This window comes from Nycticebus coucang, chromosome 4, assembly GCF_027406575.1.
Source record: "Nycticebus coucang isolate mNycCou1 chromosome 4, mNycCou1.pri, whole genome shotgun sequence".
In the NCBI taxonomy this organism is placed as follows: domain Eukaryota; kingdom Metazoa; phylum Chordata; class Mammalia; order Primates; family Lorisidae; genus Nycticebus; species Nycticebus coucang.
In genome coordinates, this window is record NC_069783.1 from 93,360,161 (window position 1) to 93,603,953 (window position 243,793).

General features: G+C 37.7%; 5 protein-coding genes, 1 non-coding gene and 3 pseudogenes across 20 annotated transcripts; 6 read left to right on the forward strand and 3 right to left on the reverse strand.

The window, feature by feature from the left end:
* Positions 1-3,629: 3,629 nt before the first annotated feature.
* LOC128584366 (60S ribosomal protein L12-like) lies at positions 3,630-4,223 on the forward strand (annotated as a pseudogene).
* A 17,332-nt stretch (positions 4,224-21,555) lies between these two features.
* Positions 21,556-21,662, forward strand: LOC128585058 (U6 spliceosomal RNA). Its single transcript, XR_008379807.1, has one exon. It is a non-coding gene; the product is annotated as a U6 spliceosomal RNA (small nuclear RNA).
* Positions 21,663-26,183: 4,521 nt separating this feature from the next.
* TSGA10 (testis specific 10) lies at positions 26,184-163,943 on the reverse strand. Of its 10 annotated transcripts, none has more exons than XM_053588360.1 (21): positions 163,747-163,807; positions 159,577-159,627; positions 154,967-155,095; positions 146,278-146,493; positions 138,216-138,281; positions 136,623-136,790; positions 136,069-136,227; positions 115,883-116,053; positions 115,716-115,793; positions 114,684-114,835; positions 75,817-75,932; positions 72,886-73,040; positions 67,390-67,445; positions 66,137-66,305; positions 56,485-56,595; positions 52,602-52,787; positions 44,086-44,295; positions 36,135-36,337; positions 33,611-33,715; positions 33,282-33,431; positions 26,184-26,504 (listed from the first exon to the last, which is right to left on the reverse strand). In XM_053588360.1, the coding sequence occupies exons 6-21, from the start codon at positions 136,671-136,673 to the stop codon at positions 26,480-26,482; spliced, it is 2,097 nt and encodes a 698-aa protein (XP_053444335.1). In that variant the 5' UTR covers positions 136,674-136,790; positions 138,216-138,281; positions 146,278-146,493; positions 154,967-155,095; positions 159,577-159,627; positions 163,747-163,807; the 3' UTR covers positions 26,184-26,479. The 10 variants fall into 10 exon arrangements, with proteins under 10 accessions (XP_053444335.1, XP_053444331.1, XP_053444337.1 ...); XM_053588356.1 differs by lacking the exon at positions 163,747-163,807 and adding an exon at positions 163,466-163,561; XM_053588362.1 differs by lacking the exons at positions 159,577-159,627; positions 163,747-163,807 and adding an exon at positions 163,831-163,943.
* Positions 98,042-98,532, forward strand: LOC128583799 (probable ribosome biogenesis protein RLP24; annotated as a pseudogene).
* Positions 163,944-171,435: 7,492 nt separating the features above from the next.
* Positions 171,436-172,242, forward strand: C4H2orf15 (chromosome 4 C2orf15 homolog). Its single transcript, XM_053588373.1, has one exon. It carries the CDS (start codon positions 171,835-171,837, stop codon positions 172,240-172,242), a length of 408 nt encoding a protein of 135 aa, XP_053444348.1. The 5' UTR covers positions 171,436-171,834.
* A 2,821-nt stretch (positions 172,243-175,063) lies between these two features.
* On the forward strand, positions 175,064-183,622 carry LIPT1 (lipoyltransferase 1). 3 transcript variants are annotated; one of them, XM_053588366.1, is made up of 2 exons: positions 175,064-175,152; positions 182,438-183,622. In XM_053588366.1, exon 2 carries the CDS (start codon positions 182,439-182,441, stop codon positions 183,558-183,560), a length of 1,122 nt encoding a protein of 373 aa, XP_053444341.1. In that variant the 5' UTR covers positions 175,064-175,152; position 182,438; the 3' UTR covers positions 183,561-183,622. The 3 variants fall into 3 exon arrangements, with proteins under 3 accessions (XP_053444341.1, XP_053444342.1, XP_053444343.1); XM_053588367.1 differs by lacking the exon at positions 175,064-175,152 and adding an exon at positions 175,195-175,455; XM_053588368.1 differs by lacking the exon at positions 175,064-175,152 and adding an exon at positions 178,234-178,243.
* On the forward strand, positions 175,100-243,569 carry MRPL30 (mitochondrial ribosomal protein L30). 4 transcript variants are annotated; one of them, XR_008379550.1, is made up of 8 exons: positions 175,100-175,152; positions 221,682-221,758; positions 223,065-223,145; positions 227,098-227,244; positions 227,468-227,541; positions 228,182-228,821; positions 240,808-240,978; positions 242,217-243,569. XR_008379550.1 is itself a non-coding variant. In XM_053588372.1 (6 exons), the coding sequence occupies exons 2-6, from the start codon at positions 221,708-221,710 to the stop codon at positions 228,303-228,305; spliced, it is 477 nt and encodes a 158-aa protein (XP_053444347.1). In that variant the 5' UTR covers positions 215,926-216,048; positions 221,682-221,707; the 3' UTR covers positions 228,306-230,101. The 4 variants fall into 4 exon arrangements, 1 of the variants encoding a protein (XP_053444347.1); XR_008379548.1 differs by lacking the exon at positions 175,100-175,152 and adding an exon at positions 215,926-216,048 and having other exon boundaries at positions 242,217-243,568; XR_008379549.1 differs by lacking the exon at positions 175,100-175,152 and adding an exon at positions 215,931-216,094.
* LOC128583794 (complex I intermediate-associated protein 30, mitochondrial-like) lies at positions 201,261-202,400 on the reverse strand (annotated as a pseudogene).
* MITD1 (microtubule interacting and trafficking domain containing 1) lies at positions 203,163-215,874 on the reverse strand. The gene is made up of 7 exons (XM_053588369.1): positions 215,654-215,874; positions 208,659-208,760; positions 206,257-206,393; positions 206,088-206,174; positions 205,280-205,395; positions 203,469-203,529; positions 203,163-203,389 (listed from the first exon to the last, which is right to left on the reverse strand). The coding sequence occupies exons 1-7, from the start codon at positions 215,802-215,804 to the stop codon at positions 203,294-203,296; spliced, it is 750 nt and encodes a 249-aa protein (XP_053444344.1). The 5' UTR covers positions 215,805-215,874; the 3' UTR covers positions 203,163-203,293.
* Positions 243,570-243,793: the final 224 nt, after the last annotated feature.

Here is a 243,793-nt window from a genome sequence, read left to right on the forward strand (position 1 = left end):
GTACACAGCTATGATTTAATAAAATAAAATATAAAATATTTTTTTAAAAGTTTATTCTGAACTTTTGTTCTTGAGTACAATGAAGGACTAGACTTAGCAACCAGAAAACTGGCAAAAAAAGACATGAAACAGTTATGTTCATTGAACTACCAGCAGCACAGGACAATGATCCCTGAAAAAAAGGAAACAAGTCAAATCCTAAGATCACCTTGGTTTTCTGCCTGAAGGTGATTTCTGGACTGTGTGGGCAAACAAAGCATTCTGAGTCTGGCAGGCTGGCTGAGTTAAGGAAATTGAAATCAGAATTCAGGGAGGCTGAATAAGCTGGAATGAGCAGGGCAGAGTATCGCAAAGGAAAAAGCCATGGGGAAAAGAGCTCCAGAAATTTAGTTTCTGCTGAGTGCTAGGCTGTACATGTATAGCATGAAACTCCACAAAGCTGGGCAAACGATGGCCAGACACTTGTAAGTTGAACAATTCCCAACACTCACACAGATGGGGGAATATTCAAGCTTTGACTAACTTGTGATCCCCAAGTGGGAGTCTGTGGGGATCACACAGCTCATTCAGTTGAAACACACCTTAGTAGTGGGATTAAACCTTCCCTGGATTAATCACCCTCTAGATTTAGCCTAGCAAAGCATTAGGTTTTAATTGTGTCCCCTCAAAATTCATATGTTGAAGTTCTAACCTCCAGTACCTCAGAATGTGACCTTATTTGGAAAAGGGTAATTAGTCAAGATGAGGTCATACTGGAGTAGGGTGGGTCCTAATCCAATGTGATTTGTGTCCTTATAAAAAGGCAAAGTGTGAACACAGGGAGAATGCCATGTAAGCATGAGGGAAGAGATCACAGTGATGAATCTACAAGCCAAGAAACACCAAAGAGTGCCTGCAAACCCCTAGAACAGTGGCTCTCAACTTTCCGAAGGCTGTGACCCTTTAATACAGTTCCTGTGGGTCACAACCCACAGGTTGAGAACGGCTGCCCTAGAAGCTAAGGGACAAGCCTGGAACTGATCCTCCCTGTCAACCCCCAGAAGGAAGCAGACTGCCAACACCTTGGTCTAGGACTCTCAGCCTTTAGGACTACTGCGAGGCAACTCATTTCTGCTGCTCAAGGCACTCAGTTTCTGGAACTTTGTTATGGAAGCCCCCGCAAACTTACAAAGCAGGCGGAGGACATGGTTAGTCTGAGATGAAGAGAAGGCTTCACTCTACAAGGCTCTGTGGTCTCTGCTCTGGCCAGGCCAGTTTGCACTTGCATTGTCTCAACCAGATTCCAAACGTCAAAACATTAAATGCCACTCGATGAATTTAAGTTAAATAGAAACTTTAGGTGATCAAGTCTCTCTAGATGAGAACCTTGTGTAAGACTAGGAGAGGAAATCTTGGTTTTTTTGTACAAAGAACTTTATATGTCTGGAGACCATGATGCCTCCTTTGGGAGTGGTGCTTTACCCAGGTCTTTACCCAGTGGGTAAACTGGTAATATGGGAACCAATAAGAAGACTCCAAACAAGCAAATCTGGTGTCCTTTCCACCCAGTGGGCTCAAATGTTATGTCACAGTGTACTCCTGTGACAGTGTATTTCTCCTGGCTCAAGAGTATTTAAAGCATTAAAAATCAAGTTAGACTTGTCTTCTGTAGCCTATTCAAGAAAAGGCATTTGATGACCAGCCCATTTTTAAAGACTTTAAAAGCTCTAAATCCGGGCGGCGCCTGTGGCTCAGCGAGTAGGGCACCGGCCCCATATGCCGAGGGTGGCGGGTTCAAACCCAGCCCCGGCCAAACTGCAACCAAAAAATAGCCAGGTGTTGTGGCGGGCCCCTGTAGTCCCAGCTACTCGGGAGGCTGAGGCAAGAGAATCGCGTAAGCCCAAGAGTTGGAGGTTGCTGTGAGCCGTGTGACGCCACGGCACTCTACCCGAGGGCGGTACAGTGAGACTCTGTCTCTACAAAAAAAAAAAAAAAAAAAAAAGCTCTAAATCCATGGCTATATTCTGCATTTGAATTGGCATGTGATCTTTTCTACTCCCGATTTTTCTTTTCTTTCTCTCTCTCTTTTTTTTTTTGCAGTCATACTGTGTGTACCAGCTGAGTAAAAAGAACCTATTCTCTCCAATCTCATCCCCACATTCTAATTTTTAATATTCAGAATTATTTTGAATTTTTTGGTTGATTTCCTTCCTCACATGATCTTGCTTATCTTTTATAATATGTACATCTATATACCTTAAGATACTAATCTAACAGAAAATAGGAAGGAAAAAGCCTACGAGGTGAAATTAATTAGTTTTACTCTTCATGCTCTGAAATACTCATAGCAGACAGATTAGCCCAACCTTGCCATTCCTTTTCCAAAGGAGGCTCATTGAAAAAATACATCACTAACAACTCCATGCCCCTTGGAAGAATAAAACCACTACTGAGCCATCAACTGTTGCAGTGACAAGGCAGGATGGGAATTCTTGAACAAATGACCTTTCCTTTTTGAGACAGAATCTCACTATGTCGCACTCGGTAGAGTGCTGTGGTGTCACAGCTCTCAGCAACCTCAAACTCTTGGGCTTAAGCGATTCTCTTGTCTCAGCCTCCCAAATAGCTGGGACTATAGGCACCTGCCATAATGCCCAGCTATTTTTTGTTGCAGTTGTCATTGTTGTTTAGCTGGCCCAGGCCAGGTTCGAACCCGCCAGCCTCGGAGTATGTGGCTGGCACCACAACCACTGTTGTATGGGTACCGAGCCTTCTTGAGACTTACCCTTATGAGGCCTGCAGTGGAACAAGACAGGGAGACATACTCTGGTTTTCTTCCTATAAGGTTTTCTTTGACTTAAGGTTGCTATGGAAACACTGGAATTCTGAGAAACAAATATTGAAAAAATTTTGAAGAAGACTCCATCAAAGAAAAGTAGGGGGAGATGCCATCTCCAAAGGCATGGACCATGGGGAGATGGGTGCTGCCTAAAGTTGTGAAGGGCACAATAAATGTAAGCGGTGTTAGTATTGAGAAAGAGCCCTGGTTCTGGACTTGGCTCAGCCCTGAGGTAGTTGTCTATCTGTGGGGAAGTTTCAAAAACTTCCTGAACTTTAATTTTCCTATCAGTAAAATGGGAAGATTACATTTAAATTTAGACATTCAGTAGTTCTGGCAGAAGACTAATAGACTAGCTTTCATTCCTTCTTGGTAGATGAGAGACTGCTAATAGTCATACATTACATATAGTGTTATTTGGTATTACTCTATTGCAATTTCAGTAGTATTTGTGTTAAAATATACACTCTTTAGTGTGCATTTACAATGTGTCGTGCATGGTCCCAAGCCTATTATTATCATATTGTCTCATTTCAGTCTTCACTTATCTGTACTGACGTCTGAAGAAACAAAGATTAACATGTTAAGTATCATAGCCACAATGCACATTTGGGTCCTACTGGTTACCAATTTAGTACTTTCAACCACCATCCTCTACAAGACTTAGTTATTTCTATAATAAATAAAACAGGTGTATTCTCTAATACTAAATCAAACTCTGTCAATTTCTTTATAAAGATAGATGGGGACATCAAAAAGTTAATGGAAAATGGAATTAAAAGGTAAAAATAAAAAGTAAAGCTTTAGGCTTTCAGCTCAGAGGAGGCCAAGGTGCAACTTTCTTTGGTTGTCCCAAATCCTGGTTCATACGACACCACATGCCTCCACCATGCTGCCTAAGTTCAACCCCAACAAGACCAAAGTCGTGTACCTGAGGTGCACCAGTGGCGAAGTCGGCCATGTCTGCCCTGGACCCCAAGATCGGCCCCCTGGGTCTGTCTCCAAAAAAGTTTGGTGATGACATTGCCAAGGCAACCAGTGACTGGAAGGGTCTAAGGATTACAGTGAAACTGACTATCCAGAGCAGACATGCCCCGACTAAAGTGGTACCTTCTGCCTTTGCCCTCATCATCAAAGCCCTCAAGGTACCACCGAGAGATAGAAAGAACAGAAAAACATTAAACACAATAGAAATATCACTTTTGATGAGATTGTCAACATTGCCATACAGATGCGGCACTAATCTCTAGCCAGAGTACTCTCTGGAGCCATTAATGAGATCCTGGGGATGGCCCAGTTGGTCTTCACCTATTGAAGACCAGATGGCTGCAATGTTGATGGCTGCCACCCTCATGACATCATAGATGACATCAACAGTGGTGCTGTGGAATGCCCAGCTGGTTAAAAAGTACAGGGAAAATCTTTCAATAAAGGATCATTTAACATCCAATGGGGGGAAAAAGTATAAACTTTATTTCCCAGTGTAAGCTCCATCAAGTTCAAGGCATTTTTATAAACAACGATACCAGCCTTTGAGTCTATCCCTAAAGGACTAAAGGTCTTGGGAATTTAACCATATCAATGCAATCTTTTCTACATTATTAATTATTACATTATTTATTTTATTTATTTGCAATTTTTGGCTGGGTTTGAACCCGCCACCTCTGGCATATGGGGCCAGCACCCTACTCCTTTGAGCCACAGGTGCTGCCCATGGGTTCCCTTTAAAGACTTTTTAAGATTTGGAAACAAAAGAAGTCAGCAGGGCCAAATCAGGACTGTAAAGTAGATGCTTAATGATTTCCCATCTAAACTCTCACAAAATTGCCTAAGTTTGAAGAGAAGAATGAGTACTATCCTTATGGTAGAGGAGGACTCCCTGATGAAGCTTTTTGGAGTGTTTTTCTGCTAAAGCTTTGTCTTGTTTTATCAAAATACTCTGATAATAAGTAGGTGTTATTGTTCTTTGGGTTTCCAAGAGGTCAACAAGCAAAATGCTTTGAGCATCCAAAAAAACTGTTGCTATGAATTTGTTCTTTTTTTATTTCAAAATATTAAGGTGGTACAAATATTTTTGTTATATAGCTTTCGTCAGGGGTATGAATGTGCCCATCAACTGAATTGTGTGCACTCTATCCATGAGGTAGGGTTTTGCTCTGCTCCTCTTCCCTCTACCGTGCCACATGATTTCCAATGACTTTTATTTTCCTCTGTACAATCATGTGCCCACTGGTTATTTCCAATTTATTAGAGAGTGCATGTGGTAGATTTTTTTCCCATTCATAAAATTCTTTGCTTAGGATAATGGTCTCTTAATTCCTTCCAGATTGCTACAAAAGACATTAATTCATCCTTTTTTATGGCTTAGTAGTACTTCACAGTATAGATATACCACATTTTGTTAATCTACTCATGAATTGATGGGCACTTAGATTATTTCCAGATCTTTGCAATTGTGAATTGTGCTGCAGTAAACATTCAAGTACGGGTGTCTTTTTGATAAAATGACTTTTCCTGTAGATGGTGGGATACCCAATAGTGGGCTTGCTGGATTGAAAGGTGGGTCTACTTTTAGTTCTTTGGGAAATCTCCATACCGTTTTCCATAGGGATTGTATTAATTTGCAGTCCCACAAATAGTGTATAAATGTTTCTTTATCCCTGCATCTGTACCAGTATCTATTGTCTGGGGAATTGTTAATAAAAGCCATTCTAACAGGAGAAAGGTGATATCTCATTGTGGTTGTAATTTGCATTTCCTTGATGATTAGTGATGTTGAGCATTTTTTTCATGTTTGTTGACCATTTGTCTATCCTCTTCTTAAAACCTCTGTGCATGTCTTTTGCCCACTTTTTAATGAAGTTGTTTTTTGCTTGCTGATTTGTTTGAGTTCTTTGCAGATTCTGGATATTAGCCCTTTATCAGATGTGTAGTTTGTGAATATTTTCTCACATTCTGTAGGTTGTCTCTTTGCTCTGTTGATTATTTCTTTAGTTGCCTTAGAAGCTTTTTAAAATTTATTGTTGTTGTTGCTATAATTGCCATTGGAGTCTTATATCTGAAAAGGTGCTTTACCACATTAGTTATTAGGGAAATGCAAATTATAACCAAGTGAAACACCATTTTATACACACCAGAATGGCAAAAATCAAAACAATGACAATGCCAAGCTTGTGGAACAGTGTGAACTCCCTTTGACTGCTGGTGGTTGTGTATATTAGCGCAATTACTTTGGAAAATAGTTTTAAAATTATCTACTAAGGTGAACATATACCTACCCTTAAACCTGGCAATTGCACTGCTAAATGCATACCCAACAAAAATATATGGACATGTACACCAAGGGACATGTGTATGTGTTCATAACAGCATCATTTTTAATAGTCCAAACCAGAAAGCAGCTCAAATGTCCATTTCAGCAGAATGAATAGTGTCATATTTGGATAGTGGAATAATACATAACAATGAAAATGAATTGAAACTATAGATACATTTATTGACATGGGTAAATCTCATAAATAGTGAATAAAAGGAAAAATAATAAATGCAACATAATTCCATTTATAAAAATCTCCAAATAGGCAAAACTAAATTATAAACCTTAAAAATCTAGATGATGGTTATTTGGAGGAGACAGGAATAGGGACTGAGATGGGGAAGACGGAGATGTGGTATGTTGTATATTGTTACTCAGGTGATGGTTTTATGGGTATTTCTTCTATGATAATTCATTGAATTCATAAAACATTTGTATTGTGTACATTTCTGTATGGTTATAATACTTCGGGTTTTTTTGCATTGTTTTTGTTTGTTTGTTGAGAAAGAGTCTTCCTCTGTCACCCTGAATAGAGTGCCACGGCATCATCGCTAACTGCAACCTCAAACTCTTGCACTCAAGCAATCCTCCTGCCTCAACCTCCCAGGTAGCTGGGACTACAGGCACCTGGCACAACACCTGGTTAGTTTTTCTGCTTTTAGTAGAGATGGGGTCTCACTCTTGCTCAGGCTGGTCTTGAACTCCTGAACTCAAGGTATCCACCTGCCTCAGCCTCCCAAAGGGCTAGGATAATAGGTGAGAGCTACCACGTCTGGCAGTTATAATACTTTGCAATAAAAATGTATTCTATGAAGTAATTCTAAGACTTATTTATTTATTGTTAGGTTTTTCTAATAATAATATACAGAAAACAAGGATCAAGTCCTTTCCCCCTCCCTATGGGTGACCTTTTCTAGCCTTTCTCAGTCAATATATCTGGCATATCAGACATCCTGTGGGATCCTTGACTGCAAAGACACTGTTTTCCAGAAAAGAAAAATTTCCCACTGTAGAATCCAGAGATGTCTGCTTTGTTTTACCCGAGAGAGCTTTTAAACAATGAACAGCAGCACACAAAATAAATAGCCACAGAGAAGCAGCCAGAGGGACAACAGTCGGCCCTGTCTGGTTTTAATGATCTGTGGAAATTCCTCAAATAGATGATTTTTAGTCGTGATTTCTCATTAGCAATTAATATCTATAAATCTATCATTCATTGTTATAAAAGGAAATACTACTCGACTGCTTCATGTATGAATTAATTACCCACATTCCCCAGTGCAAGTATTTGTTTCAAAACCTCTAAAGGCTAACCTGATGGCAGATGGGGGCTTCATGAAAATCTGGTCATTGATCTTTTGATCTACTTGCTGAAAATCCTTGGCTCTGAACAACCCAACTTTACAAATAACTGAGATTTGTGACTAAGCAGAAGAATTTAAAGATGTTACAATGAGGGGTACCGTGTTCAAATGTAGATCAGGTAAACAGCAATAGCCATAGTTCAATTAAGGTACAGAATTGAAAGAAAAAGTTTTTTTCTTCCTGCATTAGAGCAAGTGTGAAGCTCTGATAACAAACACAGCTTAGACCTTTCTAACACATGAAAACTTTTTGCAATAGTCAATTGTAAATTCTGGGTTTATATGGATATACGCTTTATAAATATGTATACTACATAAATATTTATGTGGAGAAAGATACACCTACACACTAACTCCTTTTCTCTCTCATATATGTCCACATAAACCCAGCACTTTCAATTACTAATTGTAAGTTTTCATCAGTCTGTGTAGTTGTTATTAAGGAGTGTTTTTTAAAAGGCCTTAGAAATGGCTTTCCTAATAGATGTCATCAAGTCCACATATTAATGCCTACAAGATCAAGGATTAAGTGTCTTCTTCCAAATAGAAGTTCTGGAAACAGTCAAAGGGACTTGTTTCATCATGGGTTAACGTGACTACAGAAGTTTACATCTCTGGGCTGTTAAGGAAGTTCTCGAATTGTTTCAGCACAGACATGTATAGATGGAATTAATTAGCTGACCTTGAGTTAGGCTTACCTCCAACTGCCCTGACTTGGATGGAAACATCATTAAAGATGTTTCTTTAATAGCAATCCTTTCATTTAATAGCAATCCCTGTGACTTCACAGTCTGTTAAGAAAACGGAAGAAGCAGATGGGCTTTCTCTCATATCAAGGAGTCTGAAGTCTTTTGAATATTTCAGAGTATCGCAAAATGGCATCTCTATTGTATCAGATGTTTTAGCCTGAGAGATGATGCAGAAGCGTTAATAATTACTATTATATAATATCTGTTTTCTGCTTAGATAAAACCGGTTTAAATTGAGCTCAACTAAGCATACATAAGTAGGTAACAGAAGACAAAGTGTTTTTTAAATCTTAAAAACATGACACCACATTTGTCTTGCCCAAATATGCATAGATACCAGCTCAGTGTTACCATACATATAACTACCATTACTTTAAAAGCAAAATAAGCAGAAAATAAGAATTCTTCATTTCCTGAGACAAAAGTGGGTTTTTATATATTTTATCTTTTTGTTGAAACTCCCCTTTCTCCACATCCTCATCAGCATTTTTTATTTTTTGTTTTTTTTTTGATAATAGCCAGTTTAATAGAGGTGAGGTGACATCTAACTGTGGCTCTGATTTGCATCTCCCTGATAGTTTGACGTTAAGTATTTTTTCATATTTTTATGTCTATTCAGATCATTTGCTCATTTAAAAATCCAATTATTAGAATTTTTTGCTACTGAGTTCCCTATAGATTTTGGTTATTTATACTTTGCAAATATTTTCTCCCATTCAGCAGGCTGTCCCTTCATTCTGCTCTTTACTTTGCTGTCCAAAAACTTTTTAGTTTGATATAATCCTATTTTCTATTCTTGGTTTTGTTGCCTATGCTTTTTGTTTTTCTTAGCATCTTTGTTGAAATGAGCTGGCTGTAGACGTGTAGATTTATGTCTGGATTCTATACTCTGTTCCATTGCTTTGTGTCTGTTTTATGCAAGTACCAAGCTGTTTTATTTACTATAGCTTTGTAGTATATTTTGAAGTTTGGTAGTGTGATGCTGCTAACTTTGTTCTTTTTGCTCAGGATTGCTTTGACTATTTGGGGTCTTTTGTTGTTCCATATGAGTTTTAGAATTTTTTTCTATTTCTGTAAAGAATATCATGGATATTTTAATAAGGATTGTGCTAAATTTGTACACCATTTTTGGTACTATGGACACTTCAATGTTATTAATTTAACCCATGACCATGTAATATCTTTTCATTACTTTGTGTCCTCTTCAGTTTCTTTCATCAGTGTTGTATAGTTTTCATTTTATAACTATTTCACTAATTTGTTTAAATTTATAGCTAGGTTATTTTTTCTTTTGGAGTTATTACAGGTAGGATTGATTGCGTTCTTCTTGATTTCTTTTTTTCTTTTTTTTTTCCTTCTTTTTCTTTTTCTTGATTTCTTTTTCAGAGTGCTTGCTATTGGTGTGTTAAAATGCTACTAATATATATTGAGTTTGATCTTGCAGTCTTACTAAATTCACTTATCAGATGTAGTTTCTTTCTTTTTTTGTGGACTCTTCAGGTTTTTCAAAATATAGAATTATGTATCTGTGAACAAGGATAATGTGACTTCTTTTCCAATTCAGATGTCTTTTATTTCTCTCTCTTGCCTAAGTACTCTGGCTAGGACTTTCAATGTTATATTGAATAAAAGTGATGAAAGTGTTCCAGATCTTAGTGGAAAGGCTTTCTCCCTGTCCAGTATGATGTTAGTTGTGAGTCTGTCATATATGGTCTTTATTGTTTTGAGAAATATTCCTTCTATATTCCATTGAGAGTTTTTATCATAAAGTGATATTGAAGTTTATCACATTTTTTTTTTTTTGGCATCTATTGAAGTGATCATATGGTTTTTGTTCTTGATTTGGTTAATGTGATGATATTATCGATACTCACATTTATTGATTTGCATATGTTAAACCATTCTTGCATCCCTGGGTTGAATCCCATTGGACCATGATGAATAATCTTTTTAATATGTCATTGAATTTAGTTTGCTGGTGTTTTCTTAGGATTTTTACATCTGTTTTCGTCATAGATGTTGGCCTGTAGTTTTCTGGGGTTTTGTTGTTATTGTGTCTTCGTCTGGTTTTGATTATCAGGGTAATTCTGGCCTTGCAGAATGAGTTTGGAAGTATCGCCTCCTCTTTAATTTTTTGGAATAGTTTGTGTAGAATTGGTAGTAGTTCTTTAACTGTTTGTCAGAATTCAGCAGCAAAGCTGAATCAACTCCTGAGCTTTTCTTTGATGGGAGAATTATTATTACTGCTTTAATCTCATTACTCATTATTGGTCTGTTCTGGTTTTCATTTCTTCATTGTTCAATTTTGGTAGGTTATATGTGTCCAGAAATTGCCCCATTTCTTGTAGGTTTACCAATTTGTTGGTGTATAATTATTCATAATGCTCTTTTTTGTATCTGTGGGATCAGTTGTAATGTTTCCCTTTTCATGTCTGATTTTATTTATTTGTGTATTCTTTTTGCTTAGTCTACAGAGGGTTTCTCATTTTATATTTTAAACAACTTTCATTTTGTTGATCTTTTGTATTGTTTTTCAGTCTCCATTTATTTCTGCTCTGATCTTTATTTCTTTCCTACTAATTTTGGATTTGTTCTTGCTTTTCTAATTCCTTGAGGTATATCATTAGATTTTTTATTCAAAATGTTTCTATTTTTGTTCTTACGGAAAGCCAAAAAGTCTACTTTTTTGACATAGGTGTTTATAAATGTCTTAAAATTGCTTTTGCTATATCTCATAGGTTTTGGTATGGTTGTATTTCCATTTTCATTTATCTCAAGGAATTTTTAAACTTTCTTTAAAATTCTTCACTAACCCATTTGTGTTTAGGAGCATGTTAAAATACTTGATATGATTTCAATTTTTAAACATTTATTAAGACTTGTTTTGTACCCTAACATATGGTCTACCCTGGAGAATGTTCTATGTGTTGATGAGAAGAATGTATATTCTGCAGTTGTTGGTTGGAATGTTCTGTAAATGTCTGCTAGGTCTACAGTGCAATTTTTTTTTTCTTTTAGAGACAGGATCTCACTCTGTCACGTAGGCTGGAGTGGAGTGGCACAATCACAGCTCACTGCAGCCTTGAACTCCAGGCTAACGTGATCCTCCTGCCTCAACCTCTCAAGCAGCTGGGGCTACAGGTATATACCACTATGCCATCTAACTTTTTAACTTTTTGCAGAGATGGGGTCTCACTATAATGCTCAGGCTAGTCTCTACCTTCTGGTCTCAAGCTATCCTCCCACCTTGGCCTCCCAAAGTGCTGTGATTATAGACATTAGCCACCATGCATGGCCTATGGTGCATTTTAACACCAATGCTACTTTGATTTTTTTTTTGTCTGGATGATCTGTCTGTTACTAAAAGTGGGGTGTTGAAGTCCTCTACTTTTATTGTATTGTAATTAATCTCTCCCTTTAGGTCTGATAATATTTTTTTATATATTTGGGTATTTTGGTATTGGGTACACACATATTTATGTATGTTATATCCTCTTACTTTATCTTTATCATTTATCATTACATAATCACCTTCTTTGTCTTCTTCTAAATGTTCTTGACTTAAAGTCCATTTTATCTGATGTATGAATAGCTACTCCTACTGCTTTTTGATTTACACTTACATAGAATACTTTTTCCCATCCCATCACTTTTGGTCTGTGTGTCTTTATAGGTGAAGTGAATTTCTTGTAGAGAGCATATACTTGGGTCTTGTTTTTTTAGTCTATTTAGCCACTCTGTGTCTTTTGGCTGGAGAATTTAATCCATTTATATTCAAAATTATTACTGATAGGTTAAGAGCTTACTATTGCTATTTTGTTGTTTTCTGGTTGTTGGCAGATCTTTATTTCCTCTCTGTTTTCCTTTGTGGTTAAATGATTTTTCTAGTCCTAGGTTTTGCTTTTGTGTTATTTTTAGTGTATCTATTATAGTTTTTGCTTTATGGTTACCAAAAAATATCTTATAGTTATAACAGGTTATTTTAAACTGATGGCAACTTTGATCAAAAAGAAAAATAACAAAAACAAATGCTATACTATCTCCCCACATTTTGACTTTTTGATGTTTCCATTTATATATTTTTATATTTCCTATCTCTTAACCAGTTGTTATATTGTTTTTAATCGTTTTGTCTTTTATTTTGCATATTTAAGATACAAGTGTTTTACTTACTCAAATCGCAGAATTAGGATTTGTCTATTTTCTTTCTTTTACCAGTGAGTTTAATACCTTCAGATATTTTCTTGTTACATATTAGTGTCCATTTCTATCAGATGAAGAACTTCTTTTAGCATTTAAGACTAGTCTAGTGTTAATGAATTCCCCCAGAATTTGTCTGGGAAAGTCTTTATCTCTCCCAAAGGATAGCTTTGCTAGTTACAATATTCTTGGTTGGCAGGGTTTTTTTTTGTTTGTTTTCATTTCCTTCACTTTTAATATAGTATCCCACTTTCACCTGGCCTGGATGGTTTCTGCTAAGAAATCCACTGAAAGCTCTATTGGGGCTTTGTTGAATGTGATATGGTTCTTTACTTTTGCTGATTTGAGCATTTTTTGTCTTTGATCTTTGTTAATATTATGATATGCATTGAGAATTTCTTCTTTGGGTTGAATTTGGTGACCTCTGAGTTTCCTGTATCTGTATAGTGTCATCTCCAGATCTGGGAAGTTTTCAGCCATCATTTCCTTAAAAATGTTCTGCAGAGCTTTTTCTGTCTATTCTTTAGGAATTCCCATTATGTGTTAGTTCACATGATGACATCCCAGAACTCTTGTAGGCTTTCTTCACTCTTTTTTTTTTAAGAGACAGAGTCTCGCTTTGTGGCCTGCGGTGGACACAGCTCACAGAAACCTCCAGCTCTTGGTCTTAGGTGATTCTCTTGCCTCAGCCTCCAGAGTAGCTGGGACTACAGGCACCCACCGCAGTGCCCAGCTATTTTTTTGTTGCAGTTTGGCCAGGGCCGGGTTCGAACCTGCCACCCTCAGTACATGGGGCTGGCACCCTATTCACTGACCTGCAAATGCCACCCTCTTCATTCTTTTTTATTCTTTGTTTTTTTCTTTTTGCTCCTCTGATTGGGTAATTTCTGTCTCCAAGCTAGTAATTCTCCTTGTTTGACTGAATCTGCTATTGAAGCTTTCTAGTGAGTTTTTAAGTTAAGTAATACATTCTTTATTTGTAGGGTTTCTATTTGTTGGGTTTTTTTTTATTGTTTCTATTTCTTTGTCAAATTTCTCATTTTGTTCCTGGCTTATTTTCCAAATTTCACTTAGTCTTCTATCCATATTTTTTTGTGATTCACTTAACTTCTTTAAGAGGATTATTCTCAATTCTCTGACATTTCATAGACCTTCAATTCTTCTGGATCCATTGCTGTAATTTCACTGGTTTCTTTTGATGGTGTGATATTTTCCTGAGTTTTTTAACCTTGTGTCTTCACGTTAATGCCTACACATTTGAAGAGACATCTTTTCTAGTTTTTGCAGTTGTTCTTTGGTAGTGTTAGACCTTTACTACTTAATATCAGAACTTAAATGTTGGCTTGTTATTTCTTCCCATTCTGGAAGAGCTTATAGTGAGCACCAGAACTAAAGCATTGGAACTAACTCGTTGCCCTACCGTTGTTTCCTAGTGTGGGGAAGACTTACAATGAGTGCTAGAAGTTAAACATCACCCTGGAACTATACTGCTGCCTGGCCATTGTTTTCTAGCCTGGGGAAGACTTAAATAGGCATTGGAATTTAATCCTGATGTTTTAATTGTTTCCAGCCCAGAGAAAAGCTTCACCCAAGCACCAGGGCTTTGCGGAAAATTTGGCCAGGGATTAAGGCATTCCTGCAGATTGTGCTCCCTGCAGCACTTGGTGTCATACAGTCTCTTCACCATGGCATCCCACGGATTAGGGCACAGAATAACCAGTAAGATCTATATGCCAGGTGCTGTGATCAGTGCCTCCCTCTGTATCCCCCCCTTCAAGTGGTTTAGCTCTTCCAATTCCCAATGGTTCCTGTGGGAAGGGACTTGAGTTGACTTTTTGATAAGGTGTGAGGTTAAGGGTTAAACTTCATTATTTTGCATGTGGATATCAGTTTGTCTCAGTACCATTTGTTGAAATGACTGTTCTTTCCTCATCAAATGGTCCTGGAACCCTTGTTGAAAATCAATTAACCACACATGTATGGGTTTATTTCTGGATTCTCAATTATGTTCCATATATATACACACACATATATACATGGCCACCACTAAACTATTTTGATTACTGCATTAAATTTAGAGTAAATTTTGAAATTGAGAAATGTGAATCCTCCAACTTTGTTTTTTGTTTCAAGTTTTTTTTTTAAACTATTCTGGTTCCCTTGCAATTCCATAAGAATTTTAGGATTACCTTTTTCATTTTGGGGGGGGGAAAAAACTTCAGTGGGATTTTGATAAAGATTGCCTCATTCTGTAGATTGCTTTGTGAATAGTGTCATCTTAATATTAAGCCTTCTAATCCATGAACATGGGATGTCTTTTTATTTAAGTCTTCTTTAATTTCTTTCAGTAATGTTTTGTATCGGGAAGTGACATTTAGGCTAACTGAATGTGGAGGGTGGGTGAGTAGGAAAGGGAGTAATTTGGATGACAGCTGGGCTCAAGGCTCAGGAATCTGACAGAGGGGCTGGTGATACTATACAGTGAAAAACAAGAGCAGAGGATGGAGGAAGGACACATTGTTGAATTTGGTTCAGATATATTGAGACCGAGTGCCTATGATATATATGAGTGGAGCTACTTAGTAGACAATTAGAAATATAGTTACCAAGAGAAGGATATTATTTAGAAGTCACCAGATGTATAACTAAACCCAATGAGAATATAGTAGTTAAAAAAAAAAAATCCAGGGCGGCGCCTGTGGCTCAGTGAGTAGGGCGCTGGTCCCATATGCTGAGGGTGGTGGGTTCAAACCCAGCCCTGGCCAAACTGCAACAACAAAAAAAAAATAGCCGGGCGTTGTGGCGGGCGCCTGTAGTCCCAGCTGCTTGGGAGGCTGAGGCAAGAGAATCGCGTAAGCCCAAGAGTTAGAGGTTGCTGTGAGCCGTGTGACACCATGGCACTCTACCCGAGGGTGGTACAGTGAGACTCTGTCTCTACAAAAAAAAAAAAAAAATCCAACAGACTGGCTCGGTGCCTGTGGCTTAAGTGGCTAAGGCTCTAGCTACATACACCTGAGCTGGTGGGTTCGAAGCCAGCCTGGGCCCGCCAAACAACAATGACAGCTACAACCAAAAAAAATAGCCGGGCATTGTGGTGGGCGCCTATAGTCCCAGCTACTTGGGAAGTGGAGGCAGGAGAATCACTTGAGCCCAGGAGTTGGAGGTTGCTGTGAGCTGTGATACCATAGCACTCTACCCAGGGTGATAGCTTGAGGCTCTGTGTCAAAAAAAAAATCCAACGAACTAGATGAAATCTCAGGACAATTTATAGAGAAGAGGGTCTAAAATGTACCCTCTAAAAAAAGACACCATTCAAATGCAAATGAGGTCTATAAAAGACTGAAGACCTACCAGAGAGCATAAGGAAAATCAGGAGTATACGGGATCACAGAAGCCAACTAGACAACACCTTGATTTTCCTTGAGGACCTAAAGAACAATGTGAACTCATCTTCTCCATGATTCATCCTCTATTCTCTAGTTTGGCAAATGAAGCTCTTTTTTTTTTTTTTTTTCTTTTAAGGAAAGCATGGAACAAAGTTAGTTGAAAAAGAGAAAGGTAGGTTTACAGAGTAAGAGCAAGATATGTCCACTACCAACAGGAAACAGGTCTCCATTGCCAGGGCAAGTAGGCAAAGAGGCCACAAATGAAGCTCTTTCAATTGCCTGCAAGAGAAACCTTAAGAGTAATCTTAAAACTCTTCTCTTCCAAATGTTCTTCCTTCATCCAATTGCTTACCAAGTCTCAACTGCTGAATATGTCTGCAACCTTCTCCACCTCTACATTCCTACTACTTTCGTTTTAGATCCTTAAAGAAACCCCAGCTATATAATGGGTCTGTCTTCACTCCCATTTCATTTGCAATAATTCTTCTAAAATGCAAACCTGGACAGGTTCTTTCTCCAGTTAAAAATCTTCAATGGCATTGAAATTCTTCAGTGGATTTCTGGATAAAATTGAAAGTCCTACTGTCACAAGTAAGACCTTTGCAACCTATTCCCTTTAACACTTTCTATCACTAAGCACAGACTCACTCTGTACTCCACCTTTACTAAATTATTTGCATTTTCTAGACTGTGCTCAATTTCTCCGACCTTCGTGCATTTCCACGCATTGATCTATCCTCCCAGAACATGTTTCTAGTTCTTCTTCCTTCATGGGTCAGCTCATGCATCACTTGCTCTTTGCAGGTGTCCCTAACTCTTGTTAATCTTAGAGATCCTTTCTTTATTCTATACTTTTGTAGCAACCTGGGTATGCTTTATCATGGTATTTATCAAACTAAGCTTCCTACTTGTTTGCTTGTCTGTCTCCTGAAGTTGCGTGTGCTCCTAGAGGACAAATGCCATTATATTTTATCTGTATATCCTAGTGCCTAGAATCCAGTAAACATTCAGGGAATGTTTTATATGAAATGAGTAGGACTTTGATAGGCAAATGATCAGAAGAACATTCTAGGGATCAAATTTAGCATGAAAAAGACACAAGGTATGAAAAAGTCAGGGAGTGTTTTAGGAACAGCAGGCATCCAGTTTGGCTGAAGTATAAGATTTGTAGAGTTGTGTCATATAAAGGCATTGGATTCTAGACTCATTCATTTATGTTGTCAACAAATTCTGAATGAGGGCCTAGGAAGAGTGGTGACCTAGGTGTGAGAGATAGAGTAGTGAATAGGACAGGCCCCTGCCCTGGTGAATCTTTAATAGGTGAAATTAATAGCTGAATTCTTGAGACTCCAATTCTTGGAAGTGAGAAGTTACAGTTTTTTGATTCCTCTCCTGAGGATTTTGTAGTTAATAATTTCAATAACATAATTCATTAGCACTAGCATTCCTGATTCCTGTTCTACTGTGAGCTGTGATACCATAGCACCTTGCCAACCTTGTGCAAGACGTATGGTTAACACCTCTCCTCACATGGTCTTCACAGAAATTAACCAGAGCAGAGGTATCGCAGTTCTTGTACAAAACATTTTACTTCTCCTTTGATAAGCCATGCATTAACTTATTTTTTTTGGAACTAACTTTTGAGGAGTCACATTTTATTTTATTTTATTCCAGTAGATTATAAATGTAATACTATTACATTGAAATGTCTAGATCACTGAAATAGTAACCTCTGTTAATTACTTGAAGATCAACAAATATCTGACCAGACGTAATGGCTCACACCTATAACCCTAGCACTCTGGCAGGCCAAGGTGCAGGAGAATCACTTGAGGTCAGGAGCTTGAGAACAGTCAGAGGAAAAATAAGACTCTATACTAAAAACTGAAAAAGTTTGCCAGGCATGGTGGGCATCTGTAGTCCCAGCTTCTGGGAAGAATGAGGCAAGAGGGATTGCTTGAGCCCAGGAATTTTGAGGTTGCTGTGAGCTATGATGATGCCACTGCACTCTCATCTGAGTGACAAAGCAAGACCCCATCTCAAAAAACCAAACCAAACCAAACAAAAAAACAACCAAATAGCTAAACAAAAATAAACTCACACACTGTATCTTTATTTAAAACAAAAATGAAAATGTGTATTTATAGACACATATAGTAAAAGTGTGTGTGTGTATATATATGTGTGTGTGTGTATGTATTTCTGCTGGTGGCTGTCATTATTAGTCATCTTGGGTCCGCCAGAAGGCTAGCAATCTGGGATCCTCCACACGCTCCTAATCTCTTATTCATGAAGAATTTCTGCTTAGGCTCCTTTAACTGGCCTCCTACCCTCTTCACTTTTACAAGGCAGAAATGTAAAAGTTTCTAGGCTTCAGTTGAAACGCAGTGCCCTTTTTCTTCTTGGTTGGCCTCATAGCCACTGAATGAATCTGTAAATGTTAATAATTACAGACAAAACACTTCTAAACTGAGGAGAATATGGTACTGATTTTGAGAGGGATACATTAATTTCATGGTATAATTTATTTTTTTAATTATTTAATTTATATAGGAGAGTAAGTACAGATTTAATAACAGACCAGACTGTTTTGCCATAAGAAAATGCATTTAAAGAAATAATGAGTAGACTATTGGAAAAGTAGAGTGATGGAAAAGATGTCAATTCACATTAAAACAGTGCTACAAGAGTATTACTTATATCTCAACATGTCTGAATTTCAGCATTATGTCATTTAATGATGATATCTCAAGAAATAATATTACAAATGCTGTGCTTATACGTAATTAATCTGGCTGAACCTCCTTCACTTAAATGCTATGGAACTGAGCTAAGAAATCTAGGTAATGGCTTGGCACCAATACCTCAGTGGTTAGGGCGTTGGTCACATACATGGAGGCTGGCAGGTTCCATCCCCGCCTGGGCCTGCTAAACAACGACAACTGCAACAAAAAAATAGCCAGACGTGGGCACCGCCTGTGGCTCAAAGGGGTAGGGTGCTGGCCCCATATGCCGGAGGTGGCGGATTCAAACCTAGCCCCTGCCAAAAACTACAAAAAAAAAAAAAAATAGCCAGGCCTTGTGTTATGGTGGGCACCTGTAGTTCCAGCTACTTGGGAGGCGAGGCAAGAGAATCACGTAAGCCCAAGAGTTTGGGGTTGCTGTGAGCTGTTATGCCATGGTACTCAAGCGAGGGCGACATAGTCAGACTCTGTCTCAAAAAAGAAATCTGGGTAGGTTTTTCTACTATGAGAGATTTGACGTGTTTTTTTTTTAATCTGGTATTCAGTTCTCCATTGAAAATAAAGAGAAGACATTTATCATATTTTAGCACACATGAAGACTCAAATCTATTTAAAATGCTATTTAAGACATACTAGAATACTTAGCAGTAGTGCATTTGCAGCCCTGCTATGTTTGGTAACTTTGGTAAATTCATTTTGTCAAGAATTTTAAATAGTCTTTTTTTTCTGTCTCACTCTATTGCCCTGAGGTAGAGTGCTATGGTGTCATAGCTCACAGCAACCTCAAACTCTTGGGCTCAAGTGATCCTCCTGCCTCAGCTTTCCCAGTAGCTGAGATTATAGGCACCTGCTGCAATGCCCCACTAGTTTTTGTCTCTTTTTAGTAGAGACGGGGTCTCTCTCTTGCTCAGTCTGGTCTCAAACTCCTGAGTTCAAGCGATCCACTCACCTTGCCTCCCAGAGTGCTAGGATTACAGGCATGAGGCAAGGCACAAGGCCAATAATTTTAAATAGTCTTAACATCAGAAAGTACTAATAAAAAGAAACATGGGTCTTTCCTATGTCTTTTCCAATTTCTTTATGTAAGAGAGGTTCTATGATGATGTATCATTTATTTGAAAACTTAACTAATGTGCTTGGCACCATTCTAAGCGCTTAGATTTAGGACCTGCAAACTTATTTCAGAAAATATAAAACTAAAAAACTTAAATATTCAGCATTAAAGACAAAAGTTAAAAGCAGTCACAGACTTATACATCAATTATGCAATTTAAGCAATATATTTAAAATTGGCTTGGGTACGTATGAAGATTTGTAAATAATTACATCTTCCAGTTCATTGGAAAAAATATTCAGAAGATCTAGACCATGTTATTAATATCAAATGTGAGATATCCTTTGTAACAGTCGCTCACAACTCTCTTTTATTGTTTAGGACCCTAACCTTTCTAATATATTACTTTTAAGGATTCTTGGCAGGAAAGGCTTTCAAACCACTCATGACTCTACTAGGGATCAAAAATGTTTTAGTCAGACTATTGTTGAAAAAAAGCTAGTGTGAGACAACATACATCACATCTTCAGCTTCATTTTGAGGCTGTTTTGATTAGCTGGTAGTAAAAAATCAAAGAAGTGCTGTGTTATACAGGCATAAACAATCATATATCAAAAGAGTTTAAGCCCACAAAATGCAAAACAAATAATTTTTCAAGTAACATAAATACCTCTCCTTCTTAATCAAAACATCAAGCAAAGAATTAGGAAGTTATTTTTTGAAAACCTCTCATTATTGCAAAATACAGAATTGCCATCTCATATACCCAAATGGTGAGATTTTATTTTCTAAGAACTAGATCCTATCAATAATGAAGTATGATGCTACATGGTCAGACTAAACCCTAACTTCTAAGACCTAACTGAATAAATAGCTTGAGTACACATGAGGATTGAGCATCTCCCACTTAAATGTTTTTGTCAAGTTAGGTGTTTTGTAACTATGACCAGACCACTCTCATTGATTTACTACTTAAGCTAAACTATGAAGGTAATACATATTACATTAACTAAGATTTTCACATTTATATCTATTTTTTGAGTTACATTCAAAGAGAAACAACTAAAATTGCATGAATTCAAAGTGCTCAGAGTATCCTGGTGTGCTAGTACTCATTTAGCAATAAAAAAATAAAGTATTCAGAGTAATAATCACATACAGTAGAACCTCTGTAAGCTGCCCACCTGAAGGACTGTAACAAATTGGTCAACATACAGAAGTGATCAACACAAGGAACTAGGCTATTGTACTGATATGCACATGTGGTCCATGTCCAGTCAATGGAAATTAAAAGGGTATTCAAGGAAAGGAGGTGGTCAACTATGGAGGTTCTTGTGTGTGTAGCTGCTATTCAAAATTTAAGTGTATGAAGGTAGTAAAAAGAATAGGTAAAACTTTTCTGGAATGTCATAGTTCATGAGAAGAAAAGTGACCTTTTCATTGAAAACAGCTTTTCAAACTACAGATATTATATAAACATTGAGTATCTGTTACTATGAAGACTTACGTCCTTAGCTGAATAAAATCTTGGCAAATCCAAGAAGCAACAAAGAAACCTAAAAGGGAAAGGTCTTCAGAAACAACAAAGACATAACAAGGATGCATTATTAACTGGCAAACTTACCAGTAAGTGAAAACACAGCCAGACATGCTGCAGCTAAAGATAAACAAGCTGGCAGAAGAGCAAAGTGGTGAACAGCATGTTCACTGGCATCAGACAGACCTGTTTTCAAAGACCTTGACTCAGATACCGTTTTGCTTTGTGATCTTCTATAAAGAACAATTTTATAACCTCTTTGGCTCAATTCTCTCCAATTCAATCTGGTAAGAATCATAACTACATCACTGGCTGTCTGGACAACTAAATGTTTTTGTGAGCTAGACTAAGAATAACTATATTTATTATTAAAGAACAAAGGTTAATGTGCTTGCTTTGGCAGCACATATACTAAAATTGGAATGATACAGAGAAGATTAGCATGGCCCCTGCGCAAGGATGACACGCAAATTCGTGAAGCGTTCCATATTTTTTTGAACTTAGCAAAAAAAAAAAAAAGAACAAAGGTTAAAATAAGAAAGAAGAGGGCAAAAAGTAGGTGTGATGAGAAGTTGATCTGTTTACAATAAAAATAGATCAGCAGCAGCAGCAGAGTAGACCCCCAAATTACATTATAAAGTCCAAACAGTCTCACAGATGTCACTAGGTATACGAAGGTGTGCCAATCAAGAGAATGTTCAAGTAAGCTGCATGTCTTGTCTAACTCCCTTCAACGGTATCTTGAGTATAGCACTGTGTCTGTTTTAAAATCATGTTTATTAAAGAGCAAACCTAGTCTCACTCATTAAAGTTGTTTCTGAAGTTACCATGATAGCATCAAAGGTGCTTAATTTACTTCAGCAACATAGACTAGAAAAACTGTAAAAAAACTAAGGGAGATTCTGCAAAACCAGAAAATAGAGAGTATATTGGAGAAGCTATCCTATGATCATAGAGAATCAAAGGAAGTAGAATAAAATAATTGTGCAAACTCTACAAGAAGAAAAATATTTAAATACAATTTGAAAGAAGCATAAAATAATTTAATCAAGCAGTATACTACTCAGCTATTTAAATCCACAAAACTCTGAAAGAATGGTTTTTTAGAGTCTCCAGAATTGAATCATAGAGCTATCCTCTGCCTTACGCCATAAGTTATTTAATTTCACTATAGTTTTTATAAAGACTTGCAAGTTACTATAAGACAGAGCCAGGATTAAGAATTACTGAAGTAGGGGCATATACCCAAATGGTGGCTCATGCTTGTATCCTAACACTGTGGAAGACTGAGGTGAAAGGATCACTTGAGCTCAGGAGTTCAAGACCAGCCTGAGCAAGAGCGAGACCCTGTCTCCACTAAAAATAGAAAATATTAGCTGGGCATGCTAGACATGATTGCTTATACTTGAAGTCCCAGCTACTCCAGAGTCAAGGCAGGAGGATCACTTCGGCTCAGGAGTTTGAAGTTGCAGTGAACCATGATGATGCCACTGCACTCTAGCGAGGGTGACAGAGTAAGACTGTCACTAAAACAACAACAACAACAACAACAACAACAAAAAACCTGTAGTAATGGGACAGTGAACAAATAATATTTTTCTTATTATCTATATCACATTTCAATGTGTACCTTAATAATTCAACATCTGACAATACTGGGATCCACATTAATTCAAACCATGAATCACAGTATTATTTGGAATAAGAACTATTACTTAAGGAAAACTTACATAGTTTTTAGCACATAGAAAGTGTTCAATTATTATTTCTTTATAATTGAATGCTTTTGATTACGTTTATCATGCAGTTGTAAATCTTCCTTATTTCTATGAGTTCTGTTAAAACTCAAGCATTAAGAAACACCTAAGGAAATTGGTCTAATGCTATGATTATAAATATATCCTATGATTCTGTATTCCTGTGATTACAAAATACCCTTTTCTAAACTATGATACACTCATTTAATATATTTACTCTTTAAATGCTAAGAATACCCTTTCTATTAAAGAATTTATTGAAAGTTAAAGTTGACACGCCACATATTATTTTGTCAGTGATATGAATTGAATGGTATTGATTCAAAGGATATTGATAATTTTAGGCTGAGTATTTTGTGATCATAAAATCCTGAGAAAATAATGCTTTTGCCTTTATTTAATATAAATCTTTCTTATGAAGAACATATTACATATTTTTCAATTTAATTGGGAAATTTTTTGAAAATTTAATGATTAGTAAAACTCACTCTGCTTATATAGAAATGTATTAAGGTATAAAGAATTAATATAGCTAAGGGGGTTAAATAAGTAGTCTAATCATCTGAGGATTTTTTTTTTTTTGGTATTATGAGGCCAGAGTTGTTCTTTATTTGAGAAATTCAGAACAAAAAAAATCTAAGAAGTTATATTCTGATAGCTGTAATTTTACTTAAAATAATCGTCTGTGCTATTAAATGGCCTATTATTTGCTATGATAGCTGTTTGGAGACTGATGAACAGACTATACATGAGTTTTAAAGATTATTTTCTCAATTAGTAGTTGTCATTTTACTTTACTGGAAGTAAATAAGGCTGGAAAACTGAGCTGTAAACTATTACTGATTATGCAAGGAATGGAACTTTGAGCATAGCATTTGGGCAGCTGAGGAGACTATACAAGACTATAACCAGGATTTATGGTTACCTTTTTATACTAAAGGTAAAAAAGATAACACCTATCCCCTTTTTTTGGAGACAGAGTCTCACTATGTTGCCTGCGGTAGAGTGCTGTGGTTCACAGCAAACTCAAACTCTTGGGCGTAAGCAATTCTCTTGCCTCATTCTCCCAAGTAGTTGGGACTACAGGCGCCTGCCACAATACCCGGCTATTTTTTGGTTGCAGTTGTCATTGTTGTTTAGCTGGTCTGGACTGGGTTCAAACCGGCCAGCCTCGGTCCATGGGGCCGGTGCTGTAACCACTGTGCTACAGGTGCTGAGCTTTTTTTTAGACAGAGTCTCACTATGTTGCCCTGGGTAAAGTGCTGTTGGGTCACAATTCACAGTAACCTGAAACTCTTGGGCTCAAGCGATCCTCCCACCTCAGCCTCCCAAACAGCAGGGACTGCAGATGCCTGCCACAATGCCTGGCTATTTTTTAGAGACAGTCTTGTTCTTGCTCAGGCTGGTCTCAAACTCTTGAGCTCAAGTAATCCATCCCCTCCCTGTCTCCCAGAGTACTAGGATTATAGGCATGAGCCACCATTGTGCCCAGCCGACACCTGTCCCTTTGGAAACTACAGCTTATGAATTTCAGAATGCCAATACCTTTCTTCTACTTTTCAACAAAACGTTGGATGACAGCTCAGATAAACCAAAGAAAAGGAAATATGACTTCAAAATAGGATTTTTGTATAACAAATTATGGATTTACATTATTCAGAGTGTTAACATTTCTTTCATAACACCCTCACTTTAGCAGGAATGAATGTTTTGTACTGAACATGACATTTGAAAGCTGAGAGCTCTTTTTCTGGAGATTTGTCATCAAGAAAGAATACATTTGGTAAAAGGTGAAAGATTTGTACGATCTGAAGATAAACCAGAATATGGGAAAGTTTGGTACATATATTTGATAGTTTTAAATAGTGTTTGTATTAGACAGTCTCTACCATATCAACAGTCTATTAAATATTTATATCAAGTGGTTATAATGTCATTTAATAAAACAAATGTTCTTGAATATTTCCATAACAAAAAAATTTTTTCTTTGAAATTTTGTCATATAATACAGTGGAGGTTTCTCCTATTTTTGGATAATGTTGGCCCCTTTATACTTATCATGTAATTTTCCTTTAAAATATTCTTTAATTAATGGTATAAGTATAGTATACTTTTAATTAAGTATGGAAATATTTTCTTACATATTTCATTCCTGCTTCTATCATGCCTATCACCCTATGTAGCCTTCCACAAGTATTAAGTACATATGACAAATGAAACTCAGTTCTTTGTCTGCTCTTTTAGGTGGATAGAGTTAAATTAATGTTGTGATGACCTGGTGCTAAGGTTATTTCATCACCTAACAAAGGTTAACTTTCTAAATATATCAATATATTATTTAATATTAGCAAGGATAAATGTTTGCATGTTATTCTTTAAAATATTTATAACATGGCATCTTGTTCTACATTATTAATTTTTTTACCACTCTGTAATAACTGTCTTAAACTAGATGAGTAAAGCTGAAGGTTTTTAAAAATCAAACTAAAGTGAATATATAGTGTCAATTAACAGTAGAATATCAGAATGCTAATGATTAAACAAAACCTGAATCAGGTTACTATCCTACATCACTTTAGTCATACTAAATAGTGACTATATAAAATGAGAAACTGTCTACATCATATGCATACTATTAATGACAGGACTTTTTTTATTAAAATGGCAAGAATACAGATAGCTTATATCAGTAAAATACAGTAGCATTCAAGCTCTAATATCAACATTAAATCAAAGCCTCTGGATAAATAAGGTAAGAGATTTAGAATATTTGGGGACAAAAAAAGGAAACATCACTCCATTTGTTATTCTAGATTACAGACAGCTGCCACAGGCAAAAAAATAAAATGGCAATTAAATTGATTGTAGTACTTTAATGTTTTAAAGAAAAATTATTAAAAATACAGATTTTTAAGTACATTCTTGACAGATATATCTTCACCTACCTTTCTAAAAATAGTAGGAATAAACACAATTGTAGAAAATGTATGTTAATTAGTCTTTGAGTGGTACAATACCATGGATTTAAAAATCTGAACACACTCCTACTTTCTGATGCTTTGAAATCAGATTATGGCATGGAATTTATGTCAGGTTGGTTCCAAAATGGAATATTGGGTACCAGGCCAGCATTGGTAAATTGTGCCCATTTCGGCACAACTTCTCCAGCCATGAAAGCATAAGAAAAAAATCGGCCAACCGATTATTTGAGATCCAAGAAAGGAAAGGAAATCAGTTTTGTAAAAACACTTTTCCTTCTTTTTATAAGCTTCTTTATTTACTCCGGATAGTTAACATAACAGTGCTGAATAGTGAAGTAAGCAGATTTTACACTCACTATTACTGTATGGATAGAAAGAGCCATATGCGTTTTTGTTTTTATAAGTCATCTCAGATCACTGCGATATGGCACATGAAAACAGAGATTCAGAGACACAAAGTCAATAAATACATTCAAGATTGTCAAGCATTCAAAAGATAAATGCAATCATATAGCAAAAAAATCGGTTTGTAACTTTGATCTTTCCCAAGGATGTGAGGAATCTTTTCACATGTCAGAAATCTCTATAGCAAAGATTCCTATAAGAAAGAAAAAATTATGCAGATTAATATTTTTTAACTGAACTATTTCAACATGTGTAACATGTATCCTAGCATTACTTTATCAAAACTTAGGATTTCCCCCTGGCCTTTGAAAAAATAAATACAATCTATTTTTTTACAGTAAGTTTGTACAAACTGGTATATTCATACCATGGGATACTGTTCAACAATAAAAAGGAATGAACTATTAATATATACAATTTGAATGGATCTTGTGGGCAACGTGGTGAATGAAAAAAGTCAACCTCAAAAGGTTACGTACTGTGTATGATTCCATTTATATGACATTCTCAAAATTACAGAATTATAGAGATGGAGAAGAAATTAGTGTTTTTGAAGAGACAGGGAAGGAGGACAGCAGGACTATAAACTATAAAGGGTATCACAAGGGGGAGTGATGATGGAACAATTCAATATATTGATTGTTGTCACAGTATGTGTGGTTTGCTAAAAAAATACTACATAAATATACAAATGAATGCGTCTAAGAACTAGTAATATCTGAATAAGGCCAATAGACCAGTTAATCATATTGTACCAATGTCAATTTCCCATAAGATACTGTCACTGCAGAAGTAGGGAAGAATATGTGGGACTCTCTGTATTTTTTCTGTAACCACCAGGAGATTACAACATTTTTAAAAAAAATATCTGTGGTACATCCATAGTTTTAACTACTCAGCAGTTAAAAGGAATATGCAACAACTGCTAATATATGCAACGACCTGGATAAATCTCAGATATATTATGCTGAGTGAAAGGTGGCAACTAGAGGTTGCATACTATATGATTCCATTTATATGACAACCTGGGAAAAGCAAAACTAAAAGGACAGGAAACAGAGCAGCAGTTAGAGGAAAGTAAATTCAATACATTGTTGTCTAAATAATAATAAGGGGCAGTCTAAGGACAGAATCTAAAACTGACAATAGAAGATTAAGAATAAAGGGGACTGAAAAAAAGAATAAAGGGGACTAAGGTCATTGTTAAACATTAAAAGTATTAATAGAAAGGTAACAAAGAAAATAAAATCTTCCTAAATACCAAAAGAAATTTATTAAAAAGCAGACTAACCAAATGCAGAAACACAAGTATAACATAATACAGACAGTAATCCTAACATTATATAACTAAGGTGACATAATAATCATATCAATAATGTGAAAGATTTTTTCAACTATTTAGAAAAGATTTTCAAAATGGCTCATAAAGCAAAACTAATATCCATAGTGCATAGAAGAGATATACTTAAAATGCAATAATTCAAAAAAGCTAAAAGTAAAAGATATTTACTGGACAAACAAGAGACAGTAAGAAAATGGGAACTGCAACTCTAATACCAAAGTATAGTCAAGCCAAAAATAAAAAAATTTAAATGCCACATTTTGGCGATTGTAAATTGAGCTGCATGCCCACCAACCCAGGAATTGATTAACAAACTGTGGTATATGTATACCATGGAATACTATTCAGCTATTAAAAAAAAATGGAGACTTTACATCCTTCGTATTAACCAGGATGGAAGCGGAAGACATTATTCTTAGTAAAGCATCACAAGAATGGAGAAGCATGAACCCTATGTACTCAATTTTGATATGAGGACAATTAATGACAATTAAGGTTATGGGGGGGAGGAAAAGTAGAAAGAGGGACGGAGGGAGGGTGGTGGGGCCTTGGTGTGTGTCACACTTTATGGGGGCAAGACGTGATTGCAAGAGGGACTTTGCCTAACAATTGCAATCAATGTAACCTGGCTTATTGTACCCTCAATGAATCCCCAACAATAAAAAAAAAAAATTTATTGGAAAAAAAATAATAAATAAATAGAAACAGAAAAAAAAATTTAAATGCCTCAGAAATGAACACTTTATAAAAGCTACCATAAAGAATGACAGTTCAGAATACCTGTGGAACAAGTAAAATAGCAAACCATCGATTAAAGCAAATATATAGGAGATGCAAGAAGAAATAAAAAATACTAATAACCGGAAACTTTAGAGCATCACTCTTAGTACAAAACAGGTCAAATGGACAAAAATTAAATAATGATACAAAAGAGCTACATGAAATAAAAAAGGTAATAAGAAATAATGTATCTTCTCAAGTGTCCGTGAATCACTAACAAAAGAAAACATTGGTAGGTTTCATAAAATGGAAATATAGACAATGTCTTCTAATCACAATGCAGTTATATTAGAAATTTAAAATGAAACAAAAACATAAACATGCCCTTTCAAATGAAAATTAAGATTTTTTTCCATCAAATAACTCTTGAGTAAAACTGATAATACAAAAAGAATTCCAAAATATCTGAAAATAATAATAAAAATATTATCTATCAGAATCTCTGGGATATATTTAAAGCAGTACCAGAGATAGATTCATAGCCCTAAAAAGCTATATAAATAAAAAAAAAAGAAAGGAAAAAAACTGAATTAAACTCCCAATTCAAAAAGCTAGACAAAAATCCAACAAATTAAAAGATAGCATAAGGAAGGAAACAATAAAAATAAAAACAGAAATAACAGAAAGAAAAATAGTAGATAAAAATCAACAAATTGAAATCCTAGTTCAAACAAAATAAACAAATCACTGGTTAATACAGAAAAACAAAGTGGGGACAGGAAGGGAGGACACATAGATAAAAATGACAGTAGGGATATAACTATTGATACAGAGGAAATTAAAAAGCTCAAAAGATTATATTGGTCACTTATATGCAAATAAATTAAAAAATGTAGAAGGAATGAACTTTTTAGGAAAATAGAGGAGAAAGAGAAAGCTTAAAAAGACCAACTGCCAAAGAAGAAAGATAAAGTTACAGTGAATTACCTTACAAAAAGAACCAAGGCGGGCGGCGCCTGTGGCTCAGTCGGTAAGGTGCCGGCCCCATATACCGAGGGTGGCGGGTTCAAACCCGGCCCCGGCCAAACTGCAACCAAAAAATAGCCGGGTGTTGTGGCGGGCGCCTGTAGTCCCAGCTACTCGGGAGGCTGAGGCAAGAGAATCGCTTAAGCCCAGGAGTTGGAGGTTGCTGTGAGCTGTGTGAGGCCACGGCACTCTACCCGAGGGCCATAAAGTGAGACTCTGTCTCTACAAAAAAAAAAAAAAAAAAAAAAGAACCAAGGCTGTGTGGTTTCACAGGTGAATTCAACCAAATTTTTGGAGATCAGATAGTCCCAAACTAACCATAAATTGTTTCAAAGCATTATAGTTCATGACATAAAAATAAGAAAAGAAATAAAACTTTCTATTTTTGAGAATGACATGATAATATAGCTAAAAAAGCTTACAGAATCAAAGATAAAACTTAAAGAAATAATAAAAGAATTTAGCAAAGGTAACAGTATAACATGCAAAACTCAGTAGTACTTTTTGAAGATACAATGACTAAGAAAAAAATTCCATTTATAATAGCAATAAAAAATTGGGAATAAATTAATAAGAGATGTTCAAACTTATGTAAAGAAAACTATAAGCCATTCCTGAAAGGCAAATCTGAACAAATGAAGGCATTTCTTGTTCTTGGTTAGGCATTTTCAACATTATAAAGGATGTCAGTTCTTCCCAAGTAAATTTATAAACTTAATGTGATTCTAATAAAAATTCCAATGGGTTTTTTTAAACAGAGTTACACAAATTGACTTTAAAGTTCATTTGGAAAAATAAACTCACAAGAAAATGTAAGTAAACACTTAAAAGGAAGAGCTCTTCATGGGCACTAGACAATTGTGCTGGAGCTGGCTTATAGTGGATTGTAAATTTTCAAGAATTTTATGATCTAGTAGTTAAGCCATTGGAACCTTTAAACTGGCTACAGTAAGAGTATTTACAACACAGAAATTGGCAAGTGCTACGGATCAGGCCTTTCCCTCTTCCCCTTTGGAGAGCCAGGTTTGCTAGCACATCATTAGACTAGCCCTGCAAAAGTAAAAATACCATAAATTATCTATGATTAACAGATTGACAGAATAAAAACAGAAAATCCAGAAAAAGACTTGAATCACTGGGAAAATGAGTCTTTAATAAATGATCTTGGGAAAACTGGATTTGTTTGAAAAAAGAATCAGATCCATCGCTCAAATCATACACACAATAAATTCTAACAGATCAGAAATCTAAACGTAAAAAGTAAAACTAAGTACAAAAAATAAAATATTCATGAATTCTTCTGTTATCTGAGTAGAAAGATTTTTTTTTTTTTCCTAGTTTTTGTCCGGGGTCAGATTTGAACCCACCACCTCTGATATCTGGGGCCAGTGCCCTACTCCTTTGAGCCACAGGCGCCACTCTAGAAAGATTTTTCTATGAAAAGAAAACTAGCTGGGTTTGGTGACTCAAACCTGTAATCCTAGCATACTGGGAGCCTGAGACAGGTGGATTGTCTGAGCTCAGGAGATCGAGACTAGCCTGAGCAAGAGTGAGACCCTGTCTCTACTAAAATAGAAAAACTAGTTTGATGTCATGGTAGGCACCTGTAATTCCAGCTACTTGGGAGGCTGAGGCAAGAGGATTGCTTGAGCCCAGGAGTTTGAGGTTGCTTTGAGTTATGATTGATGCCACGGCACTCAACCCTGGGGCAACAGAGTGAGACTCTGTATAAAAAAAAAAGAAAAGGAAAGAAAGGAACAAAGAAAGAAAAGAAAACCAGATACATTAAAAGATTCAGAAATTTGACTACATAAAAATAAAAACATACATAATTTGTAAAAAACAGCACTGTAAAATTAAAAGACAAATGACGGCACCTGTGGCTCAAGGAGTAGGGCGCCGGTCCCATATGCCGGAGGTGGCGGGTTCAAACCTAGCCCCGGCCAAAAACCAAAAAAAAAAAAAAAAAAAGACAAATGACAAAAATGGAAGAAAATATTTATAGCACACACAGGGTGGCCATAAATAAAGTAAAAGTTCATATGTAATTTAAAATAGTGTGCAGGCTGGGCATGGTGGCTCACACCTGTAATCCTAGCACTCTGGGAGGCTGAGGTGGGTGGATTGCTTGAGCTCACGAGTTCAAGACCAGCCTGAGCAAGAGTGAGACCCCTCTCTACTACAATTAGAAAAACTGAGGCAAGAAGATCACTTGAACCCAAGAGTTGGAGGTTGCTGTCAGCTATGATGCCATGGCACTCTACTTGGGGCAACAGCTTGAGACTCTGTCTCAAAAAAAAAAAAAAGGATGGCGCCTGTGGGTCAGTATGTAGGGCGCCAACCCCATATACCAACGGTGGTGGGTTCAAGCCCCGCCCCAGCCAAACTGCAACAAAAAATAGCCGGGTGCTGTGGCAGGCGCCTGTAGTCCCAGCTACTGGGGAGGCTGAGGCAAGAGAATCACCTAAGCCCAGGTGTTGGAGGTTGATGTGAGCTGTGATGCCACAGTACTCTACTGAGGGTGACAAAGTGAGACTCTGTCTCTACAAAAAAAAAAAAATAGTGTGCAATGTAAAATTGCACACAAACTTTATGGCCATCCTATATTACTGATAAAGGCATAAACTCTCAAATTTATTTTAAAAAATTTTAACAAACCCCAAATTCATTAGAAAAATAGACCAGAAGAAATGAACAGATAATTCAGAAAGAGAAATATAAAAATAGCCCTTAAACCTATGAAAAGACATTCAACTTCACTCATGATAAGAGAAATGCAAATTAAAACTACATTGCAATACTAACTTTCAGCTACCACACTGACATAAATTCAAAAGCTTGACAGTATGTTCTGCTGGTAAGGCTGTAGAGAAATGGGTATTCTGACACATTGCTGGAGGGAATGCAAAACTGAGGCAGATGTGGCACTAATAAAACTACATAGGCATTTACTCCTTGACCCAGCAATCCCACTTCTAGGAATTTATTCTGAAGATATTTCTTCAACAATATGAAGATGTATATGCACAAGATTATTAATCACAGCCTTGTCTGTAACTGCAAATGGTTGAAAATTTGAAACTATTTTAGATGCAGTCTGTGATCAAGCAAATGTGTAACTGCACTGATGTTGTTGTGTAATGTGTTGATGAACCTGGGTTCTCATTTTAGAAGTAAGAACAATGCAAATACAGAATGGAACAAGGTGAGGAAGAAACCTGTTCGGATGGTTTGGAATTGGAGGTTTTGGTTCTGTTTTTAAATGCATGGGTAGGAGCATGTGTGTGGCATGTGCAAGTGCGTGTGTGTGTACAGTAAGGGGGGGGCATATGTAAGAAGAGCGTAAGTGCCTGAGACAGCACATGCGCATATAAAACACACAGGTGAAATTTTTTAACTAGTGAGTATGGGTATAGGGTGTGAGGATATTTTTTGTATTATTTTTATTTTTATAACTTGTAGTAAAGTTGAAATTACTTCCAAATAAAAAGTTTTTAAGGGGGTTATGGCATATAGAAATACATCTAAAATACTTTCCTCTGAAATATTAGCTTATCACTTTTCTAGAATAAATATATTTTATAGTGCACAATAACTAACATTTTGTAAGAAAAGTACATGAAAGAAATTTTTGTAGAAAAAGAAAATTAGACATTTAAAGTAAGATTTATATAAACATTAGACAAAATATTAAAGATCTTTCCCTTTAGTATAGTATTTACATAAAATTCTTTATCAAAATCTTTTATTTTTTACATTAATATACTTTGGCAATCATGCTTAAATATCACCATTAATGACAGATTGTTTATTGAGTTTCCTTACTCCCTCAAATATTGTACTCTATTGCTGTGTGGGCTGAAGATCCTTAAACTGACTTACTCTTCTAACGATCGATCTAGGCCTCGGTCAGGAGATCGATGGTGAGCACGTTCTGGTGAATGACATTTTGCATTTTGTTTCATTGTAGAACTCAAATGATAGGCATTACTTGAGTAATTTTGGCGGCGAAGTTCTTGCACAGCCCTCTCCCTAAAGAAAATAGTGATGTTTTTATTTTTACATTCAGTGAAATTATTAAATCTATCAATATCACAGAACTATAGTTCAGTTCATACTTTCAAATCTAACCTTCAGGAAATAACTAAGACCTATTGTTACCTAAAAAAGCAGTGCTTTCCAAGCTGAACAATGCATAGAAACAAACTTACCTTTCAAAGCGCTCTGTCCCTAGTTGTCTTTTGGTAATGTCTAAATCAGCTTCCAATTGTGTTACGACATTTCTGAACTGAGCCACATCTCTGCTCTGGATGGCCCTGTGTAAAAAAAGGCAAGAGTGATAGCTGATTCAATTTAAAATATGTCTATAACTCCTAGGATACACTAAACCATGTTGACAATGGTTTCTCAACTGAATCCAAGTCACGTTGTGATTTTTATAAACAGATTTATTAGTACATCTAAAATATGCAGGCTTGGTGCCTGTAGCCCAGTGGTTATGGCGCTGGCCAGGTACACCGGAGCTGGCGGATTTGAACCCGGCTTGGGCCAGCTAAACAACAATGACAACTGCAACAAAAAAACAGCTGGTCATTGTGGCAGGCACCTATAGTCCCGGCTACTTGGGAAGCTGAGGCAAGAGAATCGCTTAAGCCCAAGAGTTGGAGGTTGCTGGGAGCTGTGATGTCACTGCACTCTACTGAGGGTGAGATAATGAGACTGTCTCAAAAAATAAAATAAAATAAAATATGCTGATTTTAGATACACTAAGTGTGTAAAGTAGCCTACTTGAAAAGCCTATACAACCCTAACCCCCATTCAGTTAGTTAAATCTTCTGTTTCCCTATGTATATGTTAATATTATATATTATCTATCTATATTATTTGCTGTAAATCGTTTTTATAAAGGTATTTGAAAGTATCGTATTAATGTAAAGTAATAATATGATCAAATAACACTAGAATTCACTAGCACCATGATTATATGGTCTGTTTTATATGTATCAATTTAGCCAAATAAGTTCCTTTTATACTTATAATGAAATTTGATTTATACAATATTAAAAACATAAAAACTCTTCAATTTAAAGATCTTCCTTAAGGCTTAACAATGCCTCAAAAAATCCGTGATAAGGCACAATGTCCTAAGGAAGATAATGACAGATAAATGGTGCTTGCATAAAACATTTAACCCCTTTGCTTGATCTCGGACAGCATTATAGACTGCTGATATCTAAACCTTAGAGACTAAAAACACATGTTTCTCATGCTCTTTTTTTTTTTTGTACAGACAGAGTCTCACTGTACCGCCCTCGGGTAGAGTGCCGTGGCGTCACACGGCTCACAGCAACCTCTTAACTCTTGGGCTTACGCGATTCTCTTGCCTCAGCCTCCTGAGCAGCTGGGACTACAGGCGCCCGCCACAACGCCCGGCTATTTTTTGGTTGCAGTTTGGCCGGGGCTGGGTTTGAACCCGCCACCCTCGGCATATGGGGCTGGCGCCCTACTCACTGAGCCACAGGCGCCGCCCTTTTTTTTTTTTTTTTTTGAGACAGAGTGTTACTTTATTGCCCTCCGTAGAGCCGACAAAGCAGCCTTCAACTCTTGGGTTTAAGTGATTTTCTTGCCTCAGCCTCACAAGTAACAAGTACAGGTGCCAGCCACAACGCCCAGCTGTTTTTAGAGATGGGGGTCTCGCTCTGGCTCAGGTTGGTCTCAAACCTGTGAGTTCAGGCAATCTGCCCAACTCAGCCTCCCAGAGTGCTAGGATTACAGGTGTGAGCCATCATGTCTGGCCTTTCTCATGCTAATTCCAAGTGAGAGTACTTACCGGCCAGTCTAAAATAGAGTGCATCCCTTAAGATGGGAGTTTTTGCATACTTTACTAAGGTAAATTTCTACCTACCACCTTGAGAAAGTGATCCTGTAAAACCAGTTGAATATATCACAAGAGCTCAGCTATAGTAACTGAAAAGAATGACTCAGTCACAGCCCCAGCCCTGCAGCCTTTCATAGTCAGGGACTCCTAGGAGTGGCTGATTGCCAAGACCATAATTCCTATTCTTTCCCAGGCCTGGGGCTCAGATATGAGGACAAAGTGGAGGCTAGATGTAAAAGGGCTGTAAAATGGGGACAGGCAAAAACAGGGGCTAAAGGTCACTATCATTTTTTGTGAGACGTGATCAAATTAATAATAAAACGTTCACTATTCAGGAAGGCATTTCCATCAACCCTACAGGAAAGCAACGGTCTTCTAACAAAGTGCTAGTGGTGCTAGAAGTCCTAAAAAAAAAAAAAAGAAGAAGAAGAAAAAGTCTGAAGAAGTCTGCAGCATTTTGTAAATGCAGGCTTTCTTCCAGGTATTCAGTATATGCTCATAGCTACAAAAGGAAATACTGCATGGCAAGTGGAAAGACTAGGTTGCAACACCAGGAGCATTCATGAATATAAAACAACTTCTGGTTTCAGCGTGCTTAATTTTTTTTCTAATCTGGTTATGTTTTCTAAGGGCAATATTTTAGATCAGACATTCTATTATACCGAAAACTCAGCTGGAAATTTAAATTTAGAAAATAAAAACATAATAGAAATAAGTAATCTTATGCAATCACAATATTTAATAAATGGCACAGTTTAATAAATGGCAAATTATAGGAGTTAAATTCTAGTTTTAAAATTCTAATCTATAAATTTAAGAAATAGGACTTTATGTTATTATATTTCTAACCAACTCACATTTTATTTTCTGCCAAACAAAGGTGTTCTTTAAGAAGCTGAATTTCAGATTCTTTTTCTTGAAGTGCTATCTGAGACTGATATTCTTTGTCTCGATTGGCCACCAGCAAAGCTTCTAGATTTTGCATGGAGATTCTCTCATTTGTCATCTGACTCCTGAGGAGTTCTATTTCAGAACGAGCAGAATCTAACTCATTCTCCATCTGTGCAATAATAGGAAGATATCTGCACTTATTCATTCACTTAATTGGTACGTTATCAGAGACTCATAAAATTTTTGTAGTATGCTATAAATTGACAACTTTTAATTTGATTTGAAATTGTCCTCCTTCTTACCAAATACACACACCACACATACACATATAGTATCACTTTCCTTGTCGCTCTGATCGTATCAGAAAATTTAAGTAAAGGCTTATTAATTCAAAGCTGTAACCAATTTCCATTTCCAGATCTGATTTTTTTTTTTAATATACTTCTATAAGATTGACATAGTGATATCTATGACTACTGCTTTGTCCAGAGTTTGGTTGAGTTACAAGCACTTTACCTCACAGAATGTCATTGTACTGTCATTGCAGTACATTATAATGTCACCGCACATTCCCTCTCTTGCATAAACCTGTGGAAAGTGTCCTTTTTGAAGATTATCTTGAGTCTCAAATATGCTCTGTAAGCCAAATATTTCTTCAAAAGGAGAATAATCATTATTATGCAAAAAGTTTATTCTTTATCTCATAATAATATCTCATAATAAATTCTTTATGCATTAAATCCCAGCACTTTGGGAGGCCAAGGCAGGAGGATTGTGATATGTTGGAAAAAGCTTAGTTGGTCAGTTGGTGCTGAGCACTGGGATAAGAAAAGTACTTCTCTAGACCAAGATTCAGATATAAAAGTTTAGGCTTTATTTTACATTAGAAAGAAGAAAGGAAGTGGGGTGGGGAGGGAAGAGATGAGACAGAGAATAGAGAGCTGGGAGTGAGAAACAGGAAGATGGGGGGGAGGGAAAAAGGAGAAGGGGAGAGAGAGAGAGAGAAAGAGAGAGAGTACACAAGAGAGAGCAAGGGAGATAGCATGGATTCCCAAAGTCCCAAAGAAAGTAAAAGAGGAATGCAGAATGCCCTCCCGAGGGTCCAGTGGGTAGATGAATTTAAGGTAGGGGGACTGCTGGCAAGACAAAGAAAGCAGCCAGAGAGATTTTAGTTCTTACTGAAAAACTATGAGTTAATAATTTTTCTATTATTTCACTATAAACACAACCATCTTTACAGATGGCTTAACCAGGAGTTCAATAAAAACTTGGGCAACACAGTGAGACCCAATCTGTACAAAAAATAGAAAAATTAGACTCGTGTGGTACCATGTGCCTACAGTCCCAGCTACTTGGGAGGCTGAGCCAAGAGAACCATGTGAGCCCAGGAATTGGAGGGTTGCAGTGAGCTATGATAATGCCACTGTACTCTAGCCCAGGCAACAGAGAGAGGCTCTGTCTCAAAAAATAAAAAAAGTTAAATGTGAAAAGGTAAGCTTAAAATTACAGTAAAAAAAACAAACAAACAAAATAGCAAGTAGCTTTTGCATCCTTGCTTTGAAGACGACAAATGTGCATGAACTGCTTCCCACGTGTGCTCAAAGACAAAGCTATAAAGAAGTTCATCATTGGAGGCAAGGCGGGGTGGCTCACACCTGTAATCCTAGCACTCTGGGAGGCTGAGGCGGGTGGACAGCTTGAATTCAAGACCAGCCTGAGCAAAAGCGAGACTTCATCTCTACTAAAAATAGAAAAACTGAGGCAAGAGGGTCGCTTGAGCCCAAGTTGGAGGTTGCTGTGAGCTATGACGTTACGGCACTCTACCCGGGACGACAGCTTGAGACTATTTCAAAAAAAAGAAAAAAAAAAAGTTCATCATTCAGAACATAGTGGGGGCCACAGCTCTGAGGGATATTTCTAAATCGAGTGTCTTTGACACCTATGTGCTTCCCAAGCTCGTATGTGAAACTTCATTACTGTGTGCTATTCATAGCAAGATAGTCAGGAACCGTTCTTGGGAAGCCCGCAAGGACTGAGCACCTCTACCCCTATTTAGACCTAGGGGTGCTACCCTACGACCACCACCAATGCCCATGTAAGGAGTTGAGTTCTTGAGAAATGAAGAAAATCTATCCTTTGGGAAAAAATAAAATGGAAATTATACTTGAAAAAAAAAGAAATCCTATAATGGGTAGGGTAGTCCCCATACAAGTTTTGAGACAAGCTTTGGGGCTTGCTGTGACCCCAGGAGGGCACTTCTTAGCTTCACTGCCCAAAGTTCTCTATTCAGCTTTTAAGTACTCTATTGTTTTGATTTTTGTTATCATAAAGTTAATAGTTTCCTCTTAATTATGGAGTATTGAAAGCTGTTAGGCCATATATGCCTAAATTACTACTTCTGGAAATCCATCTTTTTTTTTTTTTTTTTGAGACAGAGTCTCACTCTGTTGACCCAGGCTAGAATGCCATGGCATCATAGCTCATAGCAACATCAAACTCTTGGGCTCAAGCAATCCTCTTGCCTCAGTCTCCTGAGTATCTGGGAATACAGGCACTTGCCCCAACACCAGGCTATTTTTAGAAACAGGGTCTCACTCTTCCTCAGGTTGGTCTCCAACTCATAAATTCAAGCAATCCGCCTGCCTTGGCTTCCCAGAGTGCTGGGATTACTGGTGTGAACCACCACACCCAGCCCTGGAAATCCATCTTAAGGTTATATTGCAAAATGTGATAAAAAGATTCATGTAGTAAAGTATTTTCCATGTTGTTTTATAAATAAATGATCTTTAATCTTTACACAGAAATGGTGAAAAGTAATCTACTATTTTTGTGAAATAAATACTAATAGTACTAATATGCTATTATTGCAAATATGCTAAAAAACACAAAAATCTGACCAGGGAAAGAAAAGGTACAGAAGGAAATGTTAACAAAATGTCTACAGTGGGAAAAGGTCCCTTTATTCTAGCCTAAGGTTCTAAATCCATTGTATCCTAGGATAATGACCACACTTTTAAAAATCCTTTGCCTCATTCATTCTTAAATTATATGAGATTCTCAAAAGCACTTTTAATATTATTCCTAAGGAAATCATCCATAAAATAAGTATTAAAGAACATTATAAAGGAAGGAGATTTGGAATTTATGTTCACAAAATTCCTTTTGAGAAGAGTTAGTTCACAGACATTCTATATTGATTTATTTTGAACATAGAAAACTAAGGCCAGGGTGAATTATATGGTATATGAATTATATATCAATAAATAATAATATATCTTAAAAAATATATATTTTTTTAAAAAAGCAAAGAAAGTAGGACTGAAAAATCACTTATTCTAGTACTTCAAATCATGTTTACAGGAGAATAAAAATGGTGGTATAGATCTTTTACCTTTAACTTTTCCTTTGTTATTTAAAATTATCTGGGTGGCTCAGGCCAGTAATCCTAGAACTCTGGGAGGCGAGGGCAGGTGTATCACTTGAGCTTAGGAGTTCAAGACCAACCTGAGCAGGAGTAAGACACCCTCCCCCTCACCTCCACTTCTACCCCCTGCCCCCTCACTCCTCATCTCTGCTAAACAATAGTCAGGCATTGTGGTGGGCACTTGTAGTCCCTGCTACTCTGAAGGCTGAGGCAAGAAGACAGCTTGAGCCCAAGAGTTTGAGGTTGTTGTGAGCTATGACACCACAGCACTCTACCTGGGGTAACACAGTGAGGCTCTGTCTCAAAAAAAAAAAAATTATCTGGGTGATTTCAGGGATGCAAGCTTGGCTCAATATTCAAAACTCAATCAATTTAATCTATTATGTCAACAGGCTAAAGAAGAAAACTCATATTATCTTATCAATAGGTGCTGAAAAATCATGACAAAAGTTCAACACCAATTCATGATAAAAACTCTCAGAAATATGGTAATTGTACTCTTAATAGTGAAATACTAAATGTTTTCCCCCAATATTGGGAATATGGCCGGATATCTAATTTTACCACTCTTATTTGACATAGTACTTAAGTACTAAACAGTGCAAAAAGGTAAGAAAAGAATAGTTCAGAAAGGAAAAAATAAAACTGTCCTATTTTAAATTAACCTGGTTGTCTACATAGAAAATACCAAGGAGTCTGCAGAAAAGTTTCTAAAATTAGTAGGTGAATTTGGCAAGGTCTAAGGATACAAGATTAAACATTTAAAAATCAATATTGGCTCAGCACTCGTTACACAGTGATTATGGTACAAGACACGTACACTGAGGCTGGGGGGTTTGAACCTGGCCCGGGGCCAGCTAAACAACAATGACAACTGCAACAAAAAATAGCCAGGCATTATGGTGGGCACCTGTAGTCCCAGCTACTCAGGAGGCTGAGGCAAGAGAATTGCTTAAACCCAAGAGCTTGAGGTTGCTGTGAGCTGTGACGCCACCGTACTCTACAGAGGGTGATATAGTGAAACTCTGTCTCAAAAACAAAAAAGAAAAAATATTTCTCTATACAGACAATAAATACAATGACAGCAAAATTAAAACTAGAAAACCAATTACAATAGCTCAAACAAACAAATATTTCTTTCTGCTTTGTAGTTGAAAATCTAACAAAACATGTACAAAACCTTACATTCTAAAAACTATACAAAACTAGTAAAAGAAAGCAAAGAATATCTAAATAAGACAACCATGTTCATGGATTGGAAGCCTCAGCATAGTAAAGATGCAAATTCTTCTCAAATTTATATACTATACAGGTTTAATGCAATTCCTATCAAAATTCAAATTATATTTTTATAGAGATAGAAATATTATTTTAAAATTTATATAGAAAGCAAAAGACTTAGATTAGCTAAAACAATTTGAAAAAGAAGACTAAAATGGATGTACCTGAACTAAAGACTTATTATATGATGACACTATTCAAGATTATGTGGTATTGGTGGAAAAGGCAGACACACAGATCAGTGTAAAAGAATAGAGAACCAAGAAATGGAGTAAAAAAAAAAGCCGAGCTGATTTTATCACAAAGGTACAAAATCAATTCAATGGGAAACAGCTTTTTCAACAAATTGTATTGAAGAAATTGGATACCCGTTCTGGCAAAAAAAAAAATAAAATAAAAGTACTTCTATGTAAACCTCACATCTTATACAAAAATTAACTCAAAACAATCATGAAATTAAATGAATAAATCAAACTATAAAGCATTTGTAATAAGACCTAGGAAAAATCCTTGGGATCTACAGTTATGACAAATAATTCTAAGACTTAAGGCAAACCATGAAAGGAAAATTGATAAATTAGACTTCACCAAAATTTAGAACTCTTTCTGAGAAAAACCCTACTAAGAGGATAAAACAGTAAGCTACAGACATAGTGAGAGAACATATTTGCACTTATCTGATAATGGACTAGTACCTAGAATATATAAAGATCTCCATATTGAACATTTTAAAAAACAATCAATCCAGTGAGAACATAGACAAAAGACATGAAAAAACATTTCACTGAAAAAGATATACAAATAGCAAATAACTACATAAGCAAATTTCAACCTCAATAGCCATTAAGTAAATGCAAATTTAAAACCATGTAGCACTACATTTTAGAATGGCTAAATTAAAAAATAGTGACCCCATCAAATTCTGGCAAAGATGTGGAAAAACTAGGTCACTCATATGGTTGGTAGGAATACAAAATGGTACAAACACTTGAAAAAACAGTTTGAATAATGAACAGTAAAAAATGAATCAAAGGTATGAACCCCAAATTGTACTCCCAGGCATCTACAGAGAATGAAGACTTATGGTCACAGAAAAACTTGTACACAAGTGTTTCTAATCGTTTTATTTGTAAAACACCCAAACTGAAGTAACCCAGATGTTCTACAATGGTTAAATAAACGGTGTTACACCAATAGCATGAATACTACTCAGCAATAGAAAGAAAAGAACTATTGATACATGCAACAACCTGGATGAATCTCCACAGAATTAAGCTGAGTGGACAAAAAAGTGAATTTCAAAAGGCTACATACTGTATTATTCTATTTTATATAACATTCATGAAATAATAAAATCATGGAAATGAAAAACAAATCAATGGTTGCCAAGGGTTAAGGAGGAGCTGGGGATAGGAGGGAAGTAGATAGAGCTACAGAAAGGTAACATAAAGGATCTTGTGATGGAGATGTTCTGCACCTTGCCCCAATCAATGTCAAAAGACAATATATTACAGTTCTGCAGCACATATAGTTTTTAAAAATGTTACCATGGGGCAAAATCAGGTAAAGGGTACCCAAGTTCTCTATGTATTATTTCCTACAATTACACGCAAATCTACCACTATTGCAAAGTAAAAAGCTTAATTTATATTTTTTAAAAAGTATGAGCGCCCCCTAGCTGCCTCATTCAGGTGAAGAAATACAAAAATAAACAGAATGATCCAAGGAGTGAGGAGGAAATAAGTGAGGAAAAGATAAACATATAGACATAAATAATTAAATTCTGAGGCAAGAAGATTTTAAAGTACTATGGAAATAGGAAACGGGCTAAGAAAGATATTTTAAAAATTAATATAAATCATCACCAAGATTTATATATAATTTTGCTAAGGGCAATTATTTCAAAACTTTAATAAGATTACTAGAATATATCCTACTTGGTCAGGGTATATTATTTTTATAAACTTTGGAATAATATCTTCTGGTATTTTAGCTTTATAGTATGTAGTTGTTACTTTGGCAACATGTAGGACTTTCCTAATTTGAAAACACAAAGTTCAAAAAATTATAAGGATGTATTGTTTGAATTTTTACAATGAGCATCTATTCGTGAGTTACTTTCATCATTAAAAAGGTCTTGCTAAAATAAAAAATAATTTAAAGAAGAATCTGAGAATTCTGGCATATACCACTTCCTTAAAACATCAACAGTAGATTCTTACAGAAATAAACTAGATACATAATTCTTAAATGCATAATCAAAACAGTACATTAACAAACTAGGAGGTTAATAATTAAGGTTTGGAAATAACAGAAATCCGTGAGCAGTGTGGTCAACTACATTATTTTTAATGTACTTAGGGGAAAAAACCTATCCTACTTAAAAGAATCCAGCCCCAAAGCTAGTTGAGATACACACATAACCAATATTTGCTGATATTTCAGTTATACTATGCAACTTCTGAACATATTCTTTTAGGATCTGGGCTCCATCTTTCTTCCCAGACTTATCCTAGCTACTTTCTTCTGTGCCTGCTATACTTACCATTACAAATTACTTTACAAAATACTTAAGAATATGCATCTTCCTCCTTGTCTATGCGGTTTTTCCCTCTGAATGGGATGCCTCATCTCTTCCTAATTTAGTAGTACCTCTTTGTGAACTCTCCTAGATACCTTTTGGTCAAATAGGAACTTCCTCTATAAAACCTGTAGTATTTCTTATTACTATTAATAAAACATTCATCCCAGATTACTTATATGTCAATATGGGAAAGTTCTTGAGGGCAAAAATATTATATTCTCACTGGCAAGTACAGTATCAGACTGTAAAAATCAGATACAATCTAAAAGAACACAGCCCATTAGTAAATAAATGTAGCTTAAAATAATATTGTTAGGGTTAAAATTCAGGTGAACAAATCTCAACCTCGCGGTTCTTTGCTGATTGCTATGTCAATGTGTTTTATAATCCTTCTGGACAAAACTAAATGTAAATTACATGGTCAAAGGAAGAGTTTCTGTTATACATTCTTGAATTTTTTGGAACCCAGATGCCATAAATTAATTTCCTGGATTTTAAAAATAAAATCTAAAGTTGAAAGATATGGCTTGATATAATATTATATTAAAAATAACTTATTTTTCTAAAATTGTACTAACTTTACAGTAACAGCAATTTTTAAAGAAACGACAGAAAATGTATTACATACCATTTCTATTTCTTGATCTTTAGCAACCAGCTGTCGATTAAGAAGTTCTTTGCTTGAGTCAAGTTTAATACAGAGTTCCCTTGTAGAAGACAAATCTGCAAGGGCAGACACTTTCTCAAACTGAACCTTCTGAAGCTCCTCTTCCATCTTTACGACAGACTTATGTAAGGTAGAAATCTGGGACTTATAAGACCTTTCTGCATTTAAATGCTGCAAGGACAAAATTATTTCTATAGATACGTATGTGTGTGTGTGTGTATATATATACATATATATATATATATTTTAAACTACAACATGGAAAATAAAGTGAAGCAAATCTTCTATGGTAGACTATAAGATGTTTTAGATGATATAGATGGTAATAGTATGTACAGAATACCCTAGGAGAGACAAATTCAGTTTTCAAATTTTTTACATAAAATCCAGGAATAGCATGGTCAACTGGTCATTATTTTTAATGTATTTAGGGGGGGAAAACCTAACCTACTTGAAATTCTCCAGCCCCCAAACTAGTTGAGATATATACATGTTTGATCTATAGTTCTATCTATATTTTCCACAGTTTTTGAGCTTGCAATCAAACATGTAAGGACACAATCCCCCCCACCCCACCCCACCAATTGAGAGTCAAAGCAGCATAGCAGGACAAGACATCTAGAACTTCAAATTATTGAACAAAATATTTTAGAAGGTATGGGAAAGTATGCTTAAAAGTATTAAAGACATTAAAGAAGGTCTTTGAAAAAAAAGAATAAGACAGAAAAAATAACAGATTTGAAAATGAATCAGATAAAAATACCAGGAAAAAAGTAAAGTGGTAGCTGAAACAAAAAATTAATGAAAACATCAAAAAACAGACTGGTCCAAATGAAGAGGGAAGAATGAACTAGAAGGCAGGTCACAGAACACAGAGATAAATATTTAGAAACTATGTTGAAAAGATTAATAAACATGGTACTAAAAGGAGAAGATCCAAAAAGCCTAAGAGTTAAGGAAAGAGCATTTGCAATTTGGAAGCGTAATATTAAAAAAATAACATGAGAATTTCCCAAAACTAATAAAAGGCATGAATACTATGATTGAAAAGAAATCACAAAACCACAGCCAGAAAAAAATCCATAACTAGACATAACAGGGAAACTAAAAGCAATGAGAAAGACCTTAATATACAGTGTAATACTACTCAGCATAAAAAAAAAGGAATGAAGGTCAGGGATGTGCTGGCTCATACCTGTAATCCTAGCACTTTGGGCGGCTGAGGAGGTAAATCATTTGAGCTCAGGAGTTCGAGACCAGCCTGAGCAAGAGCAAGACCCTCTCTCTAAAAACAACTGGGTGTTGTGGCAGGTGCCTATAGATCCAGCTATTCAAAAGGCTGAGGCAAGAGGATTGCTTGAGTCCCAGAGTTTGAGGTTGCTGTGAGCTATGATGCCACAGAACTCTACTGAGGGCAACAAAGTGAAACTCTGTCTCAAAAAAAGGAATGAAATCATGTCTTTTGCAGTAACATAGATGGAACTAGAGGCCATTATCTTAAGTGAAACTCAGACATGATTGCATATGTAGAATATCCTTTCAAAATCTAAAAAAAAAAGCAAAAAACCTACTAGAACTAAAAAATCCATACCAGAACCAAAAAATCCAATTTAAGCAATGTTTCAGAATAAAAGGTCACATAATTCTATTCTGAGTTACAGGCTACCAAAAATCGGAATGCAAAATTTAAGAATAAAATATAGGCGGCGCCTGTGGCTCAGTCAGTAAGGCGCCGGCCCCATATACCGAGGGTTGCGGGTTCAAACCCGGCCCCGGCCAAACTGCAACCAAAAAATAGCCGGGCGTTGTGGCGGGCGCCTGTAGTCCCAGCTACTTGGGAGGCTGAGGCAAGAGAATCGCTTAAGCCCAGGAGTTGGAGGTTGCCGTGAGCTGTGTGAGGCCACGGCACTCTACCGAGGGCCATAAAGTGAGACTCTGTCTCTACAAAAAAAAAAAAAAGGAATAATGTAAATTAAAAAAAAAAAAAAGAATAAAATATAATTTACAATGGCATCTATAAAACCCATGAGATAATATGTGATAAATTTAACAAAATACCTATAATACTTTTACACGGAAAAATATAAAACATTGTTGAGACAAATATGAGAGCAACCAAAATAAATAAATGAATGCACACACACATTTCTGGATTGAGGGATTCAATATTGTTAAAATCTCAAACATCCCTAGCTTGAACTATGCATTCAAAACAATAATCAACCTCCGAGTAAGTTTCTTTCTATAGAAAATGGTAAGTTCATTCTAAACTTATATAGAAGTGCAAAGTCTCCCTTTCTTGCCCTTCCACCTTTTTCCATGGGATGAAGCTGCAAGAAGGCACTCACAAGACAAGGAAGGTTACTAGATCTTCACTTCCCAGTCTTCAGAACCACGAGCTAAATACATTTTCATTTAATATTAAAAAAATGCAGAGAATCTGTAATAGCCAAACATTTTGAGAAAGAACACATGTGAAGGATTCACACTAACTCACTTTAACACTTGATATAAAAATATATTAATCAAGACACTGTCATACGGGCTAAGGATAGACATATATATTCATGGAACAGCAGAGAGTGCAGAAATAGACCCACATATGTGATTATTCAATTTTTCCCAAAGGTTCTTACATAATTTGTTGGTGAAATTATAGGGTTTCAACAAATAGTGCTGAACAACTTCACATCCATGTGGAAAAAAAAATGAACCCTGACTTTTATACACAAATATTAATTCAAAATGTATCATAGAGCTAAAGACAAAATCTAAAAATATAAAATTCCTAAAAGAAATTAGGACATACAAAAAAAAAAAAAGAAATTAGGACATAGAAGTACAAAGCATAAAAGAAAACTGGTAAATTGCAAAGGAATGTAAGTCATTTTTGTCAAAAAAAAAAAAAACACTTGGAATGTTTATCACAGCACAATTCACAACTGCAAAGCCATGGGATTAACCTAAGTCCCTAAAATAATGAGTAGACAAAGAAAATGTGATGGAAAATATGTATACCACCAAATACTACTCAGCCATTCTTTTCATAAAAAAGAATGAAATAAATCACGTCATAACAAAGATATTTGTACCAGAATGTTTATTGCAGCCCAATTCATAATTGCTAAGTCATGGAAGAAGCCCAGGTGCCCATCGATCCACGAATGGATTAATAAATTGCGGTATATGTACACCATGGAATATTATGCAGCCTTAAAGAAAGATGGAGACTTTAGCTCTTTCGTGTTTACATGGATGGAGCTGGAACATATTCTTCTTAGTAAAGTATCTCAAGAATGGAAGAAAAAGTACCCAATGTACTCAGCCCTACTATGAGACTAATTTAGCGTTTTCACATGAAAGCTATAACCCAGTTACAACCTAAGAATAGGGAGAAAGGGGAAAGGGAGGGGAGGGAGGGAGGAGGTGGGTAGAGGGAAGGGGATTGGTGGGATTACACAGCGGTGAATCTTACAAGGGTATATGTGAAACTTGGTAAACGGTCTGTGAAGCTAGTGAATGATGCCCCATGATCATATCAATGTACACAGCTATGATTTAATAAAAAAAAAAAAAAGAATGAAATAAAGCTTTTGCAACAACTTGGATGGAACTAGAGACTATCATCCTAAGTGAAGTATCTCAGGAATAGGGAAAAAATACATGTTCTCATTTCTAAGTGAAAGCTAAACAATGGGTACATAGCCGTAAAGAAGAATAAAGGACATTGAAAATGATGAAAAGGGGGTGGGGGGCTGGGCATGATGGCTCAAGCCCTTATCCCAGAACTCTAGAAAGCTGAGTTGGGAGGATCACTTGAGCCCAGAAGTTTGAGACCAGTATGAAAAACATAGCAACATCTTGTCTCTACCAAAAAAAAAAAAAAATTAGCTAACAGCGATGATGCACACCTGGGGTCCCAGCTACTCAGGAAGCTGAGCCAGGAGGATCCCTGGAGCCCGGGAATTGGAGGTTTATAGTGAGCTATGATCACACCACTGTATTCCAGTCCGGATAATAGACTGAGACCCTGCCTCATTAAAAATAAATAAAATAAAAATAAAAAAGGGCTCTGCGCCTGTAGCTCAACAACGGCTAGGGCACCAGCCACATACACCAGAGGTGGCAAGTTTGAACCCAGCACGGGCCTGCCAAACAACAATGACAACTACAAACGAAAAAATAGCTGGGTGTTGTGGTGGCACCTGTAGTTCCAGCTACTTGGGACACTGAGGCAAGAGAATCTCTTAAGCCCAAGAGTTGGAGGTAGCTGTGAGCTGTGACACCATGGCACTCTACCGAGGGCAACACATTGAGACTTTGTCTCAAAAAAAAAAAAAAAGAAAAGAAAAGAAAAGGGGAAAGGAGGGAAGAAAAAGAAAGGAAAAGGAAGGACAGGATGAGAGAGGAGTGAGTGATCAGGAATTATTGAGAACAATGTACATGATTCTGGTGACAAGTCCACTAAAAGCCCTAATTTCACCATTTTACAATTCATCTACATAACAAAAATGAAATATCTTCTAAATCTATCGAAATTTTTAAAAAATATGGTAAATTGGACTTTATGAAAAATGTAAAGCTGCTCTTAAAAAGATTCTATTAAGAAAATAAAAAAACAAGCCAATGACAGGGAGAAAATATTCAAATTTCATGTACCTAAAAATAGTGTTCAAAAAATTCCTACAACTTAATGACAATCCCAATAAAAATACAGACAATGGAGATTTGAACAGATACTTCACAAAAGAAGATGGATTAATAACCAATAAGCATGTGAAAAGTTGCTCAGCATCAGTCATGAAGGAAAGGCAAAGTAAAAGAAAAATGGTATAACCCTACACATCTATTAATAATATCAAGTTTGGAGAAGATGTAGAGCAACTGAAACTATCGGAATGCAAGTGGGAGTGTAAAATGAGACAACCACTTTGGAAAATAATTTATCAGTTTCTTTAACAAGTTATGCATACTTCACATATGATCTAGCAATTCCACAGAGTTATTTATCAAGAAACATAGAAACTCACATGTGCATGAAGACCTGAACACAGGGTCCACAGAATTCTATTCCTAATGGCCCCAAACTGAAACCATCTGTTATGGAATGAACTTCATCCCTTCAATTCATATGCTGAACCCTAACACCCAACCCTAACCTTCAAAGTATTTGGAGACAAGACCATTAAAGAGATAATTACAGTTAAATGGGGTTATAAGGATGGGACCCTAATCCAGTACGACTAGGAAGAGACACCGAGGAAGCACATTCAGAGGGAAGGCCATGTGAACAAGAAAGCAGCCATTTGCAGACCACGGAGAAAAGCCCTAGAAGAAACCAAACCTGCCAGCTCTAAGATCCTGCACTTCATCCATCTAGAACTATAAAAAAATATATATTCCTATTGTTTAAGTTGCTCAGCCTGTGGTATTTTGTTATGGCAGCCCTAGTAGATTAACATATAATCTAAATGTGTATCAACAGGTAAATAAGCAAATTGTGAAACAGCTATACTATTCAATGAAAAAAAGAAACAAACTAACATGCAACAACATACCTTCAAAAACTTTATACTGAATGAAAGTCAAGATGCAATTAAGTACATTCTGTGTGATCCCATGTATATAAAATTCTAGAGAAGGCAAATCTAACCTTAGTGACAAAAAGTAAATCAGTGGTCACACAAAGATTTGGATAGATGACTGCAAAAGGGCTTTAGGGAATGTTAGGAAGACGATGGAAATGTTCTATATCTTGAACGTAGTGGTGACTATACAAGTATACACATTTGTCAAAATTCACTGAATTGTACACTTACAGTTTTTATTTAATGTCAATTATACTCAATATAGTTTATTTAAATAATAAATTAAACAGCCATGCTAACATAAAAGCACACTTTGAAGCAAAAGTGTTATTTAAGTAAGTCATCAGACCCTGATAAAAGGAATATTTCTATCAGAAATATATAAAAATACTGAACTGGTATGAAACTAACAGTAGTCCTAAAAATAAAAACTGAGAAAACCAGAGGAAAATAGACAAAATTATATAGGAAGACCTTAACATATCTCTTTCAGTAATTGAAAGATCAAGAATACAAATTTAGTAAGGATTTACAGGAAATGATTGACCCTATTAACAAGCCTAATCTAAATTTGATACTAAATGTTTAGAATGTTCAACATATGATACAATATTGAGCAAACTGGCCAAATTGAAAATGGCTTACATACTACATATATATATGCACCCAACAATAAGTGAACACTGATGATTTTCAAGAATATTATCAAATATTGATTGTGTACCTGGCCACTAAACAATTCTTGATAGATACCAAAGAATATTATACAAGCCCTTTTATCTGGTCACAATATCAGCTATATTAGATATCAAAATATTAGATACAAAACACAATAAATATTAGATAGAATGAAAAATAGAATAATAACCTCAAGTTCTTGTACATTGGAAATTTTTTTAAACTTCAGTGACAAAAAATAAAACATAATGAATAAGATATTTAAAAGTGAACAGAATGAAAGTATTACCTCAAAACGTGTGGGTTAGAGCCAAAGAAATATTTAGAGAAAAATTTATGTATATAAAACAAGAAATATATAAAGTCAATATGATCAATTTATCCTAAAATTTATTTGACAGAGTTTCATTAGATCTAAGTACAGTCAAAATAATTTGGGGGAACATTAATCCTCCCAGATGTCAAGATAATATTAAAAAATGGTATTATGGGCAAGGAGATAAATAGACTAATGGAGCAGAATGTATGGGAATTTATTTTTATGACAAAGTAGACTGATATTTCAATGAAGAAAAGATTATAGGTGTCTACTCACAAAAATAAAACTGTATCTTTACTTCAAATTATAAACAAAATTAATCTCAAGGAGATTAAATCCTAAATGTAAAGGACAAAATTTCACAGACTTTCAGAATAACTTTTAAATGAAAATGTAGGAAAATCACTTTCTGGCCTTGGGATAGTAAAGAATTTCATACTAGAAGAAGACATAAAAACATAAGCCATATAGGAAAAGACTGATAATAATTCTGAGTGTATCAGAGTTTAACATTTCTGTTTATATTGTAAGTAAAGTGAAAAGACAAACCACAGACAAGGGTGAGAAAACTATAATTTCTTTAAAAGGATTATTATAAAAAATATATAGATAATAACTTTAAATCAATATGAAAAAGATAACTGTCCAGAAGAAAATGGACGAAGTTTACAAAAAAATTCATTCAAGAGAAATTCAAGAAAAAAGTCATAGAAGACGAATTCTGAATAGCTAAGAAACATGAAAAGATCTCAATTTCACTATGATCAAGGAAATACAAAACAAAAAGCATGAAAAAAATTTAGAAGTCTGTATCAAGTATTGATTAGTATTTGAGAAAATAACTCATGAAAAGTGAATGACAATAAAAGTATTACCTCAAAACTGTGGGCTGCAGCCAAAGAAATAGAGAAAATTTTCCAGTCTTAAATGCATATAAAAGAAGACAGACATAAGATCTTGAAATGTTATCAATTTATTCTAAAATTTATTTAAGAGAGGTTCATAAGGGCCAAGTACAGTCAAAATAAATTTGGGGAACATTAATCCTTCTAGATATCACAATAACATAAAACTATAGGAGATATAAGAGTGTATTTAGAGAGCAATTTGACAATACTTAGAAGAGTCGAACTTGCACACATCTTAGATCTAGTTGTTTACCTGCAGGAATAAATCTAGAGAACACATGGCCAAGAAGAAATGACAAAAATTAAATTTCATTCAATATGTGAATGTATTTAAAAAGAAAATATACAATGAATACTTGCAACTGTTTGAATGTAGTAGTGTACTACATATATTAAAATAGATAAATTTCAAAATTATAATATTAAGCAAATTGGGAAAGTTACAAATGGCTATCTTCAGTATATTTGTTAACATAAATAAAAACTTAAAACATACAAAACATTATATATCACTTATGGATGATAAATATTTGGAAAAAGTATAAATACATGCAAAGGAATTAGACACACTGACGTGAAAGTTACACACACCAACAATTAGGAGGGAAAAGTATGAGGAGTGCTTTGTTTCTTTCAACAGATATATTTGAAGTAAACGGGCAAAATGTCAGCATCCAGAGTGTAGGGATATGTTTTTCTGATATATTACCTTTTGGGGCATTTTTTTCCCTACGTTTGAAATACTTCCTAATTTTAACAAATGGTAACAATTGGGTAGATAAAGAGATTGGAGGAGAACCAGAGTGGACATAGGCAGAATGGCTACGTGTAGCTACATGCAACGATTTATAACATGTTTAAATATATTTAAAGTACTTGTTTATATCATTTACATTATGTAAAGTATATTAATTTTTGGAAAGCCAAACAAAACTCTCTTAAATATGATGCAAGATATATTATAAGCATATTTCTCCAACTTACTTGCTCAACCTCTCTGTTGAGGGCATCTACTTTTTCTTTTAATCTGTTACCCTCTGCCTCAGCAGTGATAAGTTCCAATTTGAGGGTATTGTTTTCTGCCTCTACTTGACGGGCCTTATTTTCCCAGTTTTCAGCATCTTCATTGGCTTTTCGGAGCTGATCCATCATCTGCCGGTTCTCAGATTCCTGAGAAGCAAATCTTAGCTATTACTTTAAGATGTTTAGAATGTTCAACATATGAAACAAATTAAACATTACTTTCCAGGTCACTGGGAATTCACCCGTCATAAGGAGTATTTGTTATATAACCTTGAAGAAACCTAGATATATTTTTATACTTTAGAAAACTGGTCATCCTGTAACTAACAAAAGGGAGTGAGATGAGGATCTGCCCTGGCTCCTGAGTAACAATCATCCCACTTGTAAACTTAAGTAAATTACTCTTACCTTCAAGACCAAGATGAATATGTTCTTTTATTTCCTTTTGTTCAAATAAAATCCTCCATTGCCTCCTTTCCCCATAAGTCTGTTACTGATTACTTGCTGGTTTGGTTTCTAAGCCTCTGACCTTTTGTATCTGTGTATTCCCTTGTTCCAGTACACTGGATTGTACTGACTATAAAGCTTCTCAGGTCTGGCATATCTTAAGGGTCAACTTCTGATAATTCTCTTGGTTTGGCATATTTCCTGTTTGGTTCGTGCCTTTCATTCAGTCCCAGTCTTAATTTTCGTAATCATGAGCTGTTCTATGATTCACCTGTGCCTACCAGTCTAGTACCTTACCTGAAAATTCTCAGAAGTAAAATATCAAACTTATGAGAAGATTGAATGGTGTAGGATCTTATTTCAAGAGAAGAAAAAATTAGCTCCACAAATAATATATTGTTTTATAATTATTAGACTCGTTTAAGAAAAAATGTTATTATTATGGTTTGGCAACCTAGTTCAAAAAATGAGTTATAATCTCAGTTATTAATCTTTAAGTTGCACTAGATCTCTTTACTTCCTATTCACTAAGAAATAGGGCACTTCCCTATCAGAAAGACCAAATGACAAATAATAATGTCTCTCCTTATAAGCCTTTCACAAATCAGACTCCTGTTCTCACAATTAAGACTGGTTGAAATTCAGCTAATAGCGCCTCCTTGTGGCCTCTAATGTGAAAAATCTTTGCTAACTCTGTAATAAGTTAATAAAGCAAAGCACTTTATTGGCTTTGGAGATTCATATATTCCAAATGTGCCAGTATTTTTGTACTAAAAATAATAGTTTATTACAGATTATATATTTGGGAGGTACACGGTATGATATGCATAACCTAAGTTTTACCTACATCAATCTTTATCCTCTTTAACTTTCTACTTAAGCCCTGTTTTTCACTTAAAATTGCCTTACACCTTTATGTTTTTGGGTGTGACTGTACTACCCTCCCCCACCAATAACAGCTGGTATTTCTCAAATATAGGAACTGTTTTTAAATATTAAATTTAATTTTGTGATCAAGTAATACATGATTCAACATGAAAAAGGATTGCCATAAAAAGTCTTCCAACCCAGGTGGCACCGTGGCTCAGTGGGTAGTGCACTGGCCACATACACCCAAGCTGGCAGGTTTGAACTCAGCCTGGGCCAGCTAAACAATGACAAATGCAACAAAAAAATATCCAGGTGTTGCGGCAGGTACCTGCAGTCTCAACTAATCAGAAGGCTGAGGCAAGAGAATTGCTTAAGCCCAAGAGTTTGAGGTTGCTGTGAGGTATGACACCACCATGGTCTACCAAGGGTGATATGGTGAGACTCTGTCTCAAACAAAAAAAAAAAATAAGTCTTCCAACCTTTCAGTGGACCTCCCCCTTGGCAATCAGAAACCATATTTTACCTTGTTTTGTAAACCTCCGCATAGAGGCCAGAGCAATGTGGGGCCTTAGACAGGCAACATCATAAAGAAAGTGAAACTCTTCTTTGATGTTCTCCATTCTCTGCTTTTGGTATCTCTTTGCCTCTATGTGGTGCCTCCCCATCCTACACCCACAGGACTCACTGCTACACTCCACCACCTGCTTCAGCTGGACTCCTTTGCATTTCCTGCCTGAATCAGGAACACAAACTCTCCTAATTGCTTTCCTCCTTTCTGATTTTGTTACTTTTCTGATTTATTCTTCCTGACATTTCCAGATTAATCTTCCTAAAAAGCCATTATCAAATAACTTCCAGCGTTAGTTCTAACAAAAGCATCCTGAAAATAGGACTCAAAGACAGTCCTTATCACCCACCTGTGCATTCTACACTACGTTTTCCCCTTACACCTTTGCTCATGCTGTTCCTCCTGCCTGGGGAACCATCCAGCACTCTGTGCAACCATCCAGCACTCTGTGCAACAAATGAATAAGTAAATAAATGACATGCTCAACACTTCTTAATGGCCCCATCTCTACCAAAATGGTTCATCTTCTTGGAGGGTGCCTGCATCTGTCCAGTGTTGTGAAAGGCAATCTCATAAATAATTTCACACTTTGATGCTAAAAGCTGAGAGAAGCTTAAAAGTACAACTCCAGAATCTACAAGTTCTGCCAAAGATGTAACCTTTTGGCTTCTCTGTACCACACTGGAAGAACAGGAGTTATCTTGGGCCACACATTAAATACACAAACACTAATTAAATCTGATGAGCCAAAAAAAAAGTCCATGTATAATTTTCATAATATCTACCACCACATAATCAAAAAACTCTTCACATAATCCACATATAGCTTGCAGGCTATGAGTTGAACACCCCTGCATTCCTAATGATAGAATTTTAGGTCTATGTTATTCACTTAAAACTGCCTGACAGATGAGCAGTAAGGCAGGGAGAACAAGGGAACAGAATGCTTACCCATTAAATGGTGCTCTGGATATTTACTTATTTCTGATCTATTCCAGAAGAGATTCAAATGGCTTATTATAATTTACTTGAATGTTCTTCCCAATTACAGATGGGAAACAAAAACTCAAAGGGGTTGAGCAGCCTGCAAAAGTCTTTATCATTAGTAAGAAGAGGAGCCAAATATGTCTGATTTCAAACCTTCTGTCAATTTAGGGTATTACGTTGCTGGTACCTTAAAATCAAGAAGTGTATAAACCACCTGCTTCGCTTACATAAGGCTGCTGCCTTGCTGCCTAAAAGCAAGTATTGCAATTTAGGAGTCTTTAGATTCTCTCCTCTTTCAATGCCCTTAACAGTCTTAGGCACACTATGAATACATGTTCAAGACTGATACTAAATGGTATGTTAAATAAAATAAACAGTTCGGTGGAAAAAATGAGTGGTATATAGGTAACACCATACCTATTAAAATAATCCACCTGCACTATTTTAGCCCATGTAATGGACATATCTAACATGCTTGGTCAAGCTGCCTGTTTATTCCAGGTTACTACACATGCACCCAAATGTATTTGGAATCCTCTGATGTCACACACATGTACTTGGTCAAACTTTGGTTGCCAGCAGAGAAGTACAGAGGACAGCCATTTGCATGCTGGCCCTAAGAAACAAATGGCCTCATAACAGGGTTGTCGATTCTGATCTGCTACACAATCAAGTGGACCCTCTTTTACCAGAGGTTTGTAATTGAAAACTCCACCATTAAAAATATAAGTGAGGCCAACTTGATTTTGGCCCTTTATTAGAAAAGGAAGATTATTTTGATCTGGAGTGGCAAGTAGCAAACTAAAAGGGTCACGTTCTTGAGCCATCTTTCTGAACACTGGGGACATTCTAAATGTATAGTTAATCCACCAATATCAAAACTAAAATACGCTATATATCAAAGAAAGACTTCATTCACCTGTCCCTATTCACTCTAGATATTATGACCAAAAGGAAAAAATATATACATACTTCAGACTTTAATATATTCTTCAGTTTGTTAACCTCCAAATTAGTATCTTGGACTTTCTGTTTTATGTCATTAAGTTCATTATGAGTGTCATTCAATTTTTTGGACAGTGCCTATGAAAATAAGATAGGTAGATCTGATTACAAAACTCAAAAAATCCTGTATCTCAAAAACATCATAAATAAATTTGTAAATACTTGCAACAAATAAAATAAATATACCTAATGTATAAAACTCATACAAAAATAGTGAGAAGGAGAGGAGGAAGGAAGATGGTGGCCAAGTAACAGCTTCTTTGCTACCAGGCGTGGTGAGATTAGGGAGAGAAGACTGCAGGCGTCTCTACCTTGTGGGCTCTGCCCAGAAACATCTCTTTGGGGACACAGGGAGACACTGAGAGACTTCTGAACCCCAGGAGAACAAAAGCAATGGAGAACTGGCAAGTGGTTGTGCGCGTTTGTTCTGTCTGAGGCTGTGGCTGCCACAGTTGTAATCACAGCAGTAGTGAGACTGCAAACAGAGAAGGCCTTCCCCATGGGCAGTTGGGGTTTGCTTTTTTAGATTTGGGGACTCAGTGGAACTATCTTGGGAGAACTTGGGCGAGAGTTTGGATGACTTTAAGTGTTGTCTAGGGCCCCAGTCTGAGCCGGAACAGAGCTACTATTATTCAGCTATGGGCCTTGCTGCCCACCCATTGTAGGAGAACTGCCCCTGCAGGCTCTGCCCTCAGGGTTGCAGAGTGAGACTCGGGCTGGGAGACCTAGGGCAAGTAATCTAGTGACTGAGCAGTGCCAAAGGCCTCTGGGGAAGAGTGAAGATTTCAGTGTTTGGCAGTAGCAGGGCCACCTGGAAGCCTCTGCCCTTGGGGGCATAGAGTGAGACCGGTTTTGGCACACTGGATTACCGGGCAGCCACTTCAGGAGAGATCCCAGTGACAAGTGCTTTCCTGGGAAAGCTTCTGCTTAGCCAAGGTTATCAGTTTAAAGTGTCTTTTAAGTGGGCTGAGGAGAGATTTAGGCTCTCCACCCTGCGGGGTTTGAAAAATCAGCAGAAGCCTCCAGTCTCCATCTCATACAGCTGTATCAGCATTGTGATTAACATCTCACACCCCAGAAGATAATCTGTTTCCCAGACAATATTCAGCAAGATATAAATAAAGCTTTGTAGTTTTTTTTTTATTTTTTATTTATGTCAACATTTTCCCTCTAGATTTTTCTTTTTTTCTTTCTTCATGTTTCTAATTTAAATATAATTTTCCATTGTTGCCTTTTTTTAATAATGAGAACTTCATTTTTGCTAGTGTTTCTGTCCCAATTATTTGGATTTTCCCCCGATTTTATCCTGTAAGGTTTTCTGTTAGTTTGTTTTCGTTTCATTTATAGTTTTTGTCTTTCCTCTCTGTTTGATGGAGGTGGGGTACTGTATGTGAATAGGCTGGCAAAGAGCTGCTGACCTCAAGGGAACCACCCAACCCAGCCCAACCCAGCCCAACCCAGCACCCCAGAGGTTGGGGGTTTTTAAGGTTGGGTCAAAGTACCCTACTGTACACCTTTATTACTTCTGTCTCCCTCTTTCTGTGCCTCTTTTCTTTATGTCAATATTCCCTTTCCCACCCCCTATCCTTTCTCTTTTTTCCTTTTTTAAAATCTTTTTTCCCTTCTTGCTCCTCAATCTTCTCATCCTTTCGGTCCTGTACCAAAAAGACTCAGTGAAACCTTAGGTCAAAGGCACAGTAACTTAAAGAGCAAGAGGAAGTGAAAGGAAAATTAGAGCAAGGAAACAGATAAAAGAAAACACTCATGAGGAGGAATCAGCAGAAAACTCCTGGCAACATGAAAAACCAGTCCAGAGCAAACCCCACAAGGGACTATGAGGTAGCTACTGCAGAGTATTCTACCTATAAAGAAATGTTAGAAAGGACAGAAGAGGAATTTAAAATACAGATGATGAAAACAATGAAAAAAATTGCTGAGAAAGTGGAAAATAACCAAAAGAAAATCCCAAAACAGAATCAAATAAGAGATGAACGATATGAAGAATATAAAAAGGATATAGCAGAGCTGATGGAATTGAAGCAGTCAATTAGAAAACTTAAAGATGCAATAGAAAGTATCAACAACATATTAGACCATACAGAAGAAAGAATCTCAGAAATAGAGGACAAAACTCTTGAGATATCTCAGATAGTTAAAGAGGCAGAAAAGAAGAGAGAGAAAGCAGAAGGTTCACTGACAAAATTATGGGACTTTATGAAATGCTCAAACATATGAGTTATAGGTATCCCAGAAGGGGAAGAAGAATGCCCCAGAGGAATGGAAGCCATACTACAGATATTTATAAATAAAAATTTCCCAAATAATCACCAAAGATTCTGACACACTCCTTTCAGAGGGCTATTGGACCCCAGGTTGCCTCAACTCTAATAGAGCTTCTCCAAGACACATTGTGATGAAGTTGTCCAAAGTCAAGATAAAAGAAAAGGTTTTGCAAGCTGCCAGGAGTAAGCACCAATTGACCTTCAGGGGCAAATCCATCAGGGTGACTGCAGACTTCTTTAATGAAACTTTTCAAGAGAGAAGACAATGGTCATTTACCTTTAATCTACTTAAACAGAACAATTTCTAGCCCAGAATTTTATATCCTGCTAAGCTAAGCTTTAAAATTGATGGAGAAATCAAATCTTTTACTGATATGCAAACATTGAGGAAATCTGCCACAAGACCAGCTCTACAGGAAATACTTCAACCTGTTCTACACACTGATCATCACAATGGACTACTAACAAAGTAAGCACCCAGAAATTAAAGAACAGAACCTAGCTTCCACAATGATGCAAAAGACAAAACTAAGCAATGGACTTTCACAAAATAAGATGAAGAGACCACTACCACAGTTATCAATTATCTCAATAAATTTTAATGGCTTGAATTCCCCACTGAAGAGGCGCAGATTGGCTGATTGGATTAAAAACACACGCCATCCATTTGCTGTCTGTCTGCAGGAAACACACCTAGCCTCAAAAGACAAATTAAAACTCAGAGTTAAGGGTTGGAAGACAATTGTTTAGGCAAAGAAAATTCAGAAGAAAAGAGGAGTTGCAATCTTATTTTCAGATACATGTGGATTTAAAGCAACTAAAGTCAAAAAAGACAAAGATGGTCACTTCATATTGGTCAAGTAAAAAATACAACAAGAAGACATTTCAATTCTAAATATTTATGCAGTCAACTTAAATGCTCCCAGATTCTTGAAACCAACCTTACTTAGTGTCAGCAATATGATATTCTATAACACCATAATAACAGGGGACTTTAACACTCCTCTTACAGAGCTGGACAGATGCTCTAAACAAAAATTAAACAAAGATATAAGGGACTTAAAGAAGACCCTACAACAACTGTGCTTGATAGGCGTGTATAGAACACTCCATCCCAAAACTAAAGTATATACATTTTTCTCATCGGCCCATGGAATATTCTCCAAAATTGATCATATCCTAGGACACAAAACAAACCTCAACAGAATCAAAATAATTGAAATTTTACCTTGTATCTTCTCAGATCACAAGGCACTAAAGGTGGAACTCAACTCCAACAAAAACGTTCAACCTCACACAAAGGCATGGAAATTAAACAACCTTATGCTGAATGACAGTTGGGTGCAGGAAGAAATAAAAGAGGAAAATTATTAACTTTCTTGAGAATAACAACAATGAAGACACAAAGTACCAAAACCCTGGGATACAGCAAAAGCAGTCCTGAGAGGAAAATGTATTGCTTTAGATGCCTACATTCAAAAAAAGGAAAGACAGCGCATCAGCAAACTCACAAGCCATCTTATGGAATTGGAAAAAGAAGAACTGTAAATAATAAAAAACCACAATCCTAATTATTAGAGAAATGCAAATCAAAACCACTCTGAGATACCATCCAAACCCAGCGAGGATGGCCCACATCACAAAATCTCAAAACTGCAGATGCTGGCGTGGATGTGGAGAGAAGGGAACACTTTTATACTACTGGTGGGACTGAAAACTAATACAACCTTTTTGGAAGGAAATATGGAGAACCCTCAAAGAACTCAAGCTAGACCTCCCATTTGATCCTGCAATCCCATTACTGGGCATCTACCCAGAAGAAAAAAATCCTTTTATCATAAGGACAGCAGAAGAAAATTAAATCTTCTGATTTAATTTTGGATATTTCATCAGATCAATGAAATATTCAAATATCTTTTGGATATTTCATCAGATCAATGAAATTGAAAACAAAAGAATCATTCAGAAAAATCAATGAAACAAGGAGTTGGTTTTTTGAAAAAATAAATAAAATAGATAAACCATTGGCCAGACTAACTAGAAATAGAAAAGTAAAATCTCTAGTAACTTCAATCAGAAATGATAAAGGGGAAATAACAACTGATCCCACAGAGATACAAGAGATCTTCTCTGAATACTACCAGAAACTCTATGCCCAGAAATTTGACAATGTGAAGGAAATGGATCAATATTTGGAATCACACCCTCTCCCTAAACTTAACCAGGAAGAAATAGAGCTCCTGAATAGACCAATTTCAAGCACTGAGATTAAAGAAACAATAAAAAAATCTTCCAACAAAAAAATGCCCTGGTACAGATGGCTTCACACCAAAATTCTATCAAACCTTCAAGGAAGAGATTATTTCAGTACTGCAGAAATTATTCCAAAAAATTGAGGAGAAAGGAATATTCCCCCAACACATTCTATGAAGCAAACATCTCCCTGATACCAAAACTAGGAAAAGACCCAACTAAAAAGGAGAATTTCAGACCAATTTCACTAATGAATATAGATGCAAAAATTCTCAACAAAATCCTAGCCAACAGATTACAGCTTATCATCAAAAAAGTCATACATCATGATCAAGTAGGTTTCATCCCAGGGATGCAAGGCTGGTTTAACATACGCAAGTCCTGGGGTGGCGCCTGTGGCTCAGTCGGTAGGGCGCCGGCCCCATATACCGAGGGTGGCGGGTTCAAACCCGGCCCCGGCTGAACTGCAACCAAAAAATAGCCGGGTGTTGTGGCGGGTGCGTGTGGTCCCAGCTGCTCATGAGGCTGAGGCAGGAGAATCGCCTTAAGCCCAGGAGTTGGAGGTTGCTGTGAGCTGTGTGAGGCCACGGCACTCTACCAACGACCATAAAGTGAGACTCTGTCTCTACAAAAAAAAAAAAAAAAAAACATACGCAAGTCCATAAACGTTATCCACCATATTAACAGAGGCAAAAATAAAGATCATATGAGCCTCTCAATAAATGCAGAAAAAATATTTGATAAAATCCAGCATCCTTTTCTAATTAGAACACTGAAGAGTATAGGCATAGATGGCACATTTCTTAAATCTATGACAAACCCACTGTTAATATTTTACTGAATGGAGTAAACCTGAAAGCTTTTCCTCCTAGAGCTGGAACCAGACAAGGTTGTCCTCTGTCACCATTACTATTCAACATAGTGCTGAAAGTTCTAGCCAATACAATTAGGCAAGTCAAGGAAATAAATGGCATCCAAATGGAAGCAGAGGAGGTCAAACTCTTCCTTTGCTGACAATATGATCTTATACTTAGAGAACCCCAAAGACTCAACCATAAGACTCCTGGATGTCATAAAAAAATATAGTAATGTCTCAGGATATAAAATCAAGGTCCACAAGTCAGTTGCCTTTGTATACGCCAATAACAGTCAAGATGAGAGGCCAATTAAGGACACAACTCCCTTCACCATAGCTTCAAAGAAAATGAAATACCTAGGAATATACCTGACAAAAGATGTGAAGGACTTCTATAAAGAAAATTATGACATCCTAAGAAAAGAAATAGCAGAGGATATTAACAAATGGAAGAACACGCCATGCTCATGGCTGGGAAGAATCAACATTGTTAAAATGTCTATACTTCCCAAAGCAATCTACTGATTCAGTGCCATCCTATTAAAATACCAACATCGTACTTTCAAGACTTGGAAAAAATAATTCTTCATTTTGTATGGAACCAGAAAAAAAACCATATAGCTAAGGCAGTCCTTAGTAATAAAAATAAAGCCAGGGGCATCACCATACCAGATTTTAGGCTGTACGACAAGGGCATAGTGGTCAAGACAGCATGGTACTGGCACAAAAATAGAGACACAGACATTTGGAATCAAACAGAAAACCAGGAAAAGAAACTAACGTCTTACAATCACCTAATCTTCCATAAACCAAACAAGAACCTTTACTGGGGGAAAGACTCCCTATTCAATAAATGGTGCTGGGAGAACTTGATATCCAGATGTAAAAGACTAAAACTAGACCCTCACCTTTCTCCACCTACAAAAATTGATTCAAGATGGATAAAGGACTTAAATTTAAGGCACAAAACAATAAAATCCTCAAAGAAAGCATAGGAAAAACACCGGAACACATCAGCCTGGGGAAAGACTTTATGAAGAAGACTTCCATGTCAATTGCAACAACAAAAATAAACAAATGGGACTTAATTAAATTTAAAAACTTCTGTACAGCTAAGGAGACAACAACCAAAGTAAATACACAACCCACACAATGGGAAAGTATATTTGTATATTTTTAATCAGATAAAAGCTTGATAACTAGGATCTATAGAAAACTCAAATTAATCTACATGAAAAAAGCCAACAATCCCATAGATCAATGAGCAGGAGAGATGAACAGAACCTTCTCTAAAGAAGAGAGATGAATGGTTAGCAAACATATGAAAAAATGCTCATCGTCCCTAATTATTAGAGAAATGCAAATCAAAACCACTCTGAGATACCATCTAACCCCAGCTAGAATGGCCCACATCACAAAATCTCAAAACTGCCGATGCTGGCTTGGATGTGTAGAGAAGGGAACACTTTTACACTGCTGGTGGGACTGAAAACTAATACAACCTTTTTGGAAGGAAATATGGAGAACCCTCAAAGAACTCAAGCTAGACCTCCCATTTGATCCTGCAATCCCATTACTGGGCATCTACCCAGAAGAAAAAACTCCTTTTATCATAAGGACACTTGCACTAGACTGGTTATTGCAGCTCAATTTATAACCGCCAAAATGTGGAAACAGCCTAAATGCCCACCAACCCAGGAATGGATTAATAAGCTGTGGTAAATGTATATCATGGAATACTATTCAGCCATTAAAAAAGATGGAGACTTCACATCCTTTGTATTAACCTAGATGGATGTGGAACACATTATTCTTAGTAAAACATCACAAGAATGGAGAAACATGAATCCTATGTATTCAATTTTGATATGAGGACAATTAACGGTGGGGTGGGGGAGGAAGAGCAGACAGAGGAAAGAAGGGAGCGGGTTGGGGTCTCAGTGTGTGACACACCTCTTGGGAGCAAGACACAATTGTAAGAGGGACTTTACTTAACAAATGCAATCAGTGTAACCTGGTTTCTTGTACTCTTAATGAATCTCCAACAATTAAAAAAAAAGTAGAAAACAAAAAAAACAGTGAGAAAACACAAGAGGCCAACAGCAAATGGGAAAAGTACCTAAACAAACTTAATTCACAAAAAGGAAGTGCAAGTAGATAATACTTTAAAAAATTAAACTTTACTAGTTATCAAAGATATACTAATTAAAACAATGAAGTACTATTTTGCCTATCAACTTAGTAAAGATTTAAAGTGATTCAATATGGCAAAAAATGGGCATTTCCAGGTACTTGTTGAAATAAAGGTCAATTTGCAAAAAGCAAATCTTTGATCAGCTAGCCAATGATGTATCAAGACATTTTAAAATGCTTACTAATAAAATGAAAGACAAAAGTGTTGATTATCACCAAAGGTGGGAGATAGTACATGGAGATTCACTATATTTGAAAATATCCATTTAAGGGCGGCACCTGTGGCTCAAGGAGTAGGGTGCCAGCCCCATATGCCAGAGGTGGTGGGTTCAAACCCAGCCCTGGCCAAAAACCGCAAAAAAAAAAAAAAAAAAGAAAATATCCGTTTAAAATGTTTTTAAAGGCCAGGCATGGTGGTTCATGCCTGTAATCTCAGAACTTTGGGAGGCTGAGGCAGCAGGAGGATCACTTGAGGCCAGGAGTTCGAGACCAGCCTGGACAACATGGAAAGAACCCCAACTCTACAAAAATTAAGACAAATTAGCTAAATGTGGTGGCACACGCCCATAGTCCCAGCTACTTGGGAGGCTGAGGCAGGCAGATTGCTTGAGCCCAGGAGTTCAAGGCTGAGGTGAGCTATGATCACACCACTGTATTCTGGATAGAATGAGTCCCTATCTCTTTAATGTTTGTTAAAAAATTTTAAAAGAAACCTCATAAGCCTTGATTCAATTTGAAATGAAATCTAATAAAATTTAATGAGAAATTGTTCATTAAGGCATTATTTGTTACAGTGACAATATTTAACATTAAGCGAATGATGCAGTAAATAATAGTATTTAGATAGTGTAGAGCCACATAGAATATTATGCATCTGTGAGAGATGTTTAGAATAATTTTTAAATAATAGAGGAAAATGTTCATCTATATTAAGTGAAAAAAAAAGTCTTAAACACAAAAATACCCCTTATTATCCCAATTCACCAAAAATTGTGATATCAAGGATAATTTTTTTTAAGTTTCTGCTTTCTAATCTTCTATAACATCAGTTTTTAACCTGTGGTTCACAGAGAGATCCCTCCTCTACCTTGTACCTATAATCCAAACAAAGGAAAAAACTACTCTTGAACGTATGCAAATTTTTATGATATCAATTATCTTCTAATTATAAAATATCTTTATGAAGTTTGAACAAGGCAGGGAAATGTTTATCTAAATATTACAGTAAGCTAATAATAGCTATGAAATATTTATTGAGTGTACATTATAGTAAGTACCTTCCAGGCATATTCTCATTTATTATCCATTTCTACAGATGATACACTGAAGTTCAGAGAAGAAGTTAAATTATATGATCACACAACCAAAGTTTAAGATTTAACCCCATGTGAGCCTTAAATACTTGGCTCTACTATCTCCTCATGTAGAAAAAAGCATAACAAAGTGGGTGGTTTTATCCCAGTTACATTAAAAAGCACACAGTAATACTAAAAATTTTTTAAGTGCACTGAAAATCAGTTAAAAAATATATGTCAAATGTTAACAGTGACTAACATTGAAAGTGAAATATATTGCCTTATAAAGTATTTATAAACAGGAATTTTCCTAAAAAGAACCACAGTACTAAAGCTGACCAAAGAATGTGACACAATTCACACACCCATACTAAAACAGAATAACACACAGTCCATCAAATAAATCTATCCTTTAAAGTTTCTGAAGTTTTTATCCTTATTTGTTGATTTACTCATTTATCCTTCAGTAAGAAAGCATTTTCTAAGGTTTAATATAAATCTATTATATCCCTGTTTTGTCTATTCTTTACTATTACACAGTTTATATTTGAGAATTTCATTTAGAAATTATGTGACGTATTCTCTTCTATAGATTAAAAAAAATCCTAGTTTAGTTTCTACAAAATGAAATGAGGGCTGTTCCTCAAAAGAAATATATATATATATATATATATATATATAAAATATATATATATTTTTTTTTTTTTTTTTCTGGAGGAAAGACTCTAGAAATAATGTACCTGGTTTTCCTGTTTAGCTTTAGCGAATTGTTCTTGGAGATTGTCATTATCATGTGCCAAGATATCTCTTTCCCTGGCAATTTGAGCCAGCTCATCATTTGTTTCATCCAATTGCCGACGCATTCTGGAAATGTCTTGTTCACACATAATTAGGGCTTCAGTAGACTGTCTATTCCACAAATCAAACAGTACATAAGAAGAGACATTTTACTGAAACAGAATAACACATTCTCACAAGACAGAAGATGGAAAGTCAGCACGAAAACATTTGAAGAGATTTTAAACATACTTTAATTTATAGGAATATATACTATGTTGTCATTATCTCATCATGAAAAAGATACTAAATATACCAAACAGTCAATGATTTCCTAAGTATCTCAAAACTTCCGACACTTAAGTATTAGGAAGTCCTTCATTCTACCTCTTGCTGCCATGGCTTAGTGTCCTTTACCAGTTCCTCTTCCTTGGCCTTCTTAAAAATGAATGTTTTTCAGTGCTCAAAGCTTAGTCTCCCAATTCTTCTTCTCTTTCTAGCCCTTCTCTCAGACAAATTCCATTCATAGCCACAGTTCCCACCTATACCCAGATGACTCCAAAATAATTATTTGCAGTGTTAGCCTCTCTATTACACTTTAGAGTCATATTTATAACTACTTCCTAGACATGTCTACATTAGTTTCAAAGGTTCTTCAAATAGAATGGTAAAATTATCTTTCTTCTCTTATTTTTGTCAGATTCAGCATTCATCCCTGTCCAGAAACCTGGCATTTTCCTACTGTCTGTCTTTCTCGTAAGCACCTCACTCCCGCTGTTCCCCACCTCCTAAACCCCAATTTACCATAATTTCTTCTGCCTAGGTAATCTGAGACAAAAATCTCCTAAGATTTCTTCAATGATTTCTTATTGCCTCAAATATAAAATCATTCATATGTCTATAACACAGGCCTCTTCCTGACTGTTTAGCCTCCCACCTCCCTTCACTTCTCTTACACTCTGGGTTCCAATAAAACTCTTCTACTCGTAGGTCAAGAGGCTTTTGAACATTACCTGAGGGTCTTTGTTACTCTTTCTACTTTTAGCAAATACTATTCCTTCTTTTACTTCCCTAGACAGACTTAGGCCTCCTTTAAACATTAGAGAGTTGCCACCTCATATATAACACAAAGTTTCTTGTTTCCCTCTATCTTTGTACCTAACATTGTACTTTGCCCCCAGTAAGTGCTCAGACATTTGCTGAATGAATGATTTACCTTGATGCCTGTTCCATCTCAGCAATAATATTCTTCATGCCTGAAATGGTCTTTTCCTTAAAAAGTAATATAAATATTAAATAAAAAATTATCTCAAACTGATATTTTTGTTAAACTGAATCAAAATTTTTGTCAAAATAAAACAAAAAGAAAACTTCCCCTCCCCTTTAGATTTACATTTGGTTTTAAACATTTATATTCTATTTTTCTTTTCTGCACTTTAAAGCCCAGCATATCAATGTGAATATTTGTATGGTGTAAAAGCAGTAGATTATGTTTGTTAAAGTAAAGGCTACATTTAGGTGTATTGATATGAAATCAATATATAAGAGCTTTTTACAAAGATTTATGCAGTCACCCAGCAACACAACTACCCTGTTTTTAGAGGCAAAACAACAGAACTAATTCATTTCCTCACATTCTTCATGTTATAAAACCAGGGATGTCAATAATGTATAATGAAATTTATTTTTTTGAGAATAAATTTCAGTATATTATTTAAATTAGCCAGCAATGACATCTTCAAAAAGCTGCTGCAATAGAACTACTTATAAGAGTACTATTAATATTTAGATGTGAGCTAGTAAGGACATAAGGATTAGGCTTAGAGCAAAGGTACGAACAAATGAACTATTTATATTCTCTGTTTTCAAATGTGTGACCAAGGAGCAAAATTAGTGAAGTCAGGCTCAGTGTCTATAGCCCAGCGGTTAGGGTGCCAGCCATATACACTGGGGCTGGTGGGTTCGAACTAGCCCAGACATGCCAAACAACAACAACAACAAAAAAAAAAGCTATGCATTGTGGCGGGCACCTGTAGTCCCAGCTACTTGAGAGGCTGAGGCAAGAGTTTGAAGTTGCTGTGAACTGTGATGCCACAGCACTCTACCAAGGGTGACATATTGAGACTCTGTCTCAAAAAAATAGAAAAAATTAGTGAAGTCAGTCAAAGCTGAAATAAGTTTGAATATTCTAATTCCTCAATACCACTTCCACACCTTCTCTTAAAACCTTGAGGCTCAGCACCTGTAGCTCAGTGAGTAGGGTGCCAGTCACATACACCAAGGTTGAGCCTGGCCTAGGCCTGCTGCCTTTAGTCCCCGCTACATGGGAGGCTGAGGCAAGAGAATCGCTTAAGCCCAAGAGTTTGAGGTTGCTGTGAACTATGATGCAATGGCACTTTACTGAGGGCAACATGGTGAGACTCAGCCTCAAAAAAAAAAAGGGCAGGTAAACTATTATTTTACTAAATAATAACTAAATTTCACCTTGCCCTTTGGATTGCCAAATCCTTAGTAACCAAGTAAAAATAAGAAAAAAATCTGTATTTTCCAACTATTGCTGTTCCTATTTCTTCAATGCAGTGGTTCTCAACCTTCCTAATTGCCGCCTTGTTACAAATGGAAAAGCGGGGGTCACAACCCACAGGCTGAGAACTGCTGCTTTAATGGGATAGTTTTGCACACCTATGTGTGCGTGTGCTATCTTCCTTTATTCATGTGCTCCTCTCCAGTACATTTTTAGCTCGTTTCCCATTCTGTTTTCTGATAGAATGGCATAGACTTGGCTTGTCTCCTGTACCTCAGTGGTTACAGATGGTAGGTTCAAACTTGGCCCGGCCCTGCCAAACAACGACAACTACAATTAAAAAAAAAATAGCTGGGCATTGTGGCAGCTGCCTGTAGTCCCAGCTACTTGGGAGGCTGAGGCAAGAGAATCGCTTAAGTCCAAGAGTTTGAGGTTGCTATGAGCTGTGATGCCACAGCACTCTACTGAGGGTGACATAGTGAGACTCTGTCTCAAAAAAAAAAAGAAAGAATGGCACAGACTTCCCATCTGACAGTGATGAATATTGGAAGATTGTTAAGATATTCATTAGCAAAAATAGTTAAACCCCTTTAAGAAGACTGAAAAATTCAAACACAAAATAGTAGACATTTAAATGTCTAGTAGACATTTAAAGTAGAATGTTTACATATAATTTTGAAATATTATGTATTGCTAAATAATTCTGAAAAGCTAATTGAAATTACTTACAAAAGTCATTACTTTGCTTGAAATATCTTTTATAAGCCTACAAAGGACTTTCCTTTATCAATACAAGTTCACCCTGAAAGTGGGATTCCCTAAGAACATTTGTAAAGTATTCGGGACAACAAAATTATGGAGTTAAATTCAATAATATATCCTCTTAACCTATTTTTCTCTTTTAATATGACCCCAATACCTCCATTTCTCAAATATACCATCGTTCTTTGTACAACCTCAATATGTTGTACACCGTATTCCTTGTAAAACTTTAATATTTAATATTTTTTAAATTAACATATATTAAGTATGCTTTATACAGCCTCATATGTTATCCAACCAGGGATACAGACTCAAGTTAACTGTTAAAATTCAGTCTGGATAGGACTGTCAAAATGTATTTCAAAAAAAAGAAACTTGATTTTATACAAATAATTTTGGCTTTTCTTACTCAAAAATCTAGGTACTATTGAGTTTTCTAACTTTAATTGGTAGCAAGTAGCAGAACACATTTTTAAACTATAAACACCAGAAAAATTTTACCTTATTCACTATAATGCAGACTTTTCCATATTAATTTATTTCTGTAATATCCATATAATAGTACCACTTTTCACTGGAAGCCCTTTGTTAGTTCGGCTCTGAAATATCTTTGTAGAGAACATTTCCTTTCTTGGCTACCTAATGCTGTCTCACAAAGTTATTTTCCCTTCAGAGGATGGATAATCTTACACAAAGTTGTTAATTTTATTATTTTACTTTTTTATTTTATTTATTTATTTATTTTGAGACAGTCTTTTTTTTTTTTTTTTTTTTTTTTTTTTGTAGAGACAGAGTCTCACTTTATGGCCCTCAGTAGAGTGCCATGGCCTCACACAGCTCACAGCAACCTCCAACTCCTGGGCTTAAGCGATTCTCCTGCCTCAGCCTCCCGAGTAGCTGGGACTACAGGCGCCCGCCACAACGCCCAGCTATTTTTTGGTTGCAGTTTGGCCGGGGCCGGGTTTGAACCCGCCACCCTCGGTATATGGGGCCGGCGCCCTACCGACTGAGCCACAGGCGCCGCCCTATTTTGAGACAGTCTTAAGCTGTCACCCCAGGTAGAGTACTGTGGTATCATAGCTGACAGCAACTTCCAACTCTTGGACTCAACGGATCCTCTTGCCTCAGTTTTTTCTATTTTTAGTAGAGATGGAGTCTCGCTTTTTTTTTTTTTTTTTTGCACAGGTCAGGCTGGTCTCAAACTCCCAGGTGGGAGGATTATAGGCATAAGCCACCACACCAGGGCAATTTTATTTATTTAGTTAGTTTTATTGTTGTTGAGACACAGTCTCACTTTGTCACCCTTGGTAGAGTGCCATGGCGTCATAGCTCACAGTGACATTATTTCAATGACCTCCATATTCAAACTCTTAGGCTTAAGTGATTCTCTTGCCTCAGCCTCCCAAGACCTCCCACTACAGGTCTGCACCACAACACCTAGCTATTTTTAGCGATGAGGTCTTGCTCTAGCTCAGGCTGGTCTTGAACGCCTGAGCTCAGGCAATCAACCCACCTCTGGCTCCCAAGTGCTCTAATGACAGGCATGAACCACTGTGCCCGGCCACAGTTCTTGATTTTAAAATAGACTTGTAACTCAGTTTTACTTTGTACAGAAAAGGTAATGTTGATAACAGTTATTAGAACGGAAGACATGTGAAATATTAGATATAGCAGAAGGAAATGAGATTCAGAAAGAGGTGAAGAATTTCCTTTCCAAATGTGTTAGTGTTTTAAAAGGTAATCATGCTTAACTATTTACAATTGTTTTGAATATAATGAGAAACAAAATTCTATCTTAATACAGGTCTCATCACTGTCCTCTCAATTAGTGTCCCTGTCACTATTCTCATTTCCCTATATCCATCTTTCATATGGATTTATAAGTGCCAGAATATTTCTTCTAAAATAAAGATCTAATTATAACATTTCATTTACATTATTTCAATAACCCTCTATATTCATGATGATATAGTCCATACTCAGTATCTCATGTATTTTCATGATTATTTGCTTATCTTTCCCATATTATCTTTTGCCTTGCCATACCTATTTCTTTGCAACCTATTCTCTGGCCATACTAAATTATTAGGAAGTTCATGAAATTCTGTCATAAAAGCCACTGAGCTCTTGTGAACACTGTTCTACCCACCTGCATCACCCCTTCTCACTGTCTTATTCCCCTAAGTCTTTTCCTGGCTAATTTCTAGTCATTTTTCAGGGCAGACCAAGTACCACCACTTCTTAGAAGGCTTCCCAGATCTTCCTCCTCCCCTAACTCAACTCCTAGGCTGAATCAGGTATATTTCTGCCATACTTCAATAACACATTGTACATATGTCATTATGGGAACTTAATATATTTTATCAGAATAATACATACATATATTTATTTATCTCTGTATTGCACCATAGGCTTTAATGGCAGGCCACTCACTTTCAATTTCTGACATAATACTTGGTACATGTCAACAAATGTTTGTTGAAAGAATCAATGAGTGAATAGATAAATTAATGAATCAGTTCTCTCAGAGTAGGGAAAGACCTTACTCCAATGATTCTGCCTTTGCTTAAGAGATCTCTGAAAAACAGTTTAGGAGTTGCTTTCATAATCAGTTCATGAGCTAGAAAGGGACATCAGTATCTTTCTGCCATGTTGACAACATTTTAACAACTACAACAACAAAAATGTAGGATGGAAGTTATAATCTAGTTTATTCACTAGCCCTGTGGGATCCATTTTCAAAGGCTAGGATGATGTTAAAATGTAATCCTAGTTCTGAACACGTTGCAATGGCAGTTTTAATGGAATAAACATATTGCCTCTCCAGATGACTACCTAGAAATATATTTTTAAGAAGAAATCAGGCCAGGTGCAGTGGCTCACTCCTATAATCCTACCACTTTAGGAGGCTGAGGTGAGTGGACAGCTTGAGCTCACAGGTTTGAGACCAGCCTGAGCAAAAAGCTAGACCCTCCCCTCCCACATCTCTACTAAAAATAAAAAAACTGAGGCAAGAGGATCACTTAAGCCCTAGAGTTGGAGGTTGCTATGAGCTATGACACCATGGCACTCTACCCAGGGCAACAGCTTGAGACTCTGTCTCAAAAAAAAGAAAGAAAAAAGAAATTAGTCTCACCATTTTATCAAGCTTTACATTTTAATATTTGAATTAGTTATTATTTGTGACTTTTAATAACCAATTCATGATAGAAAAATCAATTTTAAATGTTATCTAGTAGATTTAAATATATACCTCCTAAGACTATTTTAAAATATTTCAAAGTCCAATTTTTAAGTTTCAGCTCTCTAGAAAAAAAGAGAGAAAATTCTATTATTTTATTCATATTTGAATTATTTTAAATCATAGTTTAACATTTAAACATTTCATTTAAACATTTCTTGTAAGCCACAGTTCTGAGAACATACTTTCATTGCCAAACTCTCTCCAAGGGATGCAATATTCTCAGATTTTTTATCCAAACATGCTTGCAGGCATTCCTTTTCTTTAGCCATATCATTGAGGGTTGCACCAAGAATGCTGATTTCTTCTCGTTGTGCAATACTTTGCCTTGTAAAATTATCTAAATATATAATCATAAAGGTATTGTTTTAATAAAGATAAAACCTTTTTTCTAGTTGAAAAAGAAATACTTTTCAAAGTAAGTTCTAAATTATACTCAATGACTAAAAACAAGAGTGCTATATTGCAAATAAAAAATGGGTTTTGTTGTTAGTGATCAAAAATTACAATGAATTAAAAAAATTCTAAATGATGTAAATATAAAAGCACACTACTACTGAATTAGAATACCAAAAGACCGATCTATACCAAAGTTCTTAAGGTAGATACACGTGCAGTAGGAGAGGAGCAAGTGGGAGGATGAAGTAGGTGGAATATGAAAACAACCTGTGGCCTTTTCTCTCTGCTAGTTCCCCTCCCCTGCCCCTACCCTAGAATCACTATTATATATAAAGTTGATAAGTAACAGATCTTAATAAAATATTTAATTAAATCAGTTTTGGAGTCAAAGTTCTTTTAATAGTTTGATTTTTCTAAAGTAGTGTTATAAAAATTCCTGGGGGGGGAATCATCCTGGGAAGTCTGATTTGATTTGTGAGAACTCTTGCAAGCCAATGTCAATGTTGAAGACCTAAATGACTCATATAGAGTGGTTTCTCAACCAGCACCACCAGCATCACCTGGGGAATGGAAATTCTTAGGCCTCCACCCCAGATCTACTAAATCAAATATTCTGGGAGTGGGCACAAAAATTTACGTTTTAATAAACACTGCCACCACCACCACCACAACAACAAAACATGATGATTCTAATGTATATTAAAGTTTGAGACCCATTGGTCTAGAGTAAAGGTTCTAAACTACCAGAATTACTTAAGGAAACTCATGTAGACAAAAAAACTCTGGTCGCAACCTACTTGAAGGAGTCTGGCTCCAAAGAGTTTTGTTAGCTCTCTAGGTGATTCTGACACACGTGAAAGTTCGACAACCACTGGGGAGTTCTGTTAGAACAAACTTCCACATTCATCGCTGCTAAATTAATCCCTGCCAAGAACCATCCAGGGTACAGTGCAAAGGAAGGTACTACTATACTGCCATATGCCAAGAGCATGATCTATAAGTACTGGAGAATATATCATGTCTATTTTTTCAGGCAGTATTGTCATTAAGGCAACCCATAAATATTGGGTGTTATGAGTTCCTTCCCACTGGCAATCAGTAAATCTCTAAAACAGCTCTAATTTCTCCTAGCTTTAAAAAAAAAAAAAATCCATAACCTCACATTTCACTCAACCTACTACAGCCAAACTTCTTCAAATACTTTTCTATTCTTTTCCATTTCCACTTCCCATTCTTTCCTCAACCCACTCTATCTCCCACATCCAACACTCCATTCAAATACTTTTGGTCAGTGTTACCAAATCATCCAATGTGCCAGATATAATCAATACCTTTTTTTATCCCCATCTTATTTCACTTCTAAAAAGTTATCTGATAATTGATCATACTCTCTCTTTTTAAAAAAACATCTTGCTGTCTTGCCTTTCAAAATAACACTACTGTGTTTTCTTCCTACTTCTTTGGTTTCTTCTTACTCAGTCCTGGACCATCTTCTCCTCATTCTCTGTATTTCCCTGGGTGATTTCATGGTTTTAAAATATCATTTATATGCTGGTTTGTCTCAAATATATATCTTCAGCTTAGATTTCTCTTCTGAGGTACAAAATGAAATATCCACCTGCTTTATATCTTCACTTGGACTTAAAATATCCAAAAAGGAGTTACCCTTCATTCACCTCCAATTATCTAACGATTCATGCCAGATATTTTGGAACTACATAATAGCAAATGTAAAATATATTTCCTCTGCTTGAAAACAGGCTTTTATAGCCCTGAAAAAAAATTCACCTTATAAGATAGTTATAACCATGTTTTCTACAGATTACTGATAAAAAATGAACAGGGGACTTTGTAAAAGTAATTTTCTCTATAAATCTAAGTAGTATCATAGGCATAGACAAAAATATATACACTTTTCGGTTTGGCACCTGTGGCTCAAGTAGCTAAGGCACCAGCCACATACACCTGAGCTTCCAGGTTCGAATCCAACCTGGCCCGCCAAACAACAATGAGGGCTCATCCGAATAATAGCTGGGCATTGTGGCGGGCGCCTGTGGTCCCAGCTACTTGGGAAGCAGAGGCAAGAGAATTGTTCGAGCCCAGGAGTTGGAGCTGTGGTGCCATGGCACTCTCTCTACCCAGGGCGACAGCTTGAGGATCTTTCTCCAAAAAATAAAATAAAATATATACACTTTTCACCAAAAGTATTATAATGTACTATAGTAGAACCTCCACAGTTGACCACCTCTCTATACTGACCATCCCCTTAAGGTTGACCTAATTTTCATAGACCAGATATGCACCACATATACTAAGGCCTAGTTCTTATGTTAACCACTTCTGTATCAACTTATGGAGGTTGTACTATAGTTCATTGCCAACAGCTATGGACAAGCTAAAATATTATACAAAATTTTTTTTAAATTTAAAAGAAATCATCATACATTACAAACTGTTGCTGGTTTGTTTAACTATTACTTCATTGACAAATTTTAAGTTAAAACTTAAATTATAAGTAATCATGGTCCTTAACCTAAGTAAAAAATTTTACTTTCAAAGAAAAATGTATATTCCCATTATTATTATTTTTGACTCATAAAATTTTAAGTTAAGGGCTTATTTCCAAGCTTATCTATGTTATAACTGAAGAAAAGAAAACATATTTTTCTACAAGACTAATAAAAAAATAAAAATAATATCAGGAAGAAAAAACTCACCAATTTTTTCATCCAAGCACATAATTTTCTCCTGAGTAAGCTGTAGCTCATATTTTTTCTTAGCAAGGTGTCGCTGAGTATCAGAAAGATCTTTTTCTGTGTTTTCATATAAAAGTCTGCAAACATTTTAATAATAAAACTAATTCTGAAGTTTTTATGTTTTGCCATCTTTAAGTATATTTAAATCTAAAAACTTTTGAGAATGCTACTATGCTTTCTCTTTCTTAATATTTTTATTATAAAACCACACTATAGAAATTTTGAAAAATGAAAGCTAAGTTACTACTAGCATTTTAGTGTTCACTATCTCAGTCTTTATTTTTTTTTGCTATGTACATTTTAAAGTTATACTGCAAAGTCAAAATTTAATTTTAATTTTTTATCTATATTTAATCTTTAATATTTTTCAGTCCTATAATACAGCCCTCTAAATCATTATTTTCTAGATTAAAATATTATATGAGTAATAATCATTTACTTTTAAGTAAATACTGTCATTTACTTAACCACTCTATTATCAGACATTGTCTAGGTTCATTTTAATTTTTCACCTTTATGAATAAATCTGTAATGAATAACACTTCATTAATTCCACAAACATATATTAAATGTCTAGTATCATACCAACCACTAAATTTTGAGAAAGCTATAGCAAACCAGGTTGGGAATGGTCCTGCCCTCATGGATCTTTCGGGAGTTCATTGTCACTAGACTGAGACATAATGAATAAAATGTAAGACACATCATGTTAAATGTATAGCAGAATTTATAAAAATGTATAAGGGAAAAATCATAGCAATAAGACTAAGAATTGATGTTATATTAGCTATGGTTCGGTTGGGTTTGTCTCAGTAGCCTTATGTTTTAACACAGAAAAAAAGATGAGGCCACACAGATATCTGCAACACAAGGCATATAAGCAAATAAGATTTCCCACATAAAGGCAATGAAAATTATATCGTTAGTGGAAAAGTCAGACTACAGAAAAAGCTTATGAATTTCTGCTAGGCTCAGAGAAATAATAACAAGAGTCTTCCTTGGGATTTCTCAAACTCAAGGTAAGAAATCAAAATAAAACTTGGTTCTAAGTTTGTCATACAATCTGTAACACTTGGCAAAACTTGTCTAGAGATATGCCATCAACTCAGGCACAGAACTAAACCTCAGATGAAAATGACATACTTCAAAACTAAAAGACATGTTGAGAAACAATCCAAGCTCAATAGGAGTCAAAAAATGAACAAATTACAGGGTGTCCCAAAAGTCACATACATAGAGAAAATGAGAAAGTGTAACTAAATGTACCTTTATTTACAAAATATTTACAAAATATTCTGTATGTGTTGGTCGTCTCTTTCTCTCCTACTTATGGTGAACATGTCGCAAGATAATGGTTGTTATGCAAGTCTGTTAATTTTTCCTATGTATAGAACTTTTTTGGGACACACTATATTTCAGTACTCAAGAACTTCAGATCAAATAGAAAATGAAGAATATATATGTTTAAGCACAAAGACTAAAATGTGTAATAGAAGATACAACAAAAAAAAATAACAGATTTGGGAAAGAACCAAAAAACAACTTCAGGAAATTGAACTATCATTAACATTTTTTAAATTATAGAACTCAGAATAGGAAGGGTTCAAGATGGATGATTAGAGGCATTTCTTACTTGTCTCCTCCACTGAGAAGAACAAAAATAGTTAGTAGATAATTATACTTCACATAGATCATCCAAGAGGGAAAAACAGAATTCAACAGAGAAGCGATAGGAAATACCTACAGTAAAGAAAGGGAAGGAAGTAAGGAAGCCTACTTGGTTAGAATTAGCTAGGAGTCAGAAGAGACAGCCCAGTGCAGGGAAAGGGTAAGTGAAAGACTCAGTGGTCCACATTCCCTCTACAGACTCCTACAATCCTACCCACAAGAGAGCCCTTTGACCCTTGTGGGCCCCAGTACTAACAGAGAACTCCCTATAAACTATGCAGAGACACTGCTGCAGAGAGTGGGTTCATGCTAGGTCTTTTATAAGCTTTAGGTAGTGGTAGCACAGTACCACTTTGGAAGGCTAGGCCATCCCAAACTGTGTTCTGCCATGAAACCAAGGCAGAGGCAGCAGTTTGGGGCAAAAATCCCACAGAGGGGTGCACATGCATTCTCATGTGCCCCAAGGACAAATTCCACTACCTGCAACTGCCATAGGTGATGGCTCTTGTAGGCCCAGGTGCAGGCAAAGCCACCTGCCTACACTGCTCCCAGGGAAAGAACTCTGCCATCCTCAATAGCAGGGCCAAAGCTACCACCTCCATTTGAACCAATTCTACAAACAAGTGTGAAGCTCACCACGCCCATGCATACCTCAGCTAGCATATTTATATCCCCCTGGAGACCTGAATGTATAGCCTGGCTTGGCTCCACCCCCACTGCTCCTGAACACGCCATCTAAGGACCCAAGAATCACCCAGCCCAGTCCACCACTGGTATGTAGCTACAGGAGTAGCTCATATTATATAAGCAAACTTTAAGTCAAAAATTAGGGGGAAAGGCAGAGAAGATTGTCATGTAATGATCAGCAGGGGGATATAATAATTCTAAATAAATACACACTCAAAAATCTAAATATATGGATCTCTCTACCCAAAAGGTTGAGGCAGGAGTATTTGCTTGAACCCAGGAGTGTGATGTTGTGGTGAGCTAGTCTAACACCACAGCACTCTAGTGTGGGCAACAGAGTGAGACTCTGCCTCCAAAAAATAGAAATAAGAAGATTAAATAAGCTTCAACTCAGACTTTTGACTTTATCTTACAAATACAAAAATAATGTAACCTAATGCTATGTACCCTATATTAGCTCCCCCAAAATATTTTTTCCCAATACTATTTTATTTTTTTCTACATACATACATATATATTCTGAGGTAGCTGATATTTTAAATGCTATTGTAAATTTTATTTTTAAATTTTATTTCCCAATTGTTATTGATTGACCTTTTATCTATTGACCTTGTTAAATTTAGTTATTAATTCTAATAATTTAATTATTGGTTCTTTTGAATATTTTTATGAACATAATTATATTCTTAACCAAAAGGAATAAAACTTCTATGATGTTAAAAAAAATAAAAAATAAAGCTGATATCACAGATACAAAAGATCATCAGAGACTATTATGAACAAAGACTATTTTGACAGAGACTCGTGAACTATTTTGCTGACAAAGTGGAAAATCTAGAGGAAATGGATAAATTCTTGGAAATATTTAACCTACCAAGACTGAATCAGGAAGAAATAGAAAATCTGAATGGACCAATAAGGAGCAAAAAGGTTGAATAGGTAATAAAACATCTCCCAACAGGTGCGGCGCCTGTGGCTCAGTCCGTAAGGCGCCGGCCCCGTATACCAAGGGTGGCGGCTTCAAACCCCGCCCCGGCTGAACTGCAACCAAAAACTAGCTGGGCGTTGTGGCGGATGCCTGTAGTCCCAGCTACATTGGGAGGCTGAGGCAAGAGAATTGCTTAAGCCCAGGAGTTGGAGGTTGCTGTGGACTGTTTGATGCCATGGCACTCTACCAAGGGCCATAAAGTGAGACTCTGCTCTACAAAAAACAAAAAACAAACAAACAAAAAATCTCCCAACAAAGCTAAGAATAAATGAATCCCCTGCCAAAAATATAAAGAAGAACTAATATCAATCCACCTCAAACTCTTCCAAAACATTGAATAGGAAGGAATTCTTCTTTTTTTATTTTATTTATTTATTTATTTTTAGGAATTCTTCTTAATTCATTCTAGAAGGCCACCATTACCATGATACCAAAACCAGATGAGGACAAAATGAAAAGAGAAAACTACAGGCTAATATTCTTGATAAACATAGACATAGAAATCCTCAACAAAATACTAGCAACCAAATCTGATATCACATCAAAATGATAACACACCATGATGAAATGAGATTCATGCCAGGGATACAAGGATAGTTAAATATACAGAAATCAAGAAATGTGATACATCATATCAATAGAATGAACAAAAATCATAGGATCATCTCAATAGATGCATAAAAATCATTTAATACAATTTAAACATCCCTTCATGATAAAAACTCAGAAAATTAGGCATAAAAGAAACATACCTCAAAATAATAAAGGCAATATAGGACATTTCCACAGCTAACATCATACCGAATGAGGAAAAGTTGAAAGCATTTACTCTAAGAACTGGAAAAAAGAAAGGATACCCACTTTCACCGTTACTATTTAGCACAGTATTGGGAGTCCCAGGCAGAGCAAGCAGGCAAGAGAAAGAAATAAAAGACATCCAAACTGGAAAAGAGGAAGTCGAATTGTCTGTCCTTCTTTGCAAATAACATGACCTTATATTTAGAAAAACCAAAGATTTACCAAAAATCTCTTAGAACTGATAAATAAATTCAGTAAAGTTGCAGGATACAAAATCAAGAAACAAAAACCTACAGCATTTCTGTATACCAATTATGAAGTAGACAGAAAAGACATCAAGAAGACAATTCCATTTACAATAGCTGTAAAAGAAAAAAAAATACTTAGGAATAAATTTAAACAAAGAGATGAAAGATCTCCATAAGGAAAACTACAAAACACTCATGAAAGGAAATGAAGAGGATAGAAAGAAATGGAAAGACATCCCATTTTCATGGATCAGAAGAAGTAAAACCCTTAAAAGACCACAATGTCCACAGAAATCTATAGATTCAATGCAATCCCTATTAAAATACCAATGTCACTTTTCATAGAAATAGAAGAAACAACCCTAAAATTTATATTAAACCAAAAAAGAACCAAAATAGTCAAAACAATCCTGAAGAAAAAGAACAAAGCTGGAATCATCACACTATCTGTCTTCAAAGTATACTATAAGGCTTAGTAACCCAAACAGCGTACTATTGGTATAAAAAAGACACAGACCCAATGGAACAGAACAGAAAACCCAGAAGTAAAGCCACATACTTACAGCCAACTGATCTTTGACAAAGCCATCCAGAACACACACTGGAGAAAGGGCGACCTCTTCAATAATAGTGCTGCAAAAACTGGATAACCACATGCAGATGAATGAAACTGGACTCCTATTTTTCATCAAATACAAAAATCAACTCAAGATGGGTGAAAGACTTAAATGTAAGACCCAAAACTACAAAACTACTACACAAAAAACACAGGGAAATATCTTCAGGGCCTTGGTCTAGGTAAGAGTTTGTAACCAAGACCTCAAAATCACAGTCCATAAAATAAAAATGAACATATAGGACTATATTAAACTAAAAGGCTTCTGCACAACAAAAACAATCAACTTCTTGAGTGGGAGAAAATATTTGCAAACTACTCATCCAAGAGGGGACTAATATTCAGAATACATAAGGAACTCAAACAATTATTTTTAAAAATCACAAATGATCAGGGAAATACAAATCAAAACCACAATGAGGCTGGGCCTGGTGGCTCACGCCTAGAATCCTAGCACTCTGGGAAGCCAAGGTAGATGGATTACTTGAGCTTAGGTGTTCAAGACTGGCCTGAGCAAGAGCAAAACCCTGTCATTACTAAAAATAAAAAAACTAGGGAGGCGCCTGTGGCTCAAAGGAATAGGGCGCCCGCCCCATATGCCAGAGGTGGCAGGTTCAAACCCAGCCCTAGCCAAAAACTGCAAAAAATAAAATGAATAAAAAAACTAGTCAGGCATCATGGTACATTTCCTGTAGCTCCAGCTACTTGGGAGGCTGAGACAAGAGAATAGCTTGTTTGAGGTTATTGTGAGCTACGATGATGCCAAGGCACCCTACCCAAGGTGATAGAGTGAGAATCAATCTCAAGGAAAAAACAAAACAACAACAAAAAAACCCAAACCACAATGAGATATCATCTTACCTCAGTTAGACTGGCTATTATTAAAGACAAAAAAAATTAATAGATGTTGGCAAGGATGTAGAGAAAAAGGAACTCTTATACATTGTTGGTGGGAATATAAATTAGTACAGCCACTAAGGAAAATGGTATGGAGGGTTCTCAAACAGCTAAAAATGGAACTATTACATGCTCCAGCAATCTTTCACCGGGCATTTATCCAATGGAAAAGAAATCAATATATCACAGGGATACACATATTCCCTTATTTATTGCAGTACTATTTACAATAGCAAACATAGAGAATCAAGCATCCATCAATAAAGAAATGGCTAAAGAAAATGTGTTATATTCACACAAATGGAATACTATCCAGCCATGGCACTCCATTATGGGCAATAAAGTAAGACTCTCTCTCAAAATTCCTAGATCTAGACCAAATAAAAAATTAAATAAAAATATCTAGGGGTGGGAATCAGCATCACTATATTTTTAAAGTTCCTCATTTGATTTTAATATTGTTGTTAAGGAATGCCCCCAATTTCACTTCACCCAGAGGAACAAAGGGTTAAAAATTGACAAAGGACGTATATGTGAGGTAAAAAGTAATTGCTATTTTGTGGTGTCGGAGTCTCTCCCATCTTAAGGCTCTTCCATTTCCCTATAGCATAAACTCAGTGAGGCTGACACTGCTGTTCTCCACAAAGCACCGTTTGACACAATAACATATCTCTATGGGAAAGTATGTTTCCAGGATAAGATCACAAGACATTTCAGAGTCATAAAAAAACCATATTGATTATAAAATCCAGCAGAAGCAGATATATTAGAATAAATAGATCAAAAAACGTTAATAAGCCCAAAAAACATATTAAAAGGAAGGGGATTCCTTTTTGGAAGTTCTAGAAAAAATATTTTTAATAAATAAAAGAACATGCCAGATATTCAGAATATGAAAAAAGAACCCTATGGGGAAAAAAAGCTGAAATAACAGTTATAAGAAATGCCTGTGGCTCAGTGAGTAAGGTGCCAGCCCCATATACCGAGGGTGGCGGGTTCAAACCCAGCCCCGGCTGAACTGCAACCAAAAAATAGCTGGGCGTTGTGGCAGGCGCCTGTAATCCCAGTTGCTTGGGAGGCTGAGGCAGGAGAATCGCGGAAGCCCAAGAGCTAGAGGTTGCTGTGAGTCCTGTGTACATCATGGCACTCTACTGAAGGCGGTAAGGTGAGACTCTGTCTCTACAAAAAAAAAAAAAAAAAAAGGTGTATGTGACCGGGAAAATGGATACAGCTGATGAATAAATTAGCATACTAAACAACCAAATTGAAGACATTTCCCAAAAAAGCAAAAGAAAAGAACAAATAAATGGAAAAGATGAAATAAAAAGTTGGGAGATTCTTTTGATTCTTCACATATTGTATTTGTAAATATGAAACCTATGATAAATGTGAGTGTATTATAAAAGAATAAGACATTAGTCTAGGCCAGGTGGGGTGGCTCATGCCTGTAATCCCAGCACTCTAGGAGACTGAGGAGTTCAAGACAAGCCTGAGTAAGAGCGAGATTCTGTCTCTAAAACAACAACAACAAAAAACTAGCTGGGTAGCATTATGGCAGATGCCCATTGTCCCAGCTACTTTACAAGCAGAGGCAAGAGAATCACTTGAGCCCAGAAGTTTGCCATTACTGTGACTTATGATGCCGCAGCACACTACTGAAGACAACAAAGTGAAACTCTGTCTCAAAAAATAAAAAAAAGATATTGATCTATTTTTTTAAAATGGGTTGATGTGACAGCTGACATCTTAGGTGAAATGATGAAAGTGAGATGATAGTGGAAAGATATCAAAGTGTTAAAATATTCCACAAATTCATTATCTATGTTTCTGTCCTTTTCAAATTTTGAAGACAGACTTAACTGGACTGCATATGAGTATATAAAATAAAAGAGAAATTGAGAATCACTTCAACATTTCAAGCCAAAAAGCATTAATGAAGTTTCCATTTACTTAGATTGGGAAAACTGAATAAGTGTAGACGCCAGCCCCTTATTTAGGTTGGAAGATCTTAGAATAAGTGTGACCAAAGAAAACCAAAAATAAAGCAACCTTTAGATACTCTATAAGCTAATATGAAATTCAGAAAATCATGAGCTCTGAATGTGGATAAAGTGATGAGATGCTTATACCACAAGACACGTGAGAAGAGCAAAAGAAAATCCCCTTTATGGATGGAAAATAAAGTAATTCTGGCTCCGTGCCTGTGGCCGGCTCAAGCCTCTAAGGCGCCAGCCACATACACCTGAACTAGCGGGTTTGAATCCAGCCCGGCCCACAAAACAACAATGATGGCTACAACCAAAAAATAGCCGGGCGTTGTGGCGGGTGCCTGTAGTCCCGGCTACATGGGAAGGCCAAGGCAGGAGAATTGCTTGAGCCCAGGAGTTGGAGGTTGCTGTGAGTTGTGATGCCACGGCACTCTACCCAGGGTGACACCTTGAGGTTCTGTCTCAAAAGAAAAAAAAAAAGAAAGAAAGAAAGAAAGAGAGGAAAGAAAAGAAAGTAATTCTAAACCTCAAATTATTGTTTTGCAGAAATTTTCAAATACAATTTCAAACATGCAAAGATAATCAGACATAAGAGGAAATGAAAGACTCAAAAGTATAAACTGACAGAAATACAGAAAAAATACAGAAAATAGCAAAATAGAATTACAGAGACCCTAAATACTGAAATTATCAGGCACCTAACACACAAACTATAAAACATCCAAGGGTACTATCCTTAAGGAGATAAAAGTATAAAACATTGATGATATATTGGAAACTAAAATAAAAGCTTTTATCAGAAATTTAAAAACCAAAGATAAATTCTTCTAGAGGAAAATATGGAATATTTTCAAACCTAAGCATTAGCAAATATTTCTCAAGATACAAAAAAAAACCCTCCATTTTTAAAAATTAAATATTGAACTTCATCAAAACAAAAAAAATTGTTCATCAAAAATAAAACAATTAAAAACAAGAAAACAAGCCACCGTCTGGGGAAAAAAATTCATAACACATATTTTAGACAAAAAGCCTCCATCTACAGTAAATCCTACAAATATAAAATAAAATCAATCAAGAAAAAGGTCAATAGAATTAAAAACTTTACAAAAGAAGATGTATAAATGGCAAAACATTACTCTCCTGCTGTCAGTTATAAATGGATAGAGAAATGAAAAAATTAAAACTGATATATTTTGAGTACATTATAATTTAAAACATTAGATACACTGAAAACTAAAATATTTTATATCTTTGTAAAAAGCTTATCAAGAGTAGTTTGACCAGTGCTTGCTGCCTTGTCTTCATAACAAACACAGAGCAAGCATGTTTTGTTGAGAATTCCTTTAATAAGCTGGTTTTTGCCATTGTCATTTCCACTGGATCAACTTTATCCTTTTTGTGGCAATCACTTTCATCATTTATGTTAATACAGTTAACCTTTACATTATTCTATTTCTTGAACTGGAGGGGAGGAATAGTGAAATAGATGTTCACATTATAATAATTTGCTTGAGTATACAAATGTCTTCTGCATCATGTGTGCATGTATGTTAAAACACACGTCTTTTATAAAAGCAATAGAATGAATCACCAAGAAAAACAGAAACGTAAAAATAATATAAAGTAGTCACATTAAAAAATATGACAAAAGGAAAAAAACTCTTAACATATTTACCATAAATATGACAAAAGATTAATATCCTCAATACATCCTTACTACAAATACATTCAGATTCATTTTAAAAATATCATTTCTCTATGACCAAAAAAATATGAAAAAAAATTATTTTTTGAGGCAGAGTCTCACTTTGTCACTCCTGGTAGAGTGCTATGGAATCATAGCTCACAGCAACCTCAGACTCTTGGGCTAAAGCGATTCTCTTGCCTCAGTCTCTTAAGTAGTTGGGATTATAGGCACCCACCCCTACACCTGGGGTATATTTTTAGAGGTGGGGGTCTAGCTCTAGCTCAGACTGGTCTCAAACTCGTGATCTCAGACGATCCGCCTGCCTTGGCCTCCCAGAGTGCTGGGATTACAGGTGTGAGCCACTGCGCCTGACCAAAATATGAAAAAAATTAACAGGCATTTTATATAAAGGAAAATATTAATAGTTAATATATATTTTTAAATCCTTGACATCATTGTTGAAATCATTTAAAAAGTGATTTTCTATAAAATGAGAACATAATTTTAAATGATAATATTTAAGGCTACTAAAGACATGCCAAAACTTTCTTTCTTATTCACAATTTGGTAGGTAATATAAATCAATGAAGGTCTCCTAAAAAATAAATATTGAAAATATTGAAAGATATCAATCTATGCATTCTGAAATTATAATTGTTAAAAATATATCATCTGATTAAACTAAAGGTGAAAGGCCATATGATCCCTTCAAAAGTGTAGGAAAACATTGTAAAGTACAATATTCATTCCTGAAAAACTTTCTCAGAAACTGGAACGATGAAACATCTTCAAACCGTCATGAAACCTAAATGTTGACAGTCTGAATACTTCCTCCTAAGATATGGATCAAGATGTCTACTTATTCACCATTTTTATTCACCACTGTATTGGCTGTACTACTGAGGATGATAAGACAAGAAAAAGGGAAAAAAGGCCTCTAGACCAAACAAGTAAAATTGTTCTACTTTGCAGATGATATATTTTTTTTAAGAATGATGATTCCTTGAGACATAATTGTTTATGTAGAGAATCCAATGGAATCTACAAAAAGAATACTAGAAAAAAGTAAATTTAGCAATTTTGTAGAATACAAGATGAATACAGAGTGTCCAAAGTCATCAGCATACATAGGGAAAATAGGAAATTGTAGCTAACTATACCTTTATTTACAAAATATCCATTACAAAATTTTACAAAATATTCTCTACATGTTGACTACCTCTTTAGAAAAAAAGTAGAGAAAAGAAAAAACAAAATTCAAACAAACTGAAATCAAAAATAGACTGCGTTTTAAAGTAGTCATTACCCCAAAAGCTGAAAGGACAGGCAAATCCAGAGATTTATAGCCAAGACCTACTCATTAGAAGCAAAAGCCAATGGAACAATAAATGGTTAAGAACACTTAAATGATAATTTTGATGAAATGCTGAGTGGCTGAGTGCGAGAAGCTCCTATCACGAGAGTGAAAAGCTTCTGGGAGCACATCTTGGAGAGGACCCCATATTTCAGTGTGCTTTTCCTCCAGGAACCCTATCAGATTCTCATGGTAAAGATTTGAGAAAGATACCCTAGTGACTGACAGTGGAAAGGAAGAGTAAATGTTGTAAAATATGCCCAGAGAATTCTTCATAGTAAATTCTTACTTTCTAGGTGAAAAGACTTTACCACAGCCTTATCTCAGCTGGAGAAGGTCACTGACACCCCTCTTGCTTGCCTGTTTCATAGAAGGGAATGATAGATTTGCCACTGGAAAACCCTCCTGAACAACAAAACAAAAGATTTGCCACTGGAAAAACCCTTCTGAACAACACAGCCTACAGACAAAGACAGACTTAAAACTGAGATTTAAGGTTAAGACTATAGACCACATCCTCCCACCACTATCCCAATAGGGCTCCAGGATGATCACAAAGAATCATGACTGAAAGAATTGCAAGATGCAGGCTCTTGCTGAGAAGGAGTACTTAGGGAAGCCCAAATTCAAAAGGAGAGACAAAAATCAGGACAATAGAGGAATATGAAATCTCTGGTACCTACAGCTACAGCAAACACTGTATGCAGCTCAACTCCTAGACAGATTGACGTAAACATACATATCAAAGACCTAACTACCTCAGTTACTAAAACCTAATAAAAAATGTCCAACTTTCAACAAAAAACTATGAGGGTGTCAACAGGCAAGTAAAAAACATTCTGAATGATCAGAACCAATATCAGATATGGCGCAGACATGGGAACTATGAAATAGAAGATTTAAAATAACTATGATATAATAGTTTAAGGGGAATGATGGAAGAAGTAAACATGATGCAATAACAGAAGGGTTATGTAGAAACATAATTCTAGATTCAGCAATCTCTAACTTGTGATTGGGGCATCTCTAATTTGCCTATAACCTGTGACAGTGGAGACAATTCCATTTAAGATCCAATTCAAGGAGCTATACACTCTGAGAAACTTTATATTACTATTTTAAAGACCAATATTCTCCAAAACAAAATGTATCGTTTGAATTGGGGCTTTTACTACAAAGTAGAACATCTACTCCTACTCTTACTCATTTTAGAGTGAAAATACCACTTAAAACAAAACAATGAAGTCCAGATAGCTGTTAACCTACTACAGATTATAAGGTACATTAAGATCAAGTGGGCAGGTAGAAACCCTGAATGTCCCAGGGGAGTTAGCTATTCAATTAGCCCTTGAATTTGTCTCAAAACTCATAATGAAGACAAATGAACCAAAGAGAAGAGGTCATAGGCTGTGACTTGGAGTAGCAGCTACAGCAAGAGAAAAAGAATTTGCCAAAACTAACCTACTGGAGATTCCATGGGAAAAAGTTGCAGAGCAGAACACAAAGAGAGGGGTATTGACAGAGATCACCCCCCTGAGAGGCTTGGAATCCAGCAGAGCAGTTTATTCCTCCCCCCTCCACCAACATCTCTGGCAGTCAGTGGGCTCCTGAGCTACTGGAGAGCTCTTCGACTCTCACAAACCCAAAAGCTGCTGCCCTCAGCGAGCTGGAAGTTTTTTGAAGATGAAGCAATGGGCTGCTGGTGCACTCAGGGTCACTTCCTGACACTGAAGACCAGAACTAAGACACCAGGCAACATATTATTTCTATACCCACCTTGGATCTCTGTCCTTCCCAGTGGGCTACATCCCCTCAGTTTTCATCTCACTTGTTCCCATGCAAACATTTCTCAACTTGGGTCCAGACTAAGGGAGACAAGTGGGGTCTGGGGGAAGTGGATCCTGGAGAATCTACATGACCCCAGAGCCTGGTTATTCTAGGTAGGCTGCTTTCTGAAGAGGGGGACAGAGACAACCAGAGCACTAGCTTTCTCCTATTCATATACTTTTCTTCCCTTTCCCCTGTCCTGCCCCCGGCAGCTGAAAGACAGTTGAGCCAGAGCTCACAGGAACTACTTTTCCTCTTGGTTGATGCATCCATTACAATGTAGCTTCCAGAGTGGAAGACTCTCTGAACTTTTTCTCCCTTCCCGCTCCCTGACCCAAGGCTGCCAAGAGAAACAATTGAGATACCATGCCAAGGCTTCCACAGAGAGTGATGGTCACACCTTTCCCTGAGGAGCCTGCAGTGGACTGAGGGGTATTCAGACAGTGAGCTCCTTTGGCCAACCCCGCTGCTGCTTACCCAGTGACTCCATAAGGGCGAGACATGCCCTGAGGCAGAGGGACATCAAACATATGTGGGCAACCCTGTGGACAACTCAGGACCAGTACTTTTTCATTGGCAAGGTCAGGGATTGATCTTTGGGGACAAAAGGATTGACCCAAGGGCTATATCCCATACCCTGAGAGTACAAAGGGAAGATGTATGATTGAGTAAAGCTGCTGTGGCCTCTCCCTAGTGGATTTGCTTAGAAGCTGGAAATAGACCTTTAACCCTTGCTGAAACAGATAGCAGGCCACCTTTACCTCAGGTGAAGCCTAAGGGCAAGCCACCCGACCCAGCCCTGCCTACAGCACTCCCTCACCCACCTCTGCTATGCCAGAGAATAAAGACTCACTAGTAGTTCCAGGGCCCCATCCACCACCTGTGGCATGCAAGTGCTTTCCCTGTGGGACTAGAGGTGGTCATAGGACCCCAAATCTACACTGTAGCTTGTTCTTTCTGGCAAGCACCATCTACATACAGGGAGGTCAATTGGCATGCCCTTTACAGCATTTACTGCCTCAATCATAGAAGGTGTAGCTGATTCTCAGCCTCAAGCACCATCCACTGTCTCAGAGATTAAACTGGGTGTGCCATTATCTAATCAAAATAAAATAAAAATTTTAAAAAAGAAGCAAAAGCTGCTTCGGATGAGATTAAATCAGCCAAAGATCTCCAGATAACTTGAAAAATCAGAGTGAAAGGACACCCCCAAAAGAAAATAATAACTAGGTATCAATGGCTACCAACCATACTGAAATGACTGGCAAAGAATTTCAAATATGGATTGGAAAGAATCTCAAAGAAATATAAGAAGAAATAGAAACCCAACACAAAGAAACCACAAAAACATGCAAGAAATGAACAAGGAAACTGAAGTTAAAAAAAAAAATCCAGTAGTCCTTTTGGAAATGAAACATTCATTCAAGGAAATACAAAACATAATGGAAAGCCTTAAGTATAAGCTAGGCCAGGAAGAAGAACAGAATCTCAGAGCTAAAAGACAACACCTTTGAATGAAACAAGTCAAAGAGAAACAATAGAGAAATAAGAGGAATGAATAAACCTGCAAGAAATATGGTATTATATAAAGAGACCTACCATAAGAATCACAGGCATCCATGAGGGTGAAGAATAAAGTACACTAGGGCTAGAAAACTTATTTGAAGGAATATTTGAGGAAAATTTCCCAAGTCTTGCTAGAAATCTGGACGTCTACATGCTAGACGTACAACGCACTGCTAGGAGATTCATTGCCAATAGGCAATCACTATGACACGTAGTCATCAGACTAGCCAAAGTTAACTCCAAAGAAGAACTCCTATCAACAATAAAGTGAAAGCATCAGGTAACTTACAAAAGAAAACCCAAAACTAATCAGACTTGATGATTTTTCAACTGTGACCCTACAAGGCAGAAGGAACTGGGGCCCCATTCTCAGTCTTCTCAAACAGCCTAGAATTTTATATCCTGTAAAACAAAACTAAATTTCTTATATGAGGAAGAAGTAAAGACTTTCTCAGACAAGCAAATGCTGAGGAAATTTGTTAAAACCAGACCTGCCTTGCAGGATGTACTCTGCATTCTACACAAATCAGCACAATAGACACCCACCAGTATAAAACCATCCAAACGCTAGTGTTCAGAGAACAGCTACCACAATGGCTCAAGAGGTAAAACAAAGTAATAAAATTATATGCAACAGAATGAACATAAATCTGCCTGACTTATCAATTCTTTCAATAAGTGTGAATGGCTTAAACTCTCCACTCAAGAGACAAAGGCTGGCTAAACAGATAAAAAATACAAGCCAAGTATCTGCTATCTCCATGAGACACGTGTAACTCACAAGGACTCTTTCAAAGTCAAGGTGAAGGGATGAAAAACAATATTCCCTGCAAATGAAAACCAAAAGAAAGCTGGTATAGCCATTCTCATCATTCTGTGAACAACACAGACTTCAAATCAACAAAAATAAAGAAAGACAAAGATGGTCATTAGATAATGGCGAAGACATAACAAACCTAAATATCTATACACTAACAGGCCTACACAGATTCATAAAGTAAATCCTACTTGATCTAAATAAAACTATAAACATCAGCATTATAATACTGAGGACTTCAACACCCCACTTCCAGAAAGGATAGATCCTTCAAGCAAAAAATAAACAAAGAAACTTAAATGGGAGTCTAGAACAAATGAGCCTAACAGACACTTACAGAAAACTCGACCCTAAAACAATTTCTTAAGCTCACACAACATTCTCTAAGGTTGATCACCTTCTAGGCTACAAAACATGTCTCAACAGATTTTATAAAATAGAAATCATACCATATATCTTTTCAGACCACAGTGGAATAAAATTAAAAATCAATTCCAATGGAAACACTCAACACTACATAAAGTCATGAAAATAACCTACTGCTGAAAAATTATTGGGTCCAGAAAGAAATTAAGATGAAAATCAAGAGTTTTCAGACTACATAACAAATGAGACACGAGTTACCAAAATCCATGGGATGCAGCAAAAGCAGTCCTAAGAGGAAAATCCATACACTTAAATGCCTGTGTCCAAAAGACAGAAAGATCATAAATCAACAGTCTACTCAATCATCTCAAAGAATTGAGAAAGGAAGAGCAAACCAATCCCAGACCCAACAGAAAAAAAGAAATAACAAAGGTCAGAGCAGAACTAAATGAAATTGATAACAAAATAATTATACAGATGATTAATGAAACAAAAAGTTTCATTTATCTCTGAAAAGATAAAATTGACATGCCTCTTGTTAGATTAACCAGAAACAGAAAAGAAAGTACTCTAATAGGCTCAATCATAAATTAAAAAGACAGTACTACTTATACCATGGAAATACAAAATATGATGTCTGAATACATATAAAAATCTCTATGCGCAGAAACTTAAAAACATTGAGGAAATGGACAAATTCTTAGAAACACACACAACCCTGCTATTTAAATCAGGAAGAAATAGAACCCCCACTCAGGTGTGATGGCTCATGCCTATAATCCCAGCACTCTGGGAGGCCAAAGCAGGTAGATTTCTTGGGCTCCCAAGCTCAAGACCAGCCTGAGCAAGAGCAAGACCTAAAAAATAGCCAGGTGGTATGGCAGGCACCTATGGTCCCAGCTACTTGGGAGGGAGGATGTCTTGAGCCAAAGAGTCTGAGGTTGCTGCTGAGGTTTCTACCAGGGGCAAGAAAGTGAAACTCTGATCTTAAAAAAAAAAAAAAAAATAGAAACCCCCTGAACAGACCAATATCAAGTAATGAAATTGAATTGAAGCAGCAATAAAAAAAATTTTTCAGGCAGCACCTATAGCTCAGTGGGTAGGACTCCAGCCACATACACCAAGGCCAGCTAATGTAACAATGACAACTGCAACAACAACAACAAAAATAACCAGGTGTTGTGGTGGGCGCCTGTAGTCCCGGCTACTAGGGAGGCTGAGGCAAGAGAATTGCTTAAGCCCAAGAATTTGAGGTTGCTATGAGCTGCCATATCACTCTATCAAGGGTGACATACTGAGACTCTCTCAAAAAAAAAAAAAAAAAAAAAAAAATTTTTTTTTTTCCAACAAAAAAAAGTCTTGGACAAAGTGGTTTCACAGCTGAATTCTACAAGACCTACAAAGAAGAACTGGTACCTATACTGCATAAATTATTTTATAACATCTAGAAGGAAGGAATCCTCCCCAACTCATTCTACAAAGCCAATATCACCTTGCTACCAAAGTAGGAAAGGATACAACAAATAAAACTACAGACCAATACCCCTTATGAATATGGATGCAAAAACATCCTAGCAAACCGTTTACACCTGCACATTGAAATAATAATACACCATGATCAAATGGGCTTCATCCCAGTGATGCAAGAATGGCTCAACATGTGCAAATCTGTAAGTGTGATTCACCACACAAACAGAAGCAAAAACAAAGACTCTGCAATAGATCCTCTCAATAAAAGCAGAGAAAGCATTTGATAAAATTCAGCACTCTCATATGAATGCATAAAAAATAGGCAAAGATGGAACATACCTCAAAATTAGAAAAGACATATGTGAAAAACCACAACCAAGATCATACTTAATATAGAGCATTCCTGCTTAGAATTGGAACCAGATAAGGTTTCCCACTGTCATCTGTTTCATTCAACATAGTATTAGAAGTCCTAGCCAGAGCAATCTGGCAAGAGAAGGAAATCGAGGGTATCCAAATAGGGAAAGAAGAGGTCAAACTATCACACTTCCCTGAAAATCCCAAAGATTCTGCCAAGAGACTTGTAGAATAGATAAATAAATTCAGCAAAGTCTTAGGTTATAAAATGAATGTACACAAATCAGTACCATTCCTATATGCCACCAACAGTGAAGCTGAGAATTAATTAAAAGACTCAATACATACCACAATAGCAACAAAGAAAACAAAATACCTGGGGATATATTTAACCAAGGAAGTAAAAGACATCTACAAGAAGATCTAAAAAACACAGAGGAAAAGAAATTGCAAAGAAAGTTTAAGAAATGGAAAAACCATGTCATGCTCATAGATCAGCAGAATCAACATTGTTAAAATGTCCATATTATCCAAAGTCATTTACAGATTCAATAAATCAATATTAAAATACTAATGTCATTATTTGCAGAACTTGGAAAAATAATTCTATGTTTTATATGGAACCAGAAAACACCCTATATAGCCACAACAACTTTAAGCAAAAAGAACAAATTGGGAGGCATCGATTTACCAACCAGAGTATAAGCTGTACTACAAAGCTACAGTACACAAAGCAGTATGGTACTGGCACAAGAACAGAGACATAGACCAATGGATCAGAACAGAGAATCTAGGTATAAAATCATCTTCATACTAACATCTGATCTTTGACAAAGCAGACAAAAATATACACTGGAAAAAAATCTGTGTTCAATATAAAGTGTTAGGAAAATGTAGATAGCCACCTGCAGAAGACTGAATCAGGATCCACACCTCTTGCCACTCACAAAAACTAGTGATGGTGGATAAAAGACTTAAACCTCTAAGACATGAAACTATACAAATTCTAAAAGGAAATGTTGGAAAAACTTTTGTAGATATTGGCCTAGCAAAGAATTTATGAAGAAGACCCCAAAAGCAATCACAGCAACAAAATAAATAAATTAGACCAATAATTACAAAGCTTCTGCACAGCCAAGGAAACAATCATTAGAATGAATAGACACCCTGCAGAATGAGAGAAAACATCTGCATGCTATACATCTGATAAACAGCTGATAACCAGATACAAAGTCAAATCAGCAAAAAAGAAAAAAAAAACCTACCCCATTAAAAAGTGGACAAAAGACATGAACAGAAACTTCAAAAGAAGATAAACTAATGGTGAACAAATATATGACAAAATACTCAACATCCCTAATCATTAGGGAAATGCAAATCAAAACCACAATGAGATATTATCTAACTCCAGTGAGAATAGTTCTTATCAAAAAGTCCCAAAACAAGTGGTGATGTGGATGTGGAGAGAAAGGAACATTTACACACTGTTTGTAAGACTGCAAACTAGTACAACCTCTATGGAAAGTAGTAGGGAGATTCCTGTAAGAACTAAAAGTAGACCTACTGATTGATCCAGTAATCCCACCATTGGGTACTTATCCAATGAAAAAAAGACACTTTATAAAAAGACACCTGCACTCACATATTTACTGCACCACAATTCACAATTGCAAAGATGTGGAAACAACCCAAGTGCTCATGAACACTTGAGTGAATTAACAAAACGTGGTATATGTATACCATAGAGTACTACTCAGCCATAAAATGATCTCTCTCAACCAGAGACCGTTTTTCTAGATGAAGTATCACAAGAATAGAAAAACAAACGCCACATGTACTCACTACTATATTGGAAGTAATCAGTCAACCCTTAGGTGCACGTATGGAAATAACACTCAGTGGAAATCAAGCAGGTAGAAGGTGGGAGGAGGGGTGGATAAATTCACAATTAAGTGAATTGACACTTACATTCACGCCAGTGCACACTTATCTGGGTGACCGGCCACACGTATAACTTTGACTCAAACTGTCCCAAAGCAATTCACATAACAAAAACATTTGTATCCCTGTAATATTGTGGAATTTAAAAATAATAATAAAAGAAAGGTAATATAAGCGGAGAGATACAAACTCGAATCGAATGGAAATTCTAGAAATAAAAAACAATGTAGCAGAAATGAATAATGCCCTTGATATATACTGCTGAAGAAAACAATCATTGAGCTTGAAGACAAGTCAATAAAAACTTCCTGAACTGAAATGCAAAAAGAAAAAAGGATTAAAAAATAAGACAGGCTTGGTGACTGTGACTCAAGCAGCTAAGGCGCCAGCCGCATACACCTGCGCTGGAGGGTTTGCATCCAGCCCGGGCCCACCAAACAACAATGACGGCTGCAACCAAAAAATAGCCAGGCATTGTGGCAGGTGCCTGTAGTCCAAGCTACTTGGGAGGCAGAGGCAGGAGAATTGCTTGAGCCTAGGAGTTGGAGGTTGCTGTGAGCTGTGATGCCATGGCATTCTACCCAAGGCAACAGCTTGAGGCTCTGTCTCAAAAAAAAGACAGAATATCCAAGAACTGTGGATGTACTTGAAATACCAAAAAAGAAAAAATAATAGAGCAGAAGATAAGAAATATTTGACTTAAATGTGACTTAGAACTTTTGAAAATTTATGTACATTACCTATATGCAGAGAACTTTAGGAAAGATTCATAGAAGATCTAACAGGGAGTTACTTCATGTTGATGAATTGAAACATCCAATATTGTTAAAATGTCAATTGTTCTAAACTTTATCTATGGATTCAAAGCAATCTCAATTAAAACTGTAGCCAACTACATCATACACATTAAAAAAGTGATTCTAAAATATATATGGGAAGACAAAAAGCTCAGAATAGGCAATATATATCAAAGAAGCAGACAATGTTTGAGGTCTCTCATTACCTGGTTTTAAGATTTAAAAATAAAACCATAGTAATTAAGAGCTAATGGTTTGGCAAAACAGATACATCTGAGGTAGGAGGATCGCTTAAGCCCAGGAGTTCAAGGCTGACCTGGGCAACATAGAGAGACCATACACAGAGCAGTAAAGCAGAATGGAGAGCTGAGAAATAGATCCACCTAAATACAGTCAAGTGAAGCTTGACAAAGGGGTAATGGTAATTCAATGGGGAATCAATAGTGCTGAAACAATTTTTAGCATGTCCGTATGCAAACCTAATGGACTTAACATCTTTCACAAAAATTAAATCAAAATGAATCATTGTCCTTAAGTGTAAAATGTAAAACTATGTAACTTCCAGAAGGAAACATAAGAGAAAAATCTATGTGCCCTTGGGTTTGGTGGTGTATTTTTAAATAAGCATGTATAACATCAAAAGCATAATCCATTCCTGTGGCTCAAAGGAGTAGGGCGCCGGCCCCATATGCTGGAGGTGGCGGGTTCAAGCCCAGCCCGGGCCAAAAACTGCAAAAAAAAAAAAAAAGAAGCATAATCCATGAGAGAAAAAGTTGAAAAGTTGGACTTTATTAAAATTAAATATTTCTGCTTCCCAGAAAAACACTGTTAAAAGAATGAAAAGACAAAGCATAGATTGGGAAGGTATATTTTCAAAATACATCTGATAAGAAAATATATCCAAGGGCCAGGTGCAGTGGCTCATGCCTGTAATCCTAACACTCTGGAAGGCCGAGGCGAGTGGACTGCCTGAGTTCACAAGTTTGAGACCAGCCTGAGCCAGAGTGAGACCTCATCTTTAAAAATAGCCGGGTGTTGTGGCGGGCTACTTGGGAGTAAGAGAACCACTTGAGCCCAAGAGTTTGAGGTTGCTATGAGCTATGATGCCACAGCACTCTACTGAAGGTGACAAGGTGAGACTCTGTCTCCATAAAAAAAAAAAAAAGAAAGAAAGAAAAAGAAAATATATACAAAATATACAAGGAGCTCTTGATACTCGACAATAGGTAAAATTAAAAAGTTAGAAATAAGTAAAATATTTAGATGAACAGTTTACCAAGGAAGATATAAAAATGGAAAATAAACACATAAAAAGATGTTTCACATCATTTTTTACTAGAAAACCGCAAATTATAACAATGACATATCATAGATAAAATTCAAAAGTAAGAAAATATCAAATGCTAGCAAGGACATGAAGCAACAGAAATTTATTGCTAGTAGGAATGCAAAATGGTAAGGCCACTTTAAAAGAAAGTTTGGCAGTTTCTGATAAAACTAAATATAGTTTTATTATATGATCTAGCAATTATGCTCCTAAGTATCTGCTAAACTGATCTGAAAACTTATGTTCACATAAAAACCTGTACAGGAAAGTTTATGCCAGTTTTAGTCATAATTACCAAAAACATAGAAGCAAACAAGATATCCTTCAATAGATGAAAAACCAAACAAAATGTGATGTATCAGACAATGGGATGGATATTCAGTGAGAAGAAGAAACAGCTATCAAGGTACATGGATGAACTTTAAATATATGTTGCTAAGCCAATCACAAAAGGCTACATACTAGATGATTCCAAATATATGACATTCTGTAAAAGGCAAATGCTACAGTGAAATCAAAATCAACAGGAATAAAGCATATTGACTGCATATACCATACCCTTGATGTATATGTACACTAAAATGGCACTTTATGTGATCTTCCTCTCAGAAACATATTACCATAGTCTGATCATGAGACAAGCATCAAACAAACCCCAATCAAGAGACATTCTACAAAATACCTGATGAATGTTTCTCAAAATTGTCAAGGTCATCAAAAACAAGAAATGCTGACTTCCACTGGAGTTTGGTGTTTGGTCAGTAGGGACCCACGCATGTTCAACATGTATATTGAGAAGTGTTATTTCTATTCAGAGCCAATCTGCCCTGGCCATGGCATGATGTCCATCCACAAAATGATTGCAAGGTGTTCAGATTTTTTAAATCCAGATGTCATAAAAACTTCAAAAAGAAGTGCAATCCTTGGTAGGTCAGGTGGGCTAAAGCATTCTGGAAAGCAGCTGGTAAAAAGCTTATAGTGGACAATTCATTTGAATGTGAAAAACAGACATGAACCTATCAAATACCAGAGAGAGCTATGGAATAAAACTACTGATGTAATGAAGAAAGTTGAAGAGATCAAACAGAAACGTCAAGCTAAATTTATAACGAGCAGTTGAAGAAAAATAAAGAGTTACAGAAAGTTCAGGACATCAAAGAAGTCAAGCAAAACATCCATCTTATCTGAGACCCTCTTGCAAGCAAAGGAAAGCAGCTTGAGGAGAAAATGGTACAGCAATTACAAGAGGATGTGGACAAGGAATATGTTTCTTAAAAATTTTACTGTCTGTAACCATTTCTATATTTACTTTTGAAAATGTCCTTTGGAGACTAGAACTTCTAAGTTATTGATTTATTTTTTACATAAGGTCACTCAAATGAAAGGAGATTAAAAATGTATCTCCTACATTTCTGTCCATAAAACATTAGATAGTATGGATATTTGATTGCATCTCAGTGTTAATCCTTCACGGATAGATGTGCTTCTATAAGTTATGAAAATTTTGTGTGTAAAAACAGAAGTGAATTGTGGGCACAAAATGGTCATGTCATTTGGATGGCCCTCGATAGCATTTATGTAGTAACTAAGGACAAAAGTTCTGTCTAGTGATATGCAAAATAAAATTTTCTTTGCAGTACAATAATTCCTTTATTAATGTTATACAAGGGGGGATACAAGAAGGAACTGTGACCATTAGCTTCCAAAAATATCTTTTATTTTGATCAGTATCTCCTGTTTTGGGTTATTAGCATTTTTTAAGAGCATAACAGCCTTGTATCACAAAGCCTATACTGAACTATTTTGGCCTGGTTTAACTGTTCTAATAGGTAGTTTTGAATGTTGAGGATGAAAGCTGAATAATCTTTGCCTGAAATGGTACTATATAATTTCCACTTTGGAGAATACTCAGTTCTAACTGTGACTCCTGGTAAAACAAGCTTTATTTTTCTAGCCAGCAGTGATCTAGAAGCAGAAGAATCCCAGTGCCTTTTAAAATTTGTTGTGATTTTCTTTATAAAAACTCCTAATTGTTTTTAGAAAATAGAATTTATGGGTAGAGAATCTGTCCATTAGTTGCACAGAAAATAAAACCATTTTTAAAGTTAAAAAAAAGGAAAAGCCTGAGACTGTCAGAGCCAAAAGAAGCCAAAGAAGAAAGGACAACTAAACCTAATGTGCTATCCTGGATGGGGCTCTGGAACAGTAAAAGGACATTAGGAAAAAAGTAAGGAAATCATAAAGTATAAACTTTAGTTAATAAGAAATTTATCAGTATTAGTTCATTAATTGTAATAAATTTACCATACTAATGTTAAGATGTGAAGGTTAGGGAAAACTGGGTGTGAGATGCATAGGAAATCCATATTATCTTCACAATTTTTCTGCAAATCTAAACTGTACCAAAATAAAAAATGTAATTTAAAAAAAACAACTGAATGTTCATATAAAATAAACAATGAGAAAGTAAAAGTTAAAAATTTTATTTATAATAGCATCAAACAATATTAAATATATAGAAATAAATCTGACAAAAGATAAACAAAAAGAACAAAAAGTACAAAACACTGAAGTAAACAACAGTGTTGTATTGGCATTAACATGCATAAATAGGCCCATGGAAAAATTTGATAATCAAGAAAGAGACCCACAAAAATCAAGAAAATTGACAAACCTTTAGCTAAATTAAGAAAGAAGAATAATCCTGAAAGAGATGAACAAAACTGGAGACCTCACATTTCCTGGCTTCAAAGCATGTTACAAAGCTACAGTAATCAAAATAGTATGGTACTGACATACAGACAAATGTATGGAACAGTGAAAAAGAATAAAGAACTCAAAAATAAACCTATACATTTATAGTCTAATGATCTTCGACAAGGGTGCCAAGACTATACAATGGAATAATGAGAGTCTCTTCAGCAAATGAGCTGATAAAAGTGAGTATCTCCATGCGAAGAAATTAAACTGGACCCTTATCTTATACCATACCCAGAAATAAACGCTAAAGAGATTAAATAATTAAATGTAAGACTTGGAACTATAAAACCCCTAGAAGATTGAGACTACATAAAATAAAACATTTCTGCACAGCAAAGGCAACACTAAACAGAGTTAAAAGGCGACCTAGAGGGTGGGAGACAAGATGGCAGACTGAAGCCAGCTTTCAACAAAGGCTCCCAACCAGAAGGAGAGTTAAGAGACAGGAATTTAGTAAGTATCCTGGTGGACTTGAGCCTCACCAAGAGAGAAGGCTGAAGAACGCACATCAACACCGCTGAGGCAAGTTGTGATCACAAGGACGCAAACAAAAGGTACAAAATCCACCACCAAGCGGACGGGAGTCCCCCTCCCCCATGAGACCGGCTCTAGAGCACCACAATTGAACAAGCGGGCAGAAATTAAAGGCCCTCCCACTACACTCCACGGGAGAGACCTTCTAAAAACTGGACCTACCTCCCCTACTGGGGTGCCGTGGCGTTCTCCTGCCGGACATAGGGCTGAATAAAACTTTGGGAATCCTTTGCCGGCAACCCTGAATCCCCGGCGCTCCCCTCCCGCCCACTGAGGTCTGGAGGCCTGTCCCCCAGGACTTCAGATCCTTGGGTGATTTCTCAAGGGGAGTGGACAGTCCCCGAGTTGCGACTGGTCAGCATTGACTCTGAGGCGCGCCGAGTGAGGAGAGGGCACCGGGCTGAGGGGGAGTCACGCCTCGCGGCACTTCCCTGCGGTGCAGTGCAGCAACCCTCCCCAGGCATATGGGGCCCAAGACTGAATCAGACTCTGGCCTCCCCGCTGAGAGCTGAGAACCCCTACTCTCACTCGGGGTCTGAGGGCCTATCCCCCAGGAGTTCGGCTCCTTGGGTGATTTCTCGAGGGGAGTGCACAGTGCCTGAGCTGCGTCAGGTCAGCGCTGACTCTGGGACACGTGAGCGAGGAGAGGGCACTCTGCTGAGGGGAAATCAAGCCTTGGCGGCACTTCCCTGCGGTGCAGTGCAGGAGCCCTACCCGGACCGTAGTATTGCGTGAAACTGAATGAACCTCTAGCTTCCCCCCGCCCCACTCCCAATCGGGGTCTGGGGGCCCATCCCCCAAGAGTTCTGATTCTTGGGGGATCTCTTAAGGGGTGTGGACCCAGCACAAACTGCGGCCGCTCAGTGCTGACTCTGGGGCGCGGGACAGAGGAGAAAAGGGTCGCCTGAGTGCCCACACCAGAGCAGCAGTTCCCTGGAGGTAGATCAACAGCCGTTTTTTCTTTAACGGCAGAACGCTCACTTCTGGATATTCTGAGGCCACACCCCCTGTCTCCCTGGGCAACCAGAGGAGGCCACCGGTGACACGGCTCACAAACCCGGAAGCCTCCAGGGCCGACCCAGAGAGGTGTTCAGACGCAATTCTCCAGCAGCAAAGACGTTTGAACTCAAAACAGCCCGTCTCCTGTAGGCGACGACAGGAACAGAGACAGAACCTCACAAAGTTGTCTGTTCTGTTCTGTTCTGTTAGCAGCATGCATCAGGGACGGGGCTAAGCTGAGTGAACACCTCCTTCCCATCACCTGCATCAAACACTCAAAGATGTCAGGCCCCATCTCCTCCTGCTAGATAGCGGCAGTCTGCGGGGGCCTGGCAGACTTCCTTGCGATTCAGGCAGGTGCAAACGCCTGGAGTCTCTGTTCACTGCAAGCAACTGGGTTAGCCATCTGCAGAGATACCAGTGACTGGGTCCGATGGAGGGGCAAAGTGGGGAAGGAGATGTCAACCTTCCCAGACTGCTCTGTTTGCTGGGTGGCTCCTCCTGACTCCACGCTGCACTGGGGTGAGCTGTGTCAGAGGAGTCACCAGGCCCCTGTGATCCAGTTCCCAGAGACCTCTTGAACCCTTCCACCTGAGACAAGTGCCGATTGAGACAGTTGATTCGGACCTTTTGAACTGGGCTAATAGACTGAGGACTCTTCAGGCGGTGCCCTGGGTGTGCGATTGTAGGAAGGTTTGATTCTCCTTTTCCAACTGGGGCCAGAGGTGGGCAGGCGGGGTGACTTAATTGCTGATTTTTCCACACAGCTGAGACTTCAAGCCAGAGTAGAAGTTGCAATCGGATCAAACAGAAACCAGCTGAAAACAAGACAGAACCACTTTGCTCCACCACACCAGACAGGGCCCCAGTTTCTCAGGCCACAACACTGTACGGGCCCTCGATAAAACCCCAGGGGAAAAACCAAAGGGAGTAAACCATGGGGCGGAATCAGCAGAAAAACTCTGGTAACATGAATAACCAGAATAGATCAACCCCCCCAAGAAAAGATACGGCAGATGTGATTGAAGATCCCATTCATAAACAACTGGCTGAGATGTCAGAAGTCGAATTCAGAATTTGGTTTGCAGACAAGATTAATAAAATGGAATTAGGAATTCGAGGAGAAATTCAAAAATTGTCTCAAGAATTTAACGAATTTAAAGACAAAACCACCAAAGACTTAGACACACTGAAACAAGAAATTACAGCCCTCAAAGATATTAAAAATACAGTAGAATCCCTCAGTAACAGAATGGAGCAAGCAGAAGAAAGGATTTCTGACATTGAAGATAAAGTCTTCGAACGCTCCCAATCTCTCAAAGAGGAAGAGAAATGGAGAGCAAAAACGGATCACTCACTCAGAGAGCTCTCAGATAATTCGAAAAAAAAACAACATAAGGGTTATAGGAATTTCAGAGAATGATGAAGTGGCTGCCAAGGACACAGAGGCCCTTCTACATGAAATTATGAAAGAAAATTTTCCAGACATGCCTAGAGAATCTGAAATTCAGATAGCAGACAGCTTCAGAACCCCAGCACGATTCAACCCCAATAAGCCATCTCCCAGACATATCATAATTAGCTTCACTAAAGTTAACATGAAAGAGAAGATTCTCAAAGCAGCCCGGCGAAAGAAAACTATAACATACAAAAGTAAGAATATTAGAATAACTGCAGATCTCTCTGCTGAAACTTTTCAAGCAAGAAGAGGCTGGTCATCAACTTTTAATCTCCTAAAGCAAAAAAACTTTCAACCCAGGATCTTGTATCCAGCTAAACTGAGTTTCATCTATGATGGAGAAATTAAATACTTCAATGACGTTCATATGTTGAAAAAATTTGCCATAAGTAAACCAGCTCTTCAGGATGTTCTCAGACCTATCCTCCACAATGACCAACCCAATCCTATACCACAAAAGTCAACTCACTCAGAAACTTCGGATCAAACTCCAACTTCCACACTGGCGAAAGGATTAAAAATGTCCACTGGACCTTTGAAAAACTCGATACCCAAAATTCCACCAGACTTATCAATACTCTCCATCAATGTGAATGGCTTAAACTGTCCTCTAAAGAGTCATAGGTTAGCTGACTGGATACAAAAACTCAAGCCAGATATTTGTTGCATACAAGAGTCACATCTCAACTTAAAAGACAAATACAGACTCAGGGTGAAAGGATGGTCATCCATATTTCAGGCAAATAGTAATCAGAAAAAAGCAGGTGTTGCAATTTTATTTGCAGATACAGTAGGCTTTAAACCATCAAAAGTAAGGAAGGACAAGAATGGTCACTTCATATTTGTTAAGGGTAATACTCAATATGACGAGATCTCAATTATTAATATCTATGCACCCAACCAGAATGCACCTCAATTTATAAGAGAAACTCTAACAGACATGAGTAACTTGATTTCCTCCAGCTCCATAATCGTCGGAGATTTCAACACTCCCTTGGCAGTGTTGGATCGATCCTCCAGAAAGAAGCTGAGCAAAGAAATCTTAGATTTAAACCTAACCATCCAATATTTAGATTTAGCAGACATCTACAGAACATTTCATCCCAACAAAACTGAATACACATACTTCTCATCAGCCCACGGAACTTACTCCAAAATTGACCACATTTTAGGTCACAAGTCTAACCTCAGTAAATTTAAAGGAATAGAAATTATTCCATGCATCTTCTCGGACCATCATGGAATAAAACTTGAATTGAGTAACAACAGGAATCTGCATACCCATACAAAAACATGGAAGTTAAATAACCTTATGCTGAATGATAGCTGGGTCAGAGATGAGATTAAGAAAGAAATCACCAATTTTTTGGAACAAAATGACAATGAAGACACAAGCTATCAGAACCTCTGGGACACTGCAAAGGCAGTTCTAAGAGGGAAATTCATAGCACTGCAAGCCTTCCTCAAGAGAACGGAAAGAGAGGAAGTTAACAACTTAATGGGACATCTCACGCAACTGGAAAAGGAAGAACATTCCAACCCCAAACCCAGTAGAAGAAAAGAAATAACCAAAATTAGAGCAGAATTAAATGAAATTGAAAACAAAAGAATAATACAACAGATCAATAAATCAAAAGCTGGTTTTTTGAAAAGGTCAATAAAATAGATAAACCTCTGGCCAACCTAATCAGGAAAAAAAGAGTAAAATCTCTAATATCATCAATCAGAAACAACAAAGACGAAATAACCACAGACTCATCAGAAATCCAAAAAATCCTTAATGAATATTACAAGAAACTTTATTCTCAGAAATATGAAAATCTGAAGGAAATAGACTGATACTTGGAAGCACGCCACCTTCCAAGACTTAACCAGAATCAAGTGGAAATGTTGAACAGACCCATATCAAGTTCAGAAATAGCATCAACTATACAAAACCTCCCTAAAAAGAAAAGCCCGGGACCAGATGGTTTCACGTCAGAATTCTACCAAACCTTTAAAGAGGAATTAGTACCTATATTACTCAACCTGTTCCAAAATGTAGAAAAAGAAGGAAGACTACCCAACACGTTCTATGAAGCAAATATCACCCTGATCCCCAAACCAGGAAAAGACCCAACAAGAAAAGAAAATTATAGACCAATATCACTAATGAATATAGATGCAAAAATATTCAACAAGATCCTAACAAACAGAATCCAGCAACACATCAAACAAATTATACATCATGACCAAGTTGGTTTTATCCCAGGGTCTCAAGGCTGGTTCAATATACGTAAATCTATAAATGTAATTCAGCACATAAACAAATTAAAAAACAAAGACCATATGATTCTCTCAATTGATGCAGAAAAAGCTTTTGATAATATCCAGCATCCCTTCATGATCAGAACACTCAAGAAAATTGGTCTAGAAGGGACTTTTCTTAAACTGATAGAGGCTATCTACAGCAAACCCACAGCCAATATCATATTGAATGGAGTTAAATTGGAATCATTTCCACTCAGATCAGGAACCAGACAAGGCTGCCCATTGTCTCCATTGCTTTTCAACATTGTAATGGAAGTTTTAGCCACCGCAATTAGGGAAGAAAAGGCGATCAAGGGTATCCATATAGGGTCAGAAGAGATCAAACTTTCGCTCTTCGCAGATGATATGATTGTGTATCTGGAAAACACTAGGGACTCTACTACAAAACTCCTAGAAGTGATCAAGGAATACAGCAGCGTCTCAGGTTACAAAATCAACATTCATAAATCGGTAGCCTTTATATACACCAACAACAGTCAAATTGAAAAAGCAGTTAAGGACTCTATCCCATTCACAGTAGTGCCAAAGAAGATGAAATATTTGGGAATTTACCTAACAAAAGACGTGAAAGATCTCTATAAAGAGAACTATGAAACTCTAAGAAAAGAAATAGCTGAAAATGTTAACAAATGGAAAAACATACCATGCTCATGGCTAGGAAGAATCAACATTATCAAAATGTCCACACTACCCAAAGCAATATATAATTTCAACGCACTCCCTATTAAAGCTCCACTGTCATATTTTAAAGATCTTGAAAAAACATTACTTCGTTTTATATGGAATCAGAAAAAACCTCGAATAGCCAAGACATTACTCAGAAATAAAAACAAAACAGGAGGAATCACACTACCAGACCTCAGACTTTACTACAAATCGACAGTGATCAAAATAGCATGGTATTGGCACAAAAACAGAGAAGTAGATATCTGGAATAGAATAGAGAACCAAGAGATGAATCCAGCTACTTACCGCTATTTGATTTTTGACAAGCCAATTAAAAACATTCAGTGGGGAAAAGATTCCCTATTTAACAAATGGTGCTGGGTGAACTGGCTGGCAACCTGCAGAAGACTGAAATTGGACCCACACCTTTCACCATTAACTAAGATAGACTCTCATTGGATTAAAGATTTAAACTTAAGACATGAAACTATAAAAATACTAGAGGAGAATGCAGGGAAAACCCTTGAAGAAATTGGTCTGGGTGAGTATTTCATGAGGAGAACCCCCCGGGCAATTGAAGCAGCTTCAAAAATACACTACTGGGACTTGATCAAACTAAAAAGCTTCTGCACAGCTAAGAACACAGTAAGCAGAGCAAGCAGACAGCCCTCAGAATGGGAGAAGATATTTGCAGGGTATAACTCTGACAAAGGTTTAATAACCAGAATCCACAGAGAACTCAAACGCATCAGCAAGAAAAAAACAAGGGATCCCATCGCAGGCTGGGCAAGGGATTTGAAGAGAAACTTCTCTGAAGAAGACAGGCGCACGGCCTTCAGACATATGAAAAAATGCTCATCATCTTTAATCATCAGAGAAATGCAAATCAAAACTACTTTGAGATATCATCTAACTCCAATGAGACTAGCCTATATCACAAAATCTCAAGACCAGAGATGTTGGCATGGATGCGGAGAAAAGGGAACACTTCTGCACTGCTGGTGGGAATGCAAATTAATACATTCCTTTTGGAAAGATATATGGAGAACACTCAGAGATCTAAAAATAGATCTGCCATTCAATCCTGTAATTCCTCTGCTGGGCATATACCCAGAAGACCAAAAATCACAACATAACAAAGATATTTGTACCAGAATGTTTATTGCAGCCCAATTCATAATAGCTAAGTCATGGAAAAAGCCCAAGTGCCCATCGATCCACGAATGGATTAATAAATTGTGGTATATGTATACCATGGAATACTATGCAGCCTTAAAGAAAGATGGAGACTTTACCTCTTTCATGTTTACATGGATGGAGCTGGAACATATTCTTCTTAGTAAAGTATCCCAAGAATGGAAGAAAAAATACCCAATGTACACAGCCCTACTATGAAACTAATTTGGGACTCTCACATGAAAGCTATAACCCAGCTACAACTTAACAATAGGGGGAAGTGGGAAAGGGGGGGGTGGGTAGAGGGAGGGGAATCGGTGGGATCACACCTGTGGTGCATATTACAGGGGTATTTGCGAAACTTGGTAAATGTAGAATGTAAATGTTTTGGCACAGTAACTGAGATAACGCCGGAAAGGCTATGTTAACCACTGTGATAAAAATGTGTCAAATGGTTTATGAAGTGAGTATATGATGCCCCATAATCATATCATTGTATACAGTTATGATTTAATAAAAAAATTAAAAAAAAATTAAAAAGGCGACCTACAGGATAGGAGATAATATTTGCAAACCATGTGTATGATAAAGGCTTAATATCCAAATTATGCAAAAAATTCATACAACTTAGTAGCAAAAGAACAAACTACTCCATTAAAAAATGAGCAAAGGACTTGAAGAGACATTTCTCCAAAGAAGACATGCAAATGACCAAAAGATACACATAAATATGAAAAGATGCTGAACATTAATAACTGTCAGAGAAATTAACATCAAAACCACAATGAGGTCTCACTTTATACCTGTTAGGACAATTATTAAAAAAAAAAAAAAAAGACAAGACCAGAGCAGAAAATAGCAAGTGTTCACAAAGATGTGGAGAACTGGAACACTGTTCATACTGCTGGTGGGAAGGTAAAATGGTACAGCTACTAACGAAAACAGCACAGAGTCTTCTCAAAATTATAAAAATAGGAAGAATGACAGCAACAGATTAGAGGGGACACTAGCCTTCATCTCACCCCACCACAAAAAACAATTAGACATGAAATAAAATACCTGAGGAAGGTCTCAGGGTCCTTTAAGAGCCTGTAACAAAACAGTAGAGAAGAAAGACAGAGCATAACTGTTCAGAAATTATTTCTGTGTAGATTAGAATACGTGAGACATCTGTAGATAACTAGAAACAAATAAGGGCAGTGGCTATCAGCATCAGCCACATGATGGATACCACCATGGTCCTCATTAGCCTGCTCAGAGGACATTAGCAGCTTTTGCCACTGAGGTAACCAGTAGCCATCCCCACCACAGACCTCCTAGAGAAAGAAAGCTGCTAAGCTCCCTCTCTCCCACTGTATTGCTGCCCTGGGACTAGGACCACAACCATGCCCAAATCTGTGTACATTCCAGACCACAGAGTCATGGCTGCTCCATCTGTGCCAGCACTACAGACTCTAGCTGCACCATGTGTATCCACACTTCTGCCACCACTGCTGTGGGATAGCCTTGCCCTAGCACCCCAAACATATGATGCCCTATGGACCATGGCTGTGCTGCTGTTCCATGACTGTTCCTGGATCAGACATCTGAGATAACATCACAGCAAGCTAGCCAGTGCCCCTTATGGCTGCACTCCAGGCCATAGCTCCTCAGCCACTCTGCATACCAGCACCTGGGACACCAGAACCACTGCTGTAGCAGACATGTTTGCACCCTTACCCCACCAACAACTGGAACCCTGCACACCTGTACTCTGGACCCTGGCTCTGAGGCCATTATGTGAATGCCCACACACAGGACACTAATGCCAAGATAAATACCCTCAGCCATAACCTCCCCTATAGGAGATAGAAAGAGATCAGGCTACTGCTGTTGTCACCAAAGAACTCAATTGTGCTTGCCACCATTGTAAACATCTACAGCCTTGGCTACTGAAGGACCCCTGCAATCTTCACCAATGACAAAGACAGCTAACAGAGCTAAATTAAGTATGCTGCTGGAGCCTCCTTGGAGCCTGAACCATTGTTCCACCTAGCCAGGTACCCATATGCCCACCCATAGGCGAAGATTTTTCTCTACTTAAATCAGTCTGTGAAGTTTACAAGAGGTGACTGGTATATCAAATGCACAGACATCAATGCAAAGCAACAAGAAACATAAAGAAACCAAGAAAACTTCACACCATGAAAGAAACACAATAATTTTCCAGTAACCAAATCAAATAAAATGCAGATCTAGGAATTACCTAACAAACAATTCAAACTAGCAATTTTCAGGAAGGTAATCAAGCTATAAGACTACATAAATAGACAACAAAGCAAACAACATACAAACAAGTTCAACAGAGAGAAATTATTTTCAAAACAAAAGAAAAGAAAGAAATTTTTAAAAGACCACAACAGAAATGCTAGAGTTAAAAAACAGTGAATGAATTAAACAATGCAATAGAGAACATCAATAGCAAGCTAGAGGAAGCCCTCAAAAAAGAAAAAATCTTTAAATTTGAAGGCATATCATTTAAAAATATCCAGTCAGGCTGAGCACAGTGGCACATGCTTGTAATCCTAACACTCTGGGAGGCCAAGGCAGGTGGTTCCCTTGAGCTCAGAAGTTTGAGAACAGCCTGAGCAAGAATGAGACCCCATTTCTATAAAAAATGGAAAAAATAGCCAGGCATCATGGCAGGCATCTGTAGTCCCAGCTACTAAGGAAGCTGAGGGACGAAGCATTCAACATCACTAAACCTCAAGGAAATGCAAATCAAAACCACAAGGAGATATCACCTCATACCTGTGAGGATGGCTATTATCAAAAAGACAGGAGATAACAAGCATTAACAAAGATGTAGAGAAAAGGAAATCCTCATACATTGTTGGTGGAAATGTAAATTGGTACAGCCAATTATGAAAAACAGTATGGAGGTTCCTCTAAAAGTCAAAAATAGAACTACCATGTCATCTAGCAATCCCACTTCTGGGTATACAACCACAGGAAATAAAATCACTACCTCAATGTTCCCTACAGTATTATTCACAATAGCCAAAATATGGAAATAACCTAAGTTTTTATCAATGAGTGAATGAATAAATTATGGTATATAAACAATGGAATAATATTTAATCATAAAAATAGAGGAAATCTTACTATTTGTGACACACAATCTAAAGGGCATGGTATTAAATGAAGTCAGACACAGAAAGACAAACACTGAATTATATCATTTATGAGAATCTATAAAGTCAAACTTAAAGAAACAGAGTATTAGGATAGTTACCCGGGGTTGGGATGATATGAAAAATGGAGAGAGCAGGCCAGGCACAGGGGCTCATGCCTGTAATCCCAGCACTGTGGGAGGCTGAGGCTGGTGGATTGCTTGAACTCAGGAGTTCGAGACCAGCCTGAGCAAGAGCAAAACCCCACTTCTACAAAAATAGAAAAATTAGCTGGGTGTGGGAGCGCCTGTCATCTACCTACTCAGGAGGCTGAGGCAGAAGATTGCTTGAGCCCAAAACTTTGAGGTTGTGTGAGCTATAATGATGCCACGGTACTCTACCCAGGGTGGCAGAGTAAGACCTGTCTCAAAAACAAACAAACAAACAAATGGAGAGAGATTGCTCAAAGGATATAAACTTACGAGATAAATAGGTTGTGGAGACCTAATGTATAACATGGTGACTATTATTAATAATAATGGATACTTGAAATTTTCTAAGAATGTATTTTAAGCATTTTCATCACAAACACAGAAAAGGAACTATGTGAAATGATGGATATTTCAGTTAGGTTGATTATGGCAATCATTTCACAATATACACATACATCAAAACATCATGCTGTACCCCTTGAATATATACAGTTATTATTCATCAATTATACATCAACAAAGCTGGAAAAAATTTAAATAGAACCACCATATCATCCAATAATCCCACTTCTGAGTATTTATCCAATAGACTTGAAATCAGCATCTCAAAGAGGTATCTGCACTCTCATGCTCACTATAGCATGATGCAGAATAGCAAAGAAGTAGAAACAACCTAAATATCTATCAACATATGAATGGACAAAGAAAATGTATATATACATACACACACACAGAAATATTATTCAGTCTTAAAAAGAAATTCTGTCATATGCTACAACATAGATGAAACTTGAACTTATACTAAGTGAAATAAGACAGCCATGAAAGGACAAATACTGCATAATACTACATTTATAAGCAGTATCTAAATAAACTAAGAAATAGAAAGTAGAATGGTAATTATCAGGGACTGAGAGGAAGAGGAAATGGGGAATGCTGTTCAATGGATATAAAGGTTCAGTTATGTAAGATGAAAAAGTTCTAGAGAGCTGCTTTACAACATTGTTCTTATAGTTAACAATACTATACTATACACTAAAAGTTTGGAGCAGGGTAGCTTGAGTCCAGACGGGCAACAGAGTGAGAACCCACCAAGAGAAAGAAAAATAGGAAGGGAGGGAGGGAAAAAGGAAGAAACCCACACAGACAACTGACCTTCTACACAGATGCAAAGCAATTCAGTGAAGAAGGAATAGTCTTTTCAACAAATGGTGCTGGAACAACTGGACATCCATATGTAAAAATGGGAACTTCGAGTTACACTTTACACCATATAGAAAAATTAACTTGAAATGGCTCACAGTTCTAAATGTTAACAGCTAAAACTATAAAATTGCTAGGAGAAAAATGAGAGAAAATTCAGTGACCTCATGCTTGACAAAGATTTCTTAAAAACAAAATGCTGCACGTAAGTTTTTAAATCAATTAACTTCACTTAAAAGTCTTTTGCTTTTGGCTGCTGTGCCTGAGCGAGCACCAGCCATCCCTTAATAAATCATTCATTTCGTCTGCAAAAAAACAAAACAAAACAAAAACAAAAGTCTTTTGCTTTTTTAAAAGAGAAATAGTTTCAAACATAAACCTGAAAAAAGACTTACATTTAGAATATATAAAGAACTTTTTTTTTTTTTTTGTAGGAAAGGTATTTATTGGCAAGGAAGGGATGCTGCAGAGCGGCACCAAGGAGGAAAGAAAAGGGGGTGGGGGAGTGGGACAGAGAGAGGAGAGACCAAGAGAGACAGAGAGAGAAGAGAGAGGAGGAGCAGAATATATAAAGAACTTTTATAATTTAATAACACAAACTCAATAAAACTATACAGAAGATATATGGATGGCAAACAAGCACATGAACAGACACTAAAAGTCATTAATCACTAGGGAAGGGCAAGTTAAACCATACTACATACCTATTAAAATGGCTAAAATTAAAAAGATACTGTATACCAAGTTGGTGAGCTTTTTAACTATTGGAACACTCATACACTGCTGGTGTGAATATAAAATAAAATAGTGTAACCAATTTAGAAAACTTTAATGGTTTCTTCAAATGAAACATAAATCCATCATGTGACTCGGTTATTCTACTTGTAGGTTATTTATCCAAGAGATATAAAACCATGTCTACACAAAGACTTAATACAGAATGTTCTTATCACCTTTTTTTATTAGAGCCAAAAATTAGAAACAATCCAAATGTCTATGTTTATATCCATACAATACAGTACTACTTAACAACCAAAAGGAATGTAACTTTTTTTTTAAACATGACAATAGGAATAAATCCCAAAATATTTATGCTGATTGGAAGCAGGCCAACAAAAGAATACATGCTGTATGATTACATTTTTATGAAATTTTAGAAAATTCAAAACAATCTCTTTGGGCTCGTCATCCATAGCTAAGTGGTTAGGAAGCCAGCCACATACACCAGGGCTAGTGGGCTCGAACCTGGCCTGGGCCTGCTAAAAACAATGACAACAACAAATAGCCGGGCATTGTGGCGGGTGCCTGTAGTCCCAACTACTTGGGAGACTGAGGCAAGAGAATTGCTTAAGCCCAAGAGTTTGAGGTTGCTGTGAGCTATGATGCCATAGCACTCTTCAAGAGCGATACAGTGAGACTCTGTCTCAAAAAAAAAAAAAAAAAAACTCTCTATGGTAGAGTCTCAGCCTTCCTAGTAGCTGGAACTACAGGTGCATAACACCACATCTGGCTAATTTTTAAAAAAAACATATTTTTTGCTACATTGCCCAGGCTGGTCTCAAACTCCTGGCCTTAAAGTGATTTCCCAAAGCACTAAGATTATATAGGTGAGCCACTGCACTCACCCTCCCCAAATTATTAAATATCTATTAGAATATTTTTAAAAATAACTAAAATGCTTTTGAAAGTCTTCCAATTACATAGAAAAATGCTTATAGTATGTAATTAAATGAAATTGGTTAAATATAAAACTATATAGGGGCTGGTCCCAATTACATAGAAAGTTTATGTAATAAATGAAAACAGACAAATTTCTGGTTTGAAAAAGATCTATATTAATAGTAATTTTCCCCGGGTTATACAATCATGGGTAATTTAAATTTTCTTCATACTTTTCTCTATTTTCTGTATTCCAAGGTTTTCTTTGTTGTGTTGTCATCTTGTCTTATTATTGTTTTATCTGAATTTGCAATATTCTTATTAATAGGAAATGAAAAAACAAGTGAAGGGAAAGAATTTGAGTGATTATCTGTCCTGCCAAGTGATTCCAACCTATGCACCACATGTTCATAGATACATTGAAATTCAATGTTACTGAATCTGCAGAACCTCTATTTCTTACATTGACAAACAGTAAAACCACTAACCTAGAGGTCTTCAACAGCTCAGTCCTCCCAGACTTCCTGCCTGTATTGATGTTTCTTCTGCTAACATACTAGTATGTAGAAAGGACTCGGATGGTATTAGCATCCAATTAATAGATGTTCCATCACATGCTCCTCTTTCTCTGCTATGGCTTTTCTGTAAATTGTAACTCACCCTATTTGTAAGCAACTGTCAAACCTATGCCTGATGTTTTCTTATTCTATTTATATCCCAGAATAGAATTTAAAGTTATAAAGGTAAATCAAATGCTAAAGTCATATATGTTCTGTAACGAGAAGGACTTTGTAAAAGCTATTTCAGTTAAACACTGTGGTCTTTTGCAAATACGTGGTTAATTACAAAAGTTTTGAGATACATAAAAATCAAGAAACAAAATCCTCACTGATAGAAACAAATGAAGCCCTCCTAGCAACGCTGATAAACTGAGCAAGTTGAAACTTGCATGGGTAAATTGAAAAGGATGCTGAGCCTATGTTTCTTGGAAGTGAAATAATGAACCATAACACAGTCTGTCTAAAAACATTCATAAGTAAGATTACTTAGAAGTGCAAGTCATAGTTGTGTAGCAGGTCTAGTCTGTGATTGATTTTAGAAAAATTGTTCAATGTTTGCTGAATTTTCTACTATTGACTGAAAAGCTATGATTTTATAATATTATTGTGATTATTATTTCATACTAATCCTATCCGAAGTTGAAGTCAACAAATAATTTTCATTATAAAATATACTATAAAAAACAGAGCTATTAGTGATAGTAACTATTAGTTGTTTAAAGGTAACTGAGTTTACCTCAAAGAATTGTTCTCTGCTTTTTGTCTACCAAGTTCACTTTCAGTATCCATTGCCTTTCTTGCTAGTGATTTCATTTCTTTTTCCACGGTAGTTATGGTTTCCTTCATCAAAGTCATATTTGACATTTGCTCCATACGTTCATCGTCAAGCTATACAAGTAGAATGACAAGGTTACTGCCATACTTTAAAAAGCCTCAGTAATCTTCCTAAAGAGACATAGTCCCTCTGTAAAACTGTGATGTAGGACAAGATTTACATGATGAGGTGATTAGATTAGACCTAACTGCTGTGGGAGGTTTTATGGGCAAGGTATTGTGTAGCAGGACCCAAAACAAACCACTCTGTAGCTTTTCTATAAAGCCCATCACTGTGTATCAGTCTACATTTTTCAATCTGGCTCAATTTGACTATAACATACACATCTTATTTACAAAAGGATTTATTTGTTGTCCAACATAATAAATTACACATGTAAAATGGGATTACAAAAATAAAAATCTTTTTTTTCCTATATAATGCTTTTAAACTCATTATAACAAAATATCACAGATGAACTTATAAATCTATTCAATTAAATTTGGTAACAAAGTTAAATGCCCTTATTTCTGTTTATATATATAAACGTCTTCAATATATTTTAAATCCTTGAATTCGCAAAATCTTTAAACTCAGATTAAATATATTTTGTTCATTAATTTTTATTTCATTATAATTTTCTCTGTCCTGTTTACTCCTTAGGTAAAAATGTTATCTCTAACAAAATAGAGAGATGACAAACTTGCTAAAATCTCTGAGAATGAAACCCTAAAGGTTTTTTTTTAAAGTATACCCTTTGCAATCTAATCCTTTACTCATGTTTCTAGAATGAAATAAGCTAGTGAAAAAGTGACAATTTACACCATGCCACCTCAAGTATTTTAGGACTATACACACTATCTTAGAAAAATAAAAGAACTCTGAACACAGTAGAAGGGAAAGGAAAAGGAAAGCCACTGAGACTACGAGTTTACAGTCAAGAGTGATTTTTACATTGTGAACTGTGCACTCCAGCTCCTCTATCCTCTGCTCCAAGTGAGCCTTCTCATTAAATGCTGTTTCTTGAGCAATCTGTTTAGAAAACACAAACAAAACAAGTGCTTTCAATGTCACTGCATCTGTGTTTCACATATGTTCATATAGATAAAATTCTGTCCAACCTTTAGTCTTTCCCGCAGACTATCTCGTTCCGTGGTCATTCTTCGTAAATCAGTGAAGGCAACATCTCTTTCAGTCTCTACCCGCCGAAGAATAGCATGTGCTGTTGTTGATTTAGGAGACTTACAGCTTTTCATCATTTCTCTTCGAAGTCGGGCAATTTCTTCCTGTGCCTGTTATATGAGCACATAGAATTTTTTTTTAAACAAGCTTTAAAACAAATATAAATACAACTCTCTTATATCCAGCCAGTTAAAATGTAAACCTGTATTAATATGCATGCAGTGAGGTAATGGTATAATTTTTATTTTTATTCCATTTAATTTTTATTCCATTTATCCATTCTGCAATATAAATTCTAATTCAGCACAATTCAAGTAGAGTACTGGTTTCATGAATATTATCATAGATTTTCAGTCTTTCTTCATATAAATATAATATATACCATTTCCATATCCTGAATACTTTTTACTCTCACAGAAAGACCTGCCAATCCTTACTGATAATTCAACATATTCTCTGCACTCATGTTCAACCATATTTGGGTCCCACATCTTTTCCACATCTGCAGATGATTTCATAACCTACTTCACTACATAAGTCTCTTTATCTTCCTTCCTCTTGATTTGATCACTGTCTATTCAGAAAGTCCCCAATTCTCAGAGGAAGATACATCACTTCCTAATTCCCATAGGTAAGCCTTCACCAAAACCCTGAACCTTATCTCTTTTTTTTTTTTTTTTAAGGGGGTTGAAGACAGAATAGTAAGCGGAGAGAAATCAGCCATGACAACACCTCACTGTTCCCGAGTAGGAGACTAAGGTCCAGGTCCCCAAGAGAGTCAGGCCACCCTTAGAAACAGGAGGAAGGAACAACTGTCCTAGGAAGGGGCTCAGTGAGGCTGACCAGAGGGGTGGGAGGAGGCCACAGGTGCTCAGGGCCCTGGCTACATGACAGGCTGACCAGGAAAGCCACTCCTGTCCCCCTCCATGGTATAGTCACCAAGTGCAGCACAACAACAACAGTGACACTTGCCACAGCTCCAGCACATTTTCTTTGTTTTTTTAGTTTTTATTAAATAAACATAAATTTTTATTAATAGCTTTTATTTTACAAGTTTTAGGTTCATGATAAAAATTAAGCAGAAATTATACAGATCTTCCATATGTCCACTGCCCCCACCCATTTACCACCTCCTCCACTATCAATATCCCCCACATAGTTGTACTTATCTTACAATCAATAAAACTATATTGAGACATCATTACTATAAGTCCACAGTTTACATTATGTTCACTTTTGATGTTGTACATTCAATGAGTTTTGCCAAATGCAAAATGACATATATCCACCATTATAGTGTCATAAACAATGGCTTCATTGCTCCCAAAATACTCTGTGCTTTACTATTCATCCATCCTTCCTACCCAAACTCCTGGCAACCAGCACTCACTTCACCACCTCTGTACTTTTGCCTCTCTCAAATTATCATATAGTTGCAGTCATATAATTTGTAGACTTTTTCATATTAACTCTTTTTGCTTAGCAGAATGTAATTAAGGTTCCTCTGTGTCTTTTCATAGTTTGATAGCTTGTATATTTTTAACATTCAATAATATTCCACTGTCTAGATGAATCACAGTTTATCCATTCACCTATTAAAGGATGTCTTTACTTATTTACCTTTTTAGAGTTTAATATCTTGCTTTCAATAATGGATAGATAAGTGACAAAATAAAGGACTTAAGTAGAGTTCTGGAGCAAGATAGTGGCTGAATAACAGCTTCCTTGCAACTGGGCATGGTGAGCCAGGACAAGACTCCAGGCATCTCTGGCTGGTGGAATCTGCACATAAACATCCCTTTGAGGACACAGGGAGTCAGCGAGAGACTTCTGGACCCCATAAGAAGGACAAAAGCAGTGGAGAACTGGCAAGTGTTTGCGTGTGTTCGTTCAGTCTAATCCTGCCGGCAGCTGTAAGTACAGCAACGGTGAGACTGCAAAATGGAAAGGCCTTAACTGTGACCTGTTTTGGTTTTTTTGGACTTGGCACTAAGTTGAACTGCCTTGGGAGAGCTCATCAGGAGTATGGAGAACTTTAGGCATTGTCTAGGGCCCCAGACTGAGCCACTGAGTCAGTCGGAGCCAACAGTGTTCGGCTGTGGGCCACGCGGAGCCATTGTGGGAGAAGTGCCCCAGCAATCTTGGCCCTCAGGGTCACAGAGCAAGGATGGGGAGGGAGTGAACAATCTAGTGACTGAGCAGCCTAAAGGTGGGGACTGAGATGCCTTACAGCTTTGGCCCTCAAGCGCACAGAGTGAGACCGGTTTTGCCACACTAGGTAAGTGGATAGCCACTTCAGAAGTGATCCCAGCGATAAGCACTTTCCTAGGAAAGCTTCTGCTTAGCCAAGTTTAGCAGTTTAAAGTGCATTTTAAGAGGGCTGAGCAGTAATTTAGGCTCTCCACCCTGTGGGGTTTCAGAAATCAGCAGAGGCCTCCAGTTGTAACAGCATTGTGATTAACATCTCATACCCCAGAAGATCACCGGTTGCCCAGACAAAATTCAGCAAGATATATATACTGCTTTGTTTTTTTTTGTTTTTTTGTTGTTTTGTTTTTTAATTTTAACATTTTCCCCATAGATTTTTCTGTTCTTTCTTTTCTTTCTTCATTTTCCTAGTTTAAATATAATTTCCCATTGTTGCCTTTTTCAACAATTAGAACTTCATTTTTGCTAGTGTTTCTACCCCTATTATTTGGTTTTTCCCCCAATTTAATCCCATGAAGTGTTCTGTTTGCTTGTTTTGGTTTGATTCATAGCATTTTTGTCTTTCCTCTCTACTTCATGAAGGTGAGGTACTATGTCCCAGCAGGCTAGCAAAGAGCTGCTGACTTCAAAGGAAACACCAAATCCGGCACCCCCAGAGGTTGGGGGTTTTTTAAGGTTGGGTAAAAGTACCCTACTATACACCTATATTGCTCTGTCTACCTCTTTCTGTGCTTCTCTTCTTTTTGCCAATATCCCCTTTTACCCACCCCCTTTCCTTTCTCTTTTTTCTTTTCTATCTTTCTTTTTTCCCTTCTTGCTCTTCAACCATCATATCCTTCTGGTCCTGTACCAAAAAGATTCACCAAAACCCTAATCCAGAGGCACGGCAACTTAAAGAGCAAGAGGAAGTGAAAGGAAAATTAGGGCAAGGAAACAGATAAAAGAAATCAATCATGAGGAAAAATCAGCAGAAAAATCCTGGCAACATGAAAAACCAGTCAAGAGCAACCCCCACAAGGAACCATGAGGTAGCTACTGCAGAGGATTCCACCTATAAAGAAATGTTAGAAATGACAGAAAGGGAATTTAGAATACAGATGATGAAAACAATGAAGGAAATGATGGAAACAATGAAGGAAACTGCTGATAAAGTGGAAAATAACCAAAAGGAAATCCAAAAACAAAATCAAATAAGAGATGAACGATATGAAGAATATAGAAAGGATATAGCAGAGCTGAAGAAACTGAAGCAGTCAATTAGGGAACTTAAAGATGCAATAGAAGTATCAACAACAGATTAGACCATGCAGAAGAAAGAATCTCAGAGGTAGAGGACAAAGCTCTTGAGATAACTCAGATAGTTATAGAGGCAGAAAAGAAGAGAGAGAAAGCAGAACATTCACTGACAGAATTATGGGACATTATGAAGTGTTCAAACATACAAGTTATAAGTATCTGAGAAGAGGAAGAAGAATGCACCAGGGGAATGGAAGACATACTAGAGAATATTATAAATGAAAAATTCCCAAATAACACCAAAGATTCTGATACCCTCCTTTCAGAGGAATATCAGACCCTAGTTGCCTTAACTCTAACCAAGCTTCTCCAAAACACATTGTGATGAACCTGTCCAAAGTCAAGCTAAAAGAAAAGATTCTTCAAGCTACCAGGAGTAAGCGCCAGTTGACCTACTGGGGCAAATCCATCAGGGTGACTGCAGACTTCTCTAATGAAACTTTCCAAGCAAGAAGACAATGGTCATCTACCTTTAATCTACTTAAACAGAACAATTTCCAGCCCAGAATTCTATATCCTGCTAACCTAAGCTTTATTTATTTATTTATTTATTTTGGTTTTTGGTTTTTGGCTGGGGCTGGGTTTGAACCTGCCACCTCCGGCATATGGGACTGGCACCCTACTCCTTGAGCCACAGGCACCGCCCTAACCTAAGCTTTAAAATTGATGGAGAAATCAAATCATTTACTGATACACAAACATTGAGGAAATTCGCCACAACAAGACTAGCTCTACAGGAAATACTTCAACCTGTTATACACGCTGACTATCACAATGGATCAACAGCAAAGTAAGAACTCAGCAATTAAAGGACAGATCCTAACATCCACACTGTTGCAAAAGATAAAACTAAGCAATGGACTCTCACAAAATAAGATGAATAGAACACTACCACACTTATCAATTATCTCAATAAATGGTAATGGCTTGAATTCCCCACTGAAGAGGTATAAATTGGTTGATTGGATTAAAAAACACAAGCCATCCATTTGCTGTCTGCAGGAAACACACCTAGCCTCAAAAGACAAATTAAAACTCAGAGTTAAGGGTTGGAATTTTCAGGCAAACGGAATTCAGAAGAAAATAGGACTTGCAATCTTATTTTCAGATACATGTGGATTTAAAGCAACTAAAGTCAAAAAAGACAAAGATCGTCACTTTATATTGGTCAAGGGAAAAATACAACAAGAAGACGTATCAATTCTAAATATTTATGCACCCAATTAAAATGCTCCCAGATTCTTGAAACAGACCTTACTCAGTCTAAGCAATATGATATCCTATAATACCATAATAACAGGGGATGTTAACGCTCCTCTTATAGAGCTGGATGGATCGTCTAAACAGAAATTAAACAAAGATATAAGGGACTTAAATGAGACCCTAGAACAACTGTGCTTGATAGATGCATATAGAAGACTCCATCCCAAAGATAAAGAATACACATTCTTCTCATCACCCCATGGAACATTCCCCAAAATTGATCATATCCTAGGACACAAAATAAACCTCAACAGAATTGAAATTTTACCTTGTATCTTCTCCGACCACAAGGCACTAAAGGTGGAACTCAACTCCAAAAAAAGTTCAACCCCGAAAGGAAGAGCAGAGAGAGGGAAGGTGGGGTGGGTGGGGCCTTGGTGTGTGCCACACATTTTTGGGGCAAGACATGATAGCAAGAGGGACTTTGCCTAACAAATGCAATCAGTGTATCCCGGTTTCTTGTACCCTCAATTAATCCCCAACAATAAAAAAATAAAAATAATAAACACATTCAACCCCACACAAAGGCATGAAAATTAAACAACCTTCTGTTGAATGACAGTTGGGTGCAGGAAGAAATAAAACAGGAAATCATTAACTTACTTGAGCCTAACAACAATAAAGACACATGCTACCAAAACGTGTGAGATACTGCAAAAGCAGTTTTGAGAGGAAAATTTAGATGCCTACATTCAAAAAACAGAGAGCACATCAACAAACTCATAAGCCATCTTATGGAATTGGAAAAAGAAGAACAATCTAAGCCTAAACTCAACAGAAGAAAAGAAATATCCAAAATTAAATAAGAGATCAATGAAATTGAAAACAAAAGAATCATTCAGAAAATTAATGAAACAAGGAGTTGGTTTTTTGAAAAAATAAATAAAAGAAATAAATCTTTGGCCAGACTAACTAGAAATAGAAAAGTAAAATCTCTAGTAACCTCAATCAGAAATGATGAAGGGGAAATAACAACTGATGCCAGAGATACAAGAGATCATCTCTGAATACTACCAGAAACTCTATGCCCAGAAATTTGACAATGTGAAGGAAATGGATCAATATTTGGAATCACACCCTCTCCCAAGACTTAGCCAGGAAGAAATAGATAGAGCTCCTGAACAGACCAATTTCAAGTGAAAGGACCAAGCTAACTCCATTTTGTTAAAACTAACTCCATTTTGTCTCACAGCCTTCACTGACCCCACTTTGCCCCACAGCCTTCAATTTGCAACTGCAGCTGCATACCAAAGGTGATAGGCAACTTGCTTGCATACCAAAGGTGATAGGCAACCTGCTTGCATACCAAAGATGATAAGCAACCTGCTTCCTCCCCCACCCCCGGCTCCAGCGTGTCTGCCCCGAGCGATAATGGCCCCAATAGTAGTAAATCTTTAAGCAATCAGCCCAACTCAAACATTGTTTAGGTCCCTAAGCTCCATCCCTCCTCCCCTTCTCTTTTCTGTATCCTTAAAACTGCTCTTTCCTCAGCAGACGGTGCTTCTTGGCCCTTCTGGTGAGACAGGAACGAGAAGCCCAAATCCGGGTTTGTGAATAAAACGCCTCTTGCTTTTGCATCAGACTTGGTTTTCGGGTGATTTATGAGGGGTACCCCGTGATCTAGGCAAAACATAAGCACTGAGATTAAAGAAACAATAAAAAAGCTTCCAACAGGGTGGCACCTATAGCTTCCAACATGGTGGCACCTATAGCTCAGTGGGTAGGGCGCGGGCCCCATATACCAAGGGTGGTGGATTCAAACCCAGCCCCAGCCAAACTGCAACAAAAAAATAGCCAGGTGTTGTGGCAGGTGCCTATAGTCCCAGCTACTCGGAAGGCTGAGGCAAGAGAATCACCTGAGCCCAGGAGTTGGGAGGTTACGTGAGCTGTGTGATGCCACGGCACTTTACTGAGGGTGACAAAGTGAGACTCTGTCTCTAAAAAATAAACAAAAAAAAAAGCTTCCAACAAAAATATACCCTGGTCTGGATGGCTTCACACCAGAATTCTATCAAACCTTCACGGAAAAGCTTACTCCCACATTGCAGAAATTATTCCAAAAAATTGAGGATGAAGGAATCTTCCCCAACATGTTCTATGAAGCAAACATAACTCTGATACCAAAACCAGGAAAAGACCCAACTAAAATGGAGAATTTCAGACCAATTTCTCTAATGAATATAGATGCAAAAATTCTCAACAAAGTCCTAGCCAATAGATTGCAGCTTATCATCACATAAGTCACACATCATGATCAAGTAGGTTTCATCCCTGGGATGCAAGGTTGGTTTAACATACGCAAGTCCATAAACGTTATCCACCATATCAATAGAAGCAAAAATAAAGACGATATGATCCTCTCAATAGATGCAGAAAAAGCATTTGATAAAATACAGCATCTTTTTCTAGTTAGAAAACTGAAGAGTATAGGCATAGGTGGCACATTTCCGAAACTGATTGAAGCTATATAACAAACCCACTGCTAATATTTTACTGAATAGAGTAAAACTGAAAGCTTTTCCTCTTAGAGCTGGAACCAGACAAGGTTGTCCTCTGTCACCATTACTATTCAACACAGTGCTGGAAGTTCTAGCTAATTAGGCTATAACTAGGCAAGACAAGGAAATAAAGTGAATCCAAATGGGAGCAGAGAAGGTCAAACTCTCCCTCTTTGCTGATGACATGATCTTATACTTAGAGAACCCCAAAGACTCAACCACAAGACTCCTAGAAGTCATCAAAAAATACAGTAATGTCTCAGGATATAACATCAATGTCCAAAGTCAGTTGCCTTTGTCAGACGCCAATAACAGTCAAGATAAGAGGCAAATTAAGGACACAACTCCCTTCACCATAGTTCCAAGAAAATGAAATACCCTGGAATATACCTAACAAAGGAGGTGAAGGACATCTATAAAGAAAATTATGAAATCCTAAAAAATGAAATAGCAGAGGATATTAACAAATGGAAGAACATACCATGCTCATGGATGGGAAGAATCAACATTGTGAAAATGGCTATACTTCCCAAAGCAATCTACCTATTCAATGCCATTCCTATTAAAATACCAACATGGTACTTTCAAGATTTAGAAAAAATGATTCTGCTTTTTGTATGGAACCAGAAAAAAACCTGTATAGCTAAGGCAGTTCTTAGTAATAAAAACAAAGCTGGGAGCATCACCATACCAGATTTTAGTCTGTACTACAAAGCCATAGTGGTAAAGATAGCATGGTACTGGCACAAAAACAGAGACACAGACATTTGGAATTGAATAGAAAACCAAGAAATGAAACCAACAATTTACAACCACCTTATCTTTGATAAACCAAACAAGAACATACCCTGGGTGAAAGACTCCCTATTCAATAAATGGTGTTGGGAGAACTGGATATCCACAAGTAAAAGACTGAAACTGGACCCACACTTTTCTCCCCTCACAAAAATTGATTCAAGATGGATAAAGGACTTAAATTTAAGGCATGAAACAATAAAAATCCTCAAAGAAAGCATAGGACAAACACTGGAAGATATTGGCCTGGGGAAAGACTTCATGAAGAAGACTGCCATGTCAATTGCAACAACAACAAAAATAAACAAATGGGACTTCATTAAACTGAAAAGCTTCTGTACAGCTAAGGAGACAATAACCAAAGAGACAACCTACACAATGGGAAAGGATATTTGCATACTTTGAATCATACAAAAGCTTGATAACTAGGATCTATAGAGAACTCAAATTAATCCACATGAAAAAAACCAACAATCCCATATATCAACGGGCAAGAGACATGAACAGAACCTTCTGTAAAGAAAACAGACGAATGGCTAACAAACATATGAAAAAATGCTCATCATCTCTGTTTACTAGAGAAATGCAAATCAAAACCACCCTGAGATACCATCTAACCCCAGCAAGAATGGCCCACATCACAAAATCTCATAACTGCAGATGCTGGTGTGGATGTGGAGAGAAGGGAACACTTTTACACTGCTGGTGGGACTGCAAATTAGTACAACCTTTCTGGAAGGAAGTATGGAGAAACCTCAAAGAACTCAAGCTAGACCTCCCATTTGATCCTGCAATCCCATTACTGGGCATCTACCTAGAAGGAAAGAAATCCTTTTATCATAAGGACAGTTGCACTAGACTTTATTGCAGCTCAATTTACAAACGCCAAAATGTGAAAACAGCCTAAATGCCCACCAACCCAGGAATGGATTAACAAGCTGTGGTATATGTATGCCATGGAATACTATTCAGCTATTAAAAAAAAATGGAGACTTTACATCCTTCGTATTAACCTGGATGGAAGTGAAAGACATTAATCTTAGGAAAACATCACAAGAATGGAGAAGCATGAATCCTATGTACTCAATTTTGATATGAGGACAATTAATGAAGGACATAGTGCGGGTGGGGGAAGGGGAGAACAGAGAGAGAAAGGAGGAGGGAGGGGTGGGGAAAGGAAGAGCAGAGAGAGGGAAGGAGGGGGATGTGGGGTCTTGGTGTGTGCCACACCTTTTGGGGACAAGACATGATTGTAAGAGGGACTTTACCTAACAAATGCAATCAGTACAACCTGGTTTCTTATATCCTCAATGAATCCCCCACAATAAAAAAAAAAAAAGAAAGAGAAAGAGAAAAATGAAGGACTTAAATAATACAATATATCAACTAGAGGGTGGCACCTATGGCTCAAGCAGAAGGGTGCTGGCCCCAGCCAAAAACTGCAAAAACAAAACAAAAAAACCCACAAAAAAACAAACAAAAAAAAAAACCCAACTAGATCTGACAGACATATACAGACCACTCTCCCAAACAGCAACAGCAAACACATTCTTCTCAGTGCCCCTGGGACATTTTCCAGGATAGACCCTATGTTAGACCGTAAATTGAATCCTAATAGATTTTATTTATTATTTATTTTTAGTTTTTGAACCAGATTACATTGATTGTATGTTAGGTAAAGTCCCTCTTATGATTGTGTCCCGTCCCCAAAAGGTGTGTCACACACTGCGACCTCCCCCCACTCTCCTTCCTTCCCTCTCTCAGCTCTCCCCTTCCGCCACCCCCTACCGTGTACTAGGTCATTCTTGTGATGCTTTACTAAGAATAATGTGTTCCATGTCCATCCAGGCAGGTTAATACAAAAGATGTAAAGTCTCCATCTATTTTTTTTTTTTTTTTTTGGAGACAGAGCCTCAAGCAACCTCCAACTCCTGGGTTCAAGCAATTCTCTTGCCTCAGCCTCCCAAGTAGCTGGGACTACAGGTGCCCGCCACAACACCCGGCCACTCTTTTGTTGTAGCCGTCGTTGTTGTTTGGTGGGCCCAGGCTGGATTTGAACCCGCCTGCTCTGGTGTATGTGGCTGCTGCATTAGCTGCTTGAACTACAGGCTCCATCTTTTTTAATAGCTGAATAGTATTACAAGGTATACATATATCACATCTCGTTAATCCAATCCTGGATTAACAGGAGTTAATGGTAGACATTTTAGGCTGTTCCACATTTTGGCTATTGGAAATTGAGCTGCAATAAACAGTCTAGTGCAAGTGTCCTTATGGTAAAAGGATTTTTTTTTCTTCTGGGTAGATGACCAGTAATGAGATTGCAGGATCAAATGGGAAGTCTAGTTTGAGTTCTCCATACTTCCTTCCAAAAAGGTTGTTTACAGTCCCACAAGCAGTGTAAAAATGTTCCCTTCTCTCCACATCCATGCCAGCATATAAAGTTTTGAGATTTTGTGATATGGACCATTCTTGCTGGGATTAGATGATATCTCAGGGTGGCTTTGATTTGAATTTCTTTAATAATTAGGGATGAGCATATGTTCATAGGTTTGTATGCAAATTCATCTGTCTTCGAAGGTTCTATTCATCTCTCGTGCCCATTATATAAGGGATTATTGGCTTTTTTCATGTTGATTAATTTGAGTTCTCTGTAGATCCTAGTTATCCAGCTTTTGTCCAATTCAAAATATGCGAATATTCTTTCCCATTGTGTATCTATTTAGTTTGGTTATTATCTCGTTAGCTGTATAGAACCTTTTCAGTCTAATTCAGTTGCATTTGTTTATTTTTATTGTTGTTGCAATTGCCACAAAGTCTTCTTCATAAAGTCTTTTCCCAGGCTGTTATCTTCAAGTGTTTTACCCATGCTTTCCTTGAGGATTTTGTATCATTTCAGGCTTTAAATTTAGGTCTTTTATCAATCTTGAATCAATTTTTGTGAGTGGAGAAAGGTGTGGGTCCAGTTTCAGGCTTTTCCATGTGGATATCCAGTTCTCCCAGCACCATTTATTGAATAGGAAGTCTTTCCCCCAGTGTAGGTTCTTGTTTGATCAAAGATTAGGTGGCTGTAAGATGTTAGTTTCATCTCCTGGCTTTCCATTTGGTTCCAGATGTCTATGTCTCTATTTTTGTGCCAATACCATGCTGTTTTGATCCCTATGGCTTTGTAGTACAACCTAAAGTCTGGTAGGCTGATGCCCCCAGATTTATTTTTATTACTAAGAACTGCCTTAGTTATACAGGTTCTTTTTCTGGTTCCACACAAAATGAGGAATTATTTTTTCCAAGTCTTGAAAGTACGATGTTGGTATTTTAATAGGAATGGCATTGAATAGATTGCTTTAGGAAGTATAGCCATTTTCATAATGTTGATTCTCCCCAGCCATGAGCATGGTATGTTCTTCCATTTCTTAATATCTTCTGCTATTCTTTTCTGAGAATTTAATAATTTTCTTTATAGAGGTCCTTCACCTCTTTTGTTAGGTATATTCCTAGGTATTTCATTTTCTTTGAAGCTACTGTGAAGGGGATTGTGTCCTTAATTGCTTCTCATCTTGGCTATTATTGGCATATACAAAGGCTACTCATTTTTGGGCTGGAACCTTATCTTCTAAAGTGTCTTCTAAGCCCTCCCTGGTGCAGTTATAATTATTCCTCTCATCTTAAATTATTTCCTCTCACCTCATCTCCTAAAGTGTTTTCTAAGAGCTATCTTGAAAACCTGTCACTTGATCCTGCTGTATTTTCTCTTCTTCCTGTGACACACTAAGAAAAAAAGCACTGTGGTCTGTGCCCACTGCAAATAGTTCCTTAGGGCCCACTCTTTCACTCCAGAGTAACCTGGCTCCCACCTTCATTATATTCTGACCTTACCAAATCAAATGGCCTTTTCTCAGTTCCTGTTTGCCTTGATATTTCAGCAATACTTATCTTTGTTTTCAGTGCCTTTCTTCTCAAAGATTCCTTCCTCCCTTGGGTTTATAACATAGTTCTGCGGTAGTCCTCTGTCTTCTTTATCTCTTTCAAAGGTTCCCTTATGTCTTCTGAAGATTACATCTTAACTTCTCCATTCTTCTATATACAACTTCCTCATTCAGAAACCTCATCCACTCTGAAGGCTTAAAATTCACTTCTAAACAGATGACTTCTAAAGCTACCTAATCAGCTCTCACCTCTCTCTCCACTTAACTCTCACATTTCTTACTGCCCAATGGCAATTACTACCTGAATGTACCACGGTCATTTTACTATGTTTACGAAACCAAACTCACATCTTTTTTCCCAAAATGCCAATGACTTTCTTATTTATTTCCTTTATTATCACAATGCTCTCAATCACTCAAGACAGAATTTTAGTCATTTCCATTCATCCCTCCTCATTCCTAAAATCAAATCTTGTCAAGTCATCCTTCAATGTCTTTTGCATCTGTCTGTGTATTTATTTCCACTGATAGCACCCTTGCTTAGTCCCTTAATGCCTATGCATTGACCACTGTTAACAGTCTTTTAAGGAGTCTATGGAGACCTTCTCCAATAAATTATTATGTAAGAAAAAAACATAGAAAGATAAGAAAAAATTGCCACCAGGTTAAAATTTAAAATGCTACTTTGGTCATGCTTTTCCCTCCCTTTAAAAAGAAACAACACAGATTGCTCATTGCTTATAAAGCAAAATATAAACCTCTCATAAAGCTCATTGAACAACCTCTACCAATTTTCATCCAGAAGTCCGCTATCTACAAGCAGCTCACAGGCCAAATCTAGTCTGCCTCTTGATTTTGCAGGTCTGTAAGCTGAGAAAATTTTTTACAATTTTAAATGGCTGGGAAAAAAAATCAAAAGAAAATTTGTTTACAATATGTAAAAATAATATGAAATTAAAATTTCAATGTCCATAAATAAAAGTTTGGCTGAAATACAACCAAAATTATTAATTTGTGTATTGTGTACAGCTAGGTGCTTTCATCCTACAACAATAAAGGTGAAAAGATGCAACAGGGACCACATGGCCTGCAAAGCAGAAGGTATTTGTCATCTGGGACTTTACAGAAAAAGTTTGTAGACTCCTCCTCTAGTCTAATCCACTTTACTCCATTAACACATACACTCTATTCTAGTCTTAAACCTATCTATTTAACTACCAATTTTCTGCATTATCCTTTACTGCAGACCATTCCTTTACTCTGGAATGTTTCTCCTGGCTTCTTTCACAATATAAAAACCTCATTCATTATTCAGAGCTCAAACTTCACATCTTCTAGCAAAGATTTCTTTGATCGTTATAACCAAAAATGCCTACTTCTTTTATGTCATATAGTATTTTCTAGACTACTTATTGTATAGTAACAAAAATAAATACAAAATGATATATTTTTATCTCCCCAACTAGATTGTAAATTTATAGAAAAGGTCTAAATCTTATCATTTTTCTATCCCTTAGAGTAGTAAGCCTAGAACCCTGCATATAGTAGCTATAATGCTTTAAAACTCTTGATACTTCCATTTTTACTTATTTATTTATTTATTATTTTTTTTTTTTTGAGACAGAGTCTCTCTCTGTTGCCCTAGGTAGAGTACTGTGACATCACAGCTCACAGCAACCTCAAACTCTTGGGCTCATGGTCCTCTTTTATTTTTCTTTAATTTTTTAATTAAATCAAATTAATATGAAGGCACCATTTTTAGGTTACATTGTTCTTTCTTCCAGGGTAAAGTTACATTTGTAGAAGAGCCCCTCACCCAGGAGGCATATTATACACTCTTACAATGTGCACATTAGGTGAGATCCCACCTCATGCTCTTCCACCTTCTGCCAAATGTCCTCCCCCTTCCCTCTACCCCTGAACTACATTATATTAGTGTGTTATTGTTCTTATGAACATGTAATTGTTTATATGTTGATTTCATATTAGTATGGAGTACATTGGACATTTATTTTTCCATTCTTGTGATACTTTACTAAGAAGAATGTATTTCAACTCCACCCAGGTAAATGTAAAAGATGTAAAGTCTCCATCTTTTTTAATGGCTGAATAATATTCCATGGTATACATATATCACAGTTTGTTGATTCATTCATGGATTTATGAGCACTTAGGTTGCTTCCATAACTTGGCAATTATAAATTAAGCCACAATAAACATTCTAGTGCAAATGTCTTTGGGGTAAAATGATTTTTGTTCTTCTGGATAGATACCTAGTAATGGGATTGTAGGGTCAATGGAAGGTCTACTTTTAGATCTTTGAGGATTCTTCATACTTGTCTCCAAAAAAGCTGAATTAGTTTGCAATCCCACCAGCAGTGTAGAAGTGTTCCCTTCTCTCCACATCCATGCCAGTGTCTGGTGTTTTGGGACTTTGTGATGTGGGCTAATCTTGCTGAGATGAGGTCATATCTTAGAGTGGTTTTGATTTGCATTTCTCTGATGATTAAAGATATGAGCATTTTTTCATGTGTTTCTTGGACATTCATCTGTCATGCTTCGAGAAGTTTCTGTTCAAATCTCTTGCTCACTTATAGAGAGAGTTGTTCGCACTTTTCTTATTGTTTAATTTGAATTCTCTGTAGATTCTAGTTATCAAGCCTTTGGCAGATTCATAACATGCAAAAATCTTCTCCCATTCTGAAGGCTGTCTGTTTGCTTTGTTTGTGGCACCCTTAGCTATGCAAAAGCTTTTCAGCTTGATCAAATCACAGTTATTTATTTTTGGTATTGTTGTGATTACTAGGGGCGGTCTTCCTCATAAAGTTTTTTCCCAGGCTAGTATCTTCAAGTGTTTTCCCCACACTATCTTTTAGAATTTTTATTGTTTTGTATCTTAAATTAAAATCTTTTATCCAACGAGAATCAATTTTTCTCAATGGTGAGAGGTACGGTTCCAGTTTCAGACTTCTACAAGTGGATAACGAGTTCTTCCAGCACCATTTGTTAAATAAGGATTCTTTTCCCCCATTGTATGTTTTTGTTAGGCTTATCAAAGATTAGATGATGATATATGGCTGGGTTCATCTCTAGATTCTCTATCCTATTCTATAGATTTATGTCTTTATTTTGTGCTAGTACCATGCTGTTTTGATCACTATAGCCTTATTGTATAACCTGAAATCTGACAATGTGATACCTCCAGATTTGTTTTTATTTCTAAGAACTGTATTTGCTATTTGGGATTTTTTCTGGTTCCATTTGAATCAAAATACTATTTTCTTCAAGTACCTTAAAGTATGACATTGGTGCTTTGATGGGAGTTGCATTAAATCTATAGATTGCTCTGGGTAGTACGGACATTTTAATCATGTTAATTCTTCCCAGTCATGATCATGGTATGTTCTTCCATTTGCTGACATTTTCTGCTATTTCCTTTCTCAAAGTTTCATAGTTCTCTTTACAGAGATCTTTCACATCTTTTGTTACATATATTCCCAGCTATTTCATCTTCTTTGGTGCTACTGTAAAAGAAATAGAGCCTTTGCTTTCATTCTTGGCTTGATGATTATTAACACATATGAAGGCTACTGACTTTTGGTATTGATTTTGTATCCTGAGATGCTGGTATATTCCTTGATAACTTCTAAGAGCTTTGTAGTTGAGTTCCTGGGGTTTTCCAGGTATAAGATCACATCATCTGGGAAGAGGGAGAGTTTGACTTCCTCTGTCACCATTTGGATTCCTTTGATCTCCTTCTCTTGCCTGATTGCAATGGCTAGGACTTCCAACACTATGTTAAATTAGCAGTGGAAACAGTGGGCATCCTTGTCTGCTTCCAGATTTGGAAATGCTTTGAGTTTTACTCCATTCAATATATTTCTATGGGTTTGCTATAGATAGCCTCTATTAGCTTAACGAATGTTCTATCTAAGCCTATTTTTATAGTGTTTTTATCATGAAAGGATGCTGGATATTATCAGAAGCCTTTTCTACATCAGTTGAAAGAATCATATGGTGTTTATTCTATTTATGTGGTGTATGAACCAACCTTGTGTCTCTGGGATAAAACTTCTTGATCACGGTGTATAACCTTTTTAATGTGTTTTTGTATTCTGTTTGCTAATATCTTATTGAATATTTTTGCATTGATATTCATTAATATTGGCCTATAGTTTTCTTTTTTTGTTGGATCCTTTCCTGGTTTGGGGATCAGGGTGATATTTGCTTCATAGTTATGTGTTGGGGAGGATTCCTTCTTTCTCTGTATTTTGGAAAAGTTTATACATTGGAGAATCTAGTTCCTCTTTGAAGGTTTGATAGAATTCTGGTGTGAAACCGTCTGGTTCAGGGATTTCCTTTTTGGGGAGATTTTGTATAATTGATGTTATTTCAGTACTTGATAATTGGTCTATTCAAGATTTCTAAATCCTCCTGGCTGAGTTTTGGAAGGTATTGTGCTTCCAGATATTGGTCCATCTCCTCTACATTTTCATATTTCTGGGAATAGAGTTTTTTGTAGTAATTATTGAGAAACTTTTGTATTTCTGTTGTTATTTCCCCTATATTATTTCTGATTGTAGTTATTAGAGATCTTATTTTTCTGTTTCTGATTAGTCTAGCCAAGGGTTTATTAATTTTATTAATCTTTTCAAAGACCAACTTTATGTTTTGGTTCTCGTTTGAATAATCCTTTTGTTTTCAACTTAAAATTTAATTCTGCTCTAATTTTGGTTATTTCCTTTCTTCTGCTGGGTTTGGGATTGGATTGTTCTTCCTTTTCCAGTTGCTTAAGATCGCCTATTAGGTTGATGACTTGCTCTCTTTCTGTTATCTTGATGAAGGCTTCTACTGCTATAAATTTCTTTCTAAGGACTGCTTTTGCAGTATCCTGCAGGTTTTGACAGTTTATGGCTTCATTATCATTTTGTTCCAGAAATCTAATGATCTCCTTCTTGATTTTGTCTATGACCCAGCTATCATTCAGCATAAGGTTATTTAGTTTCCATGATTTTATTTGAGTATGAAGATTTCTGTTGCTGTTCAGTTCAACTTTTATTCTATGATGGTCTGAGAAGACACAGGGGATAATTTCTACTCTTTTAAATTTGTTGAGGTTCGTCTTGTAACCTAAGATATGATCAATTTTGGAAGATGATCCATGGGCTAGTGAGAAGAATGTGTATTTGGTTTTGTTAGGATAAAGTATTCTATAAATGTCTGTCACGTCCATTTGTTCTAGAGTCTTGTTTAAGTCCATTATTTATTTGTTTAGTTTCTGCTTGGAGGACCTGTCCAGTACTACCAATGGGGTGTTAAAATCTACAACTATTACAGTGCAGGAAGACATCATATTCTTTAGATCAGTTAGGGTTTGTTTTATACATCAAGAAGCATTCAGATAGGGTGCACAGATGTTAACTATTGAAATCTCTTCATATTTTGTGTTTCCCTTGAGCAGTATGTAGTATCCACCTTTGTCTTTCATTATTTTTGTTGTTGTGAATACAACTGTATCTGCATATAAGACTGCAACCCCAGCTTTTTTCTGCTTCCCATTTGCCTGGAATACCCTTGTCCATTCCTTTACCCTGAGTCTTTTTTTATCTTTTGAGGTAAGGTGAGTTTCTTGTATGCAACAGATATCTGGCCTGAGTTTTTGTATCCAGTCATCCAGCCTATGCCTCTTTAAAGGAGAGTTCAAACCATTCACATTAATTGAGAGAACTGATAGATCTGGCAGAGTATTGGTCATCATGTTTTTCAGAAGTCCAGAGCTTAATTTAATGCCTCTCACCATTATGAAAGCTAGGCTTTGTTATTTAATTTCTGGGTAGAGTTACTTTGGTGGTATACGCTCCTGTTATTGTTATGAAGAATGAGTCTGAGTATTTCCTATAGAGCTGGTCTAATCATGGCAAATTTCCTCAGCATGTGAATGTCAGTGAAGTATTTGATTTCTCCATCACAAATGAAACTCAGTTTAGCAGGGTATAGGATCCTGGGTTGGAAATTGTTTTGTTTAAGAAGGTTGAAGGTTGATGACCATCCTTTTCTGGCTTGAAAATTTTTGGCTCAAAGATCTGCAGTCATTCTTATACTTTTGCCTTTGTAAATAATACTTTTCTTATGTCTGGCTGCTTGCAGAAGTTTCTCTTTCATATTAACACTGGCAAAATTAATTACAATGTGTTTAGGAGATGCTTTGTTTGGATTGAGTCATGCTGGGGTTCTAAAACTATCTACTATCTGAATTTCTGTGTCTCTTGCAATAATTGGGAAATTCTCTGCCATAATGTCTTGGAGCAGAGAATTTGTGCCTTTGGGACCATCCTCTTTTCCTTTAGGAGTCCCTATAATTCAGATGTTTGAGTTCTTAGAATGATCCCAACTCTCTCAGGGAATATTCTGTTCTTTTTTTCCACTTTTCTGCCTCTTTGAATGCTTGGGATAGTTCAAAAGCCTTGTCTTCTTTATCTGAGATTTTTTCTTCACACTGATCAACTCTATTTTTGAGGGCCTCTACTGTATTTTCAAGCTCCTCAAATACCTTTTTCATCTCCTTAAGCTCCGGTATATGTCATTATGTCCATATCCCTGGTGACTTTGTCTTTGAATTCATTAATTTCTTGAGACAACTTCTGAACTATTTTTTGGTTCTCTGTTTACTCTATCTTTTCCTCCATTCCAATTATTTTATTTGCCATCCATATTCTAAATTCTATTTCTGACATTTCAGCAATTTCTCTGTGGATGGAATTTTCTAATGTATTTCCTTTGACATCTCCAGGAGGCATTGATTTGTTCTGATTTTTCATGTTGCCAGAGTTGTTCTACTGATTCATCCTCATGAGTATTTTCAGCTTCTTCCTCTTTTTTCTCTTTTTAAATATGTTAACTATACTTTTTTAGTTGAATTGATAGGTTGTATCTGGTTAAGTCCATTTCTCACTGCTGCAATGCCACCACTGTACTAAAAAGGCAGACAAGTAGTGAATCTGCAGCCCTAGACAGTGTCTAAGTGGTGAATCTGCAGCCCCAGACAGTGTCTCCAGGGGTGTAAGAATCAGTAGACAGTCTTGGCCCAGAGTTCAAATCAATTTCGCTCTCCCAGCTCTGGCTCCACCCACTAAATTAAGCTCATGAAGCTGCGCAGCTGACAGCACTGGCCCAGAGTTCAGGAGAGATGCTTATGCACTGTGCACCATCCAGCCAATTGAGTGCTGAAGACCGCAGCTCTGTGGACAAGGTAGGCCCAAAGCTCAGACAAAGTTGCTCAGGCACCAGGCACCGCCTGCCCAGTCAAGCTCAGGGACCTCCTCAAGTGATCCTCTTGCCTCAGCCTCCCAAGTGACTGGGACTATAGGCCCCTGCCACAGTACTCAGCTAGTTCTTCTATTTTCAGTAGATACAGGGTCCCTCTTGCTCAGGCTGGTCTTGAACTCCTGAGCTCAAGTGATCCTTCCACCTTAGCTCACGCCACTGCACCCAGACCTATTGATACTTTCAAAAGAAACTACATTGGTGATTTATGAAATTTAATATGCATTGGGTAAAGAAGTTATTTGATTAATAAAAGCTATACAATTGTAAGCTAGAAAGTACAGATAAACTGCACACTGATTTTACTCTCTAAAATTAGGCAAATTATGTGGCAGTTCCTAAAGTGATTTTTTAGTACTTTATAACCCCCAATCATGCTTTTTTTTACCTTGGACTTACCATACCCTGTCCCCCCATTTCTTATTCCAAAATCAGACTATTTCTATGCACGTCTATAATCTTTTGGAGGATACAGGGGTAACATATATGTGTACTCATGCACTTATTGTATTAGAAATATATCACATTTCTTTTTGTTGTTGTTGTAGCAGTTGTCACCGTTGTTTGGCTGGCCCTGGCCAGGCTCAAACCCACCAGTCTTGGTGTATGTGACTGGTGCCATAACCACTGTGCTATGGGCGCTGAGCCAGAAATATATCACATTTCATTAAGAATATCTTAAGAACAAATGTAATTCCCAAATGTTAGATTAATTTGATTGGCAGGATTAAGTACTTTCATTGAACTTAAAGAAGAATTACATACCTATAGAACTGAATATTACCACTTATATCATTTATTAATAAATAAATGTACCTGTTCATAAAGAAGAAAGGTCTTGTCTCTTTCAGATGTAAGAACCTTCACATTACCCTGAATCTCTGCCAAATGACGCTCATACTTTTCCAGCATGCATTTAAGTTCTTCACGATCTCTTGCTGTTGTCTTCAAAAGTTCTACATCACAGTTTGCACCCTAGAATTATCATATAAGGAATTTGAAATTCTTCCTGGACATATGGAACTAATAGAGAAGTGCTATGGATGGCAGTATACCATCTCTTAGTATACTTACGCAAACAACACTATATAGTGAAAAGAAATTAAGAAGAACAAAAATCATCTTTTTAACCACAGTGTCATCCCAAATTGTTCCACATTTGTCTGATTACTTCCCAAGCACTATTTATGCTGAGGATAAAGAACCAATACTGATGGTCTGCTGTGCAATCAAAGAGACCTTTCCCAACCTCTTTGATATACCAATTCACAACAATCAAAAAAAAATTACTTCCTGATTAGGTAAATCAAAGAATAAAAGTCAGTGGTTGAGCAACAAACTCCAAAATAATTGTAAGTTTCCAAACCTACCCGGAGAGTTGGAGATGGGCGTCTTGGACTTTTAGATCTACTTCTCATCATCTTTCTTAAATTTTGAGCTTCACACTTATAGTAATCTCTGTCTGCTTCTAAAGTCTTGACAAAGGAATCGAGTCTAGAAGGAGATTTATTTTGTGCTTTTTCAGTCTCTAAAATTATCTTGTCAAGGGAGAAAAAAATTAGGCCATTATTTCAAACTAAAGTATAGGATCATTTTTCTAAATAAACCTGAAAATAAATAAGATCCTTAAAAATATTAAATTTGATATTTTATAAAAATAGACCATTTAAAAATTACTTATCAATAAATCGATGAAGAAATTATTTGCCAATAATTTTTAAAAAGGAACTAGATATCCTTCTTTCCAGCTTTTCTAGAAATATTTAACTACAAATACCCCTAAATTTACTCAATAGTTTTGGAGAAAAAGTGGTGAAGAAATTTTAGAGAGATCAGAAATGTCCATATACATAGCACAAGTCTCAGAAATGAGATTAACTTCCTTTAGAAAAACTTATATGTTACTGTCAAAGCATTTGTTATAGCACCTAGGTTCAATATTATTTGATAAATGAATATATTAAATGGATGCTGAATATTTCATACTTGTTTGCGCTTTCAAATACATTCCCATGAATTTCCATTCACTTTAATATATTTAGAAATAATGTTCTACAACATTTATTTCAAAAGACTTTATTAGGAGAAAACCATAGAGTGTTTTAAATAATTTAAAAAATGTTAAACTGTTTAATAGAGCAGTTTCATTTCACATTGTCAGATAAATAAAACATATGGTTTGAAATTAAGCAACAAAAGTATGACCTAAAAATATTTATTACAGACTAGGCACAGTGGCTCACGTTTATTATCTTATCAGTTTGGGGGGGCCAAGGCAGGAGGATTACTTAAGCCCAGGAGTTTGAGACCAACTTAGGCAATAGCAAGATCTCTTCTTTACAAAAAAAATTTTAAAATCTCAGCCTTATGTGGTGGCTCACACCTGTAGTCCCAGATATTTGGCAGGCTGAGGCAGGAGGATGGCTGGAGCCCAGGAGTTTGAGCTTGCAGTGAGCTATGATGGTGCCACTGCACTCTAGCCCAGGCAACTGAGTTAGACTCTGCCTCAAACAAATATATATACAGGGTGGCCAAAAAGTTCATGTGCAATTTTAAATTGCACACTCTTTTAAATTGCAATGAACTTTATGGCCACCCTACATATATATAAAACTAAGGGGAATAAACAATGTGTAGACAAATATATCTTCGAAGAATAAATTATTCAAGTCATCATTTTAAATCAAGTAATAGCTGAGCACATTAATAAAACCAACCAAAAGTTGGTTCTCTCCCATGAGGGGAAAAAAGCAGTAGTGATGAAAGGAGCAAGTAAAGCACCACTCTTACAGATGGGGATACCCTCCTTCCCTAGCAGCAGGTACTGATTTTAGAAAATAAAAATTTTTTATTGCTTACCAAATGCATGATATCTGGGGGGAAATATATATAAAATTTTTGTAGCTGATTAACTGAATAAAAATAATCCCTTTTATTTATTTATTTATGAAGAATATACTTACAGATCTAAGCCTTTTTATTGTATCTTCCAATATAGCAATATTATTTTGCTGGCAAATGAGTTCAATCTGAAAAACATTTTAATAAAATTATTTATATGAAAGCTTCTTAAACTGACTTAAATGAAAAAGGAGCATAAAAAAGGAGCCATTTAAAAATAAAAACAGAAAGACTGAATATTTTAAAGAAACAATAAACTAACCCTTATGTTTACCTACCTTTGACAGTAAATGATGAAATATAATTCACCTAGGATGAAATACAGTAGTACCTTTAAATTATCCAATGTTTTATATAAAATATTAACTAATATTTTACCAGTATAACTTACATTTTATTCCTCATGAACTAGAATAAACGTTAATACTAATTATAATTCTGAACATGAAAAAAAGAATGTAATAAAAGAATGACTGAAGTTCAAAGTTTCACAAATTACCTCATTCAGAAAAGATTGCTTTGGCAGGCCTGCTGGTCACGCCTATAATCTTTAGCACTCTGGGACACCAAGGCTGGCAGATCCCTTGAGCGCAGGAGTTGGAGACCAGCCTGAGCAACAGTGAGACCCTGTCTCTACTAAAAATAGAAAAATTGTCTGGGTATGGTAGGCCATGCCTGTAGTCCCAGCTACTTGGGAGTCTAAGGCAGGAGGATTGCTTGATTCCAGAAGTTTGAGGTTGTTCTGAGTTAGGCTGATGCCTTGGCACTCTAGCTTGGGCAACAGACTGAGACTCTATCTCAAAAACAAACAAACGAAAAAAAAAAATGTTTTTAATGCAAAGAAATTAAGTTCTTTGCTAAAAGTTAGCATATGAGTTTAATGAATGTATTTTTTCAATTCATACTCCTTTCCCTCATTATTCTAAACTAAATTGTTTCCTAATTATGCCTGCTATATGTAAATTTTTAGTGTTCAACAAAATTCTTCAGACAGAAGGAAAATGGTATCAGACGGAAATTTGGATATACACAAAAAAATTTTAAAACCTCATAAATATTTTCTGCTGTATTTTAAATCTAAGTTTTCTGGAATTAAGTCACTTCATTTGGTCTTTAGACCAAAGTTCTCTTCTAAGGTTTCTCTGGCAGTCATATTTAAGTTTATGAAATATTAAAAGATATTATTATTTGGAACATAACTTATGTATGATTCAAGTAAGCTTATGTATAGTTTTGAATAATTTTCAATGTTTTAATTTATACTATTATACTACTATATAGACACTAAAAATACAAGTGTCTATTTTGAATATTGTGTAAAGAGTTCCATACTAAATATAAAAACTCACAATAGAGCCAGGTATGATGGTTCACACCTATAAAACATAACCAATAACATATAAATGAAGAAGACTAATTTTATCTAGGTATAGCAAGGTATGATTATGATAGATATTTTCTTCATCATACTTTTCTATATGGACTGAAACTTTTCTAATAAACATGTATTACTTTTATACTGATAAATGCTGATTCTACTCTGAAAAACAAAATAACTGGCCCAAATGAAAACATACTAACCTAATATATTCATTTATTTGACAATTCATGAAAGCCTACTATATGCCTGACATTATGTTATGTGCTGGGTAAAGTAATGAGTAAAACAGACTCTCTGCCCTCATGAAGTAACACTCTAGAGTTAAAAAAAGAAAAGGAGGAATGAAAAAGAAAAACAAGGCCAAGCATAAGGGCTCATAACTAAAATCTTGGCATTGCAGGAGGATCACTTGAGGCCAGGAGGTCAAGACCAGCCTGGGTAACAGAGTCAGACCTCATCTCTACAAAAAAAATTATTTTAATTAGCCAGATGTGTTGCCACATGCCTGTAGTCCTGGCTACTCAGAAAGCTGAGGTAGGAAGATTGCTTGAGCCTAGAAATTCAAGGCAGCAGTGAACTACAATTGCATGATGTACTCCATCCTGGGCAACAGAATGAGACTCTGTCTCTAAATAAAAAAATTAATTAATTAATTAATTAAGAAAACAAGAAAAAAGATAATAGTCAAAATATATTGCATCACTCAAAAAAATAATACAATGACCACTAGTGCTTGGCATTTAAGACAAAAAAGTGAAGAAAACAGATAAAGATTGCTACCTTTGGGGACCTTATATTTCAGCTAGAAAGACAAAAAAAAAAAAAAAAAACCTAACAAAAATATTATGTAGTGCACTAGAAAAAAGATTGCAGTATTAAGGATATTTGGAGTGTTTATGAGGGAACAGGCCAGAATTTTAAATAAGGTGATCAAGGGACCTCATTGAAAGTGGACTTTTGAGCAAAGATTTAAAGGAGGAAAGAAGTCAACCATATGGGAAATCTGAGAGAAGAACATTCCAAAAAAAGATACAGCTATATAAAGGCCCTAAGGCAAAGGAAAGTCTGGTAAGTTCCAAGGAATAGTCAGGAGGTCAGTGTAGCTGCAGTAGAGGGAGGGAAAGGAGTAGGAAAGTGCAACAGAGAAAAAGAAACAGGAGAGAGAGAATATATGTGTGTGTGCAGCAGGGGTTACGAACTTAAATAGGACTTACACAATGTCGTTCATGTGGCAGGTTCTGAAATAATTTTTGACTGAATCACACACAAAAATAATAACAATGACAAAGGCCATCAGAGATCCAGTTCAATAACAGCCCTTATGTCAACTAAAAATAGAAACTGCATAAAACAACTAATAATGGTAAAATTACAATCCTGCTGTTTCATGTTTCAAAAAAATCATGTTCAATTATCTGGGAAACACTGTAGGAAGGCCTGAATGATAAACAACTGAAGATGAAAAGATAAATAGAAGCATATAGCTTCCATCACCTAGGATAGAGTGCAAAGGCATCATTGTAGCTTATGGTGGTAGTTTTAATGTATGTCCACAAATTCTATTACTTATTCCTTCAAAAGGTGAATCACCTCCCCTTGAGTGTGGATTATATGTAATTAATGAAGATAATAAAAGGAAGTAATGGTGCATAACTTTTGAGCCTGGGTCACAGGCACTGCAGATTCTTTCTTGCTATCTCTCTTGGAACATTGGCTGGGAGTAGGGAGGGGGACCAGCTGTCACAAAGAATACATCAAGCAACCCTAGAGAGGTTCACCGGGCAAGAAATAGAGGCCTTTCTGCCAACAATTAAAAGTCATTAGAGTTAGCCATCTCAGAAGTAAATCCTCTGGTAGCAATCAAGCCATGACTACAGCCTGGCCATCATCTTGATCTCATATTTTTCTGAGAAACCAGGAACCAGAACCACCCAACTAAGGAGGCACTCTTGAATTCCCAATCTACAGAACCTGGGAGATATAAATCTTTGTTGTTTGAAGCCATTAAAATTTAAGAGTAATTTGTTACATAGCAATAGATGATAACAATAATAAATACTCAAAACATTTTATGAAATAAATGATGGAAGAAGTCATTCTGTTCGTCTTTAAAAATAAAACTAACTGGGTGGCGCCTGTAGCTCAAGGAGTAGGGCACAGACCCCATATACCAGGGATGGAGTGTTCAAGCCCGGCTCTAGCCAAAACTGCCAAAATAATAATAATGAAAAATAAAACTGACTAGGTCAGGTGTGGTGGTTCACACCTATAATCCCTAGCACTTTGGGATGCCAAGGCAGGAGGATTGCTTGACATCAGGAGCTCAAGACCAGCCTGAGCAAGAGTGAGACCCTGTCTCTATAAAAAAATAGAAAAATTAGCTGGCCATGGTGATACATGCCTGTAATCCCAGCTACTTGAGTCTAAGACAAAAGGATCTCTTGAGCCCAGGAGTTTGAAGTTACAGAGAGCTACGATGATGCCACTGTACTCTATCCTGGGTCAAAGAGCAAGACCCTGTCTCAAAAAAGTAAAATAAAAATAAACAAAACTAACTAAAAGTAAAATCTTCTATAAATTTAATACTAACTCTCTCAATTCCAGAAAAACAGTAGCTTTAGCCTCAAACTCTCCCTCCATTTATCTAGAGCAGGCGTCCTCAAATTGCGGCCCGCGGGCCACATGAAGCGGTGTGAATTGTATTTGTTCCCATTTTGTTTTTTACTTCAAAATAAGATATGTGCAGTGTGCATAGGAATTTGTTCACAGTTTTTTTTTTTAAACTACAGTCTGGCCCTCCAACGGTCTGAGGGACAGTGAATTGGCCCCCTGTTTAAAAAGTTTGAGGATGCCTGATCTAGAGCATAATCTCATACACTGTAGGAACTCAAACACTCTTTCTCAGCTATCAAATTAGAAACTCTCATTTCAAGTTTCATCCCACAAATTACGCAAGGAATCTCTCCCCAGTAAATATGAATATAAAATGCATATCCAATGACTTAAGGTGATAAACCACATTGGTGTTCATATCCCCAGAGCTAGTCAGTCATGCACATTTCTTTTTTTTTTTTTTTTTTGTAGAGACAGAGTCTCACTTTATGGCCCTCGGTAGAGTGCCGTGGCCTCACACAGCTCACAGCAACCTCCAACTCCTGGGCTTAAGCGATTCTCTTGCCTCAGCCTCCCGAGTAGCTGGGACTACAGGCACCCGCCACAACGCCCGGCTATTTTTTGGTTGCAGTTTGGCCGGGGCCGGGTTTGAACCCGTCATCCTCGGTATATGGGGCCGGCGCCTTACCGACTGAGCCACAGGCACCGCCCAGTCATGCACATTTCTAATCCCCATTCTACCCTGGGACATTCACTTACTGAGGTTGGTGATATCCTCATTGCAGGGCCTTCTACCAAAACAAAGGACCTATTTCTATTTTGTCCTCTTTTCATTAGGTTTCCCGTGGATCAGCAATGCTATCTCTGCTTTAAGACTGCTCCCTACCTCTTCCTCCAACAGCTTTCCAATCATCAAATATATTAAACATTCCACCTATAAATACCTATTTCCTAGAAAAATACTTCCATGAGCCAGGCAAAATTTCTATCTGTGAATTTAATATTTTCAGTTACAGAAAAATGACAGCTCTTATATTTTAAATATTTTCCATTCTTAAAATTCTCCCTTTTGATAGGAGAAAGAGTTCAATCTGACAATCACTCTCTCTAAAACACAGACCCTACCGATTTTCTAAAACTCTTAAAAGGGGTAAAAGGGGTATTTTTATCATAGGAATTCAGTCAACTTGCCTCCCCTAAGTCTGGGAAGGAGCACATTTAATTTTTAATTTGGAAAAAAAAAAAAAAGCAAAGAACACATAATAAAACTCTTAAATTTTGATAACTTCTATAATTTATATAAAGACTGAACAATTTACCATTAAACTGTGAATGAAGGAATATTATTCTTAAAGAAAGTAACGATACAAACAAAAAATTGAAAAAAATTAAATATTCAACCTACTTTTAAATGTCCTTCAAATACTTTAGGAGCAACCATTAAAAGATACATAACTGAAAAATTAAAAACAGGCTGGGCTCAGTGGTTCACACCTGTAATCCTAGCACTCTAGGAGCCCGAGGCAGGTAGATTGCTTTAGCTCAAGAGTTCAAAACCAGCCTAAGTAAAAGCAAGACTCCATCTGTACTAAAAATAGAAAAAACTAGCCAGGCATAGTGGCAGTTGCCTGTCATCCCAGCTACTCTGGAGGCTGAGGCAAGAGGAATGGTTGGGCCCAAGAATTTGAGGTTGCTATAAGCTATGACATCACAGCACATCCAGAGCACAGAGTGAGACACTGTCTCAAGAAAAAAAAAAAAGTTAAAAAGAAACAATTCCTACTACTTAGAACTACTCTCTCAAGCAGTTCTGCTAAGGACTTCGTCTAGACAATATTGTTAGAGAAGATTGTGTCCTTACGGCAAAGTAATAAAATTTATGTATTGAAATTCTCTATTAGTCACCTGTCACTAATTTAGACTTATTTATCTTTTAAGGAGTCTAAATAAGTAAGATTAGTCCATAAAAACACATACAATCCTAGAGTTTGTCAACTGGGTTCTTATATTTCAAATTATTGTATCAAGTAACACTTTCAATAACATGTTCTCGACCTGAACATTTGTTGAATTAAATGCTTTATTATGTACTATGTAAAGGAATATTTAAGAAATAACACGTATTGACAATTAGCAGGCCATATGGGGTGACTCACACCTGTAATCCCAGCACTTTAGGAGGCCTAGGCAGGAGGATCACTTGAGGCCGGAAGTTCGAGACCAGCCTGAGCAAGAGGGAGAGCTTGTCTCTGCAAACAATAGAAAAATTGGGTAGGCATGGTGACATATGCCTGTAGTCCCAGCTACTCAGGAAGCCGAGACAGGAGGATCACTTGAGCCCAGGAATTTGAGGTTGCAGTGAGCTATGATGATGTCATTGCACTCTAGCCTGGGCAACAAAGTGAGACCATGTCTCAAAAAAATAAAAAATAAAAAAGCTATTAGCTTTGGTAAAATGCCTCATTATAGACACCATTTACTAATTTGGTGATTAATAAAATCAAGACAAATAAGCACATCACACATATCATTTTAAATTCAACAGGTTGTTTTTCAGCCTTCAAATATGCTGTCTTATTTTAGGCAGCAATGAGAAATGAAGCTTTCTTTATTTTATAACTGTATTTAAGTTCTTAGTTTCAAAATTTCATGGTCCACTTCTAAAATTCAATCAAAAAAAAATTCACCAAAATATCATAAAGGTACAGCAACTAAAGTAGAAGTAGCATACAAAAAGGCAAATGAATCAAAGCAAATAGTCCAGAAACATATTCACAGATACATGAGAATTTAGTATCTGTCCAAATGGTACTTCAAACAGTGGAGAAAGAAAGTCAACCCCACCTAACATTAGAACAACAACAAAAAATTCTAGCAGTATTAAAATTAAAACAAAAAGTATTTTTAAAACTTCAGAAAATATTTTCATAGTTCTTGAGATGGTTAGGCCTTCCTAAACAATAATCAAAACCCACAAGTCAGTAAAGAAAGGGATTGGTAAATTTAACTACATAGAACTTTTTAATTTTGGTAAAAAACTTTTTTAAATTGTCTTTTTAACTGATACATAATAACTATACATATTGGCAGGGTACATGTGATATTTTAATACATGTATACAATGTAAAATGATCAAATCAGGGTAACCGGGGTATCTATCACCACAAACATTTATCATTTCTTGTGTTGAGAATATTCTAAATCTTCTAGATATTTTGGAATATACAATAAATCACTGATTATATTCACCCTAATATGCCATCAAACACTACAACGTATATCTTCTATCTAGCTGTATTTTGTACCCATTAACTAATTTCTCTTCATTTTCTCTTCTTCTCTACCCTTTCCAGCGTCTGGTAACTACCATTTTACCCTCTATCTCTATGAGATCAATTTCTTTAGATTCCAAGTAGATGAGAACACGCAATACACACATCTTTGTCTTTGTTTGCCTGGCTTATTTCACTGAACATAATGTCCTTCAGGCTCATCAATTTTGCTGCCAATGACAGGATTTCATTTTCTTTCACGGTTGAATAACATTCTCTTGTGTACACTACATTTTCTTTATCCATTTATCCTTTGATGGACTCTTAGATTGCTTCCAAATACTGGCTATTGTGAACAGTGCTGTGATAAAAATGGAAATGCAGGTCTCTCTTTAACATACTAATTTCCTTTCTTTTGTATATAAAGCCACCAGTAGAATTGCTTGATTATATAGTAGATCTATTTTTAGTTTGGTAAAAAAATATTTTTTAAAGGTAGGAAATAAATTATGTTTGTGAAAATAGGCAGATGGAAATATTAATAAATGGATCTATTTGTTTATAGATAGCTCTGCAGAGGAGAGAGGAACTGGGGAGGGAGAGTAACATTATGTTAACAGAATACTCCCATTGCTCTGAAGTTTTTACAATGACTACATATTACTTAGGAAATTTTTATACAAAATTTTTTAAAAGAAATAAAACATGAGAAACAGTTTAATCCTTAGGATATATAAACATAACGTCAAATCAAAAAAAGCTTTCAAATGATACAAGAATGTCACATTTCCATTGCATTTAATAATTACATGATGTTTAAAGTAGAATTAAGATCCTAATCAGTAATAAATCTAATACCTTTGTTTCTTTAAGTTCCTTGTCAGCGGTATCCACCACAAAATTTTTCTCTTTTTCTAGTTGCTCTGCTAGTTGGTCAATTTTAATTAATTCTTTACAAAGATGCTCATTGTGGCTGGTTAAATCATCTACTTGACTGCTTACCACCTCCTTACTATCCAAGAGTTTCCTAACATATTCTTCCAAGCCATGATTTGTCTGTTTGAGATCTTCAATCTGTCATAATTAGAAAGAAAATAATCACATTAAAAGATTTCCTTAGCTTCCTTTTGAGACCAACTAGGTAACCGAAATCAGAAAGGGAGATTTGGTTCCCTGGCAAGGAGACTTAACTGTACACCTTTTTGTGCCTTCTGAATTTTGTACCATGTGAATATATTACCCATTTGAAAAAGTACATTAAATAAAAATTTTAACTTTTACAGCAATATCTTTCAAGACAATTTGTGATTTACTACAAAAACTTAGTTACTATTGATTTTTTACCAAACTGTTGGAGAAATGGCCAAATATTTGTATCTGCAGTAAAGCAACTACGGTTTTAGAATTAATTTTCATAGCAATTAATATCATTAAGAGTTCTTTAGAATTAAATTTCTAATTGTTATCAAAATATATTAACTCTTTAGAAAAGTCTTATTGAACATATCAGTAACTTACTTAACTAAGCTAAATACCAAATCAAGTATTTGTTGACTAATGTGGAGGACCACAGCTTTCCTTTCCAGCTCACTATCAAACCATCAATGGGTGAAGAAAAAGGTCTTTTCTATAATGTAATGAAGGTATCCAAATCCCTTTAAAGGAAAAAAGAATTAGACTCATGTCAGGAACTATATTAAATTCCAAAGATAAGATAGATTAGGTACCTGTCCGCAGAGAGTATTTTGTTTACTTCAGGAAATCCAAACACAATGTGTTAAGTGCAATAATAGAAATATCTGAGATAAAGTGGTAGCACAAATACTTTTCCATAACACTTGCTTCTCATTGTGTATTTACAAATACCGAGCACCTACCGTGTTCAAGACACTGTGTTGGTACTCTGTAAAACATGATTAAAAACAGAAGTCCCAGTCTTTCAGGAGCATCTAAAATTGCTAAATCTCTGACCTCTCAGTTCTAACATTATTCTTGCTCTGACCTTGCCCTTTTCAAACAGCAGTACAGATATCTTCTTCCAAGCTATCAAAATCAACAAAGTTTTCTTTAAAAATATAAACTTTATCTGTAATTTATTACTATATAAAAACGTACTGAAGGTCATGAGTTATTTTTAACTAAATGTACTACAATGCCATTTATTATACCCATGAAATAGCTCACCAAGAGGAACAATAAGTCATTATTTTAATCCAAACTTCACTTTGGCATTTTGTAAGGCACACTAACACATGAGATTTGGAGATAAAGAGTTTCAATTATCAAAACCAGAAAACAAAATATTTATTTTGTTTAATCATAACTGGCCTAAATTTTAGCAATACCTCCTACTCGCTTCTTCTCTTTTGACTTTCTACCACATACTGCTAGAAAGTCTTCAAAAGTGCAAATTTCATTTCATTCCTAAAACCTTATAGTATACCTCATCACACTGAGAATAAAAAGAAAAAATGCCAGTTATGATCCCAACCCCACTTACTTGCTCAGCTTAGTATCTCACCATCCCTTTAAGCTCCAGACCTGCTATAAAAAATAATCTTACTAAACTTTTTTAAAAACTTACTTTAGGGAAGTTATTAAAATGTTACATACTATGTGTTACAGAACTGCCTTTGAGAATCTTCAGGGAAAACTTTCCTCAGCCCTCAGCTTCAGGAAAATATATACTTCTTTCAGCTATCTGGTTTATTCTTATCCTAATAACCATAAGTAATATAACCAGTGTTTCTTTTTGCTTTGCCTCTGGAAATTTTAAACCTGAGTCTGCACGTTTAGAGAGAAACCATGTGCAATGACCTGTTTATCTCATCCCAGGCTTTCACTGTTTATTTGCCCCTTCCCTTATCTCAGGTGCTTTCAATTTTTTATACAAACTATAGAATGTGGGGTAAACAAACAAACTTCAATTGATCTACTTACTTGCTTTTTGTCTTTGTTCATGGCTTCTACTGTGCCAAATGTTTCAGTAATCAGAGCACACTAACAATGTCTCTTAACCTCCCCCACATCAGGAAAGGCTAAATGCATCTCCTTTCCCACATGTGTTCCCGTAAAGTCTCTTACATAGCTTTATCTTAGCATCTCGTAAGGTATATTAAAATCCCTTCCTTGAACTTTTTACCAAATTCCAAGAAACTTAAGAAATCATAACCCCCACAAAAATTTTTTTAAAAAGAGACCATAACCCTCATTTCTATATAATTTATTATGTATCCCATACATAGTGATCAAATTATTGTTAAATGAGTAAATGAAACAAATTATCAACAAACACTTCCTTCACCTTTGACATCAAACCCAACTTTTACTCAATTTCAAGACAAAAATGCTTTAGAAGGAGTCTAGAGGAACAGAAAGGATGTGGACTTTGGCAGAGTTAAATTTAAATTCTGTTACAGGTAAATACAAGGTTTGTAAACCTTGGACAATTTACCATATTTTCTTGATCCTAAGAGATGCATCTGACTTCAGAAAAAATAAATGTGAGCCTCTTGAGTATTATCTGTTAAATGGACAGAATATAATTTTCAGGATTGGAGTTAGTGATCACATAAAAATGCAAGTAAAATTTCCGAGAGGTAATAGGTACTCAAAAATTAGTTTTATTAACTTTATTTGTAAATAAGTAAAGTTCACAGGTTGCAAATGTAGTACAGAAGTGTCTCATGTGCCCTTTGCTAAGTTTCTCCCAACAGCTGCATCTTAGTTACAATATCAAACCTTAGTTACAGATTTGACATTGATGTACATAGTATTCTACGTCACTTTCTCACATCTGCAGATCACTGTAACAACCACATTGAGATACAGAATTGTTCCATCACCACGAGATTGCTCTCCTGCTATCCCTTCTATTGATATCTTCGCCCTCTGCACCCTCAGTTCTTAGCAACCAATAATCTGTACAATTTTGCCAATTTGAGAATGTTATAGAAATGATATCATACAGGATATAATGTTTTGAGATTCTCTTTTTTTCAATCAGCATAATGCCCTTGAGATCCATCCAAATTGTTACATGAATCAATTGTTCATTCTTGTTTATTGCTGAGTAATATTTGACGGCATGGATTATCACAGGTTAATTATTTACAGATTGAAGGAAAACAGTTTCCAGTTTGGGGCTATAACACACAAAGCTGCTATGAACAATGGAATACAGGTTTTTAAATAGGTATTTTCATTTCTCTGGAACAAATTCCCAGGAGTGCAACTAATTGGTTGTATGGTAAATATATATGTAGCCTTCTAAAAATTGCCAAACTATTTTCCAGAGTGGCTGGACCATTTTATATTCTCACCTGGAATGGATGAGTGATCCAGTTTCTCCTCATCCTCACCTGCATTTGGTATTGTCCCTAATTTTTTATTTTAGCAGCTCTACTAGCTATAGTATTGTTATTTCATCATGGTCTTATTTTGCATTTCCCTTATGTTGACAGAGGCTGAACAACTTTTTTATATGCTTGTCAACCATACAGCCTTCTGTGAAATATCTCTTTTGCTCATTTTCTCATTGGATTGTTTGCTTTTTTACTGTTAAATTTTGAAGGTTCCTCTTACGATACAAGAGATAAGTCCTTTAGCAGATTTGTGGTTGTAGCTTGTCTCTTCATCATCTTAACAAAGTCTTCTACAGATAAAATCTTAAATTTTGAAGTCTAAATTATCGATTTTTCTTTTATAAATCACATTTTTAGTGTCAGCTTGAGAAGTCTTCAGGTATGTAAGCCTCTCAACCTAGTTTTATCATATCTGAAACAAGTTTCTTATAGACAGCATATAACTGGGTCATGCTTTTTAAATAAGACTGTGCCAGTACCTGTCTTTTTACCCTGTCTTTTTATTAGTCTATTTAAACTATAGTTAATGGAATTATTAAGTATTACATTAAGGCTTAAGTGTGAATTTTTCTCTTTGTTCTCTGGTTTTATTTTTTGTTTTGTTTTTGCTGCCTTCTATGGGTTATCTGAACATTTTTTATAATTCTTTTATTTATTTTTTGAGTATATCTCTGGTATATCTTTTATTTAGTGGTTGCTAGGTTTTACATTATATATACATAACTTACCACAGCCTACATTTTACTAGTTGAAGTAAAAGTGTAGAAAACTAACCTTTTATGTCCCTTTACTCTGTTATTTAAAAATTATTAACGACTATCTTAAAGAACTCATCTACATGCATTGAGAACCATATTTGACAAACATAATTTTGAAAACTAAAAAAGAAAAAGGAAATTCTATTGCATTTATCCATTTTTTAAAAATCTATATAACATTTTTTCTTCCTTCCTACAGTTCCAAGATTACTTTTTTAAATCATCTTTCTGAGTAAAGAAATTCCTTTAGCTATTCATTTAGGGTAGCTTTGCTGCCAACAAATCTTTTTAAGTTTTCCTTCATCTTGGCTTGGCACTCACAGCTCAGTGGTTAGGGCACTGGCCACATGCACCAGGGCTAGTGGGTTTGAACCCAGCCTGAGCCTGCTAAACAAACAAGAAAAAAAATAGGGGGGCATTGTGGCAGGCGCCGTATAGTCCCAGCTACAAGGGAGGCTGAGGCAAAAGAATCGCTTGAGCCCAAGAGTTAGAGGTTGTGTGAGCTGTGATGCTACAGCATTCTACCAAGGGCAACTTGGTGAGACTGTCTCAAAACAAAAAAAAAATTTCCTTCATCTGAGACTATCTTGATTTTCCTTTCATTCCTCAGGGATTCACTCTCTGAATTCAGTATACAAGGTTGATAGTTCTAGTACTTGAAAAATGTTGCACTACTTCCTTTTTACCGCCATGCTTTCAGATGGAAAAAACCTGCTGTTATTTGAATTGGTGTCCCCCATGGGTAATGCATGGTTTTTCTCTGGTTACTTTAGGAACTTTTTTTTTTTTTGGTCTTTAGTTTTCAAAAGCTTGATTACAAGATGTCTTGATGTGTATTTCTTTGGATGATTCCTGTTAAGTGTCCACTTACCTTCTTTTATCTGTTTTATGTCTTTGTGCCAAATATGGGGAATTTTCAGCCATTATTTCTTCAAATATTTTTTCAGCCCCACTCTCTTCCCTCTCTTTCTGGGATTGCAATGACCCAAATCTTAGACCTTTTGCTATAGTTCTACCTGTCCTTGTGCCTCTACTCACGTTTTTTCACTCTCTTTTCTCTCTGATGTTCAGATTAGATGATTTCTATTTTTCCTATTCCCACAGTCAGCAGTTCATTCCTCTCTCTCCTCCCCGTTCTGTTGAGAATATGATTTTTTAATTTTCTACTGTGTATTTTGAAACTGTATTATGTCAAAATAACAAATGTACCATTTTAACTATGTTTTAAGTGTACAGTTCATATAACGGCATTAAATATATTCACGGTGTTGTGCAGTGCAGCCATCACCATTACCATTTCCAGAAACTTTCATCATCCTCCTCAAAAAACTCTGTATCCATCAAACAGTAACTCCGTCTCTATGAATTTGCCATTCGAGGTATAAGTGGAATTAATTAAACATTTGTCTTCTTGTGTCTGGATTATTTTATTTAGTATAACATTTTTATGATTCATCCATGTTGTAGCACATATCAAAATTTCATTCTTTTTGAAGTTGAATATTTCATTGTAAGTTCATATCACATTTTGTTTATCCATTCATTTGCTGGTGGACATTTGGGTTGTTTTTACCTTTTGGCTGCTACCGTAAATAATGCTATTATGAACATTTGTATGTATCTATTTGAGTTCCTGCTTTAAATTCATTAGGGTATATGCCTAGGAACGGAATAGCTGGACCATATGGCATTCTATCTTTAACTTTTTCGGAAGCCACCAAACTGTTTTCCACCATGACTGCACCATTTTACATTCACTAGCAATACACAAGTGTTCAAAATTTCTTTGAATCCTCACTAACACTCATTACTTTCCATTATACTTATAACAACCATCCTAATGTGTGTGAAGAAGCATCTTATCGTGATTTAAATTTGCATTTCCTTAATGCTTGGTGATGTTGAGCACCTTTTCATGTGCTTATTGACCATTTGTATATCTTCTTTGGGGAAATGTCTACTCAAGCCCTTTGCCCACTTTTGAATTGAACTGTTGGGGCTTTGCTGGAGGGTGACAGGGGTGTTGGTTGTAATTCTTTATGTATTCTGCATATTGAACACTTATCAGATATGTGATATAGAATATTTTCTCACACATATTTTTTAATAGAATTTTTTTAGCACAGTTTTAGTTTTACAGAAAAATTGGTTAGGAAGTACAGAGTTGCCACATATTCCCTCCATACCCCCCAACTTCCTCTATTATTTACATTCTGTATTAATAGAGTCACAAATTACATTTGTTACAATTGATGGAAAAATATTCATACATTATCAACTAAGGTCCTGAGTATACATTAGGGTTCACTTTTGATATTGTGGTACATTGTGTGGATTCTGGTGAATACAGAATGGCATATTTCTGCCATTAGTATATTACACAGAATAATTTTACTGCTTAAAAGTCCTGTGCTCCATCTACTCATCCCCTCTCCTCCGAATCCCTGGCAACCACTGTTCTTTTTATGGTCTCCTGGTTTTGTCTTCTCCAGAGTGTCACATAGTTGGAATCATTCTGCCCTTGTTAAGTTTGCTATCAATAGAAATAAACTTTCAAAGTTCTTCCACGACTTTTTGTAGCTTGGTAGTTTATTCCTTTTTATCATCATATATGATTCCATTGTAGGGATGTGCCAGTTTGCTTATCTATCAAAGGACAACTTACTTGGTTGCTCCTAAGTTTCAGCAGTTATAATAATAAATCTGCTATAAATATTTATATGCAGATTTTTATGTGGATGAATTTTAGTTCTAAAATTGCCATGTTCTTGTCTTTTATTTCTTTGCTGACATTTTCTATTTTTTCATCTCTTTCAAGCATGCTCTTAATTGCTTATCAAGCATTTTTATAACTACTCTAAAAATCCTTGTCAGAAAATTTTAATATCTGTTTCATGTTAACTTCTCTTGATTGTTTTTTCCAGATCTTCCCGATTCCAGATCTTATGTTTTAATAAGCCTTCTATATAACTCCAGCTAAAAAGGGGGGACACACTGCCTCATTACTGCTAGGTGGAGAGATAAGTCCAATTTCTCCACTTGGCCTCTGTTAACACCTGAGGAGAGTGGAGCTCCTAGCTGCTGCTAGGCACAGGTAGGAGTTCAGGCTCATCGCTAGCCCTATGCTGTTACCACCAGAGCTGGGAGGAATAGAGGTGCCTTTTGACTGTTTACCACGTGATCTTCACTGACACTATGGGTGGGTAAGTTCAACACTGCTGAGAGGTAGTCTCTATACTAGGTGTCCTCTGACATCACCCACCTCTTACTACAGGGTAGGAAGAGATGTCTTGGCTCTTCTTGTAGTCTCTCCTGACACCAGGACATTGGTAAGAATAAAATTCGTGGTTCCTCACTTAGCCTTCTTTGCCATTACCCTGGTGGGGGTAGGTGGGAGAATGTGGGGTCAGGCACAACAGGGCTCCTCCTTACAACCTGGTGAGGATGAAATCAAGACTCTTTACTTGGCCTACGATGGCAGGAATGGGGCTGTCGCTTTCTCTGTGGTAGCTGCTTGGAATGGGCAGTTATTTCTAAACATTTGCCTTAACAGGTTACCCCTTTCCTGGTCCCTTGGCTGTGGGGGTGATGGCTTTTCTGGCATTGTTTTGTTGTTTATGCCTATTATCATTTCCAGCTGATAGTTTTTCCAGCACCCTGTCTGGGATATATAGAGTAAAAAGAAATCCAAGAACTCACTAATGTATTTTTCTTAGTGTCTTGAAATCCCCAGCCAAAGTTCCTTTTTCTTGCCACCTTTCAGAGTCTTTTAACATTTGTAACTCTTTTTTTTTTTTTTTTTTTTTTTTTTGTGATTTTTTTTTTGGCCGGGGCTGGGTTTGAACCCACCACTTCCGGCGTATGGGACCAGCGCCCTACTCCTTGAGCCACAGGCGCCGCCCTGTCTTTTAACATTTGTAATATTCAGAGTTTTCACGTGTACTTAGAGGGCAGAAAAGGAAAAAGTAACACTAATCCACCTTTCTACAAAAAGAAGTCTATTAATAGCCTTTATTAATAGCTATACCACATGTCAGAAACAAGGAGAACAGAAACAATACTGAACTTGGAGTTCACAGAATTGGGTTCAAATCCTAGCTAACCTGGAAGTTCAGACAGAATCACAACTAACCTTTTGGAACGTCAGCTTCCATGTCTAAAAATGGAAATAACATTATTTTTCACAAGGTTGGAATGATTCAGACTACGTACTAGAAGAAAACATGACACAACAGCTGGCATGCAGTTTGTACTCAATGACTCTGAAGCTGTTTATCAAAATAGTTAAGATAAAGATTGAATGATTTTAGACCGATAAGATTTGAACAAGCTCTGAATTAGTAATGATTTATTCTCCATCTTCTTGTTTTAAAATAGACTCTCATCTCACTTTAATTCATGAAATATGTTGTAACTAAAGGTAACCTGTAATTTCAGTGTAGTGACGAGTCTGTCTTGGTTTCTCACTTCTTGTTCTAGCTGGATAGTCTTCTGGTATTTTTCAGCTTCAGAACCTGGAGCCCCTAGACCAAAATCATGTTCCTTGGTGGTAACCTAGTAGAAAGAATGGGAAATAATACAGAAGCATTCAGTTTAAAACAGTTGTGTGATTTTTCATAATAATTAATAAATTTTAAAAATACATAACATTTTTAGATATATTTTCGATTGTTTTTAACCATTTCCCACCAGCCAGGAGTATTTTATTAAGCTTTAGTTTCTCAAAATTTTGTTACAATTTTTTTTTCTGTTTCCCAAATACAAAACTGTGATATTTAAGTTGCTTTTCAAAGAAGGTATGCCCTATCCTAACCCCTCTATAATCATGGTACTATGCAAATATGGGTCAGTAACACATAAGTCGTTTACATCTAGGCCTCTGTTGTCCAACAAGGTAGCCATTAGCTACATGTTGGCTGTTGCTATTGTATACTAACAAAACAACTCGTTACTTATATCACAAAGAACTAGTTTCCCTAATATATAGTTCCTATAAATGAAAAAGAAATACTCTGATGGAAAAATTGGCAAAGAATACAGACATTTATAAAAATGGATCTTAAATAGATGTTCAATCTTACTCTTTAGAGTGATACAAATTAAAACCAGATATTTCACACTGTGAAACTTAGCACTTAGGCAGGCTGACAGATTTATTTTCCTTTTTTTCTTTCTAATAGTGACTGCCCCAACTGGAACATGGTGATTAGCTCTTACAGAGTATTTCAAATTATGAATAATTTAGAACTTTATGGACTACTCTTAAATCCTACTATTTCTTAAATAATTTCTATTGAAGAATGTATTCCTAGTTGCAGATATTTTACTTAGAATAACAATAGTTTCTCACTATAGCAGTACTTTTCAAATTTTACTAAACATGTGAATCACTGTGGAATCTTGTTTAAGTGCATATTCTTAATTACAGTAGGCCTGAGATTCTACATTTCTAACAAGCTACTTTATGATCCTTACTTGGTTAATACAAGGACCATGTTTAAATAACAAGGATCTATTAAAATCTAAACCTACAAAAAAAAAGAGAAAGGAAAAAAAATCTAAACCTACCCAACATTCAGAGTTCTTCAAAATATGGTCCCTTTCCACTTCACCAATTTTACCTTCTTCACACCTCCAAGAACAACTCTAATTAAAGACACATTAGGCCAAGCCTATTAACTTACACCTGAAATCCCAGCACCTTGCGAGGATAGGACAGAAGGATCACTGAGCCTACAAGTTTGAGACCTGCCTGAACAACACATCTCTACAACCTTATCTCTACAAAAAAGTTTTAAAATTAGCCAGGCATGGTGGTGGACGCCTGTAGTCCTAGGTACTCGAGGCAGAGAGAGGAGGATTGCTTGAGCCCAGGAGTTCGAGGTTGCAGTGAGCTATGATCATGTCAGTGCATACTCCAGCCTGAGTGACAGAACAAGACCCTGTCTTTTAAAAAAAAAAAAATCTACTAGTCTACCCATTCTTAACACAGACACTCAGAAGCATGTTATCTTCTGCTCATAAGCCTTGCTTTCACCCTTTCTCCATTTAAATGAAGAGATTTCTAAAACTCAACTCAAATTCCCCATTCCCCAAGTTTTATGTCTTCTCCATTGTATAATGATCATTTCTTCATTGAGACTTGTGTATATATTGATTATAGATCAATTTAAGTAGTTTTTTTTTCTGGTTATATCTTTATTATACATTGATTTGAACCTAAAAAGGAAAAATATCTGAAAACTTTCAGTATCTATGCCGCCTGTACAGAGTCTTTATGTAATGACTGAATGTCAATAAAAATTTGTTGAGGCTGATAATCAAGCAGTGTGTTAAAGAAGATAAAATTAAGGGCGGCGCCTGTGGTTCAAAGGAGTAGGGAGCCGGCCCCATTTGCCGGAGTTGGTGGGTTCACCCCAGCCCCAGCCAAAAACTGCAAAAAAAAAAAGGACAAAATTGAACTTTCCTTCTTCTCTTTGGTAAACTGAAGTGGAGATTATGAAAAATCAGGCCACTCTAGAAATTAAAGATAGGAAGAGGACACATGGCGACCTGACAATCGTGAGCAATCATGCTGAAGTTGCCACCTTTCCTCCACTAGCTTTGGAAGCAATACTGCTGCCAAGAAAGGGAGATCAGGGTATCTGAAATTCCTATACCTTATCTGCCAGTTTCCCCACCTCAGGCCACCTGAATAACTTTCATACACCTGTGGCCCCTAATATTTGTTAGAATGGAATTTGTATTCCTGTACAGATCTCAGAGAATGCCAGTGAAAGTACTATCATTCTCAATTGGGAAGTTACAAAGCAAAGTGCTTAAGAGCATATTTTGGTATCAGACTGCCTATGTTCATAATCCTAGCTGAGCACTTCTTAGCTGAGTGACCTTGGGCAAGTCACTTCTCTGGCTATGGCTTCCTCATCTCATAGAGTTATATGATAATTAAATGAGTTAATTACGTATTAAAGCATTAGAAGAATATCTGGCACAAAAGTACTGTATTTATTATTTACTATTATTACTAATTCTTCTCACTGAGTCAATTTATTTAATTGGCTATCAAGCCCTACTGATCTTTTCACTAAAGCTTCTGTCAATTACATTTCTTCCATCCTTACTAATTTGTTTGTTTATTTAAAGAAATTTATAGGCTAGGCATAGTGGCTCCCACCTGTAATCTTAGCACTCTGGGAAGCTGAGGATGGTGGACTGCTTGAGTGCATGTGTTTGAGACTAGCCTAAACATGAGCGAGACACTGTCACTACTGAAAATAGAAAAACTAGCTGGGTGTTGAGGCAGGCACCTATTGACCCAGCTACTCAAGAGGCTGAGGTAAAAGGATTGCTTGAGCCCAAGAGTTTGAGGTTGCTGTGAGCTATGATGCCACAATACTATAGCCTGGGGCAGGTAACACAGTGAGACTGTGTATCAAATAAATAAACAAACAAACTTATAAATAGCTATAAGAACAAACCAATAATATTCATTTCTGCAGACGAGAAGATGGAAAACAAACAGAATCATATAATTTCAACTCTAAATGAATCTAAGGAAGTCCAGAACAAGTAAATCGGAAATTACAGTACAGCATGATTATTGCACATAGGTACTAAAGAAACACCAACAAAAGGGCTACCAAAAAAGTTATTTCTGACTTCTATTTTTCCCCAAAACACTTATCATCTACTCTCCATTCCAACAGAACTATGAACATATCTCTATTAGAGCACTTAACATGATATATTGCATTTATTGGACGTCCACAGTCTTGGCAACTGTAACATGTCTAAAACAGACCTCTCAATTCCCCCACCTGTACCCCTGATCTCAACCCTCTTTTCCACTATGTTCCTTTCCTATCTTTTTTTTTGAGACAGAATTTCAAGCTGTCGCCCTGGGTAGACAGCCATGGTGTCATAGCTCCCAGCAACCTCAAACTCTTGGGCTCAAGCAATTCTCTTGCCTCAGCTTCCCAAGTAACTAGATCTACAGGCGCCCACTGCAACACCTGCCTATTTTTTTGTTGCAGTTGTCTTTGTTGTTTTAGCTGGTCTGGGCCAGGTTTGAACCTGCTAGCCTCCATGTATGTGACCAGCACCCTAGCCACTGAGCTATGGGCACCGCCCCTTCCCCATCCTCTCATATCACATTACACCATCATTTTGTCTAAGCCATTGCTTAAATTAAAAAAAGAAAAAAAAAAAAACTGAGGAGATGGCCAGGTGTGGTGGCTCACACCTGTAATCCCATTACTTTGAGAGGCTGGGGAAAAGGGAGGATCGCTTGAGCCCAAGAATTGGAGGCTAAAGGGAGCTATGATCACACCATTGCACTTCAGCCTGTAAGACAGAGCAAGACACAGTCAAAAAAAAAAGAAAAAGAAAAGAAAGAAAGAAAAAAAAAAAGCAAGGAGTTATCTTTGATTTTTATCTTTCCCTGACTCCCATCTAATCCTTTAGCAAATTTTATTGGTTCTACTTCCAAAATATATCCTAAATCCATACACTTTTCTACTTTTTAATCACCATCTCCCTTGGCCAAATCACCATAATCTCCCACCTAGAATACTACAAGAGTTTCCCACTGATCTTTTTGCTTCTACTATTGCTCCCTACAACCTATTACCCACACTGAAATCAAAGCAACCACTAAAAATAATGATTCAAAAATATTCCAATGACTTTCCAGTGCAATTAGAATAAAATCCAAACTTTTTAAGACCCGACATGATTTGGCCCTTGCCTTCACTAAAAAGATCTAGTGCTTGCTTCTTTGTTTACCCACCAGCTGTATTTGTTTTCTTTCTGTTTTTCTAGTGTGCTGCTCTGGTCTGTATGTTTTTGTTTCCCAAAATCCATGTTAAAATCCTAATTCCCAAAGTAATCATATTAAGAGACACAGTTTTGGGGAGGTGATTAAGCATGATCAGTTACCTTTATAAAACAGGCCCCAGAGAGCTCCCTCACCCCTTCCAAAATGTAAGAACACAGTCTGAAGGTACTGTCTATGAACCAGGAAAAGAAGCCCTTACCAGACACTGAATCTCCTGGCTTCTTGGTCTTGGACTTCCCAGCCTCCAGAACTGTGAGAATTAAATTTCTGTTGTTTATAAGCTACCGAACATATGGTGTGTCATTACAGCAGCTCAAAGGACTAAGATATTTGCCGATCTCATTCCAAGTCTTCTGCCTTGCTTTCCCCCTCTTAGGAACACTCTCTCTCCAGCATGGTTGGCTCCTTATCATCATCAACTCTCTGGCTGAAATGTCAGAGGGTCTTCCCTGACTTCTCACCTGAAGTAGTCTCTCTCTCAGCCACTCTCTTATTAGGATATTTATACTTACCACTACTTAAAATTATATCATTTACTCGCTCACTTGTTGACTGTCTATGTCCTGATACTAGAACATACAGTTCAAGAGACCTAGGCTTTTCTCTGGTCACCATTATATCCCTAATGCCTTAAAAATGCCCAGAACAAAGTTGGGACTCGATAAACAATGAATTTTGACTATTAAAACAAAAAGCAGTTTGACAATAGGGGTGGAGTGGAAGCAAGTCTCAAGAAGACTAATGAATAAGTAGTAAAGAAAAAGAAAATATGAACTTATTTTAGGAAGCATAATTATAAGAGGAAGAGAGGTAGAGGAAGACAAGGCTGTAAAAGGGTCAACAAAGAGGAAAAAAACTTGTTTTACAATTCAGTTTACATCAAAGACCCCTTTCAGAATCAATGCAAATATACCTTAACAAACTATTTCAGGGTATTTAAGAATTTCTAAGATCCTTGAATTCCAGGTGAAGAAGACCACAGTGCAGAAATAAGAAAGATTCCTAAAACACAGGTTAGTATTAATTGATGGAGAAAAACAGCTGAGGCAGTAAGAGGAAATCCAGGAAAAGAGTGTGCATTATCATCTGAGACAAAAAAGAGAAAAATAAGGACAGGAGGAGATTTACATAAGCCTAGGTAGAAATTTGAAAACATTTCTGTCTGGTATAATTTAAATTTTTTAGTGAATAGGACGTAAGATCATATGCTAAAAGTATCATCAATGTTGAGCAAAATATGAGGCACATAATACGTGGTCAACAAATGTCTATTGAATATTTTGATAGAATAATGGAAAACACTGGAGTACTTGTATGGAACTCTGAAATCTGGTTCTATTATAGTAGTTCAACTAGGAATCGAGTCTCTGTGTTCTTTTTTAAAAATTATCTCCAGAAGTTTAAACTTACAGACACTCTGAAGTAGAAAGGAATTGCCTCATTAATAGAAGGATATGGAAAACCACACAAAATCTTATGAATAATTATGAAAGGATTTTATATTTATAATAAAAATAAACAAATATTTTGGGAATTCACTTTAAATAAAATAGTAAAGCCACACTGTTTAACTTTCTTAAGAAAATGAACCTCTCTAGTCATTCCATCCAAAACCTTTTCTTCCCCAAAGCTCTTCTTTTTTTCTGCAATCTAAACTATATGTAAAGAAATAACTTGCTTCTTCAACTAAGCATAAAACAATAGCCTTAGAAGTAGTGTTTCTTGAGATCTCTTAGAGTAAAGCAGGATTAAATACTGTAGTTGTTTTCAAGAGGCTTTTCTGGACTAAAGTAATTTCATAATACAATAGACCGATGTTATAGCACAACTTAGACAAAAAACTTACTGTGAAGAAGAAATCCTCAGGACCCTGACAAATGTACAACTATTTGGGAGACAGGTGCAGAAAGAAAGCAGGCCAGAAACCAAATTACATTATTGCAGCAACCCCCTTCCCCTACTCCTATAAATCCTTATGACTCTGAGAAGAGTATAGCCATCCTGGGAGGACAGCTAGAGAAAGAAAGCAAATTAAGAGACCAAATAGCATGATCACAGCAACCCCTTCCCACCCTCCTGAAAGGCTTCAAGGACAGTGTTCCTGGGAAGCATCAGAATCCCTGGTTGGCACTAGAGATAAGGTCACGCAAAATTAACACATTTTATGGAAGGCAGTAATTCTAAAATCAGTCTGGGACACAGCATCATTCACTCTGCAGGAAAGACGACTTCCCTCATCTCTCATGACCCACCTCCCACTTTCCAACTACACTAATAAAAGTCCCTTGAAAATGTGTAAGCTGAGCTGACTTCTGGTCAGACTCCATTCTGCTCCTTTAAAATAAAGCATATCCTTAATCCCTGGACTGCCTCCTCTCTGTTTTGCGAACACTGGCCGGACTCTATCCCTAAACCTTTCACTAACTAGCTTACTTGAAAAGATTTTTCTGGGACACCTGTGTAAGAATATTTGTGGCACTGCCATTCATAAGGGCCAAAAACTGGAACAACCTTAATATCCACCAACAATAAACTAAATTGTGGTTAAACAATGGAACTAAAACAATCACCAAACTAAATATCACAAGCAACAAGAAAGATAGATCTTAAGAATGATGGTGAGAAAAGAAGATACACATGAATACTCAGCACAATTTTGTTTACACAAAGTTCAAAAAACAAGCCAAAATATTAATATAATGTGCATGTTCACACACGAAGATGGCGAAACTATATGGAAAAAATAAGGAAGTGGCTATCTATGGGCATAAAAAGGAGCATGTAATCTGGAAAGGGATTAAATAATAATACCTGGTCTAACTGCCTCTGTATATGGAGGACTTTAAAATTAATCCACATCATCCTATACTGGTCTGAGCAACTGAAAAAGACAACAGAAAAGAGAGATCAGAGAATCTCTAAACCTGATTATATTCTGGGTTACAAGCAGTGATTTTTCTTCAGAAGGTAATGAAAATGAGAAATATTTTGGAAACTGCCATTGAAGAATGCCAAAGTTTAGAGTTCAAAATAAATATTTCATTAATGTACCTTCCTAGTTCAAACTAATTAGGACTAAGGGTTTGAGTCATTGATCAATTAAAATACAAACAAGAATTCCTTTTATCTGAAGGCTACATTGAACAGTTTGATGAGAACATTTCAGATTGTATACCAAACCAGCACATTGTACCCCTTGATTGCACTAATGTACACAGCTATGATTTAACCATAAAAAAAAAAGAATTCCTTTTATCCTGGAGGCAGATGTTAATTGACACTCTCCTTTTATAACTAACCTATTTTATTCTACTTACAAACTAATTGTCATTCTATTTATCTCCATAAAGGTAAACAGAGTGTACTTGAAATGCTGAAAACTAGCAGAAAAATTTAAAACAACTAGTATCTGGGGATGTAAAGGCCTGGAATAGAAAAAAGAAAATGCTGAAATACTGTCATCTATGCAAACTTTCCTGAAGCCATGATCTTCGACTTTATTTGGGGGGGTGGGGTGAGTATTCTTCTGCATTTTTAGGTAATAGGTCCATGATCACATAATTATCCAACTTAAGTCGCAAAACTTTTTCAAACAAAAGCCACCGTGACCTGTCTTTCTTGTGTACAATTTCTACTGAACTTACATGAAATTTCCACGCAAATGTCTACATAACCTTGGACCTCCATCACCCTAAGCCTATAGAGACTCAGAAGTGAGAGATTAGGAGTCAGGAGGAGCCAGGATGAATTCCCAAATCTCTGACTTCCATATGTCTCAGCTCCACTCCAGAGCATTTCTAAACAGAACAGTTTCCCCCAACAACGAAAAGGAGAGATGTGGCAGGAAGCGAAGCGGTCACCATAGGAACTGGGCTCAACTCTATACTCCCAAGAAACGACAACAGGGCAAAGTCTGCTCCGGGAAGGCTTCCCCAGCTCGCTCCAAGGCCCGCTACTGATCCTCACATCAATTTAGGCAGAGAATACCCGCCTCCGAGCACCCGCAGCCCCAAACCTGTCACACCCGCCCCCTTGTAGCTGCCTTCTCGGAGACCTGCCCCAGCCCGGCGCATCTCCGCTGCTTCTACCTGGAGCTCCGGGTCCCTCCCCAGCATTCTCGGCCCGGTGTCCTTCCCAGAGTTCATCCCTGCGACTGCCAAGCTCCAGCCTCCGCCAGTGCTCCAAGTCCTGCCCCGTCTCCATTCTCCGCCCTGTCTCCATCCTCCTCCCCTTTCTCCTCCCTTCCCACCCTCAAATCGACTTGGCCCCGCCCTGGCGGAGTCGGAGGAAGGCAGGTCCCGGCGGGAAGGAAGCGCGGGCGGTTAGCGCCGGCCGCAGCCGCCGTCAGCCCCGCCCTCACGCTCTGTACCTGAGGGGGGCTCTTCTTCCACCACCCCGGTGCCTCTGCTCCGCTTCCGTCCCTCGCGCCCCTAATGTCCGTGCGCACGCGTACCTGGCTCGACCCTCCCTCTCGCTGGGACTAGAAGCCGTGCGCGCGCACCCACGCACGTAGCGACGCGTACAGACACCTGCCCGCCTTACAGGGCGCTGGGAAAAGGCTCTTCTTCGCCCATCCGCGCCGCGCAGGCGCACGCCCACGCAGCGCCTGGACGCCCGCCCCGAGCGTCTCGTCTCCTAGTAACCAGTCGCGCGCCCCTTTTCCTTTAGGTGTTTCTTCCAGCCTAAAGCTGGATGGAACGCGCATGTGCAGGGTGGTCTCTGGCCGCGCCTCCTTCCTTCAGCTCTTGAACACCAACTGCTTCGCAGAGGTGGTTTTGGACCACTTTTCCCAGAGATAGAGCATCGTTCTAGACCCACGTTCAGTAAACCATTTACTCTCCAGAGCTGCTCTTAGCCGCAGCTCCTGCCGTTTTGACGAAGCCTTCAAGTCCTGTCCTCCTGTGCCTGCCTGTCTCGGTGAGCGCGGGCAGCCTGCAGCCTGGGGAGCCTGTCGACGCAGGGCCTTAATCAGCTCTGCACGATCAGGGTGGAATTGGGAGTCGACAGAACTAGCGATGAAATAACAGCATATTCCTGACCGATATTCCCTCTCCACATGCCTGTCCTTCTCCAACTATCTTTTCCAGAAAAAACAAACAAACAAACATTGGTGATAGTTAACAAAAAAAGAACGTCCCACTCTTCTCAACACAAGAGCTTCTGAACAAGCAACATGACTTTATCGCCCTTTCTTTTCCTACAGATGACATAGAAATTAGGTTTTTACAGCAGTCTTCTGATGATCTTGATACAGTATAAGTCTGTGCATTTCAAAAGTAAGCTCACATTTGAGGAGACTAACGATCCCTGTTTTTGCCAGGTGAGTACTAATTTTTTCCCATAAGGATCATTGGGAGGGATAAATATCTTCTACGTTATATTTTTTCATAAGAAAATATTTAAATATAAGTTTCTTGTTTTTCCCTTCCTTCTTCTGATTTTTCATCATTGTGTGTTGTTACATATTCTCATATTTTGTAGCATTTTTCAGATACTATATATTTTGTACATACAACTGGATACTGAAAAAGGAAATGTTCCTATAATTTTAGGTAAAGAGATTAGAGGACCCAAGGAGCATATTTTTTCTGAAATATAATTATTCCTAGTTGATAAAGTAACAAAAAAGTAAGGGCGGCGCCTGTGGCTCAGTTGGTAAGGCGCCAGCCCCATATACCGAGGGTGGCGGGTTCAAACTCGGCCCCTGCCAAATTGCAACCAAAAAATAGCCGGGCGTTGTGGCGGGCGCCTGTAGTCCCAGCTACTCGGGAGGCTGAGGCAAGAGAATCGCTTAAGCCCAGGAGTTGGAGGTTGCTGTGAGCTGTGTGATGCCATGGCACTCTACCGAGGGCCATAAAGTGAAACTCTGTCTCTACAAAAACAGAAAAAAAAAATTAAAAAAAAAAGTATGGGCTCTCAAAGACCATAAATGCTAATCTTGTCACTCCTTCAGATACTAAGATTATTCTGAACACAAGAGTCTCATTATCTAGCATTATTTAAAACAAATAGGAAATAATGTACTAGCTTTAAAACTATAAGTTGGAGTTGAGTACTTCGGTGGGAATCAGGGGATTTTTTTTTTTTTTTTTTTTTGAGACAGAGTCTCACTATGTCGCCCTTGGTGGTTTGCTGTGGCATCACAGCTCATAGCAACCTCAAACTCTTGGGCTCAAGCGATTCTCTTGCCTCAGCCTCCCTTGTAGCTGGGTCTACAGGTGCCTGCCACAATGGCCGGCTATTTTTTGGTTGCAGTTGTCATTGTTGTTAAGCAGGCCCGGGCCAGGCTCCAACCCACCAGCTTCAGTGTATGTGGCTGGCACTCTACACACTGAGCTACTGGCGCCAAGCCATGGGGTTAGGGGATTATTAATATAGCAAGTAGGAAAGTACCTCCCTTAGGGAAAGAATAAGAACAGTTTAAGCATTTATGTAACTTAAATATTACTGAAGATTCTTTGGAAAAAATGCAGGGAAACAGTCATTTGAAGGCCTACAGAGGGTGTAAAGATTTTCCTTTCTTTTCTTGTCAATGACTGTTGTCTTCTTCCCCTAATGAGAAAGTAAAAATGTCCTTCCTTCTATGGAAGCCCAGTGAGTGGTGCATTGCCTCACCCTGTCCCAACTAAACCTTATACAGTATCCCTGATCTCTGTCTTGTGACACCCTCTGTGTAGTTCTAAGGTCTCAGTTTTCTAGTCCCTTGGTTTCTCTATCATTTCCAAAGCTTCACTACAAACACCTCTATTTTGCCTTTCTTTTTTCCTGTCCCCTTCCTGGTCTCCTCAAAGAAAAAAAAAATCTGGCTTGGCACCTGTAGCTTAATGGCTAGGGTGCCAGCCACATACACCGGAACTGACAGGTTCGAATCCACCCCTGGCCTGCCAAAACAACAATGACAACTACAACCAAAAAAAAAAAAAATAGCTAGGCGTCATGGCAGGCACCTGTAGTCCCAGCTACTTGGGAGGCAAGAGAATCACTTAAGCTCAAGAGTTTGAGGTTGCTGTGAGCTATGACACCATAGCACTCTACCAAGGGCAACAAAGTGAGACTCTGTCTCAAAAAACAAAACAAAACTGGGATTCCATTTACACACATATTAAGCTACCTGATACTGCCCCACAGCTCAGTGATGCTCTGTTCATTTTTAAAAATTAGTTTCCTCTGGCTGGGCCAGTGGCTCATGCCTGTAATCTTAGCATTCTGGGAGGCCGAGAAGGGCAGATCATTTGAGCTCAGGAGTTTGAGGCCATCCTGAGCAAGAGCTAGAACCAGTCTCTAAAAGCTGCTGGCATTGTGGTGACTGCTTATAGTCCCAGCTACTCAGGAGCCTGAGACAAGAGGATCACTTGGGCCCAGGAGTTTGAGTTTGATGTGAGCTATGACACCACAGCACACTACTCAGGGCAACAAAGTGAAACTCTGTCTAAAAAAAATAATAATTAGTTTCCTCCTCATGATGAGGCTTGAAAATCCTGGACAATGAGCATTCATAGGGTTTTACTTTATTTCCTTTCTCTCAGGAATCACTCTTCTGCACTCCCTATGGTCCAGTACCTAAAAATTATTGTTTCATGTGTTTTGTCTGTTTTTTAAGTTGCTTAAGGCATGGGGATAAATCTGATCTCTGCATGGGGATAAATCTGATCTGTGTTACTTCACCATGAAGTCTACCAGCTTGTCATACTTTCAAGCCCCATGTCTATAATTACCCCTAACAGAAGTGGTTTGCAATTCAAAAATTGCTTCAGACTGAAAAAACTATAACTGCAAAGGCCTTGTAGCAGGAGAGGGTTTGGCATAGCACAGGCTTAAGGAAAAGCAGTGAGGTCACAGGGCTTAGGAGAAAGGAGAGAGTGTTCATTGGTATATTAGTTTCTTATTGCTATTGTCTATTGCCAAATCTATTGCCACAGATTTGGTGGCTTTAAGCAACACAAATTTATCATAAAGTCCTTGAGGTTACAAGTCCAAAATGGGTCTCACTGGACTAAAATCAAAATGTCAGTAGAGCTGCATTCCTTCTAAAGGCTCTAAGGAGAATTCATTTTCTTATCTTTCCAGGTTCTATAGGTGGCCTACATTCCTTGGCTTTTGGTCCCCATCTGTCTTCAAAGCCAACAATAGTCAGTCAAGTCTTTGCCATGTCACATCACACTAAACACTGAAATTTGTCTCCTTTCACTTAGGAAGACCTTTGTGATCACCTTGGTTCCACCCAATTATTCCATAATATTCTTCCTATCTGAGAGGCAGTGGATTGGCAACCTTAATTTTGGCAACCCTTTGCCATGTAACATATATTCACAGCTTCTTGAGATTAGGACATAGACATCTTTGGGGGCCATTATTCTACCTACCACAGCTGGGGACCAGAGATGTAGAGAATTTGGCTTGTGCTCTGAAGTGGGAAGCAACTGGAGTGTGTTAAGCAGAGGACTGATGTGATTTGGCTTGTGTTCTAAAAGGCTCAAACCAAATACTGCTTGAAGAATATACAGTGGGAGGGATGTGCAAGGGTGGAAGTAGAAATAGGATTCATTGACAGATTGGATGTGGAATATAAAATAAAGAGGAGTTAACAATATCTTCACCAGCAGTGCACAAGGTTTCCTGTCATCCTACATTCTCCTTATACTTGATACTATCTGCCTTTCTAAAGTCTTACCATTTTGATGATAATAAACATGCATTTCTATTAATATGATAGATAGTAAATTTGTCTCTTTATATACTCAATCTATTTGGGATTCCCTAATCTGTAGATTATGTCTTTATATACTTTGCCCTTTTCTCTATTATGTTTTTTCCTACTTTTATCTTTTTTTTTTTTTTGCAGTTTTTGGCCAGGGCCAGGTTTGAACCCACCACCTCCAGTATATGGGGCCGGCGCCCTACTCCTTTGAGCCATAGGCACCACCCCCTACATATTTTGTAGGGGTTATTTCATTCTGCCACCCAGGCTGGAGTGCAGTGGTATAATCATAGTTCACTGTAATCTCAAACTCCTGAGTTAAAGTGATCCTTTCTCCCAGGCTCCCTATCTATACGACTATAGATAGGCATGCATCACCATACCTGGATAATTACCTTTTTTTTTTTTGAGTCAGAGCCTCAAGCTGTTGCCCTGGGTAGAGTGCTGTGGCATTACAGCTCACGGCAACCTCCAACTCCTGGGCTTAAGCGATTCCCTTGCCTCAGCCTCCCAAGTAGATGGGACTACAGATGCCCACCACAACACCTGGCTTTTTTTTTTTTTTTGGTTGTAGTTGGCATTGTTGTATGGCAGGCCCGGGCTGAATTCGAACCCTCCACCTCTGCTGTATGTGTCTGGTGCCTTAGCCACTTGAGCTACAGGAGCTGAGCCGATAACTGCTTTTTTAGGGAGAGATGGGATCTCAGTATCTTGCCCAGCCTGGCCTCAAAGTCCTATCCTCAAGCAATCTTCCTACCTTAGCATCCCAAAATACTGGGATTACAGGCATGAACCACAGCACCCAGTTAAGGAGTTCTTTTTATATTTCAGCTATTGCGTCTCCTGTCATCTTGGACATAGCAAGTATCTCCTTCTAGTCTCTTTTTGTTCGTTTCTTATTGAATAGAAATTCTTAATTATGAGTAATCAAATCCATTTGTTTTCCCCCTACTGTTTAAGCTTTTTAGGTCTTATTCACACCCAAAGGCGACAAATACATTGTCCTATATTTTCTTCTATTTCAAGTATAGTTTGACCATTCACATTTAGGTGTTTAATGCATTTGGACTCCACTTTTGTATGTAAGATAACGATTCTGCTTTAATTTTGTCTATATAATGAGCCAGTGTTCACAATACCATCATACTAAATTTAGTCTGTTCTGTCTCCTTTGCCTTATAGTGTTGCCTGTATCATATGTGAGGTTCCTGAACGTACCTAGGTTTAAGTTGCAGCTCTGTTATGTTCTATTGATCATTTATTTATTCCTGTATGAGATTGTTTTTTGTTACTTTGACTTTGTAACATATCTTAATATCTAGTAAAGCGAGCCTCTATGTTCTTTTTGTCCAAATTGATTTACCTCTCTATGGACTTTTGTTCTTCCATATACATTCAAGATTTCTTTTTAAATGGCAACCTGAATGCTAGTCCAAAGATTCCCCCAATAGACTTTTTCACCTTCATGTCCTCAAGACTCTGGGGAAGTTAAGGTGAGACTAACTGGGCCAAATCTACCTTACTGTATTTGGTTCCTCTTTAATCCCTCTATTAGATTGAAGTTGAATGCACAAATTGATAAATATATAAGTTAACATTATTTTATGTTTGTTAATTTCAAATGCAATATATTGTTTCATAGTTTTATTAATGTTTTCTAAAACTGTTTTCCAATTTTTCATTTTGAAAAAGTTGTAAATCTACAGAAGTGTAACAACAATACACTAAGCAATTTTTATCCTCTACCTCCTAGATTCAGCGACTATTAACATTTTGCACATTTTACTTTCTCTCTGTATTTATCTATCCATTGCTAAACAATTTGAGAGCAAGTTGCAGATACATCCCTCATAACTATTTTAGCATGTATGTCCTAAGAACAAGGACATTCACTTAAATAACCACAATACAATGATCACATCCATGGCATTTGACAATGATGCAGTATTATCATCTAATTAACATTTATCTCCAAATTTTCCAATTGTCCAAGTAATAATATTTGTAGCATATCTCCTCTCACCCCCCATTCAAGATCATTCACTGCATTTGGAAATCATGTATCTTTAGCCTTCTTTAATCTTAAACAGTTCCTCAGCCTTTCATGGTATTGGCATTTGTTAAGTACAAATTACAGAAGAACCTTCATAGTTAACCACTTCTCTACACTGACCACCTCAAGTTAACCTAATTTTCATAAACTATACACACACCATATTAGTACAGTAGGCCTAGTTCTTTATGTTGACCATCTCTGTATGTTGACCAGTTTGTTGTTTGTTTTTTTAGACCGAGTCTCACTATGTCACCCTCTGTAGACTGAGGTAGTGTCACAGCTCACAGCACCCTCAAACTCTTGGGCTTAAGCAATTCTCTTGCCTCAGTCTCCCAAGTAGCTGGGACTATAGGCGCCCAACACAATGCCTGGCTATTTTTGTTGTTGTTGTTGTCATTGTTGTTTATCAGGCCCTGGCTGGGTTTGAACCCATCAGCCCCAGTGTATTTGGCCCACGCTCTAACCACTGAGCTATGGGCGCCAAGCCATGTTGACCAGTTTGTTACAGTCCTTCCGGTAGTCAACTTACAGAGGACTTAGTGTTATTTGTTTTACAGAATGTCTCCCAATTTGGATCTGTTTTTCCCCATGATTAGATTCAAGTTACACATTTTTGACAGGAATGTTTCCTTTTTAATTAAAGAGGAGAAAACCAAAGAATAAACCCTATTTTATTAATTCAAAGACAATTTAAGAAGAAACATTCATTTTCAAGTTCCAAATCTAAGAAAGAGGTACTACATATACCCACGTTTTAGAATTTCATGAGAGATCTTTCAAAAATTTAGCTTAAGGCTGGGCATGGTGGCTCACTCCTATAATCTTAGCACTTTGGGAGGCTGAAGCAGGTGGATGGCTTGAGCTCAGGAGTTTGAGACCACCTTGAGCAAAAGGAAGACCTCATCTCTAAAAATAGCAGAACATTGTGGCAGGCATCTGTATTCCCAGTTACTCGGGAGGCTGAGGCAAGAGGATTGCTTAAGCTTAAGGGTTTGAGGTTGCTGTGAGCTGTGATGCCACAGCACTCTTCCAAGCGTGACAAAGTGAGACTCTTATCTCAAAAAAAAAAAAAAATACCAGTAGCTAAATATTAAAGAATTAATGCATTCTAAAAGGTGGGCAAATGCTTTCATTTACAGTGGTGGAATCTGCTCCCGATGTCAGGTCACTGGTAGAACATCTTCAGTAGAACATTATTCTCCAATAAGCACTGCAGGGAGCCTGTCCCTGTCATTCTTGTTAACTCTGCCTAGAAAATTTCTGTCCATATTTCAAAGAACAACCCTGACCTAGGCACACCTCCTTTGGGAACCTTTCCAAGGCCACCTGTCCTGCATGCCCATCTCCCTTAACAGATTGTGCACCCTTAATAACAAGCACTGTATCTTTATTGGACATCTTTATTTTTTGCAGAGCATGTTGCAGAGTTCTTGGCCTTTAGTAGTTACTTCTTCTTAACCCATTAATAATGAATTAAAAGGTTTTTCTAGCAAGAGTGATAGCAAAGACTAAAAGAAGTTCTATTATTTTCTGAGAAGTAATAAAACATAAAATCGGGCAAATTCCATTTAAAAAAAACTTTCAAGGTTTCTATAGAACCTGCAAACTTTCCTGCAAAGAAAATGGAAATGCTGAAAGGTAGAAGGCAATTTTACTTTATATTTTTAGCATCTCAATGACATTTCACTCATATAAATACTGCCATGAAGTTAGTTGAAATTCCTGCTGTATTCACTTGTTACCTGTATTTTTTTTTTAGTAATCAAGTTGAAGAAGCATTTCCACTACTTAAAAAGATATTTGCAAAATACCTCGATATTTGTTCAGCTATCCCAATGGGATATTCACTTAGTAAATCTGCTACTCAGGTTTCTGCCATGCCTACAGATTCAAAAGGAAACAATCACGTGATTCAAAGGTCTGAGAAAAGCAGGTTGGAACCAGTTACTCAATTATTTCAAAACACCAAGAAAATAAGATTAGAAGACATAAACCAAGAAAACTTCATAAGAATTAAAAGGACTGGCACAGAATCTCTTTCAGAGAAAGCTGTGGGCTCGATGGTGTATGTTATGGAAAGTGATGGAATACAAGTGACAGATGTGGAATAAAGTAATTTGTACATATTATCAAAGAAACCAAAAATTAGTTTTGATTAAGAGGGAGTGTTGAATAAGAATTTAACTTATTTGAAAAATCTAACAAAATGAAGGAAGACTATTATTTTACTTTTAATATTTTCTTTTTTTTTTTCTTTTTGTTGCAGTTGTCACTGCTGTTTTTAATTAGCCAGGGCCAGGTTCAAACCCACCACCCTCGGTGTATGAGACTGGCACCTTACTTCCTGAGCCACAGGCACCATCCTATTTTACTTTTCACTATTTATGAATCACCTTAGACTGCATTTTTTGATGATGCATATTCAGAAGTCCGTTGCTTTAGGGAGAAAAGTCTTCTAAAATTCAAAGCAGATTTGTCTGATATTGTATTTTATCCTTATTAAAAATCAGAGTTTTAAAATAACAATATTTTGACATTGGTACTTTGAGATAGGGATGTGCCTTCGTCCTCATTTGCAGCAAAGTAATAAACATTTCTTTCCGATCCTCAACCATTTGTACTTGTCATTCTGATGTGGCCTCTGGGACAAGTGCAACCTTTTTTTTTTTATTTTTTTTTTAGTGCAACCTTTTAGTAATAATGCTAAAACTGCTTATATGCAAGTCTTTGTGTATATGTTTTTATTTCTTTCCCTTTTTTTTTTTTAAGAGAAAAGGTAGGGCACTAGCCACATACACTGAGGGTGGCAGGTTTGAACCTGGCCTGAGCCAGCTAAAAAACAAGGGTGACAACTTCAACAGCAACACAAAAAATAGTCGGGCGTTGTGGTGGGCACCTGTCGTCCCAGCTACTTGGGAGGCTGAGGCAAGAGAATCGCTCACGCCCAACAGTTGGAGGTTGCTGTGAGCTGTGATGGCACAGCACACTACTGAGGGCGACAGCTAGAGACTATCTCAAAAAAAATAATTACTTAAATTAATAAAATAAAATATTTTTATGGCACCAAAACATTTGGCTTTGGGGGGGTGGTTAACAGTCACAGTTATCCCAGCTGTACTGCATGATTATCGCTCACTGCAACTTCAAACTCTCGGACTCTGATGATCCTCCTGCCTCACCCCTCTGAGTAGCTGCGACGATAGACCCATACCACCACATAGTGATAATTTTTTCTATTTTTAACAGAGATTGTAGGATCATGAATGTCCCAATGATCTTAGCAAAAGCACATTTGGTGGATTAACAGGGAAAAAAGCCATTTTGGAGTAGGTTAAAGATGAACGGGAAGTAAGGAAGCAGATACACTGGATGTATAGCAAGTAACTCTTTAAGCTTGGTGGCTCTGAAGGGTAGTTGACAGAATGAAAAGTGAAAGGACAAGTGAGGTCCCTGAAGGACCATTAAGAAGAAAGTACAGCATGTTTGAGTATCATTGGGAAGATTCCAGTAGAAGTACAAGGAAGAATAACCAAGGGACAGAAGCCTTGGAGCAGGGAGGATGGAATGGTATTCTCTAAAACCATTTAAGCAGGAAATCAGGAAAAAAAAAGAAATCTGATCTGTACCATCTCAGATTTCAGAGAAATGTAATTTAGAAAGAAGCCATATAAACAGAGAATATTGTGTCGCTATTTTGAATGATAACTAGGAAAATTCCTACTACAATTAACTCTGAACAGAATCCATTCACACCTGCATAATACAAGAAATAAAGATAAACTCAGTGACCTCAGTCAAAAGTTTAATAATAAAATGAGGAGTCATTGTGTCTTTATTGTAGCTTTCTGTGAAGCCCTGGTCATTTGCCATATCAGCATCACCAAACTGTGAACATTGAAAGCTTCTTTCTCCAAGAGGCAAGTCTTAGTAATTTCTATTCTAACTGAAGGAGACTGATTCCTGCGAAAGATTGAAAAAGATGATCAGAAATTCTTTGGGTTCCCAAAAGGTGAGATCCATTACCTCCTCCCATAGCTCTGGGCTGCTTTTGTTGTTTGGACCAATAGAGTGCGGCTGAAGCGCTGCTTGGAGGCTAGGATTAAACTGAGGTGCCCCAGCAGCCAGCCAGCACTAAGTGCCAAAGTGTGAATAAGGCCATCTTGGACTGCCCAGTTCAGCCAACCCTTGCTGAAAGAAGCCATACGAATAAGGCTAGGTGATACCAGCAGAGGAATCACCCAACTTGCCCACAATAAATCATTGTTTTCAGCCAGTAATGTTTGAAGCAGGCTTTATGCAGCAATAATTAGCTGAAACTATTATTACCTTGCTGCCTTATCTGCTGGGGGAATTTCCCACCATGGGGTTTTCTTAACTGCAATAAGAGATAACCTGATCACTAGCCTTAAGTGTTTTCTGAGCCTTTCTTATTACCACCTCTGTACTGAGAATAATCAAGGTTTATGTCTTCCAATACAATTTCTCTTTCAAAACTGATTTGAATTTCCTCACCTTTCGAGTGGAGTTACCTGCCACTTGGTGTGTGTGCAGGAAATATGTAAAGACTCAGCGCGATGCCTACATGTTCAGTGGAGTATTTTCTGGTACCCCTGCTCGCCGTGTGGCCTGACTGCTCTGGGTTTCTGAGGACTCCCCCTCAACCTGTCACACTTGCCTCTCCTACCTTAGCCCCGAGGTGGCCGTTATCTCTGTGGGGTCACGCGGGGAACTCCCATCTGAACTGGGGCTTTAGGACTTTGGTATTTTCATCAGAACGTGGCCTGCGTCCCCGCCTCCAAGGGCCTTTGAGAGGCGAGCGGACCCCAGCACCCGGCGACCCCGCTGGCAAGAGGGCGGGCGGCGCGCTCCCGGCGCGACTCCGCCACGTCGGGGCGCTTCCGGCGGCCGGATCTCAAGGGGCGGGGCTGGGTCGCGTCCGCGGCCTGCCCGGAGCGGAGCCCCCACGCGTCCTTCTCCCGCACGAGTGTGCACGAGACTGCGGGCGCGCCCGGAAGCGGCAGGTGGGTGAAACCGGAAGCGGCCCTGACCGGGAGGCCACGGACCGTGGCCGGCGGCTGTGGGTTCGGGTGCGCGCGCTGATTCCCTGGGGCGGCGGACTGAGATCTGGGGCCCACCGCGGCCGGCGCTGAAGGCCCTGCAGTTCACCCTCAGCACTTAGAGCGCCTAATTTAAGTGTTAGGAACGGTCTATCCTGAACACAGGAGAGTAAACCGGGTAAAATAGGTTGGATGGCGGCTGTGTGCACGCCCACCGAGAGGCAATAAATAAAATAAGACATGCACATGACCATAATGAAGTTATGGGTAAGTTATGTATTGTCAGGGAGTGGACAATACAGATAGTAGGATTTTGGTAAGTTTTTATGAAGAACTTGGGCCTGCCTAGAAAGATAGATGGAATTGTCCTTTTTTTCTTTTTGTTGCTTTGGAGAAACATGTTGGGCAGTGCAAAGGTAGCGGCGGGACCCCAAGAACATGGAAGAAAGAATGTCTCCTGAGGATAAACTGTAAGACTGATAATTAAAGGGTGAGAGTGGAGATATGCAAAGTGATTTTTGGGAAACAAAATTTTACCAGGTCTTCAAATACTGACACTGCCCTAAAGGAAGACTGTGTATCATTCAGTCTGAGGGAGAACTACTAAAAAAGGGAATTAAAAAAAAAAAAAAGCAGGCGGCGCCTGTGGCTCAGTGAGTAGGGCGCCAGCCCCATATGCCGAGGGTGGCGGGTTCAAACCCAGCCCCGGCCAAACTGCAACAACAACAACAACAAAAAATAGCCGGGCGTTGTGGCGGGCGCCTGTAGTCCCAGCTGCTCAGGAGGCTGAGGCAGGAGAATCGCATAAGCCCAAGAGTTAGAGGTTGCTGTGAGCTGTGTGACGTCAGGCACTCTACTAAGGGCGGTACAGTGAGACTCTGTCTCTACAAAAAAAAAAAAGCCCATCTGTCCCAGAGGAATCCAAGCCTTCCCCCTGGGGGAGATGGCATCCCCGCCAGCCTAAGAGTAGAATCTTTCCTGGGCTCTTATGATTTGAGGTGGCGCTTTTCTGTAGGCTCATTCAGTCAGACATTGAAATAATCCTCAATCCTTTTATTCTCATTATGTGTTCACCAAGCAAACTTATGCTAAGTTGGCTTGTCAGTGAGTAGTTGGGCAGGCTGATCTGAATATCTGCTTATGTCCTATCGTTTTCTTTGTAAATCATTAAGTTAGCGTTCAGATGTGGACATCCCTTTGGTTTCACTTTTTCCCACTATTTGTGTTACTCTTTTTCATCCTTTAGGGCTCAGTTGAAATAGTACATCCTCACTGAGGCCTGTTTATTGGTTTATGTGTTCAAGTGCCTAGAACAGTTTCTGGCACATACTAGGCACTCTGCTTAACTCCTCAGTCTTTTCTTACATGTCAAATTTCTGATGAAGCCCAGCCTAACAATCTTGTTTAAAATTCAACCTAACTCCTTTCACCTCACTTCCTCCCTTTTTGAGCGCTACTTTTTCTTATAACCCTTATCACCATTATTTATTTGGCTCATCGACATATCCCGAACGCCAAGAACAATATCTGTCATGTTATAGGTGAAAAAGTTGTTGAATTAATACCTTTGTTGTGTTTCATTCACACTGTATACACAATGCCTGGATGAACAGAGATATTCTCAGTACTGTTAAAATACCTCAATTAGATCAGTACATGAATTGGATCAATTCCGATTCTGGAACCCTAAGAAGATTGGATTTTTGGACAAAATCAATGTCTTGGATGATAGTTGATTTATCAAGGTAAATGCCACTTTGATATGTCTTGGTTAGGAATCCTTGTACACTCAGGGAATGGATGTTATATGACAGGAACAGTATCATAGGAATAGAGATGCAAAGGGAGGAACGTTGTAACAGTTACTATTATGGCACATTTAATATTTGCCAGACATGAATGCTTTACGCATATGAACATATTGAATTCTGTCAAGCATTCTGTGGGGTCTGAGATAGTTGAAGCAGCTGGAAGTTAAACTACTTTGTCTAAGGTTATTTAGTAAGTGGCAGAGCTAGGGCTAAAATTTAAGCTCCTCTTTGCTATCCTGTCAAACTCTGCATATGGAGACAAGAGAGCCTCAGAGGCTCACACCTTGAGAGCTGAGGTGGATCGCTTGAGCTCAGAAGTTTGAGATCAGTCTGAGCAAGAGTGAGCCCTAGTCCCTAATAAAAATATAAAACTTAGCTAGGTGTTGTGACAGGCCCCTGTAGTCTCTGCTCCTCGGAGGCTGAAGCAGGAGGATCACTTGAATCTGGGAGTTTGAAGTTGCTGCATCATCTTAGCGATAGAGTGAGACTGCATCTCAAGAAGAAAAAAAGAAAGAGCCTCAACCTTGGGGAAAGATATTTCATAAGGTCTTTGAGAACATCCACAGACACCATCCAGTATATTGTCACCTGTTTGTTACTGTTTCTCCCTTGGATCACAGTGGAAGAAGATGCTGACACAGACTGCCTCCCTACCTGAACTCTGGATATGAACACCATCACTTTCTCTTAACCAATGTTGCCCTTTGTTCCTCTGCTGACTCTCCCACCAGCCTCAAACTTGCTAGGTCTCTTACATCTTAAATTCTGTCCTAACTCCACATTCCTTTCTAGCTTTTCCATTTCACAACTAGAATACACTTCCTGTCTCCATTTAGGCCTCTTACTTACTCAGCACTTCTGGTTCTTGCCAAGATCACTAATAACCTTCTTGATGCTTTTAACTCTAATAGATCCTTTCAACCCTCGTCTTATTTGCTCAATCTTTAGCATTTGGCACTATTAACCATTTGGTGTCACCATTAACTTACAGTCATGATACCATATTTAAAAATTTTCTTTCTAGGGCAGTGCCTGTGGCTCAAGGAGTAGGGCACCGACCCCATATACCAGAGGTGGCGGGTTCAAACACAGCCCTGGTCAAAACTGAAAAAAAAAAAAAAAAAAAAAAAATTTTTTTTTTTTTTTCTATAGCTAGGCGTTGTGGTGGGTGCCTGTAGTCCCAGCTCCTCAGGAGGGTGAAACAAGAGGATTGCTTGAGCCCAAGAGTTTGAGGTTGTTGTGAGGTATGAAGCCATGGCACTCTACCCAGGGCCACAGAGTGAGACTCTGTCTCAAAAAAAAAAAAATTGTATTTTTTCTTTCTTTTCTTCTATTCTCGCTTTTTTTTGGGAACTCTTCCCTCTTTCCTGTCTCTATCCCTTAAATGTTGCTGCTCTTCAGGATTGCATCAGAGGCTCTCGTCACTGAGCTATCTCTGGACATAGAGTCCCCTACCAATGGCCTGTTTCCAGCTATTGAGCTCTGACCCATTGGCTGTTCCATTTGATAGTTCAACACAGTCAGAATGAACCAATTGTGTTCACCCCATACCTTCTCTTCCTATGAAATCTGTCCTAGGAAATTTCTCCTCTTTCCCTCTCTTTGCCAGGCCAGAAGTCAGGCATACTATTAATAAAATGGCTAACACATATTATGTACTTTAATGCCAGACATTCTTTTAAGCACTTTACATTGTATTAGCTCATTTAATCTCAATGATCTGATATGAGCCCTGTCATTATTCTCATATTACAGATAGGGGATCTGAGGCATAGAAAAGTTAACTAATTCATCTTATGTCATTCATCTGGCAAAGGAGAGATTTGGGATTTGAATGCTGGCAGTTTGGTTTAAGCTTGTAATCATATCACAAAGAATGTGATCCTTGACCTCTCTCATTCACCCAGTTACCAAATATTGTACATTCTCCATTCTTAAGTCTCTAAGTGATGTCTCCAAAGTATAAGTCCAATCTTCTATTTTCGTAAAACTCTTCAACACCTCCCTCGTGGCTCTCAGAATAAGATTCAAGCTTGGATTTGAAGGCTCTTTATAATCAGCCCTTTATTGCTCCTGCCTTCTTATCTCCAGCTCCCCATTCTTGCACATGTAAAAGTACCAGCCAGTGGAATTAAATTCTTTATGTTGGGCCTGTCTCCTTTTTTTGACAAGCTGTTGCATATTGGTGGAATACTTTTCCTTACCCTTTTTTGTCTCAGCTTCAATGTCACTTCCACTCATTAGAGTTAGATGGCCCTCTAATGTACATACTTTACAACTATCACAGCACTTATGACAGTATATATATATATATATATTTTTTTTTTTTTTTGTAGAGACAGAGTCTCACTTTATGGCCCTCAGTAGAGTGCCATGGCATCACACAGCTCACAGCAACCTCCAACTCCTAGGCCTAAGCGATTCTCTTGCCTCAGCCTCCTGAGTAGCTGGGACTACAGGCGCCCGTCACAACGCCCAGCTATTTTTTGGTTGCAGTTCAGCCGGGGCCGGGCTTGAATCCGCCACCCTCGGCATATGGGGCCGGCGCCTTACCGACTGAGCCACAGGCACCACCCATGACAGTATATTTTAATTATCACCTTACTTGCTTTTTAGTTCCACTAGATTGTGGGGATATTAAAAGTTCCTTGAAGGCAGGGGCTAGTCCATCTTCTTAATATATTCGATATTCATTCCTTTCTCTCTCTGCTACTGTACTTCATACCCTCATCGTCTCTAGCTTAGGCAACTGCATTAGTCTGTTACTGTACTCTCTGCCCCCGTCTATTCTTTCTTCAATTCATGCTCAGTACCATAGAGGCAGTTAGCTGAAGACACTTCCCTGATTAAAACACTCCAGCTGCCTTCTAAAAAAGCCAGATATTTCAGGAGACATGAATTTATTTCCTCCCCTCCTTTATCCCCTTACTGCCCTGTGCCTGGTGGGTACTCCATAATTACTTGTTGAATGCATGTGGAACTATCAAAGTCAGTTGAAAAAACAGAAGAAAAACAAGATTAACCAAAAAAAAGAAAAAAAAATGTAGTCTGGATGCAGAGGCTTCCTAGTGAAGCTAGAAGACTAGTAACTAGAAGACTAAGACTAGTAACTAGCCAGACTTCAGTGAAGCTAGAAGACTAGTAACTTTTTCCTTTAGGAGAGAGTCCCCAAAACATGCCTTAGTATTAGATCACTCTTTGCCTTTGCATATGCTTGAAATATGCTACTCACATCTACCTGGTAGACATCAGATTTGGAGACTCATTTCAACTATCTAATCCTTTGTTAAACCTTTTCAGACCAGCTGGGTATAGTGGTATATGCTTGTAGTTCCAACTACTCAGGAAGCCGAGGCAGGACAATAACTTGAGCCTAGTGGTTTGAGGCTGCAGTGAGCTACAAATGACATCATTGTACTCCAGACTGGGTGACAGACTGAGGTCCTGTCTCTTAAAAAAAAAACAACAAAAAACTAAGAACTGAAAACCCTCCCAACATTTCTAGGCAGAGGGAATGTAAATTGGTTCAACTTTTCTGTAGCGTAATTTATAAAATATAATTAACAAGATGAAAATATGAAGACTCTAACCTAGGGATTGTACTTTTAGGACATTACTTAATCTAATGAATTTTACTTATAGACTTTAATAACCCATTCCCAGTTCTTCAACCTAAAGGAAAATTTTAGACATTCTAAGAAATAGAATTAGAATGGTTTATTTAAGATCATAAGTAGTCAAAATATTTCATTTTCTTAACTAGTATTTTCAGCTTTTTGTCACTTAATATTTCACTAACATGAATAATGTGTAAAGGGTTCAAACATAATGCATTTGTTCATATTCTTTCTTTTTTTTTTTTTTTTTGTAGAGACAGAGTCTCACTCTGTGGCCCTCGGTAGAGTGCCATGGCCTCACACAGCTCACAGCAACCTCCAACTCCTGGGCTTAAGCGATTCTCTTGCCTCAGCCTCCCAAGTAGCTGGGACTACAGGCGCCCGCCACAACGCCCAGCTATTTTTTCTTTGATTGCAGTTCAGCCGGGGCTGGGTTTGAACCCGGCACCCTCGGTATATGGGGTTGGCGCCTTACTGACTGAGCCACAGGCGCCGCCCTGTTCATATTCTTTCTATATAACCCTGCACAATTCTATTGCCTTTCCTGACATCAGGGCTTCAGCCTAATTCAATATTGATCTAAGAAAAGTTATGCTTCCAGTAAATTAAATATCCCAAAATCAAACAGGAATTATTTTGGAAGTATTATAAAGACACAGAGCTTTCCACAGAGATCTTCTTGAGTACGTTATTGGTAATAGAAAAACTAGAAACAAGGTTGGCACCTGGAGCTTAGCAGCTAGGCCACCAGCCACATACAACAGAGCTGGCAGGTTCAAACCCAGGCCAGGCCTGCCAAATAACAATGATAATTACAACAAAAAAATAGCCGAGAGTTGTGGCAGGTGCCTGGAGTCCCAGCTACTTGGGAGGCCGAGGCAAGAGAATTGCTTAAGCCCAAGAGTTTGAGGTTGCTATGAGCTGTGACACCACAGCACTCTACCGAGGGTGACATAAGATTATCTCAAAAGAAACTAGAAACAACCTAAAATTACAGACTAAGAGACTGAGTAAACTGGTATATTTAACAATAGAATATTATAAAATCATTAAAGCTGATATAAAAGTATATTTAATGTTGAATGAAAAAACAGGATGATTACACTTTGGGGGGAGAAAAATGTGAATATATATGCCTGTATATGAACAGAAATAAAATAGGTATACTCTAAAATGTTAATCATGATTAACTCTAGGTGGTGGAATTATGGATGCTTTTATTCTTGCTTATTTGTATTCTCTTCATTTTTCTCAACAAACATGTATTGTGAATTCAGAATAATATGTTTGGCTTTGATATATATTTGAAGCAGATTTATTGTTTGAAAATGTGTATTCCATTCAATTGAAATTATTTGAAATTTGTCTTCCTTTATTTCCTTCAAATATTCTATTGTCGAGTTGCCCAAGACTAATGGTAAAGCTAAAAGGCAAAAAAGGCACAGTGGCTCAACGCCTGAAATCCTAGCACTCTGGGAGGCCCAGGTGGATTGCTTTAGTTCAGGAATTTGAGACTAGCCTGAACAAGAACAAGACCTGGTCTCTTAAAAATAGCAGGGCGTTGTGGCAATAGGAAGCTGAGGCAATAGTGTCTCTTGAGCCCAAGAGTTTGAGGTTGCTATGAGCTATGACACCATGGCACTCTACTTAGGCAAGAAAGTGAGACTGTCTCAAAAAAAGCAAAAAACAAAAGAGCAACTCAACTCGATAACTTACAGAATTAGATATTTGGATCAAATAACCAGTAATTGATAGCTAGAAAATAGAGTTTAACTTTTCCTTTTTCAATGAATTAATTTGTTTGTCTTCCATTTTTAAAAGCATGCTGATCCCATTTTCAGTGAAGAATTGCTTCCAGTTACTTTGTAACTCCAAAGTCCCAGCTGCTGGTGTTAAAAACACAGTAAAAAGTGGGCTCATTTTACAGTCGACTTCCAATGATGTTTATCAAAATCTGGCTATAGAAGACTGGATCCATGACCATATGAATCTAGAAGGCAAAACAATTCTTTTCTTTTGGAGAAATTCTCCCTCTGTTGTAATTGGTAGGCATCAGAATCCTTGGCAGGAATGTAACCTGAATCTAATGAGAGAAAAAGGTATAAAACTGGCTCGGAGAAGAAGTGGAGGAGGAACAGTCTACCATGATATGGGTAATATCAACTTGACTTTCTTTACAGCCAAAAACAAGTATGATAGAATGAAAAATCTGAAATTAATTTTGAGAGCTCTGAATGCTGTCCAACCCCAGCTGGATGTACAAGCTACCAAAAGATTTGACCTTTTACTTGATGGACAGTTTAAAATCTCAGGAACAGCTTCTAAGATCGGCAGGACTTCTGCTTATCACCATTGCACTTTATTATGTAGTACTGATGAGACCTCCTTGTCTTGTTTGCTAAGGAGTCCTTACCAAGGGATCAAGAGCAACGCCACTGCCAGCATACCTTCCTTAGTAAAAAATCTTGTAGAAAAAGATCCCACTCTGACCTGCGAAGTACTGATGAATGCTATTGCTACAGAGTATGCTGCTTATCATCAAACTGATAATCACATTAACTTAATAAACCCAACAGATGAGACGCTATTTCCTGGCATACATAGCAAAGCCAAAGAACTACAAACTTGGGAATGGATATACGGCAAAACTCCCAAGTTTAGCATAAACACTTACTTTAATGTGTTACATGAACAGTTAGATTTGGAAATTAAAGTATTCATAGACATAAAGAATGGAAGAATTGAAATCTGTAATATTGAAGCGCCTGATCACTGGTTGCCGCTGCAAATATGTGACAGGTTAAGTTCAGGTCTTATTGGCAGTAAGTTTTGCCCAACAGAAGCTACCATGCTGACAAACAAATTACTTAGAACATGTCCACAAGATTATGAAATACACAGTAAATGGAATATTCTCTGTGAAAAAATTAAGGCAATAATGTGATTCCGGGTAAATTTCTTAATACTGACAGTTGGAATAAGAAAATAAAACTTCTCACACATGCACATTGTGTATCTCTTTTTAAAAAGGTATAGTCTTGGCTCGGCGCCTGTGGCTCAAGCGGCTAATGCGCCAGCCACATACACCTAAGCTGGCAGGTTCTAATCCAGCCCACGCCCGTCAAACAACAATGACGGCTGCAACCAAAAAATAGCCAGGTGTTGTAGCGGGCACCTGTAGTCCCAGCTACTTGGGAGGCGGAGGCAGGAGAATCACTTGAGCCCAGGGGTTGGAGGTTGCCGTGAGCTGATGCCATGGCATTCTACCTAGGGCGAAAGCTTGAGGCTCTGTCTCAAAAAAAAAAAAAGTAGTCTTTTTCAGTTATTTCTGTACATCTGAAATTATCATGTATCCTTGTCCATATTTTTGATTGACTTCTGCCATACTGTTTCTTTCTTTGTTGATTTTAATACCTGGCACATATTTATATTTCTGCTCCTTTTTACTGTCTTGGGGATGTATACCATATTAGACACTAAGACCTCAGAATTCTTTTTCTTACCTGTAAGGAATTTAACCAAGATTTCTTGCCTCCTCTCTCATCTTAAACTCTGAAATTCTCCCTTTTAGTTATATTTTCTTATCTTTCCATTCTCTCCTACTAAATCAAGCCCAATGCACTTTTCTAAGCCCTCAACCCCTCCTTTTTCTCCCCTTGCTTCATTTTCTTTCCACCCCAGGCTGAGGGTACTGTAAATATACCAGTATTTCCGTTTGCTTCCCTCCCATGGTGGTGGTGGTTTTTGACAGAGTCTTACTCTGTCACCCTAGGGTTCAGTGGCATCATCATAGCTCACTGCAACCTCAAACTCCTAGACTTAAGTGGTCCTCCTGAGTAGCTGGGACTGCAGATGCTGCACCTAGTTATATTTTCTCCCAGAGTGCTAGGATTACAGGTGTGAACCACCAAGCCTGGCCCCACTTTTTAATTTTGATTTAAGCAGTTGACTTCTTACTCTTTCCAGCAGACAATACTAGAGGAGAAATCCTGCAGATTAGCCCAATTTTATATTTATCATTTTCAATTTGTGAGTCTTCTTTCTGTTGGTGTCAGATTCAGTTAATCTCTGGTTGACTTCCTCTTATTCTTGAGAGGGCTTATTCCGAAATGTTTCACTCTTCCCAAGCTTAGAATTCTACTACTATTGTCACAAGCCTTGATTCAGAATTTGTTGAGAGCTGGGGCCTTCAGAAATAAACCCTGCTCGCTACCCATGTTCTCTACTTGAACATTTCTTTTTTCATACAGTGTCAGGGAGAGATCTCCCGTTCCTTCACGCCAATCCACCTAGTTACCTTGGATTTTGTCCTCTTCTGCCTGTGTTTGGGCCTTGCACCATCACTTATATAGCTTCCTTATCTTGCGTTTTTTTCCTCTGTCCACTTCTATTGGGTCCATAAGCATAGTGAATGAACGTACTAATGTCTCCCCTTTCACAAAACTCTCCCGCTCAAGATTCCTTTTCTCTCCATTACTTATGGCCACACTTCTTCAGAGTAACATCACTGTTAGCCATTTCCTGTCCCTACAGTTCATCCATGTACTCGTATTTCTAGAGTACTTACTATGTATTCAGTGCCTCCTGTGTGCCAGGAACTGTGCTAATAGCTGGATGTTCATGGTGCTTGAAAGAGACATGGTCTCTGACCTCAGTAATTGATGATGTAATGGCTTTAAACTTTTTAAAAAGTATAGTAGAGTGAAAAGTGTATTAATATTACATTGTGCTGCAGCACACACTTACACATTCATGTATACCTAATAAAATTGATCTAGGGCCGTGCCTGTGGCTCAAGGGGTAGGGCGCAGGTCCCATATACCGGAGGTGGCGGGTTCAAACCCAGCCCCGGCCAAAAATCACACACACACACAAAAAGATAAATAAAATTGATCTTATAAGCCATCTGATTCAATAGCATTAGAACAGTTTAACTGGGGCCAGAAATATCCACTTCCAATATGGCCTCATTGACATGGCTGGCGCATTGGTGATGGGAGTTGGCTGGGAGCTCACCTGGGGCTGTGGGCTAAGGGCTTTGGTTCCTTTCCACTTGGGCTGCCTGGATTTCCTCACATCATGGTGGCTAGATTCCCCCGAGAAAGTGACCCAAGAAAGCAAAGCAGAAATTGTTTCCTTTTATGACTTAGTCCTAGAATTAACATAGTATCACCTCTGTTGGAACAAGTGCATTGAAGTTCAACAGGAGGGAACATAGATACCTGCATTTCCACGGGAGGAATGTCAAAGTCATTATGAGAAGAGCTTCAGGAATGAGAGATTTTATGGTAGCCATTTTGGTAAGGTAAAATTTGCCACACAAACGGCGTACAGGAAGGCCCTAAAGCAGGGAGTAGGCTTATTTAAGGTATTGAAGGAAGTATAGGTAGATGCAAGTAAAAGGGGAGAATGCAGCAAGACAAAGTTAGAGCATTAAGCAGAGACCAGGTCATGTAAAGACTGATAAGCCAAAGACTGGTTTTATCTTAAGTGCAATGAGAAGGTATTTTTATGAAGATTATTCCGGCTGTTGTGAGAATGCATTGCTGTAAGGCAAAATAGGAAGCAGAGAGAGAGCTAGTTGAAATGCTACTGTAGGAGTCCAGGCAAGAGATGCTGTTGGCTGTAGAAAGTAGTGTATTAGGCACTTGTTGAAAATTAGTGATAACTCCTGTTTTCAGGGCAGGGTTTAATTTTGGTTCTTTTAAAAGGGAAACTAAGAGGCAGTTGTGTATAAATGTTCTAGAGATGCCATAACACAATCTTAGACGTTTCTCAGTTCTGGTGCTGGATGTCCAAGATCAAGGTGCCGGCAGATCTGGTTTCTTCTGAGACCTCTCCTTGGCTTGCAGACAGCCTCATTCCTATGTCCTCACATGATCTTCCGTCTGTGTGTACGCATATCTGTGTCCAAATTTCCTGTTCTTGTAAGGACGCCATCATATTGGATTGGGATCCACCGTAAAGACCTCATTTTAACTTAACTCTTTAAGTTACCTCACCTTTAAGTTATTTTAAATTACTTTATTTCCTAATATGGTTACATTCTGAGGTATTAGGGGTAAGAACTTCAGCATATGATTTTCGGACAGGGGAGGGAAGCATAACAGACTGAAAATACAGGGGTTTCCGGACCCTGGGAGACCTCTGCCTGAAACAATGTAATACAGTATTTGAATATCACCAAATTGATTTCAGTCCATTTTTATGACTTATTTTCATATATTAGAATGGGTCCATTCCATCTCCTCTCCTTTTTTTTTTTGTTTTTTTTTTTCTTTTTTAGGAACAGTAGTAATAGGCACATAGGGTTTTGCCTACAACTGGTTATCTCAAGAATCGGGTAGAGTTAAGTGAAAGGAATTTTAATTTCCAAGTTGCTTCTGGAATAAACATGATTGGCAGTTAAGTTGTTCATTTGAGGCAGGTTTAATGGACAGGTGCTTTTGTTTCTTAGCAGCAATATTAAGTATGAAGTAACCACAATTTTGAGATTCCTCATGGGCACATTTTTTAAGCATTAAGCTTGTTGTAACACATAAAAATTATTTTCTGAGAAAAGTATAAATATGATGTGCTTTGGTGCAGTAATACCAATTAGAGTGAGGACATCATCAGTTGAAGGGTGTTAAGGACTTCAAGTTCCAAAAATGGAAATGTGAGGAAGCAACACCTGGAACAACTTCAAGGTATAATTTGTTTGTTTTTGGCTGGGGCAAAAACACTTCCGGCATATGGGGCCTGCGCCCTACCCCTTTGAGCCACAGGCGCCACCCCTTCAAGGTATAATTTGCAAGTAGATTCCACAGACCCTTTTTAAATGCTCGCATACGGGGATGAGAAAGGAGTCAAAATGACTCTTATTCGAATAATGGGATGGTTAGCAATAGACATTGGGAGTGGGGGAGTATATATCAGAAGTTCAGAATGTATTCCATATTTGAAATGTTTGTATGCTTCTGAGATGCCATATAAAATGTCAAATAGGCCACTGAATTAGAACTCCAAGGAGAAGTCTTGGCTTGATTTATAAATTTGAGAGTTGACAGCACATACAGAGTATTTTAAGTCATGAGAATGGATAATTTTGGACTTTTTGTAATTAATTTAAAATTTAAACCATTTAGCATCTGAGTCCCCTATGCCTGATAAATTCTCCGCCTCTAAGACTTGGTAAGAGGTAGAGCACATTTCCCATGGGAACAAATTTCACTATGTGCTTTCTTGGCCTCCCTTGAAGCGAGTGCATGGGCATATGACCTAGGCTCCACCAAGCATGTGCATCTCCTTCACACTTTGAATTAGAAGGTAGTGATGCAGAAACTCTGGGATGGTGAGAACCTTTCCCTAGCAGTATGCCAGGAGCCTGCATTTCTGGGGTAACAAAGGCAGTGAGGCAGGCAGGCAGGGTCAGTGACGTAAGTGATGCAGGCTACCTCATCCAACTCTCACATCGGCATCAGCAAGGGTATCATCTGATTACTTCTGCACTGCGATCTGCTATTACCCTTATAATAAATCCCCCTTTTACTTACATCGGCCCGGAGTTTTTGTTGCCTTTTACTAAGAGCGTTTACTGGTATAATCACTTAGTGCAGCGGTTCTCAACTTGTGGGTTGCAACCCACAAGAACTGTATTAAAGGGCCACGGCATTAGGAAGGTTGAGAACCACTAACTTAATGTGTGAACTGAAGAAAAAAAAAGTTACTACCTAGTAAAGAGGAACTCCATTTAAAAGATAGGGTAAAGGAAGAAAAGTATATTTCATGAAAGCTGAGAGCTTCAAGAAGGGAGCAGCCAACTGGGTCAAATGCTCCTGAAAAGTCAAGTAATATGAAACTTAGAAGAAGCTGGTTGGATATGATGGTATTGGCAACGGAGGAGGGGTGTCACTGTTGACCTTAAGCAATTTCAGTAGAACGACTGACAGTAGCCAGATTAAAGTATATTGGAGTTTGACTAGGAAGTAAGGAAATGGGTAAAGCCTGCATAGAGAGAACTCTTTCAAAAAGTTTGTTCATGAAGAAGAAGAAACAATAGGGTGGCATCTGGCTGACAGGAGCGATGCAGGAGAGCAGGAGAGTTTTCTCTAACAACTAAGTGGAGGGGGGAGCGGGAGTCAGGTCAAGATCACTGCCAAAAATCATATATTAAGAATATTAACTTTTTCTGTATGTTGTAAATTTGATCTCTCATGTTTTTTTTTTTTTTTCTTTTTTAATTGTTGGGGATTCATTGAGGGTACAATAAGCCAGGTTATACTGATTGCAATTGTTAGGTAAAGTCCCTCTTGCAATCATGTCTTGCCCCCATAAAGTGTGACACACACCAAGGCCCCACCCACCTCCCTCCTTCCCTCTGTTTCCCCCCCATAACCATATTTGTCATTAATTGTCCTCATGTCAAAATTGAGTACGTAGGATTCATGCTTCTCCATTCTTGTGATGCTTTACTAAGAATAATGTCTTCCACGTCCATCCAGGTTAATACGAAGGATGTAAAGTCTCCATTTTTTTTAATGGCTGAATAGTATTCCATGGTATACATATACCACAGCTTGTTAATCCATTCCTGGGTTGGTGGGCATTTAGGCTGTTTCCACATTTTGGCAATTGTAAATTGAGCTGCAATAAACAGTCTAGTACAAGTGTCCTTATGATAAAAGGATTTCTTTCCTTCTGGGTAGATGCCCAGTAATGGGATTGCAGGACCAAATGGGAGGTCTAGCTTGAGTGCTTTGAGGTTTCTCCATACTTCCTTCCAGAAAGGTTGTACTAGTTTGCAGTCCCACCAGCAGTGTAAAAGTGTTCCCTTCTCTCCACATCCACGCCAGCATCTGCAGTTTTGAGATTTTGTGATGTGGACCATTCTCACTGGGGTTAGATGATATCTCAGGGTTGTTTTGATTTGCATTTCTCTAATATATAGAGATGATGAACATTTTTTCATTTGTTTGTTAGCCATTCGTCTGTCGTCTTTAGAGAAAGTGCTATTCATGTCTCTTGCCCATTGATATAAGGGATTGTTGGTTTTTTCATGTGGATTAATTTGAGTTCTCTATAGATCCTAGTTATCAAGCTTTTGTCTGATTGAAAATATGCAAATATCCTTTCCCATTGTGTAGGTTGTCTCTTTGCTTTGGTTATGTCTCCTTAGCTGTACAGAAGCTTTTCAGTTTAATGAAGTCCCATTTGTTTATTTTTGTTGTTGTTGCAATTGCCATGGCAGTCTTCTTCATGAAGGCTTTCCCCAGGCCAATATCTTCCAGTGTTTTTCCTATGCTTTCTTGGAGGATTTTTATTGTTTCATGCCTTAAGTTTAAGTCCTTTATCCATCTTGAATCCATTTTTGTGAGTGGGGAAAGGTGTGGGTCCAGTTTCAGTCTTTTACATGTAGACATCCAGTTCTCCCAACACCATTTATTGAATAAGGACTCTTTCCCCCAAGGTATGTTCTTGTTTGGTTTATCAAAGATTAGGTGGTTGTAAAATGTTAGTTTCATTTCTTGGTTTTCAATTCGATTCCAAGTGTCTATGTCTCTGTTTTTGTGCCAGTACCATGCTGTCTTGAGCACTATGGCTTTGTAGTACAGACTAAACTCTGGTATGCTGATGCCCCCAGCTTTATTTTTGTTACAGAGAACTGCCTTAGCTATACGGAGTTTTTTCCAGTTCCATACAAAACGCAGAATCATTATTTCCAAATCTTGAAAGTACGATGTCGGTATTTTGATAGGAATGGCATTGAATAGGTAGATTGCTTTGTGAAGTATAGACATTTTAACAATGTTGATTCTTCCCATCCATGAGCATGGTATGTTCTTCCACTGGTTAATATCCTCTGCTATTTCCTTTCTGAGGATTTCATAGTTTTATTTATAGAGGTCCTTCACCTCCTTCGTTAGGTATACTCCTAGGTATTTCATTTTCTTTGAGACTATGGTGAAGGGAGTTGTGTCCTTAATTAGCTTCTCATCTTGACTGTTATTGGTGTACACAAAGGCTACTGACTTGTGGACATTGATTTTATATCCTGAAACATTACTGTATTTTTTGATGACTTCTAGGAGTCTTGTGGTTGAGTCTTTGGGGTTCTCTAAGTATAAGATCATGTCGTCAGCAAAGAGGGAGAGTTTGACCTCCTCTGCTCCCATTTGGATTCCCTTTATTTCCTTGTCTTGCCTAATTGTATTGGCTAGAACTTCCAGCACTACGTTGAATAGTAAAGGTGACAGAGGACAACCTTGTCTGGTTCCAGTTCTAAGAGGAAAAGCTTTCAGTTTTACTCCATTCAGTAAAATATTGGCTGTGGGTATGTCATAGATAGCTTCAATCAGTTTTAGAAATGTGCCACCTATGCCTATACTCTTCAGTGTTCTAATTAGAAAAGGATGCTGGATTTTATCAAACGCTTTTTCTGCATCTATTGAGAGGATCTTGTGATCTTTATTTTTGCCTCTGTTAATATGGTGGATAACGTTTATAGACTTGCGTATGTTAAACCAGCCTTGCATCCCTGGGATGAAGCCTACTTGATCATGATGAATGACTTTTTTGATGATAAGCTGTAATCTATTGGCTAGGATTTTGTTGAGAATTTTTGCGTCTATGTTCATGAGTGAGATTGGTCTGAAATTCTCCTTTTTGTTTGGGTCTTTTCCTGGTTTTGGTATCAGGGTGATGTTTGCTTCATAGAATGTGTTGGGGAAGATTCCTTCTTCCTCAATTTTTTGGAATAATTTCTGCAGTACAGGAATAAGCTCTTCCTTGAAGGTTTGATAGAATTCTGGAGTGAAGCCATCTGGACCAGGGCATTTTTTGGTTGGAAAATTTTTTATTGTTTCTTTGATCTCAGTGCTTGAAATTGGTCTGTTCAGGAGCTCTATTTCTTCCTGGCTGAGTCTAGGGAGAGGGTGTGATTCCAAATATTGATCCATTTCTTTCACATTGTCAAATTTCTGGGCATAGAGTTTCTGGTAGTATTCAGAGATGATCTCTTGTATCTCTGTGGAATCAGTTGTTATTTCCCCTTTATCATTTCTGATTGAGGTTACTAGAGATTTTACTTTTCTATTCCTCGTGAGTCTGGCCAATGGTTTATCTATTTTATTTATTTTTTCAAAAAACCAACTCCTTGTTTCATTAATTTCCTGAATGATTCTTTTGTTTTCAATTTCATTGATCTCTGATTTGATTTTGGATATTTCTTTTCTTCTACTGAGTTTAGGCTTAGATTGTTCTTTTTCCAATTCCATAAGATCTCTTGTGAGATTGTTGATGTGCTCTCTTTCTGTTTTTCGAATGTAGGCATCTAAAGCGATGAATTTTCCTCTCAAAACTGCTTTTGCAGTATCCCACAGGTTTTGGTAGCTTGTGTCTTCATTGTTGTTGTACTCAAGGAAGTTAATGATTTCCTGTTTTATTTCTTCCTTCACCTATCTGTTATTCAACAGAAGATTGTTTAGTTTCCATGCCTTTGGGTGGGGTCGAGCATTTTTGTTAGAATTGAGTTCCACCTTTAGTGCCTTATGGTCTGAGAAGATACAAGGTAAAATTTCAATTCTTTTGATTCTGTTGATAATTGTTTTGTGTCCCAGGATATGATCAATTTTGGAGAATGTTCCATGGGGTGATGAGAAGATTGTATATTCTTTATCTTTGGGATGGAGTGTTCTATATGCGTCTATCAAGCACAGTTGTTCTAGGGTCTCATTTAAATCTCTTATATCCTTGTTTAATTTCTGTTTAGAGGATCTGTCCAGCTCTGTAAGAGGAGTGTTAAAGTGCCCTGTTATTGTGGTATTATCAGATATCATATTGCTCAGACTCAGTAAGGTCTGTTTCAAGAATCTGGGATCATTTAAATTGGGTGCATAAATATTTAGAATTGAAACATCTTCTTGTTGTATTTCTCCCTTGACCAATATAAAGTGACCATCTTTGTCTTTTTTGACTTTAGTTGCTTTAAATCCACATGAATCTGAAAATAAGATTGCAACTCCTCTTTTCTTCTGAATGCCATTTGCTTGAAAAATTGTCTTCCATCCCTTGACTCGGAGGTTTAATTTGTCTTTTGAAGCCAGGTGTGTTTCTTGCAGACAGCAAATGGATGGCTTGTGTTTTTTAATCCAGTCAGCCAATCTATGTCTCTTCAGTGGGGAATTCAAGCCATTAACATTTATTGAGATAATTGATAAGTGTGGTAGTATTCTATTCATCTTATTTTGTGAGAGTCCATTGCTTAGTTTTATCTTTTGCATCAGTGTGAAGGTTAGGTTCTGTCCTTCAATTTCTGAGTTCTTACTTTGATGCTGATCCATTGTGGTGGTCAGTGTGCAGAACAGGTTGAAGTATTTCCTGTAGAGCTGGTCTTGTTGTGGCGAATTTCCTCAATGTTTGTCTATCCGTAAATGATTTGATTTCTCCATCAATTTTGAAGCTTAGCTTAGCAGGGTACAGAATTCTGGGCTGGAAATTGTTCTGTTTAAGTAGATTAAAGGTAGATGACCATCGTCTTCTTGCTTGGAAAGTTTCATTAGAGAAGTCTGCGGTCACTCTGATGGATTTTCCCCTGTAGGTCAACTGGCGCTTATTCCTGGCAGCTTGCAGAATCTTTTCTTTTGTCTTGACTTTGGACAGGTTCATCACAATGTGTCTTGGAGAAGCTCGGTTAGAGTTGAGGCGACCTGGGGTCCGATAGCCCTCTGAAAGCAGTGTGTCAGAATCTTTGGTGATATTTGGGAAATTTTCTTTTATAATATTCTCTAGTATGGCTTCCATTCCTCTGGGGCATTCTTCTTCCCCTTCTGGAATTCCTATAACTCATATATTGGAATGCTTCATAAAGTCCCATAATTCTGACAGTTGAATGTTCTGCGTTCTCTCTCTTCTTTTCTGCCTCTTTTACTATCTGAGTTATCTCAAAAACTTTGTCTTCTACCTCTGAAATTCTTTCTTCTGCATGGTCTAACCTGTTGCTGATAGTTCCATTGCATCTTTAAGTTCCCTGATTGACTGTTTCAGTTCCTTCAGCTCTGCTATATCCTTTTTATATTCTTCATATCGTTCATCTCTTATTTGATTCTGTTTTTGGATTTCCTTTTGGTTATTTTCCACTTTATTAGCAGTTTCCGTCATTGTTTCCATCATTTCTTTCATTGTTTTCAACATGTGTATTCTAAATTCCCTTTCTGTCATTCCTAACATTTCTGTATAGGTGGAATCCTCTGCAGTAGCTACCTCATGGTCCCTTGGCGGGGTTGTTCTGGACTGGTTCTTCATGTTGCCTGGAGTTTTCTGCTGATTCTTCCTCATGAGTGATTTCTTTTATCTGTTTCCTTGCCCTAATTTTCCATTCACTTCCTCTTGCTCTTTAAGTTCTCGTGCCTGTGGACTAAGGGTTACAGGACCAGAAGGGTGAGAAGGTTTAAGAGCAAAAAAGGGATGAAAGAAAGGAGGACTACGTGATAAGAAAAAAAAAAGAAAAATAGAGAAAGGAGAGGGGGTAGGTAAAAGGAATATTGACAAAAAGAAGAGAGGCACAGAAAGAGGGAGACAGAGCAATATAGGTGTACAGTAGGGTACTTTGATACAACCTTAAAAAAAAAAAAAACCACCTTCTGGGGGTGCCCAGTGGGGTGGTTCCCTTGAGGTCAGCAGCTCTTTGCTAACCTGGTCAGACACAGTACCCCACCTCCACCAAGTAGAGATGAAAGACAAAAATGCTATAAATCAAACCTGCCACGGACCACCCTGTCGGTGGGCTTCAGTTCGAGGGAAAGCAGGGAGAAGGAGCAAGGAAGGTTGAGAGGTCGGCGGAGGAATGACAGTCTGGCACACTATGGGTTAAAGTATGCAGCTGCAAATTTACTGGGTACACATGTTGGTATTTATACATTTTTACAGAGCTTACATAATGCAATCTTTTTGCTTACGTGCGCGGGTTATCTTTGTGTTTGTAAGTGTGATTTATCATGCATTGTTATGTCTTAAGGTTCCGCTTCCCGGAGGGTAGCAGTTATTAGTCAACTTTGCCCGCTTCCTCCTATCTCAGGAATGTTACCGCCTCCAACTCTTTTCTTAGTTTTTTATTATTTTTTTAGAATAGCTTGATATCTTCTTTATGTTAATGCTTGACTAATTCTACATTTACTATTTGATCTTATTGTTATTGATAATTATAATTTTGATTTAGAGTAAATTTCTTGACAAGTATTAGTTTTTCTATTGATTTTTATTATGCGTGACAGTTGGTGAAGTAAGATGTTCTGAACAGGACTTCATGGTGGGTGGATGTGTTTCAGTGACTTTGTAACTTATGTAGATAATTTGTATTTCGTGTCCTTAGGCTTATCGTCTTAGCTCACTGGTATTTATGGTGGGAAAACATCTTTATGTGCTCATTGTTGGTGCCACTGAGTCTAGTAGCTCATGAGGTGGTGTTATATCTGGATCAACAGTGTATTGTGTTCATTCTTAAGAAAGTACATATTGATAGTTTATCAGAACAAACAGACTTCTGGTACAGAATAACAAACACATGAGTAGACGCCACAATCTTTAAACTTAAGCGGGTAACTGAGCATGCTAGGCAACATTTCTGATGCTGTGCATACTGGGGGCGCTGGGGGCAAAGCTCCGGGGAGCACAAACCACCTTCCTGTCGTTCTATAACGCGGACAGCGCCGCCTCACTACGGCTGTGGTGCCGTGGGCGCGGCATTTCCCCCTTTTTTGTTTTTAAACCGCAGTTCAAAGACTTCTTGGCGTATAGAGTTAATAGAAGAAAACAGACACCGTATGAGACATGGTAACAGTAACACAACACAAAATAATAGACAGCCAATTATGGTTATGAATACAATATACTGGATCCAGTCAAGAGGATTGAGTGTTTTAAATTCACTAGTTAAAGATTGAGCCAATGTGTTAAGAGAAGTTATTGGTAAATGAGCTTGACTCATGGCTGTAATATCTTGTTGTCGGCCGTGTAAATTATGTGTTATATTATTGTTTCTTCAAACACCTTGTAAATGTGCTTGCAGTTTACTCCATGATTCAGACATGTTGTATGGTAAAGGTGTAATGCAAATAGCCTGAAAGGCAGAATGACACTTTGTTTGTAGCTTCTGTTGTATGTACTTAATGTCTTGACCTAAAGCTAAGACTACTTCTTCTAACACATTTAATTTGGCTTCAAGCTTATTATCAATACTAGCTTGTGTCATTAACGTTAAAGTTACATTACTGCTAAGAGTATTGACATAGTGTGCTGTATGCATTTGTTGCACTAAAGCTGTAGTAGCTACAGCAAAAGTAGTGATTATAGAAATTAAAGTTGCAATGCCTAAAATTAAACTTGTTACAAATCTCTTAGGCCTAATTAATTCATTAAGTGTTTCTAAAACTTGTAATGCTGTATTTTCATACTATGGATCACCTTGTAAGTCTACAGGCAACATCACATAAGAAGGTTTTTTTTACAATTAACATAACATTTACTTGTTTATCATGTTGCATATCAAAGGACGCAATACAATTAGTTATTTTTACAAGTTAAAAGATTTTAAAGGAAATACATAGTTAACTGGATCACATGTAAATTCTTTCACAAATTCTCTTTTATGAGTTTCATTTAACCTGCACAGACCATCTACAAACATTCTAAACTTTCTTGAACTTTTGCTCTGCCTTTTACTTTCTTACATAACTATTCTGTTTCAGGACAAAATTTATCACACAAGATTCTTTCTTTACACAATGTCATTCTCCTTTCTGTTTAATTTCTCTTACTCTCAAAAACTCACTTTCCACCAAACAGGATCCCAGTTTACCATGAAGTCACTTATTCACTCAGCTAAACTGATAATTAGAAGGTTTAAAAGGCAAGAATCTTATCCGTTGACAAAGATTCAGTTTGTAAAAATATTTTTCTTATTTATACAAATTACTAGTGGCAAAGGGCCAATAATAAAGGTTCTAAACCTCACCCTTGGGATTCCGCCAGTGCTGCTGTCTGGGGGCTGTAACACTTGGGAGGCAGGCCCGCCCCACGAAGGGCAGGGGGGCCCCCAGCTTCCTTCCCCGCTGGGCCTTTTCAGCCGTCTTGGAGCCAGTGGAAATGCACCCAGTGGTTTTGTTTGCTATCGGCGAGTGTACTTTCATTTTCTCCAAGCGGCGGGTGAGATCTTGCAGCGGCCGCTGGCGCCTCCTTCTGCGTTGTCTTTTCCGAATTTGAGTTAACTACTCCTGGAATAACTTCAAAGTTTTTAGTATAATTTGAATTTCTACCAATTATAATTCCAACCGTTCCAGGCAAAAGTTGCCTTTTCATTGCAGTGGGGATTAAAGTAACACCGTCCCATTTGGATAATAAGACATTCTTTTCACTTGCTAAATTTAAACCTGCACTTCCAGGAGTGCCCCGTGACAGATCATGAATAGTAAATTTAGGCGTCTGAGGATTTAAAGTGGATGGTTGCTGCATGCCCTGCAGTGCGGCACGATCTCCCTTGGGGTCAGGGCTGGGAGAATGCCCCCTGTCTAGTTTTTTGATTTTCTCATTTCCTGTTCTTCAGAGTCTGAGTCACCCTTGTCACTATTCAAAGGGGTTCCATCCTTATGAAACCTTGATTTACATTCATTTTTCCAATGTCGCCCCTTTTTACAACGAGGGCATAAGCCGGGTGGGTTCCCCCTCGGCTTATTGGCATGGGACTGTTTACAGTCCTTCTGCATGTGTCCTGGCTTGCCACAATTGTAGCAAGTGTTAGCAGGAGCTCTTGGCCCCTTACCTCCTTTATTGAAGGTATTTTTAACATAGGCGCTGAATTTCTGTCCTTGCATTGCTGCAGCATAGGCCATACTTTGGACTATAGCTGGTGAGGCATCCATGCATGCTTTAATATAATCTGGTAAAGTACCTGTTTTTCTTAGAGGACGTATAAGGTCCTGACACAGCGTGTTGGCATTTTCCCATGCTAACTGTTTGAGCAACAGTGATGTGCCCTCAGACGGGGGGAGCATTCTGTTAATGGCTTTTTCCAGCCTTGAAATAAAGTCTTGGTACGGTTCTTCAGTACCTTGTCTAATGTTAGCTAAAGTGCCACCCTTGGCACCTGGAGGAGGGATTCTGCGCCAGGCGCTAACAGACCCCTCCTCCACGAACCAAGGGCTGACAAGCTTAATAAAATGCATAAGATCCTCCAGCCGTTTGAGGGACACACTGAACCCGTTTTTAGCCAACATACGCTGTAACATAATACTCAGCATTCTTTCTTCCTTAGTTAATGCGTGCCCCATGAATCCTGTGATTACTTACACTTAACCGGTCAGCCTTTACCGGCGGGTCTGCAGCTCCCTGGTAAGAGCCGCCTTCAACCTTGAAAGAGAGAGAAAAAGAGAGAAGATTACCTGTACTTCAGGTCCCTGTTCGAGGCGCCACCTGCCACGGACCACCCTGTCGGTGGGCTTCAGTTCGAGGGAAAGCAGGGAGAAGGAGCGAGGAAGGTTGAGAGGTCGGCAGAGGAATGACAGTCTGGCACACTACGGGTTAAAGTATGCAGCTGCAAATTTACTGGGTACACATGTTGGTATTTATACATTTTTACAGAGCTTACATAATGCAATCTTTTTGCTTACGTGCGCGGGTTATCTTTGTGTTTGTAAGTGTGATTTATCATGCATTGTTATGTCTTAAGGTTCCGCTTCCCGGAGGGTAGCAGTTATTAGTCAACTTTGCCCGCTTCCTCCTATCTCAGGAATGTTACCGCCTCCAACTCTTTTCTTAGTTTTTTATTATTTTTTTAGAATAGCTTGATATCTTCTTTATGTTAATGCTTGACTAATTCTACATTTACTATTTGATCTTATTGTTATTGATAATTATAATTTTGATTTAGAGTAAATTTCTTGACAAGTATTAGTTTTTCTATTGATTTTTATTATGCGTGACAGTTGGTGAAGTAAGATGTTCTGAACAGGACTTCATGGTGGGTGGATGTGTTTCAGTGACTTTGTAACTTATGTAGATAATTTGTATTTCGTGTCCTTAGGCTTATCGTCTTAGCTCACTGGTATTTATGGTGGGAAAACATCTTTATGTGCTCATTGTTGGTGCCACTGAGTCTAGTAGCTCATGAGGTGGTGTTATATCTGGATCAACAGTGTATTGTGTTCATTCTTAAGAAAGTACATATTGATAGTTTATCAGAACAAACAGACTTCTGGTACAGAATGACAAACACATGAGTAGACGCCACAATCTTTAAACTTAAGCGGGTAACTGAGCATGCTAGGCAACATTTCTGATGCTGTGCATACTGGGGGCGCTGGGGGCAAAGCTCCGTGGAGCACAAACCACCTTCCCGTCGTTCTATAACGCAGACAGCGCCGCCTCACTACGGCTGTGGTGCCGTGGGCGCGGCACAAACCAAAACAAGCAAACAGAAAACTTTACAGGATAAAATTGGCTGGAAAAACCAAATAATAGTGGTAGAAACACTAACTAAAATGAAGTTCTAATTATTGAAATAGGCAGCAATGGGAAATTATAATTAAACTAGAAAAATTGAGAAAGAAAAAGGATCTGTATGGAAAAGGTTGAACTTAAAAAACAAGACAACAATCCACAACATCAAAATAAACAAAAAAAACAACCAAAGCAAAAAAAGAAAAAAAAACACAACCAAAAACAAAGCAGTATGTATATGTTATTGGATATTGTCTGGGCAACACGTGGTCTTCTGGGGTATGAGATGTTAATCACAGTTCTGATACGACTGGACGCTGCTAGTTTCTCAAACCCCAGCAGGTAGACACCCTAAATCTCTCTTCAGCCCACTTAAAAGGCACTTTGAACTTGTTCACTTACTGAGCAGAAGCTTTCTCAGGGAAGTGCTTGTCGCTGGAATCACTGCTGAAGTGGCTATCCACTTACCCTGTGTGTCAAAACTGGTCTCCCTCTGCCCCCGAGGTTTAGGGCTGCAAGGTGGCTCAGACCCCGCCCTTAGGCTACTTGGTCGCTGGGTTACCAGCTCCCACCCAATTCCAGCTCTGCGACCCTGAGGGCGGAGCTTGCCGGGGCAGATCGCTCACAATGTCTGCCTGTGACCCAGAGCCAAACACTATTAGCTCCGTCTGGCTCAGCGGCTCAGACTGGGGCCCTAGACAAAGGCCAAAGTTCTCCACACTCCCGCTCAGGCTCTCCCCAAGGCAGTTCAGCTGAGTGCCAAGTCCAAGGACACCAAAACAGTTCACAGGTAAGGCCTTTCTGGTTTGCAGTCTCGCTGCTACTGAACTTACAGTTGCGGGCAGGTTTAGAAGGATTGAACACACGCGACCACTTGCCGGTTTGCCACTGTTTTAGTCCTCCTCTTGGGGTCCAGAAGTCTCTCGCTGACTCCCTGTATCCTCTCAGGGGTGATGATAGGCAGATCCCACCAGCCAGAGATGCCTGGAGTCCTATATCCCCAGACTCACAGTGCCCAGATGCAAGGAAGCTGTTACTCGGCTGCCATCTTGCTCCGCCTCCCTCTCTCATGTTTTTTTTTAACTTTGTTTATGGTTCTCTTTACTCAAATTTTAAATATTTACATTTTCTTATCTTTCATTCTTTTCCTTGACAGTTTCATGGGTTTTGTTATACTTAGTTTATTTAGTGGAGTTTTTTTTTAAATGGATTTTTCATTTAATCAGCCCTTCAATCCAGTTAGAATCATTTCTTTATGTGGAGTACGGTAGCGACCTAATGCTGTTTTTTTCTAATTTCTTGATATCTTTAAACTTGTACCTGGTAGCCTTCTGGTGCTCGAATTTGATCTGGGGCTAGAACTCCAAATATCTAGAATAGATACCCTTTCTACAGACTGTTTTCCTTAAATATTATTATGTCTTAACCAGGATTTTTAGGAGTGGATAAAAGTTAATTTCACAGGGTTATGAATTGCTGATTTTCTGTAGTGACAAATTCATATGCTCTTGAAATCAGAATTGTTATTTTAACATGAATGTGAAGAGGACTAACACATCCTAAGATAGTCTGCAGAAAGAACTTTTGATCAGGCCCTACACTTGTCCAAGTGCTCTCCTGAGACCGTAAATTTTCATACAGTAAAGCTTAGCAAAACTGGTTTGAGTCTAAAATTTTTCAGATTTAGCATCATCATCAACACCTGAACCTGAAAACATCCAAGACAAACATCAGGAACTGTTCTCAAAGACCTTCCCAGTCTTTCATGCCAACTCAATCTTGTACCTCCTGGTCCACAAAGGCAAAGCATAAACCTAAAGCCCAAGGCTACTCAGGACCACTCTGTCCAACTGTGTTCCCAAAGCATCCACGCCATTTAACTCTGCTTGAATAATCTCCAGATGTGATGTTTGTATATGCACTCTCTAATACTGAATACTGGTACCTCATTTTTCCTCTCACAGGCTTGGGCTTAGTTTGTTCTTTAGGCATATGGACTGCCCACTACCTCCAGCATTTGTCCCCCCTTCCAACCTGTCTCCATGGAGCCTATTCTTTGTCCCTAACCACACAATTTGCATCTGGACAGATAAGCTTACCCAGAACTTTTTTTTTTTTTTTTTTTGCCATTAAAGAAATATTTTGTCTGTATCACTGAAGATGCTATTACTGTTAGTTTAGTAATATAAAACTACTACATGTTATTTAATTGAAAAGTCTTGGGCTAATCTCTGGAGAATTTTCATGGGCAAACTCTTCTGTGTGGGCTGGATCAGTAAACACTCCAATAAAATCAATTTCCAGGAAGAATGGACCATCCACTTTATCAGCCAAGGTAAATCCTATAAAAGAGATCTTGTCAAGCAGAAGCTGAGACTGAACATCCCGGATTCTTCCTTGATTTGAGAAGAAAAATTTGGAGAAAGGAATCTTGACCTCCTGCCAGTAGGGCCCCCCACAGGTGAACATGAAGTAACTGTACATTTGATTCTTCCTCTGGATAAAATCTGAGTCCTCCTTGATATTCACCATCCACAGTCAACCATCCCCACAGACCCGGAGAGACAGAGTATTAAACTGGGACCAATCATCAGACTTCCTCCTCTCAAAAGAGGCCGTTGGTATCCTGGATATCACTGCACAGTATCCACTTCGACTACTATCTCCATCATAAGGTCTCTCAGAACTCAGAGTTCCATAGAGCAGTGCACTTTGGTTATTCTTGCCCATTTTTAAGAATACTTCACTTCTGCCTCCAATTGTCTTATCAGAAGTCAGTATCCACTTATCTAAATCTTCTTTCCCATGGAACTGCCAGACGACCTTGGCTTGTTCCAACAAGGGCCCTATCCTTCTGGCCCTATCCTTGGCTTGTTCTAACAAGGGCCCTATACTTCTGCCCTATCCAATGATTCACACGTTCCTCCTTCAAACGCCTAAAATGGTCCTTTATTTCATCTCTAATTGCTTTATCAAAACTAACTTCTGGCTTCTCCTCAGGAGAAGTTGTATCTAAGGCAACTTCTTGCTGGTGATGTTCCTGCAAACTCCCTTGAGTCTTTCTCTGTGAGGAGGCTTTGCCAGGAGCCGCCACTGGTTTCTGAGGACTATTGGAACAATAGTCCACAAAGTGAATACCCAAAAAAGGATACAAGCCAATACGTGGCTTTGGGCATTTTCTGAGAATATGAGTGCTAGTCAGCAATTTGTGAACAAAATCCATGGTTTAAAAAAAAAGTCAAAATGTAAATTTCTCCCTGAATCACCAGGAAAAAAATCTTCAGCCAATAGCCCAATTCTACCTTTCCATAGTCTGTGACTTCCGCCCAGAACTTTTGATTATAAGCTACTAGATTTCCCAAAAGTGACAGCCAAAGTGAATGAGCTACAAAATGCATCTGCAAAACTAAATGGCTTAATTTGCCTTTATGGAGTTAGATAATATTAGACAACTGAATGTTGGTTAAATGTCTGCCAAAGACAATTATCTTAATTGTTAACAAAATTAGCATTGTATTTTTTTCCTGGTTATTACACCCGCAAGCCAATCTGTCTGTTAAGAGAATGCTGTTCCATGATGATTTTCCTTCCTAGACTTAAAACACCCAAGGGCGAAGTTAAGATTCAACTCATCTTCATAAGAGAGGCTCAAGCGGCTCAGGCGCCAGCCACATACACCGGAGCTGGTGTGTTAGATCCCAACCAGGCCTACCAAACTGCAATGACAACTACAGCCAAAAAATAACCCAGCGTAGTGGCGGGTGCCTGTAGTCCCAGCTACTTGGGAGGCTGAAGCAGGAGAATCGCTTAAGCCCAAAGAGTTTGAGGTTGCTATGAGCTCTGACGCCACAGCACTCAACTGAAGGCAACATAGTGAGACTGTGTCTGGAGAAGAAGAAAAAAAAAAAAAAATAGAGGCTCATTAATTGTTTACTTATGCTCCAAAAGCCAAATAAAAGAAAAGCTGATAAAATGTTTAAATTACCTATATGACTTGCAACAGTGTAAATCTGAGTAATATATTCATATTTATATAAATATTTAGGATTTTTCCACAAGTGAACAATGGATCCATAAATTAGTAGAAATGTAAAAGTTTATTGTGAAATTCATGTATTATAAAAATTATAAAAATGATCTGTTCAACATAGTAAAAAATCTAATAATCACTCAGTGTAGAAATATATAATATAATTAGGCTATTACCCATCAAATTTTTTTTGTGTGTCTATTATGAAAAATGTCCACTGTTGTTTCATGACATGGTCGTAAATCAAAATCAAAATATCCAAGGGAAAAACGACCCTAAGAAAAGAAGAAAAGAGTATTATTAAAAATGATACAAAAACAGCATAATACTTTTACTCATAAAATTATGACCTACCTGTGTTCTCTTAAAATAATCAAGTCCTCTTCCAATCTTAATTATCCATCCATTGTCGAACCTATTGAAATTAGGTTTATATTTATTTATATATTTATTTTAATATTTTATTTAAAATATTAAATGTAATATTATATTTATATTTATTTAATATTTATTTTTAAAACATTTATGTCAGTTATTAAAACTGTAGGGTATTAAGTGTCAGCAAAATATCCCCCAACAAAGAAAACTACTTCCTCCAGTGGCATGAGGTGAATCAAAAATGGGGTTAAAGGGTTAACCATGGGCTGTGTCTATAATGAAACAAACAAATAGAAACAATGAGTTCATTCAATTAGCCAAAAGTTTAACAATTAAAATTTACTCGTGAACTTCAGCTTGTTGATAAAACTTTCCTGTTCTGCTAAGAAGTGGTTGCAAAGTATATTCAGGGAGACAGAGAGTGTTTCAGGATTGCCCTACAGAGATGGGGAATATGAGCAGAAGAGCCCTAGACCCTGACCTCACCTATTTTGCATATTTAGGTTGTGCTTAAGTTTTCATTAAAACCGAGGGGACTCATTACTATAAACATACGAAAACCGCTGTGCTAAAAACAAAGGGAAGACATTACTAAAATAACTACATATACTTATAGACTCAAAATATTATCATGCCTACTAGGATATTTAATAACCCATAAGAAATAAAACCACATTAAGTAAATATTAATTTCACTAAAAATTATCCCAATATCATAACACCAAATGTACAGTTGAGTAGACAGAAAAGTACCCACCCTTCCTACATGACACAAAACATGTAAATTTTATTCTGTAAGAAATACCTAGGCGGGTGTGATGGCTCATGCCTGTAATCCTAGCACTCTGGGAGGCTGAGGTGGGTAGAATGTTTGAGTTCAGGAGTTTGAGACCAGTCTGAGCACCAGTTAGACTCTGTCTCGACTAAAAAGAGATGTGTCTGGCTCAGTACCTGTAGCTCAAGAGGTACACCAGAGCTGGCGGGTTTGAATCCAGCCCCGACCTGCCAAACAACAACTACAACCAAAAAATAGCCGGGCCTTGTGGTGAGCGCCTGTAGTGCCAGCTACTTGGGAGGCTGAGGCAAAAGAATCGCCTAAATCCAGGAGTTAGAGGTTGCTGTGAGGCTGTGAGGCTGTGACACCATGGCACTCTACCCAGGGCAACAGCTTGAGGCTCTGACTCAAAAAAAAAAAAAAAAAAAAAGAGATGTGGCAGGTCTCGCAGCAGGCACCTGTAGTCCCAGCTACTCAAGAGGCTGAGGCAAGAGGATTGCTTGAGCCCAAGAGTTTGAGGTTGCTGTGAGCTAAGATGCTACAACATTCTATCCAGGGTGAGATGCTGTCTCAAAAAAAAAAAAAAAAGGAAGAAAAAAATATTAAGTTTTCACACACAGGACAAAGTAAGCTTTTTTTCTTCTCAAAAATGAAACATTATTAAAATTGAGTCTTACTTGAATTTTAAATATTTAAATGTAATATTATTTACTTATATACAACTTATTGAGGGAAATTTTTGTTTTTTGAGACAGAGTCTCAAGCTTTCACCCTGGGTAGGGTGCCACAGCGTCACAGCTCACAGCAACCTCAAAACACTTGGGCTTAAGTGATTCTCTTGCCTGGGCACCTGCTATTTTTTTTTTTTTTTTTTTTAATTGTTGCAGTTGTTATTGTTGTTTTAGCTGGCCCGGGCCGGGTTCGAACCCACCCTACCCACTGAGCTATGGGAGCCACTGGGAAATTTTAAAAGTATATATCAGCTGTACAAAAATTATTATTATACACTTACCTAATTTCTCGGTCATGTATTGAGGGAGAATATTCTATTTCCAACAGCACTTCATGATTCTTGAGTGACTCTTTTATTTCTTCCAGGCCCCTAATTTGCTGTTCTTTCCCATTGCCCTATTAATAGCAAAAATATAATTTGCTGCCTCTGTTATTAATATTTTAAATATTTCTAACCTATACAATATATACCATAGGTGAATTAAAATGAAAATGTTCTATACTAGTTTCAAACTTTATCATCTCAAAGAAGCAACCAAAAAGGACATGAAATAGTTTAAGAGACATTTTTATCAAAATCACTGTGTTTTTTTTTTGTCTAATGTGAACACAACACAACTCTGCCCTCTCTGTTTATACATATTTTAGTAATGATGTTTAGTCATCCAAGTGGGACTGCCATCTTCTCAAATTAATCCTAGAAGTCATATTTACTTAGAAGCATTCTTATTAACAAAATCAAGATACAGATGCCCAGTATTATATATCATGCTACTATCTCCCAGATATAATAATGGATAGGGACAAAATTGTAAATAGTGCACATAGTGTGATTGCTTTGTAGAACATTGAAGAGATTAAACTGACAAACTGTTTGAGCTAAACTACAATAGCATTTAACAAAATGGCCAAATACAAGGTTAATATCCTAAAACCAATGTGCAATGCCTATTATTAGGTAATAAGTTAGTGTGTAGAGAAATAAATCTAACTGAAGCATTACCTCCAGGTTTTCCACGATTGACCTACATCTTGTATCTGAATAAAGCTCGTAAGTGAAAAAGGAGTAGGAGCTTTCAGATACCTACTTTATCCAGAGAGGTGAGAAGGTGAATGATTTTTACTTTAGATGATCTCTTAATAAGTATCTCACAAAATCGAAGAAAGTTATGCAGCTGAAAGACATTAGGATGTAGTATTATTATTAACTAGTACATTTAAAATAGTATTTCATTGTATTTAGTACATTTCACATACCTGATGAATTTGTCTAATATAAGGATCGTCTATCCAAACTTCTGTAACTGTCTCATTAAGGTATTCTTGAAAAAGTGACTCATAACTGAAACCTGTTGCATTCTCTTCTATTTTAATTTGCTTGTGATATTTTCCATCTACAAAACACATGCTTCAGTAATAAAACCAGTGACCACTTTTTATACATTTATATTTCATGTATACTGATTAATCAGAATCAGATATAAATTTTTGAACATATTCACTCAGTAAATACTTACTGAATGCCTACTATACACCATACGCACTGCAAAATGCTATACATACAAAGGTAAATAAGGCAAACCACTCCATAAGTGATTTCTGCCATCACAGAGGCTAGGCAGAGGGGAAAGCCCAGAGATTTCCTGGAATAGGTTCTTAAGTTGGATCCTATACACCAATCAGTTTATTCAAGGGACGGCTGTATGTATGATGGTATCAAATAACTTCCTTTCACCAGGGGTAGAACCACAAGCTATAAATCAGTCACTAGCTGATCCTTCTCCTTAGACTTATCTTTTTGTGTCTTACAATTTAGTAGCTTAAGTGAGTATAAAACATAAATGCAGAGACCTGTTCTCTACTAAAAATAAAAATACTAGCTGGGCACCGATAGTCCCAGCTACTTGGGAGGCTGAGGCTTGAGCCCAAAAGTTTGAGGTTGCTGTGAGCTATGATGCTACAGCACTCTACCCAGGGTGATGGAGTGAGACTGTCTCAAAAAAGAAAAAATAAATAAATAAATGCAGTATTATATGGAATTTTGAAAATTTTCTTGGTACTTGTAGAGTTTTAAGCAAAAATTTATAGTACTTCTTAATAACCCAATCCAAACACAGGGATGTCACAGGATCAGTAGGACAGTTACATTGTTTTTGTTAATTCATAATGAACAATTACTGAATAAATTATCAGAGTCCTTTAAGGTTTTTTTTTTTTTTAGAAACAGAATGTCACTTTGTCGCCCTTGGTAGAGTGCTGTGGCATCACAGCTCACAGCAACCTCCAGCTCTTGGGCCTGGGCGATTCTCTTGCCTCAGCCTCCTGCCACAATGCCCAGCTATTTTTTTTGTTGCAGTTTGGCCAGGGCTGGGTTCGAACCCCACACCCTGAGTATATGGGGCTGGTGCCCTACTCACTGAGCCATAAGCGCCACCCTTCTTTAAGATTTTTAAGAAACATGACCCCTAATGATACTTACTAATTTTTAAGATGTTGCACTTTAAGAATCAGTAGCTCAGATTCTGTTCCAAATACAGGGTATCCATAAAATTAATGTGCAATTTAAAATAGTTGTACATTGTAAATTGAACACAAACTTTATGGACACCCTGTGTTTCCACAGAGATAACATTAGCAGCTGTGTATCAGTTTCTAACCCAATTTAACTACATGTATTCAAGCCACAAATCTATTGTACTATATTCTATCAATTTTCTGGAGTCAAATTTTGTTCTAGATTTCAGCTTGGGTTGAAGGAAACAATTTTATTTCCACTCAACAGAAGACCTCAGAGGCGTCTCCAGGGTATGGATTGGTACTGAGTACTGTTAATAGAAGAAGTAGAGGGAGGGTTGTAGTAGCGACAGAAAGAAAGGAACACCTGGAGCCTGGGAGCATTGGTTTTTGAAAGCAATAGTATATCTGGCTATAGAAAGCAGCAGCAGTCTGCAATTCAGCTAAGGGTGACAATGACCTTTTATATAGATGTTTTAAACCAGATGCTTATGAACAGGGAACTAATAATAAATAGGGAACGATACCTACCTCACCTCTAATCATTAGGAATACTTAACTCTTGAAATATTTTGATTCACAAGAAAATCTGAGAGCAGTCTCATGAAGTTTCTTTAGCTACTTTTATAATTTTGATCATTTTATAAAGGGAAATACAAAAGAAATTCAAGATTTACATTCAGTATTCCTCTATCGTAATTTTCTTTGAGACAGAATCTCACTTTGTCACCCTTGGTAGAGTGTCATGGCATCATAACAACCTCAAACTCTTGGGCTTAGGTGATCCTCTTGCTTCACCCTCCCAAGTAGCTGGGACTACTGGCACCCACCACAGTGCCCTGCTAGTTTTAGAGATGGAGTCTCACTCTTGCTTAGGCTAATCTCAAACTACTGACCTCAGCCTCCCAGAGTGCTAGGATTACAGGCTTGAGCCACCGCACCAGGCCTAATTCCTCTATTGTAATTCTTAAACAGGGGTCCACACTTAAGCTTCATGGAGATCTGTAAATTCTTTAAAAACAGCATGTAAAGTTCTGTAGTTCCCAACATAAATGGCCCAGATCACACACAGCTCCAGAGCCAGAAGCACTGGAACAGACTGTGTCGTGGTAGCTTATGGACACATTCTAAAACAGCCTCGTTACCTTCTTTTTCTTGAGCCAAGTATTTCTTTATGTTTTCTGCTCTCTCCATGTAGCTGGAAATTTTATCTCTGAGATTAGACTTCTTAGTACCATCTTTAGTGCCTATAAATTAAAAAATACATTCTCAAGTTTCAAAACAGTTTTTCTATTTAGTTCTGGCATTTTTTCCAAGTTTTCCACACATTTCCTGTCCGTTAGCAAGGTTTGCCTCCGTCCTAAGATATATACATGAGGGGCTCAAATTTGGCTTGTTCATACAGGACCTTCATTTTTACACTAAGCATTGTAAGCAGCTTTGTTTAGGAGTGGGAACTCTGATATTGTGTCTTACCAACAAACACCAAATCTGGTGGGGTGAGAAAGGCGACTTAATTTCATGTCAAACTTGAGTCTGGGCACTCTTTTGTCCTAAATACTCACAAGCTGGAATTTTAGTGTAATTAAAAGATAGAAAAGGATATCTATTTATCTTCCACAAAACCAGCTTCTCTTCCAGATCTCCCCATTACAGTAAATGGTCATTGTTCCAGCTACCCCAAATTATAAGTCATTTCTGATTAAATATAATCAGTAGTCTTACTCCCAATGCTCCATCCACCATAACCAGTCACCAAATCATTTCTGCTTCCTCCCTCCTTTCTTTCCTTCCAACATTGCTTATATTTTTCATAATAATTACATTTTAATTTCTCATTTAAAAAAACCTTGTTATTTTAAACTAATTTGATATTTACAGAAAAACTGCAAAAATGGTAGACAGCTCTCCTTACCCAGATTCCCCTCATGTTAACATATCACAAAACCACAGTACAATTATCAGAGCTAGAAAATGAACATCGATAGAATACTATGAACTTACCTAAAACCTTATTTGAATTTCACCAATTTTCCCACTAATGAAAGTTTGCTTTCTGATCCAGGATTCCACACTGCGTTTGTCCTCTCCAATCTGTGCTAGGTCCTTAGTACTACAGTATAGTATACAGTGTACCGTACTATACACAGGGTCTGTTATTTTGCAGAATGTCTCTCATTTTGGGATGCGTGGTGCTTCTTCATGATTAGACTGAGAAGATGCATTTATGGCAAGAAAATCGGAGAAGTAACAGGCCTTTCTCAGTGGGTACATGCACTGATGTGTCTTAATACTAAGACATTAACTTGGACCACGTGGTTTGGTTCACAGATTTGTCCACTGTAAAATCACTATTTTCGCCTTCGTAATTATAATAAGAAGTATCTTGTGGAGAGTATCCTATTTCTCACCTTTCTTCACTAATTTTAGCATCCATTAATGGTCCTTGCCTACAACAATTATTACTATGTCTGCAAAATGGTTTTCTATTTCCATCATTCTGTCTTTATTTATTTATATCAGTGTGGACTCACAGATATTTATTTTATTCCAATACTACGATTTTCCCGCTCAAATGTTTTAGCTTTGGCTTTGATACCTCCTTCATGCTGATTCCTATGTCCTTTCCACATGCCCCCATCATTTTTGGATACTTACTTTTTGATACGATATGTTTTAAACTCATCTTCTATATTTCCTGCCCCAGCCCTGGATTCACCATTTGTCCAAAGAGCCTTTCACTGAACAATGGTTTTGAGAAACCAAATTCTGGGTGCAGGTGTGCTCATTGCTACTTCTAAGCCCTCTCAGTCACAGCCAGGAAGTGTATGTAGGTTTACTAATACACATACATTTAGATTTATTTCTGTTTCTATCTATCTATGTTAAAAACCATGAATTCATGTTGAAATCTTTGGTTCCAAAGGGTTTATTCTAGCCTTCCCCCTTTCCTTATTTATAACTTGATTTGTTACCCACAATATAATTACTTGTTTATCCCAGTATACACATTAAATACTTTCAGAATTCCTAACCCATACCTGTACAAGACATAAACTTACCAATTAGAATACAATGTTTGTATACTATCCATTTTGTCTTAACCTTACAGAATACCATCAAAATGATATATTCCAAAGATATGTAAGTTACCTATTTTTCCCCCTCCTTATGTATTATAATTAAATAATTCAGAGTTGCCACTCACTCCTCAGCCTGCTACCCCGTTCCCATTTCCCTCCCCTTTCTACCCCTTACTTTAAGTAATTAATCTTATTAATTACAAGTTTTATCCTTCCAACATTTCTTCTGAACAAATGAATATTTTCTTATATCTTTTTATGTGAACAATAGTATACTATATATTGATATCCTTCACTTAACAATATATCTGGAAGTCACCCCATATCAGTTCATAAAGATTTTCCTCCTCCTTTTTTACAGCAGTATAGTACTTCATTGTGTGCCTATACCACAGTTTATTCAACTACTCTCCTACCTATAAGTATTTAGGTTGCTTCCAACATTTTATTGACATCAACATAATTTCTCAAAGTTTTCCCTTTCCAATCCTTTTACTGCCAAGATTATCAGCATTTAGACCTCAACTTTTTTCATGCCTATAAGACCACAGCATAAGAAAATCCTAATATATCCATAAATCTCTTGTGAGGAACCTTATTTGCTCCCCCTAAAGTGATATGAGAACTCACACTTTTCTACTAGATTAATACATGTTCCTCTAAACACAAAAATCTTGAATTGTCCTGTCTCTTTTCTCAGGACTAAGTATTTCTGGTCTCTTTACAAAGAGGTAGTATGAATACTGGTTAATAGCAAAGTGTCTGGAGTCAGACTGTTTTAGTTCAACACCTGCTTTTCCACTTTTGGTTGTATAACCTTAACCAGTTATTCAATCTCTTTATACCCTCAACTGTAACATGAAAACTGCAGCAGTACCTTAGAGCATTGTCAAGAAGATTAGTTACAGAGGAGCCTGGCACGTAAGAAATAATAAATGTTAGTTATCAACATCATTATCCTCTACATATTTCTTTCCACACTCTTTTCCATATAACTCCATTCTGGACTTCCTTTAGAACCACACGTTATCTAGTATCTCTTTTCGTAAATTCTACTGGTACTTTGCTACTGCCTACAAATATGCTTCATTTTCCCCATTCTTTTCCTGCTAAAACAAAACCAAAAAACAACCTTTCAGCTCCGTGCCTGTAGCTCAAGCGGCTAAGGTGCTAGCCACATACATCAGAGCTGGCGGGTTCGAATCCAGTCCAGGCCCAACAAACTACAATGACAACTACAACCAAAAATAGCTGGGGTTGTGGCAGGCGCCTGTAGTCCCAGCTACCTGGGAGGCTGAGGCAAGAGAATAGCTTAAGCCCAGGAGTTGGAGGTTGCCATGAGTTGTGATGCCATGGCACTCTACTCTGTCTAAACAAACGAACAAACAAACAAAACCCAACCTTTTCTCAATCTTGCTATGTTTTCAATTGCTACTTTGCTATGTTTTAAATTATGTAGCATTTGTTTCTTAGTCACCATCCTTGATCAACTGGCAGTGTTTGAGCAGAGCCAGCCTTCATCATGCCACAGTTTTCCAGGTTTATGAACTTACAACCACCTTTAAATCCCACTGGAACTTCACTCTCATATCTAGTCATATGCCAATAACAGTAAATTCAACGTCTCTCTTATCCCAATATTGGTATCATCTCCCTGGTTCATTCAGGTACTTATCACCTCTCATCTTTTTAAGTTTATTTAATTTCAATTAACAATAATAATCGTACATATTAATGAGGTACAATGTGATGTTTGCATACATGCATACACTGTATAGTGATCAAATCAGGGTAATTAGCATATCTGTCACTTCAAATATTTATCATATCTTTGTGATGACTTCAAATATTTATCATATCTTTGTGATGAGAGATGAGAGCATTCAAAATCCTTCCTTCTACCCTGTTTCCCCAAAAATAAGACAGTGTCTTATTTTAAGGTGTGCTCCCAAAGATGCGCTAGGTCTTATTTTCAGGGGACATCTTATCTTTCCTGTGAGTAGGTCTTATTTTCGGAGGATGTCTTATTTTCAGGAAAAGGGGTAGCTATCTTGAAATATGTAATGCATGATTAACTACAGTCTCCTATGGTGCAATTGGACATAAGAACTTATTCCTCCTGTCCGTGACTACATACCTATTGACAACCTCTCCCCTACCCTTCCCAGCCTCTGGTAACCACTATTCTGCTTTCTGTTTTTAGGTTCTACATCTGAGTGAGATAATATAGTAATTGTCTTTATGTGTTCTGGCTTATTTCATTTAACATAATTTCCTCTAGGTTCATTCATGCTGTCACAAATGACAGGATTTCGCTCTTTGTTACAGTCAAATAGAATTCCATTGTGTATACATACCACATTTTCTTTATCCATTCATATGCTGTTGAACACCTAGGCTGGTTCCATATTGTAGCTATTGTGAACAGTGCTGCAATAAACATGGGAGTGCAGATACCTCTTCAGCATATTGATTTCATTTCCTTTGTATATATATGCCCATAGTGGGAATTGTTGGATCATATGTTAGTTCCATTTTTAAATTTTTTTTTTTTTTTTGAGACAGAGCCTCAAGCTGTCACTCTGGGTACAGTGCCGTGGCATTGCAGCTCAGAGCAACCTCCAACTCCTGGGCTCAAGCGATTCTCTTACATTAGCCTCCCAAGTAGCTGGGACCATAGGTGCCTGCCACGACGCCCAGCTATTTTTTGGTTGCAGCCATCATTGTTGTTTGGCAGGCTGGGCAGCTGGATTCGAACCCGCCAGCTCAGGTGTATGTGGCTGGCACCTTAGCTGCTTGAGCCACAAGTGCCGAGCCCCATTTTTAATTTTTGATGACCCTCCGTATTGTTTCCCATAATGGGTATACTTAACTCTTGTCTTAATTCCTGCAGGAGCTCCTTAATTGGTCTCCTTGATTTCCATCTCTACAGGTGCATATCTTACACCTTTGCCACATTTGGTCATTTATTCAAGAAATATTTATTGAGAACTAACTACATGCCAGACTTTTTCCTAAGCACTGGGATATAGTAATTAATAAATCAGACATAATCCTCTCCTATTATTCAAGTAGGAGTAAAGACAACAATAAAATGAACTGGTAAGACATGGACATTAGATTGCAATAAGTGCTATTAAATAAAGTAAAGCAAAGAATACAGGGAGTCCTGGGATGTGGCTACAATTTTACACTGGAGCTCAGAGAAGGCCTCAGCACAAAGTTGGTATTATGTAAAGACCTGAAGGAGGAGGGGGAGTATGCCATGCAAATATTTGAGAGAAGAGCATATTCCTAAGAGAGGCAAGCCATGAAATCCAACTCTATGTTACTACTTTGTAAAAACCTAAATGGTTTTCCTTGCCCATGGAATGAGTTAAAATCTCCTTGTAGTCAAAACCATCTGCAGTGTGATCCAAGCCCTATCTACCTTTACTCTTGTCATTCTTCCTCTTCAGATATACACTTAACCAAACTGAACCACTTATTTGGTAAAACAGCACAGACATAATTGGAGTACCCTTAGCCTAATTTCTGACTCTTGAAATTCTTTTTCCTCCAAAGCCCATATCAAATACCACTTCTCCTTTTCTGCTCCCAAATGGTCTTTAACTGTTTAAGCCCTCATTACACTTGTCCTTTTGTGTGTCTCTCTCCTGGCACTTACTTCCTATAGTACTGTTATTTGCATTTGGGGACTTGTTTCTGTCATGTCACTGTCTCTTTAAGGTCTACAGGCTCAGTGAAACATGCTAGAGCCCAACTCCTGTGATTCTCTTGGTTTAAATTACTAGAGCAGACAGGACTTGGTCCACCTGACAAACAGTATACACTATCTCCCTTTGGGGGTGCAGTATAGTAGAGTCATTGAGGCCTTGGGCTCCAACTCTGGGTCTATCATTTCCTAGCAGCAGAATTTGAAAGCTAACTACTTTTCTATGCTGTAATGAAATTATCATCAACTCCTACTTCATAGGAAAATTGTAAGGATAAAACAAGATCATGCTTTTAAGGTGCTGTGCACAATGCCTCCTACACAGCACTCATAAAGGATATCTAAGCTTATTGCTGCCATCATCATCATCATCATCATCATCATCACTGTTACCATCAAATAGGCCCTGCCCAAGGTGGAGTTCATAGATCTGAAGAAAGCACCAAACCTTGAAAGGCGCCCTCTGCTGCCTCAAAGCTTCTATAACAAATGATATTAAGTTTAAACTAGAAAGCACAAAGGGTGTGACGTTAGGCCCGGCTAGAGTTCCAGGGGTTGGGGAGCAGAGGCTGGTCTTACCAATTTAGTACATAATTATTGGGTGTCTTCTATGAGCCAAGGGTTATATTGGGCATTAAGAAATCTAATTACTTCTGAACATCGAATAACTAACTACCTAAAAGGAAAGTCGCACTGTCCCCAAACACAATCTTACAGATTTTCACACCGAATTTCGATAAATACACTTAATCAAAAGCCTTTTTCTTCTACTGCTACATGATTTTATTTTTGTTAACTTTTTAATGAAAACATTTAAACAGGAATGTAAGAATAATGGTATACTACCACCTTTATTATACATCACCCAGATTTTAAAAATTGTTGGCATGTTTGCCAAATTTACTTCAACCGTTTTTGTTTTCGTAAGTAAAATTAAATTACAGACATCATGGCATCTTTTTTCCAAAACACTTTAGCCTGCATTTCTAAAAAGTAAAGACAGTTTTAGAAAAAAAATCACATTGCCTAACAAAATAAGTAAGTCTAATGTAACCAATCCATATTCACTCTTTCCGAATTGATACAAAAATGCCTTTTATATATAGTTCCTTTTAACTCAGTCCTATCGAGGGTTATATACATTTGGTTATGTCTCCTAAGTCTCTTTAAATCTAGCACAGTGTGCGCACACACCCCTTTTCTTGATGACAAGAATCTATTAATGATCTATCGCATATTCTGTATGTGACTGCTTCTTCGCCGTGTGGAAGAATCGTTTTTAACTCTCTCCATCCCAGACATCGTGGGTACCAGCTTCTCGGGTAAAAGGCTCGTTGCTCACCTTTCATAACTTGCAGGAGCAGATCGATCCCTTCTTGGTAACATACCAGAGCCTGCGGATACTTGTACTCGGAATCTAGTTTCACCGCCCGCTGTAGCATAGTGACTGCATTAGCGCTCTCGGGATCCTGCCCCAGGCCGGACTTCGCCATAATTCCGGGAATTCCTTCCCGAAACCAAGCTGAAGTTGGGCAGGTTTCCGGCGCTGCCGGGAAGTGGTCACCGTGACAGCCGCGCGCCTGCGCTGTCATTCTACCGCCGCCTTGAGTGGAAGAAGCTTCGCCGGAACCAAAATTCGTAGGTCGCGACCACTGAGACGGCAGACTTTGAATGTCGCACTTGGTTCTTGCACTTCCCCTCGGTGGAAAGTTCACGTTGAGCGTCTGGCGGGCGCTGGTGAGTGGAGTCTGAGTGGCTGAAAGTATTGGACTTTAAGCCAGGGGTGCGTATCTGGGAACCCACTGCAGATGCTGATTGATTTTACCTATTTGGTTCTAAATTGGCAAGTTGAAAGCGACCTAATTGGGTCTGTCTCCCATCTTACTGGTTCCGAAAAGCCATTAGCTGGCCGGAGCCTGTTTCCCAAGTGTAAGGATCCAGGACTGCGCGACTTGTGAGCCGCGACTCTTGGGAGCTCTAGGAGCTGCCGAGACTGGACGGCTTGGGAAAAGGAAATTCTAGTTTATTTTAGCATGTTCTGTGCTTCTGAGTTGTTCATAATTTAGGATTCCCATTGGGGATCAGTGTTACTTAATTTTTTTAAATGCCGACACCAATTTGCCGAATTTTAAAATTGCTACATGTTAGAATGCAAACCGCCTGGAGTTGGCATCTGAAATATTTGCCAATTTACTGAAAACTAATTTTGCAATCATGTTTTGGTCGCCACTCACTCAAAGCCGCTTGTTCTGCCTTTTTTGCGAGGAGGCAGTTGTGAGGGCTGCCTACTACTTCTTAGGCACTAGGAGTTGAGAAAAGAGACTCAATTTTTGGCCTTCAGAAATCTCACTTTATTGCAAGGGATATACTGTGGTCTGCATTTTTAGTAGTGTTTTCGCCTCTTTTTAAATTAGATACATTGTCTCTTGGGGGAAAAAGCTTTTTAAAAGAACCGTTGGATACATACACGTTGACACAAGAAACCTATCAGACTTGAGGGTGTGGGCGAAGAGGAAAACTCTTGTCCTGGAAGCGTACTTACTCTCCAGAGGTATGTTAACGTTTTTCTGATATACATCCTTCCAGAGTTTTTCTTTGTATACATAAACATTCACAGACTTTTTTTTAAAGAAAAATGGGATCAAACCTGCTATTTTCCTATTTTTGCAGCTGTGCAGGAGAAAAGCTTTCGTATGGTAGGAGTCAGTATAATTGTTTGAAGATCCAAGAGTTATGTACTTAACTATTAAGAAAACCTTTTATTTTGTATATTTGTTTATTTTTGGAGACAGAGTCTCACTCTCACTCTGGGGTTGAATGCCATAGTGTCATCATAGCTCACAGCAACTTCAACCTCTTGGGCTCAAGTAATCCTGCCTCAGTCTTCATGGTAGCTGGGACTACAGGCGCTCACCGAAACGCCCTGCTAATAAGAGACAGGATCTCACTCTTGCACAGACTTGTCTGAAACTCCTGAGGTCAAGCCATTCATGCATCTCAGCCTCCCAAAGTGCCCGAATTACATGCGTGAGCTACTGTGCTTGGTTCTAAGAATAACTTCTACTTTATTAAAACTTTTGAGTTGGAAACATTAGTGCTCCCTGTAGTCCAGAGACTGAGGTAGGAGTATTGCTTGAGACCAGGAGTTGAATGCCAGTGGCATGCCTGGGAAACATAGTTAGACTTTCTCTCTAAAAACATAACTTTCACCTGTCACACCTTCTTGAAGTCTATAAATTAAACTTCATTCACTCAGCAAAAAATATTTTGGGTCCTACTGTGAGGCACATATTGCTGTATGTAGATATTTGAGGTATGACTGTGAATTTAAGAATTCTTTTTTTTTTTTCTTTTTCTGAGAGTCTTACTATGTCACCTTTGGTAGAGTACCGTGGCTTCACAGCTCCCAGCAACCTTGAACTCTTGGGCATAAGTGATTCTCTTGACTCAGCCTCCCAAGTAGCTGGGACTACAGGCATCCGCCACAATGCCTGGCTATTTTTTGGTTATAGCTGTCGTTGTTTGGCAGGCCTGGGCTGGATGCGAACCCACCAGCCTCGGTGTATGTGGTTGGCACCCTAGCCACTGAGCTATGGGCTCCAAGCCGAATTTAAGAATTCTTAATTCTTTTTTTTTTTTTTTTTGCAGTTTTTGGCTGGAGCTGGGTTTGAACCCGCCACCTCCAGCATATGGGGCCAGCACCCTACTCCTTTGAGCCACAGGCACTGCCCAAGAATTCTTAATTCTTAAAGAATTTACAAATTCTTTCCTATGGAACTGATATGCCACTGAGTAGAGATAGACACTAAACAACAAACCCAGCAGAGAACTTATGTTGGGAAGTATGTGTATGGAAAGACAATCAAGTAGAGTAAGAGGCATTGGGAGTACTGACAATTATATTGTGGATGAAAATGTTAAATAACATGATCAGGGTAGACCTCATTGAGATGAGATTTGAGCCAAAAATTGAAAAAGGTAAGGGAATTAGTCGTGTGACTATCAGGAGTATTCTGGGAGAGGAAACAGCCTGTCAAAGGGCGTGCTTGGCTAGCAAGGGGGAACATCTTGTCTAGTGATTGATCAAGACAATATAATTGGAGATGGAGTCCTGGAGGTGAGGGTTTAAGGACTTTGCCTTTCACTATGATTGAAATGGAAAGGCATTGGAGGTTTTCAGTTCTTTTCATAAATGAACTTTATTTTTTAATAATTCAAGATTTCCAGAAAAGTTGTGAAGATAGCACAGAATTGCTATATATGCTACCCCCAGGTTCCCCCCGTTCAACATCATATAAATATGGTACATTTGTTACAACTGATGAACTAATATTGATGAATTGTTAATTAAAGCCCTTTATTCACATTTCCTTAGTTTTTGCCTAATTTTCCAATCCATGAGGCCACAGTAAATTTAATGGTCATGTTCCCCTTAGGCAGGCTCCTCCTGACTGTGACGACAGTTCCTCAGCCTTTCCTTATTTTAGGCAGTCGACAGTTTTGAGGCAGTTAGGTATCTGAGGAAGTACTGGTCAAGTATATTGTGCAGTATCTCTCAATTGCAGTTTGTCTGATGTTTTTCTCTTGGAGTGGGATGGGGGTTTGGGGTGGAAGACCATACAGGTGAAGCGCCAGTCTCATTCCATCATATTGAGGGTACATGCTGTCAATTTGACTTTTGGTTTTAATTAACCTTGGTCACCTGGCTGAGGTAGTATTTGCCAAGTTTCTCTAATGTAAAATTATTTTTCCCTTTTTCTAAAGTGTATACTTTGGGAGCAAGTCATCAAGCATAGCCCATACTTAAGGGATTAGTAGTTTTGCTTCACATTCTTTTTTGTTTTATTGTTTTTTTTGAGACAGAGTCTGTTGCTCAGGGTTACAATGCCCAAGTGTCAGCCTAGCTCACAGCAACATTAAACTCTTGAATTCAAGCATCCTCTTGTCTCAGCCTCCCGAGTAACTGGGATTACAGGTGCACACCAGAATGCCCACTAATTTTTCTATTTTTAATATTAGAGATAGGGCCCTGCTCTTGCTCAGGCTGGTCTTAAATAACACTCTGCCTTCCAGAGTGTTAGGATTACAGGTGTGCGCCACCACACCCAGCCACTTTCTTTTTCATTTATTATTTATTAATTTTTTTAGAGATAGCCTTGCTATATTGCTCAGGCTGGTCTTGAACTCCTGGCGTCAAGCTGTCCTCTCCCCTCAGCTTCCCAAATACCTGGGATTACTGGTGCAAGCCACCATACCCAGCAGTTCCACCTTCTTAAGGAGACAATATCTACATAAATTATTTTGAATCCTTCTGTATGGAATATTTATTATTTCTTCTCTCTCAATTTATTCACATATGTCAGTATGGATTTGTGGTTATTTATTCTTTGGGTTATAAACCAATACTTCATTATATATTTTCTTACTCAAATTGTTCCACCTTTGGCCATTGTGGGAGCTCTTTCAATTGGCTCCTGTGTCCCTTTGAAATACTCCCATTATTTTGTAGCCTTTTCAGCACTAAAAGATGCTGCAGACATAATCAGCAATTTCTCCAAGAAGCCCCTGTTCTTTTCATTAGAGAATGCTTATTAGAAACGAAGATCTGGGGCACGGTGGCTCACACCTGTAGTCCTAGCACTCTGGGGGGCTGAGGCGAGTGGATTGCCAGAGCTCACAGATTTGAGACCAGCCTGAGCCAGAGCAAGACCTCATCTCTAAAAATAGCCAGGCGTTGTGGTGGATGCCTGTAGTCCCAGTTACTTGGGAGGCTAAGGCAAGAGAATCACTTGAGTCCAAAGTTGGAGGTTGCTCTGAGCTATGACACCACGGCACTCTACTAAGGGTGACAAAGTGAGACTCTGTCTCCAAAAAAAAAGAAAGAAAGAAACCAAGATCTGGGTGCTGGGTGTGTTCATTGCTACTAGGTGCAATTGCTTTTATATCATCTTAGCCAATGGCTAAGCCATGTATATATACACATTGTATCTCGGTATCTATATTAAGCTAAATATGTTCGAACTCTAATCTGGTATACATGGATCATTCTAGCCTTTGCCTCTTGCTTGTGTATATCCTGCTCCAGCAATGAGAAACCTGGCTCTTTGGAAGATTTTGAACAGAGTAACATTATCTGATACAGGATTTAATAAGATGACTTACTACTCATAAGGAAAAAAGATGTTAGAAGAATTGAAATGGAAGCCAAATCTATGGCCATTGCTCACTGAACACAACAAGTAATCTCTGCAGTGGAAGCCAATTAAGAAGGCTTTGTTGAAATCTAAGTTATAAGGCAAAGATTTTTAAAAGTGTGAGTTTAGGCCGGGCGTGGTGGCTCACACCTGTAGTCCCAATGCTGTGGGAGGCCGAGGCGGGTGGATTGCCTGAGCTCAGAGGTTCAAGACCTGTATGAACAGCAGTGAGCCAGAGTAAGACCCCGTCTCTACTAACATCAAAAACAGCCGGACGTTGTGGTGGGTGTCTGTAATCCCAGCTACTGGGGAGGCAAGGGGACAGAGCATCGCCAAAGAAAGAACATCTAAAAAGAGAAGAAAGAAAATGAACAACAACAACAAAAAATAGTACTTCAAACGAAGAATGAACAAGAATGAACAAACGAAATTAAAAAAAAAAAAGTGTGGGTTTAAATGAGTAGGATTGGTATATAAAGCTTAATTTGGGAGGAGAAAGTATGGTAAAACAATTGAGCATTGGGTTGGCTTAGTTGCTGAGGAATTTCTGAGTTCTGCTCCTTTTCAGGTGACATCTTACATTGATGCCCACAACTCTATGCTTTGTCCACCTCACAGGAAAGACTTAGAGAGTCTGAGTGAGCTAGAATCTGGTGGACAACAAAATACAGCTCATACCCTATTTTCGTGTGTTAGAGTATTCGTATTAGCTCTGTAATAATCACAATTTCACAATAGTAAAATTTACCATTTATTGAGGGTTTCATGTGTGCCAGGTGTTGTTTTAGGTGCTTTATAACTTTAGAATAACTCATTTACAATATAGGTATTATTTTCTTTCTTTTCTGGGGGAAAAATTGAAACACAAATTAAGTAACGTGTGTAAGATATGCATTTAGTTCATGAGCCTAATATTTCTGCTCTTGGTATAAGTCAGCATTATGGCCTATGATAGTTCTTTGTCTAACTAAATAAGCATAACCTTTTTAGGTTATATAAGCAATGCATGTACATTAAGAATAGTTTAAAAATACAAATAAGCAAAAGTTCAAGTTTTCTTTTGGGTTTCAGACCACATAATTTAACTTGCTGCTTAGTTTTTTAATACTAGAGAAGGTGGACCTGTTCATATTCAAGATACATTTGGTTGACGGGTCTATTTTCTACTTCCCGCAGCCTCTAAAGAGAATAATCAGCACACTATGGCAGGGATTTTGTGTACAGTAGTTCAGAGGCCATTAGGCAGACTACAGGTAAGTGTTTCTTTTCAAGAATTATTCTTTTTCTATCTACTCCTCATGAATGTTTTTCTAATTACAAAACCATACTCTTATAGGCAATTAAATTATTTTACAGATTACTATTTTAATATGTTAATTGTTTAATGTTGGGAGTTAATTTTATTTACTTATGATTTATCTGCTGTTTTATTCCCTAAAGATTTGTATTCAAAAAGACCTTTACTTGGAGAACTTGCCAGTAAAAAATGGCTACTATCAGTTCCCTTTGATCTGCCTTAATCTTTTTAAACTTTGAGGGTTTTTTTTTCCCCTTTAATTATGAAAGGAGTATATTTTTAATCATAGAAAGTTAGAAAAATATAGGCTGGGCACAGTGGCTCATGCTGTAATTCTAGCACTCTGAGAGGCTGAGGTGGGCTGATTGCTTGAGTTCAGGAGTTTGAAACCAGCCTGAGTAAGAGCAACACCCCATTGCTACTAAAAAAAAAAAAAATTAGCTAGGCGTGGTGGTGGGCATCTGCAGTCCCAGCTACTTGGGAGGCTGAGGCAAGACGGTGGCTCAAGCCCAATATTTTGAGGTTGCTGGGAGCTAGGCTGATGCCACGGCACTCTATCCAGGGTGACAGAATAAGACTGTCTCAAAAAAAAAGAAAGAAAAATACAGAAAAGCAGAAAGAAGAGAAACTCTAAGGGACCATTAGTGTTAGTATTTTCATATATTTCCTTCTCATCTTTCTTTTAAAACATGCGGTAGTGCAGCCTGGTGTCCTCATAAGGACCAGAGCCTAGATATAGACCCGCTACTGGGAGTGGAGGACAGTAACGTCAGGTGCTCTAACATGCATTATCTTAACCTCAGATTAATCCCGAGAGCTCAGGATTATTTCCATTTTGGAGCTGAGGAAACTGACCCTTTGAGAAAATAAGTATCTCATGTCTTCTCACAGCTGGTACTGGCATAACCAAGATTAGAAGTGTTTCCTGTCCCACCCCTGCTTTCACCCTATGATGGTAGACTCAATTCTTGGCAGCAACTTGGCAGTGGAGACTATACAGCTCCAGAGCTGGAAATAATTACTATCTGGTCCTTTACAGAAAAAGGTTACCAACCCATGGTCTTGAAGTGTACATTTATGTGCTTTTAGCTTTATATGTTAGTGGTTGGATAGGATGTTTAATTTCAGCTAGGGAGCTAAAATAAACCTTTAACAATTATAAGTTACATTAGAATAGACTTTTGTCACCTAAAGATTGGTGGGTATGGCTATATGTACTAGACACTTCTAAAAAAAAATTAATGCTTTATATCATATTTTAGACTGTGACAAAAGGCGTGGAGTCTCTTGTTTGTACAGATTGGATTCGTCACAAATTTACCAAGTCAAGAATTCCAGATAAAGTAAGAACAAAGTTTTTCCCTTTTTTTTTTTTTATAAACAAAGCATATTTTTAAAGGTACCTATTATTATAATATTAAAAGCTTTTGTGTTCAATTATATGTAGATGTAGATTAAAAGCTTTTGTGTTCAATTCTATGAAGATGTAGGTAGTGGTGCACACTTGAAAACATAGTAGGATTTATGTAAATAATATTATTAAAAATAAAATATGCTACTGGGTGTCATAGTAGTGGATTTTTATGATTTCAGAGTCTTTATTTCTGTTTAAGGTTTTTGTTTTTTCTGTGCGTGTTTGTATGACCATGTCCTGAAAAACAATAGGTCTTCCTGTTCGGAAAGGCTATCACTCTGTGACTTGTCACTTTGAGTGTTGTTCATTGCTACTTTGGAGTTTTCAGCTTTTTCTGTTAGATTTGTGTGTACCTATCATTCTTTTAGAAAACAGTGACTATGCCCTCCATTGATTTTTTTTTTCATTTTGTTTTGTTTTTGTCTTTGTTTAACAATATAATGTGAACCTCTCAGTAGATACTTTTTTACAACACTGTTTTTAATCATTAAGTAGTATTCTTTTTGATTAAAATATCATCTTTTGGGGTCCGTCACTGGCTGCGGGATAGATGGAGGTAGAGAGAAGGCACAGAGCCATGCTGTTGACCTCACCAGAGCCGGTTCCCCTCTCTCTGGGAGGAACATGGCAGACAATCTTAGTGATACCTTAAAGAAGCAAAGGATAACTGTTGACAGGACTGAGGATAGAAGTATGCTTGGATTATCTACTTCAAGCCCTGGCTCAAAACGATATGGAAACAAGTGAAAAAATACAAGGAAGTGGAATACTTCAATTGTTTGCAAGTCTGTTGACTCCACAGTCTTCCTGCACAGCCCACATATCTAACATCATAGCAGAAGTAGTCAAAAATGAATTTATGTGAATTGTGTGTGTGGATGCTAAATAGCAAAGACCAGGAAATGCTGCTTCAAATGGGCAGGTTCTTGGAAACATGTTAGAATAGCTAGAGCCTCCAAGGCGCTTCATGTATGGGTTTCTTTTTCAAAGTAACCAAACAGACTTCTGGTATAAATATAATTTTAAAATTGTTCTGCCCTTTAATGTTGCCAAAATAACTCTTTCAATGGGAAGTTTGCCATCTTTTCAATCAAAGAAAAGAGAAAAATTGTATTTGAGTTTGGAAAGAAATCATCAAATCTGTGTATATGATGGGATGTGCTAGGGAATGTGATTTTAAAGGGAAGTAGTAGTGTGTTTCAGAAATGCACACATCAAAAAAATGCATACCTTTGGCCTAATTAACCACACATTGCTTTCAAATGTGATATGAAAAAAAAAAAAAAGAAGGCATTCTCTTTATATGGCCATCATTGTGGTATTCCCTCCTTGCCTTGGTGCACATTTTAAATTTATGGTATATTTAACTGACCTTATAGTTTTAAAAAGCTTCATGTTAAATTTTCATCCTGTATTTATTTTCATGTTAAATTTTCATCCTGTATTTATAAATTTGTGATTAGAGATTGAATTTTCTCTGTGTATATTACTGATTGAGATCAGGGAATAATTGTTATTTGATGCACTGGTTAGAAGATGTCAGTAAAGGTTAGAAGAAAATAATTATATGAAATCAAGTATTTATGGCTTTTCATATGCAAGGAATAATTTAGAAGTCAAACAAGTACATTTTAAAATTAAACAAATATGCCTCTTTGTAGAAATAGAATTAATGCTTGTTATTATGTGACTGGTCCTGTTATTGGAAAGATATGCACACTTACATGATATTACGCTTACGTGGTATACTGTTGTACATCTAGAAAAGGAAATTGTACTCTTGCTCAATGATGAGTAAATAAAAGTTGAAATGATTTAGTAATCAAGTTTGCCAAAGCTAGCGTTTATGAAGTGAAATACTGTTTATTTCAGTGACTTCAAGTGTCAATAGGAAGGATGCTCAAATAGATGCAATGCATGTACTCTTTTGTATATTAGCAATTCTTACTATATTACACTAAGGATGAAGATATCTTAGCTCAGGGTACCCGTAGCTCAGTGGTTACGGCGCCAGCCACATAGAGTGGGGCTGGTGGGTTTGAACCCAGCCTGGCCCTGCTAAACAACGATGACAACAACAAAAAATAGCCAGGCGTTGTGGTGGGCACCTGTAGTCCCAGCTACTCAGGAGGCTGAGGCAAGAGAATCACTTAAGCCCAAGAGTTTAAGGTTACTGTGAGCTATGATGCCAGCAACAGTATGTTACTCTACCAAGTACCATAGTGAAACTCTGTCTCAAAAAAAAAAAAATCTTAATTCTGACCGAAAATACTGAAAAATAATTAGCAATAAACCTATGATATTTTATAATGTAAATTGGTCAGATAAGTATATATTAATAAAATACAGACAAGACATGCTTTGAAATTGCCTAAGTAATCAGAACATACTTACATCAGTTATGTTCAACAAGGAACTATTTATAGCTGGCATTTAAAGTAAATATTTCAGTGGTATATTTTAGGTTAGTTGATTAATCGTGTTACTAATCAGGCAGTTAATAAATAATAATTATGTTATTTAATCTTAAAAACATTACCTTTGGGAAGATCTTGTTGTCTGATTTCCCATAGGTTTGACTCTTGACCTAATTAATGTCTTTGAAACCTTTATACATATTATATGTGATTCTTAGAAATAATATTTATAGAATATTTCATATATACCCATGTATTTTATACAGGAAATAGAAATACAAGAACCTATATTTGTTTTTGTTTTTTGGCTCAAAAAATATATTATGGCCATCATTCAATGTGAATACCTGTAACAGTAGTGAACCATATTCATTTTAACAGTAGCATTGTATCTTGTAGGATACATTAGAATTTATGTACTTATGCCCAGCACCCGTAGCACAGTGGTTCCTGCACCAGCCACATACACCAAGGCTCGCAGGTTCGAACCCAGCCCCGGCCAGCTAAACAACAATGACAACTACAATCAAAAAAAAAAAAAAAAAAGAATAGCTGGGCATTGTGGCAGGCATCTGTAGTCCCAGCTACTTGGGAGACTGAGGCAAGAGAATCACTTAAGCCCAAGTATTTGAGGTTGCTGTGAGCTATGACGTCACAGCACCCTACCAAGGGTGACATAGTAAGACTCTGTCTAGAAAAAAATAAATTAAAAGAATTTATGTACTTAAATCATATTTTATTTTGTTTTATTAGTCTTATTTAGAATGAATGTATTATTATTATTATTTAGTTACTCTAGTGAGGAATATAGGTGTTGCCTTAAATTTTTCAGTACTACAAATAATGTTAAAATCACATCCTTACTTAGTACATTTTGTGTACTTAGGGGAGTGTTTCTATGGGATAGCTTCCTAGAACGCTTTGATTCTTAGATAATAAATTAAAATGTTAGCTCTGGGGAGCTGTTTCTGATCCCTCATTGGCAGAGTTCACTAGTCATTTATCTCTACTCCTGTAAGACTTTGTACGTACCTTTTGTAATACACGTTTGTTGTCCTTGTATGTTTGTTCTCCTACTCGATAGTCAACTCCTAACCTTCTGGAAATAGAGAGGGGGCACAGCCCAGAGCCCACTTCATAGCAGTGCTAATACATTCTTCTGGAATATGAGTTCTTTATTGTCATCTAATTGCTCCTGCTTTGTTCTACAGATTAAAAAACAAAACAAACAAAAATAATCCTTGCCCTATGTGGTATTTCTTTTAAAGTATGAAATTCTTAGGCTCCATCTATTTGAGTAATCAAACCGGTACACGTACAGCTCTACTTGAGGTTGAAGATTATATACTAAATAAGAATGAGGTCATTACATAGCTTTGTGTGTGTGTGTGTTAACAAAAATGGGAGGTACATAGAAACTGTGTTTAAGTTGAAAGCTTAACATTTATAATTCTTCCTTTCCAGGTGTTTCAGCCTTCACCTGCAGATCATGAAAAGTATGGTGGGGATCCACAGAACCCCCATAAACTGCATATTGTTACTAGAATAAAAAGTACAAAAAGACGTCCATACTGGGAAAAAGATACAATAAAGATGCTTGGATTAGAAAAAGTAAGTAAATGTTTTAGTCATCTTTAGTGATGTGTGAACTTGTTTCAAATTTTAAAATTTTTCACTTTTAAAATTTTACAGTATATATTTATTTTTTGTGTTTAAATGTATTACTTAATGTAACCTATTTGTAAGTTTTAGACAGAATGAGCCTTCAATTTAACATTTTACTGAAACATGGAACTGTTTTTTTTTAATCTATAACATTTTCTTTTGTTCATAGGCACATACCCCTCAAGTTCACAAGAATATCCCTTCAGTGAATACAAAACTGAAAGTGGTCAAACATTTGATAAGGTTTGTTTTTTATCTCAGCAGTTTAAAAAACGAGTTACCTAGTGTAATTCTAAATGCATTTCCTTTTATTTATTTATTTTTTGAGACAGAGTCTCACTATGTTGCCCTTGGTAGAGTGTCATGATGTCATAGCTCACAGCAACCTCGAACTCTTGGGTTTAAGTGATCCTCTTGCTCAGCCTCTGAAGTAAATGGGACTACAGGCACCCAGCTAGTTTTTAGAGATGGGGTCTTGCTCTTTCTCAGGCTGGTCTTGAACTCCTAAGCTCAAACAATCCACCCAGCTTGGCCTCTCAGAGTGCTAGGATTACGGGCGTGCGCTACCATGCCTGGCATACATTTTCTTTTTTTTTTTTTAATATTCTGAAGAAGTTTTTTTTTTATCTACTTTATTAATTAATAAAGACATATTTATGGGATACATAGTGATATTTCAATACATAGAGTTTACACTGATCAGATTAGGATAATTAGCATATCCCTCATTTCAAACATTTCTTATTTGTTCATGTTGGGAACATTCGATATCCTCCTCCTAGCTATTTGAAACTATGTAATATTGTTAACTATAGTCATCCCACCATGGTACAGAACACTAGAATTTATTTCTCCTATGTGAATACGTTCTCTTATGTCACAGAATCAAGCCCCTGAAGCTGCCACAAGGACTTCCAACAGAGGCAGACATGTCTAACACGTGTCTCAAGAGCACTGGAGAATTAGTAATACAGTGGCACCTGAAACCTGTGGAGCAGAAAAGTTAAGTCCTGATGCCAGAACAGCTTCAGATTAAACAATGCAAATTGTTTTAAAATGATGAGAATGTTGTCATTAAAATAGATTTTAAATACCAGTCATTCTCGCTGAGTAAGCCTGCTGTGATTCTTCCTTACTATAGACTCTGAGATTTTAGTTTAAAGTTTAATTCTCTCCCTTTTCCCTTTTTTTTCTTTTTTGTTTTGTTTTGTTTGCAATAGGGAGCTCTTACTCTGTCACCCAGGCTGGAATTTAGTGGCATCAACATAGCTCACTATGACTTCAAACTCCTGGACTTAAGCAGTCCTCTTACCCTAGCCTTTCAAGTAGCTGGGACAAAACCACAAAACCAAGCCAACATTTTAATTTTTTGTATAGAGATAAGGTCTTATTGTACTGCCAAGGCTGGTCTAGAATTCCTGGCCTCCTGTGATCCTCCTGCCTGAGCCTCCCAAGGAGCTGGGATTACAGGCATGAACCACCATGCCTGGCTCTTTTCCTTCTACAGTTTCACTCTAAAATGGGTAAGTATGGCATTGTTTAAACAACTAGTTTCGGGTCCACTGCCACCTTAGCAATTATCACTAACTGTTTTATAAAAATTGTTTTCTTTAATTGAATTCATATCTTCGAGTGAACACTGTGCCATATGTTGGAGAGATCCAAAGCTGATGAAAGCGTTGTTCCTGCCCTTCAGGAGCTTACAGTCTCTTCTGCTGGAGAACAGAGATTCAGCCAAAGTTATGAAACATTGGGTGCAGCAAGATTGGCTGTTGAGGCTGGGTGCCTGTAGCTCAGTGGTTAGGACGCTGGCCACATGCTCTGGGGCTAATGAGTTCAAACTCAGCCCAGGCCTGCTAAAAAAAAATAGCCAGGCATTGTGATGGGTGCCTATAGTCCCAGCTACTAGGGAGGCTGAGGCAAGAGAATCACTTAAGCCCAAGAGTTGGATGTTGTAGTGAGCTGTGACACCGTGGCACTCTACCAAGGGTGACAAAGTAAGACTGTCTTAATAAAAAAATAAAAAGATTGGCTGTTTTGTGCTTTAGTGTCTGTAAATATGTATGTGAACACAGGTTCATTTTATCCCTAAATTTGATACCAAAATGGTATTTATCTTCTTATTACAAATCTAATTTGGCCTAAACTTTATTATTGCACTCTGCCTGGGCAAACTATATTTAGCTTTATATAAATTTTTTCCTCATGAAACAAACAAAAGCAATTTTTTCCTCATTTCCTCATGAAATGAAAGCATTTTAGAATTTATTCAAAAACGGACTGTCATACTGTTTTCAGCTTCAGAGTTGCACTTTGAATCCTAAGGAACCTCTGTCAATAGGTGAGATTTCTGCTTGAAAGGAGGAAGAAATCTTTCAAGGAGAATTATTTTATTATTATTTTTTTTGAGACAGAGTCTCACTATGTCGCCCTTGGTAGAATGCCGTGGCATCACAGCTCACAGCAACCTCCAACTCTTGGGCTTAAGAGATTCTCTTGCCTCAGCCTCCCAAGTACCTGGGACTACAGGTGCCCACCACAGCACCTGGCCATTTTTTTGTTGTTGTTACAGTTGTCTTTGTTGTTTAGCTGGCCCAGGCTGGTTTCAAACCCACCAGCCCCAGTGCTTGTGGCTGGCACCCTAATCACTGAGCTACGGGCGCTGAGCTGACAAGGAGAATTATTTTATTTTATTATTTTTTTTTTTTGTAGAGACAGTCTCACTTTACCGCCCTTGGTAGAGTGCTGTGATGTCACAGGACTCACAGCAACCTCCGGCTCTTGGGCTTCCTGCGATTCTCCTGCCTCAGCCTCCCGAGCAGCTGGGACTACAGGTACCCGCCACAACGCCTGGCTATTTTTTGGTTGCAGTTCAGCCGGGAGGCTGAACCCGCCACCCTCAGTATATGGGGCCGGCGCCCTACTCACTGAGCCACAGGCGGCACCCTCCTTTTTTTTTCTAATTCATATACTTAAGAGGGGCAGGGAGAATTAAGAATTGAGGTGCAGTAATGAGAAATCCTGTTGCAGCTAGTTGAAGATGATATTGAAGAATCTCTGCATTCTCATTACCCTTTATTTTCTTTGGTTTCTTGTAAAATGTGGCTCAGCAACAACATTGGCATGTTCACTGTTCTCCAATACCCATACTGTTGTTGTAGGTCTTCATGTTTTTGAGCATTACTTTAAAACAAGTGCTGGAGCCAGGCGCTGTGGCTCACGCTTGTAGTCCCAGCACTTGGCCGGCTGAGAAGGGTGGATTGCCTGAACTTACGGGTTTGAGACCAGACTGCGCAAGGGGGAGACCCCATCTCTAAAACATAGCCGGGCGTTGCCGTGGGCCCCTGTAGTCCCAGCTACTTAGGAGGCTGAGTATCGCTTGAGCCCAAGAGTTTGAGATTACTGTATGCTATGGCACTTTGGGCAACAAAGTGAGACTCTGTCTCAAAAAAAAAAAAAAAAAGTGCTGGGGCAGCGCCTGTAGCTCAGTGAGTAGGGTGCCAGCCCCATATACCGAGGGTGGCAGGTTCAAACCCGGGCCCTGGCCAAACTGCAACCAGAAATAGTGAGGCGTTGTGGTGGGCGCCTGTAGTCCCAGCTACTTGGGAGGGTGAGACAAGAGAATTGCTTAAGCCCAAGAGCCAGAGATTGCTGTGAACTGTGACGCCACAGCACTCTACCTAGGGGGATAAAGTGAGACTCTGTCTCTAGGGAAAATAAAAAGTGCTACCTGAAATGAAACCAGATTTCAGATTTCATTTATTGATAAGCTTATAGGCAAATGCAGTTTTAATTCAATAATTATTGAATGCCTAGTGTGTATAAGGCCTGAATGGGATGTAAAGCCAAAGGACAAACTAACTTCTAAGAGCTCAATCTAGTTGAAAAGAAACTGGAATGCCACAGTGCAGGGTGTCCTAGCTTACATAGGTCTGAAGATGTCTGTGTAAAAAATATGAGCTCCTGCTAATTTAGTGCTATCTCTTATATTATGCTATGTTAATGTTGTGTAAATTGGGGGAAAGTACGCTGGTTAGTTTTTACCCAGACTAAGAAGGTTTGAATAAGTAATTTTAACCTCAACACCTCAGAGGTAGAGGAAGGAATGGAAGTGTTAAGTTGATTATTTATTTATTATTTATTATTTTTATTTATTTATTTATTTTTTGAGACAGAATCTTGCTATGTCGCCCTCAGTAGAGTGCATTGGCGTCACAGCTCACAGCAACCTCAAACTCTTGGGCTTAAGCGATTCTCTTGTCTCAGCCTCCCAAGTAGCTGGGACTATAGGCACCCACCACAACGCCCGGCTAAGGACTGGACAATTTTTAAATAAGAATCATCTATAAAACACTGGTCGCTAAAATTTTTACACTTATTTCTTAGAATGGCAGTCAATTACAAAACTATGAAAATGACTTTGGATATTCTTTATTTTTACCTCCTCAAAATTATTAAAATTTATGGAGAAAGCTAAACAATTACAGAGAAATACAAATATGTAACTATAGTATAATGGATATGGTTTTCTGTTCATTAATAAAATTGCTTATTCAGATAGTAAATTTAGCATGATATGTACATTTTTATGTAATATACTAACAAATTATATTTTAAAGGTGTAGATATAAGTTTTAAATTTATTAAATATAGGTGCACAGTCGAAACACATGCATATGAAGATATATTAATAAATTACTGCAATTATGCGAGACACAGTGGCTTACGCCTATAATCCTAGCACTCTGGGAGGCCAAGGCAGGTAGATTGCCTGAGCTCAAGAGTTCAAGACCAGCCTGAGCAACAGCGAGACCCTGTCTCTACTAAAAATAGAAAAACTAGCTGAGTGTTGTGGTGGGCAACTCAGGGGTCCTCAAACTATGGTCCACGGGCCACATGAGGTGGTGTGATTGTATTTGTTCCCGTTTTGTTTTTTTACTTAAAAATAAGATATGTGCAGTGTGCATAGGAATTTTTTCATAGTTTTTTTTTTTTTTAACTATAGTCTGGCCCTCCAGCGGTCTGAGGGACAGTGAACTGGCCCCCTGTTTAAAAAGTTTGAGGACCTCTGTGACCTAGCTACTTGGGAGGCTGAGGCAAGAGAATCGCTTGAGCCCAAGAGTTTAAGGTTACTGTGAGCTATGATGCCACAGCACTCTATCAAAGGTAATAAAGTGAGACTTTATCTAAAAAAAAAAAAATTATGTCAATTTGTGCATGAATAATATAAAATAAAAGTAAAAATAGAATTCTTGTTAGCTAAGCTATTTTCGATTTTTTTTTTTTTAGAGACAGAGTGTCGTTTTGTTGCCCTCGGTAGAGTGTGTCACAGCTCACAGCAACCTCCAGCTCTTGGGCTAGGGTGATTCTCTTGCTTCAGCCTCCCGAGTTGCTGGGACTACAGGTGGGGGCCACAACGCCCAGCTGTTTTTGATGCAGTTGCCACTGCTGTTTTAGCTGGCCCAGGCCAGGTTCGAACTGCCACCCTTGGTATATGGGGCCAGCACCTTACCCACTGAGCCACAGGCGCCGCCCAAGCTAAGCTATTTTTGCCGAGAGGCTCCTTTTGTCATCAAATCATTTCCTATTTTTAGATACTTTTTACATATTTTTTCTAAAACTATTTTTGATTTTGCCTTTTAACATCACACCCAAATTTAAAATAATAAAACTATCAATGCATTTAATACATAAATTAGATTTGAGTTTTCTAAAGTGATCATCAGATAACACAAATAGTTGCTGTTCACTACATAAAAATAAGGCTAATGGTTTTGATTAGGTTTATCTAAAAATTCTCCAAACTTTAATTCAGAACTATTGTGGCACTTTTTGTCCACCAAGTTTAATATTAAAACAAAACTGACATCAAAAAGGGAGTTGATATGCCTAGATTAGTTATACATAAGTAAAATATATGCTTTTCAAGTTTAAAAAAAAAAAAAGCCATGTTTGGACACAAAGACTGGTGTAATATCTATCTCCCAAAAGATTATTCTAGATTCACAAATCCTATGCCCACCTCCTTTCTTTTTATTATAAATCTGAACAGCCACTAAGATACCAATTCAATTAATTGGAAATCACCAGCAGTCCATTGCTTGTTCAGTCCTACATTAGATCTAGTAGCCAAAATATCCATCTTGTCTAGAAACAGCAACAATGAAAATGAAAACTACAGTTGATTTACTTCCAGTGCTCAACTAGACCTTATGATTTCCCATGCTGTGCTGTACAGACTCTTCCACTAACAATAAGCCCTTGGCATTTTCAGCTGGTCACCTAGCCTCCTATGAAGTGTGGCTTTCGCTGCACCCGTCACTGTCCAGTATTGCAACACTCTAATCCCAGCCACTTCCTTCCCTCACCCAAAATAGAAACAGTCCAGAATTGCTTACCCTTCTGAAGCTGCAGTCCCCACCTCCCATGGTGTATCGGTCTGTGGCCTGTTAGGGACCCAGAGCAGTGGATGAGGGAGGGAAACCTCTGAATTTACAGCTGTTCTCCATCGCTCACGTCACTGCCTAAGCTCTGCCTCCTGTCAGATCAGTGGCGGTTTAGAATATGATAGGAGTGTGAACCCTACCAGAATCTGCACATATGAGGGATCTAGATTACACACTTTTTATGAGAATCTAATGCCTAATGATCTGAGGTGTAGCTGAGGCTGTGATGCTAGCACTGGGTGTGGCTGCATATATAAGTTATCATTAGCAGAGAGATTTGACTGCACCCCCATATACTGAGGGTGGCGGGATCGAACCCAGCCCCAGCCAAACTGCAACAAAAAATAGCCAGCATTCTGGCAGGTGCCTGTAGTCTGCGCTACTCAGGAGGCTGAGGCATGAGAATTGCCTAAGCCCAGGAGTTGGAGGTTGCTGTGAGCTGTGATGCCACGGCACTCTACCAAGGGCGATGAAGTGAGACTCTGTCTCTTAAAGAAAAAAAATCAGTTGCTTAGAGACTCATATCACACCCTAGTAGTGGGGCGGTGCCTGTGGCTCAGTGAGTAGGGTGCCGGTTGATGTCGAATCCGGCCCTGGCCAAATTGCAACAACAAAACCCTAGTAGTGTCAAGTGACAGTTAAGCTGCATGTTGTGGCAGGCTTTATAGTGGCAAGTGAGCACCTTCAGTTACAAAGCTGCATCTGGTGGCAGGCTTTAAGTCAGAATCCAACACTTTAGTTCACTCATGGCCCACCCATTATTTTATTTACTATTTCCATTTATGCCTTTTTTCTATACTGCACACTCGTCTCGGTCACAATTTTGGTAAGCCCACAAGCTAACTCTAGTAAAAATGAGTAAAAGCCAAACATCACTGGAGAGCTTCTTTGAAAGGGGGGAAAACCCCAATAATGAGACAGCAGAAGACTTTAAGACTACCAACAGAATGAAAGCTACATTTAAAAGAGAATACCACCGAGCATGGTGGCTGACACCTGTAATCCTAGCACTTTGGGAAGCTAAAGCTGGTGGATTGATTTAGCTCAGGAGTTGGTGAACAGCCTGAGCAACAGCAAGACCCCATCTCTACTAAATAGAAAAACTAGCTGAGCATTATTGGTGTTTGTAGTCCCAGTTATTTGGGAGATTGAAGCAAGAGGATCTCTTGAGCCCACGAGTTTGAGGTTACTGTGAGCTATGACACCACGGCACTCTACCTAGGGCAACAGAGTGAGACTCTATCTCAAAAAAAATAAAAATAAAAGAAAATTCCAGGAGTCCTACTTAAGTCGTCAATTCTCAAAGCCTGCTTTGCGTAATATATGGCTATCCAAGCCATGGATCTCACTGCTTTACCACATGGAGACCAAGTACTTTGCATTAAAAGACAAGCCTTGGGCGGTGCCTGTGGCTCAAAGGAGTAGAGCACCAGCCCCATAAGCCAGAGGTGGCAGGTTCAAACCTAGCCCTGGCCAAAAACTGCAACAAAAACAACAAAAAAAGACAAGCCTTTGGAGTTTTTCAAAAAAAATGTGAACATGAAAAACAAAAGCAATTATTGAAGCCTGCCACTTCAAATGTGTCTGCAGTGGAATGTCACTCTTAGTGGCTAATCACATTACTAAAACTAAGAAGTCTTTACTATTGATGAAGAGTTGATTCTGCTGGTTGCTAAGGACACTTGCTGAGAACTTGTAGGAGAGGCTACAGTTCAAAAGATGGCACGTGTTCCTCTTTCAGCTAGCACCATAACTAGAATTGATGAAATAGCAGAGGATATTGAGGCACAATTGTTAGAGGGTAATCCTACCAATCTACCATGGTACACAATCCAGGTTGAGGAGTCTACCAGTGTTGACAACAAGGCAACAATGCTTGTTTTTGTGCAATGTATTTTCGGGGAAGATGTGCATGAGGATATATTACATGCAGCTTTGTTGCCAACCAACACCACAGCTATAGAACTATTCAAATCTTTGAATGATTACATATCAGGAAAACTAAATTGGTCATTTTGTGTTGGTGTGTACACAGTTAGAATGGCTGCCATGACTGGACAGTTTTCTGGGTTCACTAGGATCAAGGTTAATGTGAGTCTATGTACTGTGTCATCCATAGAGCACTGCTGGCTAGCTGAAAGGTACTACCTGAACTAAATGTTTTGCAGGTTGTGATTAAAATTATTAACCATATTAATATACATGCTCATGCCTTTAACTCATGTCTATTCAAGCAGCTCTAAGGAGATGGATGCAGAACAAATGTGTCTTACCTTGTACACAGAAGTAAGATGGCTTTGTAAAAGTAGAACATTGGGCAAAGCTTTTGAGTTGCAATGGCCATTCCAGAGATTCCTTTTAGAAAACCAGACACTACTGGCAGAACATTTCAGTGACACAGAATGGATCACAAAAGTTGTTTACGTGTGTGACATATTCAACCTGGTCAACAAAGTCATTCAGGGGAGAACAACAACTGTGTTCAAGATGGCAGATAAAGTGACTGCACTCAAAGCCAAACTGGAATTATGGGGGCAATGAGCGAACAGTGAGATTTTTGGCATGTTTCAAACATTAGCAGAGATTTTGAAAGACTGAGCCAGGCCCTTCTTCCTCTCAGCTGGTGCATGATCACCTATCTCAGCTTTCAAAAGAGTTTGAACATTACTTCCCAAGCACAAAAGACCCCTGAATCAGGAAGGAATGAATCCTTGACCCATTGTGAATAAGCCACGTGCCTGAACTTTGTTGAATGCTAGAAGAGGATCAACTGCTTGAGATCATGAGTGACAATGACCTTAAAAATATGTTTGAGACAACTTCAAAATGAAAAATTATATATGTTTGTTCAAGACCTCAGAGCCACCAAGAAAATTCCTATTTCCCAGTAGTACCTACCCTGGATGTAGTGTGAGCCTATAGCCCCAGCTCCTTGGGAGGCTGAAGTGAGAGGATCACATGAACCCAGGAGTTTGAGGCTGCAGTGAGCTGTAATTATACCCGAGCGCCAGCCACATACACTGGGGCTGGGAGGTTTGAACGGGCCTGCTAAACAACAATGACAACTATAACAAAAAAACTAACCAGGCGTTTGGCGGGCGACTGTAGTCCCAGCAACTTGGGAGGCTGAAGCAAGAGAATCCCTTAAACCCAAGAGGGTGAGATTGCTGTGAGCTGTGATGCCACAGCGCTCTACTAAGGGCAGCATAGTAAGACTGTCTCTGTCTCAAAAAAGAAAAACAAAAAACAAAGAACATCCTCTTGTGATACTGGAAGCAAAACTAGATTTCTATCCCAGAGTCTCAGGGAAGTTCAACAACAAAGATGCCTCATATGGAGTGTAGTACCTAGACTGACCCTTACTATTACCATTGCAATGTTCCCACTCTCACTTCTGCCTGAAAGTCTGTCTCCCAAGGAAATAACGATGGTGCTTTCCTGACCCTCTTCTTCATTCTGAAATAGAAATTACTTTATTAAAAGAAGTACTTGTACTTTCGTAACAAAGGCAGAGACTATGTTTAATGGGCTGTCACCCAAACCCCACAACCTTACATATGTAAGTATGTGTTATTGTTAATTAGGGCTATTGATGTCTCCCTTATACACACACTACCTGTTGTGATCCATCACTTACTGCCTTAGACTCCCCAGAGGGGGATCTGAGAGATGGAACCAAGGCAGGTTCCCATCTTGATTTTGCCTCCACTCAGCTGATGTGTTGGGATGGCTTTTGCTTGGCCCAGGGCCTCATTTTTCCCACCTATAAAATGAGTAGTTGGACCATAAAGCCTCTAACGGCTTCTACAGTTCTCATATCTTCCATTCTAGGAGCGTGAGAGTAGTTCTCACAAACAGGCCCATGCAAGAATTTCTTGGGGCAGGAGGCTTTTGTGGGAGTGCACCCTGAGGATGGTAGGTACCTTCAGTGTGAGCATCTTGGGCAGAAAGTATGCACAGTCCAAGCCACCTGAGTTTTGAAGGCCTAGCCTGGTGTCCTCAGGCCCTCTGCCAACTCAGCTCTGATCTAGCTATGGTCGTCCCTCTTCCTTCCCTGCTCATCAGGGCCTGGCTTTATTATACTGATTGAACGCCATGATTTTCCTTTGTGAAAGCTGCTTTCTCTCCATGCCTCTTATATCCTTGGTGCCGTGCCAAAGTTATCAGGTCTGCAACTCAGTGCCTCAGTAGGCAAGGTGATTTGGCCAGGAAAATCTCCTCTTTTAATATATTTCCTTTGTACCTAAAATGTACATAAGAGCTTTTGGCAGACCAAAGGCAAGAACAGTGATGAAAAAAGGGATTAGAAGTAAAAGAGAAGAAAAAAATGAAAGAAAGGGAAGGGAGGGAGGGAAGAAAAGAACAGAGAACAGAAAAGGAAAAGAAAGTGGAAAGAGTATAAATTGGAAGAAATACCCTTTTCTTTTCTTTCTTTTTTTTTTTTATTGTTGGGGATTCATTGAGGGTACAATAAGCCAGTTACACTGATTGCAATTGTTAGGTAAAGTCCCTCTTGCAATCATGTCTTGCTCCCATAAAGTGTGACACACACTAAGGCCCCACCCACCAAGAAATACCCTTTTCCTACACTCATACTTTAAAGCTCAGATTAAGTGCTGCCCTACCTTTCAAGCCTTTTGTGGACCTCTCAGAATTAGTCATTCCTAACACTCAGATTCAATAGGACATAACAAGACCTCTGTACAGTCAGAATGATTTAGCCTACCTCTTACCAGATCTTTGATGTTGAGTAAGGTTTTTTGTTTTGTTTTGTTTGGCAGTTTTTGGCTGGGGCTGGGTTTGAACCCGCCACCTCCAACATATGGGGCCAGCGCCCTACCCCTTTGAGCCACAGGCGCCACCCTGAGTAAGTTTTTTTTAACCACTATAAGCATCAACTTCCTTTTCCATAAACTATTAAAATAGTTTAGACCACATTGGAATGTACTGAGAATTAGGTGAGATGAATGTAATGTACTAAGCAAAGTCATAAAAGACATCAACTTACAACTCATACAAGCCCAATAGACCCTGAAGAGTATAACTATTTCTTTAAAAATGGGCATATAACTATCAAGCTGCTGAAATTCAGAGATAAAGCAAAGACATTAAATGCCACCAGAAGATGGTGGTGCCTGTAGCTCAGTGAGTAGGGCACCAGCCACATGCACCCAGGCTGGTGGGTTCAAGCCCAGCCCAGGCCTGCTGAACAACAATGATGACTGCAACAAAGAAAATAGCCGGGCATTGTGGCGGGCAACTGTAATCCCAGCTACTGGGGAGGCTGAGGCAAGAGAATCACATAAGCCCAAGAGTTTGAGGTTGCTGTGAGCTGTGACACTATGGCACTCTACCCAGGGTGACAACTTGAGACTCCGTCTCAAAAGAAGGGGGGGGCGGTTCCTATGGCTCAGTGGGTAGGGCACCACCCCCATATACCAAGGGTGGCGGGTTCGAACCCGACCCCGGGCAAACTGCAACAACAACAACAACAAAAAAAATTGCTACATGGCTAAAGACACAATCATAGAGTTAAATAGACAATCTACAGAGTGGGAGAAAATATTTGCATGCTGTGCATCCAATATAGAGCTGATAACGGCAATCTACAAATCAAGCAAATCAGCAAGAAAAAAATCAAACAACTCCATTAAAAATGTGCAAAAGATGGAAACAGAAGCTTCTCAAAGGAAGATAGTTTAATAGCCAACAAACACATGAATAAATGCTCAGCATCTCTAATCATCAGGGAAATGCAAATCAAGTCTCATTGGAAGTAGATATCACCTACCTCCAATGAGAATGGCTTTTATTAAAAAGTCCCAATGCAACATATGCTGGCATGGGTGCAGAGAAAAAGGAACATTTACACACTTCTGGTGGGACTGCAAACTAATTAATACAACCTCTTTGGAAAGTAGCATGGAGATACCACAATGAACTAAAAGTAGATCTACCAATCCCACAATAGGGGAAAAAGACATTTTATTAAAAAGACATTTGCACTTGAATGTTTATAGCAACACAATTCACACTTGCAAAGATGTAGCACCAACGCAAGTGCCTGTCAATACATGAATGGATTCATAAAATGTGGTATATGTACACCATGGAGAACGACTCAGTCATTTAAAAAAAAGGTGATCTAGTATCTTTTTTTTTTTTTTCAGTTTTTGGCCAGGGCTGGGTTTGAACCCGCCACCTCCGGCATATGAGGCTGGTGCCCTACTCCGTTGAGCCACAGGCGCCGCCCGATCTAGTATCTTTTGTAATTACCTGTATCAAACTGGAGACCATTCTTCTAAGTGAAGTATCACCAAGAATGGAAAAACACCACATACACTCAGTACTAAATTGGAACTCATCAATCAACACTTATGTGCACATATGGAAGTAAAACTTAACAGAAATTAAGTCATGTAGCAGACCACATAGCTCATGGCAAGGAGAAGTGAGAGCTAAGCTCAGAACATTCAGTAATCATAAGAAACACCTTGGTGATAAGGGCATGGGAAAGGGTTTTGGCTCTCAACATGAGAACATGAGAGCTCGAGAGACGAGAGCATCAGGGATTAGCAGTCTCTGCACCTGTGGTGCAAGAGCCACGGGATTACGTCTGTAAGAAGCTGCAGGAGAAGCTCACTCTGACTCCTTCTCTTCTCCTGCCTGCAGAACGCCTGCCCAGCGTCTCTCTACAAAAGACTGCTACAATGTCTTTTTTTTTTTTTTTAACTTTTTATTTAGAGACAAAGTCTCTTTTTATCACTCTTGGTAGAATGCCATGGCGTCACACAGCTCACAGCAACCTTCAACTCCTGGGCTTAGGCAATTCTCTTGCCTCAGCCTTCCAAGTAACTGGGACTACAGGCGCCCGCCACAGTGTCTGGCTATTTTTTGTTGCAGTTTAGCTGGGGCTGGGTTTGAATCTGCCACCCTCAATATATGGGGCCTGTTCCCTACCCACTGAGCCACAGGCACCGCACCTGCTAAGATGTCTTCTAATAAGATTGCTTCTCTCCCTCAAATACTCTCTCTCTCTCTCTCTTTCGCCTTTCTGCTAAAGCAAATAGCCCTCAGACATCTAAGGGTAATTATTCCCAAGGGAGACAACAGCATAGTGGTCCGCATCTGGGACCTAGGTAAGCCAGGTCTGCAGACCTGACCAGCCCCGGGCCTGACAAGTGGCAACCCAGATGGGACCCGGCAAGTTGTGACTACGAAGGGACCCAATAAAGTAAGTATCTGGGGAGAAAGGGCAAACTCACACCTGACTGATGCAATGCACATGTTCCGGGTGAAGGGCACCCTTGCAACTTTGATGTAAAATGTACAGAAGCAAATTGTGTAACCAAAATATGTGCACCCTTGTAATATTCTGAAATTAAAAGAAAAGATTAGGCACTTTGAATATTATAATGTGATAACTCTAGAAATCAGATGCTTTCCCCTTCCTCAGCCGCTGCTATCAGTGATTACCGAGCAGCACAGCACAGTCGTCCATTTAGTGAGTTTTCCAAACTTTGAAAAAAAGACTGTATTCCTTTTTGTGTGTGGTCACTGAGGTCTGTTCCAGCATATCACAGGTCAGCTGGGAACTGACGAAGATGTCCTTAAATGCATTGAGCCAAAAACAAAATAAGACAAAATTTTCCTGTATTTTTTTTTTTTTTTTTTTTTTTGCAACTTGGCTTTGAATTGGTCCACTCCTTCAGTGCTAAGCCAGCTCATTTACAGCTCTGCCTTAACCTTCAACTTTTGCTTACATGAAGTCCACAGATCCTTCAGAGGTGCAAGCCTAAGCTACTGTTGGGTCTTTTATGAACATGTATCTAGTCCTGGTCATGTATGATGCACTCCAGCAGCTATGGTATATGATGGCCCTTCCTAGACCTTATTTTTCCAAGTAATTTCCTCTTCAGCCTCCTACTTCCCAAGCTTTTGTTTGCTGCTTGCCCTACCTGCTGTCCATTACCCCAGGTGAACACAAGTAGTATATGTCTTTATTTTTACAGATGCCACTGCTATAAGCAGAGGGGGGAGGGTTACAAAACAAAGGTTAGCCTTTACATTGGTTCCTCAGGGTACTACTGGACAGGTCAAAATATAAAACCACAGGTTCTTGTTGGCCCTCTGGCACCAATAAGCCATACTTGAAATGCAGGCCCTGGCCTCATGATGCTGGAAATAGGGAATAGTAGGCAAGTAAGGGAAACTACCAGAATGCTTTCTTGCCAGAATTCAGCCACCTTTATTTTCCTTAAGCACTCCCTTGGTTGCCATAAATTTTTAAAATTAGATTACAGAGTTCTGAAAAAGTCAATTCTGTTAAGATTTTGCCAGCTTACTAAAGGTTGTTTCAGAATTCTTTGAGCTCCCTACTCTGCCATTTTCTGTGATGTCACTCCCATTTTTTATTGGAAATGTTTCAGGCATGAGCTTGAAAAGACTTTGATCTATTGTTTTTTTTTTCAGGTTTCCCCACACTCTCCTAAGATTTATTATGGAAAGAGTGATCTTCTGGGTCTCTTTCTAGGTCAGTCTAATCAGTTTTTACATACAGGATGTGGCACCTGCGGTTAAAATCGTATGTGTGCAAGATATGGGATCCCATAACCCTAGGTCATAGGCACCCAAAAGAATTCTAAATTCTTCTATGAATAGTTGCTGGTATTATCTTGGTTTAGAAAAATCCTTAATTTAGCTCAGTTCCAAGTTTTAGATTCTACATTTGTCTGCAGACCTGGCTCATCTAGGGAGTTTGAGCAATAGGAAGAGGAGGGAGGTGTCAGTCAGTAGAGGTAGAGAAAAAGAGTAGAAGGATAAGGGGAAGAGGGGGAGCTGGATGTGGGCAAGTCACTGGAGGATAAGAGGAGGGGAATTTACTGGAGCGATGAATCCATTTGTTAAGTTTGTCAAATTGTTCATTACCTTTGGCTAAACAATCTTTTAGTGTAACAATTTTTGAATCAGACACTTGGAGTCCCTTGCATACCAATTTAAAAAAATTTCTTCCCATAAAGTGAGAGAAATCTTATTCCTTTTTTCCCTAAGATGCCTCTCAAATGAACAATTTTCAAGTGAAATTTCTCCAGAGTGTCATTGAAAGCTCAAATCATCCTTGGTGAAATTATGCCAGTTAGAGAGTGAGGCCTGAGATTAAGATTGTGATGTGTGTGCAAATAAGAAGTAGCAGTTTTTCCTGGAGGAGGAGAGGATTTAGATTTAGACAATCCCATGAGAAGTGGCAATAGTCCAAAGTGATGCCTGTGCACTTCATATATCAGGTTCCTATTTAGCAGGTTGGATACCTCCAAATGCAGACCTGACAATCTGTATTCCCCAGGTAGCCAGAAAATCAGAGATTTCTCCTGAATCTTTGTCTGTCTGTAGTCAGTTCTCACTTTGGGGGTTTGGACTGCTTAGAGTTTATGCTGGGGACTACTAGAGGAAAAAAATAATGGTAAACTCACCAACAGTTTGATAGCATTATCATATCAAATTCTGGTGTTCTTCCCTGATAATCCTGCTGATATTTATATTTTGGAGTTTTTAAACAGCTGCTTATGCATCTATCCAGGTTTTGCAGTTGTTTTCAGAGGAGGAGAAAATTTGGCATTTGTTTACTCCACCTTATGTAGCACTGAATCCTTCACCTAATGTCATATGGTCAAAATATGTAAAGAAAAAATATCAGGACTAAAAGAGGAAACAGAAAATTTTTATAATTATAATTGGAAAACTTAATACTCTCCTATCAAAAAGTATTAGAGAGTTCTCCCTCTCCCAACATGGCGACCTAAGCAAAAAAAGGAGGAGGAGGAGGAGGAGGAAAAAGAGCCTATATCTCCCTGACAGAGGATGGAGGGACTGGTGTAAATGGTGGTGCCCAGAAATGAGGCTGCAGAGATATTCAGGCCAGGTTTATTGAAAAGGGGAAGGTGACCCATCTGGGCAGTGCAAAGATGGCATCTGCACCCAGGGGCAGTTAAGAGACCACTTTATATGGGGCTGTGGCAGGTGGGCAGATTTCACAGCTTGCCTATCAGATT

Coding starts and splice junctions, on each gene's coding strand:
- C4H2orf15 (XM_053588373.1), top strand. CDS start 171,835: ATGAAGTTAGTTGAAATTCCTGCTGTATTCACTTGTTACCTGTATTTT.
- LIPT1 (XM_053588366.1), top strand. CDS start 182,439: ATGCTGATCCCATTTTCAGTGAAGAATTGCTTCCAGTTACTTTGTAAC.
- TSGA10 (XM_053588356.1), bottom strand. CDS start 163,522: ATGAACTCTGGGAAGGACACCGGGCCGAGAATGCTGGGGAGGGACCCG. Junction 114,836..115,715: donor TGGAGTGCACAGTTCACAAT/GTAAAAATCACT, acceptor CTACTTGTATAG/CTTGACGATGAACGTATGGA. Junction 67,446..72,885: donor GAGAGAGTTTGGCAATGAAA/GTATGTTCTCAG, acceptor TTACTTTTTAAG/GAAAAGACCATTTCAGGCAT.
- MITD1 (XM_053588369.1), bottom strand. CDS start 215,804: ATGGCGAAGTCCGGCCTGGGGCAGGATCCCGAGAGCGCTAATGCAGTC. Junction 206,394..208,658: donor CTTGGCTCAAGAAAAAGAAG/GTAACGAGGCTG, acceptor TGTGTTTTGTAG/ATGGAAAATATCACAAGCAA. Junction 206,175..206,256: donor ATATTAGACAAATTCATCAG/GTATGTGAAATG, acceptor AATGTCTTTCAG/CTGCATAACTTTCTTCGATT.
- MRPL30 (XM_053588372.1), top strand. CDS start 221,708: ATGGCAGGGATTTTGTGTACAGTAGTTCAGAGGCCATTAGGCAGACTA. Junction 223,146..227,097: donor AGTCAAGAATTCCAGATAAA/GTAAGAACAAAG, acceptor CTTCCTTTCCAG/GTGTTTCAGCCTTCACCTGC. Junction 227,542..228,181: donor GTGGTCAAACATTTGATAAG/GTTTGTTTTTTA, acceptor CTTATGTCACAG/AATCAAGCCCCTGAAGCTGC.